General features: G+C 52.7%; 94 protein-coding genes across 94 annotated transcripts in view; 50 read left to right on the top strand and 44 right to left on the bottom strand.

Annotated features, from left to right (window-relative positions):
• The window catches only part of BJX68DRAFT_265050 (putative MFS multidrug transporter), a gene marked incomplete at both ends in the record, with an annotated part of 1894 nt that extends 1346 nt beyond the window's left edge, over window positions 1-548 (bottom strand). Inside the window, one exon of the mRNA XM_071045143.1 lies at window positions 1-548. This exon is cut by the window's left edge and continues 1169 nt beyond it. Coding sequence (XP_070900949.1) covers window positions 1-548 — 548 coding nt within the window.
• Window positions 549-1252: 704 nt separating this feature from the next.
• Window positions 1253-3381, top strand: BJX68DRAFT_44235 (Zn(II)2Cys6 transcription factor domain-containing protein). Its single transcript, XM_071049174.1, has 4 exons — window positions 1253-1916; window positions 1964-2643; window positions 2691-2852; window positions 2902-3381. The coding sequence occupies exons 1-4, from the start codon at window positions 1332-1334 to the stop codon at window positions 3245-3247; spliced, it is 1773 nt and encodes a 590-aa protein (XP_070900948.1). The 5' UTR covers window positions 1253-1331; the 3' UTR covers window positions 3248-3381.
• Window positions 3382-3506: 125 nt separating this feature from the next.
• BJX68DRAFT_44224 (WD40 repeat domain-containing protein) lies at window positions 3507-5090 on the top strand. Its single transcript, XM_071049172.1, has 2 exons — window positions 3507-3815; window positions 3875-5090. The coding sequence occupies exons 1-2, from the start codon at window positions 3571-3573 to the stop codon at window positions 5037-5039; spliced, it is 1410 nt and encodes a 469-aa protein (XP_070900947.1). The 5' UTR covers window positions 3507-3570; the 3' UTR covers window positions 5040-5090.
• Window positions 5091-7620, bottom strand: dbp7 (putative ATP-dependent RNA helicase). The gene has a single exon (XM_071049173.1). It carries the CDS (start codon window positions 7497-7499, stop codon window positions 5142-5144), a length of 2358 nt encoding a protein of 785 aa, XP_070900946.1. The 5' UTR covers window positions 7500-7620; the 3' UTR covers window positions 5091-5141.
• Window positions 7621-7696: 76 nt separating this feature from the next.
• Window positions 7697-9283, bottom strand: BJX68DRAFT_233215 (pantoate--beta-alanine ligase PAN6). The gene is made up of 2 exons (XM_071039603.1): window positions 9011-9283; window positions 7697-8959 (listed from the first exon to the last, which is right to left on the bottom strand). Exons 1-2 carry the CDS (start codon window positions 9036-9038, stop codon window positions 7905-7907), a joined length of 1083 nt encoding a protein of 360 aa, XP_070900945.1. The 5' UTR covers window positions 9039-9283; the 3' UTR covers window positions 7697-7904.
• Window positions 9284-9405: 122 nt separating this feature from the next.
• BJX68DRAFT_233213 (lysophospholipid acyltransferase family protein) lies at window positions 9406-12469 on the top strand. The gene is made up of 6 exons (XM_071039602.1): window positions 9406-10157; window positions 10207-10681; window positions 10728-11406; window positions 11453-11764; window positions 11810-12066; window positions 12113-12469. Exons 1-6 carry the CDS (start codon window positions 9605-9607, stop codon window positions 12282-12284), a joined length of 2448 nt encoding a protein of 815 aa, XP_070900944.1. The 5' UTR covers window positions 9406-9604; the 3' UTR covers window positions 12285-12469.
• Window positions 12470-13440: 971 nt separating this feature from the next.
• BJX68DRAFT_265044 (uncharacterized protein) lies at window positions 13441-14242 on the top strand (the record flags this gene model as incomplete). Its single annotated transcript, XM_071045142.1, has 3 exons — window positions 13441-13446; window positions 13501-13567; window positions 13767-14242. The coding sequence occupies 3 exons, from the start codon at window positions 13441-13443 to the stop codon at window positions 14240-14242; spliced, it is 549 nt and encodes a 182-aa protein (XP_070900943.1).
• A 656-nt stretch (window positions 14243-14898) lies between these two features.
• BJX68DRAFT_265043 (uncharacterized protein) lies at window positions 14899-15477 on the bottom strand (the record flags this gene model as incomplete). Its single annotated transcript, XM_071045141.1, has 3 exons — window positions 14899-15119; window positions 15253-15334; window positions 15442-15477. 3 exons carry the CDS (start codon window positions 15475-15477, stop codon window positions 14899-14901), a joined length of 339 nt encoding a protein of 112 aa, XP_070900942.1.
• A 1651-nt stretch (window positions 15478-17128) lies between these two features.
• Window positions 17129-22077, bottom strand: BJX68DRAFT_265042 (uncharacterized protein; the record flags this gene model as incomplete). Its single annotated transcript, XM_071045140.1, has 2 exons — window positions 17129-21075; window positions 21123-22077. The coding sequence occupies 2 exons, from the start codon at window positions 22075-22077 to the stop codon at window positions 17129-17131; spliced, it is 4902 nt and encodes a 1633-aa protein (XP_070900941.1).
• A 2053-nt stretch (window positions 22078-24130) lies between these two features.
• Window positions 24131-25762, top strand: BJX68DRAFT_265041 (ammonium transporter; the record flags this gene model as incomplete). Its single annotated transcript, XM_071045139.1, has 5 exons — window positions 24131-24139; window positions 24198-24412; window positions 24467-24647; window positions 24696-25016; window positions 25070-25762. The coding sequence occupies 5 exons, from the start codon at window positions 24131-24133 to the stop codon at window positions 25760-25762; spliced, it is 1419 nt and encodes a 472-aa protein (XP_070900940.1).
• A 406-nt stretch (window positions 25763-26168) lies between these two features.
• Window positions 26169-26860, top strand: BJX68DRAFT_44175 (uncharacterized protein). Its single transcript, XM_071049171.1, has 2 exons — window positions 26169-26760; window positions 26823-26860. Exon 1 carries the CDS (start codon window positions 26279-26281, stop codon window positions 26714-26716), a length of 438 nt encoding a protein of 145 aa, XP_070900939.1. The 5' UTR covers window positions 26169-26278; the 3' UTR covers window positions 26717-26760; window positions 26823-26860.
• BJX68DRAFT_44160 (putative nucleoside diphosphatase (Ynd1)) lies at window positions 26554-29429 on the top strand. Its single transcript, XM_071049170.1, has 4 exons — window positions 26554-26760; window positions 26823-26857; window positions 26905-27031; window positions 27092-29429. The coding sequence occupies exons 1-4, from the start codon at window positions 26751-26753 to the stop codon at window positions 29050-29052; spliced, it is 2133 nt and encodes a 710-aa protein (XP_070900938.1). The 5' UTR covers window positions 26554-26750; the 3' UTR covers window positions 29053-29429.
• Window positions 29430-30183: 754 nt separating this feature from the next.
• BJX68DRAFT_265039 (fungal specific transcription factor domain-containing protein) lies at window positions 30184-31672 on the bottom strand (the record flags this gene model as incomplete). Its single annotated transcript, XM_071045138.1, has 3 exons — window positions 30184-30504; window positions 30579-31349; window positions 31406-31672. 3 exons carry the CDS (start codon window positions 31670-31672, stop codon window positions 30184-30186), a joined length of 1359 nt encoding a protein of 452 aa, XP_070900937.1.
• A 407-nt stretch (window positions 31673-32079) lies between these two features.
• On the top strand, window positions 32080-34359 carry BJX68DRAFT_254178 (alpha/beta hydrolase family protein; the record flags this gene model as incomplete). The annotated part of the gene is made up of 2 exons (XM_071042853.1): window positions 32080-32126; window positions 32214-34359. The coding sequence occupies 2 exons, from the start codon at window positions 32080-32082 to the stop codon at window positions 34357-34359; spliced, it is 2193 nt and encodes a 730-aa protein (XP_070900936.1).
• Window positions 34360-35232: 873 nt separating this feature from the next.
• BJX68DRAFT_265037 (uncharacterized protein) lies at window positions 35233-37167 on the bottom strand (the record flags this gene model as incomplete). The annotated part of the gene is made up of 2 exons (XM_071045137.1): window positions 35233-35432; window positions 37053-37167. The coding sequence occupies 2 exons, from the start codon at window positions 37165-37167 to the stop codon at window positions 35233-35235; spliced, it is 315 nt and encodes a 104-aa protein (XP_070900935.1).
• A 2139-nt stretch (window positions 37168-39306) lies between these two features.
• On the top strand, window positions 39307-40668 carry lea1 (U2 snRNP complex subunit LEA1). Its single transcript, XM_071039600.1, has 4 exons — window positions 39307-39502; window positions 39594-39634; window positions 39746-40006; window positions 40091-40668. Exons 1-4 carry the CDS (start codon window positions 39424-39426, stop codon window positions 40472-40474), a joined length of 765 nt encoding a protein of 254 aa, XP_070900934.1. The 5' UTR covers window positions 39307-39423; the 3' UTR covers window positions 40475-40668.
• Window positions 40669-41061: 393 nt separating this feature from the next.
• BJX68DRAFT_265035 (uncharacterized protein) lies at window positions 41062-41992 on the top strand (the record flags this gene model as incomplete). The annotated part of the gene is made up of 2 exons (XM_071045136.1): window positions 41062-41653; window positions 41742-41992. The coding sequence occupies 2 exons, from the start codon at window positions 41062-41064 to the stop codon at window positions 41990-41992; spliced, it is 843 nt and encodes a 280-aa protein (XP_070900933.1).
• Window positions 41993-42110: 118 nt separating this feature from the next.
• Window positions 42111-43760, top strand: BJX68DRAFT_44066 (uncharacterized protein). Its single transcript, XM_071049169.1, has 4 exons — window positions 42111-42454; window positions 42513-42946; window positions 43003-43090; window positions 43162-43760. Exons 1-4 carry the CDS (start codon window positions 42229-42231, stop codon window positions 43437-43439), a joined length of 1026 nt encoding a protein of 341 aa, XP_070900932.1. The 5' UTR covers window positions 42111-42228; the 3' UTR covers window positions 43440-43760.
• Window positions 43761-45908: 2148 nt separating this feature from the next.
• BJX68DRAFT_233194 (uncharacterized protein) lies at window positions 45909-47763 on the top strand. Its single transcript, XM_071039599.1, has one exon. It carries the CDS (start codon window positions 46300-46302, stop codon window positions 47239-47241), a length of 942 nt encoding a protein of 313 aa, XP_070900931.1. The 5' UTR covers window positions 45909-46299; the 3' UTR covers window positions 47242-47763.
• A 1213-nt stretch (window positions 47764-48976) lies between these two features.
• On the top strand, window positions 48977-50956 carry BJX68DRAFT_265032 (TauD/TfdA dioxygenase family protein; the record flags this gene model as incomplete). The annotated part of the gene is made up of 11 exons (XM_071045135.1): window positions 48977-49364; window positions 49450-49478; window positions 49551-49559; window positions 49612-49671; window positions 49731-49773; window positions 49832-49893; window positions 49969-50059; window positions 50154-50312; window positions 50427-50526; window positions 50621-50700; window positions 50835-50956. 11 exons carry the CDS (start codon window positions 48977-48979, stop codon window positions 50954-50956), a joined length of 1143 nt encoding a protein of 380 aa, XP_070900930.1.
• Window positions 50957-53511: 2555 nt separating this feature from the next.
• On the bottom strand, window positions 53512-54670 carry BJX68DRAFT_254175 (nucleoside phosphorylase domain-containing protein; the record flags this gene model as incomplete). Its single annotated transcript, XM_071042852.1, has 2 exons — window positions 53512-53620; window positions 53751-54670. 2 exons carry the CDS (start codon window positions 54668-54670, stop codon window positions 53512-53514), a joined length of 1029 nt encoding a protein of 342 aa, XP_070900929.1.
• A 1032-nt stretch (window positions 54671-55702) lies between these two features.
• Window positions 55703-57385, bottom strand: BJX68DRAFT_265030 (uncharacterized protein; the record flags this gene model as incomplete). The annotated part of the gene is made up of 1 exon (XM_071045134.1): window positions 55703-57385. One exon carries the CDS (start codon window positions 57383-57385, stop codon window positions 55703-55705), a length of 1683 nt encoding a protein of 560 aa, XP_070900928.1.
• Window positions 57386-58492: 1107 nt separating this feature from the next.
• Window positions 58493-58792, bottom strand: BJX68DRAFT_265029 (uncharacterized protein; the record flags this gene model as incomplete). The annotated part of the gene is made up of 1 exon (XM_071045133.1): window positions 58493-58792. The coding sequence occupies one exon, from the start codon at window positions 58790-58792 to the stop codon at window positions 58493-58495; it is 300 nt and encodes a 99-aa protein (XP_070900927.1).
• A 443-nt stretch (window positions 58793-59235) lies between these two features.
• BJX68DRAFT_265028 (Hydantoinase B/oxoprolinase-domain-containing protein) lies at window positions 59236-59881 on the bottom strand (the record flags this gene model as incomplete). The annotated part of the gene is made up of 2 exons (XM_071045132.1): window positions 59236-59513; window positions 59656-59881. The coding sequence occupies 2 exons, from the start codon at window positions 59879-59881 to the stop codon at window positions 59236-59238; spliced, it is 504 nt and encodes a 167-aa protein (XP_070900926.1).
• A 611-nt stretch (window positions 59882-60492) lies between these two features.
• BJX68DRAFT_265027 (uncharacterized protein) lies at window positions 60493-61365 on the bottom strand (the record flags this gene model as incomplete). Its single annotated transcript, XM_071045131.1, has 4 exons — window positions 60493-60884; window positions 60933-61045; window positions 61108-61118; window positions 61171-61365. The coding sequence occupies 4 exons, from the start codon at window positions 61363-61365 to the stop codon at window positions 60493-60495; spliced, it is 711 nt and encodes a 236-aa protein (XP_070900925.1).
• A 3012-nt stretch (window positions 61366-64377) lies between these two features.
• Window positions 64378-65521, top strand: BJX68DRAFT_274754 (uncharacterized protein; the record flags this gene model as incomplete). The annotated part of the gene is made up of 3 exons (XM_071047721.1): window positions 64378-64412; window positions 64511-64740; window positions 64842-65521. 3 exons carry the CDS (start codon window positions 64378-64380, stop codon window positions 65519-65521), a joined length of 945 nt encoding a protein of 314 aa, XP_070900924.1.
• A 338-nt stretch (window positions 65522-65859) lies between these two features.
• BJX68DRAFT_274752 (uncharacterized protein) lies at window positions 65860-67191 on the bottom strand (the record flags this gene model as incomplete). Its single annotated transcript, XM_071047720.1, has 3 exons — window positions 66999-67191; window positions 66409-66894; window positions 65860-66338 (listed from the first exon to the last, which is right to left on the bottom strand). The coding sequence occupies exons 1-3, from the start codon at window positions 67063-67065 to the stop codon at window positions 65860-65862; spliced, it is 1032 nt and encodes a 343-aa protein (XP_070900923.1). The 5' UTR covers window positions 67066-67191.
• Window positions 67192-67560: 369 nt separating this feature from the next.
• On the top strand, window positions 67561-69551 carry BJX68DRAFT_265024 (Zn(II)2Cys6 transcription factor; the record flags this gene model as incomplete). Its single annotated transcript, XM_071045130.1, has 5 exons — window positions 67561-68477; window positions 68550-68646; window positions 68697-68986; window positions 69080-69402; window positions 69493-69551. The coding sequence occupies 5 exons, from the start codon at window positions 67561-67563 to the stop codon at window positions 69549-69551; spliced, it is 1686 nt and encodes a 561-aa protein (XP_070900922.1).
• Window positions 69552-70284: 733 nt separating this feature from the next.
• Window positions 70285-70783, bottom strand: BJX68DRAFT_233182 (uncharacterized protein). The gene is made up of 2 exons (XM_071039598.1): window positions 70608-70783; window positions 70285-70551 (listed from the first exon to the last, which is right to left on the bottom strand). Exons 1-2 carry the CDS (start codon window positions 70764-70766, stop codon window positions 70330-70332), a joined length of 381 nt encoding a protein of 126 aa, XP_070900921.1. The 5' UTR covers window positions 70767-70783; the 3' UTR covers window positions 70285-70329.
• A 447-nt stretch (window positions 70784-71230) lies between these two features.
• On the bottom strand, window positions 71231-72809 carry BJX68DRAFT_233181 (uncharacterized protein). The gene has a single exon (XM_071039597.1). It carries the CDS (start codon window positions 72776-72778, stop codon window positions 71522-71524), a length of 1257 nt encoding a protein of 418 aa, XP_070900920.1. The 5' UTR covers window positions 72779-72809; the 3' UTR covers window positions 71231-71521.
• Window positions 72810-74952: 2143 nt separating this feature from the next.
• Window positions 74953-78087, bottom strand: BJX68DRAFT_254171 (cytochrome P450; the record flags this gene model as incomplete). The annotated part of the gene is made up of 7 exons (XM_071042851.1): window positions 74953-74984; window positions 75054-75133; window positions 75301-76372; window positions 76443-76581; window positions 76641-76730; window positions 76931-77621; window positions 77702-78087. 7 exons carry the CDS (start codon window positions 78085-78087, stop codon window positions 74953-74955), a joined length of 2490 nt encoding a protein of 829 aa, XP_070900919.1.
• Window positions 78088-85632: 7545 nt separating this feature from the next.
• On the bottom strand, window positions 85633-86918 carry BJX68DRAFT_265018 (Zn(II)2Cys6 transcription factor domain-containing protein; the record flags this gene model as incomplete). Its single annotated transcript, XM_071045129.1, has 3 exons — window positions 85633-86739; window positions 86790-86856; window positions 86905-86918. The coding sequence occupies 3 exons, from the start codon at window positions 86916-86918 to the stop codon at window positions 85633-85635; spliced, it is 1188 nt and encodes a 395-aa protein (XP_070900918.1).
• A 2755-nt stretch (window positions 86919-89673) lies between these two features.
• BJX68DRAFT_43957 (putative ABC bile acid transporter) lies at window positions 89674-95126 on the bottom strand. Its single transcript, XM_071049168.1, has 2 exons — window positions 94971-95126; window positions 89674-94900 (listed from the first exon to the last, which is right to left on the bottom strand). Exons 1-2 carry the CDS (start codon window positions 95033-95035, stop codon window positions 89986-89988), a joined length of 4980 nt encoding a protein of 1659 aa, XP_070900917.1. The 5' UTR covers window positions 95036-95126; the 3' UTR covers window positions 89674-89985.
• A 2220-nt stretch (window positions 95127-97346) lies between these two features.
• On the top strand, window positions 97347-98174 carry BJX68DRAFT_265016 (putative ubiquitin conjugating enzyme (UbcC); the record flags this gene model as incomplete). The annotated part of the gene is made up of 3 exons (XM_071045128.1): window positions 97347-97412; window positions 97474-97600; window positions 97669-98174. 3 exons carry the CDS (start codon window positions 97347-97349, stop codon window positions 98172-98174), a joined length of 699 nt encoding a protein of 232 aa, XP_070900916.1.
• Window positions 98175-98395: 221 nt separating this feature from the next.
• BJX68DRAFT_43951 (MCM DNA helicase complex subunit MCM6) lies at window positions 98396-101978 on the bottom strand. Its single transcript, XM_071049167.1, has 4 exons — window positions 100171-101978; window positions 99984-100119; window positions 98935-99927; window positions 98396-98857 (listed from the first exon to the last, which is right to left on the bottom strand). The coding sequence occupies exons 1-4, from the start codon at window positions 101817-101819 to the stop codon at window positions 98744-98746; spliced, it is 2892 nt and encodes a 963-aa protein (XP_070900915.1). The 5' UTR covers window positions 101820-101978; the 3' UTR covers window positions 98396-98743.
• A 209-nt stretch (window positions 101979-102187) lies between these two features.
• Window positions 102188-104540, top strand: BJX68DRAFT_233173 (uncharacterized protein). The gene is made up of 3 exons (XM_071039596.1): window positions 102188-102542; window positions 102615-102943; window positions 103031-104540. Exons 1-3 carry the CDS (start codon window positions 102434-102436, stop codon window positions 104210-104212), a joined length of 1620 nt encoding a protein of 539 aa, XP_070900914.1. The 5' UTR covers window positions 102188-102433; the 3' UTR covers window positions 104213-104540.
• Window positions 104480-108162, bottom strand: BJX68DRAFT_233170 (putative DUF221 domain protein). The gene is made up of 5 exons (XM_071039595.1): window positions 107726-108162; window positions 107211-107676; window positions 106221-107159; window positions 105764-106162; window positions 104480-105709 (listed from the first exon to the last, which is right to left on the bottom strand). The coding sequence occupies exons 1-5, from the start codon at window positions 107729-107731 to the stop codon at window positions 104859-104861; spliced, it is 2661 nt and encodes an 886-aa protein (XP_070900913.1). The 5' UTR covers window positions 107732-108162; the 3' UTR covers window positions 104480-104858.
• A 2480-nt stretch (window positions 108163-110642) lies between these two features.
• On the top strand, window positions 110643-112262 carry BJX68DRAFT_43768 (dipeptidase). Its single transcript, XM_071049163.1, has 3 exons — window positions 110643-110899; window positions 110952-111111; window positions 111162-112262. The coding sequence occupies exons 1-3, from the start codon at window positions 110701-110703 to the stop codon at window positions 112060-112062; spliced, it is 1260 nt and encodes a 419-aa protein (XP_070900912.1). The 5' UTR covers window positions 110643-110700; the 3' UTR covers window positions 112063-112262.
• A 374-nt stretch (window positions 112263-112636) lies between these two features.
• BJX68DRAFT_265011 (uncharacterized protein) lies at window positions 112637-113184 on the top strand (the record flags this gene model as incomplete). Its single annotated transcript, XM_071045127.1, has 4 exons — window positions 112637-112711; window positions 112799-112872; window positions 112939-112983; window positions 113061-113184. The coding sequence occupies 4 exons, from the start codon at window positions 112637-112639 to the stop codon at window positions 113182-113184; spliced, it is 318 nt and encodes a 105-aa protein (XP_070900911.1).
• Window positions 113185-113532: 348 nt separating this feature from the next.
• BJX68DRAFT_265010 (tyrosinase family protein) lies at window positions 113533-114798 on the top strand (the record flags this gene model as incomplete). Its single annotated transcript, XM_071045126.1, has 4 exons — window positions 113533-113663; window positions 113726-113851; window positions 113903-114025; window positions 114075-114798. 4 exons carry the CDS (start codon window positions 113533-113535, stop codon window positions 114796-114798), a joined length of 1104 nt encoding a protein of 367 aa, XP_070900910.1.
• Window positions 114799-114862: 64 nt separating this feature from the next.
• Window positions 114863-115951, bottom strand: BJX68DRAFT_43757 (urease accessory protein UreG). The gene is made up of 3 exons (XM_071049162.1): window positions 115675-115951; window positions 115524-115622; window positions 114863-115467 (listed from the first exon to the last, which is right to left on the bottom strand). The coding sequence occupies exons 1-3, from the start codon at window positions 115833-115835 to the stop codon at window positions 114927-114929; spliced, it is 801 nt and encodes a 266-aa protein (XP_070900909.1). The 5' UTR covers window positions 115836-115951; the 3' UTR covers window positions 114863-114926.
• Window positions 115950-118668, top strand: BJX68DRAFT_43773 (putative MFS sugar transporter). Its single transcript, XM_071049164.1, has 6 exons — window positions 115950-116883; window positions 116939-117160; window positions 117207-117738; window positions 117788-118095; window positions 118148-118378; window positions 118435-118668. The coding sequence occupies exons 1-6, from the start codon at window positions 116673-116675 to the stop codon at window positions 118551-118553; spliced, it is 1623 nt and encodes a 540-aa protein (XP_070900908.1). The 5' UTR covers window positions 115950-116672; the 3' UTR covers window positions 118554-118668.
• Window positions 118669-119125: 457 nt separating this feature from the next.
• Window positions 119126-120118, top strand: BJX68DRAFT_265007 (uncharacterized protein; the record flags this gene model as incomplete). Its single annotated transcript, XM_071045125.1, has 4 exons — window positions 119126-119219; window positions 119308-119707; window positions 119775-119990; window positions 120073-120118. 4 exons carry the CDS (start codon window positions 119126-119128, stop codon window positions 120116-120118), a joined length of 756 nt encoding a protein of 251 aa, XP_070900907.1.
• A 546-nt stretch (window positions 120119-120664) lies between these two features.
• ireA (bifunctional endoribonuclease/protein kinase IRE1) lies at window positions 120665-124392 on the top strand. The gene is made up of 2 exons (XM_071049161.1): window positions 120665-123801; window positions 123851-124392. Exons 1-2 carry the CDS (start codon window positions 120833-120835, stop codon window positions 124305-124307), a joined length of 3426 nt encoding a protein of 1141 aa, XP_070900906.1. The 5' UTR covers window positions 120665-120832; the 3' UTR covers window positions 124308-124392.
• A 1295-nt stretch (window positions 124393-125687) lies between these two features.
• Window positions 125688-129840, top strand: BJX68DRAFT_265005 (putative SNF2 family helicase; the record flags this gene model as incomplete). The annotated part of the gene is made up of 14 exons (XM_071045124.1): window positions 125688-125817; window positions 125874-126147; window positions 126196-126970; window positions 127022-127042; window positions 127090-127147; window positions 127227-127314; window positions 127366-127485; window positions 127535-127696; window positions 127771-127848; window positions 127906-127993; window positions 128043-128238; window positions 128303-129010; window positions 129077-129291; window positions 129349-129840. The coding sequence occupies 14 exons, from the start codon at window positions 125688-125690 to the stop codon at window positions 129838-129840; spliced, it is 3405 nt and encodes a 1134-aa protein (XP_070900905.1).
• A 271-nt stretch (window positions 129841-130111) lies between these two features.
• BJX68DRAFT_274746 (NPA1/URB1 family protein) lies at window positions 130112-133816 on the top strand. Its single transcript, XM_071047719.1, has 5 exons — window positions 130112-130295; window positions 130344-132122; window positions 132174-132967; window positions 133019-133345; window positions 133395-133816. Exons 1-5 carry the CDS (start codon window positions 130160-130162, stop codon window positions 133710-133712), a joined length of 3354 nt encoding a protein of 1117 aa, XP_070900904.1. The 5' UTR covers window positions 130112-130159; the 3' UTR covers window positions 133713-133816.
• A 526-nt stretch (window positions 133817-134342) lies between these two features.
• BJX68DRAFT_43710 (uncharacterized protein) lies at window positions 134343-137109 on the top strand. The gene is made up of 3 exons (XM_071049160.1): window positions 134343-134577; window positions 134659-134768; window positions 134834-137109. The coding sequence occupies exons 1-3, from the start codon at window positions 134480-134482 to the stop codon at window positions 136939-136941; spliced, it is 2316 nt and encodes a 771-aa protein (XP_070900903.1). The 5' UTR covers window positions 134343-134479; the 3' UTR covers window positions 136942-137109.
• Window positions 137110-138447: 1338 nt separating this feature from the next.
• BJX68DRAFT_233144 (uncharacterized protein) lies at window positions 138448-139075 on the top strand. Its single transcript, XM_071039594.1, has one exon. It carries the CDS (start codon window positions 138580-138582, stop codon window positions 138808-138810), a length of 231 nt encoding a protein of 76 aa, XP_070900902.1. The 5' UTR covers window positions 138448-138579; the 3' UTR covers window positions 138811-139075.
• Window positions 139076-140611: 1536 nt separating this feature from the next.
• BJX68DRAFT_233140 (uncharacterized protein) lies at window positions 140612-141183 on the top strand. Its single transcript, XM_071039593.1, has one exon. It carries the CDS (start codon window positions 140909-140911, stop codon window positions 141167-141169), a length of 261 nt encoding a protein of 86 aa, XP_070900901.1. The 5' UTR covers window positions 140612-140908; the 3' UTR covers window positions 141170-141183.
• A 522-nt stretch (window positions 141184-141705) lies between these two features.
• On the bottom strand, window positions 141706-142461 carry BJX68DRAFT_265002 (uncharacterized protein; the record flags this gene model as incomplete). Its single annotated transcript, XM_071045123.1, has 1 exon — window positions 141706-142461. The coding sequence occupies one exon, from the start codon at window positions 142459-142461 to the stop codon at window positions 141706-141708; it is 756 nt and encodes a 251-aa protein (XP_070900900.1).
• A 2522-nt stretch (window positions 142462-144983) lies between these two features.
• Window positions 144984-146525, top strand: BJX68DRAFT_265001 (S8 family peptidase; the record flags this gene model as incomplete). The annotated part of the gene is made up of 3 exons (XM_071045122.1): window positions 144984-145361; window positions 145417-146340; window positions 146394-146525. 3 exons carry the CDS (start codon window positions 144984-144986, stop codon window positions 146523-146525), a joined length of 1434 nt encoding a protein of 477 aa, XP_070900899.1.
• A 949-nt stretch (window positions 146526-147474) lies between these two features.
• Window positions 147475-155238, top strand: BJX68DRAFT_254159 (Beige/BEACH domain protein; the record flags this gene model as incomplete). The annotated part of the gene is made up of 7 exons (XM_071042850.1): window positions 147475-149956; window positions 150006-150367; window positions 150420-154170; window positions 154222-154376; window positions 154429-154734; window positions 154785-154997; window positions 155053-155238. The coding sequence occupies 7 exons, from the start codon at window positions 147475-147477 to the stop codon at window positions 155236-155238; spliced, it is 7455 nt and encodes a 2484-aa protein (XP_070900898.1).
• Window positions 155239-156010: 772 nt separating this feature from the next.
• Window positions 156011-157625, top strand: BJX68DRAFT_43557 (sedoheptulose-7-phosphate:D-glyceraldehyde-3-phosphate transaldolase TAL1). The gene is made up of 4 exons (XM_071049158.1): window positions 156011-156276; window positions 156358-156672; window positions 156727-157110; window positions 157163-157625. The coding sequence occupies exons 1-4, from the start codon at window positions 156238-156240 to the stop codon at window positions 157397-157399; spliced, it is 975 nt and encodes a 324-aa protein (XP_070900897.1). The 5' UTR covers window positions 156011-156237; the 3' UTR covers window positions 157400-157625.
• A 279-nt stretch (window positions 157626-157904) lies between these two features.
• sod1 (superoxide dismutase SOD1) lies at window positions 157905-159410 on the top strand. Its single transcript, XM_071039592.1, has 4 exons — window positions 157905-158353; window positions 158703-159034; window positions 159085-159181; window positions 159234-159410. The coding sequence occupies exons 1-4, from the start codon at window positions 158341-158343 to the stop codon at window positions 159254-159256; spliced, it is 465 nt and encodes a 154-aa protein (XP_070900896.1). The 5' UTR covers window positions 157905-158340; the 3' UTR covers window positions 159257-159410.
• An 11-nt stretch (window positions 159411-159421) lies between these two features.
• Window positions 159422-162649, top strand: BJX68DRAFT_233099 (putative transcription factor (Snd1/p100)). The gene is made up of 2 exons (XM_071039591.1): window positions 159422-159859; window positions 160041-162649. The coding sequence occupies exons 1-2, from the start codon at window positions 159722-159724 to the stop codon at window positions 162546-162548; spliced, it is 2646 nt and encodes an 881-aa protein (XP_070900895.1). The 5' UTR covers window positions 159422-159721; the 3' UTR covers window positions 162549-162649.
• Window positions 162650-163014: 365 nt separating this feature from the next.
• Window positions 163015-164808, top strand: BJX68DRAFT_43544 (SEC14 family lipid-binding protein). The gene is made up of 4 exons (XM_071049157.1): window positions 163015-163378; window positions 163446-163587; window positions 163655-164035; window positions 164084-164808. The coding sequence occupies exons 1-4, from the start codon at window positions 163119-163121 to the stop codon at window positions 164624-164626; spliced, it is 1326 nt and encodes a 441-aa protein (XP_070900894.1). The 5' UTR covers window positions 163015-163118; the 3' UTR covers window positions 164627-164808.
• Window positions 164809-166628: 1820 nt separating this feature from the next.
• Window positions 166629-167276, top strand: BJX68DRAFT_233097 (uncharacterized protein). The gene has a single exon (XM_071039590.1). The coding sequence runs from the start codon at window positions 166701-166703 to the stop codon at window positions 166977-166979; it is 279 nt and encodes a 92-aa protein (XP_070900893.1). The 5' UTR covers window positions 166629-166700; the 3' UTR covers window positions 166980-167276.
• A 1308-nt stretch (window positions 167277-168584) lies between these two features.
• Window positions 168585-169533, top strand: BJX68DRAFT_233095 (beta-ketoacyl reductase). The gene has a single exon (XM_071039589.1). The coding sequence runs from the start codon at window positions 168797-168799 to the stop codon at window positions 169511-169513; it is 717 nt and encodes a 238-aa protein (XP_070900892.1). The 5' UTR covers window positions 168585-168796; the 3' UTR covers window positions 169514-169533.
• A 298-nt stretch (window positions 169534-169831) lies between these two features.
• On the bottom strand, window positions 169832-174674 carry BJX68DRAFT_274740 (uncharacterized protein; the record flags this gene model as incomplete). The annotated part of the gene is made up of 5 exons (XM_071047718.1): window positions 169832-169966; window positions 170044-172285; window positions 172339-173027; window positions 173191-174354; window positions 174408-174674. The coding sequence occupies 5 exons, from the start codon at window positions 174672-174674 to the stop codon at window positions 169925-169927; spliced, it is 4404 nt and encodes a 1467-aa protein (XP_070900891.1). The 3' UTR covers window positions 169832-169924.
• A 432-nt stretch (window positions 174675-175106) lies between these two features.
• On the bottom strand, window positions 175107-176946 carry BJX68DRAFT_264993 (putative MFS transporter; the record flags this gene model as incomplete). The annotated part of the gene is made up of 7 exons (XM_071045121.1): window positions 175107-175377; window positions 175481-175694; window positions 175773-175877; window positions 175932-176266; window positions 176313-176337; window positions 176387-176706; window positions 176762-176946. 7 exons carry the CDS (start codon window positions 176944-176946, stop codon window positions 175107-175109), a joined length of 1455 nt encoding a protein of 484 aa, XP_070900890.1.
• A 451-nt stretch (window positions 176947-177397) lies between these two features.
• Window positions 177398-178749, top strand: BJX68DRAFT_264992 (putative O-methyltransferase; the record flags this gene model as incomplete). Its single annotated transcript, XM_071045120.1, has 5 exons — window positions 177398-177451; window positions 177505-177646; window positions 177714-177728; window positions 177779-177905; window positions 177966-178749. 5 exons carry the CDS (start codon window positions 177398-177400, stop codon window positions 178747-178749), a joined length of 1122 nt encoding a protein of 373 aa, XP_070900889.1.
• Window positions 178750-179787: 1038 nt separating this feature from the next.
• On the top strand, window positions 179788-181711 carry BJX68DRAFT_264991 (uncharacterized protein; the record flags this gene model as incomplete). Its single annotated transcript, XM_071045119.1, has 9 exons — window positions 179788-179818; window positions 179871-179896; window positions 179945-180117; window positions 180176-180267; window positions 180337-180515; window positions 180599-180707; window positions 180791-181014; window positions 181099-181135; window positions 181215-181711. The coding sequence occupies 9 exons, from the start codon at window positions 179788-179790 to the stop codon at window positions 181709-181711; spliced, it is 1368 nt and encodes a 455-aa protein (XP_070900888.1).
• A 2360-nt stretch (window positions 181712-184071) lies between these two features.
• Window positions 184072-185029, bottom strand: BJX68DRAFT_233086 (uncharacterized protein). Its single transcript, XM_071039588.1, has one exon. The coding sequence runs from the start codon at window positions 184853-184855 to the stop codon at window positions 184568-184570; it is 288 nt and encodes a 95-aa protein (XP_070900887.1). The 5' UTR covers window positions 184856-185029; the 3' UTR covers window positions 184072-184567.
• Window positions 185030-185264: 235 nt separating this feature from the next.
• Window positions 185265-186189, top strand: BJX68DRAFT_264989 (Bax inhibitor-1 family protein; the record flags this gene model as incomplete). The annotated part of the gene is made up of 3 exons (XM_071045118.1): window positions 185265-185405; window positions 185459-185529; window positions 185595-186189. The coding sequence occupies 3 exons, from the start codon at window positions 185265-185267 to the stop codon at window positions 186187-186189; spliced, it is 807 nt and encodes a 268-aa protein (XP_070900886.1).
• A 2147-nt stretch (window positions 186190-188336) lies between these two features.
• On the bottom strand, window positions 188337-190540 carry BJX68DRAFT_233079 (LCCL domain-containing protein). The gene is made up of 2 exons (XM_071039587.1): window positions 189876-190540; window positions 188337-189824 (listed from the first exon to the last, which is right to left on the bottom strand). The coding sequence occupies exons 1-2, from the start codon at window positions 190367-190369 to the stop codon at window positions 188366-188368; spliced, it is 1953 nt and encodes a 650-aa protein (XP_070900885.1). The 5' UTR covers window positions 190370-190540; the 3' UTR covers window positions 188337-188365.
• A 131-nt stretch (window positions 190541-190671) lies between these two features.
• Window positions 190672-191686, bottom strand: BJX68DRAFT_233073 (MARVEL domain-containing protein). Its single transcript, XM_071039586.1, has 5 exons — window positions 191474-191686; window positions 191252-191411; window positions 191016-191203; window positions 190917-190963; window positions 190672-190861 (listed from the first exon to the last, which is right to left on the bottom strand). The coding sequence occupies exons 1-5, from the start codon at window positions 191534-191536 to the stop codon at window positions 190840-190842; spliced, it is 480 nt and encodes a 159-aa protein (XP_070900884.1). The 5' UTR covers window positions 191537-191686; the 3' UTR covers window positions 190672-190839.
• Window positions 191687-192615: 929 nt separating this feature from the next.
• On the bottom strand, window positions 192616-193463 carry BJX68DRAFT_264985 (uncharacterized protein; the record flags this gene model as incomplete). The annotated part of the gene is made up of 2 exons (XM_071045117.1): window positions 192616-193283; window positions 193334-193463. The coding sequence occupies 2 exons, from the start codon at window positions 193461-193463 to the stop codon at window positions 192616-192618; spliced, it is 798 nt and encodes a 265-aa protein (XP_070900883.1).
• A 368-nt stretch (window positions 193464-193831) lies between these two features.
• BJX68DRAFT_233069 (non-structural maintenance of chromosomes element 4 family protein) lies at window positions 193832-195739 on the bottom strand. Its single transcript, XM_071039585.1, has 3 exons — window positions 195263-195739; window positions 194358-195203; window positions 193832-194284 (listed from the first exon to the last, which is right to left on the bottom strand). Exons 1-3 carry the CDS (start codon window positions 195558-195560, stop codon window positions 194103-194105), a joined length of 1326 nt encoding a protein of 441 aa, XP_070900882.1. The 5' UTR covers window positions 195561-195739; the 3' UTR covers window positions 193832-194102.
• Window positions 195740-195868: 129 nt separating this feature from the next.
• On the top strand, window positions 195869-198780 carry BJX68DRAFT_233068 (phosphatidylinositol 3-kinase VPS34). Its single transcript, XM_071039584.1, has 2 exons — window positions 195869-195990; window positions 196070-198780. Exons 1-2 carry the CDS (start codon window positions 195932-195934, stop codon window positions 198708-198710), a joined length of 2700 nt encoding a protein of 899 aa, XP_070900881.1. The 5' UTR covers window positions 195869-195931; the 3' UTR covers window positions 198711-198780.
• Window positions 198781-198921: 141 nt separating this feature from the next.
• BJX68DRAFT_264982 (alpha/beta hydrolase) lies at window positions 198922-200158 on the bottom strand (the record flags this gene model as incomplete). The annotated part of the gene is made up of 2 exons (XM_071045116.1): window positions 198922-199927; window positions 199992-200158. The coding sequence occupies 2 exons, from the start codon at window positions 200156-200158 to the stop codon at window positions 198922-198924; spliced, it is 1173 nt and encodes a 390-aa protein (XP_070900880.1).
• Window positions 200159-200808: 650 nt separating this feature from the next.
• On the top strand, window positions 200809-201407 carry BJX68DRAFT_233065 (Zn(II)2Cys6 transcription factor domain-containing protein). Its single transcript, XM_071039583.1, has 2 exons — window positions 200809-200873; window positions 200926-201407. Exons 1-2 carry the CDS (start codon window positions 200814-200816, stop codon window positions 201325-201327), a joined length of 462 nt encoding a protein of 153 aa, XP_070900879.1. The 5' UTR covers window positions 200809-200813; the 3' UTR covers window positions 201328-201407.
• A 1023-nt stretch (window positions 201408-202430) lies between these two features.
• BJX68DRAFT_274738 (glycoside hydrolase family 2 protein) lies at window positions 202431-205614 on the bottom strand. Its single transcript, XM_071047717.1, has 3 exons — window positions 205058-205614; window positions 203331-205011; window positions 202431-203291 (listed from the first exon to the last, which is right to left on the bottom strand). Exons 1-3 carry the CDS (start codon window positions 205571-205573, stop codon window positions 202876-202878), a joined length of 2613 nt encoding a protein of 870 aa, XP_070900878.1. The 5' UTR covers window positions 205574-205614; the 3' UTR covers window positions 202431-202875.
• Window positions 205615-206098: 484 nt separating this feature from the next.
• Window positions 206099-208276, top strand: BJX68DRAFT_264979 (major facilitator superfamily domain-containing protein; the record flags this gene model as incomplete). Its single annotated transcript, XM_071045115.1, has 9 exons — window positions 206099-206305; window positions 206385-206561; window positions 206638-206771; window positions 206825-206884; window positions 206963-207358; window positions 207459-207563; window positions 207629-207764; window positions 207832-208064; window positions 208141-208276. 9 exons carry the CDS (start codon window positions 206099-206101, stop codon window positions 208274-208276), a joined length of 1584 nt encoding a protein of 527 aa, XP_070900877.1.
• Window positions 208277-209215: 939 nt separating this feature from the next.
• On the top strand, window positions 209216-210826 carry BJX68DRAFT_264978 (putative monooxygenase; the record flags this gene model as incomplete). The annotated part of the gene is made up of 5 exons (XM_071045114.1): window positions 209216-209758; window positions 209808-209853; window positions 209911-210164; window positions 210235-210551; window positions 210628-210826. The coding sequence occupies 5 exons, from the start codon at window positions 209216-209218 to the stop codon at window positions 210824-210826; spliced, it is 1359 nt and encodes a 452-aa protein (XP_070900876.1).
• A 78-nt stretch (window positions 210827-210904) lies between these two features.
• BJX68DRAFT_274735 (putative GABA permease) lies at window positions 210905-212682 on the bottom strand (the record flags this gene model as incomplete). The annotated part of the gene is made up of 5 exons (XM_071047716.1): window positions 210905-211713; window positions 211774-212237; window positions 212296-212350; window positions 212410-212556; window positions 212610-212682. The coding sequence occupies 5 exons, from the start codon at window positions 212680-212682 to the stop codon at window positions 210905-210907; spliced, it is 1548 nt and encodes a 515-aa protein (XP_070900875.1).
• Window positions 212683-213261: 579 nt separating this feature from the next.
• BJX68DRAFT_254147 (aromatic ring-hydroxylating oxygenase subunit alpha) lies at window positions 213262-215098 on the bottom strand (the record flags this gene model as incomplete). Its single annotated transcript, XM_071042849.1, has 6 exons — window positions 213262-213444; window positions 213520-213745; window positions 213807-213982; window positions 214037-214335; window positions 214409-214689; window positions 214977-215098. 6 exons carry the CDS (start codon window positions 215096-215098, stop codon window positions 213262-213264), a joined length of 1287 nt encoding a protein of 428 aa, XP_070900874.1.
• A 1599-nt stretch (window positions 215099-216697) lies between these two features.
• BJX68DRAFT_264975 (uncharacterized protein) lies at window positions 216698-217297 on the bottom strand (the record flags this gene model as incomplete). The annotated part of the gene is made up of 2 exons (XM_071045113.1): window positions 216698-216733; window positions 216794-217297. 2 exons carry the CDS (start codon window positions 217295-217297, stop codon window positions 216698-216700), a joined length of 540 nt encoding a protein of 179 aa, XP_070900873.1.
• A 1479-nt stretch (window positions 217298-218776) lies between these two features.
• On the bottom strand, window positions 218777-220583 carry BJX68DRAFT_264974 (fungal specific transcription factor domain-containing protein; the record flags this gene model as incomplete). The annotated part of the gene is made up of 3 exons (XM_071045112.1): window positions 218777-219448; window positions 219537-220139; window positions 220230-220583. 3 exons carry the CDS (start codon window positions 220581-220583, stop codon window positions 218777-218779), a joined length of 1629 nt encoding a protein of 542 aa, XP_070900872.1.
• Window positions 220584-220661: 78 nt separating this feature from the next.
• BJX68DRAFT_264973 (uncharacterized protein) lies at window positions 220662-221225 on the bottom strand (the record flags this gene model as incomplete). Its single annotated transcript, XM_071045111.1, has 1 exon — window positions 220662-221225. The coding sequence occupies one exon, from the start codon at window positions 221223-221225 to the stop codon at window positions 220662-220664; it is 564 nt and encodes a 187-aa protein (XP_070900871.1).
• A 948-nt stretch (window positions 221226-222173) lies between these two features.
• Window positions 222174-226060, bottom strand: BJX68DRAFT_264972 (Frag1/DRAM/Sfk1 family-domain-containing protein; the record flags this gene model as incomplete). Its single annotated transcript, XM_071045110.1, has 7 exons — window positions 222174-222310; window positions 222441-222643; window positions 222736-223014; window positions 223108-223193; window positions 224277-225298; window positions 225352-225571; window positions 225632-226060. The coding sequence occupies 7 exons, from the start codon at window positions 226058-226060 to the stop codon at window positions 222174-222176; spliced, it is 2376 nt and encodes a 791-aa protein (XP_070900870.1).
• Window positions 226061-226720: 660 nt separating this feature from the next.
• On the bottom strand, window positions 226721-227227 carry BJX68DRAFT_264971 (uncharacterized protein; the record flags this gene model as incomplete). The annotated part of the gene is made up of 1 exon (XM_071045109.1): window positions 226721-227227. The coding sequence occupies one exon, from the start codon at window positions 227225-227227 to the stop codon at window positions 226721-226723; it is 507 nt and encodes a 168-aa protein (XP_070900869.1).
• Window positions 227228-228221: 994 nt separating this feature from the next.
• BJX68DRAFT_264970 (flavin-containing monooxygenase) lies at window positions 228222-230157 on the top strand (the record flags this gene model as incomplete). Its single annotated transcript, XM_071045108.1, has 3 exons — window positions 228222-228448; window positions 228540-228821; window positions 228903-230157. 3 exons carry the CDS (start codon window positions 228222-228224, stop codon window positions 230155-230157), a joined length of 1764 nt encoding a protein of 587 aa, XP_070900868.1.
• Window positions 230158-230442: 285 nt separating this feature from the next.
• BJX68DRAFT_264969 (NADH:flavin oxidoreductase/NADH oxidase) lies at window positions 230443-231849 on the bottom strand (the record flags this gene model as incomplete). The annotated part of the gene is made up of 1 exon (XM_071045107.1): window positions 230443-231849. One exon carries the CDS (start codon window positions 231847-231849, stop codon window positions 230443-230445), a length of 1407 nt encoding a protein of 468 aa, XP_070900867.1.
• A 305-nt stretch (window positions 231850-232154) lies between these two features.
• BJX68DRAFT_254143 (FAD binding domain-containing protein) lies at window positions 232155-234124 on the bottom strand (the record flags this gene model as incomplete). Its single annotated transcript, XM_071042848.1, has 2 exons — window positions 232155-233135; window positions 233324-234124. 2 exons carry the CDS (start codon window positions 234122-234124, stop codon window positions 232155-232157), a joined length of 1782 nt encoding a protein of 593 aa, XP_070900866.1.
• A 280-nt stretch (window positions 234125-234404) lies between these two features.
• BJX68DRAFT_264967 (uncharacterized protein) lies at window positions 234405-235443 on the top strand (the record flags this gene model as incomplete). Its single annotated transcript, XM_071045106.1, has 4 exons — window positions 234405-234545; window positions 234612-234859; window positions 234972-235090; window positions 235148-235443. The coding sequence occupies 4 exons, from the start codon at window positions 234405-234407 to the stop codon at window positions 235441-235443; spliced, it is 804 nt and encodes a 267-aa protein (XP_070900865.1).
• A 283-nt stretch (window positions 235444-235726) lies between these two features.
• BJX68DRAFT_264966 (transcription factor domain-containing protein) lies at window positions 235727-237978 on the top strand (the record flags this gene model as incomplete). The annotated part of the gene is made up of 2 exons (XM_071045105.1): window positions 235727-235789; window positions 235837-237978. 2 exons carry the CDS (start codon window positions 235727-235729, stop codon window positions 237976-237978), a joined length of 2205 nt encoding a protein of 734 aa, XP_070900864.1.
• Window positions 237979-239643: 1665 nt separating this feature from the next.
• Window positions 239644-241448, top strand: BJX68DRAFT_254141 (DUF3500 domain-containing protein; the record flags this gene model as incomplete). The annotated part of the gene is made up of 7 exons (XM_071042847.1): window positions 239644-239686; window positions 239763-239962; window positions 240054-240121; window positions 240192-240401; window positions 240518-240653; window positions 240714-240890; window positions 240993-241448. The coding sequence occupies 7 exons, from the start codon at window positions 239644-239646 to the stop codon at window positions 241446-241448; spliced, it is 1290 nt and encodes a 429-aa protein (XP_070900863.1).
• Window positions 241449-241831: 383 nt separating this feature from the next.
• BJX68DRAFT_264964 (Zn(II)2Cys6 transcription factor) lies at window positions 241832-244949 on the bottom strand (the record flags this gene model as incomplete). The annotated part of the gene is made up of 4 exons (XM_071045104.1): window positions 241832-242918; window positions 242994-243179; window positions 243253-243905; window positions 243978-244949. The coding sequence occupies 4 exons, from the start codon at window positions 244947-244949 to the stop codon at window positions 241832-241834; spliced, it is 2898 nt and encodes a 965-aa protein (XP_070900862.1).
• Window positions 244950-245092: 143 nt separating this feature from the next.
• Window positions 245093-246776, bottom strand: BJX68DRAFT_274734 (general substrate transporter; the record flags this gene model as incomplete). Its single annotated transcript, XM_071047715.1, has 3 exons — window positions 245093-245299; window positions 245356-246468; window positions 246561-246776. The coding sequence occupies 3 exons, from the start codon at window positions 246774-246776 to the stop codon at window positions 245093-245095; spliced, it is 1536 nt and encodes a 511-aa protein (XP_070900861.1).
• Window positions 246777-247000: 224 nt separating this feature from the next.
• On the bottom strand, window positions 247001-247862 carry BJX68DRAFT_264962 (putative quinol monooxygenase; the record flags this gene model as incomplete). The annotated part of the gene is made up of 4 exons (XM_071045103.1): window positions 247001-247076; window positions 247137-247559; window positions 247609-247745; window positions 247806-247862. 4 exons carry the CDS (start codon window positions 247860-247862, stop codon window positions 247001-247003), a joined length of 693 nt encoding a protein of 230 aa, XP_070900860.1.
• A 278-nt stretch (window positions 247863-248140) lies between these two features.
• On the top strand, window positions 248141-249068 carry BJX68DRAFT_264961 (uncharacterized protein; the record flags this gene model as incomplete). The annotated part of the gene is made up of 4 exons (XM_071045102.1): window positions 248141-248380; window positions 248434-248501; window positions 248569-248708; window positions 248806-249068. The coding sequence occupies 4 exons, from the start codon at window positions 248141-248143 to the stop codon at window positions 249066-249068; spliced, it is 711 nt and encodes a 236-aa protein (XP_070900859.1).
• A 107-nt stretch (window positions 249069-249175) lies between these two features.
• On the bottom strand, window positions 249176-249886 carry BJX68DRAFT_264960 (uncharacterized protein; the record flags this gene model as incomplete). The annotated part of the gene is made up of 1 exon (XM_071045101.1): window positions 249176-249886. The coding sequence occupies one exon, from the start codon at window positions 249884-249886 to the stop codon at window positions 249176-249178; it is 711 nt and encodes a 236-aa protein (XP_070900858.1).
• A 260-nt stretch (window positions 249887-250146) lies between these two features.
• BJX68DRAFT_264959 (FAD-dependent oxidoreductase) lies at window positions 250147-251452 on the top strand (the record flags this gene model as incomplete). Its single annotated transcript, XM_071045100.1, has 5 exons — window positions 250147-250233; window positions 250286-250672; window positions 250732-250960; window positions 251016-251210; window positions 251283-251452. The coding sequence occupies 5 exons, from the start codon at window positions 250147-250149 to the stop codon at window positions 251450-251452; spliced, it is 1068 nt and encodes a 355-aa protein (XP_070900857.1).
• Window positions 251453-251665: 213 nt separating this feature from the next.
• BJX68DRAFT_264958 (putative cyclase-domain-containing protein) lies at window positions 251666-252762 on the top strand (the record flags this gene model as incomplete). The annotated part of the gene is made up of 4 exons (XM_071045099.1): window positions 251666-251853; window positions 251982-252078; window positions 252202-252284; window positions 252335-252762. Coding segments are annotated over 4 exons (796 nt in total), but the record flags the coding sequence as incomplete, so codon positions are not given.
• Window positions 252763-252772: the final 10 nt, after the last annotated feature.

Here is a 252772-nt window from a genome sequence, read left to right as displayed (position 1 = left end):
AACAGGTAGACAGGTCTCCTACCAAATGTGTCTGAAACACGTCCAAAAAGCGGCATGAACGCGGTTGATGTCAATAGGAACGCGGTCGACAGCCACGAGGCAGAGTTGGAGGCGTGAAAGTGAGACGTGATCACAGGATGACTCGAGGCCATCAAGGTCGAGTCGAAGAATCCAATAATGTACCCGAACTGAACACCACCGAAAATGAGCCAGAATCTTGTGGGTGTCACATTGATGAACCGGTCGGCGTAGTCTGAGATTTCCTCAGTACGAGCTCCAGCCTCCGCATCGTGGTGGAGGTGCCTGTTCGCCGAGGCTGCAGAGAGAACTCGCTCAAGGCCGGTGTCAACCTCTGGCTGGGCGACAGTCACAGCCGACAGACCAAGGAGAGGCGCGTCTTCGTCGCACGATGAACTGCTAGCATCGACAGTGGAAGTGGTTTCACCGGCTTTGCCCGTGTACTGCTGGCCACGCGACGCGTCCTTTAGCAGAGGAGTGGACTCGGTGGCAGCCTGTCGCTGATCGTCTAAAGACTGCGACACAGTCATACTCGAGGAAAACAAATGCTTCTAACACTGAAAGAATGTCAAAATTCCAAGAGAAGACTCGACGTTCGGAGACGAAAAAAAGCGGAAGACGGGGGAAGTGGGGGCCTCGATCTGATAAGAAGTCGGGGGTCAGGAGTGAGTCAAGTTGCAAATCACCTAGGGTAACCTCGCGAGGCGCGTGAAACTGCTTCAATAAGAGTTTTAGAGCGTGCAGAAGACACTAATGCACGCTACTAACAGCTTGGGGGAAGAGAAAAAGATGCGCAATATCTCCCACGCAGCACGCTCTTTTCTCCAGTCCAGGCCCACCTTCCCCTCTGCAAGTCATGACTCCAACTCGAACCGGGCTTTCGCAGTTTGCCGAGTGCTTGATCAGAAGGAAGAGCCTGAGCTCAGACCGCCGCTCAGCCTCAGCCGCTGTCAGATCCAGCGCTCTATTCGCCACAGGGTCGGCATTCCTGTCCATTCACGGGAATCTTTTCGTGATGATCGCGAGAAAGGTGCAGATTCCGAGATCGGCTCCTCCACGGCTGCTTGCCCGACTGGGTTTAGCGCCCGCGGCCTTTTGCACCCTGTGAGCTCGAAAATCTCCCATTCATCAACAGGCAGGGCCCGACCGTGTTGATGGTTCGTCCTGTGCTATATGAAATGCCAACAGCAGCACACCGATCTCATGCTGGTAGTCAGACCTGCCAATTCCATCATTACGCAACAACGCTCTGCCGGATCCGTTGAGTCCAGGTGTCATGGCAGGGCCAAAAGGCCACAACGATTGAGCTCAGGATGGAGCCTGGTATCGACAGTCCTGCCTTCCTTGCGTCGGACTCGGATGGCGTGAATCTAAACAACGCTCTGCTAGCGGCTCGCATGTCAGCAAGTGATGCCGACCGTGAAAGTGACGCCCCCGTGAAGAAACAGCGGCGCGTCCGCACCGGCTGCTTCACCTGTCGGGATCGCCATCTCAAATGCGACGAGGCGCTCGGTCAGTGTCAAAACTGTCGGAAATCGGGCAGGATATGCAGGCGCGGTGTTCGCTTGAATTTCGTCGACACCCAGGTCGTGGCGCCCCCGACGTACCTTCAGCCGCCTGCCACCAGCCGTGTAACGTTCCGAGATGACTCGAGAACCATAGCCTCGGAGTACGTGGGTGGCTTCGAAAGGTATCCCTCGCCTGAGCAGGAGCCTCTAATGGAAATTCATGGCCAAACAGCTGGAGTTTCTGAGAGTGCGGCAGTTCCGCTATTCAAATCCTCAAGGCCCGCTGCCGACCGGCATCTATCTTTCAAGGATCCAACAGAAGTATCCCTGATGCAGGTATTTGTTGAGAAAATCGCCCCGTGGATGGATGTTTTAGACGATATGAAGCATGTGAGTCGCCATTGCTGAACCAAGTAGTGTATGTCTGATCTTTCAAGTTTACCCGTATCCTGCCTCTTCATGCGCTTGAGGAGCCCATGCTATATGCTGCGTTTGCTGCCTGTGCGGGGAGCTCCTCGGATGACGGGATGCGTCTCTATAACATTGCAGTGCAAATGCTGTCGGAATCCCTGTCGGACCCGCTTCGTGACTCTAACCTGTGCGCGGCAGCCGCAATAGTCATTGAAGTTGCTGAAACGTTGGTCTTTGGCCCGCTCAGCAGCGCGCAGCAACCTCGGGCAGAGAAGACTGCAAGGCCGTTGATTCGAGATTGCCAATGGAGTACTCACTCACAAGGCCTCGGGAAAGCGTGTTCCTGGACAAGCATCGTCATGGAGCTGCTCGACTGTTTGACATCGCACCGGAATCTGACGTGGGATCCCGATACCTGGAGTATTGATATGAATTTCTCTCAAGTTCAGCCTGCTATTACCGGAAACGAAGAAACCTGGGCTCGACGGATGATATACATCTGCGCCAAAGTAGCAGGCTTTTGGGTAGCTTCTTTGCAATCGGCCGAAAACCCGAGTGTCAACGATGTCAACCAGAAACTCCAACAATGGAGTATCTACAACGGATGGTGTGAAATATGGAAGACCCTAATCCCGAAATCTATGCTTCCACTTGGCGAGCTGCAGTCCTGGCAGGCGGGCTATCACACTGTTTTTCCTCAGATATGGTACTTCATTCCTTCACCAAGATACAGCTCATACTCACGCATGATAGGGTTCTCGGTCGTTGCGCTGCATTTGCTCAACTGTTTTATCATATCGCTCGGATTCTTCTCATAAAGGCGGATCCGGCCCCTTCTGAGCATACTCCTGAGCAGCAAGCGCTGCAATATCACGCTTATCAGGTTTGTGGTATTATTTCGAGCGAAAAGGACCCGTATGTTCCCTGATAATGACCATATTTGACGCTTGGCTAATTTTCTCAGTGGGATTCCCATCTTCTCGACCCAGTTACTCGCAGTTGCTGCGGAATGCTTGGTCGACAGAGAAGCACAGGAGGAAGTCCTGCGGATCCTTGATAAAATCACGCATGAAACTGGACTGAAAACCCAACAAACCAAGGATAACCTTGTAGAGGGCTGGGGATGGGCTCCTTATCACGGTCATCAATCGGCTCCGGATGCCTCCATGGCTCTGAACCCACCCGACGCAGGTCACAGCTTTACTGGTGCTGAAGCTCAACACGACACCACTGATCCTGCTCTGACTTTTGGCGACGCGATGGCAAATCCGTACCTCGATCCTCATTTTACCTCTTTCCACGAACTATAAGGTTCACTCTGTCTACTATGCATGGTGGAGCAATGGCTTGCAGTGGCGTTTTGCATTGGATACTATACCCCGGGTTGTTTTTAAAAAAAAGTATTCTAGATTTACTAGCAATTTTAAGAGATGATATTAAAAGAGTTCTGAATATCGTTCTGTACGGAGTACATGTACGCTCTCTATGTCTCAAAGCCGCGAACGCCAAGAAATCTCGCCCACCACAATATGAACATCTCCCGCTCGCTCTACGCATCCATCTACAACACCACAACCAACCATCACATTCCACTCCCTCCTCTCCCCCCATCACCCCTCCATCAACCTTTCAAATGAGCACATCTACTCTCCCCCCCGCAACCCCCACGTACATTCTCCGCGGCCACGCAACCCCCATCCACGCGCTCCAAATCTTCCACAAAAACCTGCGCCTCGTCTCTGGCGACGCCGACGGCTGGATCGTCGTCTGGGATCTCATCTTCAAGCGGCCTGTAGCGGTATGGAAGGCTCATGAGGGGGCTGTTCTTGAGGTCAAGGGGTTTGCACTTGGGGATGGGCGGGTGACAGAGGTTTTTACGTATGTTACTGCCTCAATAGTTTTACGAATAGATGGGGATAATTACTAACAGTGCACAGACATGGGAGAGACCATAAACTCCGAGTGTGGAGGTTTCGAGCGCAGGATGAGGAAATCTTGCAGAAGACGCTCCCTGTCGACGTCGAGGGAAAGGATACAGCAAGCGCATCCCAGCCATGGCTCATCCACTCGCTCCCCGTCAACGCGCTGAACTTCTGCGCGTTCTCTATACTCTCTCTCAACGACACCACTCCTCCCAAACCTGAATCATCTTCAATCAAAAATGAAGATGAAAAAGGTACCGATAACACAGAAACTCCACCCACGTCAGCCCTCCTCGCCGTCCCCAACGCCCTAGACTCCGGCGCAATCGACCTCTTCCATCTCCCCGCTGAGCGCAGAATTTGTACGATTCCTACGGATCCTGCTGTGAAGACGGGAATGGTTATGGCTGTGCATTTACTCAGCTCAGCTTCTTCTCCGTCGTCATCATCAAATGATCTCTATGTTGCTGCAGCCTATGAGGATGGGCATGTTATGCTCTTCGGATGTCGCGGGGCACTCGCTCGACAGGACCTTGGCAGCGGCGCAAAGGGAAGTAGCAGATCGAGCACCTGGAAATGGGAGAAACTTTACGCCTCACACCCCCATTCACAGCCCGTGCTATCAATCGACGTCGCGCCCTCGGGGGAGTACTTCCTCTCCTCGTCCGCGGACGCGCTGCTGATCAAACATCCAATCCCGAGGCTTGGAATGTCAGCGTCGGGGTCATTGTCCAGCGAGACGCCCTCGAAGAGTGTCCATACGAAACACGCGGGACAACAGGGTCTGCGTATCCGCGATGACGGGAAGATCTTCGCGACGGCGGGGTGGGACTCGCGGGTACGCGTTTACTCGGCCAAGACGATGAGGGAGTTTGCTGTGCTCAAGTGGCATAAGGAGGGGTGTTATTGTGTTGCGTTTGGTAGTGTTGCGAGTCCGGGTGCGGGTGCGGGTGCGGGTACGGGTTTGGCTCCGACAGAGACTTCAACTGTGGAGGCGGGAGACGGGGCTGGGAGACCGTCTGGAGTTACGGATGAGGAGGAGGGGACAGTCACCCGCCGCGACGAGAATGAATATACCCTCGCGCACGTCCAACGACAGCGAAGCGACAAAGTTCAGAATACGCACTGGCTAGCCGCGGGCTCGAAAGACGGAAAGATCTCATTGTGGGATATCTATTGAGTCATGACGTGAAGCGCTAAGCTATCTATTTACAGGTATGCAAATGCAGATGCGGACAAATTATTTTTCGCAGAATTCCAATTTTCAGGAGGACGAGGACGACTACGCCAAATTGAACTCGCTCGCGCCAGCCATTTGCTCCCTCATCTTCGCCCGCATCTTCTGCGCCGCGAGCGTCGTGTCTGTCGTCGCAGAGGGGACATCATCGTCGTCGTCGCGACCACCATACCCAGCACTGGCCTTCCTCTTCTTCCCACCTCCGACTGATTTCCGCTCCGCCTTGAAGTCCCTCTTCGACTCTTCCTTTCCAGGTCGCAGACCGGGGACATTGATCTTGCCCGGCCGGTCGCGGAGCGCAAAGCTCTTGGCCAGGTGACCTAGGTGCAGTTCCTTGATGTTAAAGATATGCCGCTCATTCGCGACATGTGTCGCATACGCCCGGATATGCGACTGGTAGGCGCGCCGCGCCATCTCGAGATACTCTGGGTTCTCGAGCGTCCACCGCTCGAGCTCCAGCTGCCAGTCCGACGCCTTGTCGTCCCAGTCTCGATTCTGGGACTCTACATTCCCACCGAATCCTCGCTTCAGCATCTCGTCTGCCGTCGTCCGCGTCAGCGCCTTTCCGCCATCGCGGTATCCGCGCTTCAGGATCTCGACGTAATTCTCTTCACACCCCGGGAGGAGGAAGATGTGTGCGCGGCCGTCGCGGCCGAGACGCGCGGTACGTCCGATTCGGTGGAGGTGCTCGTCTGCGCTAAAGGCCGGGTCGTATTCGACGACGAGGTCGACGTTTGGCAAGTCGAGGCCGCGCGAGGCGACGTCTGTGCAGATTAGGACGGAGGGGTCGCGGTTCTTCGCGAAGGATTGGAGGGTTGAAGTGCGGACATGTTGCGGGAGGGAGCCGTGGAGCTTGAACATTGTGACGGCGTTGGAGGGGTTGGAGAAGGCGGTTGCGGGGGCGATTGTTCCGGCGATAGAGGCTGGGGTTGGTTTTTCTTCTTCTTTTTCTTTTTTATCTGTGTCTTCGTCGCTGGAGGATGGGTCTTGTTTCTCTTCGACGCCGTCTTGTCCTTGGAGTTTTCGCGTAAAGACTTCAAAGTGGAAGTTGACCGAGTCCGCGCACGAGACGAATATAATCGCTTTCATGACGGAGCCTTTGCGCATAAACGTTCGCTTCATGTAGGCCGTAAGCGTGACGAGTCTCAGCTTCGACGCAACAATAGCATAGGACTGCTTGAGCTGCGCGGGCACTCTAAACGCCGCATCTTCATCGTCACCATCCTTTTTCTCCCCATCCTCATCCTCTGGATCGGCCTTGATATGAACCGCATCCTTCAAACTGATCTCGCCAAGCTTCTGTACATTCATCTTCAGCGTAGCCGAGCACAGAATCGTCGCGCGTTTCGTCGGAACACCGGGAATCCGACTTGGTCGCTGGCGCGCATCGAGCTTGCTGATGATTCCCTGAAGCTCCTGCTCGAACCCCAGCTCCATCAACCTATCTCCTTCGTCGAGGACGAGCCACCGCACGTTGCTCACGTCGAGCGCCTGTGTGTTTTCCAGATGATCCGCTAACCGTCCGGGCGTTGCGACGAGGATATTCAACCCTTTCCGCAGCCGCGCTTTCTCTGACTTCTTCTTCTCTCCTCCAATCACCGTTCCCGCGACGATCCAATGCGCGCAGCGCAGTAGCCCCTCAAGCACAACAGAAATCTGCTTACACAATTCTCTCGTCGGCGCAAGTATAATCGCAAACAATCCACTGTCCCGATGAACATTCAATTCCCCCCTCTCATCCCCCTCCTTCTTCGCCTTGGAAAGATCCATAATCCGCTGCACGAGCGGAAGCAGGTACGCAAGTGTCTTTCCGGAACCCGTCTCAGCCTGGATAAACGCATCTGATTCCTCTTTCAGGAGCTGCGAGATGGACGCCTTTTGGATCGCGGTGGGGGCCTTGAGTTCGAGTTTCGTGAGCAGATGTGCGCCGAGCGTCGCGGATAATCCGAGATTCGTAAATGTATCCAGTCCGTCGATTAGCGGGGCGTTTGTGGGTTTCGCATCTTCGATTTCTTCTCCCTTTTTGTCGGTGTCTTCGACTGCGTTTCGCGGGCGCGGGTTCTTGGAGAATAGCGATGAGACTACTTGTCCGTTACCGAGTCTCTTTGGACCCCGACCCTGTCCTTGTTGTCGACCTTGAAATCCTTCTCCTTTCCCACCACCATCAACTCTCTGCCTCTTCGCCGGCCGATCCCCCGGAACCTCGATGCGATTCGGATTCCGCGGTCCCTCACCTCCAGTCCCAGTCTTCTCCTCTCCATCCTTCTTGGGATTATTCTTCCGGTGCTCAGCAATCTTCTTCACGCTTAGTCTGTCGCGCCATGTCCCGCCTTTGATCTTGGCCTCGGGCGCGATGATCGTGCTCGGGAGGGCAAAATTGAGGAGCATGCCGTCGTCTGCCATGGTGAGTGATTTGGCAGCGGGGCTGCTCTTGTGATTTTTGTGTTGGGGCTGGCTTTGGTTTGCAGGCGGGAGTTGATGCAGCGGGAGTTGGATGGGAAATTTTCGCGGGCCGATGTTTCGCCGAGCCCTCGATGTATGCCCTATTTCTTTTTTGGGAAGGGGGGGTTACAACGGCGATGCTGGAGTAATTGGAGAATTAAGACTGTCCTTGGAGAGGATCAGAGGTCGTTGGGAATCATGCAAGTTGCATTTATGCTATTTGCTGCCTTATTTAAAGGTTTATGTGGTTTGAGATTCATCAAACCGCTAAATATATATAGTCCAGGCTTTCAGGATATTTTTCCAACAGCAAGATATATACAGGTAATATGTCATGGTAATCGTATGTACCTTTTCCCTATTTAATTAACCGACAGGCTGTAGGATCAAATTGTCGATTAACCGGACTGGAACCTTTCCATCTCCAAGGCCACAGTCTTCGCCGGCATTGGTTACCTCAAGCGGAGCCATCTTTATAGCACCACTGAGAATAGCCCCCTTCGCCGGATCAACAGTTTCCACCTCCTCAAGCGTATCCGGATCAGCGAGGGAAATGTAATCCACTTCAAACTTGGCACGCTCAGAAGGTGACAGGGACTGCTGCTCCGTCAAGACATGCCGTGTGATGTCGTTGGCAGGACCCAATATATCCTTGCGGGCGAGTTTTCCAGACTGGTATTCGCTTTCGGCAGCTTTTAGCGCCCTGAAGAGAACGAGACCGACATTACGCCTGCGTGCGCCCAGGTATACATTCCGCGAGCTCATGGCCAACCCGTCGGCCTCGCGCATTGTCGGACCAATTTTCACCTCAGTATCAATGTGGAAGTCCTTGACCATTCGCTTGATGACGACGGTCTGCTGCACGTCCTTCTGTCCGAAATAAACTCGCTCCGCGCCGACAATGTTGAACAACTTCATGCAGACGGTGGCGACACCTCTGAAGAAGACAGGTCGCGATGCACCTTCGAGTTTCTTCGAGATCGGCGTAATGATCACAAACGAGCCGTCGCCGTCTATTTCTGAGGTTGGTGGGAGAGTCGGATACATTGCCTTCACCGTGGGAGCCAGAATGGCTGTGATGCGCCCATTGCCATCTCCCTTGAGTTCATCGTTCAACTGTTCTAGCTTTGCGATGTCGGCATCCCATGTTCGCGGATAGCTGGAGAGATCCTCGTTCACGCCGAATTGGGTCGGGTTGACAAAGATGCTGACGAAGACGTCTGTGTTTTCGGACGCGGCTTGGCGAATTAGAGACAAGTGACCGTCATGCAGAGCTCCCATCGTAGGCACGAGGCCGACTGTCCGCTTCGACAGCAGGAGGCCGCGCCGTAATTTTCGGAGAGGAGGGACATCGCGGAAGACTTCGAAGGAGTAGTGGCGTGAGGGGACGGCTGCGGGGTATCTGAAGAGCGACGAGGCAACTAGGAGTAGTCCATTAGAACGATCCGAGTGTCAACAGGGAGATGTCGCACCGTGTAATTGCCTTGCTCGCCGGAACATGGTGATGGCTGGGAAGGCGATCCTTGTCTGGAGCTCGCTCGGTTTGCTGCGGAGTACCAGATCCTGTCCCGCAGTAGTGACGAAATTCAGATCGTACCACGGATTCGAGTGAGAGCACAATAGGCCATGAAGAGGATGAGAGACAGGATAACAACTCAAGAATACATAGCCATCGTAAACAGAAACTCGTCAAGCTGAATCTTGTCGTGCCAGCAGCTTCAGCGTGGAACACAGCATAGAATGCCTGATGGACAAGGCAGTCAAGGCAGTCACGGCTGTGAGACCGCGGCTACGATGTCTCCTCACGTGATGCGCATCCGAGGTAGGTCGGGGCGAAAGGAGCGAGAGTCTGGGGCAAACAACGGCTGCCGACGATCGCTGCGGTTTTGTTGGGATTTTAGCATCGGCTGCGGAGAGGGGCTTGTTCTTTTCCATTATGTTATGGCCTCTTCCACTTCCAATGACTGCCGCTTCTAAGCATACTCTCCCAGCATCCTCGTCCTGAGCTACCCCTTCACGCCCGCCCCCTCTCGCAACCCCTCGGCAACAACCATACCTACGATACGATGGCGTCGGGGAAGCCGCCCGTGGGCGAATCCGCCCCGGATCTCGAGATCGTCGGCGACCAGGTTACGATACACCCTAGCGGATATACTGGAGGACCGGAGCCTCAAGATGGAGGGATCACAGAGCGCAATCTCGTCCACAACATGGCGCGCTTTCGCGAGAACCCGTTTGATTTCCTGCGCGAAGTGAGCTTGCATATGATGTCGGGAACTGGGTGGCGCGCCTATGACGATGTGATCGGACAGCCTATATACTATTCGGGGTTTACGGAGCAGATCAAGTCGCATATTCTCGCCAGTCCTATACTACAGGGCAAGGTCAAGGAGCTTGCGGAAGCGCGACTGGTTGTCGAGGAGAAGGAGGGCCTCTTACAGGTCAAGACCGGCCCGTTTGCTCGGAATCGAACACAGCGACGCAGTGAGCTGGAGAATAACCTGAAGGAAGTCGTCGACCAGATGCTGGATAACATGATTTGCAAGATGGAGAGCAAGAGGTTCATTCGCGGCGCGTACTACCTCGCGACGCAGCTTCTCACTAGAGCTTATCATCAGGGTGAGCTTCCTTGGCGTCGTATTGTTCATCAAGATGCTGATCCTTTCAGGTATCCACGTCTCTAGCCAAGAAGTGTTGCGGTTACGGGCCGTGGCGGAGGAGGCGGCCAAGAAGAAGCAGTCCATCGTTTTCCTGCCGTGCCACAAGTCGCATGTCGACTACGTTTCGCTCCAAATCATTTGCTATCGATTAGGAATCGCCCTGCCAGTTGTTGTCGCTGGCGATAACCTAAACATCCCACTAGTCGGCGCCTTCTTGCAGCATGCCGGCGCCATGTGGATTCGGCGCAGCTTCGGCAATGACCCACTATACAACACCGTCGTTCAGGCTTACATAGACACGATCCTTCAGCAAGGCTACAACTTTGAGTGTTTTATTGAAGGTGGCCGCTCACGAACTGGAAAGCTACTGTCGCCAAAGTTTGGTATTCTTAGCTTTATTGTTGACAGCTTGCTCTCTGGTCGCGTGGAAGATACCATCATCTGCCCTGTCAGCACACAATACGACAAAGTCATTGAGACTGAGTACGTTGCCACTTCCTGCCGCCGAGGCAATGCTAACATCGTCCAGATCTTACATTAGCGAGCTTCTGGGTCAGCCTAAACGGAAGGAAAATTTGGCCGACTTCATCTCTTCTTCGTCCGTTTTGTCCCTGAAACTCGGTCGAGTAGATGTTCGGTTCCATGAACCATGGAGTCTGCGAGAGTTCATAACGCAGCGGCTATCTCGAATGCCCGGACAGCTACAATTGAAGAAAGGACTCAAACTTGGCCAAGCCGACAAGGGTCGCCTCCTGAGATCATTAGGTTACAGGGTACTTTCGGATATCAACGACGTTTCGGTGATGATGCCTACAGCTCTCGTCGGAACGGTTCTGTTGACTCTCCGTGGGCGTGGCGTTGGCAAGGCTGAACTTGTTCGCCGAGTGGAGTGGCTCTGTGACCGTGTGCGAGCAAAAGGTGGACGAGTCGCCCACTTTTATCGGTATCCGACTGAGGTGGTCGTCGACCGAGCACTTGATGTCTTGGGACCGAAGATCGTCGGCGAAGTTACTGGCCTAGTTGAGCCGACGTATTACGCCGTGGATCGCTTCCAGCTCTCCTTCTACCGTAACATGACGATCCATCTGTTCATCACCGAGGCACTCGTATCTGCAGCGATGTACACCAGGGTCAAGCAGGGCGGTGGCCCTTCTCACCAGCGGATTTCTTTCGGCGATCTTCTTCAGCATGTCACCTTCCTCTCCCAGGTATGCCAGCTTCTTACACCTCTCTGTCTGTTACTTACATGAACAGCTTTTCCGCGGCGAATTCATCTTCCCACCTGATGGGTTGACCACAAACTTGGAAAACACTCTGCGGATGCTTGAGAAGGACAAAGTCATCACGGTCACGAGGGATGCTGCTGGAGCTCCATTATTTGTCGAGCTCAGCGACCATGAACGCCTATGCGGACGGGAGAACTACGACTTTTACTGCTTCCTTATCTGGCCATTCATCGAAGCGTCGTGGCTGGGTACAGTATCTCTTCTCGGGCTCACGCCCCCTCTGGACGGACCGAAAGACGCATGGATTGATCTAAGCAAGGCTCAGAACAACGCACAGCTGGTAAGTCCACGAGCATATGCACTAGACAAAGGCTGACGAGATCAGCTTGGCAAAACACTCTACCACCAAGGCGACCTCTCGTACTTTGAAGCCGTCAACAAAGAAGCCCTCAAGAACTCATACGAGCGATTCGCGGAAGAAGGGATTATCATCATTGCCAAGAGCAAAGAAGCGCGCACGCCCGCGAAAATGCGACTCGCCCCGGAATGGACACCACGGCGGGATTCAAAAACCGGAAAACTTCTTCCCGAAGGCCGCCTCTGGGACTTTATGGAGCTCATCGCCCAGTCAAGACGCGAAGGGCAAGTCTTTCCTCCTCTCAGTATGACAACAGCTAACACCATCTAGCAAAAACCGCCGGGATGGCGCGACTGTTTCCTCCAGAGTTCTTACCATGTCAGACAAGGTCGGCCGAACACTATTCGAAACCACGGAAAACCGCGATCCCGCAGGCGACAGCGATCTCTCCACACGGCTACCCCGCCGCAAGGCTATATCTCCTACTGCTTCAAAGTTATGAGATTACTATTCTTAATTGTCTCTGTCTTTTGTCTATACCCATCCCTGTCCTTCGTCGATGTATTATATACCGCTCAATACATTTTTTCCTTGCATGGCGTTCGAGTTCTCAATTTTTGGTATAGGCGTGACGTCTCTGCTTTGCGGCTAGAGCTATTCACGAACTCCAGACAGACTCATAGTCACCTTTTCTTCATTTGCATCATCCCTCTTGGATGGCTCCGTAATGGAGCAGGGAGTTAGACCTCGTAGGCCGCCGACACCATGAGACAGCTCAGCCTGTAGGCGTCAAAAGAGATTAATACTGCACCGGACCGGTCTTATATACCAGACCTGTGGTATGGTGACGTGCCCCAGGCACAAAACTCCTCACAGACCCGGTCACACAGCCCTGACCCGCCTTGGAGTCTCAGAATCCGGTGCCTTGTCTAGAGAGAGTAAAACTTACTCCTAGGAAGGTAGGCTTAAGGTAGAGGCTGGGAATTTCAGGCCTGTCCAGACACTGGATGGGTCTGTCAGGGCCTGTTCACATTACTTTCGTAGCACTGTAAAGCAGCAGTGTCCTTGTCCTGCTTCGCCTTGACCCATTTGATCCCAGGCTTCCCCTGAGAGGTCGCTGCCTTGTCCTTGAGAGGCTCTCTTGAGCCATCGCTGTCTGACTTCCACCTACAAGAAAGAAACAACCTCACAATACTTGTGAAACGAGCCTCCCAACCCTCTACTCAAGCCCGCCCAAGACTCGAACCAATCTTCCCACCATAACACATTTACCCACCAACACAAGTCTCCCTGCCTCTCACTTCCCGCTTAGACCTTGAGAAACACAGCTCCTCCTATCCTCTGCCTCCCTATTTAACCTTCCTTGACTGCTCTTCCTCTCTCTCTCCTCCATCCTTCTCTCAACTACACCTCCCTCGATCTCAATATCAAATCATATCTCCACCAGGAACAGCAGCCTCGTCTACAAACCACCACCCATCACCCACACCTTCAATCAGCCTTACCTAGTACTACCTATCATAATACTCCATAGACGCGAAGATGCGCTGGACCGAAGACAACAAAGAGATTGTGTGTACACAAGCCTCTACTATCCCTCTTTCTTTCTTTGAAATATACTCGTTATCTCGCTGGCCCACATCTATCTGTATCGGAAGATGTGGGTCAGGGAAGTGACAAGTAGGTAAATGATAAACAGGCAAGCTAACACCTCAAAGCTCTGGAATACCATTTTCAAAACTCAGTCCTTCCACATCGACCTTGATGGTGTTGCTGCCGCGTGGCGTACGTGCTCTCCTTTCCCCAGCATCTAGATTCATCTGTCCTTTCTCTCCCCTACATGTTCGACATCTACCAATGCACCACTACACGCATGCCCCTCCCTCTACCCCCTTCCACCCCTCTACCAATTTTACTTCAACCCCATTTAACCCCTTCCTCGTTCCAACCAACCAGCCAACCAGATTAACTAACACCCCACTAGCCGGCGACGAGAAGCCAACCCCGAAAGCTCTAAAAGAGCATCTGAGCAAGTACCGGAAGAGCCTCGGCGGTGACAACAAGATCACCTTCGGCATGAGCGCCAAGCGCACGGCCGACGATGGTGCTCCTGTTGGGAAGCCACGCAAGAAGACTACCGGTGCTGCCACCGGCGCTGGCGCGCAGAAGAATAAGGCCACGCCCAAGCCGAGGGGTGCTACGGTGGCGAAGGGGAAGAGTGCGAACGCAAAGGGAAAAGGAAAGGCAGCGATCAAAGAGGAAGTCCAGGATGAGGAGCGCTCCGAGGAAGATACTGGCGATGTCGACATGGACGACGACGAACAAGAGCAGGGTGTCAAGGCGGAATTCAACAATGAGAGAGAAATGTTTCCCGGGGTCGGTGCTGAGGTAGATAGCCAGGAGACCCTGGACATGCCATTCATCAAGCCCGACCCGGGCATGGAAGATGATTTCTTCTAAGTGGTGGGTTGGTTTGTGGGGTTGTTTATTTCTAGTCAGAGAACTATGAAATTGACATGGGGAACAATGGGTCGTACGGGGTTTGCTTTGGGGTTTATAGGTTCTGTTCTTCGTTTTCTTTTTTCGATTTTCGGGCATTTACTGGGGTTTTACTTATGGGATGTATTTTCTTCGAGAGATAGGCGGGCATGGCATATTTCCATCGAGCAATTGAATGGGCTTCATCGATTCTGCAATGGCATATCCACGTAGATAATGGAGATCACATCCAGAGGTGTCATCTCATAGCCCTTAAAGGCGTATCAAAGTATCTCCCATGGTAAAGAAAACAGAAACAACAGATCGCAGTGGCATCCATAAACTTCGCATAGCCCCCTTTTGGCAGTATCCTGGAAGTAGAAGAAAAGAAAAGCAGCGAAACAAAACCAAACTCCAAATCAACGCAGCGCAATGCATCCACTGATATGTAACCGCATCCCCGAAGCGCCAGACCAAGACTGACCTCAGCGAACGAACCTCGCCACTTTTTGAAAAGAAAGAGAACAACACATAACATAGGGGGCATTTATCAATCAAGCGACAGCATCACCATCAACCTCTCCATCCCCGTCCACCTGCATCTCCTCATCGTCCTCCTCCTCAGCCTCAACCTTCGCCTACGCTGTAGCCTTGACCTTCTTCGCCGGAGAACCCTTAACCCCCTTGGGCCTTCCACCCTTGCGTTTCGCAGGCGACGCCTGCGCCTGGCCCTCAGAACCAGCGCCCTCAGTCTTCTCGTTGACATTCTCGCCGGATGCAGAATCGTCGTTGCTCGGGCCCTTCTCGGCCATGCGCTTGAGGCGGATGATGCGGTTCTGCACGGCGCCGGGGAGACAGTCTATTTCGAGATAGCTGTTAGTGCTCTGTGTGCATGCAGTAACCAAGATTGAGAATGAGGTACGAGGAATACGCGAAGAAAAGGTGTGGATGTAGATAGAGTCGACAGATTGTCTTTAGAGGGGGGAACGAACCAGGTCCCATAAACCCCGCGAGATACTCGTAGTCGAGTTTGATCTTAGAGTCTCTTAGCAGGTTGAGGACGCCTTGGAAGAGCTAGCAATTGATGTATATCGTTAGTGAGAGCGTCGGAAGTTAGAACGTGGTAGGCTGAGAGGATGAGAGGGGATCTGGGAAGTGAGATGTGGTAGAGGTATGCGTACCTTGGCGTCTGCTTCGGAGTTCCAGTTCATAACCATTTTGGCGAGAGGGTGCGTGGGTCTTGGTTGTGTGTGAGATTTGGGTATTCGTGTGTGTGAGGACGTGGGGATGTCAAGTGGAGGAGAGGTATGGGAAGATGATATTTTTGCTGATGGGGGTTGATTTAGACCTAAGTGTTGCTTGGACTGCGCTTAGGAGAAGGGAAGAAAGGTGTGGAGGTTAGTGGAGCAAAAGAGTTAGAAACAGGGGAGGATGTTGAACCAGAGGAGCTGAGTGTTAGTCCTTGAGAGGGAGAGGGTGAATGCTGTTACTATGTCGCCTTTAACTGAGACAGGGGTGAAGAGAAGGAGGGGTGTTATGATGGTCACTATAGCAGAGGGAGAACAATGACCCAAATGGTGACCTTTGGCTCACTCTTTCAGACAACTAGTATAGTAAGAAGAATGGCCCTCCATTGAAACAACCTAATCTTCTCTACTCCCAGTCTGCAATCCTCCGCAAGGCAAGATATCCGAACAGCCTTGATCGACTCCACAAGGTCTGAACCCTTCGTGTACTCCGTGCTTCTATCCTCACTATTGCTGTCGACTCTTGGGTCTCGCGCATGAGATTCAAAGGGTCGGGATTGGCCTTCAGAAGTGTCTCTACCAGCTGTAACAATACGCGACCCTTCAGCAGCTGGGAAAATCTGCCGGTGAATAGCCTGAAGGGAATCTTCTGTATCCATCCGTGGATTCTTTCCAGCACGAAAAGGCGATGCTTTTGGATCAATGTTTGACTGTCACTCCGACGTCTTTTGCAGTTCCATGCTCGCTCCTTGCTGTACGTCACCACAATCACCAACGTAGTCAGCCGGGCCCAAAAAATTGTTAAGACGTTCCACAAAACTCTGATGTTCCTGGCCTTCCTGGCCTGAACTTTGGCTGAGAGAGGTCGTTTGCGACGCTACATCCGGGCGTGGGGGTTCGACTTTCTCGAAGTATCCCTGCTCCAAGCAGACTGGATATGTACCACAGACAGTGACAAATCAGTCATGGGGAGCCTCGTCGCACCTTGCCTCCTCGTTCGACTCATCGCCCAAGGTCCGGATGATGTGCTCGGATGGCTTATTGCAGCTCACGTATATGTAGTGGCTTTTGAAGTGGTTGCACATTACGATCGCAAGGTGGAAGATGGAAAGAATGTACTTGGCTGTATAATGCCTTTCTTTTTCGGCTCGCAGGGTAATTGACAGCATCTATAACATGTTCATCCTCTTCATCTCGCCCCGCGGTGTTGGTTCAGCCGCATGACGTGACAGCTGTTGCAGGTGATAGCAGGGGTATCCACGCCTAAGTAGTTACGTTAGTACATATCTTGGCCTATATTGTACCAATAGACATGCCTGGATGGCTTATCTAACTGTGTGATATGCGCTACACAGCCATTACCTCCTACCGTTCAACTGCACACCCAGAACAGGGCTTCCCGTCGGCTCAGTCGTACTTGGGCCGCTATTATCAGCGGGTTGGGAAACGCGAAGAGCCCGAGTCCTGTCTGCGTTACCGCTTTCAGGAGTTATAGATGCCAGGTGCTAGGTGAGTGCTAGTTCGACCAGTGATAGCATGGTGAGAACATTACCCCGGATGGGATTGAGGATTCCCGTACCTTATCCAACTCAAGTTACGTAGGTAGGTCAGACAATTCAATTCAATGCTCCCCCGTCCAACTGAAGAGAAGATCACAGATTGCTAAAGCCCCAAACTGATCGGGTCCTGTTCTTGCGGCATGAAACAAATTTTCGGTGATTGGGATCCGACCAAAATGGTCATGCAAGAGCTGCAGGATTTTGAGACCACACCGAGAATTCTTCGCTGCGGCCATTAATATCCCCTCAGTGATGAAAATATGATGGTCGCCAGGTTGTTTCAGAAATGACTTGAGGACAGCCTCCCCGCAGTAGTAATTTGACACTGCTGCCCGGCAAACACGCTGTGTAATCGGTACATTCTCCCTTCTGGAGAGTAAGACATCCAAGATCTTCGCTCCGCAGTACCAGTTGCTTGCTGCGGCCACCATTGTCTCCTCTGTGATTGGAGTCCGTGGATCTGCTGTCTGAATCAACAGTGCGATGACCTCGTCCCCGTATCTCCAGTTCAGCGCAGCAGACTCAAGTATGTCTTCTGAAATTGTGAAAAGTCCGTGACATTTGTTGAGTAACTTGGCAATGAGACGGGCATCAAATCGTTCGCATAATGTCGCCAGCGCGCCCATAGGTATCTTGAATAAACCATCAGCCAATCGACCTATCAACAAAGATACAAGAGTCTGACTACAATGTCGGCAGACTACCATCGTGAATGTTTTCGTGAGTCGAATGCGACCCCAAGGCTGTTGGAGCAGAGTTGTAAGGAATTCCTCCCCACTTCTCCAGTTGCCGATAGCTGATAGTGCCACAGCGTCTGTCAACTCCAAGCGTTGGCCGTTCACCTCGCAAAGAGCATGTGCCATGCCTTTCCCACTGGTCCAGTTGCCTGCAGCTGCTGCGATCATTACCGAGGGAGACTGGATGAGAACTCCCTTGCTTCTTAGGAGAGCGAGAATTTGAGGGTCAAATCTCCGGCATATTACCAGAAGACTAGCAGTATCGAACCTCACATGGAGGGAGTCTGGTCGGAGCAGTAACATCAAGATGGTTACTCCAAGTGCTCCTTTCTCCGCCAGTGCAGTGGCCAAATCATGAGTGACTAGAACCCGATACTCACACAGTGCGAGTATGCAACTGATGACCTCAAACTCACATTTCCGAATAAGCAGTAAGATAGCGGGGGTAGGCACGTAGTCCGGTACAGTTTTCATGCTGCAAACCTGGTATATAGATGATTCGAGAAACTCCAGTGCCGGATCCAAGGGCTTGACTGCTTTATTAAAGTTTGAGTCCGGCAAAATATCGTACAAATGTAACAAGGCTGCTAAGATGATCTTCCTTCTTAGATGATGGTTGTCGTCCGGGCTGTTTTGCTTCTGGAAATCCAGTAGTCCCTGTAGCATGCTTTGGCATTTGCGGAGCAAGATTTTCACGAGCTTTCTTGTGATCTGAATTTGATCGCCCCAGCGATCAATAACATGGGTCATGACTCTTTCGATATCAAAGTAATTGTTTGCTGCGGCTACTATCACGTCTTCAGTGACAGGAATTTGGTGTCCACATTTCGCAAAAAGAAGCGCGACCATGTTCGCGTCGAAATACTCCATAATCAGGCGAACAGCGTTTTGGGAGATTTGAAACTGGCCCTCTCCGTACCTAAAAAGCAGAGTCAAGATATCTTGTCCACTGGTCCGATTCCAAGCGGCTGCCTCGAATACACGCCCGGTTATTCTGTGCCGATCATATTTCTGGCTTAACAGAATCTTCATAATTTCATGCCCATGTGCCGCATTTCTCGCTGCAGCCACGAGAGTATCTTCGGTAATTTCAATCTGCTCCCCTTGTTTCTCAAAAAGCAGGGATGCCACTTTCCCATCGAAGAATGTCAATATCGAACTGACGGCCCTTTTCGGGATGAGACATCGATGTCCGCACCGGTTGAGGAGAAGTGTTGTCACTGTTGAGTCCAACTGCACAACCATTGATGCCAGCATCTCCTCTGTGAATTGAATCTGCTCCCCCCGATGTTCAAGAAGCAGGGTCACCATCGGCTTGCCAAAATGGTTCACAATAAGCGATAGGACCTTCTCCGTAACCGGAAATGGGTAAGTTTGTTGCATGATGAGCAATGCGATAATCTCTCCTCCATGGCTATCATTCTCTGCTGCTGCCATAACAACGCCTTCGGTGATTTGTATGTGTGTTCCGTACTGTTTGAAAAGGAGTTGCATGATTTCAATGCCACACTGCATGTCTCTAGCCACTTCTTCAACCAGACTTGCCTCTAGAATGTACCCGGGTGGTAGCTTCGACAGAAATAGGCAGATGATATCAGTTTCATGATGCCTCATAGCTTCTTGTAAGGGTGTTACCCCTTCGGAATCTTTGAAGTTAGCATCCACATATGCAGCAAGTCCATGAACTGTAAACAAATCAAGAAAATTCTGCTCTGGATTTTCGATACTTGATGACAGAAGTTGGGGCAGTGACCAATGAACCGCAGCATGAAAGGCTGAGAAACTGGCATCGAATCCACTGCGAGATGGGCTCGCAGCCTGATAACTTCGAAGCCAGTTCTTCCAATGGTTCTGGAAAAAGTATGCCTGATCTTGTCTGATACCAAATTTGCTTCCCGCAAGCTGCGCATGGCGTGGCCAGTACATGACAGCATAATTCAGAAATTCTCGATTGAACTGCGCATCTCCAGCTGCGACGTTTGAGCCGTAGCTCTGAATGAGCCTGTTGATGCATCGATAGGAGAGAGCAGAATTTGCCTCTAAGAAATCGATTTCCTTGGTACTGTTCACGAGAAAATCCTTGACAGAGGTATGCAAGAGCAGGACATGCTCATCCTGAACGATTACCATCAGACGGCATAGGTCAATGGTATCTCGAGTGAAAAGACAACGGGTTTCTTCATCTTCTTCGGGGAATAGCTCACAGGCTTCAGATAGTTCGCCCAGAGTCAATGGTCTCTGCGAATAGGCCACCCAAGTTAGGATCTTGACGATGAAATCCCGGTCGTCCTCATCCCCTGATAACATGGCTGTGCTCAGAAGGTTTTGGTAAAGAGCGCTTAATCCGCGCGGCAGAGCTTGTAGGGTCTTGACTGCTCTCATGGATTGCACCCGCATCAACTCTTCGCACGCAATTCCTACCCAAAGGAACGTACCTTCTGCCTTGTACTGGAGCATTAAGGATATCTCTGTGGCAACTGCCTTGGAATATCTATGTCGCTTGCTTAAGATGCCGACTTTCTCCTGAATCATCAACTCCAAGTCCGTTGCAATTTCTGAGAAGGAAGCTAGATCTTTGCACATGAAAGAGCCTAGCACCTGACGGATTTCATAGTACGGCCGGCTTGTAATCAAGATCCGCATCTTTGCTTGTAAGACATAGTCCAGATCATCGAAATTGTTGAACTTTCTGTAAATTTGCTCGAGTAAGACAGTTTGCGAATTTGGCTCGCACTCGTCCAATGCGTCGATAATGCAGTAGATTTGGGAATCCGTCTCACAGGCCGCCATTTCTGCTATAACCAGCCATAGGGCATCGAATGACGAGAAGATCTGCTTCCCCATCACTGCATATTTTGGAAGCAAGTACTTTATCAAGGCTTTGTGTTGTGTAATTAGCTGATAGAGCAGCCCTCGTAAGACAGCGACTGCTGTTCGCTGTTTCTCAGAGCTAGAATCGCAGAAGAAGTAAGCGAGTCTCTTTGCACCATTGATAAAGTCAGGGTGCATGGGAAGTTGTTCTGTCAATGTAATGGCAGCGGTCGACTTTCCAGCTCCGGGGTTCCCATAGAGCCAGAGGATATCAGACTCTTCTTGAGAAGTGTCCTTCGGTGCCCCAAGCCAGGTCTTCAATGCATCAGCTTCCAGGAGCCAGTTGAACGTTCCGGGAGAGCGGTTTCCTTTCCTCCGCCGGAGTGCATTTCTGTCGGCAACCGGGTCTGTTACGAATAAATCCCGCATACATGCCTTTTCTTCCGCAGTGAAGTCGGTTCCTAAGAGCGGTAAATACAAAGCTCTAATTAGCTCGAGGGCCACTTACTTCCAGCTGACTGAGTCTGATCATTCTTCCGGCTAGGAACAATGCCTAGTAGCTGTGCCGCGTATGCTGCAGCTGTAAGAGCAGCGTAAGCTTGCCATTCTTTGTTTTTATGCGAGTCGCAATAATCGCAGACGCCCCGTATCACAAGGCACGGCAATTGGTCCATCAGCCCCGCTGCCTCCATTTCGAAACAGAGGATACCTAACTCTCGCGCGATGGAGTCTCGTATAATGGCACTCTTCATAACTTGATTTCCAGATGCGATTAGCCCATAATGAACCCGTGGCCCATCGGATTGTCGTTCCAAGCGGTGTACCAACTTAGCGTGGTCACACGAAGAACAGTCAGCCATCTCGCCGCTGTGATCATAGATGGCTGTGAATAGCCTGTCATCGGATGGGCGCAAAAATTTCTCGTCCATATTTCGGTGCTTCTTGGTCGCTTCTAGTATCTTTGCTTCGATCGAGGCGTCCCCGGTCATACGGTCACTGCGTACCTTGGCGACTGCCGTAAGCAAGTATTGTGGAGGCTTATTGAGTGACCCGGTGCGCTGTAGGCGTCCATGGTGAAGTGTCTTTCCAAAGTCATATTGGATGACCCCGCCGGAGGCAGCTGTTGGAACGCTGACGATCACATCGCCAAGGCGAATATCTGTACTCCCAGGATTCGGCACTCCACCTCCGATGCCAACCATTAGTGCAAAGCGGAGAGACGGAAATGTTGGTAGCATTTGGGCGAGCACAATTGCGGCTGATGTGGTCCCATAGACGCCTGATGGAAGGCACGCTATAGCTATGTTATGGCTAGCGATGCTTCCTAGCGTGTAATTGTTGTGGTCGGTCTCCGGCTGAGATAAGGGAGGATGAACTGTAGCTAACATAATCTTCGCTGCCGTCATCTCGAGCGGCAAGGCGCAGATCCATGCTACGGTGTAGCTCTCGTGACAGAGCTCCATCCTTGTAGACCATAGAAACGAAGGGCTAGAGTCACGTACATAAGTCGAGTTTGGGATCCATTAATCCTCGAATTTGAATTGATAAGGCAGAGATGTTGAAAGCATGAGTTCTCTGATGACGAGAGATGAGGGGAGCCGCATCTTCGCACCTGGCAGAGCCTCGCGCCTGCCTCGTTAAACCCTTGGATGCTAACTGCCTGAGGCAAAAAGGGGATTACGTGGATTGATCAGGCTGCCTCAGAAATCAGTCACGCACTTGATGCCTGGGGCATAAGGTTGCCTTAGGCATCATGCTGGCTGTCACATATTCTCGTGTAGTTTATTTTGAGGCAGGTCCTTGATTACAGGTAGCATCGACTCCAACTATTGTGGCTGAGAATTCGTCAATATTGCCAGTAGCCCATGAATCACCTCCCTAATAACTGTGTACGCCGGCTGACAACCGGCTGCTATCAAAGAACAAACAGCCCGCTATCCAGATATGAACCACTGCTTTAACAAGAGTGTACTGTCGGACGCACCGGTAAAGCTCAGATAGAGACTAGAGAACCCTGGACCATAGCGCATGAGTCGATATGGCACAGACGGACCTAGAGCCTTATGATTGAGGAGTGCGGACCCACTGACTCGACTCCCTTTACTGCTGTTCTAGGCTTGTTCCAGGAAGGCGCCAGCTCTAAGGCTCGTCTCTATGCGGGCTACGACCATGTCAAGAGAACCCCGGGGCTTATTTCCGATACGTTGAAATCTGCCTTCAGGCAGAGATCTCTTGGCCTGAGATAACTTTTCATCGTTACGTCGTCGCTTGACTCATGTTGACCTGGTTATCAAAGGATTTGCCAACACAAGTACCAAACGAACTGCCATGAGGTAGGTTTTGGAATAGAGCTGGAGAGGAGCCGTAAACTGTTAGCTTGTTGGATTCTTGAGATGGAGGAATGTTTCAACTTGATTGAATTGGTTGAAGAAAGTTATCAGCGTCCAGATGCCGTCCGCCTTGGAGCAGGACGCTTGACACAGAGTTGGCCAAGATAGACCGAGTAGTCGCCCGGTCCTCTATATGAGCCGGTGTAGATACAAGACCAGTAATTATCGTGGAATGCAAGTAGTAGTCTCGCCTCTTGCGTTGATTGTTATTGCTGCCCATGAAAGACTCGGAAGACAACACAGGCGGGCTGAACTGCAAGCACATGGCCCCGCAACCGGAACCTTCTTCGCCATCCTCTGGCAACGAAGTTTGTAACAGCACAGCTCTGAGGCTGCATTGGCCAACGAGTCATCATCCTCTCCACGAGGAAGCCTTTGCTCCGGACTCAGGCACGCCAAGTGCGCCCTCGGCAAGCACTGATCCTGGTTGGGTCTGTTTTCTCTACTTTTGCTCTCCTCGTCCATCCAGATCGCCGGAAAGTGCTAATGCTGCAGGAAACAATGGTTCCTAGTCGAATAGGAAGCCTCGCATTGGAGCCGATTTGGTTTCTTTGCAAAGAGCATGGTCCAATGAGGGCAGCCGAACGCGCTATCTCTCACCAATTATGCTTAACCTCGGCCAGAAGCATGGACGTTGACACCAAACATAACACCAGCCTTACACTATCACGCTAAGCCCCAGATGGTTGTGTTTTCCCGGGGTTGCTGGCTATCGCGAAACTCTGGAGTCTCATTGGGGGTTGGTTGAGCTTTATCTTATCAGGGACCACCAGCTCCTGGATCTCCCCCTTGGCACTACGATGTCGATGCTCACTGATAAGCACCTACTTGCTTCCACATGCCCAAGAAGGTATATTACATGGCTGGGTGGACTCTTGGCCTCGCAAGATAACAACTCTTGCGCACTCTTGGCCCGCTAATAGTCGCAGAAGAGGGGGCGATACTCATCGGATGGACCCAGTTGCGAGACATGGACGATGTGAGACAAAGGATAAAACGCGATCGAGTCCGCTCGTCGCGGGAATCTCTGAGCAGATCTCTCTTACACATCTAGAAGGGTGGGCACCGGGCACTTCGTCAATCGCAGATCTCTCGATCCAGGTATTCTGAGAAGCCCATTATCATCATGTCAACTGTATGTCTCTTCCCATGCTCGAGCTCGAGAAAATTGGTTAACTCTTCTGCTCGTACAGCCGGAATATGAACCGTCGATGCCGGACGGCGGCGATGCGACTCAGATCGATGTGAACGCGCCGTTTGCGGGACACGAGTTTCACTCGATTTATATCGTCGTCTGTACCTTTATCGTCTTCTTCATCCTGCCTGGTATCGGTTTCCTGTATAGCGGCCTCACGCGGAGAAAGTCTGCAATGGCATTCATGTTTCAGGCATTCCTGATACTCGCGGTGTAAGGGTCATATCCTTGCAGCAAAAAATGGTCATAGCACTAACAAGCAAGCAGTACCACATTCCAATGGATATTCTGGGGATATTCCCTGACCTATTCGAGAGACGGCGGTCCATACATTGGGACACTGAAGAACTTTGGCCTCATGGATGTGCTGGCAGCCCCGTCTCCGGGCTCAGCCGTTCTTCCCGAGATTTTGTTCTGCATGTTCCAGCTTCTGTTCGGGTCCTGCACAGTAAGTGGCATGTCAGAACTTTCCACACCGTTATACTCATTGATATAGGTGATGATTGTTATCGGTGGCGCCTTTGAACGAGGCAACATTTTCTCATCCCTCATATTCGCCTTCGTTTGGGAAACCATTGTGTACTGCCCTCTCGCTCGGTGGACCTGGAGTGCTCAAGGATGGCTATATAATCTCCCATCCATTGACTTTGCCGGAGGTGGCCCAGTCCACATCGCCTCGGGATGCGCCTCGCTCGCGTATGCCGTCGTCCTTGGAAAGCGCAAGGGCTATGGTGAACCTTCCATGAAACGCCCCCACAACACCACCCTTGTTTTCCTGGGCACCATCTTCATCTGGACCGGCTGGCTCGGGTTCAACGTATGTTCCAAATATAAACATCCTTGCAAGTTCCCCCACTGACTTGAATGTAGGGCGGCTCCACGCTTAGTGCTAGCGTCCGTGGCTATATGGCCATCATGAACACCAATGTTGCAGCATCAACCGGTATCCTCGGCTGGGTTCTCGTTGACATGATCCGTAACAAGGGCAAGTTCTCTCTTGTTGGAGCCTGTGAAGGAGCTATTGCCGGCCTTGTCGGTATCACCCCCGCAGCTGGGTGTGTCACCGTCTGGTTGGCTGCTTTGATTGGGTTCCTCACTGCTGTCGTGTGCTCGCTGTGTAAGAACATCAATGACTGGCTGCGCGTTGATGAAGGAATGGATGTCTTCAAGCTGCATGGTCTCGGTGGTATGGTCGGCTCATTCCTCACCGGTATCTTTGCGGACCAGTACATTTCCGCCTTGGATGGCGGCTCCCTCATCCCTGGAGCCATCAACGGCGAAGGAGTTCAGGTTGGCAAGCAGCTCGCTGAGATCTGTGCCATCTCTGCCTACTCCTTTGTCATGACCGCCGTAATCCTGATGATTATGAAGTATATCCCATACGTTGGAGTTCGAGTTTCGGAGGAGGCCGAGCTTGTTGGATTGGATGCATCTTTCTTTGTGGATGAGCAGGTCGGAGACTGGTCTGTGCTCGAGGGCATCAGGAGCTCACCCTTGATGGGGGTGTCGCAAGCACCGTCGGAAGAGGTGCAACAAACGGCGTCGGAGATCAAGACCGCCTAGAACTTTCCTTCTCGCCCTTAACTCCGGTTATTCCTTTCGAGACCGAGGAATCAAGTTATGAGGTTGCTTGTCGGTTAGTGACGGGTGACAAACTATAATTTAGTAATAATCTACCTTTTATGCAGCACTTGCATCGTTTCCGTAGATACCGTGAGGTCATCCCTGTGGACGTCGCGGAGCCCTGAAGATCTTCTCGTGCATGCATCTGGCCCCATATGATTTTGTGTCTTATCATCTTTAGCTTGGCAGAGACATTGGAGCCACCACTGGGCGGCCAACCAATCATCAGCTGCATGTTGGCACGCAGGCCAAGGGGGCTTGCGTCATCCAGGCCTATTAATATAAGGGTCTGACCCTGAGATCCCACTTTGACAGAGGGACCCTTTCTCGAAAAATTGGATTGTGAGCTGTTCGTTGCTTGCGATAGTTGCAATTATCGAGTCAATTATCCGCAGCATTCCAGAAGTTGACAGTGTTGTCCTGCGTGCCACAGAAGGTCGAGACCGGTGACATTTTATGGGCCTGATCCGAACGGGACTAGTGGCGGTCTTGGATCTGCGGGCTGTCGCGTCCTCTGCTGCAACTGTCGCCATCCGTTCCCGTCTTATCGACCGTTCCACTGTGATTTTCTCCCTCCAAGTCTGGCCTCACATTCGTCACTCTCCCTGCCTCTTGCTTTCTCCCCCTTCCCCTCCCTCACCCACCCTCCTGTCGTTTCAGCTGGACCCTTTCGATTCCCTCTCTTCGTTCGCGAAGCCACTCGTTTCTTCGACGCTGCCATTGTCTCGACTTCAGCTTGGTTGTCGCTCTGTTGACATCTCCCGTGCTCGTACTTTTATCCTTATCGACCCCCCAACCCCGGATTCGCAAACCCCTCCTCGCTCGATCGCACCTCCTCCGGCTCCGTACTCGCTCGTCGCGTCTAGCCTTCCTGTTGCCATGTTAATTATCTAGTTTCGCTGTCGAATCTACACACACCTCGATCCTGATGGGTAAATGTACGCTATCCGCCCCCTTCAAGGTCCGCTGCGGATCTAGACTAATGATCGACTCTTTCCAGGGCACTACGGAGTTGTCCTAGATGCGGGATCATCTGTGAGTTATTATTGAGGGTAATTTGAAACATAATCTGACTCGTCTAGGGGACGCGAGTTCATGTCTATCGGTGGCTCGACAACGCCGTCGCGCTCAAAGAACATAACAAACATGACCTCAAGTCGCTACCGGAGGTCAAGACCAAGTCGAGTTGGGTGAAGAAGATTCATCCTGGTATGTTAGGAAAAGATCTCGGGTCTGTTTAGAACGGCCACATTTTAACGATTTCTCTAGGAGTTTCAACCTTCGCCGATCGACCCGAAGAAATCGGACCCGAACATCTGGCAGAACTCCTCGAATTCGCTCGCGACATCATACCCGAAGATGCTATCAAGGAGACGCCCATTTTCTTGCTCGCCACTGCAGGAATGCGACTTGTGGAGGACGTGAAACAAAAGTTATTACTGGACCACATCTGCTCTTATGCTCGCGAAAACTTCGACTTCTCTCTGCCCGATTGTAACGTTCATATTCAGGTTATTCCCGGTGTCACGGAAGGGTTGTATGGGTGGATTGCTACGAACTACCTGCTCGGAAGCTTCAACTCCCCTGACGAGCACGACCATGGCAAAAACCACCATACCTACGGATTCCTCGACATGGGTGGCGCGTCGTCTCAGATTGCATTTGCTCCCAACGCGACTGAGAGTGAGAAGCATGCGAACGATTTGACCTTGCTTCGGTTACGCAACATCGACGGCTCGACGCAGGAACATCGCGTTTTTGTGACTTCGTGGTTGGAATTCGGAGTGCGCGAGGCCCGCAGGCGGTATCTGGCCGCCCTGCAGAGTGCGTTCGGTATAGACAAGGTGAAGGAATACCCTGACCCATGCCTTCCCGCGGGGCTTCGAACAACATTGGACGGCAAGCCGCTTGAGGGGGAAGCGGAACAATACCTTTTGGGCACCGGAAAGTTCGATGAATGCTTGCGCGGGACGTACCCTTTACTCGACAAGGACGCGCCATGTCTCGACCAACCTTGTTTGCTACACGGAATCCATGTCCCAGCTATCGACTTTGACGTGAATCACTTCGTCGGCATCAGTGAATATTGGCATACCACACACGAAGTCTTCGAAATGGGTCACACGGATAAGGCATATGATTTCAACACTTACCAGCATCGCGTTCAGGAGTTTTGCTCGCAGGACTGGGACTCGATCGAACAAGGAATCTCTGAACACAAATGGGGAAAGAAGCTAGATCGCGAGCTGGCCTATGAGGTTTGCTTCAAAGCCTCCTGGATTATCAATGTGTTGCACGATGGTATTGGAGTACCACGTGTCGGACTTGAACCCACGTCATCATCTAGCATTAATGGAACCAAGGAGGTTCTTGCTCACGGGCACAACAAAGGCTTCCTAGACCCCTTCCAAGCGGTCAACAAAATCGACTCGACAGAAGTGAGTTGGACGCTCGGCAAAATCGTTCTGTACGCCGCCTCAGAGGTCCCCGTGCAAACCGAAGAAGCCCTGCCCGTTGGCTTCGGCAGCAATGTTGCTGGTGTTCCCAGCGATTTCCAGTACCCCAGCGCTCAACTACTTCCGAATCCTGAGACTCTCCACGAAGAAACCTGGCAAGACACGCTCTTCGATGGGAGCTCGTCACGGCGAATCCCAGGCTTCATCCTTTTCATCTTCATAATAATTCTCGCCACATTTTTCCTCTGCGGTCGCAGCCGCCGGCTGAGGCTATACCACAAGATCAGCAATCTGTTCAAACGCGGACGCGGATCGCATTTGCCGCAAAGAAAGCGCAAGGCCTCTGGGGCCGTGAAGCCATCGTTCTTCGGCCAACGCAGTCCGTCGTACGAACGTATCCTCGAAGAGGGCATCCAGGATATCGAGCTCGGAGGCTCAGATTCTAGCCGATCGTCGTTTGACCCGGTTTCCGATAGCGACACCGCCGCTTTCTTGCCCCCGAAGCGGGCATCTAGTTGGGGCCATAGCAGTCCCTCGCGCCTGAAGTTCGATCACGACAATTCCTCTTCGGCAACGATTGGACTTGGAATCACGGCTGCACCAGGCATTTCTGCGATTGACCGAGCTGGCCTAGTCGTGAGAACGGAGAGTAGGGAGCACTTGACCCCCCTCGCACTAGGTCCAACAACAAACGGCCGACGATCCCGAGCAGCCAGTCCATCGCGCTCACACTCTCACAAGTCGCCTAGCACGACACCCCTCGTACATGAATAATGTTAATGTCTCATATGACAACTATTTATTGCATACCCTCCGGAGTTTAGGTTCGGTTCTGGTGTTATTGATCGAGGTCAGCCTCTGGAGTCTGTTGACTTCTTGACTTTTCTGCCTTCATTGCCCGTTTAGCTGAGCCTCGGCTATAGCCATTATTGCTTCTCGAATTGTGCTCAGGAGTACTTTTTGGTTTTTCTCTGGTTTTCTCCATGGCTGTGCCGTTGCGGGCGTCCGTCTTTCCCACTGTTGCTGGTGCTTGGTCGGGGTTTATACATCTTTTAATACAGCTGCATGTACGATTAGACTAAATAGGTCAGAATATCGCTGCTTAGGCTTAGTTAGCAGGACCGAATTCAAACATTATCAGACGATTTATATGAGCTTCGTCTTAGGGAGTTGCTACACTCACACCCCTCTAAACGTTATCAAGTTAGAAGCGTGCCCTGTATTGTTGATCTGACAATCCTCCAAGTGAGGATCCTCCATCCTCCCTTCCCAAGGACTCGACACCTCTTGAACTCTCTTTACTGTTTTTTATTCCGGGATGCTACGCAGTGAAGTTACCACATTGTCATACTAGCCCTGCAAAATTGAGCCCAGATCGAGGATTACCCAAGGCATCTACATTCGAATCAAAGTACACAGGCGAAGGACCATTCTGGGGTGATGACGATCCACTGGACTTCCTGACCAAGGCGCTACTGGACGGTAAGCCCATACAGCGCATAGAGGCTGCGGAAACGGACACTCCGAGGAACAAATCGAGCGCCGCGCTTCATGGGACCATGGCCAGCCATTATACAGAGACTAACGTGAGACCGCCAGGCACAGGGTGAAGGGCGCGATCTGACTTTCAGGGAGAGCTGAGGCCATCCTTGGAGGATCGTGAATGGCTATCTGGTTCGAGCTCCAGGGGGTGATAGTACCCCTATGTTTAGTAACGTCAAGTCGAGGGACAACTGGCTCAATTACTATAGTGACGATGAACCTCGTTGGTATGCCTATTCATGTAACGAGAAGCGCAAACCTCGTCCGTGTCTCAATTGGAATTTGGTTCTGTTTGCTGTAGCTCTCCTGCAGATAGTTGAAACGGGGTGATTGATTCCACATATCAATTCTCGGTGGTGCAATCTACCCTGCATCCATCATATTCCGTATGGTTCGATTGGGAAAGTCAAAGAAAGTCCTGAGTTCTTCCGGTTCGAACAAGTTATCAGCAGCCCACCAGTCCTCCCCCGGATAGAATTCTGATAACCCCGAGTCGACAGCTGGCTGGAATTGGATGTTCGGTTCTTGGTACGCTCCCTCGCTCAGCAACCCGCGAGGGGACTGTTCTTCATTCGGAGGACGTTGGCCATTGGACATGCCACTTGTAGCTCCTGGCTCAACTCCCCTTGCGTTCGGGCAGGATGGAGGCGGATTCTCGGACAAAAGGCCAGGATGCCCTGATGACTGCAGGGAAGGCGCTCTTCCAGAGAATTGTTTCGCCAGGATATTAACCGTACAGTCAAAGTATCTTGGCATACCTTGTCAAGCAACTCTTCCAGATGTCGGATCGCCAGACCAGTCCACCTTTCTCTCATGACGGCCAGGACAACGTGGAAATTGCGCACGCCTCTGGTTAGAATGTCTATAAATCTGTCCGCACCAAACTCCCTGGATAATGCCGTGGTATTTGTTCTCGTTGTGACGATCATCGAGATGGCCGAGAATACAAGACCTTGTAACAACATCCAAGAGTAAGGAAGTCGGAAATTCTGAATAAGTGTTTCATGAATTTCAATCACCTGGTACGACGACAGAAAGCACCTTTTCTGCAGTGCGGGTCCAGGTCGGGGAACAAGAGTGGTCGGTCGAGAAAGTGCGGCAGAGGTTGAGTAGTAAAGTCGATCCCAGTACTCCACTGGGTAGGGCGAGCTTGACTGGCGATACAGCTCATGTAGCTCCGCGTGCCACTCGTCTAGGCTTTGCTGAAGGCTTTCTATATTCGAAATCGAGTTATCGAGCCCCGAGATTGCGACTGCATTGTGTGATCTGCTTCGATAGATCAAGCACAGCATTTGTTCTTGAATCTGCCGGTGTTTGATATGGTGGATTGAGAGAGCAGTTTCCTGCGAATTCTGGGGAAAAGGCGCATCGGCATCTTGAAAAGATATACTAGCCGGACGACCTAGATTGAACGCCACTGTGATTTCGATGGCGTAGGTCGTCCAGAATACTCGACGCCGAAGTTCAAGCTCATCCACCGTAAACTTCCAGGCCTTGTTGTGCCGATGTAAGCCTAGCTCTATTGCTATCTTTCAATTTGATTAGTTCGGTTATCGGCTGTCATTGACAGTGTTACAAGACATACACGCATGGCCATTCCCACAATATGCCATTGCTCATTGTCAGATGGGCGGTGGGAGGCATAGATCGATACCAAGATAAGAATCTGCACCGAGATACCGGGAGTCAAGTTCGATGGTTCAGAGGCAAGCACTCCGATAGCCTTTCGGTAGAATGCCTCGGATGAGACCCCACGAGTCGAAGCGTCGTTTTGATACTGCCGCAGCCCCGCATCCGCCTGGAAGTGATCGAGAAGATGCTTCTGTTCGGCATGAACCGCACCTATCGCCATGATAAAAAATGATAGTCGTGTCCCCGCTTTCCCGAGGGGGCTCCTTAGATTATCCATGGGCATCAAACAATTTCTGTATGAGGGGTATCATCCTATGGAATATGTTTCTTTCCACACGTGGCATCACCCTAGCCTCACGAAGCAAGCTTGGCCCCGATAAGAATTCAGTACCCCGTGGACCTAGCCACCTGCGTGCCCCAACCTTTGCAACAGGTTTCCTCCCAGATTCTACGTGACCCCTCTCGCTCTTTGCAGCCTTCTCTTCATTCTCCAGTTTTTCCTGTTTATGAAACTTCTCTCCTTCCTACAACCTAAGCTCCCTCTTCCATTCTTCATATTTTGGGGATAAACGCTATTTTGACATCTTTGCCCGTACCTTGCTTGTACCTCAGCAAAATCAAGCAGACATGACCCAACTAAAATCAACAGAGCAGTCTCCTTTGTTGACTCCCACGTACATCCGCGCTCTCTCTCCAGAACTTCCCCAGTCCACGAGATTTGAATCTCTCCAAAGCTCCCTCATCGAGACCCCCATTCGCAGCGCCCCAGTGCCAAATAGTTCTGGAGAGCTTATTGTGTACACGGAGCGACGCTACACTCCGCCACCAACCACACTCCAAAGCGCAATATGGGTTATTGACCTGAACTCAGCTCGACGGTGGCCCATTCCTGACACTGCCAACGCCAGCTATCCTCAGTGGCTCGGTCATAGCGACCAGTTGATCTGGCTGGAGACTCTAGAGAATGGGCACACGCAGTTTGTGGTTGGGGACGCACGTCTTCAGAGTCCAGGTTACATTGCTGGCTCGGTTAGCGGGCCCGTCTGGGATCTTAGGACTGCTGGTGTTGTTTTCAAAGAGGATCGTGGTGACGATGATGACCTTTCTTTTGCTGTCATTGGCGAAGCTAATCCGGATGGGACGCTCTATAATCCCCGCATTGATGTAGGAGGAACTGGCGGCCCTGTGCAGCTGAAGGCTGGTGGTGCTGTATCTGTGGCAACGGCCCATAATGGCCATGAGTATAAAGATGCTCAAAGGAGGGACGTTATCTGGTTTGGATGCCTTGTGCGTCCATCTGGTTCGTCGCCTAGTGGGCGATATACCATTCCCAGGGTAACCAATCTTATGAGATATTTCAACCTAGGAGATGTCTCCCTGGAGGTATCACAAGACCACGAACACAATCATCGCGAAGTCTGTCGAGACTTCTACATGACCTCGTGGGTCATCATGTTTGCTGCAAAAGACCCAGAAGTGGATAGGGCGAGGCATACGGCTGGCTCATGTTACATCTGCCCTGTGCTTGACTGGAATGGGCTACTTGTGCCTGACGACTATTACAAAGCGTTCCGACATCGCGGCCTGGGTGGTACCATCTCATCACCAGCTGCTAATAAGAAGGGGGCTGTGGCATTTCTATCTCAGAAGGAAGACGGATATGCCGCGGACAAGAATCGGATTATTCTCGTCAACGACCTTAATACAGGGGCATACAGGGAGATCTTTGCATCCGCTGATGGCAAGGGGATGTGGGATCTTAGCCCTTCCAGTGCCTCTTTTGCCTCGGATGGTCATTTACTGCTCAATGTGGAGGAACAGGGCAAGAGAGTATTATACAAGGTGTCTCCAATGAACGGCATAGGTGACCGTGAGCCTACCCCAGCAGACGTTGTAAAGATTGAGCCTCCGTTTCCGCACCTGAGCTCCATAGATGAGGTTACGTGCGTGACTGAGACATCCTCAAGTGTCCTACTCGTCTGTGACAGCTTCATTCATGAGCGCGAATTCATACTCAAGGACCTGATGACTGGAGAAACACGTGAACTCCTCCAGAACTCCCCACGCGGCGGAATATCAGAAAATCAAATCGCCGAGATCTGGTACCCCAGCGCTAATAACCGCAATATCCACGCATGGGTGATCAAGCCTGCGGACTTCAACCCGGAGAAGAAATACCCGCTCGTCTACTTGATCCATGCCAATCAACATGGCAGCTGGATAAGTTCCTGGGGCCATGATCCTACAGGCTTGAATCTGAATCCGGTGTTTCTAGCCGAGCACGGCGGCTACGTGGTCGTCGCCCCTAATATCACCGGAAGCAGCGGATACGGCCAGGATTTTGTGGATGGCATGCGGCACTCGTTTGCCGGTGCACCATACGAGGACCTAATGCATGGCTTCAGGTATCTCCAGACAGAACCATCCTTATTCTATATCGACACCAGCCGCTCCGTGGCAGTAGGAGGCCCCGGCTATGGTGGATACATGATAAACTGGATCCAAGGCCAGGAGCTAGGACGGAAGTTTCGCGCTCTGATAAGCTGCAATGGCGTTCTCAACATCATGTCCCACCTCTCCAGCGCCAGCGACGTACGGCAATCAGTTATGCATGAGATGGGCGGGCCACCGTGGGCGGATAGTGAAACGTTCGAGGAGTGGAAGAGGTGGGATCCCTCGCGGTTTCTGCATAACTGGACTACGCCGCAGTTGGTTGTACAAGGGGCGCTGGATAGGAATCATCCTGTCTCGGATGCTGTTGCGGCAGTTCAGACACTGCAGCTTAGAGGGGTCGATTGCTCTTTTTTGCGATTTGATGATGAGGGGGCAGGCGTGAGGCAGCCCAGGAATTTGCTGGTGCTTTATCGGACCATACTTGAGTGGATGGATCGGTATACGAGGAGATAATGGTCTGCATTTTAACTGATTATACTAACCAATCATCTTCTTCCTGATTTTAGTCTCAAGGCTGATGAATACCATGAGCACATGACAAGGGCCTCAGATATATCCAAGGTATGCACTTGGTATTCATTATCCGACCCTCAGGCGTCATCACACCGAAAATGGCTTCGAACCTCATCTGACGTCTATTCGGGCTATGCCAATATACCATTCCAGGAGATGGCCGAAGGACACGTCCTGATTTGGGCGGGCATGTTGTTGTAGCCAACAGAATTCCTGCAACTGAGCTATGGACAGGAATAGCCCTCCATAAAGATACCTAAATCTTTGTCCAGCTTTATGTGCATTAAGAGAGTGATGTGGTTGGCCTATCCGACAATAAAAAAAAAAACTTAACCTCACCCTATTAGATTACTGCTGATATTTATCTATCCGGCTGACCACTAACATCAGAGGCATTTTTCTGTGGGATTTCCCAGATGCAGAAGAACATGATGCGTACAAAGACTACGAGGACCTGGTATCGGTGGTAGGAAGATTGGAGTTTGCGATGGTGTCGGCGGTTTTACTCCGAGAGAAGGGGAGAGCAATAGGAAGTTCATAACCGGGCCCTATATCCTACGCAGGTATGATAATCACACTGTATCTCAGTAGAACATTACGATGGTGGTAATTAGGTTATTTAACCCAAGACAGAAAAGTCTGATGCATTTTCAATTTCCTACTGCTCTTAAATCATCCAAAACACACATAGCACGGTTCTCGTGCTCGTCCCATCTTCGAAACACCTGCCTCAAGCTATTAGCCCGACACCCCATCCACAATTGCGCACCCGGTGGATATTCGCAGAGCGTACATACAAGCCGTGAACTCGCTCTAGTTAACACGCCCAATATGGAAGAACCCATCAAAGTCCGCACTGTTGGACCAGCCGGGGTCAGGGGTATCCCAGAGTCTGCATTCCTGGGTAGACGGATTGTACGCCCCGCTAGAGCACTCAGTAGTCTCATCACACGCCTCTAAGCAGTCGTACATGTCACTAGTCGTACGGGTGTAGTCGGGGACGCGGCCGCTGGCTAGGGATGGTGGATGTATGTTAGCAATGTGGGAGACCTAGTTGGTCCTTTGGAATAAATGAGAGGAAGGAGGGAAGGGAATGAAGGAGAAAAAAAAAAAAAAGAGAGAGAGAGACGGACGGGGGCATTGCAGGAAGGGAACACATACAGCTTCCGCAGCGCACGCGCCAGATCTGGTCTTCGCCGGCGCGAAGCTGGGTGTTGTCCCTGGGGCCTAAATTGCAGAAAGGATACTGGTTAGCTCGCATGCATGGTTGTAGAAGGAAGCTCTCGTTGCCCGTGAAAACTCACAACTAATAACATGATGTCCAATATTAATCAGACACTGATGTTGTCTTAATCTAGCCAGACCTTTATTATGCACAGCAATATCCCCATCACACCAATAACAAAGGCCGTATACATAATCATACTACAGATGTAGTAGAAATGGATCTAGGAGTATGTCTCTTTTATCCCTAGTGCTAGCAATCAATCTGTCTCTTTATTGCAAAATCGCAAGTGCTTCTACTGCGGGCGCTGGGCAACGCATAATCAGCTGCGCCTGTAAATAACTGTAGCACGTGTTGGTAGCCTGCCATTCATTATAGACTTGCCATAAGTATCTCGGGGTTTTTCTTTACCTGTTTGAAAATCTCCTATCTAGCTTCGCGTGTAGCTTTGTACCTGTCATGTCTACTTTTTACCGAGAGCCGCAAATGGCGCGCATGGCTAGAGCCAGGCTAAGGAGGACGCTAAGGCTGAAGGGGCTTGAGGTCTAATAAGTCTTAACCTAAATCCATAAAATAAATGTTCTTGGGCTTTTAGACTGGGCTTATCATAATTATTATGCTTGTTCATAAAGTCATCTTGTACGTGTATGCATGCAAATCTTCTGCCTTGAACAGGATTACTAGTAGAGATATACGCCTCACATCGTTTTCAAGTAGGTAGAATTTTTCGCTTCCAACTACGAGTATAGCCACAAGTAACGAGCATCGGCCGCCCCATCATGCAAAGGATCATTCTAGTCCGCATCTACCAGGTAAGTACCATGTCTCTGAGCAAATGCCCCGGGCCAACCCTAAGTCAAAGATAATACATCCTTCATTCACACTTGGAACATACATCCCTCCTCATCCCACGTTCAAAAAGGCAACACATATCAACATAATCTTGCGAAAAGGCCACAGAAAAGAACAGAGTACAATCACGCAATAATCCACACAACCATTAGTCCCCCTCTTCCCATCTTTCTTCTTCCGCCCTCGCGCTGTCTCTACTGCACCTAAAGTACATTGTCACGCCCGCCAACACATTGGAACATACTGGTCACCCCAGCAGCCGCCACTAGGGATCAGACGCCGGACCATCCTGGGGCGGACTCGGCTCCGGCCTATTGGGCGCCTGTGCATCCGTTTCATACACAGCACCACAGTCAATCGCATAGTCAGTGTAGCAGCTGTCGTAGCATATATCACGACTGGTCTGCGTGTAGGTGTGGCAGAGTTCGTGGCATAGTGATTCACGATCTGGGCCTTTTTTTTTTTGGTTTCAGTTAGCTTCGTTCAAGGCGAGTTCGTTGAGTCCGCGACGGGGAGAAAGATGGAGAGGCGGATGGAGATGAGGGTGGGGGCGTACAGTTCTTTCCCATGACAATGGGCTCGCCCTGTTCAGCGCTTTGTGGGGTTGGAGCGGCAGTCCCCGTAGCAGACAGGAGGGTGAGGGTGAATAGAAGGGGAATTGTGGAGAGCATTGTTGGTGGTTGTTGCAGAATAGAGACTGGAGACTCGAGAGAGTAATAATATTCTGATAGACAATTTAGTATGAGTAGAGCTCGATGGGTGAGGGTTTATATATCTTCCCGGATTATACCAAAGCGCACTGTACTACCCGACTAGGTAAGATGATTCAGCCCCAAACAAATAGTTATCCCAAGGCTGGCTGAGTAGCATTGGCTGGTATCGAGATTGGTTGATGTGTTGACGTATAGTTAGCAAAGTAACCATCAAGACTCTGTAAGCTATTATTAAGAATTTGCTGTATATTATTTTAGCTAGAGGGTAATTCTATTAAAATCTTGCAAGTGGGGGCGATGAGTGTGCCTGAGTGCAGGTGCAGTGGAAAAATTACCCAAAAAGCACCCGGAGGCGTTACACCCTGGCTTAACTTATCCCACACCTATTAGTGTCCACCAGGGACCCCTCTTCGGAAGAGGAAGGGGAGCAGGTAATAGGCCCGAATGCCGGTTACGATGTTGGCTGGGCATGCTTGGCTGGTCGATCAGCTCTGTAACCAGGCTTGAGATTGCGGGATCCCGAGCTCTTTACGGGGTCTTAGATTTGTGGAGCGGAGCGCAGTGAGCGTCTTCTTTCGGTGTCTTCATTCTCGAGCGTTTTAGGCGCCTCGACGCAGTTGCCTCGGGTACCTTGCTCTAGCCTTTCTACGAGGCCCACAGATTTAACATAGTTCTACAGTGGATATGGTCAATGTATAGGTATTGAACATTCCTATTTCCTCGTGTAAACATAAATTGCACGTATACCCCCTCTCACTCCTTAAGGCCCTGTAGATATTTCAAACAAAGCCACGTTCTACCACTTTCCCCAGCCGGTACCCAAACGCCGCCTTAAACTTCATTCGCTCCCATTGCTAGTAGTCGGCCTTGACTTTAGTGTACTCGGCCCACCAGAGCCCGGAGCGGCAGCTTCCCCCTGGGAAGCGGCGCAGGGAATCGAAACGCCGCGATAGCAGTCATGGTAGCATTGGTTTCTTCCGTCCTGCAACTGGTGGCAAACTTCATGGCAATGCGTGTCGTGATCCAAGCCTAGCATTATCTCGTAGTTAGGGGTCTGTATGCCTCTTGGATCCGATATGAAGGGTTGTTTTGGGGTTGCGGCTGGGAATGGGGTCTGGGGGCGTTACAAATTCCGGTACCGTTGGTTTAAGTTCCAGGGGTGCTGGGACCTGGGCCGCCAGGGATGATGTTAATGTCTGACAAGTCCCAATCGTCGCGTTTGACTGGGGCGGCGTTGATCGTGGTGACGAGGGTAAGGAGGAGAGTGGGGAGTTTGGGGAGTATCATGATTATGACGTAGCTCTGAGTTGCGAAGTGTTTCAATAATTCTGGCGTAGATTAAGGTAGCGGTTAGGAGCTGGACGCGAAGGTCTATTTAGACTATGCAAGCGCATAGTACTGCCAAATAGGAAATATACGTCGGGGCTGACATCCTTGGCATCAAGTGCAGACTCTATGTTAATTATCAATACAAGCTGGTGGTCTGAGTTATCCAGCTCGTATTCTTAATTTTAGCATAAAAGTGCAATAACCACATCAAATAACCAGAATCATGGCAGCAATGCAAAGAGAGAGAGTAACAAAGCAATTGCTGTCTGATTATCTGTCCATGTGTACATGTACTACGTACATTGCAGTTTCATTCTGGTACTTGAATACAAATGGCCTTGGGCCAAACAAGGGACAAGTATTATAACTATAACCCTTAAGTTACTACATATGTAGTCAGGGCTTGATTTATCTTTGACCAGGGCCCTCTTTGCTGTTAATTCAGACTAGCCGGCTCTAGGTGAGGCCATCTCTTTGTACTCCGTACTCGATGGCTCTAAGTATGTGATTGACCATTGTAGAAAGATTACTCGCGAGCTTATAACTCCGCTACAGCACTCTATGTAATAGAGCAGCCTCAAGACGGGCGCAAAAGCAGTCATCCTACTTTAACTTCAGCATGCTCTTGTTATGCCAGATATTTGCCCTAATTACTTCCGGTATATGAGCACGTGACACATGCTGAGCCGGATGACTTAGGTAAGCCACTCACCGCCTGGCAAAACCTGCAAGGAGCTTTGAGAAATCCAACGGACAACTCCAGCTTCATCGACATTTCCGTTACGGCAATTGCACCTCATACCCACCTATCTCGCTGGCCAGACCGTCGATCACGACTCATAATACCCCCTTCGATATATGCGCCCGCGATAGCGAACCGCCACCATGCGCTTGACCGTCGAGCTGATCCAAAACTCCCTCTCCTACATCAACCCGCTCAAGGATCGCGAGCTAGATCTACGAGGTGCGTTCCACACACTGAGCCTGAAAAGGACAGATACTACACTTTTACATGAGCTGGATTGATATCGACCTTTGTCGTTGGGGTTGTCTAGGGCACAAAATACCTTCGATTGAGAATTTGGGTATTGCAAAGGTAGGCCGCCGCTCCGCTCCGCTTCGCTTCCCGCGTCACCTACTCTGGTTCTAGGGTCTTTGGTTGGAAGTGCATGGATGGATGGGTTTGTACTGATCTTTGGTGGTGCAGGACCAAGATGCAATCGACTTCACAGACAACGATATCTCCTCCCTTTCGAATTTCCCCTTCTTCCCTCGTCTCCGCATGCTTCTTCTCGCGCGGAATCGCGTCCGACAGATTCAGCCGACTATCGCTACTTCGATACCTGGATTGACGACGCTTGTTCTGACGCAGAATAACCTCGCCGAGTTGGCGGATCTGGATCCGCTCCGGAACCTCACGCGGTTGACGCATTTGACGCTGCTCGAGAACCCAGTTACGCGGAAGGAGGTACGCACAATCATTGATTCATCCTATTCATACCTTTCATTTCCGCACGGAGCTCGCGTAAAGCTAACTCGACTCGCTACCTAGTACTACCGCCTCTGGATAATCTGGCGCATCCCCAGCGTCCGCTTCCTCGACTACCAAAAAGTAAAAGACGCCGAGCGCGCCAAAGCAACCGAGCTCTTCGGAACAGCCGAGGAACCCTCCGCGCTCGCATCCAAGATCCTCGGCGTCAAGTCGCGCACTTTCGACGTCCCCTCAGGCGCCGCCGGCACGACGGACCGCGCACCGGCCGAGAAGGGTCTGCGGGTGAAGTTGACGGACAAGGAAAGGAAGAGGATCGAAAAGATGATTCGCGAGGCGAAGAGTCTCGCGGAGATTACGCGGTTGGAAAGGGAGCTTAATGAAGGGCGGATACCCGGGGGTGCGGATCTGGATGTGGATGGGGAGGGAGATGCGATGCAGATGTGATGTGTCCACATGTCATGGGTGTTAACATTTGATTTCCGGCTGTGTCTGCATATATTTGTTCTACTGGTTCTGGGGATCCTTTCGTTCGATTTGATTTGAGACGGTCTGGGATGTATATGGCCGTGTTACCCTTGCTCATAGGCGTTGAGTTTGCATCCAAATATAAAGAGTCAGATCTGGGTTTATGCTTCCGTTTTGCTTATGCCATGTTGAATCCAGCTCTCTATGGTCAGCAGGCCGTCATTAGACGACCTTGTAGATACCTATGCCAGGTTGTTTCTTGCGAATCCTCTCACAGAACCTGGAGTTTTTTGCGATAAGATAACCGCACGTGCCAACGTCATTCTGGCGTGACTCCAAGTCTCCAACGCCATCACCGACCTCAATTTCCTCCGAGATTGGTTTCGCAATTGCTCCAAAAGCTACACTAGGCCCTGGCTATATACCAGAGATTCTCTAGTGACCTCGAATCTCCAACAAACCCGAAATCACCACCTCGCCCCTCAGCATCCAATCTTCCAAACTCCAACCCCTCAACCCCGCACCACCACAGCACCTCTACAACAACCACAACAACAACAACAACAATGCCCCCTCAACCCCCAGCCGCCGCCCCCTGGCGCGCCCTCTTCCTCAGCGGCCTCGAAAAATCCTCCGCCTCCGCCTTCACCCTCTCCACAATCGCGCACAGCGCCAACCCAGCCAAACCACCCGTCCCGCGCGCCCGCACCGTCGAATTCCGCGGCTTCTTCCCCAAGCCCGCGTCGTCGCTGCACCAGTCGGCGCTCGACGCGCTCAAGGCACAGGGAATTGGTCTGAATCCCGAGGTGTACGAGAGTGAGCTCTTTGCGATTACGACGGATAGACGGATGGGGAAGGTTGGACAGATTGGTGGGTCGGGTGCTAGTGGGGATAGTAGAGGTGGTGAGGGAGGGGAGGAGGCTGTCGAGGGTGTGTTTTGGTTCGAGGAGGGGGTTATGACGCAGTGGCGGGTTCGGGGCAAGGGGGTTACGATTGGGGGAGATGGAGCTGGGGAGGAGGGGGTGCGCCAGAGGATTTTCCGGAGGATGAGGGTTGTTGAGGGCGCTGATGAGCAGTCGATCTCGGAGGAGGTCAAGAGGTGGGAGTGGGAGAGGCAGGTTACGACGTATTTTGCGTCGCATACCCCTGCTATGCGAGGTGTGTTTTCTTTTTCGCCTTCTTCCCCTTGCGTCCCTCGCTATTGCAGGTGGTATCTTCTTGGGAACGGAGAGCTAATGGTACCTAGGCTCATACAAAAACCCAACCCCTGGCACACCTCGATCCCAGAACCCGTCTAATCCGCAGTGGAAGCTGAATCAGAAGGTGGAGGACTTGCAGGATCCGGCTGCAAGAGAGAACTTTCGGGTATTGGTTATTCTGCCCGAGGAGGTAGAGAGGTTGGATCTCTCGAATCCGGAAGATGTGCGGCGGACGAGGTGGACGTTTGTTGAGGATGAGAGTGGGGGCAAGTGGGAAGAGACTGAATTATGGCCGTGAGGGGATAGACTACTGCCCGGTGTATACTATCAAGAAGTGAAAGTGGAAAGAACAATCTACCAAGGATGAATCCATTTAGGTAGCCAGCGCGATGGTTGCTCCTTCCATCTTTGAAAGACTCGCCCTTTCGACTTTTTACGGAAACATGTTTTTGATCTGCACGTCTATCCCGGACTCATCGACATTGCTTACCTTGATATCATTTGACCGTACGAACTTCGTTATCTTATAGCAATATGGACTCCCAGTCTCCCGATGAGCCCAGGTCTCCACACCATGACAACGAATCTCCCGACCGCCTCCAAGATATTGGAGAGCAATCGCCATCACCTCGTGTTCAGAACCTAGAGGACGCCGCCGTCTCTTCACTTACGAGCGCCGCCAGCGATATACGGTTCACGTCAAAGTCACCGACGCCATCCCCGCCGCCTGGCCTTTTGGAGGAGTTGGCGGAGCTGCAAGGTGAGTAGTCCTGGGTTGTTGGTACGGGAATGGCAGCTTGCTGAACCTGATTGGGGAGAAGCTCTGCCTCCCCCTTCACAGCCCATGGCGCCGAGGCCAACACCTGTCAATACGTCGTCCCAGAGTCCTCTGTCACAGATTTCACAGCACCAGAGCTCTGGCATTGAAAGTTCCGAGCTGCAGAGCCCCGAACCCCAGGGTCCAGTTCCTCTAAGCCCTAGTGCAGGTTCGGCATCTGAGCGGCACGAGCCGTCGCCGATATCGCGACCGAGCCATCCGAGTCCCAGCACGGCTACGAGGGTGCCTCAGCTCGCAGCAGAGCAAATATGCCAGGCGTTCCAGACCGGTGAAGCTCTGCGAGAGACGGTTCAGCATGTTCTCGAACGGGTTATGCAAGAGGCGCATGAGGAGGCTCTGAGACGGGTCCGGGGAGAAAGTCGGCAGCAGGCGGGGCGACCGCGTGAAGAACCCAGCCCTCTCGATATCGGCCAGGTCAGTTACCCCACCACGTGTCATGCGCGGGGCTGATAAAGTACTGGGGACCATAGTCGGCGATGGCGCCTGGGAGCCCCATAGGACCTGCCCTAGACACGATAGTTCGGTTGAGGCAACAGGGGAGAACAATTCGGCAGCAGAGTGAGCACGCTGACATGCCCGGATAGATGAAAGTCTCGGAAGGGCTGGGGAAGCTGACCATGATCATGCAGGCGAAGCACCCTCTTCCCTGGGATCCGAGCAACACGACCCCTCCGGTCCAGCCGTTCCGTCTGTAGAAACTCAACAGAGTCGCCCATCTCAACGTCCACGTGCAGGATCTGCTATACCGCGGAGAGAAAGGGTGTTGGCACGAAGCCAATCACGCAGTCAGTCACGTCAACCACCACGCAGCCAGTCGCAGCCACCGCGGGCTACCAAACGCAAGCCATCAGGCTCGCCAGAGAAGTCAGAACCCGGTCATCCCAAGAAGGAAAAGCGCAAGCCATAATGGGGTATGAGACACGATGTTGACTGTTGATGGTGTTATGAGATGGTCGAGTTTGCAAACCTGGAAGAAGGGCCTCACTGAGATTGGCTAATTGATATTCTTATGTTTTGCCCGCGTCATGACCTGATCCTACACCTGCTCAGTTTTAATGCTAACTTTGCTTCTCTTGTATATGGTAATGTTGATGATGCTGCAGCCCCGTGCATTGTGTACTCCGTAGGTGCATAAATCTTGAAGTTTAGATGGCATAAAGATCGATGATTGATCAGCACCAGTATTGAGGATTGAATGGTATGGATACTGACGGCTGAAAGGCACGAATGCGAGGGGTCGGATGGCGCGAAATGGAAGAGCAAGAGGTATTAGTGTCAATAATTCCAAAGCATGGAACGCAAAAATCTTGAAGTTCAAGGCATGGGTCTGAAAGGCGCAAACGGGAAATTGTCAAAGACATGGCTCGGCATCTCGAGAGTATGAATATCAAAGGTCCAGAGCTATCTAGATCAAAAACCTAGAGCCGTGGAGAAGGCATTGCAATCGTGACTATTCATTCCTTTCCTTTGAACCATAGCTAAGACTCACCACCAAACTTCTGTTCCCGAATCCCGGAAAGAGAAGTCTTAGGGATTGCCTACAAGGGTATGGCTTTTGTCTTACCATGCAGAATTGCAGAATCAGTGGGACAAGTTCATCTCAACTCCCTAACGTACATCGCAGCCAGGAATGGGAGCGAGAGGTACGTCGGTGGGGAGCGGGATCAGGCCATTACGCGATTTCCGTCATATTGGAAGCGGAGCGGCTTGGAACAGTCGCAGTCGCAATCTTTACTGGATTGGCAACCCTGTAAGAACGATGCAGTAGCATCCTCGACGGATTGGGTCATGTGCAGCCTGCAGGAGAGGCAATGGTAGTATGTATGCTCAACGCTGTAAGACACAGATCAGCATCATTAATCTGTCTGGACAGATGGAGGAAGCGAGCAGCATCATGGATTCCGGATCAACGGCGTATCAACCGGAATTGGTCTCCGGCTCCGTTGTTGAATGTCGACGAGGCAAAATGGCGAGACTCGTCGCCGAGTTGAGTTCCGGCGGCGGTAGCCCTGTTCACGACTATTGCAAGCCACTCCAAAGCCTCTTGGATAATTGGACGAAACGCCTGTCATCGAGCAAGTCAAGCAAGAAACGCCCGCCGTGATCGACCGCGGAAACCTGCCAGCGAGCCGGCTGGCCGCTGGCCGCTGGCGGGCACGAGGCGGTCGGTGCCTCCCGTGCTCCAGCTGCGACATGCGACGTTGCGTGGGGAGACGATGGATTCGAGCTTGAATTAACCCCGGCCGTTGTCTGAGACCTCAGAAGTCGTCGGTAATCCCTCCAATGACAGGGCCAGATGGTTGCCAGTGAGCAGGTTGTTGCCCGGTGGCAGATGCTTGTCAACCGTTACGTGTCATGTCTGGTTTGGGTAAGGCGGGCTTGCTTGGGAGGCTTGAGGAGGGCACATCATTGACCATTAATCATCTCGCGTTCCCATATCGCGGCTGCCGCCGTCATGTCATCTCATGGTGGAGCGGAAGGATCGAGAAGTGGTTAGCGTAAACGAGGGGACAAAGAAACTAGGCGCTTGGGTCAAGTCGGCGAGTTGAGGCGATCCTTATTGAGGAAGCGACTGAGCGAGCAGTCAGCATGCCACTCCTGAGCAGCCGTGTTGAATAGATGAAATCTTTAATCGAGGCTTCCAGAAACACTGATAATCAGGAGTTCTGACCTGTCGTCCCTCGTGGCAGGTTGAGCGTCCTGGTCGGTGTTACCCTGCAAAACAAAGGAATCGCAGCCCACCTAACCGTAAACATGGATGGCCAACCGAACAAGACGGGGCGGAAGCGACGAGAGACTGATTCGACCCCTCTCTCCCTCTCTCGGAATTGACACTTCCAGGAGAGATGGCCAGAATTAGCGTCGAGGCCGGGACTTTTTTCCTTGCATGCAGTCGTCGAGCAGCTTTTTCGACCGTCGTCAATTCATGCATGCAACCAACTAACTCACCGCTGTTTTGGTGCTGCTGACAGGGATGAGGCGGAATGAATGGGATTGTTTGGAGAATGGCATGCGTGGTTGAATTGACACTGGGATGTTGTACAGATCTCGACCACGACTGGCCATAGCGTCAACTTGCAGCAGGACAGCAGCGATCCTGATGCCTGAGAGTTCAGGCCGGAGGGGACTTTTCCCTGCTCATGCCCATTGGGGAAAGACTTTGGCGGTATCGTTGGATGTAATTTAACATCCCGGTACGGCTTGCAAGGGGCTCGGGCTGTCCCCAGCCAACAGACTGCGGCAATCTCAGGTGACAGCTGATGGATACGGCTAGCGTGGTGTAAGATACGGTCCGGCTGCAGCTAAGCTGGAGAGCGGGCACCGCCTCCTGAAGAGCAGCAGTACTTTTTGAGGTCTTGGCTTCTCAGACTCTCTGGCAGGTTCTCTCTCTCCAGCCTGTCCGTCTGTCTGTCGTTCTCGCTCCGTCCCGTCTGCCGTCCAACCCAAATTTCCCTCTGTTCCCTTCTCACTTCCCCTTCCCCTCTCTTTCTTTTTTATTCTGGGGACCACGCTTCTGAATTCACGATCGTTTGGAAACTTTCTTTTGTGTTTCCGACTCCAGCTCCTCGATATACGATACTGATCCACGGTCGTCATTGCTCCTGATCCATGGAACTCGCCTAGGCTGGCTACAGCCCCAGCATAACCAACGCCAGTGTACAACCCCATCGAATTGATGATTCCACGACGAAACGATTGAAATATTCATCTCAACCTTCGATTCCTACAGATAACCCACCGTTTTATTTCCCCCTCACCACTAGAGTATGGTCGCAGGCCAGATGGACGCCTTGGGCGCCTTCTCCTATCTCGCCGACAATCTCCCCACCTGGCTAACTAAATTGTCCGATCTCACTGCACACACCGCTGAAAAACATGCCGAGTTCGCCGAGGCCTTCAAGAAGCACTCTGCTACGCCGATGAAGATCCGTCGACGACGAAACAGCTCGGTCTGCTCGATTCGCACAGATTCCGTCCGGTCCGGGGGTCAGCGTCGGAGGGGTGGCGACGATGGGGATGCGTCTTCTCTGGATTCAACAACGGATGGGCCCGCTGTCATCAGCACGCGGCATAACCTTATAATACACTACGACGGATACACACAAAAGTCCCTGGAGGAGTTGGTCCGCAATATTGGCACGGCGAGGAATAACCTTCGAAAGGGGAAGATGTCTCAGCTGCCTTTGGCTGCTGGCTCACGGTCCGCCACGAGGAACTTTCACGCTCGCAACCCGCCCATGATCGACCCGAATGCTGCACCCGAGGACCAGCTCATGGCTAGCATCCGCATTTCGCGGTCTAGAGCTCAGCCGCCGCCTCCGACACAACGGCAACCCCCTTTTGAAATGGCAGATAAACATTTGGAGCTCGCCCACAGCTTTTGCGAGACGGCGGCGTATCATTTCCTGCGTGCGGGAGCCTGTGCGTCGGAACTGAACAGCGTCAAAGAACGGTTTACGGTGCTGCTCAAGCTCGCCACAGACGAGGTACAGCACCTTCAGAAGCAGAAGAAAGACGAACTTGCCGAGGAAGAAGCTGAGAGTGCGCCTGAAGCTGCAGAGCCCCAGGTAAAGTTACAGCCACGGCCATCGTCACAGTCCTTGAAGCGGCCAGCCTCGAGCGAGGGAACGATCGAGGTAGATGACGACCAAGAATCGGTCGAGTCTATTGATCTTACGGCATTTCGAGTCAACCGGCTTCGCCGTTAGCGGCCCATCTCCACACATTTCATGGCATGGCCACTTCTCATCTCCATTCCAACTTGCACTGCAACAAAGTTCCCGAATATTGGGTTCCATCGCAACTCATCATTCATTATCATTTTCGTTTGGTTCTCATCAGGTATCATCAGCGGGTCGTTCTTTTCTCTCATTATTCACGAGCGTATCATTGAACTGAGCGTGGCGTTGGCAGGAGTCTATTTTCTGGTTTATCTATCTGCGCAGCATCTTCTCTACACATATTATTATACCATCCCTATCTATTGATCTATCCTCAGCAACCGTCATGCCTGGTCTACATTTGGTTTTCGATTTCCAGGACATGGCCATCCATACCGTACATACATCCCTTCGCTAACTCGCACATAATGCAAAAGCATCTCTTTATCCTCAGTTTCTCGTGCACTGCAGGATTGCATTCTGCAGCACTCATCTTCTTCTCCAGTAGCAGCAGAAGTACGAATACGCCGTGTAATCTCGGCAAGATCCCAGAATCCCAGAATCCCAGACACAACCTGGGAAATCTTCAGGATGCCCCAGTGGAGCCAGCACACTCCCCGAGTCGGCGAGTGACCCGGCCGTGCAGGGCGCTGATAGGCGCACAGAGCCCGCCCGGGCTTTAACGAGTGGAATGTGGTGGACTTGGGGCGGGGTTCGTGGAGCACTGGAGATCCCGCGTCGACTCCGCTGTGGTTTTGCTGAGGGCTCGGAAATGCGTTTTCCACTTTGCCTGTCTGGTTCTCTGTTGGAGGTGGAAATTGTATTGAGGGAGGTTGGACGAGACGCTCGAGATGTCCTCTGAAGGGTTTCGAACGTGTTTCTGATAGATGCTGCAATCCGAGGTCATTTCCATTCAATGTTTCGTGTTCTCGGTCGGAGTATTTCGCCTCTATGTAATTGTTTGCGTCTTCGGTGGATTTATTGCTGCGAGCCATGTGCCTGAGCCTGCCAACGAGAATATTCCTTGCAGTGGAAGTTGATTAAGTTCATAGTACTCCGTAAGTATATCCTGGACGTAGTAAACTGTTCATGCACGCCATTTGCTAAGCATAATATATCCTGGGATGACTATATATATTCACTGCACTCGATGTATACTCATTCAATGGCATACTCTCAAGTCCAGTAATGTGCCAACATGGACTCGACGACAAATACCTACTATTATAGTCCGGTATATATAGTGACTTGGACTTGTTCTTGCATTCATCAAGTTCATTTCCAAATTCGAAGGCGTGCTCAAGGCTAAACGCCGAAATCCTTTCTCCGTCGGAGATAGCAAAATATAGGTTCCAGACTGTCGGGTTTAGGCGCCGACATGGGTGCAACATCCAAGATCAACCATTCCAGTTGCTAGGGCGTTGGGTTTGGAGGCTGAAGTCGCTCGCTCATCTGTTTACAAATCAACACCATTTCTTCCCTGGAGGATGCGAACTCTGACCGGGACTCGGCACACTGTCTGCTGCCTCTACCAAGTCAGACTGTATAGAACCAAAGGTGGCTGTCTCCAACTACACAATCTCCTCGACGATTGACGCAATTGTCCCACGCTCTCACTCCCATCGCACCATCTCACAATGATATTGCTCTTTTCTTCAGGGTCGAGATCTTGATAAGACATGTCGGACCCCGCCTGCCCCTCTATGAACTTTCTAGACAAAATTACGGACCACCACACCACGCCCACAAACGGAAAAGACAAGAGAAACCACCCAGGAACAAAATGGCCAACCTCCAATCCCGCTCGCACATCTCCCCGGACTCGCAAACCCCAATAACACTACACCCGCACTTCAACCCCAAAATCCTCGCGCACACTCCCCCCGAGCCTCTCCGCGAAGAGATAACACCACCGCGCGATCGAGCGCACTTTGCAGACCCCGAGAAGAAGGCCCTGTTCTCCGTCGCAACCCGCGTCGACCTCACCGAGAGCATCGGGACGGTCCTCGAGGGCGTGCAGATCTCAGAGCTCTCGGGGACGCAGCTCGATGAGCTTGCGGCGCTGGTGACGGAGCGCGGCGTGGTGTTTTTTCGGGGGCAGGACTTGGATACGCAGGGGCAGGTTCGGGTTTTTGAGCATTTCGGTCTGTATTCCCCCACTCTAGCCCCTTGTTTGTGGTGGGTTTGGTGTAGATTGGCGAGGTGGATGACGTGGTGGAGGAGAGTACACATGTGCTGATGAGTGGCGTGGGATAGGCATCTTGGATAGGCATCCAGCGCAAAAGGTTAGTCCTTTCTTTTCGCCTGTCTGTTACGGAGGCTAGGCTATGTGATCTACGATACTGACAATCTCATAGGACCAGAAGGTAAACCCAGCAATTATGATCACGGAGATATACTGTCTGACATCTCTGGCAGTACGTGAATATCCACGGAAGCCGCGAAGACCACCGCGAGATCCTCAAGTATACACCATGGGTAAACACCGCCCTCTTCCCAGCCACGTACAATGACAAGACGAGTCTAACAGCGTCTAGCCAAGCGGCGACTTTCACGCAGACACCTCGTTCGAGATTAACCGTACGTGGTCCCTGACGCAGAGTATGGGACAAAACTAACAAGCACATCCACCCCACAGCACCCTCATATTCCCTCCTCCGAATGGAAGAACACCCCAAAGTCGGCGGGGACACAGCCTGGGTACGTTCCGTTCACTGATAATAACCCTCACATAACACGTAGTCCAAGTGCCATCAAAGACCTGACGGAGGACAGGTCTCCCAATACGGCCTCTACGACGCCCTCAGCGACGCGTACAAGAAGTTCCTGGATGGGTTGCATGCTGTGCATACGTCGCGGTTGCAGTGTACGCTACGCTACGCCCCAAAGACCCCTCCCCTTCCTACCCTATCACGAGAGCAAAATCAAGAAGCAGCCCTAATACATAGATGCATGACCAGACGACACGATAATCGACCTCTGGGGCGTCGGCCCCAACCGCCCGCCCATCGACACGCACCACCCGGCCGTCCGCACACACCCTGTCACGGGCCTGAAAGCACTGAATGTGAACCCCGGGTTCGTTACGGGGTTTGCCGAGTTGAAGAAGGTCGAGTCTGGTAGGTTTTCTTGAAATACTACTAACCAACCCTATCCCTTCTATGCATCTATGATGGGATTTGGGCGGCGGTATCAAGGCTCGTGGTTGGTTGCTAATGTGTATGCTGCCGCAGACAAGACCCTCGACTTCCTCGCGTACCACATCCACTCGGCGGATGACCATGCTGTGCGGTGGAAGTGGGAGGTGGGCAGTGTGGCCATGTGGGATAATCGGTATCCATCCCATCCATCCCCTCCATTTTCTTCATCGAAGAGTGCGAAGTACAGGACTGTTGAATCGTGCTAACTACTACTGTCTGTATTCCAGCTGCACCCTCCACCGCGTCATCCCAGGCACATATGAAGGCAAAAGAAGGGGAATCCGGACGACGGTCTTTGGCGAGAAGCGTAAGTCCCCCTTCCCTTTTCCCTCTCCCTCTCCCTCTAAATTCGAACCATCCCGATCTTCAAGACGGAAGAGGCGATGTGGGGGCAAATGCAGGGCCATGAAAGATACAAGAACGAGACTGATCATCGAAAAGCATACTTCGACCCCGCAAGCGAGAGCCGAAACGAGCGCGCTCGCAGACTGCGCGACGAGCTGAAGGGCGAGGGAGACGCGACGGTGGCGGCCCAGACTGGAAAGGTAGAGACTCCTGCGTAGCTCAAGCCTCATGGTTATGGGTGCGTAGAAAGTGGGTGCTGCGTCGGTTGGATGCTGGGGCGTGGATGATGGTTTTTGGTCAGATGAGCATCTATGGATCCAGATCCCTCCATCGCGATAACACAAAGTACCGATACCGTACATATTGCGTGCCGAAGCACAACAGGAGTTCAAAAACCTGCGCTCGGTATCCGAAGAGGCGCATAAGCGAGTTTCATCTAGTGTCTCTCGTAATCTCGAACGCATAAAGTGTAGATTGCGAAAATGACGAGTCACATTTGCCTCCGCTCAAGGCTCGAGGCTGTGGGTCCGTCCCGTGGGGATGGTACAAGGACAGGACAGGGACTGAAATTGAAGACTCCCAGCGGGAACGACTAGATGTTGCTATACAGGATTTGAAATAACCAGCTGCATGCACAACCAATCAGTCTGGTATCCTCATGATCCTCATATTTCTCGCCAAACGGATTCGATTCCCAGTGCCAAGGCCAGCCAGGACCAGATTCCAAAATCAGATCAGATCGAGCCGAACAGCGCCGAATCGAAGCCATCCCTATCCCGGCCCGGTGGCAAGGACGAAATTCTACGAGTCATATTTGGCGTTCGTCATTGCTGGTAGCGAGATCCTGATGTCACTGCACGAACTCCGGGATCGGATTTGGTTTCCGACAGGATTCGCGCACGCAGGGATGCAACAGACTGGTTCGAACATGAGACTCGGCAGTTTGGTCACGGTAGTTATGTGTGTTCAACCATGACTAATTCATTGTCTACTTGACCTGGATGAGAGACCATGGTATAGCTCTAAACAACATGACCAAGGTGTCTTGCTTAACAGGAAGGAGACAGCAATGGTGCGCGAGCAGCAGCCACGTGGACAGGTACGAGCCAGAAACGTGCAGTAATCATCAAGAGCTGGACATCTGAAAGAACGAGCAACCCTGAACAAGCATGAGACTCGTCTCAATAGTCTATCAGAGCAAAAGCTGCATTGATCATCTCATGCATAGGCCGAGTTGGCAGATCCCCTGCAGTAGTCTGCGCCCTCGCGCACATTTCCTCTGCGTCCTTTAGCCTGCCCTGATTCAGGTACAGGTTGCCCAAGTTCACAGCCACATGCGCCGTCGAGATATGGTGCGGACCAAGGACTTTCTCCAACCCCATCAGCGCACGCTGGTAGAGCTCCTCGGCCTCGTCGAGGTTGGCGTCGCTCACGTGGAGATTCGCGAGGTTGTTAACCACGCATAGTGTGGCCGGGTGGCTGCGACCCAGTCGCTCAGCGAGACCGCGCTTCGCACGCTCGTACATCCCGCGCGCCTCGTGCAACATCCCCTGGCTCCAGTACAGGATCCCGAGATTGTTCGTGATGTGCAGGGTCGAGGTGTGGTCGGGTCCCAGCGCTTTCCCGAACCCCCGGTGGGCGCGCAGGAACAGCCTCTCGGCCTCGGCGCGGTTGCCCTGGTTCCACGATAGGATCCCCAGGCAGTTTACCGTCCGGAGGGTCACGATGTGCTCGGGGCCTAGGAGGTCCTCGTAGCCCTCCAGCGCCCGGATGTACATCTCCCTGGCCTGGGCGCGCTTGCCCTGGTTCCAGTACAGAATGCCCAGGCAGTTTACCGTGCGGAGGATTGATGCGTCTGTGCTCCGCCTCGTGGGGCAGGCTGTTTCGAGGCCGTGCAGGGCGCTTTGGAAGATCTTTTCCGCGTCGTCCCATTTGCCCTGGGTGCAGTAGAGGATGCCCACGTTGCTGAGGGTGCGGTATGTGGAGGCGCGCTGGCTCCGCGACGAGTCCTCGGATCTGAGCGCTTGTTCAAACGAATCCTCTGCTTCTGTGAACTTGCCCTGTTTTAGATATAGCATGCCCATGTGGTTGAGGACGCGGGCGGTCGACTCATGGTCTGCTCCAAATATCCTCTTGAAGCCGCTCAACGCCCGAGAGAATGCGCTCTCCGCGTCCGTCCATTTATCCTGGTGCATGTATGCGACTCCCAGATTCTCGACTGCTTGGAGTGCCGCTTTGTTGTCGTCGACTGGGAGCTGCGCCTCCTCAAACCCTGCTAGAGCCTCGTGAAGTTTCCGCTCCGCCTCGACGGCGTCCCCCTGATCCAGAAAGAGAACGCCAAGATTCAAGGCATCCTCTGGCTTGAAGTGCCCCGCAGATTCCTGCAGCACTCGCTCGAGATTAGTGTGGAGAGTGTCGCGCGCCTGTCTGGAAAGCCGGGCTTTGATCTCGGGCCGTATTAATGACTGAACTGGTTGAGACTGTGAAGGCTGGGGGTGGTGGTGGGGTGTGAGGAAGCGCCGAAGGCGTTCCTGCGGGCTCTTGCCATGCGGACTTGATATTGTGGCTGCCGCATGTTGCGAATGGGACAGCGATTTAGCTTGTAGGAGCTCTTGGAGTGAGGTGCTGGCGCCATGATCCTGGGTGGACTGCGCCGCCGTCTTTTTGAGTCGCGTCAACGATTGGGTGGGATGTGAGGAGGGTGGCAGTGCTTCCGTGGTTTCAAGTGTCCACTGCAGAAGCTTATTGGTCTGCGAGTGTTGAAGGGGGGTAGTCACGATAGACGGGCCCTGTGCAGGATGCGCGTGGGATAGCAGCGTAAGGAGACCGTTCGCGTTCTCTTGCTCGCGGTGTAAACCAGAGTGAGCATGAATAGCCTCGCGCTGTATATGAGGAATCAAAGGACGGGCCGACAGAGGTCGAGAGGGTAGATTGTAGATATACTCGATGTAAGGGGGTTCGGCCTGGCCCAGCGAGCCGCTATTCGAAGAGCTCACCACAGGGACCACCGACAGCAACTCCTTTGTATAAGCAGCAGCTGTAGCCGCTGCGTAACCCTGCCACTCCTTCATCTTGTGAGAGTCGGAATAGTCACAGATTCCTCGAATGACCAAACAGGGAACATGATCCATCAAGCCAGCGGCCTCCATCTCAAAGCAAAGGATGCCAGTTTCATTCGCCACACGATCCCGAGTGCGACCATGTTTCATAACCTGATTGCCTGATGCGATGAGGCCATAATGCACGGTCGGCGCCTGGCTGCTGCGCTCCTCCCTCGGCACAAGCCGGCGCGGATCGCACTGGTCGCAAGATTCGCCATCTCGAGCATGATCATAGTCCGCTTCAAACAACAAGTCGCTCCGAGAACCGGGCCGTCTTAGAAGAAGGGATAGCTTTGTGTCCTCCGTTGCCGTCTCGAGAATATGTGCAATGCGGCCCTCTCCAGCCAGATGCCTGGACTGCAATTCAGCGAGCGCAGTCAGAAGAGAAGGAGGCGGTTTGTTCAAACTACCCGTCCGTTCAAAACGGCCGTCCCTGACGGTTTTGCCGTAGTCATACTGAATAACCCCACAATGTGTCCCAGTTGGTTTGCTGACAACCACATCGCCGAGTCGAATATCGATGTCTTTCCTCGGTACGCCTCCGCCAATGCCGACCATGAGGACAAATCGAATGCAAGGAAATGTAGAGAGTAACGAGGCGGTAACGAACGATGCCGATGTAGTCCCATAGACGCCAATTGGAAGAGGAGCAATTACCACATTATGCCCGGAGATTGCGCCCACTGTATAGGTATTGACATCGGTCGAGGGCTGCCGGGGAGTGGCGTGGGTTTCATCTAGCATAGCCTTTGCCGCTGTCAATTCCAATGATAGAGCGCAGACCCATCCCACGGAGTAAGCCTCTGGTGGAAGCCTTTTGATAGCCGGCATTTCTGAAATGATGCATGGATGCGTGAATGGGAACAGTGCTAGTGGTACGCTAGGCGTAGGATTAGCACTGAAATTTGTTCCAGAGAGATATGGAACTTACAGAAGCCATTGCTAGTAGTGTTTAATGCCAATCATTGCGCGCATCAGGACAAACGCTGCATCTTGCAAAAATCCAGCATACCACGCAGTGAAATACGAGGCTCGGATGGGGCTCTGCGATAAGCCTTGTTCTCTCACTCAACTGGGTCGGAAAGGTCTCACAATCGAGTTGTCATGTCATAAGATGAGCTTACAATATGGCGTAATCGGGAGTGTGCTGTTAGCGGCGTCCAGCTTTCTTTGCTCTCCTTTCTCTTGGCTCGGTAACAGGAAGACAGTAGGTAATAAGATGGGGGATCCATGGATGAGGGGAAAGTCAACACTAAGCACGGTCCTCCCGCGGATGCGACGGAAGAATGTCGGTCCGTCTTGCCAGTCATAGGGAAATACGACGCGATTGGCCTGGGCTAGAGATTGGATGGAATGGCGCGCTTGGGAATTTGCTCTTGGCATGTTGTCACAGAGTGAGAGGACTGTTTTTCTCTCAGGTTCAATTGCAGAGGATTTGTATTTATTCACACTCATCACAGAGTAATTCCCTTGGTTCTACCATTTAATGCTCGAAAGTGCGAATCCTGCTTAGAGTAGCGCACGTACTGGTAGGAATGAATGCAAGGGTAGCCAGCTGTCCATCTTGCATCTCGTAGGTAATCAGATCCCCAGTTGCCATATCTACTGATAGTTACAGGAGGCCTCCAAGGATGGTGCCTTAAAACGGTGCATCGCCCTGTTGTTTCTAGATCTTGACTGTCAATGGTTCTTGCGAGAGAGATACAGTAACTTGCTATTACCATTATGATATGTAATCCACCTGACATCACGGTAGCATGGAGCATAGCGGTCCAAACTATAAGAGTCTGGATGTCAATGCAAAGGCTGATATGAGGCAGTTTGCCTTGTGCGAATGCAACATGCTGTGGACGATCATCACCCTTACTCGCCGATGAGGACGAGCGCCGGGGTACAGCTAACGGGCCCTTTGTCTAGAATCTGTCTCATATCACCGTTCAATGGATTTTCCGACACACCAGCGCCGCTGACATATTTCTCGACCAACTGGTCAGTGATCTCCTTTTCATCACAGAACTTCCACATCTTCTTCCATGACTCTCGAGTCTCCTCCTCGGCCTCGACTATAGGCAACACGTCATCCGATGAAAGGCCCCCACCGTCCAGGTAATAAAATTCGACCTTACATCTCTGTTGCATGCACCTAACTAAGAGCTTGTCGCGGAGTATGTCCAGAGCCTTAGACCAGACGCCAGATTCCAGGTATATACAGTTCATGCATAACAACTCCAAGTCATCAGGTAGCGAGGTACACAGCTTTTCTAGGGCCTGTTGATTAAATGTAAGGTAGGACACCCGGAGAAACTTAAGGCCAAACCAAGTAGCTGGGCTAAGAGCGCGGCCAAAGGAGTTCGAGTCGTCTCTCTCAGGGGAGCCATATCCTCGGCTCGAGAGGTCAAAATCGACGCTCCTTAGGCACTGGCCAGAGAGAATAACGGAAAGAAATTTATTGATGGCCTCGCGGTTCTGAGGTGTTAGAGGATCAGTCTTTGGGTATCCTATCGTGTGCCGTGTGTGCGGCATGAAAGAGAACTCCTCGAGTCCGCGACATGCAGCGGATAGGTCAGCCCACGAGCCAGACTTTCGTGAGCCTTCGGAGCTTGGGTGTAGAAGATGGAAGCCATTGTTGATGGGAAAACAATTCATATGAAGCTTCCGCACGTTTACCCCTGCCTTATGAAGAGCAACTGGCAAGTCCACAAGGATCGTTGCTGGGACCAGTTCTGCGCCCAGATCCTCTATTCTTTCCCATAACAACGGGGTATCCATATACTGACGGAGCCAGCTCATCTCGCCCAGCTGTCGCGCTGGACTTGGGTTGTAGATTGTGGAACGCCAGTGGCCTTCGCTCATAAGTAGAGATTCACAGTGGGGCATGTGAGTCAGTGCAGCAGCAAGCCTCTGGATAAAGGTTCCTTGGATGATCAGATGGAACTGCTCTCTGTGCCGCTCTTGATATTCTTTGTGGCCTTCGAGTAAGCACTGCTGGTACTTGAGGTGATCCGGCGGCGCATTCTCGCTGCTGGGTTCAAAGTAGACATCCCAAGCTTTCAGTATATGTTCTCGCAAGAGCAACTGCGCCATTTTCCACATGCAGTGGCCTCGGAGAGAGTCGCGCTCCTGTTCAACGTAGAATCTGGGGATTGCCGAAAACCGCCGTAAATCCGTGGCGAATTCTCCCGGGCAATATTCAAGCAAGAGAGACAAATGACGAAGTCCTTTGGCGAGGAAAGGACGCGTAGCGAGGTGCTCAATAAAGTCAAGAGACTTTCGACTGATTCCCACTTCAAGCCATACGTATAACAGTGGGGATGCGAGTTCATCGAAAAGGCGGCACACGAGGCGTGTGTTTTTGATAGTCTGTCGACGATCCCTCTCTTCCTGATCCCTTCCATCCAGTGTAGGCTCTTCTTTCCAAATGTCCCAGGCTGCAGTCGACGGATAGAAATCAAGAGGGTAATCAAAACAGCCGAAGATGTGGTGCAGGATCTCGGGCGGAAGACTAAGGATACCGCGCGGGCGCTGGAGCCTCTGCGGACTGCTCATCGTGAATGTTGTTGCGAGAGGGAAGCAGCTGCTTGATGAGCAAATCCAGTACTGCGAAGGGGAGAGAAAGACGCCGGAGTAAGAAGAAAGGTTGACGGATGAAGAGGAACGGAAGTTTGAGAGTAACACTTGAAGGAAGATGGAGGACAGAGAGATCTGAGACAACAGGGCAGCAGTCACAACAACACTCAAGCAGCCTTGTTTTTGTTTCTTTCTCCTGTGCCGGAAATGGTGACTCCCACTGTGGAATGGCGTCTGAGGGTCTTGTCAGTATGTGCTCTATTCCGTCATAACGAGAGATGCTGTGATCTGATGCAGGACGGCTGATCTGATCATGACAGGGCATACGAAGCCCAAAGAGTAAGTAACCAAGTGCCACAGAAAGGAATGCTTTCCAACACAATAACAGAGAAGCCAGAGACCTAGTATCGAGTGTCCCTTCTACTGCGCCTTCCCATACGACCACCACCAGGGGGAGCCCTGCAGCATCCGGTCAGCAACTAAATCAACTGAACAAACCCACGACTTACGAATGATGATCCGACCTCCATTCTTCATCCAACGTCTACTCTTGCCTCTCAGTAACATCTCCCTCTCTCCATGCTCGACATGCCCAAACCACACGTTCTCACCACATTGCCCTGGCGCACCACCACACATCCCATACGGCGCAACGGCCCGGCGCTCACTTAACACAAAGACATTGACATCTCTCCAGAACTCAATATCGCGCACGACGCTATTGCCGCCATGATGCTGCCCGCGCTACCGGAGCCGGTACGGATTGAGAACTCGCGGAAGATACATGGGTATCTGCGCTTAAGGGACTCGGGATCGGTGATTCGTGTGTTAGGCATGTGGACGTGCAGACCGAATTGACCGTCCCACGCTGGGCCGCCCCGGCACATTCAGCGATTGTCTGTTGCTCGTTGATAAGATTTGTTGAGAAGGAGGAGGAGAGAATGGTACTCGAACCGTACAGTACCCAAAGCCAGGCTCAGGGACACCATCGACTAGCCGCCCTCCATACCCAAAGGCGAGGTTACTGCAGGTTTCTTGACTCGCACCGCTAGCTTGAAAACCTCGCAGGACCGGGTCAATCACACGTTATGAGGTCTCGATGCTTCCACCGACTGTTGCAGCGCCAGTAGATGGTGAAAGGATTGTGCCTTCGGGGAGAATGGCTTCGATTAGAGCAAGACGGCCCTGGTTGAGTAGGATGTTACTATCGATCAGAGACCGCAGGACAGATGACCGCACTGAAGATGATGGCTCTTGGTGCGTTGAGGTTACCGTATACTTCGCATGCGGTTCCTGTAAAGCCAAAGGTTGCTGACCCGTTCCCTTGTTAATTTTGGCCCGCAGTGAGAGCTCTGAGCCGTCGTTCAAGTAGGCGACGGTTTGCATATCGTGAACTTCTCGAAGCAAGTCCGGACAACTTTTTCGGCGCCGTCATAGGTTCCGAGCATGTATTTCTTTCGTTAGCATCGATACCTTACCATTGCCGCCCGAGAAATCCTACCTGAGCTGTGGGCAGTCAATAGTCCCAAATCAACCCTCGGATGAATTTGATGCCCTTTCGGTTCGCAGCGACCTGAGCCTTAGGATCACTCACATTACCCGACCAGGTTCTCGTCCCGGTGCATCCACGACATGTGCTGGTTTGCGCAAGGTGATCTTGGCTAGCCCTCGCTCGTTATGTAAACCCTCTCTTACCAGCTTGAACGCGGTGAAAGAGGCACGCTCCTGCCAGATTTCCTTCGCGTGAGGCGGCATAGGTCCAGCCAAGATACCATCAATACTCGCATGATGGTCACGGGAAGCGACCCAGAACAGCACGTACTTCGTCGTTATGATCGTCGATAATGGGCGATGGCCGTCACATCGGGAAGATGAGACCCTCCAGCAGCCGGGTGATTTGACACGATAACGTCGCCCGGTCGTAGTGTGTTGTCCCATTTCTTACTCTGATACGCGACAATATGCGGTGCATTCGCGACAAGACCACCGGATGGTGAGAATAGTCCGCATGAATAGTCGATACGCTCTTTGATGTTGATTAAGACAGAAGTGTTCTGCAGCGTTTTGTCCATTTGCTCTGCGATGCCCATGAAGCGATGACCAAAAACTGAACCCTTGGGAGCGTAGTGCACCAGTGACAGATTCTACAACGTCCTCGAAACCCCCCTGCAAGACAACCTTTAAGCATCCGTCCAATCTCAGAGACCGTGGCTGCTGGATTTCATGGGCAACATCGGCCAGCGACATACCATATGCGGAGAGGTTGCTCGAATATCGATGAATTACATTATCCCGAATCTGCAGAGCCCCTGAGACATCGCAAGCATGTTGGCCACCGGCACCACTAGAGGTAGCCAGTGTGTGCTGTACTGCCTTGATTCCTCTTCCCTCAGTAAGACCTCGGATGGGCCGGCTCATACTTTTGTTTGCGACGCGCAGAAAACCACCAGCGACTTCTTCCGCGGCAAGCCCCATGTTTGTTTCCTTTCCTTATTAATGCTTTCGGTCAGTTCGAAGACTTCTTTGACGTTCTGTCTCGGTCGAGAGGCTCGTCTTCCTTGGAACCGAAGCTCGACGGGGAATACTCTCGGAGCAACCTTCCCGACCGCCAGCAGCCAGGGTGCTGATATATAGCTGCGGCCTTTGGTGAGCTACTTTGGCAGTCTCGGTCTCAGATACATGCTTGAGGGAGCCAGAGTACCTGCTTACATCCGTCGAGGTACAACCCATGTCGAACCCAATGACTAGACATGATGATGGGATTTGAGAGCTCTGTGCTACGCGCAGTGCATAATCTAGTAAGTGGTGCACTATATTGTGGATTCAAGTACGTTAACAACTCTTCGAGATTATGGGAGTAGTTGTTGCATTATTACATTCGCAAGAATAATGATTCATTCGCTCATCAACACTTCGTACCGAGGGGTATTCGCCGTACGCAACGCAGCAGATGGTGGTACTCGCTGCTTCGCTCAAACCCGCAGATTCGTTTCCCAACGTGCCTTCCTTCTGGGTCCAAGCTACAGAGATACGGGCGTGGCGAAACTTATCCCTCGGCTCCAACACTCTATGCCCAGACAGACATCCTAATAATCCGCATTCCACAACGGCTTCCACGAGAAAGCCCTAACAGCCGGATCCGGGTTAAAGCACTCGCCCTGATTCTCCTGTGTAAACACAACCTCGGGCTCGCCCGCACACTCACGATCCTCAAACGCACTAATCTCCCACCCGTTGTTATTCTCCGAGGTCGCAGTCGGCCAGGTGATGTCACCGCCCAGGTTCAGATAGTAGCAGTCGGTGAGCAGTTGGTAGCCCAGTGTTGCGCCGAGAGAAGTGCAGGTGTTGTTTAGCCCGCCAAGTTTCACCAGGACGTCAAAGTCCGAGGGCACGGGGACTGTAGAGTCCTCTGGGATAGTTGTGATGGGGCCGGTTTGGTTTGAGAGGAGGTGGCCTTCGTAGTTTGCTATGTAGGTTTCTGGAGTGGCGTTAGTAGGGATTGCGTCAGGATCGGGTCTGGTCTCACCGAGGTTTATGCTAGTCTCTTGGTACCTGGGCAGGGATGCAATTCGACAACTGCACGACAGGTTTGCGGTATCCGAGAGAGCGCAGTCTTCGCAGGACTGGTGGTATGCGCCGCTATCGGGTTACTAGTTAGAGCTTGTTCGTTCATCATACATAGGGTTATCTTTTGGGGTTACCCTGTAGACCACTGTACTCATTAGCACTCTACTGCATATCATAAAAAGAGCAGCCTAGCGTACCTCTAGATTTCCGTTGCTGTTGCCGATCTTGCTGGGCAAGTAGACACTACTGGCGATTTCATCGCCATTGCCCGTGGGGCACGTAGCGACGAGCCAATCGCCGTTCAGGGTGATGTCTGAGCACTCGGTCGAGTAGCCCTGGGCCGCCGCTAGGGCAGCGCTGGTGAGGGCGAGAAGGGCGGATGGACGATGCATGGTAAGTCCTGTGTATAATGAGCAAAGTGCGGCTGCTAGACTCGAGAGTCAAGAATAAAGGCCCTCAAAGTGGATGGTGCATCTTTATATCACCATCTCGCACAGACGTCGCGAAAGATTGAGAGAGAGCTCGCAGACCATGAGGAAACTAGTGGATACGTTTACGCTGGCATGACTCGAGTAGCAGAAACCAACACAAGACTATCCCCGGAACTAGAATGGTGCCTCGGACTGCCTCCGCTAGTTAGTGGCACTTGCGCGTCGCAGCCCCCAGCATGTACGTAACCTGCAGGATTCTTCATGCCCCCGATAATCTGCTCGCAGCCGACGAATGCTATCGAATGTCGACCCGCAAATTGTCGCTTGTAGATCAGTCAAGCTTGATCGGGTGATCTACGCTTTATTCACAAACACACATATGCGGTGTCCGGATATCCATCCCTTTATACCCTGTTTTATGATTCGGAATGCTTTCATGATCTAGGTCTAGCAAATGCAATCCTGCTTGTTTCGGGATTCAAGTTGGCTGCGGGGTCGTGGCTGAGCCTGGCGTTGCTTAATCTCCGGGTGTGGGTTGATTTCTTCACACTTTATTCCGTCGAATCAGGGCATGACCTTGTAATAAGGCCCCCCAGGCACAGATTGCAGGAGTCAAATCCATGCTTTCTTCGTGGCCAGGCCGATATCAATGCTGCAACGAACGTATAAAATAACCAATCGTATAGTTGACGGCAAAATGGTCGGCAGTGGAGATGGAGTCGAGCCAGAGTCTAGGTCTACCAGCATCCACCCAAGCGCTATTACAAACAATTTGCTAAGCAGGATTTCCACGCCTGGGCGAATCGTACCTGTTTTCGCTGTGGGTACGAATGATTCTCCAGGCTTCCAAGGTAAGGCCCGCACCGGAATCCTCATGGACCGAAGCGGACCGATGAAATCTAATCTAATCTAGCCGGTTGTTGCAGAATGGATCAGTCCGTCTGGTCAGGTCGACCACCGCTCGCGTCTGGGCCCCCTCGTTCTTTCCATGTATCATGACGTTGATCGGTGAACGTTCCGCTGGCGGCTATGCTGGACATTGGATGAATGGTGGACTGGATTCGAAAAACTTACGCTGTCATCCTTGTATTGACTGACTTGGCGTTTCTGAGTTGAGGAAGCATGTCTTCCGATCGACTTGGGCATATCAGTCCCTGATGGAGGTCAGCATCACTTGATAAGACGGTGCATATGAAGAGTCTGTTTCCAATGGGAGAACTCAATGTAATAGCGTGGCTGTGGGCAAGAAAAACCTGTATGTGCCTACTACTAGGTATCTACCTCAGGGGAATAGAGCAATAGACCGAAATTTCCACTATGCGCTATGATCAAGCATACGCACAATGCTCCGGTATTGATCCTAGCACTCCATGTATCAAAGGTCAACCCGACCAATGCAGATGTTCAAAGTCGCTTCACTCAACTCATCTTCATTGCGATGTCCCACTGGATGCAGCGTTTTGAACCATGGAGGTGAACAGTGGTCTCTCAATATACCTCTACACCCTTTCACATAGACCTACCAGTCTTGACACATTCGGTCTGTAAAGCTGGATAATCACAACCTTTAGTGTATGTCAAGGTATTATCTGATGAACGTTAAAAAAAGCCTCAACTACTAGTTATTACCCTATCCAATAGAAGTTTAAAATCAACTTTCAATAAGAACTTATATAATCAGTAGGTATAGCGCGCTCCCCACCCACCTGCCTTCCGTCAACGAAACATCACAGCATAGCAAAATCCAGCACCTCTCAACACCGAACCAAGCCCGCAAGGAACGGTTTGAGAATCCTCTATCCCATTATCCATCCACTCCCCATAACCCAGTCAACCATCTCGATAGCCTACAGGCAACTACTCCGCTTCTTACCCTGCCCCGTAATCACCACTACTCCACCACCTATATCGTATATAAGAGTCTCCTAAGATGCAACGATAATACCACTAGCCTTGTTATTACTACGGAAACGGAAATTATGGCCTGCTGCTCTGCCAGCTATTCACGGTATAGAAAGAACGTGAATGGTTTTCCTTTCTTTTCTTTCTTTTCTTTTCCGGTAGCATGAAGTTAATTGCGCCAAATCTCTCATCAGTCGCTATCTATCGCTTCGGATGGATGGAAGGTGGCTATTGATGATGCTTATCAGCGAGGGAGCCGCGTTTTGCGGGTAGGGCAGGTCCACCCTAGTCTGGTGTGCTTGAGATAAGATGGAATTCAGTAGTATTGTTCGGGGGAGGGAGTTGGGAAAAGGTTGGTGAATATAAGCATCAAGGCCAAGAGTACCCTATGCAAATCCTAATCCCAAGTCTATATTTTCTATGAGTAATACGCAGATATGTTGGGTCTAGGCTACGGCTACGGTAACCGAGCCCAGGCAAGGTGTAGAAAAGGGGTGCTCTGTATCATATAATACAAATATAGACTAGACCTCGGTTCAGAAGCCCAGCCCTAGACCACACGACACCAATGGATCCTCTAACTCTACTGGATACCTTGATTAGTCTAGATGATTAGAGGAGGGATTTCCTGTTTTGGAAGCCTGCACTTTGATGTACAGTCGAATGCCAGGTAGGCTGCTCACTAATCTACTCTTCGACTCTTGACTACCGAGGTCTGTTCCAGGGATTGATAAGCATACCTTGTTTGGATCCAGGATGTCGGAGAGTTCCCGCACCTGAATTGCCCGCAATGTCCGCGAGCCTCAGACACCGGCCCTCGTTTGTTGATCACAACGCTTATCCTGATGATCATACTCGATAGCCCTGAGGATTATTAATCCCGGCAATCCGGCGCGGCGGGATGCGTTTCTCATAGTAGACACCGGCCAACATGCTGGGCCATGATGATAAATAGTAAAATAAATTGCCAATGGCCTCTTGCTTGACTTGAGTTGTCTTTCTCTTGAGTTTACACACCGTCTCCATCTAAACTTGACCTTGAGCAACTCTATCCCTTCACTCGCTACATCCATGTCTGCCTCCAAGCGGTCCGTCCTGATTACAGGGTATGTATATCAGGTGATTCTATCAGAGGCCACTAGGACACCGAAGATGCAAAACAGACGACCCTGCCAAAGCTTATACTTACTAACTATACAAATAGATGCTCGCAGGGCGGAGCCGGTAACGCGCTCGCGCTCGAGTTTGCCGCTCGAGGCCTCCGGGTCTTTGCAACAGCCCGCTCTCTCAAGTCCATTGCCAACCTCGCAGAGAGCGGCATTGAAACGCTGGCGCTGGACGTGACCGATCCAGAGAGCATCGCCGCTGTAAAGGCCGAGATCTCCCAGCGCACAGGCGGCACCCTGGACATGCTGTATAATAACGCGGGCTCAAGTGCGTCCTCCCCCCCAAGATAGCTTCGCCTGCGCATCGGGTCGAGCAAATCAACTTCCCTCTCGAGTCTTCGAACTAATCCAGATAATGGATGGAAACAGTGTACGAAGCCCCAGCAATCGAAGCAGACCCGGCGCGCGTCCGCGCAATGTTCGACGCCAACGTCTTTGGCCTCTTCGACATGGTGACGGCCTTTACCCCGCTGCTCCTCGCCGCAGTGCACACTCCGACCTCTAAAACCCCCAACAACACACCGCCCACAATCGTCAACGTCGCCTCCATCGTCTCCCGGATCCCCCTCCCCTTTGCCGCGGCCTACAACGCCTCCAAGGCCGGCGTCTCCGCGTACTCGGATACGCTGCGCCTTGAGCTCGCCCCGCTGGGCATCCGCGTCGTAACGGTCTTCATGGGCGAAGTCGCGACGAAGCTGCGCTCTGCGGAGAAGATCGATTTCGGGGCGGAGAGCCTCTACGCGGACGTCGAGGGGAAGCTCAAGGGGCGGATTGAGCATGCTGCGCGGGTGTCGGTTGCGCCGGAGGTCTTTGCGAGGGAGGTTGTGGACAGGGCGCTGGTGCGGGGTAGTGGTGATGGGGCGAGCTATATATGGAAGGGGACGAATGCGTTTCTCGTGTGGTTTCTCAACGCGGTTGGGCCGCGCAAGGTCTTCGATTCGATTCTGAAGGGGTTTGTGGGCTTTGATGATAAGGGGTTGGTGGAGCTGGTTTATGAGCGTGGGCGGCGGCAGGCTGTTGGAGAGGTTGGAGGGGATAGTAGTGGCTGATTACTTTTTTTATAAGAATTATCTTTGCCTGTTATTATATCACCTTGCTCAGAATCATACCTGTTGTAAAATGATACTTGTAGAAGAGAATGTTTGGAAAACGTGTCAAACATAGTATATATGGGTCTATTCAATACCCTCTCTACATCTACTACTTGAATATCGTGTGGAATATAAGCATGGATTGTCATGTCGCGGACTAGGCTTTATAGTCTCATACCCACATCTTCTATCGAAACATCAAGTTCTTTCCAAACGGTTACTAGAGAGGAATACTAGAGTAGAGAGTTGTCATTGCATAGAATCACACACTATATCAAATACAACATCCTCACCCCTCAAACTGTAGACTTGGCTCTGAAATCATGAATATCCTTCAACACAGCCCTCGCCCTCCCATCATACCCCTTGGCCCTCATCCACTCCTCCAAACTCCTGATCCTCCCCGGATAAACCCGATCCAGCAGCGCCATATCCCGCGTCGCCCCCTTGCCCTCCCCCCAGTACCGCCACCAGGCCGAAAAATTCTCGCGCCAGGAGACAAACGCCTCGTCGCGCGGGACGGTGAGCGGCACGGTCCAGTTAGAGTATGCGCCCGGGTACGGTTCGGCCTTGGGGAGGTACTCGTCGAGCGGGATGCGTTTGTGGATTCCCGGTTTGCCGGTCACGCGGGTGAAGGTTTCGGCGATTTCGGCAAAGGTGACTTGGTCGGTTGCGACTTCGAGGTTCAGGCCGGCGGCCTGGTCCGGGTTGTCGAAGAGCCAGAGGCTGTAGGCGCCCACGTCGTCCAGGGCGATGAGGGGGATTTTGCCGTCGGCTAGTGGGGTATATGGTCATCAGCCAACATGATCACATCAAGAAAGTAAGAACCTTGGAGGTATGCTGACCAGCCGGATTCTCCCAGACAAATCCCACCCCGCGCTCCTCGGGAACAAACAGCCCATCAAAAAGCATATCCATGTACGGCCCCGTCGTCAGCAGTGACGTCTTCATGCCCCCCGCCTGCCCATGGCCGAGGATGAAATCGCCCACCCGCCCCTTTGCATCATTGTGGTTTCGATACCGCTCATCCCAGCCGGCCTTGCGGAGCGCAAAGTCCGAGTTTGCAAAGACATAGTGCTGCACGCCCTCGTGCCGCGCAATCTCGTACGCGCGGATGCCGTAGAAGAGCTCGTTTTTTTCTCCGATCGTGAAGCCGTCGAAATTCACCCAGGCGCCGTAGACGCCGCGCAGGGCCGCGTGCAGGTCCGCTTGGTTTTCCTGGCTGCCTTGGAGGAAGGTTACGTTGGGGAGCGCGGCGAGGGCTTGCGCCTGCGGGGAGGAGGGGTTGCGGGTGAGGACGCGGACGGCGTACCGGGTGCTTGTTGCGAGGGCTGTGGGTGTACATACGTTAGTAGGGCACGTTGTTCAAGGGAGTGATTCAGGGAGAGGGTTGGATTAGAGGCTGAGGCTGGGCTAGGGTTGGGGTGTTGCGTACCCTTGACGACTGGGCTGCCCTGGGCGCCTGTTCCTCCAATGACTAGAATGAGCTTTCTGTCCGACATGGCGATACTATGGAGATATAAGCTGTATCTCTGTTGTTGAGACCATTCTACTCTCAACCATATACATCTTATATATCTGATCTCTACCGCGGTTGCCAGTAGGATTTGTCATGTCAGGCAATTTGTAATAGCTGAATCGGAGGACTACTGGATTATCCATAAATCCAAATGCAACAGTGTAAGGACAGCATGATGGTTTTCATGTTTCGATGATCCAACAATCACCACGAGGTGGGTTGCGGGAGTGCGGGAATTGGCGGACATTGCGGGAATTCTGCGGGCATTTGGGGTCTTGGTTAGCAATACTATTCAAATATGAATTAATAAGCCTGGACAACCCCCGCAAGTCCCGGAATCACTCCAAAAACCTCCACAGGCCGCGCAGACCCGCAGAGACTCTAAGTTTCATTCATCAGGCAGCTGCCCTCCAGCCGAGATTCTTCCTGGCCCATCTGCTTCCCGATAGTTCTACGTAGCGGCCAGTATCGACCAATAATGTCGACCCTTGCAACAGGCTCTTGCTTTCCCTGCCGCCGTAGTAAGCGCCGTTGCGACAAGCGCATGCCCGCATGCCAACTGTGCCTCCGCAAAGGCTCAAAGTGCGCTTATCCGCAGCGACGCGGACAACGATTCGCATCACCGATCGAGAATACTCCCGGAATCGAATGGACCATTGGTGCTGATGCGCGCACAGCGCCCATTCATGTTTCGGCGAGCGGCCACAACGGCATCACGTTGCGCTCCTCCTCGCAGTCACCCTTAATCCCCTCTTCATTCGCGAGAGCTACGGCGATTGGCTTCCTCGCACCTAGCCTCTTCCGTGAAGCTTCTCTGGACATCCCGCGCCTTGACCTGGATATCCCCCCCGAAATCGCCGTGCACCTGGGTGATCGCCAGCAGATGCGGGAGACGACGGCCGAGTTCTTCCAGCTGACACGGTCGTGGATGTCGATCGTCAGTCCCCGGCGGCATCTGGCCGCCTTGCTGAATCCGCTGTCCCCGACTCGGCGCCCGTCTGCGCTGCTGGCGCTGTGCATGAAGCTTTGCTGCCTGCCAGTTTCGCGGCGGGATGATGGGGATGGCGATGGGGATGGCGATGGGGATGGTGATGCGGAGAGGACTTTACTGTATCGACTGATCAAACGGTTCTACGCCGAGGTCGAGAGCACAGAGGGGTTGTGTCTTCAGGTCCTGCAGGCTGCAGTGCTGATTGCCGTCTTTGAAATTGGTGACGCGATCTATCCCGCTGCGTATCTGACTGTTGGGGCATGTGCCCGGTATGGGATCGCCATGGGCCTCGACAAGGTCAATAAAGATAGGATGGGTGGGGGTATTAGGAGTACGGACGCAGCCTCGTGGATGGACATTGAGGAGAGGCGGAGGGTCTGGTGGGGAGTTTTGATCCTGGACCGGTTGGTCTTTTCTCAATGACCTCTCTTCCTATGCCATCAAGGGTTTATCACGGTTAACTAACTGAAATACAGATTCCTTAATATCGCAAACCCCACTCGAAGCCTCGCGACCGAAGACCCCGCCTTTGAAGACTTTCTTCCAGTAGACGATGAAAAGTTCTATGACGCGGTCAGCGCATCGCTTATTCGATCAACCTGCCCATATCTAATAGTACCTAGACAGCACTTCCAGAGGACGCAAATATCATATCCCAAGCATTCACATACAAAATCGGCCAGTTCCGACGGCTCGCTCAGGCAACTTACCTGATAAGCCAAGTCCTTGTAACCATACGGTCGAGTCCCATCGCACCCAACACCCACAGCCACAGCCACGCCAATACTAGTATCAGTCGGCCCATGGACACGGCGCAGCTATGCCGGACCCTCGACGCCCTAGTCCGCGCCAACGAAGTCGAAGCCACAATTGGTAAACTGGCGTTTTGCTGCCAGAGCCTTGTTTCGTTCAGGTAGGTTTGTCCCTCACAAGACCCCCCCCCTAAAAAAAAAGTAAAACATAATAAAAGAAAAATCGATCGATAATGATATTTCACAATGACCAGCGGCATCCTCCTCCTCCAGGGACACCACTGGACCCAAGTGGCCATCCAATGCACCGAGGACGCAGAACGCCATACCTTCAGCGAAACCCGTAACGCCTTCGACACGCTCTACCGGATCGCCCTTTTCCTCAAGCAGGGATCCGAGACCCAGCTCCCCCTCCTCCTCCGGGGCCAGTGTACGTTTTTCCTCGCGAGCGTGGTGTACCACGCATCGTCGGCGCTTATGACGATTGGGAGGGGGGATCCGTCCGCGGAGGTTCGGGAGAAGATTGAGGCGTTCCGGTGGTTGTTGGAGTTTCTTGGGGAGAGGTGGCCGCTTTCTGGTAATGCTCTGGGTTCTCTTTTTACTCCCGTTTCCCTTTGAGGGGGCGGGGACAGTTTATGGGAGTGGAATCTAATAACTGGATCTATAGGTGTTTATCTGAGTATTCTCGAGGCGAAAGAGGCTCTCCTCGCAGCTGAAGCAATGTGATTAGGAGTGCAAGGGAGGGGGGCATTATTGTGGATATAACAGAGAAAACGCAAATGCTTTTGTTTACCAGGAGTACGACGGGCAAAATGCATACCATTCTTCTATGTGTTTGTGTGTCGTCTACTCCTATACATACCTCTTCTTTCTCTGACCCCTCCGCCCTCCAGCACCGCGCCTGAACTCATCTAGACCTCCTCCTAGTCATTTTCTTTTTTTCTTTTTTTCCCCCATATTCCTCTTGGCTACCTTAAATGGGTGAAATCCCCTGGTTTGCATATACAGTGTGATGCCATAAGACAGCCATTGGAGCTAGGGTAAAAGTTCCAGTAGGAGCTCTCGCGCTGAATTTGCTATCTTGGGTGCTAGCCAAGCTGCGAAGATTGGAAACAGATGCGGAACGTGCAGACACGAGGGAGGGCAGGCGCACTATATGTTGGATAAATCAAAAAGCGACTTCATTGATTCAGTGCATGTAAGAGCGCCCTGGCTGAGATGCCCGCTGAGATAGAAGCCCTTGTATACTCATGTCGGCCGTGACACCCAAATTACTCAAGACATTGTTTCTTTTTGATGAGTACTACATTTACCCAGTCCTCTTAATCTGATAGATGGTTACTTTTCAAATAATTCTTAGGACATATTTTAATCCTGCCATGTTCGCATCGCATAGTGAGTTAGAAACAATCTTATACAAACAATACAGGCCTTCCTAGGTGAATCAGCATATTTCAACGCCAGCGTCCAGACTCCAGAACTCGAAATCCATCCTCCCGGTCCTTTAATCCAGCTGACCAAGATCAGAAGCCGCAGGTGCATGATATTTCCCGTCCATCGCCGAGCGGACCCCCGGGCTCGTCACGTCCATGTTCAGCAGAATGTGTACAGTCGTTCGACGCCGGGTTGGAAGCCCCATTCTCGGTCTGTGGGCCAGTACCTGCGGTGTTGCCATCCGGGCAGGCTCTTTGATGCCCAAGTCCTTTGGTGTCGGTGTGCGGTCACGCTGCGACGAATAATGTAAGCATATCATCTAGAAACTCGCTTTTGGTGGGGGGATACATCTAATCTCGGGTTATCCTTCCCACCAGAGGTGACTGCATTATTCACGTCCCGCACAAACTCCCTTGGAAGCTCGTGCGTAAGATCGGAAAGCGTCCGACGACCTGCGCGCTGCGCCCAGACCCCAACTACAAACTTGCGCAGGGTCGAAGTAGACATTGACGTTGACGTTGACGTTGTGGTCGTCGGAGGAGGAGGACTTGTTGACTCCATGTACGCAAACCGGACAGCACTGCACGAAGCCAAGCGCTCAGGATCGGCATTCATCTCCACCTCACAGCGCGACATGGCCAGCTGCTGCAACTGCGGAACGAGGAACCGCGCGGCAAGTGTCCAAACGCGGAATAAGTGGAGGATGAGGTCCGGTTCGGCGCCACTGCTATTGCCATCTTTGGCGCTACCGTGACCGTTATCATTTTTTAGGCTGATGTCGAGTGTGCCTGTGTACGCCCAGCGGATGAAATCGGCAAAGGCGCCCGGGTCGTCGTTGGGGAAGCGGAGCTCCTCGGTGAGCGGGTTGTGGAATCAGTCCGCGAGGCGGTCGTTGAAGTATGGGTAGCAGTCGCAGAGGAGCTCGAGGTGGACGTCAAAGGGGGTGTCGGAGGGTCCGACGGTGAGGTTGAGGATTCCACCTGCGAGGGTGCTGGAGAGGATAGTATGATCAGCGCTTTGATTGCGGGTGATATATGGTCGGCCAGGTCCATACGCTTTTCCTAGGTCTTTTGGCGGCATTGCTGTAACGGCTAGAATTGATTGAGGCTGTCAATGGGCTGTGAGAGATGCCGATTGAAGTACAAGTGTCCATATCGTCATTCGCGAGGGATAGAGTTGGAGGGCCCAACTTTATACTTCAACCCCACGTGACCACTGCAATTCCCGTCTGTCGTCTAGTCTAGTGTCTTTGTTCTATCATATCATACTTTATCCCCCAGGATTCGGTCGCTGATCTCCTGTTGCAGCCAGTCCTTCCACCCCTGATCCGCAAGAATCGATCTCACACGAGCCTCGAGCCACTCTGTATTCCCCCAGAAGCCCCACGATGCCTGGAACCTGCACCAATCTACTAGTGCCGTTTCCCAGTGTCGCTTAAATGTTTCCCATGGGTAAAACTCGCCTCCATCATCTTGAAGGAGGCTCATGCGGTAGTAGTCCAAAAGGTCCTTCTCCCCATTACCCATCTCCAGTTGCTCAGACAGAGGTCCGTCGCCTTCAACAAGCATATGCAACGGTACCGAGCAAGTAAACAGCTTGGCGAGGTCACAAACTCCCAATCCGAGACCGACATACTGGAAATCAAAAAAGGCCACTTCATCCCCGTTTTCTGTGGTAAACAGGTTCTCAGACTTGACGTCACCATGGATATACGACTCAATTGGCCTCCCGCATGGCGTCAGAAACACCGCCGCCATCTCGGCTACAGATAGTCCAGACCCCTCCAAAGGCCTGCACAGAGCATCCGTCCACTCCGAGTACGTATCCTCCACAAGCGAAGCATATTCGCTCCGCCTCGTCGCAAGGTACGTATACCCGCCATTCAACCACAACGCACCTTCAACCTCTGCACCATCACCCCTCCTCTTCGCCTCCTCCAGCGGCGGCAAAACACACTCCTCCAAAGAATCCGGTAACAAACCCCAAGACCGTCCATGAAACCCCGCCAACCAGTCCAACGCCCCACGCACTTGCACCTTGCTAAGCACACTCCTCTTCCCGCCCGCAACGGGGTACTTGGGCCGGAGGTCAACCATGATCGTCGCCATGAGACCCTCAAGTTCCTCTTCCCCCTCTTCCCCATCCATATCCCGCGTGGACGCGAGACACTTGGCGACGGCGATGTCGTCGCCTAGCAGCGGGACAACGTCGCTGTAAAAGAACTGCTCCACTTCGTAGCTTAGCATCTTCCGGAGATGCCCCTCATCTTCACTCCCTCCGCTGTTCCGTAGCGGCGAGATATATTTCAAGATGAGCGGGTATGTGCTTCCCTCCTTTCCAGACTCAACCCCGCACAGCGCGTCGAGATGCGCCGCTGCTTCGTCGGTCCTTGCGCGCGCGGTTATCGCGCAGATCTTGCCGTAGCCCGCCCAGAGGGTTTGGAGGGTTTTGCATGAGACGAGGTCGAGCGCGTGCCATGAGAGCATTATGCTTGCGACGCGGTCGGGTGTGGGCGCCATGGTTGCTGACTCGTCTTTATGTTCTGTCGACTTGACTGTTGAGGTTGGATCAAGGATGAGGGGATTCTCGTCGGTGGGGATGCGATCTGCCGCTAAGCCTTTTTCGGACGCATGTGTGAGGATCCACATGGATCTATGTATAGCACAACTGAAGAAAGCCCTAATGCTCCAGGGCTCTCTATAGCATTTTTCAGTCCAAGGGCATCCTGCTAAAGATTGTTTTGTACTTTGTATCCCCCACTCGTATTAATCTTCCTTCTCCCGTGCCCACCGGCCTCGCAACCTAGCATCGGTCAATAATCTCGACGGAGACCGTGGTGGCCGCACCTTTAATGTGTAAAGTTCCAACCTAAACTTCCGTAAGAGATCTCACTACGCCTGGCCACTAGCCGGCGTCAGATCCAAGTAACAAGAGATGACTATTCTGGAAGGTGTTGGCTGGGGCCGCCGCTCCTTCCTTACCGAGCAAGATTTGACAGACAGGGAAGGCGCGACCTGGGAACCACGGGGTCGAGAGATGCACCTTCCTGGTTTGTAATAGGAAGGGACGACCAACCAGATAGGGATAGGGGGAGATACGACCGTGGTTTGTTCCTTCCTTGGGTATCATGTCGCCACAACTAAGTAGGGAAGAAGCGGCCTACCTCCCGCGGAGGGGTTAGGATATACCTTACTGCATTTGAAGGGCAAAGAGAACAGTCAAGATACCTGTTCCTCGTCTAACTTGCCAACTGACTTGCTTCATCAGAAACTAGCGATTGAGAGGGTATGAACTTGGAAATATGGACCTATATATTGCTTTTCGTATCAAGGCTGATCTAGATGTGACAAGCAAGGCGTGACTCTGCCTTGCACTAACATTGCGTCTTTCAAAGCAAGGAATGACTGCACCATGATCAAGAGGCCGGTAGCTCCTTCTTTAATCTTCATCGCAATCTCAGACGGAAAGGGGCGCCTCTGTGTTCGATCGCGCCTTCAGTGTCTTATTTGGCAGCTGTACGAGGAAGGAGCGACCACCGGCGTGGTCTTCGTCCCTTCCTGCTCCGATTTAAGCAGGCGCCGCAGTTGCCCGGGGCCCCTTGGAGGGGTGCACCTTCCTTATTTGTTTTCTTTATCAAAAGAAAGAGCTACTCAAAACTCACTGAAACGGAAGGTGTGATCAGGTTTACAGTTTCCTGCACCTGGAACTAATGCCTTCTAGAACGGGGATTGTCTCGAGGCCAGACCACTTCTTCTTGCCGTATGAGGGTTGATATATGGCCGGAGTGGCCCGTGTCCGATTCCCCTATGCATGGGGGAGAATAAACAGGGGAAACGATCAGTATTCACGTCCAGAGTTCAATCTTTTCCGATATAAACAGCTCATCTCCGTTACCCCCGGCTGGGTCGTGCCTTCCATATCAATTACTTTGGTGCATAAGGAAGCACAACACGGCGCTCAGCGGTCCGGGTCGTTTTTTCCCTTGCTGTTTATGCTGTTAGCCGCGCCGCTCCTCCCCTGCTTGACTGGGTAAGTGTACGAGGCAGGCGCGCCCTGAAAGGGGTTAGGTCGCGCCTTCCTTATGAAAGTCACCAACTGTTCAAGGAAGGTGTGACTCTCAATTGTTCCTTCCTCTTACGAATCAGGAAGAGTACGCCTCCCGTGGCTGGTCGCTCCTTCTGTGTTCAACCTGACAACTGTACGGGGAAGGTGCGGCCACCAACCGCTCCTTCCTGTTACGTATCAGGAAAGGACGGATCCAAGGCCCAAGTTGCACCTTCCCTGCCATTTACTGAATCTACTTTCTGCTATGTACGAAAGTAGCTACCCATCGTTTGACCGACTACGCACCTCTGCGCCGTTTCATTTCTTCGATTCGGGAAAGCCTAGGATCACGGCGAGGTCGCTCGTTCCCTGTCGCTTTGAGTTCGACATACATGAAAATACATGAAAAGGCCTCACTGGATTATTTGATCCATAGAAACTACCGGCAATGGTGGTCCTGCTAGATATAGATTGGTCATAGCCCTTCCTAGTATACCTGATGGGCTGTTAGACCACAAAGGCGGTAGGGCGCCTACGCGATTAGACACAGATATACGATGCTCGCAGCTATCAGTTCCATCTTGATATTAGGCACTTGTGTATTATGGATCTTGATTAACGATTGATTGAAACGATAACCCTCTACTAACTAGATCAAACCTCCACCAGGCACCTCTTCCCCTTGGGCGAGAGCAGGAAATGCAGCGTCTGCTCCATATCTGCGTCGCTCATGTTCTCTTTCGTCGAGACAGTAGCTGTCGGAAAAGCACGGAAGAACGAGGCCGTTGCAAGGCGCAGTTCCATGCGTGCTAGGTGGATTCCGACGCAGTCTGTGAGACACATAGTTAGTTAGGGCTCGCCAACAGGAGGTATTGTGTGCGTGGGCATACTGCGCGATCCAGCACCGAATGGCATAAACGCGTCCTTCATCTCTTTGCTGGGGGATTCCCAGCGGGAGGGGTCGAATCTGGTTACATAGTTAGCTTGGCTAGTATACTGATCATGGTGAGGGTCTTGCCTCTCGGGATCCTCAAAGATCTCAGCATCTCTATGCAGCGAGTACAACTGCGTCGTGACCGTCGCTCCACCAGGCAGCCAGTACCCAGCGAGCGTACTCCCCTTCTCAGGGACAACGCGAGGCAAAGCCGACGGGACAGCTGGATACAGCCGCAGCGCCTCGCTAATAACCTGATTGAGATAGGGCAGCTCCCTCAGCTCGGAATCCGAAAGCTCCTTCTCCGTACCTCCAAGGCTCTCCTCAAGCTCAGCCACAAGCTTCCTCTGGATATTCTCATCCCTAAGCACCGACCAGACAAGATACGTCAACGTATTCGCCGTGGTATCACTCCCCGCAATAATAAACGACTGCGCATCGTTTCGAATCTCCCGATCACTCAGACACTCCTCTCCATTCTTCTGACTTTCTCTCTGGCTCGCCCCATAAAGCTTCGTAAAAAGCGTCGGCTTCCTCCCCGCCTCATCAGGGTTCAGCGCCAAGTGCGCCTTGTACCGCTCAACGCTCTGCATCGCATAGCTAACAATCCGATCCGTGCTCTCGACAACCTCCCTGAAGATCGACAGGGGCAGGATCCCCGCAACCGCCATGACGAACGGAAACGTCGCGCGGATCCCGCCAATCTTCGCGACGGTCTCCAGGTCCGCGATGTACTGGTTCTTCGTCCCAATCTCCAGCATCCGGAACGAATCGCCGAAACTCAATTCGCCGATGATGTCCGTCGCCATGAAGAAGAACCACTTGTAGATGTCTGCGACGCCGCGGCGGGAAGAGGCTTCGCTGCGGATTTTCTCGATGGCCAGGTCGATGCGCGAGCGGACGAGCGGTTCCATGACACTCCGTAAATTCGAGTCCGAGAGTGGGGATGACAACAGTCGGCGGTGGCGGCGATGGTACTCTGGGTCCGTCGTTGAGAAGACGCTCTCGCCGTCTTTGCGGTTCAGGAGGCGGTACCAGGGGGCCTTGAGGAAGGGGCTTGCGATGCGGTGGATTTCGCGCGCTGCGGGGATGTCGCTTATGTCGATTTCGGTGGGGGAGACGCGGACGAGGGGTCCTAAATAATTGTTAGCATACACTGCTTCATGTCTCTATGTATATAAGGTGTGAAGAGGGTAGATTGCTACCGTATTTCTCATGCAGAGCGTGGACGTATCGCGGGCGCTGGCCGAGGACGGTGTAGTATTTCAGAACCAGGTCGGTCCATTTTGTGATTCGGGGCCCCGGGAGCGAGGAGAGAGGGTTCTTTCGGACGCGTTGGGCGAGCTGCGTTTGTTAGGTGAAGGTCATTGAATCTGCATGTGGTTCGGGGTTAGGGTTGGTACCGTCAGAAAGTACGCGAAGCCCAGGATGATCAGAAACGAGGGCAGATTACCCATGATGAAGCTTGGCTGCATAGTTGCGGTGGGGATTCTCTAGTGTCTTGAGAATTCTAGGGATGTCTAGGTACATTTTTATCAAGTAGAAAATCGCCGAAACAAAAAACGCCGAGTCTTGATGTCAACGCCGGATTGGGACAGAGAGAGTGCAGTGCAACCACGCCGCAAATACCACCTCAACCCCGTCCAGTGCACGAAAAGAACTCAATCTAGAACTACTCCATCTTGGATACTACATTCCAATCCTCAATCCTCTGCTGCAACAACTGCGCCTCAAACGGCGCCTCCCTCAGCACCTTCCTCAACTCCTCCACAGCCTTCTCCATCCCCTCCTCCCTCTCCCTCGAACTCGCAGACAACGGGCTCGCCCCCTTCCTCGCAGCCTCAGCCTTCACCTTCGCGTATTCATCTATAATCCCCTTGGCCTTACTCACCCGATACCAAAACGCCTCGGTATCAACCAAATACCCCGTCTGATCAACAGGGACCTCCCACCGCTCCGGCGTCCGCTCAATAATATCCAGCCACCGCTCCATATGCGGCCAGCGCTGCTCGCCTAATCCAGGAAAATGCACGAGATAATTTCCACGTTCCCCCTCATATGCATGAGCCCACTCGTACGCGTTTATCCAGGTGCGCGGGAGGTATGTGACGTTGTCGCGGTACTTGCTCCCGTTGAGGACGCGCTCCATGGAGGATTGGTCGACTTGGATGTCGAGGTCGACGGAGGGGTTGTAGGCTGGGAAGGCGAGGGTTTCGGCTAGGAGGTTTATGCTCCAGGGGTGGACTCGTAGGAAGAAGATTCCGGTGTTTAGGCCCTTGTGGTCTTTTGTTGCGATCAGGTGGATGTCGCCGAGGTCATTGGGCGGGAGGAAGATTTCCAGGGGAATTGCGGGGTTCAGGACGGCGGAGTCGGCATCTACCCACCTGTCAATTGTCAGCTTCGCCTTTCCATCCTTTTTTTTATAGCAAGCATCAAGGAAGCTGAGGGGAGTGCCATCACATACATCAACCACTCGACCCTCTCCCCGTCCGCATACCCCTTGCTCAATTCCCGAATAACACGCTCAAGCAAATAGACTGGTTTATTCCAGAACCCTTCCGAGATATCGCTCCTCAGCACCTCCATCCCATAGCCCCATCTCTCTGCGTGTCTTCGATGGCTCTGCAGCGCGCGCTCATACAGCGAGTTCTTCTTTCCGTAGAGCATGGAGACCTTTGTTATTTGACGGGTGCTTGGGAGCGAGAGGGAGGTTGTTTTGCGATGCGGGAGCCATTCTCCTGGATTCGTGGATTGGCGTCCGTAGAGCGTGTTGAGGTAAAGGAGGACGAGGAGGAGGGGGGAGAGGGTTAGGAGGGTGAGCAGGCGGAGGCGCCGGGAGGGGGCGATCATCGTCGATATCGCGGTGGTCGACTCGAACTTTGGCGAGGGGAAAAAAGTCATCTCATGTTCGCTTTTTGCATGTTGGATATGAGGAAAGCTGGCCCTGTCGTTTATTGATGTCTATCTTGATCGGTCGGGTTGATGTCGGGTGCTCCGAGTTAGGGCTCGCCGCATCCGGATCGCCGGGTGCGGAAATGCCACGCGCAGGTACCACGACGATGTAACTGGGGGTCCATGGTATATCTTGGACGACGCTAAATCCAAGGCCTTGGAGTTATTTCTTGATTAACCTCTTTCTAAAGAGTGGATGGATTACGTGTGTGGCGCGTCGAGCAGTCCCTGAACCAGATCGGTAGACGATTTCTTGGCCAGCTCACCAACATTCCACGACTCGAACTCATACTTTGAAGGTGCATTTCATTGATTCCCTTATCTACATCCCTTGTTGGTCTTCATAAGATTAATGTTCGTGTCCTTGTACTCCTCGCTCGACCCCAATCGCCTCAACCACCAGCCAGTCAACACCCCTCGAAACAAAAATAGGCGACTAGTTACATCAAAGCTTCCAACCATACATCCATGGATCCAAGGCCATTCCCCTAGATACTCCTCGTGCCCCAGCCGGCCCTTCTTGCAAGTCGTGCAGCAGACAATAGGTAAGGCCCCTTACTTGGGCTAGTAGTCACCATAAATGCGCGACGGTGCAGTTATTCGCAGCTCCCTCTATGGCAGTACTACTCGACTGCTATAGGATTGCCGTTCGCATGAGAAGTTTCACAATAGAAGCCGGGTTTGTTCAAGGACTTGACTCCTTCGCATTGTACGTAGATCGTGGGATACTCAAATAGTAGAGCCTTAACCTCCAAATTCGGTATAATTGATGAGCGAAACAAGCTCGGTATAAGGGAATTGGCCGAGTTACCGTCTCTCTTGAACGCCCATGCGGCAAGCCCATTAATTATTGTTTCCTCCGTCGTGAAGTGTCTGTATGCTGCACTGGAGCCGGAAGGAAGGTGGTTGTTTGATGTACCCAGCTGATCTATGCTCGTCAATGCAGCAGGAAATTGACCCGCTCTTTTTCCGGAACTCAAAGGTAACGGCTGATCCTAGACTATATGGACGTCTTTGGGGCCTTCTTTTTCTTACCGAACTTTGCAATAGAGGTGGTACGGACGACACTCGCTCTCATTGAGTATCCTGGCCGGCCTCCACAACAGCCCAATGGTTGTTGCAAGGGTCGAAAACTGAGGGAGACATAGCATATACTTCGTTGTGTTGATGGAGGCCGGGTTATATTCTTGGCGGAAGTCGGTCCATGATCTCTCCCGACTTTCAGAGCCTCTATCCAATTAATACCGCACCTGTTCCTCTTTGTTTGCGTACAAGGCCCGCTTGAGATTTCTTGTGCCCTTTGCTCGAAGCTATAACGACCTCTGCAATACGCCTGACGGGACTCTTCGAGCGCTTCCTGGCCAAGATACTCCTCAGGCCTAACTCGCCCCAGCGTGCCATGACAGCTCCCCTACCCAGCTCTAATAGCGTGACGCAGATTTGAACCCGTGGGGCCTTATTGGTTCTTTAGCGATAAGGAATTTCGGTTCGTCTGGTGCTGCTCAGAGTACCCCTTACCCAGTGAGATATTTTGATAGGGAGTGGTTGGATCCCATAGCATGTAATGAAGTCCATATACTAGCCAGGAATGCCACGCACACCGGCGGAGATCGTAGCCATGTGCATTCTAGGGACAAGCCCAGAACCAGACCTAAAGGGGAAAAGAGCCCTCGGCTCTTATCCTGCTGGCGGAATTAGACATAGCACCGTGGACAATGATTTCAATTGGTAGCGTCGTGCCCATTCTGCTAGTAGTGATAGAAACACCTATTTTCGAAAATAGTTCTCTGGTATGCAATTACTGAACAGGATCCTCTGGCTCCATGGAAAGATCTGGTTTGCAAAGGACAAGGCTCAATCTGCCTAGGCCGTTGTACATCAATGTTTGATCAAGTCTGGGTCCGCTGATCCAAGAAGCGCTTGGTGCATGGATCTTAGCCAGCACCACATCCCTACCTCGCTTGTAACCCAGCCTTGAATAGAATTGTGGATCCTGGTTGGCATGATAACTAGTCGCAGAGCCTGTGTGTTTGAGTTGAAATAATTTTGTTTTTCTAGAGCACCATGTCTCGCGCTCCTCTCAACTGAGGGAGACGACCCCCCCGGCCCGCCACAGTGTGGCCATGTTCGCTAACCTTATTGCACTAGGCTCCGACCGGCATTTGCAGGCAAGCTTTTAGTTGTTCCGCAGTGCCTGGTTGAACGAGTCAGCGACCAACTGCCCCAAAGAGCGCTCGGAAGGTTATAACCGAAAGGGCGTCAGTGGGGGTGGATGTATGCGAGAGGATCTCCCAAGTGTCAAGTCGACTGACCGGAAGATAGAGGGCATGAACTGAACCCAATCATAAAGGCTCTTTGGATACTGGACAGCCATGGTTAATGGGCCCTAATAGCTTCAGTAATATAAGAATGTGTAACTGCAGTAGCCAAAGCCAGACCCCGCCCCTGTCTCGGGAACCCAGAAGAAGTTCACGGCCTAATAGGGTTAGGATTCAAGGTGTTTGGGACTAGTCAGCTCTGTTCATCTAGCTTCCGACAGCCAAAGACGCAGATGTGGTTGGATGTGGGCTGTGAGCTCAAACCGTGTGAACTGATTGTCATTAGGGCCCTCGGCGTATTGTCTCCACCATAGCACCACAGTCATGACCAAGTCAAGGGCGAGATTATCGGAACCTGGCTTATGATATCAAATGCAGTAGTCCGCTTCACCCGACTACGCGGTTCGTACCCCATACAGCCTACAGCTGAGCAGCTGGGTATGGGTATCCGCGCACCGTACGTGCTCCCTCGTTCTCTTGATCTCAACACCGGCCAAATGAGCCTCGCGCTGGCTTGTGTCCCCACAGGCGATACAGTAATCGGCTCTTCCAGATAGTTCTTGGGTCTCATCTAGGCTGGTTATAGTGCGGACAGGCGTTCCCCGGTCTTTCAGTCTTACAATTTCCATTATTGAGGCGGGGATCTAACCTAGCTGCGTCTTTGATCGATACCCGTGACGATGACTAAATCGAAGATTGTCCATGAGCGTGCCCCGACATGGTCGGCTAAGGGGATATTTCCGTTTCCGGCACTCCGCCGGACGAACGCGATCATGGATGCTTCCAATGTCGGGATGGATTAGAGAGGATAGATATAAGACCTTGTCGACACCCGGGATCTAAGCCATGTGCTCTTGGAATAACCAGTCATATGACCCGTATGCCTGTGATTTGAGTCATGGACAAGAATGTCACAAGGGCATTTCACAGGTAGTCAAGGTAGCCCTAACTAACCCGGACAGAGGAGAAACTAATGACCGAACACGCGCGCTGAGAGGGTACTGGTATAGTCTCGTCGTTGATTATACCATCGCAGTTTTGCGCAAGAAAGACTTTGTCCAATACCGACGCTTGGTAAATGCAGTTGGGGGCTGACGTACTAGTATTCGCGCAACGATTCAGGAATGCCGTCTGGTGATATATCCTGCGGCATTCACCTTACTGCACTAATGTCACTGACCAAATCCCGGTCGTCGAGTGGTCTGTTGGCCATGGGTTCCGGCACCGAAGGAGAAGAAACGTCTCCGCATGTCTCTACGTGTGCGCGAAAGACTTCAAAGATTCATCGGAATCTGTTCTCTCTGTCGGGTACAAGCTTGCACATGGTGGCCATGGGTCTTTTGGCGGATTGTTGGTCGTGGTCGAAGATATATAAGGCAGGACCAGAACCACACATAAGGGAGACGACGCCCGGCATCACTTGTATACACGTTCAAATCGTCATCATATTCATTCCACTGTATGAACAGCATAGGTAATGCTCGCCAACGTGGGGGCCCCAGCCGGAACAAGCGGCTTGCTTGGGCTCCAGACCTTGGGCATTTCCCCGGTTACTTCTTTCTGAATATTCTAGACTGGGCAGCGTGTACGGAGTAGGCGTCCGCTGGGTAGCGACAGTACGCTCTATGTAGACTGCTGCTCCCATTGCCCCCCGCCCATCGAGGACATGTCTTGGTAGCGTACAAGTTGATTGATGTTTCTTGTACAGGGGGGCAGGGCATCGAACGACAGACCCGGCCTGAGTCTCGCCCAGAGAAAAAGCGAGGGCAACGCGTCAGGCAATCATCTCCGAATTCTGGGCTTCTATTTCATTCCAGCAGTCGCCAGCTTCTCTTGATACGAGTGGATTGATCACCATTCGCCAAAAAAAAGCCATGATTACTACCGTCTCAATCAGGACCTTCGTCAGGGAAGCAGGTACAAGTCAGAGCGAGTGAGCTGGGGTAAATAGAGGTGCCTCGACCCCATTGTCACAGGAATCGATATCTATGCTCATACATCGGGCAGTTGCAAATATACAAGAGTGAAAGCCGACTGGTCACAACGTTCCTAGCCCTGAGGGTTAGCCTCCATCATCTTGCCGTTGCAGAGGGTCGAATTGAGCTTCGATGTGTTGGAAACATGCTTGGAAACCTCGTGCACTTCCCCCATGCTAGGAAGCTAGCCTGCGCACTTGTATGATGAAGAGTAAGATGCGGCCACATTGTGGGGGTCGATTCTGTCGATGGAATCATCAAATACATTTCGGTGATGATTTGCTTAATGCTCGGAGACGGCGAGCATCAGGATAAATAGAGAGAGCCAGTCCGTCCTAGCAGTACCAACAACGGCTGAGTGATCGTGCCATATCCTGGCTTCGCTAATGAGCATAGATTGAAGGTACCAGCCCTGTACTATGACAGGTGAATGCTCCTGCGCCATTATGCAAAGGCATATCTTTTGACAATGACCTCCCATACCCTCGACCTTCCGATTCCTTTTCCTCTGTATCGTGGTTGCCACTTGCACCGCGGCTTGCGCCGACGGAGTAGTGGACGTGGCCAAAGGACTCCGGATACGCCTTCGCAAATAGGTCTTCTTTTTGGGGGGTACCGCGCAGCCCTGTTGATACTGAGCGTCACGGGGTAGGGTAGCCTAGCACCCTGCTGCATAGCCGTGATAATAACAATGATGACTGTGTCCACGGTTATGCAATATTCGAGCTCGTGCGCGACACTGCGAATTAGATGCGGTTTGGCCGACAACGTCGCACACTTTCCGAAAAGGGTAAACAGAGGAGAATGAAGTGTAGCCTAAGAATGCCCAATAAATGCTTTTAGTGGCCCTCTGCGCCCCATCTCTGAAGAACAAGAGCTCGTCCTCTAGATATCAACCGCGTTGGTTCTTGGCCTATCGCCAGGCAGGAAGACCTGACACTGGCTTCCGACTCCCTGACGGAACGTTCGCCGATTCATTAAGAATCGTGCAGGGCATGCTTGAATTGCCCACAGCAAGCAAGGCCCATCAGAACGCCGTTTCTGGAGAGGCAAGTGATCTTGCCCTCCCTTCCACCCGCCCCCACCAGAGTCGATTCTATCGAGGTACCGCGCTGCTGAGTGCCGGACCTCCCAGTACAGGTATGACACTCGTCACAAAAGCCGAGATAATTAGTGTGGCTCTTTCTAGCTACCAGTTGAGTACCCACTGCCTCGCGTCACCATACCGAGAGCTCCGTGTACCATTTGCTTCCCGCGTTGTACCTCCGACCGTCTTCGGTCCAGACGTAGTCAAAGCCAAAGCACCATTTGATTTGGGCGAAGAGCATGGGCAGCCTTTGAGTTGCCCTGGGTATTATAGCCTATATCTAGGACACCTCCATCCGATGCATCTTTGGTCCCGGGATAGTTCCTGGGGTGGGCGAGGGCAGGAGAAGCACGCATTGACGCAGCTAGCGACCGAGATCCGAAAAGGGCGTGCGGAGCCAGAGTACGCAGGGTGGTCTCGTTGGGATTGTTGATGATAACCAGACTGGTCTCAATGACGATCAAAGTGGCCTTGAAAGGGAAGCAAGCCAGACGCGTTAGCGACTACTATTACCCCAGGTATCCATCCAAACCGTACCGTTTCATGCTTGGACAAACTAGTCACATAGACCCTAACCCGGGAACATCAAGATGCCCGGCATGTCGTTTGAGTGTATAAATATACCACATCATGCCCCACAGACCATGTGCGTTCCGTTGCGCTATTTATGGATTGTCGAACGCCAGACATAGCCTTGTCTCCGCTTCTTATGCCGGCGATGATATCGTTTACTTTTACCCAGAGGCCGACATGTTCCATTCTTCTTTCTAAAAGCCGGCATACCAGACATGAGGGTCGAGGAATGGGAGATCGGACGCATTTCCCAGCATAGCCGCCTCTGTCTAGCCAGATTGTTAGTTAAGCCAGGTGCAATGGTACATTGGGCGATACATACACTTGAACTTCCATTCGAGTGATAGGCTTGGAGAACCTTGTCCCGACAGCCTTGATAGAACGGATCATCAACGTCCATGGCCTCTGTCTTCGGTACCTCCTTCGACATACCAAGACAAATGAGCAGTGCACCAAGTCCCGCCATGCACAGAGCACCTTAGGCGTCGATGATAACTTGTGTGCCGTCAACACTACCCGGGATCTCAAACGGGGTTATCATCCTGCGAGGTGAGTGTTGGCCCGGTCCACTCTTTATAGAAACAAGCGTAAGACGATATCAATATCTGGATCCCATTGCGTGGCCTTGAAGGATGAATCTTTGAATTCATCACGTCCTTCCATCCCATCGCTTGTCAAGAATCGTCCCACGGCATTCCCAACTGACTGGGTCTATTGCTGGCCGTACCTGGGTGCAAGAGGCATAATCCGACTGTTAGGCAGAAACCGCCAGCAGGCGCCTGTGGTGGGCGCCTTCCAGAGCGGGGTGGCTTTTCCTCGCATGAAATCTGTGAGAGATCGTCTTCGAAGGGCTCTGCACGAAGGCTCGTTCTAGGTTTGCAGCAGGTCCATCGATGCTGGGACATGAGCGTAGCTAGGGCGTGTTCGAGCGGTTGCTAAGCGATGCCCTCATGAACGAAACGGTCAGTAGGCCTTTCACTAGATGTATAGAATGAGCTGAGGGTACGACTGGACTTGCTACTACGTATGTATGTCGTGTGTAGTATGCAAGTGCATCTAGCAGGTGATGGCAGGCTAAGCAGGAGGCTTACCGACTTGCAGGTCACGTCTTTCGTTCAGGGCACGGGATGTCTTTGGTGTGAGCCAGGGCGGCTTTTCCGCTGCTTGGACATGAAGAGAGCAGGGGGGCTCATGTGTGTGGCAGATGTATGTGCGACTTGCCCTGATGATGGAAATTATTGGTCATTTTCGACTGAGGTTGAAGATATCATGAAAATTGTAGAGGCTGAAGAGGTCAAGATTGCTCAAGATTAGAACAGGAGAGATCAAAAGAAGAAACAGGTGTATATATGTGTGCTGGGAAATTGACAGGGTGAAGAGTTGCAACAGACAAGAGACAAGTGAATCAAGACAAGGAACCAAGTACAGCAGAAGCCAGTCAATCTGATCACCACTTCAACAGTCACAAAGCTCAACATCAGCTCAACAACTATATAGACATTTGAAGACCGTAATCCCCCTCTAGTTCCTCCGTCAGTCCATCCAGCCTCCGCTTCATGTCCTCGCACAGACCTTCGTGTCTTCCGGTTGTGGCCGGCCCCATGATGTCGATCAACCTTCCCAAGCAAAGCCTCGCCCGCTTCATCTCTTCCACAAATACCCTCCGGCAGAGTGCCAACTGGTCGATAACGTCGACACCGTACCTTCCAGAGCGGAACCATCGGTCGGCAGGTGCGTTGCAGCCCATGCTCATTCCCTCGTGTATCTCCATCCGACGCTGGAGCTCTCGGTAGCCGAGACTGAAGAGATATATGATCTTGTCCAAGGCAACGGAGAAGAGCAGGTGCTCCTCGCTATAGGTATGTGTAAAGGCAGGGCTCTCGGTGATCTGTAGGAGTGGCGTGAGGTATCTCTGGCTGGCACCGAGGATTGAGTCCAGCACCGAGGGCTGTGCATTTTCACTGCCCAGTGATCTGCAGTGACTGGCATGTTGAATGCTCAGTTCGATGCCATTGATTAGGTGAAGATAACTCGTGCACTGAGGAGAAGGCTTAAACTCTGTAGGAGATGCGTACGCCTTGGATATGCTTTTCTCAACGGGGTGAAGGTTCGGATATGATGCCGGTGCTGTGTTTGCGACAGGAACCGGCTCGTCGGCATCAATCTCCCAGTCTGGGCTCAAGAGATCCGGCCCACCCAGCTGGTCAAGCTCCGTTGTCCAGCAGAGGTTGCTGTAGTTGGCGACGTCTTCCGGAGTGGACTGAAAGTAGCCCTGAGTCACATGTGGAAGCGTGCTCGGTGGGTACTCCTGTGGAAAGGGATACGATGTCGCAGGCATTGGTACATTCCGCCCGCCAAAGCTTCGAGGACTCTCGTAAGAGTGAGCTGGAGTTAGGAGTGGAGGAGACATGACTGGAGTGGTGATGGACGAAGATACCGCCGAGATGGGCGCAGAGGTCGACGCCGCCGCAGCAGCAACGCGGTTGGCTTTGCTTCGTTTTCCGGGGACTTTGCCTATCCGTGAGATCGAAAAGGCGCATTTGAGATGGAGGTTTCCACATCGTTGACAGCCGGTTTTCTCGCCGGAGCAGCGGACCTGCGGCAGATGAGACACTCGTCGGTCGGAGAGACGATCAGCAGACATACCTTGGCCGCATGGCACTCGTTACAAGCTGATCGCAGCTTAGGAGGTCGTTTGGAGCTTGTATATCCCCTGATACTCAGTTATGTGCCTCTAGAGCGGGGGGCAGTCGTGACTTACGATGTTGGGTCCATATCGTCACTGGCAGCGACAGAGCAGAGCAAACGCAGAAACCCTCCCTTGAACAAATCGAGAGGATCAACGACCCGAGTATATAGATCCAGAGCTTGCGCTTACGTCTGGGGTTTGCACAGCTTGGGTAGAAGCTAGCAGATACAATGAATCCAGGTATATGCTGTCAGCAGCGAGTGCCAGTCAGTCGACGACGCACACGCCCTCGAGTGCTGGGGTGGAGATTAGCCAGACACATTGTGAAAAGAACCACGGAAGTTTGAGTCTGAGCCCTCTTGTCATGCACACAACTGGGTCCTCGGCTTGCAGGTGCAGCATTTGGTGGTTGGATGGTTGGAGGGACGTCTCTTGCTGTGTGCGCGATTGCGCGTATCCTTCTTCGCCGTTGGGGCAGATCTGGGCGAAAGCATGTGCAAGACCGCATTGTAAGCTTTCGTCTTACACATCGATTGACCAGGAGAGTCACAGAAGGAGGATCAGTGAGCGAGTCTGTGCTCTTGTTGCCACTGTCGATGGGGAAGGGGCGACTGTGCGCTGCCTGCCTGCCTGTCTGTTGGCCAGTCTCTATTGCACCTTTTGCGCAGGATACAGGAAATCGGGTAGGGACATGAATCAAGCAGACTTGCCAGTCACTCAGTCACTTGAGATTGTGCTCTCGTCATGTTCTGCCCTCGGCAAGGCAGAACAGCAATGATAGGGCGTCGACCATGTCCACTACCAAGCCACCCACGCCCCTCGTCCGCAAATTACAAGCCAACTCCCGACAGCGACGAGCACCTTCGTCCTACCAGAAGCGTGATTCTACAAGACCCATCCGTTTACCTGTCTCGTCCCCTCAGATCCTTCAGATCCCTCTTCCCCGCTTCGTAATCGCAAAGAAATGAAGCCAGAGGGAAACCATGATAGGGCATAGCCTTATACTATTGGTGGCCCGTCGCTGAAATTGATAGAGACGCACACGCACAGACTCCCTCTCCAGCCTAAAACCTCTGTGGGTTTTACTTTACTGTCTCTGCCGTGCAACCCCGAGGAGAAAATCTACGCTGATTACGCTGATCTCGGCTTTGGCAGGTTCAGTGCCGCCCAGACGCATGGTTGGCGTGCGAAGATCTTGGACTATACTCGTCCATGGATCATCCCTTTCTGTGACAAGGCAACATCGGCCGTTGGGAGGGCTGGGGCAGTGGCAATGACGGATCCTGTGCGACAGCTGAAGCCGACAGGAATGACTCCTGGTCATGGCCAGCAAGTACTGACGACGACCAAAAGGCCAGAGTGGCCTGTTTGTCTTGACGGCCCACCTGCCATAGTACCAGACCGGCCGGTATTCTGCTTCCTCCCCGCTTGTGGTGTGAGCTTCGCGTCGAGGACGAGATTACCCAACAAAACCATACCCGGAGAATCGATGGGCCTCGAGAGTTTAAAATAGGCAGGCAATGTCTCCGATTCGCATCCTCACTATTGAAAGATTGAAAAGCCCCGTCCTATTTATGTACCTGCACAGTGCCAGTCAGGGTGGCCCGAATCCGAAAGATACACCGGCCGCGCTGTGGTCCGGTTGACGACTCGTCCGCTCCTCGCTCCCCTCCTGAGCAGCGGCCTGCATGAATTATTGACAGCGAACTGGATCGCTTCCTCTCGGTGAGTCGTATTCAAGCTCTCGCTTGGCCGTGGCTTCTCTTATCGGGGTAAAGAATGCCAACCGCCAACTCAATCCGAGACGAAATCAGCTTTCTATGGCTGGCTGACAGACGTGGAACAGGGAAGGAGATATCTAAGCAACACAGGTTACAGCATCAGCTATCGGTGCCACAGTCCCTCAGGGTTCTACGAGCATTCTTCCCTCTTTCCATCCTCTACCGACGCTAATTGGAAGCTCACCAGTCATCCAGGATCATTAACCTCTGAGCTTTGAAGCACAACAGGGGAAGAAAAGGAAGGAAGAGAGAGGAAGAACAAGGCTGCTCGCCACCTGTGACAGCCAGCCACTCGCTCGCTCATAGGCAACCCCAATTCCCTCGTAGAACACCGAGCCAGTGAAATTGTTCTGGAAGATCCAGAACGCCTGTTTCTTGAACGTCAAAGCGCGCCCTTATCATCATCTCCCATACGTAGGCAGCAAGACGCCCTCATCTCATGCCATTCCCCCGCTTTCACTTTCATCTGTCTGTCCCCTTCATGTCGTGGAAAGCTCGGGGATGGTCATGTCAGTGTCAAGGACATGGATGTGATCGTAGCCACGGCCATCTGCGGAGGACGTCCAAGCCCGTCGCTGCAGTGGAAGATCTACTCTTCTGTATCTGCCATTTGTCATTCGCCCTTTCTCCACTGGATGATCTAGTAGATGAGACGTCAGTTAACCTTTTGCGCGCCCCCGATGCCTATCTGCCATCTGCCGTCCGCCCTCTGCCGTCTGCGCATCTGGTGTCTATCAAGCACGGCACAGACAGCAAAAGCCCTGCTGTTCTTGCTGCTGCTGCTCCAGAGAGCATGTGATCAATCGCGAGAAAAGCTTCACGCTGGCAATCACTCTGGATTCCAGATGGACGTTGACCACGGCAAATCTTATCTCGATCCTCCTTTGGCGACCGAGCTGCAGTCGGTGTAAACATTGCTGTGCATAGTTGGCAACGCGGCCAATCACTGCGGGCGCCGGCCAGGGTTTGTGGTGCACGTGACTCACCTCCTCATCCCCATTCCCCAGTCCCCACTAGGACTTCGACGTGGACGTACGACTTTGTAGAAGAGGGAGGGGAATAAGTCTAACAAGTCCATTGGCTACTAGTACTGTATGTAGTAAATAACGGCAGACGACAAAGAGCCAACGAACCCAAACGCCAACGAATGAAGAAGCGAAGAATGTATCTTATCCCCAATATGTACCAAACTTTTTCCGCAAATCAAGCAATTAGGTACAGATACGGCGACGGACGTGAAAGGAAAAGGTCCGCGGATAACAATAATTACACGTAGCGATAATAAAACATATCGGATAAGTTAGTTGAAGAGAACTCGAAAGGGAAAGATCAGTCCGATGTAAGCGAGCAATGCAGCAACAGCTGTAGTAGTCTATGAATCATCGACGAGGCGCTTGGCCTCCCACGCCTTCCTCGCGCCTTCGAGCAGCGTCTCCATGTTCCCGCTGTTCTCGCACATGCTGCGGAACAGGCCGCCTTCCTTGGTAACCAGCATCCACGGATGATCGTATTCGACGACGCGGCCGTGGTCGAGGACGAGGACTTTATCGTAGTCGATGATGGTCTGGAGGCGATGCGCAATCGTGATGATGGTGTTGTCGCGGAGTTCGCGGAGGGTTTCTTGGATCTTCGCGTCGGTCGTGTAGTCGATTGAGGCGGTGGCTTCGTCCATCATGAGAACCTTTGGGTTCTTGAGGAGGGCGCGGGCGAGGCAGAGGAGCTGTCGCTGGCCCTGGGAGAGGTTGGAGCCGGATTCGGAAACGGGGCTTTCCAGGTTATGGAAGATGTTTTTGTTGTCGAGGATGGTGCTGGCAGTGACGTTGGCTTCGGAGTTGGGTGTTGCGGCGCCTTGCTCGGTGATGGTCAATGTACTGGCTGTCACCGGCGTTGCGGCGCCGGAGGTTCCTGACCCGATCAGGTGCACCCGACGAATCGCAGTTAGGATCTGCTCGTCGGTGAAGAGGCCGAATGGATCGAGGTTACTCCTGATTGTTCCGGTGAAGAGCGTGGGGTCCTGAGGGACGATGGTGATGGCTTCTCTCAGGTCCTTCAAGCCAATACTGCCAATGTCCACGCCGTCGATAATGATCTGTCCAGTTTCTGCTTCCAATCCACGGAACAAAGCAAGGGCAAGAGAGCTCTTTCCGGCACCGGTACGACCGACAATTCCAACTTTCTCGCCAGGCTCAATCTTGAACGAAACCTCACGCAGAACCGGATCGAGTTCGGGCCGGTACCGGGTGGAATAGTTGATGAACGTGACCGCTCCCTTGCTGGGCCAGTTTGCAGGCGGTCGCGAGTCAGCGATGACGGGCGGTGCCTCTTGTTCGACTTCCAAGTACTCCTTCACTCGCTCAACGGAATTCATGCTCTGTTGAACCTCGGAGTAAAGTCGAACCAGCCACAGGACGTTCTCGTTAAACGTAACGGCGTATGTCAGTGAGAGACCGGCAGCACCTGCATCAATTCTTCCAATATTCGCCAGGATAAATGTCGCCGTCAAGAAAGACACCAAAGCTCCAGTGATATCCACGCGGAATGCAAGCCATCTGTTAGCAGCCCACAGGTAAATGTGAGGCCGGTTGTACGAGTTGATGCGCCGGTGGTTGTCGACAATAAACCTCGGTCCATCTCCATAGGCACGGATAGTGACAATGCCGTTCAATGTTTCACCAAACTGCTGGTACAGCGGACTGCGCTGGACGGACTCTAGACGCTTCATGTCGCGCGAGGCATTCAAGTAGACGGCGCCCAAGGCGAAGTAGACCATACCAATAAAGACAGCAGCGATCAGGAATCCCGGGGTAATGATTGAGATCAAAATAACAATCATAATAACGGACGCCAAGCTGTGTAGCATACCAATCGCAACAGGTGCGACTTCCTGATCGATAGCCTCAATGTCCTTGGAGAACCTGTTCATCAATTGACCGAGGGGCGTGGAATCGAAGAAGCGGAATTTAGCGTGCATGACCGTGTTGAGCAGCCGTTTGTGGATGCCACGCGACGCATGCAATGAACCCCAGAAAAGAACACCTTCTCTGGTTGCGGAGATACTGATGTATAGAATTCCCAGCAGCGCATAGACGCCTAGGTAGTACACAACATTGACCTCGTTGTCCGAGTTCGTGGCCTGGGTGCCAAGCTGGGGTGCCATGACAGTAGTGCGTGGAACTGTGAGTGCGTTGAACGAGGGAAACTTGAAATGCGTCATCGCGGCGTAGGTACCCTCATTGTCAATGTCGACCCGATCAGTACTGTACGAATTCGCCCATTGTCGAATCCAGATACTAGTCGACACGGAGCCTAGCTGCTGAATAGTGAAGACAAGAACGGCGGCAATCCAGTAATACCAACGACCCATCGACTGAAGATACATCTGGATGATTGGCCACTTGATACTACCAGTAGCTTTGCTCTCGAGCAGGTTAGTCTTGGCCCTTTGCGGCTTCTTATTCGGCTTGCCGTTGGCGGCGCCGTTGGTGTGAGCTTCCTCGGCATTTGCATCAGCCGCGTCCGAAGGCCGGCGCGATCGTGGAGGGTGTGAGCTGGCCCGCGAGCCCGGTCGTGATTTAGTAAGGTCCTCACCCAGAGCCTTCGAAGCGCCGGGTTCATCAGGTCGGCCTTTGAAAGTGATCTTTCCGTTCTCAATCGCGACAATATAGTCGGCGTAAGGAGCGGTCAAGGCAATGTTGTGGGTAACAAGAATGCATGTCCGGTTCAACATCAGAGGGCCACTCAGAGCTTCCCTGAAGATGTGTTTTGCGGTGTGGGAATCAACAGCACTCAAGCAGTCGTCCAAAAGCAAATGGCGGGCCCTGCTGTAGATCGCGCGAGCCAGAGAGATTCTCTGCTTCTGTCCACCGGAAAGACCAATACCCTTTTCACCTACAAGAGTCTCATCACCGGCATCGAGGATTTCCAAGTCACGCTCCAATGCACAAGCTTTGATCACAGCATCGTAGCGATTCTGGTCAAAGGGAGAGGCAAAGGTGATGTTCTCTTTGATCGTGTCATTGACAAGCCAAGCTTCCTGAGCGCAATAGGCAACACTTTCAACGAGGCCTGTGCGAGAGTCGACTGGCAATTCAGCGCGGTTTGCTGTGCCGCCTGGCAGATGAACATTTCCTTCCAATAGCTTCATTTCTCCCAAAAGTGCCATCAGCAACGATGTCTTTCCCGAACCTGTCTGACCAGCAATGATGTTCAATTTCCCAATCAAAAATTCCACGTCAATGTTAATCAGGCGGAAAGTCTCTTCCTGCTCGCCTGACTCGGTCTTCTTCGCGGTGCCCCAGGACAAGGTGGCTTTGTCAAGTGCAATCCTGGGCTCCAAGGTATCATCATCTGATAGTTGCTTGTACTTGTCCGTCTCGTCCTCGTTGAGATACTTGTCGACACGGTCCAGTGAAACCTTGGACTCTTGGACGTGAGCCACCATATCGGCGAGCTGATCCAAGGGAATGCGGAGTAAAGAAAACATCGATAGAGCGGGGAAGGCGATAGAAGGCGTCAATCTCTTCTTCTCCACCACTGTATAGAGGAAGAACGAAGCGAAGGTGATGAGAATCGGTGTCCCGTACCAAACCGTTGCTGCAGTCGACCAAAGAATGTAGCGGTAGCGGAGGGCTTTCAGTTCCGCCTTTCTCTTCTCGTCAACGATATCCTGGAAGCGTTGTTCCCAAGCGAAATACTTGATGATCCGGATGTTTTGGAGGATCTCGTTTGTGGAATGGATACGGGCATCGGTCCCCTTCAAAATCTGGGCCTGTAGCTTCGAGAAGCTCTTGGCAATAATCAGATTGACAGGGAGCATCAAAACCATGATGACAATACCGGCAAACGAGCTGAAGCCTAGGAGCCGGTATAGAAGCGTGACTGCAATGACGATTTGCACCGGCACGCTAGCCCAGAGGAAGTGCAGGTACGCTCCCACCTCGCTGACCTTGAAAGAATCAATTGCCATCAAGTTGATAATGGTTCCAATGTTGGCAGATGAGTCCTCGGTCTCGTCGGTCTTTTTCTTATTGGCGGTATCGCCCTCGGGGTCACTCGTGCCCTGCTTCTTCTTACGGCCGAACGAAAGGATTCTCTTCTTCTTTTTGTCCACGAGTTTCTCCTCGTCTGACTTTTTGGCCGCCTCAACAGACGGACCGGCCTTGCGTCTCAGCGCCTTGGCGTAGATTTCGCCGATGATGATAGCACGGAGCTTCACGCCCATTCTGCGCCCGATCCAAAGAGCTTGTCCATCGGCTATACCCTGGATAGCGCCCGAACAGAAAAGAAGCGCAGCATATAGCCATGCCGCGTTCGGCGTGGTGGACCTTGGGTCTTCGACATACTCAAGGATCGCTTTGAGCAGAAGTGTGGGTAGGTAGGTGAAGAGGTTGGAAAACATAGTCCATAAGCCCTGAATCAAGATCGTGCCGGAAAAGTAGCGCAGGAGCTTCCATACTAACGGGCCTTTATACTGCCTGCATCGAAAGTCCTCCAAGACTGTGGAAGCCTTCTGTGATGCCGTTAAATTCCAGACATCTTCCAGTTCAAGTGACTGCTTATAGCCCTTCCAGATAAGCGGGTCCAGCCAGGAAAAGGTCGCTAGGGAGAGCAAGCTCGCAACCGGGTGCTTTGCTGGGTGTAAGCCTTCTTCGTGCGGAACGAGGACCGGTTTATTTCCTCTACGGGTGGTCACGGACAGGATCACCAGGAAGCTGGACAAGGAGAATTCAAGAGCAGAGAAAGTCAAAGCACGTCTTGATGTCGGGTAAATGACGGAAGACCGGAAAACAAATACGGTGAACAACCATTGTAGCCCATATAGGGCAAATGTATGGTCCCAGAGTCTTGCAGATGAATGTAGCTGGCGGACTGAAAGGAGCAGTCGGACCAGAACCAAGAATAGTATGTAACTCCAGGATATCAGGCGAGCCACGGCCGGAAGACGACCATCGTGGCCCCAAGCATCTGTGTACAGAACAGTTATAAATATGGCGACTTGCCCAATCAGCCCTGCCGCCTCCAATACAACGAAAGCGATCTCGCCGCGGGGACGATCCAGTTCAAAATGTGTTGATTCAAGACGCGCCGCCTTGGAGAGCATTGGATCCGACTCCTCTGCTAGGTCCTCCTCCGTAGCTCTTGTATCTTGCGCGCATCCAGCATCGTCGCTCGGTAGCAGTTTATACGAGACGCTCTTTCGGGTAAAGGCGAATTGATATGCAACACGGGACAAGATAATGAGGAGGGAAATAGCGCATGCGGTAAGCGGGAGGATTTCTTGGAGATATCTAGAATTCAATGATGTTATCATTCCGTCTTGATGCTCAGCTATTCACCCAAGCCATGAGTCAAACGCACCTGCGTTGAAAGCAACGAGAGAGATCATCTATAGCCCAGATCGGGCCGGCGCATTGCGGGATCATTTCGAATTGATGCACACGCAAATACTGTCGCAGACGCGAAAGTCCTGCACTGAAACTCCCCTCTCTTCAACTTCAGACAGCACGCGCTGCCGGAAAGGTGAGGGGAGGCGAGAACAGACTTTTCGGGTCAGCAGCTCGCGTCCTTAGTTCGTAGCCAAGCTCGTGACGAGGGGCGAGCGAAGCATGACAGAATTGCGGAGATGCCGGAATAGATACAGATACAGAATAAATCGTCTAGCTTTGGGGGAATCCGACAATGACGCACCAAAGAATAGCGCTCGAACAATGGACAAGGCAAAAGTTGCAAGCAGGAAGCAAGATGACGAAAAGAAGGGAAGGAGAGGAAGAACTGGAACTTCGGCAAAAGTGGGACAGAACGCCATCCAGAGTGGAGCGGCCACCGCCCCCAGCAGCTCACCAGCTGCACCAGAGCTCCTCCTCATCCACTGCAATCTAACCCAGATCGAGTCCCCGTATCGCAGCGAAGACGTTTATCGGGGGAGGTCTTGCGCAAGGCACTCCGCCTGGCTGGGTGCGCTCGTACCCTCCTGTGAGTCAGTCCTTGCGCGCAGGTGTTTGTACTACATACTCAATTCCATTACTAAGTCTCCAATCTATCTTTAAGCGCCACTCATCTATACGAGATTCCCCAACGGGGAAAACTAAAAGCAAGTACTCGTCGGGGCATGCCCTCTTCCAGAGAAGATTGCCATGGTTTGGAGGCTGGATGCTCCATACTCCTTCGAAATACTTATCCTGACGGGGCCTCGAACCCTCTTGCGTCTGCGATCTGCCGCGACCGTTGCGGAACTTGCGGACGAGCTCTACGGAGGATACTGTTCCCAGCGTGTGGTTGATAAGGCTGCTTCTCCGAAAATACGGTCAAGTTATCTCTGAGTGACACACCAATTCCAGGTCGTCCATGCATTCCTGCATTGCTCCTGGCGGTCACACCACACCAACTAAGCCAGGTATTTGCTCCTTCGCTCCGTCTCAATTTGGTGAAGCATCGCGCGAGACTTGGGCGACAGGACTCCACGAATCAACCAGAGTGAATTACTTAACAGTCGCTTGAGCTCAGCTTCTTTGGCTTGTCGACCGACTCTGTATCTTCCCTCCTTCCCCTCTCCTCTTCTACCCGTCTCCACCCCAAGACACTCAATGTTAAGCACCAGAGCTATAATGTGTGTTTGGCTGCGATGGTATGGTGTTTTCTCCCTCACTGCAAAGCCAACTCAAGACCGAACTATGCTTGCTGTGGTCCAGTCAAATGCTCGACTTGAAGCCAGTCCTGCAAGCTCAAAGTCCCTCCCCGCACCTCTTCAGGGTCCCCCTTTGGAGACAGCGCCCTTTACAGGCTCTACAGCGCCATGGACGCCGTCAGCAAGGACATTCAAGCAGGGAACAAGGCGGTATCTCTTGTGAGCTACAAGCCAATCGTAACTCTTATAATCAATGGACAGGATCGGTCTTCATAGCGTCAAGTGGTAGTTTACCCCTCCAGGACGACGCATTTTTGGTAATTGTGGTGGATTAAGAGACCTCTTCGAGCTATGAATCGAATCTTCAGGGTTTCCACATGAGTAGTACTAGTATCTTCCAAGGGGTCATACGGACAAACCGTGTTTGAACTAGTCGCTTGACGGTACCTCGTAACACTCCCAGTAAGGTTATCATGAAGAAACACACAAGGCAAGCAGAACAGTAACCTTTTGAGCTTGCTCAAGACTCAGTGACTTTCCTCTGTAAAATGCCAGATCGCGATCATATTCCAGATGGGACTTGCTGCATGAGATCTCCACTTGGACAGGCTTATCCCCCCGCTTTGTACCTTGTGGGTAGCGGCTCGGAGCAGATAAGCTTGAGCGCCTGGACTGAAAGGCAGTTGACCTCGAGACTGGGGCAGACACTGCCAAAGAGAAAAGTCGAGCAACTGAGAGTGTGTATCTGGAATCCAGAATCTTGTAGCAGTAGAGGAAGAAGAGAGATCACAGGGCTGAGCGTGTGTGACTAAGGCAGCCGATTTTTCCAGCGCCACCACAGCTCAGTCCGGGACCTTCCGTTGTCGGATCATCGCCACGATCGCCTCAGGGAATAAATGGGATGGCGTCAGGCAAGAACTTGAACCCTTTGAATCACACGCGGCCACCGCTCCTCCCTTGTCCTTGCTTTTTCGCTCCTTTCTGTTTGTCCTTCTCTCTTGCTCGCTCTTCCACGCAACACAACAACCTTCAAGCCTCTGTTGCCCTTCACTCATAAGCGCCTCGAGATCTGCCCCTCGGACCCCTTCAGTTATCGCGTCACCTTCGCCATGGCCGAACGCATCTTGATGAACGAGTTCAAGGCGCTAGCCAAGGAGCAATGGGTCAATATTGAGGTAAGTTCCTCGCACCGCGCACGCGACACGACAGACCCGAGACTGATCTATTCTTCTGCAGCTCCAAAACGAGGACATCTTCAACTGGACCATCGGGCTTATCGTCCTCAACCCCGATTCTCTATACTACGGCGGCTACTTCAAGGCAGCCATGGCGTTCCCCTCAAACTACCCATACTCGCCACCAAGTATGCACACGTCCCCTACCGAGTAGATACAGTAACACAGATTCACTAACACAATCCCTGCTTTCTAGAATTCCGCTTCCTCCGCCCTCTCTACCACCCAAACATCTACCCAGACGGCAAGCTCTGCATCTCTATCCTCCACTCGCCCGGCGAAGACGCAATGTCCGGAGAACTCGCCTCCGAGCGCTGGTCGCCCGCGCAACGCGTCGAATCCGTCCTGATCTCTATCCTCTCCCTCCTCGACGACGCGGAGGTCTCGTCCCCCGCCAATGTCGACGCTGGCGTCCTTCTACGAAAGTCGCCCGAGGAATACAAGGAAACCGTACGCAAGTGCGTGGAGGCATCAAAGGCCGATATCCCCGACGGGTACGAGATGCCGACGCACGAGAGCACATCCATGACTGCGCCGAAGATCATCAAGGACGACGACTCGGATTTCTGGGCTGAGAGCGATGTCGATGACGATATGTTCGGTGGCAGTGGGAGCGATCAGGAGGAGATGGACTCGGATGACTATGAGGAACAGGATGATGATGATACGGGCAGTGATGAGGAGCCTCTTGGGAAGAAGTGAGGTGCTACGTCTCCCCTTCGCATAGGACACTGGGTGACGGATCCAAGGGGGCGGGCATTCAACACCACTTTGAACATCACGGGCATAGCACAGGCGCATCTTCTGCATATTTATGGTCGGGATTGTTTTTTTTTATGATATCCAGCATTCGCATGTTTTAGCCGGATTGAATTGAGTTTTAAGTCACCTTTTTTATACTTCTTACCGCATTTCAGCAGTCTTTTAGCTTCTTTCCTGCGTCTAACTTCACTACCTCTTACATTCTGTACCATAGACCGACGTCTTCTCGTCTTCGTTGAATCATCAGCCTTCGACAAAAAATCTTATTACTGTACTGAAAAGCAAATAACACTTGCTACCAAAATCCCATGCACCCAGTCCCGCACATATGATATATCTATGACATGACACCACCAGAATCCACAGATCATTTGAATGTGAGAAAATAAGACGTATCATCACTCGTAACCACTTGCATCCATGCCCGCCTGACCAACTCCATGCGCGCCATACACTTCTGGACCGCTCTCTTCTGCACTACGTACATATGTATGTATGTAGTGGGCAGATTACTCCTCATCAATGGCGCAGTTGGGGTGCAGGACGTAGACAGTTCGTTGCGTCTGTGTCTCGCTGCCGTCGTCGACGAGGCCTTCGCCGTGGATTGGCATCAGGATGTTGTCCTGGAACGAAAGGGTTAGTTTGATTGTGTTCAAATGTGAATCTTATGCGGGGAGGTGGGTAGGTGGTGAGAGCATACCTTAACCATGCGCTTCAGAACCTTAACAGCAAGCCCACGCTCGCGCTGCAGATCCTCCTCGTTATTCAGCTCCGCCTCAATCTGCTCCAGGTACCAGACGAGCAGATCCTCCTGCTCCACACCCTCGCCGGCCTGCGCCTCGTCTTCACGGATCCGACGCACAACAAGGTTCAGAATCTTCATGTACTTGTCGTATGTGATCTTCGTCTTGGCGCGCTGCTGCTGCTGCTGCTGCTGCTGATCCGGCTGTTCCTCGCGCATGGGGCTATCGCCGTCCCTGTCGCGGTCGGCCATTTCGTGGTCATCTTCGTCCGCGCCAGCACCTGCGGCGTCTTCCTCATCGTCGACTTCGACGTCGTCCTTTTCGACGGTGACGATACTCTGTCGGAGGAGGTCGTAGGCTTCGCGGACGAATTTGGGGACGACCTCTTCAACGCAGTTGACCTTGGCGATCGCCTCGGAGAGACGGATGAGCGATTCCAGTTGGCGGACGGTGATACGGTACGAGGAGCGACCCATGCCACCCTGGGCATCATTCGCACGGAGCTCCTTGTACTTTTCAACGAGGAGCGTCTTGGCTTCCTCGCGGAAGACAGGCCGGAACGTGCGCGCGAAGCGGATATACCGCTGCAGCTGCTCGGTGCTGAACTCGGGCTCGACGGCCTCGTCGCGGTTCATGTGGACATTGACGATGTGGTCGGCGAGGTTGCGGTCGACTTCCTCGTTGGGCTCGTCGCGGATGACGAAGAACAGGTCGAATCTGCTCATGATCGGGGCGCTGAAGTTGAGGTTGCCGCGGAGGGTGGTCTTGGGGTCGTAGCGGCCGCCGATGGGGTTTGCGGCGGCGAGGATCGAGGCGCGCGCGTTGAGCGTTGTGTGGATGCCGGCTTTGGCGATCGAGATTGTTTGCTGTTCCATGGCTTCGTGGATGGCGACTTGGTCGCTGATGTCCATTTTGTCGAATTCGTCGATGGCGCAGATACCACCGCCGTTCTGTTCACATTAGCTTACTGTCCGTGAGGGCTCATATGGAGGTCGAGGGTACTTACAGCCAACATGAGAGCACCAGCTTCGATTGTAAACTCGCCGGTTTCGGCATCCTTCACGACTGAGGCTGTCAAACCAGCAGCAGACGAAGCCTTACCACTGGTGTAAACAGCGCGGGGATGTAAAGAGCAGATATACCTGGAATATTGTAAGCATTTACTTTAAGCTTGCGTAGTGAGGGATACTTACTTGAGGAATTGACTCTTGCTTGTTGACGGATCACCAACAATGCAAATGTTTATGTCACCACGAAGCTGCAAGCTCTCTTGCGATGTCGTCTTGGCCACACCTCCAACCAACTGCAGAAGCAACCCCTTCTTGATTTGCCGATGTCCGTAAATCATAGGGGCAATCGAGTCCACCAACCGCGAGTATATATACTCAGAATGAACCATGCTCTTCAAATCGTTCACCTCCGAGGGACTCAAGCTCTGGAGGAACGCCTCTTGTGCCTTATCATCATCGGGCTCAGGGTCGGGGTTCTGGTTTAATGAACCGAGGATTCTGTGCGATTGGCCGCTGAGTTGCTGGTTCGATTGTTGGCCCGGGGTCGTCGTATCAGGAGTGACCATGCACGCCAAGAAGGCCAATCTGTAGGTAAGATCCCTCACACCAAGGGACTTGAGACCACTGACACCACCACCGCCGACATCGCTGCTGCGGAAGGCGCTGTTATCGCGCACAGCCTCGGGACGCACACCTGGAAGCCCGAGCTGGCTAACATCGGGAATCACAATTAGTGTACCAGTGAAGATGGACCGTTCGCCGGCCTTGACACGATCAACCATCTCGCCGCGGAGAATCACATCCATGGTGCGGGGCATGCTACCTGTCGGAATCTCATGCGAAGATTCCTGCAGCTTGACCTTCTGCCAGTCGACAAAGGTACTCTTTCCGATGTCCAGGTGCCACCCAAAACGGTTACCGCAGGTGCTGTTGGGACATTGCGTGGGCTCGGTGTAACGGAAAGTCTGTTCAATGTTGGAGCAAACCGACCTGCAAGCCTGGCAGAGGAAGGTTCCAAGGGAGAGTTCTGGGCGGATTTCAGATGTTCGTGTGACGGTGCCAGAGACTGAAAGAAGTTTTCCAATCTGCGATGTGCGGAGTTGTCGCAGTCTGGAAACAAGAGGTAGATTGTAGAATGCAATGGAGAATAGCTTGTCCGTCTGCTGGTGTCGAGTCTTTTCACGAATCGTCTTCGCCAACTTGGGATCGTCCGAAACACTCGAGTTGCCGGCCATCAAGGATGTGCCGGCTTGTGAGGAAACGCTGGTGGTTGCTTGCCGGTGGGAAACAAAGTATTCGGGCTCATACTTGGCAATCAGATTGTGCAGCGCCTTCACCAAGAACGGCTGGAAGCGGTAGTACTGATTCGCAATTGCGTCTGCCAGAATCGGGTTGTCCAGCGAGGTTAGGTGTGTAAAGTCAACATACAGTGTGGACAACTCCCATTTGGCCATTCCATGGATCTGGGCAACGTAGTATTTATCGCTCATCGGCGCTGAAGATGGTGGTGGGTGTGATGTAGGTGCAGCGTCCTCTTGATAACTCTCCAGCAGTTCCTCAAAGGCCTGCTGTACCTTTTCACCGGCCAAGTCAGGCACTGGCGGGGGTCCAGCGACATAGGGATTCCGCAGCCGGGTCACGGTCGAGCCATTGGACTCGGCGACTTGATCGTCAGGAAAGGCATTGGCATCGCTCATAGGAGCATTGCTCTCTGAAAGGGGTTGCGCTCGTGAACTGCTGGGGAAGTTATCTGAATGGAGGGTTCGGCCATCGCGAGAGCCAGCGGTTGAGCCCAGCTCGGACTGGATGACAGCGTCGAAAAGGGAGGACATGGCGAAAGGGGGCCGTGAAGAGGCCGAGCGAGTTTTCTGCTGTTCAAGTCGGGAATTGCGGTGGTGGGAGGGTTGACGATGTCTTGTGGTATTGAGCCCGAGTGTTTTGCTGCGGCCCTGGCCATCCAAAGCCAATGAATTCTTCGCAAGGGGAAACGCGTGTGTGACACGAAACGCGTCGGCGGCGGTGTAAATCCGCACCGACGCGTAAAGTGGTTTTCGGCGGCTTAGGTCAGCAGGGCCCAGCGCACGGACCGTGGCTGGCAGAAGATGGGCACGCGCTAGGCCGGTTCAGGGCCCCGCAGACAAGGTCCAAGCGGACAAAAAGGGACGAATTATCCAATAAATCTAGTGCAAATTGTTTGCGAATGAAGGCCTCTGAGGTGTCGTTTTTGCGACCCCCACTCGTCAAGCCAGCGCTACTGTCCGTCGACTCGTCGTCCCTGGGCGGAGGAATGCAGAGACAGATAAGCGAAGCGCCTGCTTCCCCAGAGGGAGGGCCCTTGAACCCTCTTCCAGCGACCTTTCTCCCTGTTTAGCGACCCCCAGCGATCCCCCGAATATGAAGTCCTGACGGCCTCTCCCACCCCCAATCCACCTGGCTACCCCGTCAAATGCCTGCCCCCGCCGTAATGGCCGCAAACAGGTGTCTCTCGGCTGATCCCATTCCCATCGAGGCCGTCTCTGAACCACGTGCCACGCCCTCTGAGTCTCATCTACGCCGTTGGTCACCGAGCATTCACTCTTTCATACTCACCGTCCAGTCATGATTTCCCTAACATCTCATTTCCCCAGGGAGCGCCAGCGAAGACCTCCAGAACCTCAAGTTCAAGCGGCAAAAGCGCGATGAACCGGCAAAGAGCCGGTCCTTCTACTTCGTCGACTCGACCTCGTCCTCCCGTGAGAAACGCGCACATGTCATGCGGCACCATGTTCAGGAGAAGCGCAAACAGCAGCGGCATACACATTCGCGCAATGGCAGCGATAGAAGAACCAATGGCCTACTGCCGCACCTCTCATGGGAGCAGAAGCAGCCAGAGGTACAAGAGAGGACAGAGAACGGACCACACGATCCCGTGCCTTCACCAAGCCGCCGACATCGCACATCATCCATCTTGAACGCAGTAGGTCAAGTCATTGCAACATCTTCTTCACTTTCCTTCCTCAGAAACCTGCGATTGAATCTGTTCACTGATGAGGGTCGCTTCTAGCCAGAGATCCAAAGTCCTAGCTCCTCACGACCGAAACCTGCCTACCTCCCTCCCAAAACCCCTCCTCATGTGCCGTCACCAACCACTATACTGGACGCTTTGCGAAAGGACTCATTCAACAGCCTACCCACCACCTCCCCGGCCGACATGGCGCTGGCGGACTACTGGACGAATAAACTGACCTATTGGTCTGGTCAAAACAAATACCTCAAAGACTGCGTCTTCAAGATCTCCATGAACCATCCATTAACCTTCCAAGCGGTCATACTCTCATATTGCGCTCGATGGAAGTCTCAATTATATAACCACAGCAACACCCCTGAAATCAACCACCACCTTTCCTACGTCACAAAAGGCATCGAAGACGCTATGAACGGCCGCATGAAGATCGACAGCGACAGTCTCGCAATGGCCATCGCGGGCCTAGCTTTACACGAAGACCGCTTCGGCTCGAAGGAGCAGGCAATGAAATATGAAGACCGCGCTGTGCAAATCCTGCGCACACGCCCACGCTCCAACGGCCTCGCCGAAGTCTTTCTCCACTACGTCCGCTACGTAATGGTGCCTCCTCCCCCCGCAACCCCTATCGGCTGGCAAGACGGCCAAGAATGGCTTGTCACATTCCTCCGCGCAGCAGAAGGCCTCATGAAATCTCACAACACGGAGGAATACTTCAGCAACGTCCCACAGCGCCGCAGCGCCTTCCAGATCGGAGGCCCCCTCTTCTCCCTCCTCTCCAGCGGGCCTCACCCCTCGCGCGTACCCCACGATTCCCGCATCTACGTCGTGCGCAATGTCCCCACGCAGGAACTGACCCGCACCGCAGCCCTCATCTACATCACAGCTGCACTGTGGGACTACCAAGACTCCTCCGGCCAAACCGGCCGCTTCCTCAACCACCTCCTACATACCGTGAAGAAGCACGAACTGGATCGGCGTCCAGCCTGCGAGACATTCATCTGGCTCCTGCTTGAGGAAAATTGCGATAAAGACCTGAAGGACTCCGAACGGGGTTGGTCAACGGGGGAGCTACTCAAAATCCATAAACAGCTGCGTCCGGACCTCCAGTTCCAGTATAACGAGATTCTACTCAGTTTCCTCATGCTGATGAGTCCGATGAAGAGCGTGGATGCCTTTGAGAGGGAAGTGAAACCTGCCTCTCGGGTAGAGGAGGAAGCCTGAAGTAGAAATGTGGACTGCCATGTGCAGGTTCTCGGGGTAGTGTAGAAAGGATGTGTGGTGAAACGACCGAGGAAAGGAAAAGATACCCATGGCTGTGGCTGACTCGGCGGATGCATTATCGCGGGCATATATAGCTTACCTATTTATTATCTATTGTACTCAGATCAGGCGTGGCCTATGCAAACTATTTCGGAACTCAGATTAACCCTTTTCCAGCGTCACATCAACATGAGTCTGTGTTTTCCTCTACTGTCACTCAGAAACAACTTGGAAGTTTCGCAAGCTCGGTTTGGCATGTTTGGTATTATTATTTATTACTAGATCTCCAATCAAGATATAAAGGCAGTATATCCTATCCCACCAACTAAAATGCAATCGCATATCCCATCGTAGATGGCAGATGACATGGGGGTATGTATACATCAACCATCACTGATTCCCGGGTATCAAGGTATCGAATATAGCATGAAAAGCAAAGCTCGGAAGGAAAAGAGAAATAGTAGTGAAACAGAGAGTGCTAGAAGGAGAGACATCTCGTCTTGCGTGTTATAAACAATTCATGGGAATCCAACTGCACTGAGCCAGCCGATCGCGCTTCAATAGACGGTCGTCAATGGAATGAAATGATTTAGCGCGGATGGCTGATCTAGTAGTAGACCTTCTCCTCAAAAATCGGCGGAACACCCTTGTCGACGTTCCAGACGATATGGTTCTTCTCATCGAGCCAGGCGTCCTCGTCAGTGATGGGGATGACACGGCCCGTGTGCCTGACTTCCTGCCTACTGATGCCCATTTCGTCGCGCGGGATCCAGAGGAGCGGAGGCTGCGCGCTGATGCACGGGTGGTAGTATGCGTTTTCCTCAACTTCGGGCGCATAGGTCGTGGCCTCGGCCCCGCTAGGCACCCAGCGGCGGAGCTGCTCGTAGCTGGCGTACTTGTCGGGGCGGAGGTACTTGATGAAGAAGTTGACCTTGGGCTGGACTGGGGCCGTCTGTGTCAGGCCCTTCTCGGCCGAGTCCACGTTGCCGACGCTCGTGCCGCGGCCGTTGTCGTGGCCGTTGGCGGCGGAGCTTGTTGCTGCGATGCCGTCGTGCTCGTCGCCGTTGGCGGTGGAGGCGAAGGTTGCTTCGCGGGAGAGGAGAGCCTCCTCTTCGGCCTCGAGGTTCTTGGGGAGGTAGTTGATGAGAGGGTCGAGGGCCTGGTTAAGAGAGACATGGTAGATGATCATGAAGATGAGGAGAATGATCATGAGGACGAGGGGCCCCAGGGCGATGCGGGCAGCGCCGGTTGCTATCGCAAACAGACCAATCAAGCAGCCTACGAGTAGGTAGCAGCCCACGGTGATGTGTTGGAGGGCTCGGGCGAAGTTCTTGCCCTGGGTGTCGATGTTGGCGTTGGAGACGTAGAGCAGGTTGTAGCGGTAGGCAAAGTAGAAGAGGTACAAGCCAATGGACGCAAATCCCAGTACCAGAGGCGCAATGCACGAATAGGTGATGGCTGGAGAAGGTTAGCCTGGAGTCAAGTCAAAAACCTGTATCTGTTGATACGCACCAATGACAGCCAAGAGAGTGAAGATGGGGTATACTGTTCCCCAGCCCAGACCAGAAAGGTTTGACCAGCGGCTGTACATCTTCCGAGGAGTGTTGTCCAGGATGCGACCAAGCACCTTTCCTAGAATCAAGCCAACAATCTGCAGGAGGGCACCGGAGCTGAATGACAATCCCTGTAGAACAATATACGAAATGTAGAAGTTCGAGGCAGTAGGCAGCTTGTTGGCGAGCAGAGATGCAGCGCTTGTAGGATCGTCAATGATTTTGGTCACGACGCTCGTGGCTGAGGAAGCGAGTGTAACAACCAGGAAGACCTGGACCACCTGGAAGAGGAAGTAGAAGTTCTGGGTCGTCAGTTCCACGGCCGCCAAGCTAGGAGCTCCGCCAATCTTTGCCATCACTGTGAAACTCGTTAGCTTGACGTCAGACAACAAGGTGATTTCTACTGTTGAACTCACATCGAAGGACAATAGGCAATAGAGCCATTAGCACGGCCATGAGAATGGTGGGAAGGAGACCAGTAATCGCTCCCTTGATCCAACTGGGCACATCATCGATGAAGCTCAGGAAAGGAACCATGTCAGTCAAGTTGTTGATGTTGGAAAGAGAACCGACAAAGGCTGTTGGGATCGCCCAGAAAACAACCAGCGCGCAGACGAAAGCAATCGATGCTGCATAGCGAACGATGCGCTCCCACCACTTGATTCGCAAGTTGGACCAGATGATTTGAGTCGGCTCAAGACCAATGTACCGTGGTGCCATATGCAGAGGAAGGTTGTGTGCAACTGATTGGTAGGCGGCCTGTGCATCTGCCTGCTCGTAAAATTCGACAAAGACTGAGGACACGAGATCCACCTCGCCTGCCCTGTGGCTGCCTTGGAGCTTCTCGATCTCGGGGTTAAGACGCTCGATTTCTGACCTGGCCCAGTTGATGGTATCGACCTTCTTTCCGATAACCGGCTTGAGGCGATGCGTAGGGCGGTCGGTCGGTTTGACCCACCGGGCTGCAACAGAGCCAGACTCGCCATCGTCTTCGGTGGTGTTTTCAGAGACAGCAGGATCCTCGGCATTCCCTCCCTTCTTAATCTTCTTGAGACGCGCACCATTGGCCTTCCGAATCAGCTTCGTTTCGGCTGCCTCTAGCTTCATAGCGGCCTTCTCGCGCTCGTCAACCATATCTGACAACTCGGCCGTGTCTGTCGTGAGCCACACGTTCTTCACTTTGTTTGCGCCGAACATGCGCGTAATCTTCTCGCGGCTCAGGTAATCTTGAGGAACGGAGGTGAAGAGCACGGTGCGGGATGAAAGACGGCTCGCATATGCGCGAGAGAGGGAGTAAGCCTGGCGCAGGTTGATGTAGAAAAGACTTTCGCGGGTGACAGTGAAGAAAACAAACCCTATACAAGATCAGGTCAAGGTCCACACCGTAAAACCAGACGCAAACTTACCGACGAAGATCCACGCGATAAGCGCGTGTCCGAATAAATAGGCATAATTCTGGTCAGACACGTTGGAGAAACTCAGAATGTCCAATTGCTTCATTCCATTACCTCCCGTTGCGTTCAAGGGGAAAAGGACAGGCCAGGTGATCAAGCAGCCCACGAAACAGATCACGGTAACAATCTTGAGGAAGCGGAGCAAAAGGTAGGCGTCCATGGAGTGGTGTAGTAAGACATATTCGTCGGGCAGCTTGTACATATCCCGAAGCCAGTTAACAAGGCCTGTTGACGAAGGTGGCGTGCGCTCCGATTCTCGCAAGACTCCAAGGTATGTTCGTGGCATATACATTCGGCGCTCGCTGCGTCGCAGAATCACGAAAAGTACAACCATGGCGACTGCGACCGCCAAAGCAGGAATTAACGTGACGACGAGACTGGAGGCGGAATTGGATGCATCTTGGGGGTTGTCGTTGTCCTGTCAACGTCAGAAGATGGGATCGCACTGTCAAGCCAATTCGACCTACCGCCATGATGACTCTTGTTTGCTCGATATGTCGAGCACTATTCGAGTCTAGAGATAGCTTGGGTTCAAAACAGAAGCAGACTCAGGGTTGCCGAGCCGCAGGAGAGGTAAATCGCCCAGGGCAAGAAGAATGCCGCGAGAGCAGATGAAGAAGTTTATGACAAGAAATGATGGGCAAAACCCCAGGAAAGAATGTGATCGAGATCGGCAACAAAAAAAAAAGAAAAAGAAGCGAGAGCTGGAGAGGGGCAACGTGCCAGCTGTGAGTGCGGTCCTCGTCCACGTAGGGGGGAAAAAAACAAATCAACACCAGGAAAAAGCAAGCCTTACGCTCCCATTGGGACGATCGCGGCGTTAAAAGAGTGGAATGAGCGTCTTCTGCTGCCAGTCAGAGACTCGAAGTGTCATTGGATTGACACGCTGGGAGTTGATGACGACGAGAGCCCAAAACTCTGGTGGTCGGGTTTGCAGCTTCACAGTCTGGGTCGATCCAGCCGAGACGCGATCGCCGATTCGGTCAACCTGCGTTTCAGCCACGCCATTTCATCATGACTCGTCCAACTACTGTACCTGCTCGGGATGCAGGCCCGTGTACCTTGAATCATGGACAGGTACTACGTTGAAGCCGTCCGAGCAACTTCGAACGGCAATCTACTGTACAGGGTCTACAGCAGAATATACTTGCGATAAACTTCTGCACATTTTTGATGTTGAGGCTTCAGCTCAAAATTGAGCACAACCCCGAAGCGTCAAGGTTTAAATAGATCGGCTCTTAGCGCCAGTCTACGGGGTTTTAGCTCCATGCTAAAGCTGTGCTATTTTGCTGCTGCTTTGCATCCATGTGGCAAAAATTTTCCCCCTTGGCTGTGATCTCATGCCTCGTCGCGCAGAAATCTGCTTTTCATTGCAACATATGCAGCACAGGTGCCCAAAATTAGAGAGGTCAAGGGGAATGCAACGCTTGAACGTCGTCTGTTCGTCACTCGTTGGACTGGGGCAGTTGGAGATTGGAGGATAATGCGACGTTTCGGGATGGTGATGTAACAATCACATGACTGCTCCTTGATCCTGGCGATATGCTTCGACTTGTCCAGAACAGGCCATCCTATCGAGAATACCCCAAGACCTCTGATGAAACAGGGTATTTCTCTGAGTCAGGCCATCCTTCTCACTGTTGACCACTCCAACGATGATGTATTCGTTGCACTATCCCCACGATGATCTGTTGTCTAAGCAATAACACGACCGCATATCAACATGGTTCAAATCAAGCTTACAGTACAAGTCTGCACGGCTCAAGGCGAGCGTGGGTTTTGATCAGAACCTGGATTTTCCAACTCAAAATGCTGAACGCTGGAGTCTTGGACGCTTGATCCTGCGTCCACTTGAAATACTTGTTTGTGCTGATCCTGATCATCAGTACCATGAATCCCTCGGGCTTCGAAGTTCGGGGGAACCGGTGCGTTCTCTACGTCTTGCTCACTCTGGACTTCAGAGAACACTTCGTGGTTCGTTCTTGTACCTTGTAGGGTAGGTTGATTTTCTGCCCGATGCCTCAAGCGAACTGCTCTTCTTGCTATCTCAGAAGAAAGAAGGCTTGGATCATCGTTCTTTCATCAAGAACTCATGACCAAATGCCAAGGGTCTAGTATATTTCAGCTCGGTCGAAATTTCCTCGATCATGCGCCACACCCCACACCAAGCGCTCCAACTGTGGCTGTGAATTGTGAAGTGTTTACTTCGTGGAAGTCAGCCACGAAGTCAGAAGTTCGTGCGTGTTGAACAGACGCCTTTTCAGCCCTTCAGATGCCTTCGAGTGGCTGAGCTGAGTTGGACGGAGTACATACAGACATACATCCGAGGTTATGATGCTGGAAGTTAAGCAAAGTCTCGCCCATTGTTACAGGATGAAGGCACGAATATCAAAGGGGCATGAATAGTGAAGGCTCAGGGCCATAAAAATGAAAAATTTCGAGACATGCGCGACGGCCCAGAGAGACATGGGATCAAATTATCACACAAGCAGAATCTAGACAGAGTCAAGCTACAGTCTTCCTACGCCCTTGGCGGACCTGCGTATGCGTATAGTTTTCGAGATTGCCTACGGGTACCCTCGCGGACCTAACCCTACAGTCTCGATATATCTCCCCCATTCGCAATCGCATTTGCCTGTTCTTCTATCTCATGTTCTCAAATGTTGAGCTTCTTCACCCGGACTTATATACAACCAAGCTAACAAGACTATAGCTTTGTGCTTCGGATATTTAAACTATGTACTAGGCGCCTGTGAGCCCCTTCTACTTCTCTGTTCACTTGTTGTCTTCTTCCTCTTGATGAAACTAACGGCCTTTTCTTTCCTTTATGCCGTACTAGGCCGTCTTCGAGAGTTGAATCCCTTGAAAGTGATACTTGATTGGCGTAGAGTTGCAGTTCGCACTTGTGTGGTACTACTAAGGGTCCAAGATATATATATCTCGCTCTCTCATGTGCAAGGAATATCACGCGATAGGCCCACGACAAGGACAAGGCGAAAGTAAAAATTTGCCAATTTTTCTCCATCGCAGCATCCTGGCTCAGATCTTCGATTTACACGGATTATCATCAAAGTTCAAGCTGTGCGACTGCCATTCTGGTTGCGGTGCATTTGCAGTTCGAAGCATTGTTTTCAACACGGCAACGGACATACTCTGTATGGTGTATGGCAAACGGCCTACTCCCGACAAATTGTCCAATAGCTGATTGCCAGCTGGTTTCTGCAAGATGCCTCATGCATTCTCTCTGTGGAACATTTCCCGCAAGATCGCATGCGATCAGGCGAACCAGGCCTGGAACATGGGATTGTTGGTGTTCCCCGCATCGGGTTAAGGGCCGTCATGTGCGATAAGCCGAAGCCGATGTCAGACCCATCCAGCCCGACGGACGTTGATCAACAACGGGACGCCTGACTCCTCCACTTCGAACTCAAGTTTATCCGCGATGGAGAAAACGGCGTCTGAACTTCCTCAGCATACTTCCGCTGTTTCTGCAGCTCCTGCCCAGCCGGCCGGCTGGAAGCGACGCGTCTTTGGTGTGGTCGCGGTTAGTCTGATCGCATGGTTTGGCCTCACTCGTCTACAGACTTGCGGCACTGCTCGGGATCCGGTTGAGGAGGTATTGAGTCTGCAGCCACTGACAGGTAACGACAATTGATATCTCTATGTGATGATTGCTGACACTCAGGGCTCGAGACGGACACAATGACTTTCCCTTCTTCCTACGCAAGTACTACCACAACCACATCTACCAGAGCAACTTTTCCGACCAAATCTCACTACCCTACCATGTCGACTTTCCCCGCCTAGCCCAGGGCCGAGTTCGAGGCCAATTTTGGAGCGTCTATATAGATTGGTACAGCGCCTAGACTCCAAGACCAGCGGGGAGGACTAACAGCAACTCAGTAACGACACCGACCCGGAACCAGACTACGCCTACGTCCATGACACCCTTCAACAAATCGACCTTGTTCGCCGGCTCGCCGAGCTTTACCCAGAGCACCTCGAGCTCGTCCCTGATACCACCGCCTTCCGACACACCTTCGAAACCTCCCCTTCCAAGATAGCCAGCTTCCTTGGCGTTGAGGGCCTGCACCAGATCGGCCACAGCCCAGCCACCCTCCGCCTCTATCACTCCCTCGGCGTTCGCTACACAACCCTGACGCACGCCTGCCACAACAAGTACGCCGACAGCGCAACCCCCAGCACCCCACGGCACAATGGCCTCTCCGCCGCGGGCCGGGCAATGGTCCTCGAGATGAACCGCCTCGGTATGGCTGTCGACCTCGCACATGTCTCTGCAAAGACAATGCACGATGCCCTTGATACCTCCAAGGCTCCAGTGATCTTCTCTCACTCCTCCGCTTACGCCATCTGCCCTCATCCTCGGAACGTACCGGATAATGTCCTCCACCGGCTTGCTGAGAACGATGGTATAATTATGATTACATTCCTTCCGGAATATACACGCTGTGATGATCCCGCGAGTGCGACACTGAGTGATGTTGCGGATCATATTCAGCATGTAGGCGAGCTTATCGGGTATCAGTACGTTGGTTTAGGGTCGGACTTCGATGGGATGGAAAGAACGATCAAAGGACTGGAGGATGTCAGCAAGTATCCGGATCTAATAGCGGAGCTGCTGAGGCGGGGAGTTAGTGTCAAGGATGTCGCCGGGGTCATTGGAGGGAACATCTTGAGGGTCATGGGTGAGATTGAGAAGGTGAGCAAGCAGATGATTGATGATGGGATTACGCCTTTGGAGGATGATGAAGTGGATGATGAGGTGGACAATGAAATGCTTTAGACGACTTCTAAGAATGATGGCGCTTTGGATTGCTCTAGATTGTTATGAAACAGGCGTATGGCTAAAACAACTTGATGCTATGGCAATGACATGCCACATGGTTCCCAACTTCCCCGTCTTCGGGGGCTCAGCCGCGCTGCTAACAAACAGAACCCGAATGCATCCATTGTTTCTTCGCTTACAGGAGTCCAACTGTTAGCCGAATGACCTCTCAGCCGCCTCTAACTGTCTGGAGCTGAGCACATATGCAAGGAGAACTAATGCCTGCCGAGATGTAAGCTGATGCAATACCACGCGTGAACCTGATGCAACAAGAGTCTTATTTTCTGAGCCGGATATATGGCAGCCATCATGGTTCGTATTAGAGTGCATCCCTTGCAATCTCACCCCCCTTCGTTTGATGTACGGAGTAATTCTGGAGGAATGCGCCCATCAAGCAAGGGATGTGAGTCGTCTTCAATCTCTGTTCGCAACACCTGTCCTTCTCCTTCACCAATATTATCAACATCGCGAGACTCAATTGCAAGAGCCAAAACCGCACCGATATAATCTCACCAAGAACGTTGTTATCAAGATGCGCGCCATCAAGCTTTCCCTCAGCCTCCTCTTCCTCATCGCCTGCACCTCCACAGCCACCAAGACGACTACGGTAAGCACAAACGCCACGATCGAACCTGTCATATCCACATAGCGGAGGCGTCGAGGCAAAGCTAATTGCGGTCATACTCTTGGATAGATCGGTCTGGAGACGGAAGAGACAAGTCGCGGTGTGATTGTCCCGATGGATGATTGCTTCGGGATCGATGAGTAGTGCGTCGTCACCGCACCCTGACTATCCAGATTGATGGAAGAGCGAAGGTTCTAATTTGACAATAGTGAAGTGTATACAGTGGCCATTACCAAGAAATGCCGGTTCTTCGCGTGGGTCCCCGCTTCTTCCCCATTCTAAACTCAATCGAGTCCAGAGTACGAGCGTAAATACTGATGAACTATGGTAGAGGGCCAATGTGCACGGGCCGCAACGCTTTGCTCCAACCGGGCGAACACTCTTCCAAGGACCCAGTGCCCGTCGGAAGCGTGCTATGCGAAGAGCCGGACCTGTTCTCGTCAGTCGTGGCTTAGGGGGAGCGATGTACCAAAATACTTGGCCGGAATAGGTGACCCATTCCGGCCATTTATTATGGTCCGAACCTGAGCCGTGCGGATACAATTACCGATGTCAACCCTGTCAATTGTGTCAATCTTGTCAACTATATGTTCCTATTGCATTTACTATTTGGATAGACCTGTTAATGGAGTCCCTTGCTTGCGTATCTTTTTGAACCTACCCCATCGTCATTCAACTATGTTCGACAAGAGCTCATGATAACTATAAAACCTGGCTGCTCGTCGTTCCATATACTCACTATCAACAATCACAACAATCACAACACGCATCAACAACCACGCCAGACGCAGCAGTTCAGGAAGATGCATCTTACTTTCGTCCTCGCAGCCCTGGTGGCTGCTGTTTCAGCGGCACCAGCAGCCCTACCCCAAATCCAGGATGAGGAACCAGCTCAGCAGTGCACCAGAGACCGAGCACTAATCCGCAAAGAATGGTATGTCGCGCTCGCAAGCCCGGCTTATGGTCTACTTGTACGGACCTAGCTAACCGAAACAGGGGAGCCCTCTCCGTAACCGAGCAACAGGGCTACATCGACGCGGTCTGGTGTCTGCGCGGTCTCCCCTCTGTTCTTCCAAACGAGGAGTATCCCGGTGTTCGGGACCGGTTGGATGACTTTGTTGCGTACGCTACTCAGCCAGCAGAATAGCTATAGAGGAAAGCTAACCGGGACAGCACGCACATCAACTACACAACCGTCATCCACAAGAACGGCGTCCTCCTCCCCTGGCACCGTCACTACATCCACCTCTGGGAAACAGTCCTGCGCGATGAGTGCGGGTACCAGGGTAGCGTTCCGTGCGTCTTCCTTCCACATCTCAAGTCCAAATACTAACAACGAGGGTAGCTACTGGGACTGGACCAAAACCCCAACCCTATACGACAACCCGATCTTCGCCCCCTCCTCATCCGAAGACCCCAACATCGACACCTCCCTCTCCGGCGACGGCACCTACGACGTAACCGAGCAACTACTCCGCGACCCCACCATCCTCGGCTTCCCCGAAGGCCGCGGCGGCGGCTGCGTGACCGACGGCCCCTTTGTCGACTTCCCCGTACACATGGGCCCATTCAGCTTCTTGCAGGCGTTCCCGTACGCACCACTCCCACCCAACGCCTACGAGTACAACCCGCGCTGCCTGCAGCGGAACCTGCAGCCGGCTGTTCTGGCGAGCTATAATAATGCGACGACTGTTGATATGTTGCTGAACGCGCCGGATATCGATGGGTTCTTGGCTGTTCTTGACCCGAGTACGTCCGGGGTAATGGGGGCGCATGGCGGTGGGCATGATACCGTGGGACCGACCATGGCGGATGTGTTTGCGAGTCCGCAGGATCCCGTGTTTATGCTGCATCATGGGATGGTGGATCGGATGTGGGCGCTTTGGCAGGGGAATGGTGTTGACAGGGTGTTTGCTTTGAATGGGACGGCTGTTATCAATAACCCGCCCGGGGAGCCGCTGGTTACGACGGAGACGGTTATTGAGTTTGGGATTTTGGATCGGCCGAGGAAGATTGGGGAGCTTATGGATGCTCAGTCTGCGGAGTATTGTTATCGGTATGATGCGTGAGGTCTCTGTTCTTGCTTGAAGTGACTTTGATCGTATGGGGACTTTTCCTTAAAAGCGGGGTGGTGTATAAATGTCGGCATGTACATAGTGCTGTTTTAAAGTTTAATATTGTTCAGGTGGAGAGATACCTAAGCTTCGACGCTTCCTGACCCTCTCGGTGCCCCCTCCTTCCACCGCTGCAGACTAAGCTCATAAGCACCGCTCGCCTTCCAAGCGCTCAAGATCAGATTGACAATATGATCCATCCCCTTTCCATGCTTGACAACGGCAAACACCGTCGGCCCGCCCTCACGCATCTTCGCGGCATCGCGCTCCATAACAGCCAGATCCGCCCCGACAGCCTCGGCAAGATCAATCTTGTTCACAACGAGCAGATCCGACCCCGTAATGCCCGGTCCGCCCTTGCGCGGCACCTTGTCACCCCCAGCCACATCAATAACATAGATGATGTAGTCCGCGAGCTCGCGCGAGTAGTTGGCGGCGAGGTTGTCGCCTCCGGACTCGATGAGGAGGAGGTCGGTCTGGAATTGCTTTTGGAGTTGTTGCAGGGCGAGCAGGTTTGCGCTGATGTCCTCGCGGACGGCCGCGTGCGGACAGCCGCCTGTTTCGATTGCGCGGATGCGGTCGGCGGGAAGGGCTTTATTGCGGGTGAGGAATTCGGCGTCTTCGCTGTTTTGTCTCCATTAGAACTGGTATTGCTGGTATGAAAGAAAAGGAGAGGCTACCGGGTAAAGATGTCGTTGGTCACGGCGGCAATGTTGTATTCGTCTCGGAGGGCACGGGAGAGGGCGAGCATGAGGGCTGTCTTCCCTGAGCCGACGGGTCTGTTCGCATTAGAATTGAGAAAGCGAAGTGAAATAGAGACAGCTCGCGTACCCTCCGATGCCAATGGTGAAAGCACGATCCTTCCAGTCACGCCCCTCAATCAGAGGCATTTCACGGTTGATGTACGAGCCCGGGCCATCGAGGATCTCGTGCGAGTGGCCATGGTCGGCAATGTTGTCGTGAGAGTGTGAGTGCGAGTGAGAGTGCGACATCTTGCTGAGTATACCTTAGCCGTGAAAATAAGAAGCTGCCCTGCGAAGGTGGTGTGGTGTGGTAGTGCTGGTGAGGGGTCTTGGAAGGTTGTTTTTCGTGCCCCGCTCGCGGGCTCATCTCCCGTTGGCTGCCCGTCTCCAATGTCCACGCTCTCCTCTCCTCTCAGGCCTCTCCCAAGACTCCATTTCAGCCAAAAGGATTCCGCTTACTCGCAAGCTTGTATCCTCCGTGGCGTGTTGGATGCTGCTACAGCCTCCCCCAGAGCGAACTCTCCCCATTTGAACCACAACCGCGATGGAACCGCCGCCGCCTGAAGGGCCCCGCGGAGTCTCCCCGACCCAGGCTAAATGGCACGTTTATCCAGCCTTCACGCGAGCCCAAACGCTCGGCACCTAAACCCAAAGCGACCCTCCTGTTCCGCTCGAGGCAGGCCTTGCGGGCTTAGACCCTTCCTTGGTCAACGACCCGGGTTGGTCCGCCGGCCTGTGTGAAGGGGAGGCCAAGTTGACCAACCCCACGGGGAAGCTTCATGCCTGCCGTATCCATCAAGGAGGCAAGCCGGTCCTCTCGCTTCGAGCCAACTCCTGCAGGTTTCTGACGGGGATTTTACCCGCCAACAGTTTCTCATTTGATGAGGGCTAAACATTGTTGCACCAATGCATTCTTGCTTCGACGTACTCGGCTGAAGGCGTGTTTGAGACATGAGCTGCGTATAAACTATCCTCGGGTATATAATTGAGCGTGTCGCCCGATGGACATGCCTCCACTTCCAGAGCATCGGCCTTTCACTCTTCTACTCTCCATCGTGCCACTCACTTGCTCTTCATCAATTCACCATGGTTGCCGTGGGTAAGCAGCGCGAGGAGGATCTCGCGGAGCCCATCCTCGAGACTCTGATCGCCAATGATCGCACGCCGTGGTACAAGAAGCCGAATCTGCGACTCCTGTACCTGATTCTTTTCCCAGCCTGCATGGGTATTGAGATTACCTCTGGATTTGATTCTCAGATCATCAACACCGTCCAGATCGTGTACACATGGAACAAATGTTTGTTCAACTCCTTGTGTGGCTGCTCTCCCACATACTGATTGGCATCCCCCAGATTTTGGCGACCCGACGGGCGAAATCAACGACGACGGCCTCCCAGAATATGTGATTCCCAGCGAGCTCAAGGGTTTCCTCGGAGCCGCGTACTCTCTTGGTGCAATTCTCTCGCTTCCATTCGTCCCATGGGTTAACCAGCGCTTCGGCCGTCGGTGGACCATCATGTTCGGCTCCTGCGTCAGCCTCGTTGGTGCTTTGCTCCAGGGATTTTCCAACGGCGGTACGTGAATAAGTCGATCTTGAGACAACGAAGCTAATTGATCTAGTCGGCATGTACTGCGTCGCTCGTATCATCCTCGGTTTCGGCATTCCCTTCTGCATTGTTGCCGGTTCATCGCTGCTCGGAGAACTGGGATATCCCAAGGAACGTGCCATTCTCACCTCGCTCTTCAACTCGTCCTACTTTATCGGCCAGATCATTGCTGCCTCGGTGGGCTTGGGCACGGTTACAATCGATACAAACTGGGCCTGGAGAATTCCTTCCCTTCTCCAAATTGCGCCGGCCATGGTGCAAGTCTGCACAGTCCTGCTCCTTCCCGAGAGCCCCCGTTACTTGGTCAGTAAGGACAGAACAGATGAAGCCGTTGCCATTCTTACCAAATACCACGCCGAAGGCGACCGCGACTCTGTCATCGTCAAAGCAGAAATCGCTCAGATTGAGCGAACAATCAAACTTGAACTCGAGGAGTCTAAGCAATCCTGGGCGGACATGTTCCGCACCGCGGGTATGCGACGTCGTCTTTTCATCTCTGCCTGCCTTGGCTTGTTCACCCAGTGGTCTGGAAACACCTTGATCTCGTAAGTGCTAATGGATACGAACGTGTAGTCTGAGTACTAACAACTTCAGGTACTATCTGAGCGACTTGCTTGACATGGTGAACATCACGGACAGCGTCGTCAAGTCGAAGATCAACATCGGCATTGCCTGCTGGGGACTTATCTGTGGAACGGCCCTGGCCCTGACTGTGCCACGCTTCCCACGTCGGAAGATGTACCTCCTTTGCGCCTCGTCCTTGCTCTGCGTCTATATCGCCTGGACGATCTCGATGGAGAGATTCATGACCACAGAGGCCAGGGCGGCAGCCATTTTGACCATTTTCTTCATCTTCCTCTACTCACCCGCCTACAATCTGGGATACAACGCTCTGACCTACAGTATGTCCAAGTTCTCCCAGTTTTCTGAAATCATTCCACTGACAACACCCAGCCTACCTCGTCGAGCTTTTCCCCTACTTCGGTCGTTCACGCGGTATCTCGTGGTTCCAGTTCTACAGCCGTGGAGCCAGTTTCTTCGCCACCTATGTGAACCCCATCGGCCTTGAGCGCATTCAGTGGCGCTGGCTGATTGTCTACTCGTGCTGGCTGGCCTTTGAGGTCGTGATCATCTTCTTCTTCTTCCCGGAGACCCAGGGCCGTACTCTCGAGGAGTTGTCTTTCTGTGAGTATCCACATGATACACCACCCTGGCACTCAGAAACTAATAATCGAATGCAGTGTTCGAGGGCAAAGAAAAGGCCAACGAAGTCGCTGCCGCTGTCCACAAGCAGCTTGATGATCCGGGAGAGAACAAGGCGGGCACAGTCCATACTGAAATCCGCGAGGAGAAGGTTTAAAGTGTGTCTAGGTTAGGGCTTGAATGATGTATGATTCGGGTAGTTTGCTTGGCTATGATGGATGAATAGTACTAGCTGCTGGAAAAGCTGTATGGGTCTAATTATGCTTTTTGATGTGCAGCATGCATAATCACTTGCCATCTAGTGCACCACTCTATAAGCCGAGCACGGTAATAACCCCCCTGTAAATACGAGACTGCTTTGGCTTAGTGTCGTGATCTGGTTCTTGGATGCATTTCACAGGCTAGGCGTTCTCGTATACGTATGGGTTCGGCACCGGGAGATACCTACCTGGCACTCTCCTCGACCGGCTCCAGTCCCAAAGCCCAGAGATTACCTTGTAGCTTAGCCTTTGATCACCGTCTAAAGAGCTGTTATGGGGTACGTACTTAGGACAGACATGAGGAGCGAAACGCCTGTAAAGCCGGTCACGCCCCGCTCCCGGCGTCTTACTAGTATACAAGAAAGCATCCGCTGGTTGCTACATCTTCCTTCCTGCTTCTGCAAATAAGACCTTTCGTCTCTCACTCTCCCATCTCAGATATACAGCATATCCCTGCCTTTCAGCAAGAATGACCTGCGAAGCCTGCCGGACCATCCCACCTGTTATCGCCGAAGGGTATACGCCCAAGGGAGAATCATCTGTCATCGGTGGACTTGGGTTTAGTACATGTATATATTCCATCTACAAACTTCCCCCTTAACCACTCTACCCATAACCAAAGACCCAAATTAACTAACCTCATAAAAAAAGACATAACAGGCCCCCGCACCGCCACAGCAGCCCTACTCGGAATCTACGATATCTTCGGAAACACCCCACAAACAACACAGGGCGCCGACATCCTCGCTACGCGCCTCAACTCTCTAGTCCTAATCCCCGACTTCTTCAATGGCGAGGGCGCAAAGCCCGAGTGGTTTCCTACGGACACTATAGAGCGCCATGGGCTGCTGATGGACTTTGTTATACGCAAGGCGAACTGGACGGAGGCTGCGAAGGGGATGCCGGATTTGCTGAGGGAGTACAAGGAGGTTTTCCCTGGGGTAACGAGGTGGGGTGCGTATGGGCTTTGTTGGGGTGGGAAGGTGCTTGCGCTGGCTTCGGGGGAGGATGGGGGGTGTGGGTTAAGGGGTACGGTGCAGGTTCATCCCGGGTAAGTACCTTTTCTTCTTCTACAAGAAGGCTGGAGCAATGCTGATATTGTTCTGTTCAAACAACAGGCTCATGGATAAAGCCGACGCAGAGAAACTGACGACTCCGCACGCTGTCCTGGCTTCAAACGAGGAGCCGGCGGATGTGGTGCAGGCGTACAAGGAGATCATTGCTGCAAACGGGATTGGAGGGTTTGTTGAGACATATGAGAATATGTGGCATGGGTGGATGGGAGCAAGGGCTGATTTGAAGGGGGAAGAGAGCGCGAGGGAGTTTATTCGTGGGTAAGTTCCAGTCTTCCAAGGTTCAAGGGTCATCCTCGATTCTTCGAGGCTGCTTGCCGGGAAGCTAACGATGATTGGGCAGGTATGAGCAGATTGCGGGGTTTGTCGAGAAGTATCTCTTGGATTGATGGTGAGGCATTGAATACTGTGCCCATGTGTCTATATAAATCGACCAATTGAAGTCATCTTGATAGTATCAGCGTACTTTGTCGAGTGATGCTCTCGTGTGAAGCCGATCAACAGAGATGACAGCGAGCTAGCTCCAAATGGCAAGGCCCGACTCGCCATCCGCTGAAACAGGAGAGGACGGGCTGAGTCAGCCGCGGGAATCCATTCTGGAACCCTCCATTCAGATGGCAGATGGCAGTTGGCCCGTGATTCTTGTCGAGCCCCTTGGCCAGGAGCAGAGCACACAATCGTTTCAATCCAAATTTCAATCTCACTCCCTGCCTCCTCCTTTCCTCTTCATCGCTGCTGTTCGATATTCACTCTCTTTTGCCCTCTGACGACCTCTCTCTCCACTGCTTGCGTTTCCATTCGGTCATAACTCCACAGCCCCGGCCATTTTCTCGTTGTTCTCGACAGATCCCCCGATTGGACGACGGCCCTCGGATCCATTGGTTCGACCCCACGAGATACCTACCAAACCACATTCCCAGGCTCTGTGGACATTCCCTCCGTCCTCCTCCCAGTCACCTCTGGACATAACCAGCCCCCATATATATTCCCTCGATAACCGCTTGAAACTCTCTCGACATCTTATCTGATGAACCGATTCCCTCCACCCCGCCGTGGTCCGTCGTGATATTCTCCCATCTGGCCCACGTTGCTAGCCCTTCAGCATGCGGTGGCGGCTGCCTGGTGCCCGGTCGACCCTTCCCGCCAGCGTCGCACTCCTTCTGATCCCTGTTCTTGTCGCTCCGCAGCAGCTGCATGAACACCACGATGTTCCCTCCGCCGTATCCGTCCCCCTAAGACCGACGGGTCACGTTCCCGTATACCCTTCCCCTCCCTCCGCGTTGAACGTGAAGTCCAACGATGCGAGCGCCCTAGCAACCCTGGCTCTGGCGGGCTCCGGCCGCGCCGTTCGAGCCCCTCCCGCCCAGGCCAGCAGTGCCTCTGCCGGCCTTGCACCGCAGCTGCATGCGCGGTCGCTTCAGGACTGGGAGGTTGAGGACTTTGTTCTGCTGGCGACCGTCGATGGTACAATTCACGCTCGAGACCGCAAAACTGGAGCTCCCCGCTGGGCCCTCGAGGTTCCCAGTAGCCCCATGGTCGAGAGCATATACCATCGAGCAAATCGCTCGAGCTTTGACAGTACTCAACCTGAAGATGACTTCATCTGGATAGTCGAGCCTAGCCAGGATGGCAGTCTCTATATCTTCAGTCCTGACCCGCATGCGGGCCTGCAGCAGCTCGGTTTGACCGTCAAGGACCTTGTGGACGAAACACCTTACTCCGGAACCGATCCTGCCGTTACCTATACCGCTCGCAAAGAAACCACACTATATACCATTGATGCTCGGACTGGTTCTATTTTGCGAGTGTTTAGCTCGCGAGGTCCGATTCCTTCGGGACCGGAGTGCCGCAAGGTTGATGATCTGGATGCTGATCCAGAGGATTGTGAGTCCCCTTCGGGGACTTTGGTGTTGGGTCGAGTCGAGTATGCCGTGGCTATCCAAAACACCGAGACCGGAGATCCGATTTGTACCCTAAAGTACTCCGAATGGACGACCAATAACCGCGATATGGACTTACAAAGCCAGTATATCCGAACAATGGACCAGAGCCATATATATAGTATGCATGATGGAGTGGTTCTGGGCTTCGATCATTCTCATATGGAGCGCCCTCGATACACCCAACGGTTCTCATCCCCCGTGGTCCGCGTTTTCGACGTTGCTCGCCCAATCAGTGTTGACAAGACCGACGGACCCAAGCCTCTCATTCTTCTCTCCCAACCACAGCAACCCCCCGATCCAGACTATGGCTCCCTTGAGGAACGCAATGACCGTGTATTCATTGACTGCACTGAAGGAGGCGGCTGGTATGCCATGTCCGAAGACACATACCCACTTGTCACTGGCAGAGCCAAGGTAGCCCAGTACTATGAGAAAGACTACTTTCGCGGTGGAGAGCCGCTGATGAGCTTGACACCAAGCCAGCAAAGGGATGCGCTCGCAGGCGTCCACTCTCTCAACAGCCCAAGGATGCCTCGTCGTCATATCCCAAGCATATCAGGCTCGTCATCTGCTGATTATTCTAACGATACTCCGAGGGAAATCATCCGTAGCCCGTCCGAGCTGGCTCTGCCACCGGCCTTGCGCCACAGTGCAATTATCCGCAAAGGATGGGACAATGCGGTCGACATTTTCGTCGTACTCATCTTTCTCGTCTTTGGTACATTTATCTGGTTCAACACTCACAACCTAAAAGAGCTCGCCAAGCAAAAGATGGACCTTAAAAACATCATCTCCGCTTATGGGCAAGGACCGCTGTCTACTCCATCGACACCAATTCTCGACTCACATGGTTTAAAACGAGAGCCTAGCACAGTTCGTTCTGTGAAAAATGTGACGGTCGATATTAACGTAGAGGATGAGCCTCAAAATGACGGAGATATGACTCCAAAACCGAGTAAAAGCCGGAACTCTCTCGTGCCTGACAGTACCCCCAGGGTTCGCATCCGCGAGCCCTCGCGAGACCCAGATGGCGACGATGACGTGGAAGAGCTCTCGCTACAAGATGCAGACAAACCTGCTAAGAAGAAACGTCCCCGTGGCCGTCGCGGCGGCAAGAGCCACAAACGTGGATCTAAGAAATCTGAAGACAGTGTCAAAGAGGACTCCGATCACGCTGAAAATGGATTGCAGCCTCCAGCCGGGCTGGCATTGACCCGTACTGCTTCCAACGAGGTCTTTGAGATGGATGGCGTCATCCAGATAGGTCGCTTGAAAGTTTTCACAACACACGTTCTCGGTCATGGAAGCCACGGAACTGTCGTGTACCGAGGCTCATTCGATGGACGCGATGTTGCAGTCAAGCGTATGTTGGTTGAATTCTATGACATTGCCTCCCATGAAGTTGGACTTCTTCAAGAAAGCGATGACCACAATAACGTGATTCGATACTATTGTCGGGAGCAGGCAGCTGGATTCTTCTACATTGCGTTGGAGCTGTGTCCTGGTTCGCTGCAGGATGTAGTGGAGCGCCCAGGTGATCATCCCCAATTGGTCCAAGGAGGCTTGGACATGCCGGACATCCTTCGCCAGATTGTCGCCGGTGTACGGTACCTTCACTCGTTGAAAATCGTGCATCGCGATCTCAAACCTCAGAACATTCTGGTTGCTACTCCCCGCGGCCGCACCGGTACCCGGGGTCTCCGCCTTCTTATCTCAGACTTTGGCCTTTGCAAGAAGCTGGAAGATAACCAAAGCTCATTCCGGGCAACGACGGCTCATGCGGCTGGTACGTCTGGTTGGAGGGCTCCTGAACTGCTTGTGGACGATGACAAGGAACCGGCAATGATGGGCTCCGAGTCTCAGCATACCGAATCCTCCGAGCCAGCAGTTGTGGACCCTCAGACCAATCGACGAGCTACCCGAGCGATCGACATATTCTCTCTGGGTTGCGTGTTTTATTATGTGCTCACTCGAGGCTGCCATCCCTTTGACAAGAATGGCAAGTTCATGCGCGAGGCCAACATCGTCAAGGGGAATTTTAACCTTGATGAGTTGCGGCTCCTTGGCGAATATGCGTTTGAGGCTGATGATTTGATCCGCTCAATGCTGTCGCTTGATCCACGTAAACGGTATGTTTTCTTTCATCCTCTTTCAGTTATGATATGCTAATCCTTCTAGTCCCGACGCAAGCGCCGTCTTGACCCATCCCTTCTTCTGGAACCCCTCAGACCGCCTCAGCTTTCTCTGTGACGTTTCGGACCATTTCGAGTTCGAGCCGAGAGACCCGCCGTCTGACGCTCTTCTGTGCCTCGAGTCCGTCGCCGAAGATGTCATCGGCCCGGATATGGACTTCCTAAAACTGCTACCGAAGGATTTCAAGGACAACCTCGGCAAGCAGCGCAAGTACACAGGCTCCAAGATGCTTGATCTCCTGCGAGCGTTGCGCAACAAGCGCAACCACTACAATGACATGCCGGAGCATCTGAAGGCCCACGTTGGTGGGCTGCCTGAGGGCTACCTGAACTTCTGGACTGTCAAGTTCCCAAGCCTGTTGATGCGTTGTCATGGGGTGATTGTTGAGTTGCGGTTGACGAAGATTGATCGATTTAAGAGGTATTTTACGCCGGTTGAATAGATATATACATCGGTGTGTATGTGTGGATAGTTTGAAGATTATTTATTGCCTGAATGTAACTTCTTTTATGGACATTATTGAGAAAGCTACGCTCTGATCGTAGGACAGCAATACCTCGCCCTAGCATATTGCCTCTCCTCAACAATGAGGTGAGGGGATGGAAGGTGCCGTCAATCGACGAGCCGCTTTATCCGTCTTCTGCCACGTCGCCCTTGAGCATGGTTGTAGAGTGACCACTGCCTGGAGCTGACGATTAGCCAGATTCTCCATTCGACCCAGTCACGGCTTAGGCAGAGCATTTTCTAGTGTACGCAGCTCTTCAGACGCTAATCCAGCTAATACAGTACCCCCATGAATTTGGTGAGAAAAGCACGCGTACAAAACGAAAGGTCCCAGGATCTATGTAGTATGTGGGTCGGACCTACAAAGCCCTTCATACGCTCCTCAACCTCTCAAATCATATTATGACAGCTGGTAGGATCGCAGACGTTCTTTTAGATGAGGTACACTTGAAAGAGTCCCCTCAGGGCTCATTTTGCTCAATAGGTCAGATGGAAATGCTACGAGAGACTGTGCTCTCACAAGTCTGTCACTTCGGACTGAGAGATGGCAACGATTCTAGACCTCGAAACGAGAGAGAGAATTTTGAATCGTCAGAGCTGAGCTTAATTTAAGCTTATCTCGCAAGTGAGATTTATCATCTATAGTTTCTCCATGTGCTGCGCATCGAGGGACCCACTCGAGAGATCATTCCTCATCGACATGCTTCGTTTCTTCTCCTGATTGAGTGCGCCTACTCATGACTCCATGCTCTCTTCCTCTGCGGCTTGACTTGGAGGCTACGCATGCTCACAATCCTGTTCCCCTGGTCTCAGCTGTGCTCTCATCTCCCATCTCACCTCACTATAAAAACATCAAATCGTTCGATCACCCCTCCTACAACCTCGTCGCTTCAGCCCACAGTCCGCTGGGCGATACGTTTTCTCTTCTCATATCTCACACTGCCCCGGATCCTCGACTATAAATACTGCCTCCCTATCTTTATTCCTCCGTCCCCTTTCTTCCTTCTCCACTCATCTCCTTGACATCAGCCGAGCCCCCCAGGCCACAGCTCCCCTCGAGGACTGTCCCGGTTTATCCCTCCTCTCCTACAAGTTCGATCTCAGTCTCCTCTTCCTCCCCTGCCTCTTTCCTCTTTTACATCGCCTACTACGACTTTCCAATATCTTTCCCTCTCTTTCTTTCTCACTACTCACCAAACCTCTCGAATCTTCTGCCAGCCCGTGTGTCCTCGTCTCCTCTCACTACCCTTCTCTGACTCCACATCTCGTCACCCAAACAAGCAACGCCTCAGGCTTACGCTCACCACGACCTCCCAACATGGACGTACAACCTATCCAGAATCTGGAGCCAGACGCCGCTTCGCTGGCCGCAGCCCTAGCGCGGAAGAATCCAGCATACGCCAAAGAGGCACTTTCACGAGCTCGCGTCGCTTTCGTACAGATACCTGGTGAGTGACAACTATACTTTCCAGTCTTGTCCGGAAACTGACTACCTTGACTATAGACCTAACCAGCCAGGTTCATCCTTCGCTAATCCTAGCTGTCGACAACGGTGTCGGCATTGTACCTCCCCTACCTCACTTAGCCGGGTTTGATGGGCAGGCTACGGGCGAAACATTTAATCTTCAGCACACGCTTCCAGATAACTACTCAGGCTCAGCTGTTGGAACGCTCAACTATGGAGAAGCGGCCCAAGTAGAAGTAGACCAGGGGGCAAATGAAGAGGAAGATGAAGAAATGGCAGCCCGAGAAGCTGCAGACCAAGCCGAATTAAAAGAGTAAGTCATTGGCCATTGTAATATTTGCAGGCTACTTACACGTTCCAGATGGAAATCCGTTGAGGAATGGTATAAGCAGCTCCAAAACCCGACCCCTGCCGACGAAGTTCGTTACGCAAAAGCAAAGAGACGGCTGGAGATCCGCAATAAAAGGTCCGAGAGTCAGAAGCATCTTCAGGAGAAGGAAAAGGAAAAGGAGGCTGAAGAGGAGGCCGAGGCCGTGGCCCAAGAATCTGAGGACGAGATGTTCGTTCGTCAAAATGATGAACCAGAAGCTTCAGCATCGACAGAGCCATCTAGGGGAAACAATGCTGAGCCTGTGGCTACTCCTGCCCGACCTACGAGAAAGAGAAAGGCCCAGAATAAGATAACTGCCGAAGAAAAGAGGAAAAGCATGGCAGTGGGATTTGAACCCATCCGACGAAAGGCGAAAGGTAAGAAGACCCAGCACCCCGGGGGACGGGGTACAAAGCGCAAGGCTGCTCCCACGAAGGGCAAAAAAGATGCGGAACCCAGCAGAAAAAAAGAGAAGAAAGAGACCCCGGATGATGAACCCGACGTTCTCTTGAATCTTCGAGCAAATGTCATCCAAGAGGCCCATGATAGTGCCACGCTTGCAGCGCCTGAGACCTTTACTGCAGGGACTAGAGACCAAGCAGTATTCCAGATGATTGCCGCTATTCCCGCCGCAGATCAGGAAGAGGCGAGAAGTGACGGACAGAAATTGAAGGAGGCTCTGAGGAAGTTCAACCACAGGGTCTTGTCCGATAAACAAGGCGGCTGGAAGATGAAAGGAGTTAAGACCAGCATGTTCAATTACCAGGTTAGAAGCATTCTTCCCTGCCTAAAAAAACAGCGACTAACACAGTCATAGGTTTTGGGCTGCGCGTTTATGGTGAGTAGCTTCTCGCTTTCAACCAGCAGTCAAGCTAATACAGAAAGCGTGACCGAGAGAACTCTCCTGAAGAGCCACGAGGTGGTATACTGGGAGACGTGATGGGTATCGGCAAGAGCCTTCAGGCTTTGGGCAGGTTTCCCTTTCGGGTACATTTCTAAAGCGACTCTAATGGTGGTTGTAGTCAACATTATCGATGGAGCTCCCTCAGATCCAGATGACCCGGTGAAAACCACTTTGCTTGTCGTGCCATCACACTTATGCAAGCATTGGTGAGTTGCGACTATACGTGGCAGGCATCACCATAGCTTACTCTTTTCTAGGATGGACCAAATTCGCATTCACTGTGATAGTGAAGCCCTTGGCAGAGTCATTCAGTGGCGCGCAGGCTCCAGGTTTGAATCATTGGATGTCAAGAAGGAACTCGAAAGCTATCAAATCATGTAAGCGTCGTCGATACAAAGGCATATGAGCCATGCTTACACAATCTAGTATAACGACTTACGATGAGATACGTCGCTCGTACCCAGTTTTCAAGCCACCCAAAGCGCTTTCCGATCCGCGGCAGCTTGAACAGCATTGGAAACAGATATACGAGGAGAACTGCGGCCCTTTACATAAAATCAAGTTCCTTCGAATCGTCCTAGACGGCGAGTTTCTTTGCGTTGCAGCCAATTCTCGGCTCAGTACTGACTTGATTCTACAGAAGCCCACATGATCAAGAACAGAGACTCAAGCGTGTCACTTGCTGTTCGCGGCTTGACTGGCCGCCACAAATGGATTTTGTCCGGAACTCCGATCCACAAGTAAGTTGTTCTCAATGACGGAGACTTGGGATAAACAAGCTAATACTGTGGTTCCAGCCACACGGAGGAGTTCTTTCCCCTCCTTTCCTTCATTGGCGTCCCCAAGCTTGGCGAGTATGAAGACTTCATCTCATACTATTGCTCTGTGAGAACATTGGCCTGGATATTTTGACCTTGGTATTGATCGTTCTCAGGATGCAGCAGGTGAAAAGCGCCTTACAAACCTCCTAAGAGCGTTCATGATGCGCCGCACCCATGGCAGCCGATTGTTCTCTCTTCCAATTATTCAGCTCCCTGACATCAAAGAACGGAGTGTTGAGGTCGAGTTTTCAGAAGCGGAATGGTTGATCTATGAGGCGATCGAACACTTCTTCATAGATAGTATCAACGGTTGGCAACCCACGTATTTGGAACCTAATTGTGTTGGCATTTATACTGACCAAGGAATGCACAGCGCTTGGGGACGTATCCCGCTTCAAAGAGCAGCAATGCAGGCAATGCCTTACCATGTTTTTACGGTTACGAATGTTCTGTAGCCACCCCCTAACGGTGCAGCAGCTTCTGAAGGAGCTCCTACGGGGAACTTTGTTGGGACAACTCAAAAAGCTTACACGAGAAGGAGGTGCTGATCCGGCGGACGCCTCTGCCCAGATCGTCGAGTTTATCGAGAAGACCCAGCATCGGTACAAGGACCTGATCCAGCAGAATCAGGCCCAAACACAAGCACAGGAACAGCAGAGTCCCGAGGACAACCCCATGTTCTACGACAACATCGATCTCATTGGAGAGTATTCAAGGTTCATGAAGAAACTTCATGTGGACCAACAGTGGGATGAGGCATTCGATAGGGGCGGATGCGCGAAGTGCGGTTCACCACCAGACAAGCCTGTCATCACCTCATGTATGCACCTATGGTGTGAGGAATGTTTCACTCAAATCTCTATCAACACCGAAAGAGTGGAAACACAGAGCCAGGAGCCCCAAAGTCCGGAACAAGCTCAGCTCGTGTGCCTCAAGTGCACGCTTCCGATAGAGTCTGCAACTCGCTGCTGCTTTGATGCAGCAAAAGAACCAGAGCGACCAGAGCAACCAGTTACACCGGCCGAGCGAAAAGCGAGGAGACAGGCCATGACAAGTGAAAAAGCGAAAGCCAAGAAGAAAGGTAGGCAGAACCAAGGGAACTCCATATATCCCAGAGTTGGTTTGAGCAGAGCTGATTTGAGCACAGCAAAACCCGAGGATGAAGACGATATTGCGGTTCAGGACTGGATGCAGGTCGATACCACAAGGATGCCCGCCGCAAAAATTGCTGGCATCAAAGACATACTCCAGGAATGGAAGAGCGAGAACCCGGCGGCTAAGATCGTGATATTTAGCCAGTTCACCGACATGATCCAAATCATAGCGGATATGTGCACAAAAGAAAAATGGGAAAATCGCTGCGTATGTACATCCCATTGGCATATAGTGTATACAGCGCTCCGACTAACTCATCTTCAGTTGACTGGCAAAGTCGCAATAGCGACACGCCACAAATACCTAGACGAATTCAAGACGAAGGATGAAATTACTATTCTGATTGTCAGTCTTCGCGCTGGGGGAATAGGGCTCGACATGACGGCCGCGCATAAGTGTATTTTGGTTGACCTTTGGTGGAACGAGGCGATTCAGAACCAGGCATTCTGCCGGTTGCTTCGACAAGGGCAGACGCAGACCGTCGAATGCGTGAAAATGGTGGTCAAGGGATCTATCGACGAGCAAATGCTCAAGCTACAGGCGTCCAAGACGGAGGAGATTAAGGGGAGCATGGGGGACGCTGTCCTGAAGAATCGAGACTCTGTCATTGCTCTCCTGAAATTGTTCGCCGACGTTCAAGAAAACCAGAAGGGCCAACTGAGGGTGAAGTCCAAAAAGAGGGACAGGAAGAAGCTGGTGCCACTGAAGATCATGGCCAGCGAGAGGGCAAATCACGAAGCAAACGACGAATCTTGATTATTTGGTGTTATTTGCCGGATCTTGATTCATCATTCGGGACTGAGATATATGCGACTTATGGGATTTAAGGATGATTCGAACAAAAACAGAAAATGTGCACATTGGTTTTGTAACTGGCGTTTCTCGAGCATGGAGGAATCTTATAGCGGCGAGACCGCGGGGCTGGAAAATCGTTGATCCTCAAGCTATGTTAAGGCGGCATTGGAAAAATACCTAAATAGGACAGGTAGATTTTTGCTGCGCCGATCCCAAATTATTCTACGGATGGCTTCGAGCCATAGCATAGCAACATAATCTTATCATATTCAAAGTCACAATGTCTCACGATAATCGCGGAGCTAAGCGGAGGAAGATCGACACTCCGCAAGAGTTGAACGAATCATCCATAACATCACATACGCAACTACGCGCCCTCTTGGTGTTCCAACAAAACCCCGTAGAAGCAAAGAAGGGTGAGCTTATCGTGAAATCATACATGACCCTACTAACCTCCGAACCAGGCGTACGCAAATTTAAAGAGTTCCTCAACTCAATAAGCCAAACAGAAGACGAGGGCGAGAAGGCCAAAAAACTCCGCATCCTCAAGGCCTACTGCGACTCTCAAACCTCCCACAGCAACGAAGAAGCAATCTGCTTCCCAGACCTGATCCAGACATGGAATTTCGCAGACAGCAATAATACTGAAGCATTACTGACCAATGTCCCCTCTGTGCTTGCGCTCTTCATCAAAACCGTCTCGAGCCATCTCGAATTCCGAGAGTTCGGAATCGCCCTGTGCAAGCATCTGCTGGCAAAGGACCAGCTTCGGCTCTTTAATCGCGGGCTGACTGCGAATAAAGTTAAGGAGCATCTGGTCTCGCCGTGTCTGCGTCTTTTGACGGAGATTGTCAGTTTCGATGGTGGGGCTCTTGCTCGACAGCTTTATCTTGTGCGGCATATTACATTCAAGCGCATTGATGTCTTCCTGACGCCGAATAAGGCGCAGCTGGAAGAGGCGGCTGAGGATTCAGGGGCATCGACGCTGCGGCGGAATGCCCAGCGATATGTCCTGGCGAATCTGAGATTCCAGAATGCCTCCAATAAGACCGATATCATTGAGCAGCAGAAGGTGATGAAGGCGTTCCTTGAGCATCTAAGGAAAGATCCGCGAGATATCGTCCTCGACGTTGTGAGGGCGATTGAGAGGGACGTTATTCAGGACAGTGCTCTTCCACGGACCACCAAGACGAAGTTCTTCAGCCGATATAACCTGGAGCGGCTCGTCACTCTCTACGGCTATGACCGGGAATCTGAGCAGGAAAAAACAACTGATGTGTCACTTGCTGACGAGATTCATAAAATCCTCATGACTGTCTGCACCAAAACCGAGCATGGAGTCTTGCTCTCTGAAACAGGCTGGTATCCCAATGGAAGTGACCCCGAGTCGCTTCCTGCGGACGATGAGGCATCCATCGACCTGGGACTCGACTCTGCGGTTTATGTGGACAAGTACCGAGAGTCCGTACCCATCCGGAACGGAATTCTGTCCTACCTAATTCAGGTCCTTCGGCCCGACTCCGACAGTCTCCAGATTGAGCTCTTGCTAGCGATCTTCAAAGCAGCGCCGGAGCTGGTCGCTGACTATTTTACCAAAAAGTCCATGTTCATGGCCGATCCGAAACCGACGCCGGCGTGGTTGGCAGAGTCTACTGTCCTTTTCTCGACGGTTACCCTGCCTGTTCTCAGGAACTGCGGATGGAAGGACAAGCTACCCGCCATGCCACCACCAGTCTCGGTGGTCATCGAGAGCATCCTACCCCGTCCGCTTACACAGAAGGTTCTGTCTCGCTGCCTGAATATGAACGCGGAGATTATCACGCTCTTCGCCGTCAGGATCCTGTCGCTTTCATTCACTAAACTGCGGGCAGTCCTCAAAATCTTCCGCGCCGATCACGGAGTCAGCCAATCACTCTGGACGCAGGCTGCGGACAAGTTGGTCGTGGAGTTTTGTCACCGATGCCCCTTGGTCAAGGATGTTTTGACTCTGTTCCGAAGAACAGCCAAGGACGACCTGCAGCAGCAAGATGCGGTCATGGAGATGCTTGCTTGCTTCTACGAAGTCATCCCGGATGCTGCTCTTGAGGAGAGTTTCGACGTTTCGCTGGTTCTTGTTGATCTGCTGAAGCGGCTGGATGAGGGGAATCTTGATGCGGATGACACTGAGCTCTTGCTCAGCCAACTGCAGAATATCCTCAAGATTGCTCAACAGTCAGCGTCTCTGCGTTGGTGGCAACAACCCGGTAAATATACCCCGCATTCTGATCTAGTAGTCATATCTAATTCGCTAGCAGGATCCATGAAACTCTCCGCTTTCACATCCATTTTGAAGGTCTGCATCAATGCCGCCTCCAAGGAATCACTCAGCGAGACCAACAATCTCCTCAAAAATGTCCTTGCTGAATCCTCCGTCATTCTCCCCTCGTCTTTCTCCGCGCTTCTGTCAAGTTTCGACTCATCAGATTCCGAAACACTCCAGCATCAGCTCGCCTTCTTCGATAACTGCGCGTGCCGAATAGTGAAAAAGCCTGTCCATTATTACGATCTACTCGGATCTCTCGTTGAATCAACCCAATCACTCAGTCCTCTTGTGGCGGCTACAGTCGAACAGTGGCCGTTCATCTTCAAAGCTGGAAATGCAAGCGCTGAGAAGGCTGTCGCTGAATATGTGGCTAGCTTGCTTGCGAAGCTTGGCTCAGCAGGTGAGGATCTGCGAGGTTTGAAGGCTGCTCGTGATGCTTTGGTCGATGCCACGGAGGACAAGAAGCTTAGATCGCGAGTGAAGAAGGCTTTGAAGGGCGTTGAGGAGGTTGAGCAGGATGTTGAGATGAAGGATTCTGAAGCATCCAAGCAGACTGTCTCGGACTCGAAGAAAGACAAATACGAGGTGGATCTTGAAGAGATGTTTGGCGCTCTACCTGTCGAGGGTACTACTCACAATGAACTCTACCGATGGGAGCAGAAGGAGTTGGAGGTTTCTTTGGAACAGGGCCGAATTTCAGAACTCTTCCTTTGCTTGTGCTCTGAGCACGAAGAGGTTCGGCGCCAGGCGCTGCCGAGTATATCGCGCTTCATGTCGAAGCTGAAGGTAAACCTTTCTCGGTTTTACCAATTATTTGCTGTGCTAACCCCATAATAGGAATCCAGCTACCCTGAATGGCGAACCGCCTATACTCTTTCAGGAGAACTGCTCGAAACAGTGAAACAGATCGGACTCGACTCGCCTGTGCCTTGGATCGTAGGCGAGTGTGCTGCCAACTGTCTCTCTGTTCTCTTGGATCCTATGCATAAGCTTTACGGAAAGGTCAACAAGTTCCTCCAAAAGGCCCCTTCATGGGAGGTAGAGAAGATTCCCTCGTACTGGATCGATAAGATCTTCCTGCATGAGCCGGAATTGGACGACGGATATTTCGAGGAAATCAGTTGGTTACTGGATCTGCTCAGAAAGGGCCTCCGCACGGAAAGAGTTCGTTATCCGTACCCCTGGTCACAAGTTCTTAATCTAACACATATAGGATATGGAAATCTACCGCCGAGCCAACGTTTTCGAGCGAGTACTGGCCTTCTACGAGTCCCCGAGCGCCGGCTTCTCCGCGAAGAGAAAAGTCCTGCACCTTGTCTACCGGGCGGTCCAAGTCCAAGGGAGCACAACGCTTATCACGCGAGCGGGGATTATCAGCTGGATACAGTGTCAGCTCCCAGAGGTGACTGGCAGAGACGCCTCGGTTCTCACGGCCATGGCGCAGTCGTTATATGAATCTTCGGACCGCGACCGGGCGGAGACGTGGAGTGGAGGGGCAGTGTCACGCGCTGTTGAACACATCACTGTGTAGATGTCAATGGAAGAGATACTGGATATTATACCCATATAGCATTCTTAGCCAGAGCATAGTTGGTATTGTTGGCCTAGCAAAATGTGCACATACGTTTCTCTGGATTTACGTGGATTATATGCTTCTATTTCCAATGGATAATCAATTTCAGCACTTTTCCATGCGGTTCTTGATGCTGGGACTGTAACATGGAGCACTGTTGTGTGGCCTACGTGGACCCGGTGGTGGGCGCTGTTGTGTTGTTGGCCGTTTTCTTTCCCTTTAAGTGCGAAACTTCAGACTTCAACAACCTGCATTGCTCACCCACCGACCGACCTTTCGCTTTCCTCCCATCCCTACTCAACCCGGTCCTCCAAAGCTTCACTGTTATACAATCTCTCTTCATTGCAAATCGCTAGAAACACCTCTCCCCCCAGATTCTTCCCTCTCCTCTCGCCTGCTGCCAGCTCGGCAATCTCCTGCCCCTCATCCGCACCTCAATCTCCGACCTGACTTTTCCCGACCAAGCGACCACTTTCCCCTTGCACCACGAGTCTTAGCACTTGATTTTGGCAATCCTTTCCCGTCGCTACACCGTCCGATCATCATTTATCACCTTACCTGCCTTCACCTCCCCTCCAATTGTCTTTCCTCCGCCTTCGTCGCCGCAGCTCCGACGCACAGCTAGCGACTGGCAATAACAACTCCTCTCCCAGCGTCTCAAGCGGTCGGATCCAATGAAAAATTCGTGAGAGCCTGGGAATAACACATAACACTCTGCCATAGCCATGGCGCGACGCTACGATATTGATGAGCTGCTATGGCTGCGCTCATCGCCACTGGTCACGAGGCCAGCTAATCTGCCTCCGGTAGAAGATTGGATGGGGTACAGAGCTCTCTACAACGCTTTGCTCATTATAAATCTCATGTTATGAGCGCCGATTACTGACTGTCAATTGTTGTATAGCCCACTCCCCGATCCGACAACACAAAGAAAATCCAGCAATAATGCCGAACCGTCGGGTCGGAGGCCAAGCCTTTTCGAGACCCGTCATATCTCCCGCAACTCCGCTTCAGGTGAGAGCTGGCTGTCGACGATTGGGTCGAGCCTCGTTGGAAAATATGATTCTAACTCTGCGCAGAGGATATCATACTCGGACCGCCTAAGACTGCCTTCGCTTCCGCCTCTCGCATACCCGGTAAAGGATCTATTGACGCTACGGAACGGCCTTTGAGGCAAGGCGAGTCGGATGACCCCAAAAACAGTAATTTCAACCTCCGAGACAAGTTCTTCAAAGAACGAGATGGTGGAGACCGAGACTTTGCGGGCCGCGATGGCAAGATGGGAACGTTTAATAACCGACGCGGGGAGAAGGAAGATTGGAATAACGGCCGCCCACGCCGCACTCTAGGCCCCGATGAACAAGAAAGAAAACCACGACGCACCGGAGAGTTCGACCGATGGGAGACTCGTGACCCGCGCGACCCCAACTCTGACCGTGCCGCGAAAGATAAAGACGGGCGCTTCTTCACTCGGCGAGAGGTTCCACCGGGGCGCGCTAGACACGAAGGCAGTTGGTTCCGCGATGACAGCACACAGGAAGCACCTGACACGGAAGAGGAGAAGGCTTCGCTCCGCAGCCGTGATTGGCGCCGTGACAGACAAGGTGCTGATCGTGACTGGAACCGAGGAGGCAAGTTGGAACAAGAGCCAGAGTGGCTGGATTCCACGGACCGGGATGAATCTCGTAGAGTCCATACACAAGAAGATTTCGAGCGCTGGAAGGAAAAGATGAAAGCCGGATCTTCCCAGCCTCCACCGGAGGAGAAGAAGGAATCACATATCGAGCAGATTCCCGAACCTGTACAGAATTCGGAGAGCAGGCCTACCGATGGCGAGATCTTTAGTCCTAGCGGCGCTGCTCTTCAGGACTCGACAATGGAGCGCTTTTTTGGCCTTTTGGGTGACGCAAAGCATGCCCAAGATATGGGTGTGCCTCTTCCGGCAGAGCCGGCCATCAAGAAGGAGGCTGCGGCATTCTTAGGAAAGCCTGGCAAATCTTCTCGCTTTGCTGGTCTTTTCAGTCCTCCGCTGGGAAGCCCTGGCAAAGAGCCCGAATCGCCAATCAGTTCCAAGTCGCCTGCTCCTCCCCCAATGCCCATCAATCCCTCGTCCACCGATGCGGATCAGGAGGGGTTCCAGCGCATCTTACAAATGCTTGGCGGAGGCAAGTCGCACAATGCTACGCCGCATAATGACCCAGCTCAGATCAATATCCAAGCCAATCGCCAGCCTTCGATGGTTCCAGCCGAACAAACTCGAAGCCCAGTGACGTCTCCTTTGCGGGAACAGGGTCAGCGCCCGGAACAAATGCAAATGCCTTTCCAGGACACGCCATCCCGTGGCCCAGAGCCAGGCGTAAAGGAAAACATATATAGCCAGGAACCCCAGCCACGAGACCGTGAGCATTTGCTCCGATTGATGCAACAGGTCAGGGTTAGTCCTGGTAGTGGCCAAGGCCAAGGTCCTCAGCACCAGCCACAAAGCGCTGGCCCAACTCCTGGATTAATGAATATTCCGGATGCAATGCCACACCCTCCTGGAATTGGGCATCCTGGTCCTGCTATGAAGGGACCCAACTTCCTGGATGACCCTGCCATTGCTACTATGCAGAGATCCGATGTTGAGCAGCTTCGACGAAGGAATGGGCCACCATTGGGATACTTTGATGAAGTTCCCTTCCCGCAAGCGGCCCAGGTTCCAGTGACTCCTGGTGGTGGTCGCGGTCCACAAGGACAAGCACCACCTGGTATGGGCATCCAGCGTCCTCCTGGCTTCGAGCACATGCCACCTCCGGGCTGGGGAGGCCATCTGCCTCCGCCACAGCAAGCTGGTCCTCCCGGTCCTCTAGCTCCCCCTGGGATTCCAACTCCGAACAGAGGCGTCAACCCTAACTATATTCCCAACGTGATGCCGCTACATGGAAACCTGCCTATCAACGATCGCCAGCCGTTCCCGCGTGGTCCTCCGCCCGGAATGATACCACCTCCCGGATTTATGAACGGCCCCCCACCTTCTGGTTTCCCACCTATGCCGCACGGCGGAGAGAACCTAATGGGTCCATTTGATGGAAACCCAGGTCTCCAGGGACCCCCACCGTCGTCTAGGCACTTGCTCGATATGTTTGGACAGGTTGGCGGAGGCGATGCGAGGGGCGGTGGCATGGTAGGACCGAGACAGTTTAGATAAGGCACGGCCGTACGATGTAGGGGCGAATGAGAGCTCATCAACTTGCCTTTCCGACGTCTGAGGATTGGAGGCGCACGGCAAGTCTGTATATTGTTCTTAATGTGCCGCTGAACCAGGGAACCATCCACATGCAGAACCCATGTGAGAGTAATAGCGATTGTCGATATCTCAGGTCATGTACGCGGATTTTTGCGAGAGCTCGTCTTTATCTAGGCCGAGATAAACCCCAATCAATCTATTGCGGACAGAGTGCTGTTTCTTGTAGACTGCCCAAGTGTGGTGGGGGACCTTGCGTAGGATAGCTGAGCGGGTGTTGCTCCTCTAAGTAAATATTCTCAACCTTCATCATCTACTACTCCGCAGCCTGCCATTCCAATCCTCATCTTGTCCTTCAGCTCGTTTCCCATCTCTGTTTCATCAAAACTGTATACTCTTGCCATTCTTCCATCATACCCAGGCTCGTGAGAGGCTTGCAGGCTCCCGGTGTAAGTGGTTTGTTGAATGCATGGGATCATGCAGACAAGCCAGCAAATCTGCTCACCCACTCCCCAGCCTCTACAATCTGCCCCATCACCACACCCGCACTCGAAACACATTCACTCATCAACTAGGGTAACATGCACACTTCCTTCTCCATCTCCGATCTAACCCCACATCCTCGTCTCAAGCGATCTAACAATGCAATGCACTACCCCACAGCACGAAGTATGATGGACGAGATCGACCTCCAGCTCTGTCTAGACATAGACCCGATCGTGAGTCCTTCTTCCCAGATACAGGCTTCAATGAGCCGAACCTTTATTGTCAACAAAAAGTTTGTTTACTAAATAACTTTATAGATCCGTGGTCCACCACGCCCAACCTTCAAGCTCCGTCCAGGAAAGCGTTCCGCGTCTGAAGCTGCCTATGACGATGACGGTGACAGAGCTGGTACTGGTAGCCGCGACGGTAATAGAAAGGAGACTACTTACGGAACTACCATCCATCATCCTCACAACTACCAGTCCAACAACCACACTACCCCGAACGATGGCGACCCACATGGACATGGACATCCAGACCGACAGCGAGACGGAGAACTACATCTCGCCCTTCCGCCAAGGAAACGAGTCCGCACTTCGCTATCGGTTCCAGTACTGGGGAGGAAGGGCTCGCTTCAGGTGGAGGGTTGCAAGGATCAAGTTGCGGAGGGTGTATCTGCGGTGGATGTAACTGGGCCTGATAACGGAGGTCGTGTTTCGAAGAGGGCTTCGTTTCCGAGTGTTCTTGACTCGTCGCAGGGGGCGGGCTCTTCGAGTTCGGGCGTGTGGTCTCGCGGCGAGGAGAACGGTACACCTGCGCTGTGTCCAAGTAGTTCCATGGGTCTTGATGTTGACATGGACGTTGACAATAATAACGACGAAACCGATGCCTCGAACGACAATGGCAACCCCCCGCACTACCCGATTCAAGACCTGATGCACCATCGTCCGCAGGCACCATTCATATATTTCCCCGAAGGCCCATTTTTTCCGGCCGCGGTTCCATCGCAGACCTCGTCCTCGCGAGGCACATCCAGCGGCCAAACGTCATTCGTCATCTACGAGGATACACATGATATAACTATGGCGATGGATATGGATATGGATACGAACATGGATGGTGATGGTGACAGAGAGGGGACTTGGGCGTCATCGCCGGGCTGGTTCCTCTCGCCGGAGGAGAATAAGGAGAATACGGATGAGGAGGAGCGAGATGGGCATGGGCATCTTCAGCAGCATGATGACGGGTATATCCTTAGGTCAGACGGCTATGATCTTGCCTTTGCCGGGATGGAGCCCTACGTTCACTCGAGTACTGAGCAGGAGGTTTATCCTAATAATGCGATGATGTCTTCGCAGGGCCTTCACGGCTACAGATCAGCACATGCGCAGCAGCATGCTCTTCTGGGATCTGGCCGCCATCCACATACGAGCTCGGGCCGTACATCTATGCGTGCGCCAACCGGAACGGACAATGGGTATATGCCGCCACCTGCATCTTCAAGCTTCCTCAGCGCTACCGAAGTCTCTTTGCATGCCATTCATGGACAAACGCCCCAGAATGAGCTTATGCCTGGTCTACGCACGAGACCTTCACGGAGGACATTCCGCTCGCGTAATAATGTATGCCATGAAGGATAAATGTAGGATATCCCTGTTGCTGGAGGTAGTAATAATTTCGACTAGCTGGTATGTCAAAGTAACGAAAGCTAGATAACTTGATTTCAATTCAAAGATTGCCACCGGAGAGGATTTATCATGCCACTCGTGAACCTAAAAGTTAGATTGCCGACTTCAAAATAGGGAAGCCTCGCGTCTTGTGGCTCCTCCTAATCTTCTTTTCTTCTTCCTCCGTCCACGTCTTCCCTTCTGTTTGTTGCCCCTACTATAAGCTGCGCTCCGCCTTTTTTTCCTGCTTGCTAAAGTTCATTCAATCTCAAAGCTATATCCTGCTACGACTGAGCGAACCATAGGGCCATCTAGTAGGGGCAAAGGCATCTACCCAGAACATGACAGTATACAATACTCCATAACGCATCAACATCCCATCAATGCCTTTGTCCTTCTTGCTCCTTCGTTTTCAAACCTGTACCGTTTCTTGAAAACCACCACTGAACCCGCCGCCTCCTCTATCTGCTTGCCAGCCAGAAAACCCGTAGGTGATCCCAAACAAATGCCCTTTGCCTTTCTTGGGAGGTTTCTGGGCAGGGCCCTGGGAGGAATAGGAATCACTACTACTATGGTCGCTGGGTATGCTGGTCTTATAGCGCATTTGCGCCGCGGGGGTGTAGTTATTGCTGTCTTTGTTGTCATATTTGTGGCCCAGTCGTGGAAACACATTGTGGATATTTATTTTATCTGTAAAAACAACTGGTATAAGATTGTTTCCTTAGAATAGAATATGGAGGAAAGCGCACATGTGGCTTCTTGATTTGATCTTCTTGTCTTGTAACTGAGGATCTCTCCCTCAATCGGTTGGGATCGAGGAAACCACTTATATACTCCTCCAACACTTATATACTCCTCCAAATCAACTACATATCGTTCTTGAAGGCATCGCATTATTCTAAAATAAGTAAAGCAAACCAAGCCCTACAAGCTTTGACATTAGGGTCACTTCCAGTTTTTGTGACATTAGGCGCCGGCTATATTGCTGGCCCTGCATTGTACCTTGTCATCTACGTAGTTGTGTTGCCCCGGGCGTGGTGGCCAAGGGAGGATCGTCGTGCAGGCGAGGGTGAGCCTTGGTGTTAGGCGCCACTCCAGATACTAACTACCCCGGTTTCTGGCGCGTGTCAATGATGTTGGCTGTATGCTCCTATGTGTACATACTTCCATTCCTTATCACAACACATGATAAAAGCCAGGGACCGGGGTATAGCGAGGCTCATCTGATCGATCATCGACCCCACTGCGCCTGCACCAGACCCGCATAGCCACGCCTGGAGCAACATAACTTAGCTAACGAGCAAGGCTCAGCCGCCACCGCCAGCCAGCGCGTGCTGATCCAGGAGCGCTGAGTTATTCCTAAAAAGGAAATAGTCTTACGACCCGGCCCTGTCTCTAGGCTGCATTCGAGGTGGTGGTGGATTAATGAGAAAGCAGAAAGCTTGCTCGGTTTTAATTCGTTTTAATTTTACTTATTTTAGAATACATGTTGCGATGATGGAGGGCAGGCAGAGTTGGAGAATTTTCTAGTATATATTGCTCTGTTTCCCTGGAACAGAGATAGCTTTCATCACAACACAAAGCGATCGATCAAGACAAGATACTTGATACTACCCTTCTCTGGCCGAAGACAACAGTATTCGTCTACTCCCTCTACGCTCTATCTATCCCACCTTATCTCAGAACCAAATCTCTATCTCCACGAACCAACATTCTCCACGAACGAAATACAACCAAACAACACAATAGAAAATCTACCAGACACAGCTTGGGTAATAATGTGTTTCCGCGACTCGAGCAAAAACCGCAAATACGGCTACGACGCCTACGCGCCCGCGCCGCAAATGCGCTACAACTACGACCCCGGCTACCATAGCGGCTACCACAGCAGATATTACCAGAAGCCCGCTAAGAAGCGCAGAGGGGGTACCTCCGGGGTTTCCGGATTCTGGGGAGGGGATGGCGGAGGTGGCGGTGATGGTGGTGGTGGAGGTGGAGGAGGAGACGGAGGTGGTGGTGGTGGTGGTGGTGGATGTTAAGAGGTTTGAGCGAGATTGGGGACGGATGGATGTTGCTGATGCTGATGCTGGCGCGGGTGCGTTATGAAGTATGATATGTGCTCTTGGCTAGATTTCTTTGGCTGTGTTCTTCTCCTTTCTGAATGTATTAGTATGGGAATTTGACTTTGGCCGGACTGGAACTTGAATGTACAATGCCTTATGGACTTGGTGTTGCCTACCTGTAGGACAGACGTCTTATTTGTTGGGCTGTACCATTGTATGGGGGAAAGGATTGCTCCATCTCCTGTGAACTGCACGGGGGGCTCCAAACCACAATCCACTGGCTAAAAAAGTTATAGTAAGAGGATTCTGATAGAAACAATACATTTCGATTGATACACTACCCGCGGTCCGTCTTGATACCTCATTACACCTTCAATTAGATAACATACATAGATCAATATTAAACACCGTACACTTCGGAATGAACCCTGTAGCTCAGGATAAGACCCGGAATTACTATAACATTGCCCACTCCGTTCTTAGCAGAGGCGAGAAGCGCGGTAGCAGCCAGTTTAATGACCCCAGCGCAGTGCACGGGCAGTAGGCGAGACAGACGCAGAGCTAGTGGACCCCTCGGTTGCAGAGGTCCGGTTGCCAGAACTGCCAATGAGAGGCCCAATGAAGAAGGTCTCATGACATGGAGACGACGGAGCACTCACACAGCCTCTAAGGTACTGGCCGAGTCTGCCGGTCTGGTTGCCCGAGCCGAGAACGTACGATGGGTTGTACGCCGGCACCAGGGAGGAAGTGTTTGTCGGAAAAATAAGACCCTTCTGCTGAGTGGCGAGCCAGGTTGCGTCGGCGGTATGCTGGGCAGCTAGCCTAGCAAGCAGGAAGGAGACCTCGGGAGACTGAGTATATCCTGTCGCGCCGATGAGGGCGCTCGCGACGTTGGTCTCGAGCTTGAGGGCATTCTTCACGTAGTCCTCGCCGCTGGTGGCATTGGGGAATGTGAAGCTGCAAGTCGGTCTGGAAAAGTTTCCGGTCTTGGCTGCGACGAGCTGCACAGCACGGAGGCCGAGGCGGTTCTGGCGCTGGATGCCCTGGAGGTTCTGGGAATACTCGGCCGTCGTACTGTTGGTGGCATCGCTTAGGAAAGTCTGGTTGAGAGGCTGGGAGCCGTAGTATCTCTCGAGCAAAGATTGCAAGGCCCACGCATATCTCACGACTTCGGTGTCAGAAGAGCTAGCCGTACAACTGCCGGTGGCGTTCTGGGCAACTGCAGCTCCTGCAAGCAGCAGGCCGCTCAGGAACTTGAACACGCGCATGGTGATTGGAATAGGGCTGGGAGTGTTTTTGTGTGGTAAGTGGAGAGTTTATGAGGCTGTCACGGCAGAGGTAGTAACAGATTTTTTTTCTCCTCAGCTCAACAGGGTGAGAGAACCACCTTAAAGAAGAACCACGGAGACCGGGTGAGATATCCTACCGTCAGAACGACGTAGATAAAACGACATGATGCAATTGCACAAAACGTAGGGAGCTACGGAAACCTCATCCCATTGTGCGAAAGCTCGAGTTGAGTCTTGCATCACGACATGCTTCCAAGAAAGCCAATAGAAGCTCTAGTGACTAGAAAAAGAAGCTGCCAGGCGAATAATATCGCAGTGCCGAGCATTCTCATCCTCAACTCGAGCCGCAAAGTTCAATTCTTGCCATTGGCACCGCGCAGTGCGTAGTGTATGACGATGTAAGATCGTGAAATGGCGGCTGTGATATCACCACATTACCTCTCGCGGGTAGGGCTTGATGGAATCAGCGAACGCAATACTATCCATGATTCGTTGGTGACAGGACCAGACAGTTATCCATTGCCTTCCGAGCCCCAGATCCAGCAAATATCGGGCTTTTAAAGCTTGGAACGCAGAAATCTAGATCGGCTGTGAAATCCGCGTGGATCCATCGTGGACTTGGTCGCGCGTCGGTTCTCGGATGCCCCGGGAAGATCTGCGCTAGTGGTACATACACGAGTCACGTGAATGGGCATCCATCTCTTTGAGGCACGACTATTTGATCTGAAGCATATAATCCGGACACCCATTGCACAAAGTCTCTCGGACGAACAGAAGGAGGCCAAAAAGGGTGGCCATACAGCGGAGTGTCCAGAGAGAGGGCCTTGGAGAGCTCCCCACAAGAGGCGGTAACTACTGTGTGGACAACCAAAGAGGTTTGGCGGGTTTGTAGGGAAAGCTCCTGGAAGACTGCCAGATCACGACGCCCTCGAAAGCGGGCACTCGCCGATTCGATTCCTGCAACTTGAATTTATGATCGAGCAAAGGCGAGGAAGGAACGGTCACTGAAACTGGCCAAATGGCCCCTTTGGGTTGAACAGCTTCACTACGGAGTAGCTGGTGGTCAGACCTTATTTGTTCTGAGCTGTACATGGATACTCTGCAAAGCATCATAGTTAGATCTTGTTGCAAATATACGGGATAGCACATGAACTGGAGGGACAAATAGAGCCCTACGTCACAAGTAGATATGTTGTCAAAGCTCAGATAATCCAGGAAGTAGCCACATTGCCAGATGAGACTCATTGGGGATCCATTAAATGCTGATTATCAATCAATGTTTGGAATAGCGTCAAATGATGCAGAGATCAGGAATGGTGGGACGGTTGATTGCTCTATGTGCCCTTCTTAGTGTTGTTGATGCTGTACTTCGGTTGTACTAAGTGGTAGTGGGTTCTGCTCGCGTGCACCGAGGGGAAGGACAGTACTCCGTAGTACTACGGGAGATAGTGTGCAGAGTCCCTGGGTAAAAGGCGTGGAAGAGACTACTAAGTCTCAGAAAGATTCCAATTCCCTTCGCTCCCAGGGTTGACCTCTCGGTTCGCCCAAGGGTCCTTCTGACGCCAAATTTTGAGCAATTGCTCTGCTTACTTCAGCTCAGGAGATAAGACGTGATGACCAAACTTCAAAGTTGCATGATTGGAAGAAAGCGGTGGTTGCTGCAAGGGAGGCCGATAGCTCAGGGACAACGGCTCGATTAAGCTCGGTGACGAACCCAGGACACAAGGTCAACTGGAACTGTGAAGAATGAAGCAAGATCAGCGACCCGTCAGCAATCAGCATCGGCTCGGTTGTCAGGGAAAGGAAGCTGGCCGAGTGACCAGGTTTCGCCTCGTCACGCTAAGCTGTTCTGGTGGAGGAACTGTTCACCAAGTTCCTCCGGCTCCTGGTGCCTGGAGCTTGGTGATGTTGAGTCACCCCGAGCGCCCCAAGGATCAGTGTTCTCCGCACGTGGTTTGGCCCTCTGTCAACAGCTTCAGGAAGGCATACACAGGCATCGTCTCGAACCGAGCCTAGTAACAAAGATCCATTATTAGCTCCCAAGCATACTTACTGTCATGATACGCAGCAGCCCTTTGGTAAGTCCCTAGCACTCCGCCACAGTCTGTTGATGCTATGCTCGGCTTATCAGGCGTGATGGGGACACGCACTGCCGCCATTGCTGTTACTGATAGGCATGGGCGGTATGTAACTTACCCCAGGTGCCCCACTTTTTCCCTCTCGGCGGATCCACCACCAGTCAAAAGCCTTGTTGTCAGGTCACCTGGCGCGTAAATTACCGTAACCCGGTTGCATCATCGCCCAGGTGTGGATCGCCTTGTTGCAGCTGATAAAGAGCTCGGGTATCTCCTCTCCTTCCTCCTCCAACCTCCTCCTCATCCCTCTCCTCATCCTCATCTCATCATCATCTCTACTTGAATCTCATTTCTCTACTACTGTTACACTCTCTTTCTTCTGTTTTTGTCCTTGTGTTCTGGTTCATCCTTATCGCACCGCCCATCATGAAAGGCTTCCTCGGCGTTGCCTTGCTTCCTCTCCTCGCGGCGGCCTCTCCGGTTGCCGTCGAGTCCATCCACAACGGAGCTGCCCCCATCCTCTCATCGACAAACGCCAAAGAGATTCCAGACTCCTATATTGTTGTTTTTAAGAAGCACGTCGATTCCGATGCAGCGTCGGTTCACCAAAGCTGGGTGCAGGACATCCACAGCCAACAGTCCGGGCGATCGGATCTGAAGAAGCGGTTCCTCGGCCTGGAATTTGGATTTGGCGATGAGCTCTTTGAGGGTCTCAAGGGTACGTTCAATATTGCTGGGTCCCTGATGGGATACTCCGGTCACTTCCATGAAGACACGATCGAGGAGATCCGCAAGCACCCTGACGTAAGTGAACCTCAGATCGGCATTCGAGAGCATATCTAACGGCCGGTTGAAATAGGTCGAGTACATCGAGCGCAACTCTGAAGTCCACACTCTCGAGGACTCTGCCGTAGAGAAGAACGCCCCCTGGGGTCTGGCTCGTATCTCTCACCGGGACAGACTCTCCTTCGGTACCTTTAACAAGTACCTCTACGCCTCTGAAGGTGGCGAGGGCGTTGATGTCTACACAATTGATACTGGTATCAATATCGAGCATGAGGATTTCGGTGGCCGTGCTACCTGGGGCAAGACAATCCCCACCAACGACGAGGATCTTGACGGCAACGGACACGGAACCCACTGCTCAGGCACCATCGGTGGCACAAAGTACGGTGTCTCGAAGAAGGCCAACCTCTACGCTGTCAAGGTCCTGAGGTCGAGCGGTTCCGGTACTATGGCAGATGTTGTCCAGGGTGTTGAGTGGGCCGTTGAATCTCACATCAAGAAGGCCAAGAAGGGCGGCAAGGGCTTCAAGGGCAGTGTTGCCAACATGAGTCTCGGCGGTGGCAAGTCCAAGACCCTCGAGGATGCTGTCAATGCCGGTGTTGAGGCTGGTGTTCACTTTGCTGTTGCCGCTGGTAATGACAACGCCGATGCCTGCAGCTACTCTCCCGCTGCTGCTGAGAAGGCCGTCACTGTTGGAGCTTCGACTCTCGGTGATGAGCGCGCTTACTTCTCCAACTACGGAAAGTGCACTGACATCTTCGCTCCCGGCCTCAACATTCTTTCTACCTGGATTGGTAGCAAGCACGCTGTCAACACCATCTCTGGTACCTCCATGGCCTCTCCTCACATTGCTGGTCTCCTGGCGTACTTTGTTTCCCTTCAGCCTTCCAAGGAGAGTGCTTTCGCCGTTGAGCTTACTCCCGAGAAGCTGAAGAAGGACATTATCTCCATTGCCACCGAGGGCATCCTCACTGATATCCCCGCTGACACCCCTAACGTATGTATCTCCCCATCAAACGTGATACGAACTGGGCTAACTTATCTCGCTAGCTTCTTGCCTGGAACGGCGGTGGCTCCTCTAACTACAGCGACATCGTCGCCAGTGGTGGCTACAAGGCCCATGCTAACACTGAGTCCGAGTTTGAGTTCAAGGCCGGCGGAATTCTTGCGCAGGCCATGTAGAGCATCTGGGATGATAAAGTTGGATCGAGACGTGCTTTCTTATGTTTCCCGCGTGCATTGGCTTATCTATTTCGACTGTTTGCGTAACCGCTGCTCTGGTAGTGGGTGTTATCTTTGGTCACTTGATAGTACATCGCACATGGAGCTTATCGAATGAAACTGAGTGAAACTCCCAGTTGTTTACACTATCTAATTGTAGCTGAGCTAAGGAAGGTACTATGATTATGCTCTAAGCCTCTCGCTATAAACATATCCAAGCAGATACATGATACTACCAGAGTCAAGGACGTAATTTGGAATGATGTCGAGGATCGTGATATATATAGTCACTATACAGTCACTATTACTTGATTCTAGAGTCATACAATGCTAATAACTATAGATCACGGGTTTCCGTGAGCACCAAGTTGACGATACGTTCTGATTCCTACATTCTAAAAACTCATCATGGTGTTGAGCAAGCCCTTTTTCTGCCTGTCAAGATCCTTACGAGATTGGAGTTGGAGCTTGGGGAACCCCAGCGATAAGCCCTTATCGATAGAGCTGCCACCCGTTGGCGCTTGAGCTTTGAGTGGGATGGATCCGCCCGTCACCTGATAATCTCGAAACATCGGTGCTTCAGCCTGTAGCTCCAGCGACACAGCCCCGATCGTTGGTGTGTGGCAATTTCGACAACTTGACGATCGAGTGCTGTTGGAGGTGAGTCGGACGCTCAATCTTCTGATCACTTTTTACTGATTCCACGCGAAGGTTCAATTGCTGATCCTATTCGAACGCAGATCCTCTGTCCCGCCCGCTCTTCACCTGCTCACGAGACGACACGATTCCTACCCTGCCAACTGCTACAACGCCTGCCAATGAAGACTGTCCCAACAACGAGTCGAATTGAATGTCTATGTCTGATGGTCGTTGGCCATCAGGTAGGTAGCCGGGGAGTTCCAGCAGCGCCATGAACCGGGTCATTTCTTCGCCTACTAAACAACGTCCATCTGCCGAGCTAGTCCCAGTCATCGATGAGCTAAAGGCTATCTGCAGCGAATATGCAACCAACTTGAACTTTTCGGCTTCAGCCACAGAGTGCTTGCTGCGACTTCGCCACACACTCATCGATACCGACCGTCCTCAAGATGCTAAAGAGTCATTCCGTCATCTAAACGGCTTCCAGACACTTCTAAATCTCCTCCGGAAGCTCTCCGAGATATACACCCCGAATGCGCACCCGAAGGAAGAGAGACGAAGTCTGTTGACTGTGTACAAAGATGGTCTGACGGTCCTTGCCGAATGCCTTAGGGACCACCTAGGGAACAAGAGGCACTTTGCGAGTCGGATACCTGGTGGGGGCCAAACAGCTTTGGAGGAAGCTTTCGCCATAATCGCTCTGAAAATTAACACGGTTGAAGGAGATGTGGAATATTTTTGTGGTAGCATTCTTGCCGCAGCGTTGTGTCAAGAAACCGTTGTAGATGTTTTCACAACGCTCAGGACGAAGCTTCAAGGAGCGGACAAATCCGAGATTACCCCCGATGCTGTCAAAAGGGAAGTCGAACGGTATATAGGACCTTCTGAGACTATCGAAGCACCCGAGATTCTCGGTCCGCTGCTTCGAGTATGGCTTAAACAATCCTTCTGGTTGAAGTCTGACCAAACTGTTCAGAAACTAGCAATACCTGCATGCCTATGTCGACTTGCATCGCAATCGCAGCGAAACTTGATGACCTTGAATGATACAGGGGCTCTCAGCCTTGCTCTCCCGCTTTTGTTCAGTGAGGATTGCCCAGAACCAGAGCAAATGCTTTACCAGGAATTCGCACAATTGCTATGCATCCAAGGAATCAGGCACATGAATGATGCCATCTACCTCTACAAGAAAGCTCACAAATACCCTGCCGCCCTGCGGTTCCTTGTCAATGTGCTCAAATGTTCCAAGGAACCTCCACTTATCCAATTCGATCTCTCTCAACATGGATATTGCTCCTTGGAGTTCTCAACCCTTGGTCGTTCATTCCCTCCTACCGCATCTTCTGGGTACACCCTTGCAGTCTGGGCCCGCTTTGACCAATTCGACTCTAACACTCATACGACTATATTTGGTGCATTTGATTCGAGCCAGATATGCTTCCTATTAGCTTATCTGGAAAAAGACACTCGCAACTTCATACTGCAGACATCCATAAAGGGATCACGTCCAAGCGTACGGTTCAAGTGTCAGAGATTTGAACAGAATAGGTGGTACCATATCTGCGTCGTCCACAAGAAGCCTAAACCGCCATCACATCACTCTCGAGCATCCCTTTTCATAGACGGAGAATTTGTTGAACAACTAAGAATTGAGTATCCGTGTATGCCTGCGGTCACTGCCTCGAATCGTTCGCCGCGAGTTCAAGCCTTCCTAGGTACCCCTCAAGATCTGGCAATGAGAATTGGAAAAGGGGTATCAACTTCTCGATGGTCTCTAGCAAATGCTATACTTTTTGGGGACGCCTACAGTGACGACATGATCTCAGTCTTCTACAACCTCGGCCCCCGATACTATGGCAATTTCCAGGATTGTCTCGGGTCTTTTCAGACATACAGAGCTTCAGCAACTCTAAATCTCCGTAATGAGCACTTGCACCCCGGTAAAGAGGAACAATCTGATATTGTCACTGCCATTCGCCGAAAAGCTAGTACCCTGGTTCGCGAAAGCGCCATTCTGATTAATGTCTCCTCATGGGCCATCCTGGACGACGATGACAATAATACCACGGACGAATCCCAGCTTATCAAGTCACTCTCAAAACAAGCAGCAAAGCACCTTCATCAATTGACGAAAGCTGGAGGGAATGCACTTGCTGTTAACGGCGCAAGTCCTGCAATCAATGACGCCCTTACCCAAACACACGGGGTTGGTATTTTGACAGGCGACCCTGTGGTTACCTTACCACACTCCCTCGATGATATGAGTTGGCGAATTGGTGGTTGTGCGGCGATACATCTTAGTTTGATCCACGCGGCCACTTCTGCGGAAACTCTCCTGCTCGCCGTTGAAGCATTGTACGAAGCGGTTCAAGACAGCTGGCGTAATAGCGAAGCAATGGAGAAGGAAAATGCCTATGGAATTCTTGCGGCCTTGATACGTGAGAAGCTTGGGTGGGGATGGGGAAGCTCTCCCTCTTCAACCAAGGTGACCACTGTCTGCTCTAGCCCTGAACAGCGATCTGCCCTATCCCTCGACCTTCTTCGCTTGACATTGAAGTTTGTCGGTTATGATTTCGAGCAACCAAACCGGTCGATCATCACGAATCCCCTGGCCTATAGAGTGCTGCTTGTGGACCTGGACATATGGAGACATGGTGAAATGGCTCTCGTGGAGCTGTACTACTCACAATTCTGTGTAATGGCAAGTGGGAGTCAGTTTCGCCGATTCAATGCGAAGCGCCTTGCACGAATGCGTAAGTCATCAAGGCTGGTAGATTTGTAAGACCGGCTAACACTGATTAGGTGTTAACAAAAAATTACTCGAGGCTTTGAAAGGCGGAGGCTTCACCCCAGAAATCCTGCGACTTTTTACTCTGGCCTTTAGCTCTTTGATGGAGAATTGTTTGTCAGCTGATCTTCTTCGTTCTCTGGCTCTTTTCATCACGTACTCTCTGCACAAGCGCAAGGACCCCACTGGGTTACAGAAGAAAAAGAGCATTAGATTCTCCAAAGATCCGGCGCAACGCGCAGGAACTCCTGACATAGCGGGCAGCATGTCAACCACTGCAGTTGCGGTAGAAATGCTTCGCATGTATTGCTCCCTTCTCTGCGATACTCATGACCTGGCCTTGATAAAAAAATTTGCCAAAACGGTGACCAACAAGGTGCGTTTAGTGTGACAACTTGCTTTAGCGCTCTTGACTAACACTATTACAGTGGCTCCTATATTTGATGAGCGAGGACGAACCGGAGATTGTTGTCCTGGCAGCTAGGATACTCGCTCGTGTCCTTGTGGTTAGCGGTAGCAGTTACAACACAAGATTTAGCGAAAAAAACGGTGGATACGTCATTATGCGAGGCTGTCTTAGACGATGGTGGACTATACCCGCCATGTGGCCCATCTGCTTCTCCATACTCTTCGGGGTCGACATTGGTGCGATGATGGCCGGCAAACCGTTCGAGCAAGCCTCTTTCTCGGACCTATTCAAGCAGGATGAGGTTCGAGTCTGTTTTCCCGAAATGTTTCCGGTGATCGTGGAAATGATGCGAAGCGCCCTGAGAAAATCAGTCCTGACGAATGAGGATACATATGGCCTAGACCTTGCGCAAACTGCCAAGCCTGGCATGGGGCAACATGTGCCCGTTGCGACAACAGACCAGCAATCGTTGCTTTTGGCGACGGTTATTGAATTTCTCGCCGATCTACATGTGAAGTCACCGGGCTTTCGCGAATTCGCTGTGCAGCCAGAGTACATCCAGCAATTGTTCTCGGTGCTGTTTACGGTCGTTGTCGGCTCGGACTCGGTGAGTGCTGATATTGAATTGGCCTACCGACTCAACGGTCTGGGTCTCGATGACCAGAATTCCGCTAGCGCTTCTCAGACAAGAAGCACCAGCGACCTGCAGACAACAAATGTCGAAAATTCTCAAACTCGTGATGCGAGTAGCGGGACCCTCGCTCGTACATCTTCATTTATCCTAGTGTCATCTGAACAAGGGAGGAACTCGCGCCCTCCCTTACGGATTCGTCAGGCCTTGCCCGCAGGGAGTATTGAGATCGATGGAAGCACGCAACATCCGTTCATTTCACGTATTTTAGGCCTGGCCTTGTCAATACTTTCGGAACAGCTGCTCGAGCGAAAGGACTTCTCCGGCCTTGGTCTGTTCTCCAAGACGCCGCCGGGTTTCCTAGAACATCAAGCATATTTCAACTCCTGGGTGCTGAAAAGCTTCCTTTCAACCCTGAAAAGTGTTGTACTCTCAAAGACCGAGTTTCTGTCGGAACCACGGGTGCTCACCAATCTAGGGCGCTTTACAACGCACCTAGTTGAAGCAGCACTAGAAGGCTGGTTTGTGGATGGTGCCATTACCACTCTTGAGTTTGCCGGTACGATTTTAGAGTATCTGCAGCGGCCGGAGATATCGCGTCAAAAGAGCATAAGACTATGCAGCCAGGTGATTGCTACGATTCGAATGAACGTGTTCAGGGTCGTTTTGGTTCAGCTCTCCGAAGCTCAAGGTCCAGATGCATTGTTGTTCTTGAACCGGTTGTCTTATTGGCAGGTGGTGCTCTTGCAGGCGGGCGAGGCGCAGGCAGATTACCTCCAATTGCTATGCTACCTGCTATACATTAAATTGACTGACAACAACCAGGATGTGCGCCTGGCTGCTGCAGGTCTTTTCAGGATCATCATAGTACAAAAGCCAGCCGAGCTGTTCGCAATCTTGAGCCATGCTGCAGCCCCACTCCAGGAACGTCTCACCCGCGGCTTCGAAGCTCTTGCGGGCATGGATGATACCTCATTTTTGCAGTGGATAGATGACAAGGCAGACGACCTCAATGCTTTATTCTTGGGAACCATCGCCAAGGACTGGGAAGTCTTCATCCAGGAGCAGAGTACGAATGCCGAGAACTCTTCACGCACTCGAATGTCTAAGCGTCATGACAAGCTTAAACAGCTAAGTCAACTAGATAAGGCCGGCGATGAAGTGACTCGAAGACACGAGGCCACGTTTCCCCATTGGATCTCAAACATATCAGCCTCCGAGTTTTTGAAGTATCAAAGAGCTCTGCAAGACCAACAGGACAGTTACACGTTCATGTGGAATGTATTCTTCCGCCTGACCTTGGACTTGCGGCGGCACGGCGGTATTCTTGCTGAGGATAAGGAAAGGAAATGGCGGCTTGACCAGACAGAGGGTCGAAGCCGTATGCGACTTCGTATAGTACCGGACGACTCCGGGGAGAGGCAGGACTATCAGCCCAAGCGCAAGGCGTCAGAACCACCCGCTCCTAAAGTGGACACGACAAGGGCCTCGTCTTCTACAGAACCTATCTCTCTGAACCCTGTACCTATGGACGATGAGAGGTCGGACGACAATTCTCAAAATCCTGGGCAAAATAGCAGCTCTCTGGAAGAGAGTTTCGAGATGATTGATGATCCCAAGGCGGACCTCGAAGACTACGAGGATAAGAACAGAAAAGTCATGAGGAGTCTACACCGTGGTGATCAAGTCGAGAATCTCTGCAATGTGTCTCGAATTGTTGGACTAGAGGCCAATGAAGGGCTTCTAATCCAGGGCAAGGATCATATTTATATCCTGGACAATTTCTTCCAACGTGCTGATGGTGAAATCGTCAATGTTTCCCAGGCACCCTCTGATGAGCGCGACCCTTATGTTCGAATGATCGCTGGCAGAGAAGCCAGTGAGCGCAAGCCTCAAGAATATGAGACTAGGAGCTGGAAATGGACGGATCTAGTCAGTGTCTCCAAGAGGCGATTCCTTTTCCGTGATGTCGCCCTCGAAATTTTCTTTACAGATGGAAGCAGCTATCTTTTGACCTTGATTTCATCCAAGGCCCGGGATAGCTTGTGTAGCCAGCTTGCCAACAAGGCTCCACAAGTGACAGGAAACGCTGGACACTCGCGACCAGAAGACATTTGGCGGTTTGAAGCCCTCCGAAGCTCCGATGATGCGCCACAATCCCTAGGGTCAAGGTTCGCCAGCGTCTTTGGTCACTCGCCGGTATACCCAGCGACTCGTAAATGGGTCAAAGGGGAGATCTCGAACTTTCACTATCTCATGTTGATCAACACCCTTGCAGGCAGGACGTTCAACGATCTGACACAGTACCCTGTTTTCCCCTGGGTCATTGCCGACTATACCAGCCAGGAACTCGATCTGACGAACCCGAAGAGCTTCCGTGATCTGTCCAAGCCGATGGGCTGTCAAACGCCAGAGCGAGAGGCCGAACTCAGAGAACGGTACCAAGCATTTGCCGAAATGGGCGATGGCGATTCTCCGCCGTTCCATTATGGCACACATTACTCCTCAGCGATGATTGTGAGCTCTTACCTGATTCGCCTTCAGCCGTTTGTAAAGGCATATCTCCTGCTGCAAGGAGGTACATTCGATCACGCGGATCGTCTTTTCTATTCCGTCGGCAAGGCCTGGGAGTCCGCGTCGCGGGGGAACATGTCCGATGTGAGGGAGCTGATTCCTGAATTCTTCTACCTTCCCGAGTTCTTGGTCAACTCCAACAAGTATGATTTTGGATTCCTTCAGAACATGGACACCGCGATCGACTCGGTGGAGCTGCCGCCCTGGGCCAAGGGCGATCCCAAGATCTTTATCGCGAAGAATCGCGAGGCGCTAGAGAGCCCCTATGTGACAAGAAATCTGCACCATTGGATTGATCTGGTGTTTGGATGCAAGCAAAAAGGCGAGGCAGCTATTGAAGCAGTCAATGTCTTCCATCACCTTTCATACCAAGGAGCCAAGGATATCGAATCCATTGACGACCCTGTAGAGCGGCTGGCCACAATTGGCATTATCCATAATTTTGGGCAAACACCGCATCAAATTTTCAATCGACCTCACCCGCAAAACGAGGCGCATAAACACAAGACTCCACGGTTGGATTCACTTGCTGAGTCGCTCACTCAGCTACCTCTTTCATTGCTTGGTAAGTTTCCCACATGGGTTTCACCTCCTTTCGTGTACTGAGACGTTCTAGATATCGGAGAGCGAGTCTCATCTTTGTCCATGAAACACGACCGGCTGTTGTGTACTGCTGCGCTAAGACTCAATATACCCCCAACGTATGACAAGTATATGGAGTGGGGGTTCTTTGATGGCAGCGTTAGATTCTACTCCTCCGACAACCGAAAGGTATGGCGCTATTCTCATGCCAGCTGTATACCATACCACTAACCACGCATAGCTACTTGGCCACTTTGAGCACCTTCACGTTGGCCAACTGTCCTGCGCAGCCTTTGCGGATTCTCGAACATTAGTCACTGCAGGAACCGACTGCACCATCTCCATATGGACTTTCACGGCAACAGCCAAGTCGGTAGACTTGCAGCCTGCAGGATCGTTGTTCGGACATCGTTCATCAGTGGCTACTCTCGCGGTATCACGGTCCTTTAGTACTTTGCTGTCAGCGTCTCTGGACGGTCAGCTTATGCTTTGGGACCTGAACCGACAATGCTTTGTTCGAGAACTTCCAGCCAAGGGGCCAGTCGACGTAAGCCTACACCCCTCAATCAGTAAGACTAGACCAACTAACATACGCAGTGTGCTCGGATAAACGATGTGACGGGGGAGATAGCGGTTTGTCGAGGGAACCGCCTCAGTTTGTACACTCTGAGCGGTGCTCTGTTACTGGAGCAGACTGTCTGCGACTCGACAGATGATAAGACACTAGCCTGCGTCTTCTACGAAGGAGTGGGCGATGAGTGGCAGGAGCGAGACCTTCTCTTCACGGGCCATCGGAGAGGTGTCGTCAATGTAAGTCTAGCAAAAGCATGCTGCTCACTGTTGATCGCGCTGCTAACATTCGTAGATCTGGAGCAAGATCATGCGCAATGGCCGATTCGAGTTGGAGTTGATTCGGCAACTCCATCACATTGACAACAACCGCGACAACGGGGCAAACATTACAGCAGGGATTAGTTGTATCCTTGCCCTTCCGCAGGTGGTGTATACTGGGGATGAGATGGGACGAGTGGTAAGTTTTGGTGATCTGTGAATATCCTCAAACGGCACGAGTGCTAATATCATAATAGTATGAATGGAGCTGTGTCCAGCGTCGATGACCTTAAGATCTAGGCTGGGACCAGTGTCGTACGTTGAAGAAGCATCATTATTATAGAGATCGTGTATATCCTCGGAGCATATGGGTTTGCTTTTTTGTCATGTTCATTGGATTGAGCGTTCCGTTGTTATAAACATTACTGGTCAGATAGATGGCAGGTGGTTATCTATTCCTAAAAAGGGAGGCTACAAAAGTCAAGGTTTATTAAGATTCGAGCATCTAGACACCCTTCGGGACCGCTGAAACGGTGCCAGGTGATCCAAACGGAGCACAAGGCTCCTAAATAGAAGCGCGTGATCTACTCTAAAGACGGGGCTCGATGCGAGGAACGGTGAGGCTAATATAGCCTAATCACGAAACGAGCAGCCGCCACGGACTCCTGATTCCGGTGAAGAGAAAGGCCCTGGATTGCTGCATGTCTGTGGAGTGGATCAGCCAATGCGTGGTCGGAGCACACTGGGCCGAATGAAGCAGGTGGGTGAGGAGCTCCGGGGAAATATCTGACTGAGCAGTGAGTGATGATGATGCTCCGTGGGGGAAAGTATGAGATGCGAGGACGAGGGTCGGGAACTGCAATTTTTGCTGAACAAGCTGACCCAGCCAGCGAATAGCTTCAGGGCGATGCTGGTGTCATATTGTGTAAGGGCTCGATAAGAAGGAGGGGAGGTGGTAAATCCTTAGTCAGGCCTTAGATGCAAATTAGTTACCCCTCCGGAGTCTGGCGCATAGCGTCATAAGCCCGCCAGCAGCCCCACCAGTCCAACCCTCTCAACCACGAAAACAACTGAACTCAACGCCGGAACTGCCATCGCCACGTCTTCCTTTTTAAGTTTACTTAAGAACTTCCATCCTTCTCCTCTTCTACTTTTTGCCTCTACTCAATTGTCATCCCATCTTCATCTCGAATCCATCAATCTCTCTTCCCTCTTCACAATGTCTTCTTCTCTTGAACAGCTCAAGGCCACTGGCACCGTAAGCTACCCCTCCCTTGAACGCAACTCTTGCATTCTCTTCAAATGACGCCCTTGCTAACCATGTCCTCTCTATTATTAGGTTGTCGTTTGCGACTCCGGTGACTTTGCCACCATTGACAAGTACAAGCCCCAGGATGCTACCACCAACCCCTCCCTCATCCTCGCTGCTTCCAAGAAGCCCGAATATGCCAGCCTGATCGACGCTGCCGTTGAGAAGGGTAAGAAGCAGGGCGGTGATGTTGACGCTCAGGTCGACGCCGCCCTCGACTACCTGCTCGTCGAGTTCGGCACGAAGATTCTCGACATTATCCCCGGGAAGGTTTCCACCGAGGTTGATGCTCGCTGGTCTTTCGACACCAAGGCCTCCGTTGATAAGGCTCTGCACATCATCAAGGTATGTGAATGTGAAAGCGACTCAAAATTTCCCGAACAATGCTAATTTGAACAGCTGTACGAGGAGGCTGGTATCTCCAAGGACCGCATTCTCATCAAGATCGCCTCCACCTGGGAGGGTATCCAGGCCGCTCACATCCTGCAGTCTCAGCACGGCATCAACTGCAACCTGACCCTCATGTTCTCTCTCGTCCAGGCCATTGCTGCTGCTGAGGCCGGTGCTTTCCTCATCTCCCCCTTCGTCGGCCGTATCCTGGATTGGTACAAGGCCGCTCACAAGCGCGACTACACCCCTGAGGAGGACCCCGGTGTCAAGTCCGTCCAGGCCATCTACAACTACTACAAGAAGTACGGCTACAAGACCATCGTCATGGGTGCCTCTTTCCGTAACAGCGGTGAGATCACCGAGCTGGCTGGTTGCGACTACCTGACCATCTCCGTATGTAACCCCGATTGTCTTCTTAAAATTGTAAAGTACTAATATATCATAGCCCGGTCTTCTCGAGGAGCTGTACAACTCCACCAAGCCCGTCCCCAAGAAGCTCGATGCTTCCGCCGCCGCCAGCCTCGACATCGCCAAGCGCAGCTACCTCAAGGATGAGGCTCTGTTCCGGTTCGACTTCAACGAGGAGGCCATGGCCGTCGAGAAGCTGCGTGAGGGTATCTCCAAGTTCGCGGCTGACGCCGTCACCCTCAAGGACATCCTCAAGCAGAAGGTCCAGGCTTAGATGTAAGAAGAATGGCGCTGGCTGCCTGATGAGACCCATTTCGTTTTGTGTAAAAATTGGCGACTTGCAAAAATTTGCTTAGAGATATGAATTACGGAATACGACGTCTTCTACAAGTTATTTATTATCATTCACTTTTTTTCTGGCCCTGTATTGGAGCAATTCGGGGATTGGAGACGGGAATTGCGTGCGATCGCGGGAGTGGGATTCGGGAGGGGAACTGCTCCGTTCGAAGTTGTACAGCTGGGGCCAGTTGGTTTAACAGCAATTGCAACCTCAATCCGGAATACTTGTGGCTGAAGTAGTACAGTGCACGAACTACGCATAAGCATTAAAACCGAGATAGAAGAGAATCATTAAATCGACGCAGAGATGTGTTGTCGCTGCTCGGTCAACCCACTAACTCCGAGGGAATGCTATGGTGGGGTTCAGTCAGATGGATAGCTCGAGGGGCCGCCACTTTAAGGATGACGCGGTTACTCCGGGAGACAGGGGCTAAGACTCGAGAGAAAGGCAATTGGAAACTCCAAATGTCAGATACAGAAAAGGGCGATCGAGGGACCAGCCCAACAAGCCTGGAATGTGTTGCTTAGGAATCCCAATGAGAGCTCTCCTCAGGTGCACCGAAAACGTCATTCCGACGTCCCGCAAGGGTGGGGTGCTTCACGAAAACCACGAAGAGGGGAACAGCACTGCAAGGTGACTGGCAGGAATCGCGCTCTGCAAGAGGTTCGAAGCTCGTCGAACACCTTAGGTATCATCAGCCTATCCAGTCGCACTCGTCGGCTTACCCCTCGTCTCTCTCCTTCCTTTCGCTCCCCCGTTAAGTTCCCTGCCTTTCCACTCTTCTTATTTCACCCACCCGTCCTCCATCTCCATCTGTACCCATCTACACATCTCCTCTTCCAAGTTTAAAATCCCATCTCCAGAAATCCGTCAAAATGGTCAAGGCTGGTATGTCACCCTCGTCTGTGTTTCAATCTCGCCCTGTCATTGGCTTTGGTCCTGGCCGGATCCACGATCGACCGTGGCCGGAGGACCTTGTGTGAGCAGATTTGAGCACCTTTCGAGCTCTGCCCTGAGCTGACAGCCTATCATCGCCTCTTTGTCCTGCGAGGCGTTGGTATAAGCTCAGGATGATGAAAGCTCCGGCTAGCTCGCCTGTCCTTTAGCCCCGGTCGCTGGGTCTGAGCTCAGGAACACCCCGGATCTGATCTGGATCCAAAGTCTCCAGTGGCGATCTCGCATGCTCTTGCTACTTCCAGCAGTCGAATGTGTGTAACATGCTGACTCAATCCTCTAGTTGCTGTCCTCCGTGGTGATTCCAAGATCACCGGCACCGTCACCTTCGAGCAGGCCGACGAGAACGCCCAGACCACCGTCTCATGGAACATCACCGGCCACGACGCCAACGCTGAGCGTGGCTTCCATATCCACCAGTTTGGTGACAACACCAACGGCTGCACCTCTGCAGGCCCCCACTTCAACCCCTTCGGCAAGACCCATGGTGCTCCCGAGGATGAGGTCCGCCACGTTGGTGACCTGGGCAACTTCCGCACCGATGCTGAGGGTAACGCCGTCGGCTCCAAGCCCGACCCCCTTGTGAAGCTCTTCGGTGCCGAGAGTGTTCTGGGCGTATGTATTCACGTCCCCGAATTATAAGTGAGCGTGCTAATGCAAGACAGCGCACCCTTGTCGTCCACGCTGGTACTGATGACCTCGGCCGTGGCGGCAACGAGGAGTCCAAGAAGACCGGTAACGCTGGTCCTCGCCCTGCTTGCGGTGAGTTTCAATCACAACTCCTTCTGAAAGGAGATACTGATAGCTGTCGCAGGTGTCATCGGCATTGCTGCTTAAATGCTCCCTTAAGAACTGATGATATGATGATTCAATTGATGATGTGGAGGATGAATAGTCCATAATCAAAATGCCCTGCACATGCTCTTGCCTTCGTTGAAAAATGTAAGGTGCTGCAAGTTAGCCACATTAAATTGAATGGCATTATCATGAACCCCTATGGTCATCGTAGAAGTAGTAAATATAGCGATCGTAAAGTAGACCCCTGGTTGCTGTAGGACGACGTAGAGGCTCATGTGCGGCCAGACTCCCCCACAAAGTCAGGAGTCCGCCACAGCTCCGCCAGTTTGAACCACGTTTCCGCTCGGTGTTCCCATCGCCTTTACCAACAATCAATTCACCCTGTCTTTCTTGTCTTACTTCCGCTAAACCCCCCTTTCCCTTCCTTTCGTTTGGACTTCTTTCTCCTTACAAACTTTTCGTCGGTCAATTGCTTTTCTGATTGTTTGTCTCCAACCGCCAGCAATGCCTCTGGAAGCTCGCGTGAAGTCAGTTCTATCTGGCGACACTGTTGTCCTTTCGCATGTTACCAACCCTGGACAAGAGCGTGTTTTGAGTCTTGCATACGTCTCAGCGCCGAGACTGCGAAGAGAAGGAGATGAGGTGAGCTTTCCTTTACCTGCGGGCTGTGAGAGTTGTTCAATGGATCTGGATAGCTGGCCTTTTTGAGCTTTTGCACATCAACACCTTGTGCATTTTCTTTAATTGTTTGCCCCTGTGTTATAAGACGCTCACTTTTCGCTTCAATTCGCGCTTGAATCTTGCTGACTCTTCTTCTCCGCAGGCTTATGCCTTCCAATCCCGCGAATTCCTCCGCGAGCTACTTGTCGGCAAGGTGGTCCAGTTCCAGACTCTGTATACCGTCCCCACCTCGCAGCGCGAATATGGCAAGATCAAACTCCCTAGCTTCGAGGTGACACTGCCGGAGATCAGCGTCCAGGAAGGCTGGAGCCGTGTCCGCGAGGAAGCCGGCAAGCGAAGTGACGACACAGAAGAGACCGTTGCCATGCTCGAGCGCCTCCGGGCACTGGAGGATCACGCCAGAACCGAAGGCAAGGGCGTTTGGGCCGCTACCGAGAGCGGCCGCATCGACACCAGCTACGAGCTCGCCGACGGCAAAGCTCTGGTGGAGGAATGGAAGGACAAGCACCTTGAGGGTATCGTTGAAAGAGTCTTGACCGGAGACCGTCTTGTTCTCAGACTGCTTCTCGCCGATGACGAACACCTGCAGGTTGTCGTTGCGGTTGGCGGCATCCGCGCTCCTGCAACCAAGCGGGTTGGTGCTGACGGAAAGGAGCAGCCTGCCGAGCCCTACGGCGAGGAGGCCCAACAGTTTGCTGAATCCAGAATCCTGCAGCGCAAGGTCCAGGTCACCCTGCTGGGCGTCACCCCACAGGGCCAGCTGATTGCTACCGTTCTGCATCCCAACGGAAACATCGCCAAGTTCCTGCTGGAAGCTGGCCTTGCCCGCTGCCACGATCACCACTCGCCTATCCTTGGCGCTGAGATGGCCGCCTTCCGCCGTGCTGAGAAGGTCGCTAGAGATGGTCGCAAAGGTCTGTTTACCAATGTCGCGTCCAAGGGTCCTGCTGGCGGGGCCGAGCTGGATGTCATTGTGAGCCGTGTGCTCAACGCAGACACCATCGTCATTCGGAATAAGGCCGGCCAGGAGAAGAAGATCAGCTTGGCCAGTATCCGTCAGCCCAAGCCGTCCGCCCCGGAACAAGCACCTTTCGGAGCTGATGCGAAGGAGTTCCTGCGCAAGAAGCTCATTGGAAAGCACGTCAAGGTCACCATCAATGGCAAGAAACCTGCTACGGAAGGGTTCGAAGAGCGGGAAGTCGCTACTGTGATGCAAGGAAACACTAATGTCGCCCTCGCCCTGGTGGAAGCGGGTTATGCTTCAGTTATCCGCCACCGACAGGACGACAGCGACCGGTCTCCCGACTACGACGACCTGTTGATCGCCGAAGCCGAAGCTCAAAAGGACGGCAAGGGCATGTGGTCATCTAAGCCTCCTAAGACCAAGCAGTACCAAGATTATTCAGAAAGCCTTCAAAAGGCCAAGATGGAGGTGTCGATCCTCCAGCGCCAAAAGCGGGTGCCAGCTGTTGTGGACTTTGTCAAGTCCGCATCTCGATTCACAGTGCTCGTCCCTCGCGAGAATGCCAAGTTGACATTAGTCCTCTCTGGCATTCGTGCTCCTCGATCCGCCCGTAACCCTGGTGAGGCTTCCGAGCCCTTCGGTCAGGAGGCACACGACCTGGCGAACAGACGTTGCATGCAGCGTGATGTTGAGATCGATGTTGAGACCATTGACAAGGTCGGTGGATTCATCGGCACTCTATACGTGAACAAGGAGAACTTCACCAAGGTTCTTCTCGAAGAAGGGTTCGCTACTGTGCATGCCTACTCCGCCGAGCAGTCCGGCCACGCTACAGAATATTATGCCGCTGAACAACGGGCGAAGGAAGCCCGCAAGGGGTTGTGGCATGACTGGGATCCTAGCAAGGAAGCCGAGGAAGCTGAAGACGAGGTTGTCAGTAGCAGTGCTCCTGAGAATGATACCGCTCCACGTCGCAAGGATTACCGTGACGTGATGGTCACCTATGTTGACCCCGCTACCGCTCGCGTTAAGCTTCAGCAGATCGGTACCGGCACCTCGGCACTCACAGAGCTGATGAGCGCGTTCCGCTCATTCCACCTCAACAAGTCAAACGATACACCACTCCCCGGACCTCCCAAGGCTGGCGACTTCGTTGCTGCCAAGTTCACTGAAGACGGCGAATGGTACCGTGCCAAGGTTCGCCGCAACGACCGCGAGAAGCAGCAGGCGGAGGTTGTCTACATCGACTTTGGTAACTCCGAAGTCCTCCCTTGGTCTCGTCTGCGACCTCTCAGCCAGCCCCAGTTCTCCGTCCAGAAACTCCGTCCCCAGGCTGCCGATGCTGTCCTTTCACTCCTCCAATTCCCCGTCTCCGCCGACTATCTCGCAGACGCAGTCTCTTTCCTCGAAGAGCAGACATATGGCCGTGAACTTGTTGCCAATGTGGACTTTGTCTCAACCGAGGGAACGCTACACGTTACCCTGCTTGACCCGTCTGAGTCAAAGAACCTTGATCAGAGTATCAACGCTGAGATCGTCCGAGAGGGATTGGCTATGGTTCCTAAGAAGCTAAAGGCGTGGGAGCGCGCTGCTGGCGAGACTCTCTCGAAGCTGCGCACTCTGGAAGATGAGGCTAAGCATGAGCGTCGGGGAATGTGGGAATATGGCGATCTCACTGAGGATTAAATCTTTTCCTAGAACACACCCCACCCTGTATCCATTATCGTACAGCCATTGTTAACTTTTCGCATCTATGGAACCCAAAAGATTGTTATTTTGGAGGCATTTCGATCCAGGCTATAATTGTATAATCATTGTAAAATGAGGCGGTAGAACCTTTTTGTATAGCTCCTAAGCATGCATAACTGTGGATCGTATGCTGACTCAGCCGTGCATTCCCAAGAAAAATAATGCTCCTTCAATCGGAATATCGGGAGTCTCGATCGATTTGCCGAATTCCCTTTCTTCGCCTTCCAATTTTTTCAATTCGCTTTCTTCCTGTTTAAGTCTCTCGCTACTCCTTCCTGGCACATCACTCAATCGCTGAAAACCCAGGCGAAAACGCGTTGCAGACGAGCCCGATGGACAAACGCCGGAACGCCAGGAACTCCTACTAATCAATCCTTCATTCAGCCCAGCTGAGCTGACGCCGAGCCAACCAGCGCCCAACACCAGTCCCTCGCTCACTTTTTTTTTCGTTTCCTCCCTTACCTCCGAACTGTCCAACGTCTGGAGCTCGAAAAACCAAACACAATCATGCCTTTGTGGAGGACTAAATCGCATCACAGCCAGGCGGAAAGCGATTCCGCCAGCGCCACCGCCGCCGATCCGAAGAACGATCCCGTGGCGTCGGCTTCTCAGGCCGCGAGTGATGCCTGGCTCGCGGGCCATTTACACCACCTTACCGACGAGCAGGAGGGAAAGCTGAAGGAGTTCAAGGAGTTTTGCGAGAAGGAGGGATACTATAAGCCTGGTGGCGAGGGGGAGAAGCCGAGCCATGATGACGCGACGATGCTGTATGTCTGCTTATTTACAATGGGGTTTCTGTTGTTTTGGCGGAGTTCGAAGCTGACAGTGTTACAGGCGGTTCCTACGCGCGCGCAGATTCGACGTGAATGGGGCTTGGGGCCAGTTCAAGGATACAGAGGACTGGCGGAAGGAGAACGCCATCGAGGCGCTGTACGAGAACATCGAGGTGGAATCCTACGATGCAGCCCGGAGAATGGTAGGTTGCGCCGCTACGATTGTCTTGCTGCGGGTTCACACTCTAAAATTTAATCTCGTGGATATAGTATCCGCAATGGACCGGCCGTCGAGACCGCCGCGGAATCCCGGTATATGTGTTTGAAATCAAGCACCTGAACAGCAAGAACATGGCCGTGTATAATGCCACCATGACCGATCCCGAGGCGACGGCCGAGACACACAAGTCCTCTACGGTCCCTCAGCGCCTTCTTCGCTTGTTTGCGCTGTATGAGAACCTGCTCAACTTCGTCATGCCGCTGTGCTCGCAATTACCTCGCCCGAACCCAGAGACGCCTATTGTCACCTCGACGAATATTGTAGATGTCAGCGGTGTTGGTCTGAAGCAGTTCTGGAACCTCAAGGGGCACATGCAGGACGCTAGTGTACTTGCGACTGCTCATTATCCGGAAACTCTGGATCGCATTTTCGTAGGTCATCCCAGTCCCTACCCAATAAGTTCAGTGCTAACTGGCTAGATCATCGGTGCTCCCGCATTCTTCCCAACCGTATGGGGCTGGATCAAGCGCTGGTTCGACCCCGTCACTACCTCCAAGATCTTTATCCTCGGTGCCTCAGAAGTCCAGCCTACCCTCACCTCCTTCATGGACCCCTCCAGTATTCCCAAGCAATACGGCGGCGAACTCGACTGGCAATGGGGCGACATGCCCAACCTCGATGAACCCGCCCGGGAAATCGTCGGCGCCCTTGAAACCGCACCGACCGAGGGCCAGACCAAGCCTAGCTTCATCAAGGGACCCGTCCTTTTCAAGGGCGATCACGTTGAGATCATCGGCAAGGAAAACGGAAAGAGCAGACAGACCAACGTCCCTGTACCAAAGTCCAAGATTGCACAGCCCGCCTCTCAGCCATCAGAAGCGGAGAAGACCGAAGGCACGAAAACCCCGGCCGCTGAGTCTACCACCACTGCAACCGAAGAGGTGCCCGCCCCAATCATCGAAGAGAAGACAATTGAAAACGGCACGACGTCATCACCACCTGCCCAGACGGTGTCCGCTTGAAAAAGCGCCAAAAGCATAAAACTATACTAATAAATAATCACACATATACATAGTACCACTACTCAGATGACTGCCTCGCCTGCCTATCTCAACACTTTACTTTCTCTCCGTCTCGTTTCGGTTTTGCGCTATCCGCACTTCAAGCTTTTGTCATAGCTTGCGTGCATGCATATATACACATCACATACCCGGACACATCTCCGATTCTTCTTCAGTTTCTCTTCTTCTTTCTTGAACTGGTTCGGTTCGTTTTATTGCATCTAATTCAGGTCCTCTCAGGCTTTACCTGTCTAGGGAGTTATTTGTAGACTACTGTCTTGTTCGATCTTGCGGTTTGTCTTGTACTCACTTAGTACTATAGTTACTAGCGTCTGTATGCATCAGCTAAATGGATTCCACCGCTAAACAACTTTAGTTTGTTTGGAGGACAGTTAAGTACATTGATTAATGCATCCAGAGCGTCCCATATCTTTCTTAAAGTAGGGACTTCATCCCCAGTTTTGAGGAAGGAGCCATGGGCCGCACCCTAGACACTGATTTATTCGCTCTAAACATCTATTCTATTTAGACTTTACTGCGCAGCATAGAGTCTTACTAGTAGTCTCTGATGATCTCGCAGACGCATATAGAGGAACCGCCCGTAGGCATCTCCTTACCTGCGAGCCTTTTCGTGAGCTGACGCCTTCGTTTGTCGTGTTGAACACAGCCAAGGACGCAAGTCTTACTGTATGTTTGACTTTACAAGCATGTGCTACAAAGTCCTGTTGACTTGAGCCGGGCTTACAGTCTTGAGTTGGCACCCTTGGTCGCTGCAATTGCGTTGGAGGTCTCTTGGGGACAACGGGCAGGTGCATAGTGACTTTGAGGCCTCGGAATGATCCACGCCCGTAACATCTGCGCTGGTGCTAATGCTTACCTACATCTCATACAAAGAAGCATATCTGGTGAGTGGTATCTGGAAGCTGCACGTAGTATTGGAGTGATGAGCATAAAGATCCTCTACCTAGCAGATATCTCGTTTTCCCTGAGGAAATCAGTGAGTGACTTGTCAATCTTTCTCGTCCATACTACGTTGTCGAGAAAACTAATCTTGGCCACTTTCCATCATCCCCTCTTTCTCTCACGCGAGAGCCAGTGCTCAGACAAGAATGACAGCCTTCCTTCAAACCAGTCTGTCCCAAGCGCTGGACTTCGACTTGGCTCCCTCTTGCACGCCCCGAATCTCCGTGCAGCTCTCCTCGGACGTTGCGTTCGGCTCCGGTAGCTGCTCTCTTCCCCAGTCATTGCCTCCTGGTGTTCAGCTTGGTTAACTGCATGGTAGTTAGTGTTGGTGGCTACGTAGCCTGCGCCATGGCCAAATACGCCCTCCACTATGCGTCTCATCGCCCCAAATTGAAGACCAGGTCGACCTTTATTCCAGCGTCGTCCAATTCTATCGCCCAGTGTTCCCTACAAGCGCCATCACAATGACACTGCGTGAGGTTAATATTGGCAAAGTGATGTCCACTCTCCGCGTCGAATTATTCCAGGAGGATAAGATCGCCTGTTCTGCCGAATTAACGTAAGTAAACTGAGCTATCCAAGAGAAAAAAAAGGGTCTATAGATAACGATAATGTATGGTCATCACCAGCACTACCGATCTATCCACAAAAGGCATCACGCTTCAAACGGGCTGGCGCCTCGCCCCCGAACCCCGTCAAGTGGATCTCGCAAAGCTCGCAACAGACAGTGATCCGAATTGGGCCTCCTACCACTGCCCCTTCTACCCTGACGGATTCCGTCGCGGCCACTCCTACGCAAAGACTCATATCCCTAGAACCTGGCCCGCCAAGATCAGCTTCCTCGAACAATGGGTTGAGCCGGGCTTAGATTGTCTCCCACAGGGTTCTCGACCTCTCGACAGCAACGATGACGCGCGCTGGGCCGACGAAATGCTCCAGTTCGTAGTCGACATGGCCCTTCCGATTCAATGCCACCGTGATGCTGTGTACGGAGATCAAGCAGAAGCTTCCAGCCAACGGAGTGCGGTAGCTGTACCTCCGGACCGTGTGCAAGCGGATTGTTGATGGGCGGATGGATCTCGAGGTCGTTGTCTTTGACGAGCGCATGGGGCTCGTTGCCATCAGCCACCAGACAGTCGTCTTGGTTCCTGCTGCGGCGATGATCCGGAAAGTGTCGTTTATCGACTTGTCTTTCTCTTTTCTCTTCTTATACCTTTCTCTTTTCTTTCTTGATTCTCAATTGCTGGCTTTACTTCTGGCTTGGGAGGTTGCATCGTGGGCGGCTGCCCTTGACCAGCCCATTGTTCCGGTCTACAGTACTGGAAGCCCAGCACGCTGGACATACACCTAGCCCATGGCCTCGCCCGACTAAGACTGACTTCTACCAGAGCGTATGTGCCCAGAAGCCCTTCTCGCGCCCGTGTCTCGTCTTCAAGAAACATTTCGACTTTCCATCAACTTGAACCAGACAATCTTCTTGCACATTGAGTACATCGAGTTGAACGGATCTCTACATGTCCCCCGCGCTGCCTTCGATGCAGCAGTACCCACGAGCTCATGGGGCGATCAAAACCGCACAGCTCGGGCCCAAAACTGATCAAGGATTGTCCGCCGCTGGAGCTGACAGTAGGCTCAGTGGGTATCCTGGGCTCCCTTGAATTCACAGAAGACGCAGCTGCCCGCGCGCCCCTGGCACCAGACGAGGTTGAGATCTAGACACATGCCATTGGGATCAACTTCCAAGACGCCCTGATTGCGCTAGGCCAGATCTCCGACGGCCCCATGGGCCAGGAGTGTCCAGGTGTCGTTACGCGTGCGGGTCCCGATACGCTGTTCCAGCCAGGGGACCGGGTCGTTCTCGCCGCCGGCTCGACATTCAGAACGTTTGCCCGCGGCAAGGTTGCGCTGGGTATACCAGATGACATGCCCTTTACCACTGGAGCCGCCACACCCGTTCAGTTTGCCACGGCCTGGGAGGCCGTCCACCACCTGGCGCGCACCCAGAAGGACGAAACCATCTTGGTACACGCTGCTGCTGGCGGCACGGGGCAGGCAGCCATTCAGATTGCGCAACTGCACGGCGCGACTGTATTCGCTACGGTGGGGTTGGTGGCAAAGAGAGAGTTCCTCACTAAACAGTACGGGATTCCTGACGAGCGGATCTTCTACAGCTGGGACGCCAGTTTCGTCCACGGTATCAAGCGCGCAACACGGGGCCGCGGCGTCGATGTGGTTTTGAACTCGCTGACTGGGGACGGTCTGCTAGCTTCCTTGGAGTGTCTTGCACCCAATGGTCGGTTTATCGAGATCGGGAGAAAGGACATCGAGTACAATTCAAAGCTACCGATGTACGCGTTGGGGAGAAATATGTCGTTTATTGTCTTTGACGGGTCGCTGTTGCTGTCCGAGCACCCTTCCCGAAGCTCTAGCAATCTCCGAAAGCTGATAGAGATGTTTTCCCGAGGTGAACTTCGTCCAATCGAGCCATTGCACGTCTATGACGCCGGCGAAGTTGAAAAGGTTCTTCGCATGGTGCAGATGGGCACCAGCATGGGCAAATTTGTGCTCCAAGTGACACCCGAGTCGCAGGTACAGGTAGGCATACCGTTTGCAGCGGCGCAAATCCTCATAGCTGACATCTTTACGTAGGCGACCCTCAAAATACGGCCGAGCTTTTATATGGACGCTCATGCGACATTTGTCCTGGCCGGCGGGCTCGGAGGTACTGGTCGTGCCACGGCTCGATGGATGGTTGAGCGCGGTGCGAGAAATCTTATCTTGCTTTCGCGACGTGGCCCTCGAACAGTCGCTGCCCTGGAGTTGGTCACCGATCTGAGAGCACGGGGAGTTCGAGTCGAAACGCCAGCCTGCGATGTGACCCAGTTGAGTGTGATGCAAGAGACCCTTGGTAGACTAGCATCGCAGATGCCACCCATCAAGGGTGTCGTTCAAATGTCAATAATAGCCAGAGTAAGCAATGCACTATCTGCCCATATGTCAACTGACTTACACGACACGTGTGTCTCTGTGTGTGTGTGTGTGTGTGTGTTTCTAACCTGAAATGGCCGGGACCGTCTTTTTGCAAATCTGGAGTACGACGACTGGAAAGACGCGGTCGATTGCAAGACCGTGGGCTCTTGGAACCTCCATACTATCCTCCCCAAGGGAATGGACTTCTTCATCCTCCTTTCATCAGCGTCAGGCCTTGCTGGAAAAAAGGGCCAAGCGAACTACGACGCAGGGAACACATATGAAGATGCCTTTGCGCGATACCGCGCATCACAAGGTGAAAAGACGATTGCGATCGACCTGGGGGCGCTGGTCGACGATGGGATCCTAGCAGAAGACCCCGACCTCCTTCGCCGCGTGCTCGCCTACGGGGCCCTGGAGCCAATCACCCGGGCAAGATATCACGGCATGCTGGACTACTACTGCAACCCGGCACTGCCCGTACAAGCACCGCACCAGTGTCAGATCTGCATTGGCCTAGGAGTAGGCGGCGGCGGTGGCGATGGACTTGAGAGCATCAGCTACAGCCGGCAGCCCATGCTGCAGCCGCTGATGCTCGCTGGCAAGCGGCGACAGGCGGCGGTTGCTGCTGGTGGGATGAGAAGCAGCGAGCACGTTGCAACGAACAGCGAGCGGCTGGCGGCAGCGACATCGTCCGAGCAAGCGGTGGAAATTGTGGCCGAGACAATCGTTCAGAAGCTGGCCAAGTCCCTGACAAGCATGCAGGATAGCACAGCTGTTGAGCGGGACCGGCCATTGCAGATGCTCGGGGTGGACCCACTTCTAGCGATTGAACTGCGCAATTGGATTGTAAAGGAGTTGCCGTTGATCTCGCTGTCTTTGAGACTCAGGGGGCATCTACGTTGGAGATGTTGAGTAGTCTGGTGGCGCGGCGCACAATCAAGAGCGAGGATCACACCAGCACGTGACACCGTTTACTGTGTGGTGCCTAAGGCTTCAAACAGGGTCAGGTTATAGTTAGAGGTTCTCAGGCGCAAGGGCTCGTCCCAAATAATAGCTCCATGTTTGCTGGGAATCGTAATCACTTGGCGAATCCCGGTAACGCCATCTTGTTGTAACACATCTTTGTACGTGACTGCCTATTGGAAGCTTTCGTCTAGGCTTGCAGTTGATATGTCCCGAAAGCACCTATTGGATAGTGTGGAACCTGGAGATGAATTAAAAACATCCTTAATATCTTGGATTTATGATAGCGAACGAAACTAGACAGACATGATACACAGTGTACTACAGCTGAACCCTTCTATATTCCTTTCCGTGTCATCTCTACCTCGCCTTCCAAAGCGTGTCGATTTTCTTCTTGCGGGCCTGGGGAGCATTAATGTTAGCAACGATTCAGCGAAGCGAATGAGAGTGAAACGAGGAAGAAGGGGAAAGGTGCATACCATAGGCGCCAAAATCGAAACACCAATCGCCAATGCGACAATCGTCATAAGCAGCTGCAGCTTCGAGAAGCCCTTACCCAGGATGTCGAACGCCTGGCTAGGTGTCACCCGCGTAGCAAAGATATCATTTCCAAAAGCGAAGACGAGACTAGTACTTTCGAGGAGCGTAGGTGCGGAAAGGACGGTCTCGATGCCTACGACCTGGCGCGAGTGGCTAAGGTACCACCTGCCATCAAAGTCGAGAGAAGGGACGTATTTCACGAGGCCCTCTTCGGCTTCGGTGGAAGTCGGGTCTCGACCGATGGGACGGCGCGGGTCGAGGACTGGACGGGGAATACCGACAATGGCGTTGGATTCGGGAAGGACGACGATGAGTTGGCGGGTTGTGATGCCCTGGCGCGTTTGGGTGACGGCCATGTGGGAGATGGGTTCAGGAATTATGAAGGCTTGAGAGATGACGTGCGGGAGGGGCAGGTCGGTGAAGGATGAGTAGTTGGTTGCTGAGCCTAGTGGGCCGCGGTCGTTAGGGATTGGGGATTCGTACATCTCCGAGACGACGAGTTGGTAGCCTCTAGCGTCGGAAGGGTCGGAGCCTTCAGCGTAGAAGGAGTATGCGAACCAGTTTTCTGAGATGGTCGATGCGATGGGCTGTGCGGTGTCGACTCCCTTGTGCGTGCTAGTGTGGAGGATTTGGCCGGTGACTCCGTCTAGGAGGTAAAAGGTGGCAGAGGACTCGCCGACGGCTGTGACGAGAGCCGCGTTCGGGGTGAGATACTTGTACAGAACCGAGCGGTTGCCCAGAACCTTGCCGATTGATGCGACAGGATCATGAGAGGGTCGGGCAGTGGCCTGGATAATCTTCTCGCCAGGTGCGGGCAGGAACTCCCATACTGGTGACTGGGAGTCCTTGGTGCTCCAGCCGATAACCCTTCCATCCGCGCCCTGAGTCACGAAGAATCCAGGGCGATCAAAGAATCCCACGGGCTCTCCGTTCTCGTTGATTCCGATGGTGCTTTGGGAAGTGCCATCGTTGAGGACAGCAATTGAGCGGATTTTCCCTGTGGCCGGGCTGCGTTGAGTGATATCGCCGGTCGTGACATTCAGAGTGACAGAGCTGCCGTCATCAGCGTAAACAGTCGCGAATCCAGGTTGCGTCAAGATCGCCTTGACATTCCACGAATCAGCTTCCGCGGCTTTGACACTCCAGGATACCCGGCCGTGGTTGCCACTGTCAAGGGCATAGACACGGCCGTTCTGCGTAGCGACAATAATAGGCTTGGAAACACCAAAACTATCCAGGTTAGAGACCTCATCCGCAAACAAACTGGTGAGAACACGCTTTGGCAGCTCCTTGAGCCAGTCTGGAAGATACTCGAGGTCCTTGATGTGGCGCTTCACACGGTGGATGTAAGCCCCAACAATGCTTTCGTGACCTTCAACCTCGAGCTCGTGGGCTAGATCCCTCTGGCTGTCCGTATCAGCCCAGCTAGCAGCCAAAGCACCAGACAAGGCTTCGGGCCTAGTCCATGTGACTGCGCCATTCTGGATCAACTGCCAATCGCCGGATTCCAACACAATAGCCGAGCGGGCAGCCACAGAGTCGCCCTTTACAGCCAAATCTGAAACTGCATGGAGAGCGCGATCCAATGGGCGAGGTTGAATCCATCTTCCGAGAATACCGTGAGAAGCGGATGAAACAACATAGGTCTCGGAATCGGTGATCCGGGTGAAGTAGACATTCGCGTCCTTGGTGCCAGTACTGAAAACAGACCATCCTGGTAGATACGGGAGGTTGTAAGCTTTTGACACTGTGGAAGACGTGAGGTCGACATGGTACACCTCAGCCCAGGAGCCAGACGCTGTCTCGTACTGCACCAGGAAGTGTGGCTGCGCGTTGAGAGCCCTGGGGGCGTGGATTTGGATGGACTTGATATCGTCTCCGTGGGTGTTCTCGATGTTCACTGAGGTCACCTGCTTGGTACCAATAACATTAACCTTCAGCGTCTTGTGCGACTTATCCGCCCAGGCGATTATAGGGAACGCAGTGTTGGCGCCCACGAAGAGGACCGACTCGGGACCGGAAACGTCGCTTTCGGAATTGAGGATCTGCTGACGGGTTTGTCGGCCAGTGAGCGGATCCAAAGCGGTCACCCGGATCTTGTAGCCTTTCAGGAGCGCCGGTTGTAGGGAGATGTAAAAGACGTCGGTCGAGGAGGATGACACTTGGAAGGGAACGTCGCCGCTAGATACGTTAGCTCTCGTGCACCAGAAGTTATAGGTAACAGATTAGCTAACCTTTCATCATGTCGCTCCCATTTGATCTCTCCTGTTTGTCCATCAAGTCTCTTGACCGAGCCCGCTTGACCCCCAGAAAGTGCAATCGCATCCCTGGTCGACGGAGCAACGCTCGCATCCTCCAGCTCCAGGAGCTCAATATCCATAATTTGCATACCCGGAGACCAGTTTTCCCATAAAAGCTTTCCGTCCAGAGCGCTCCAGGCAGAGACGTAGTCTCCTAACGCGCTAACCACCGCATTTGTTCCATCAGACGCACGTAATAAGCCTTCGGCATCACGGTCGGGCAATCGGGCGGGACGAGTGAGATTCTGCCTCCACAGTAGCGAGCCATCTTTCGGATTGACAGCGCCAAGAAGCGACTTTTCGGAGAGCGTGTAGAGGAGGGCAGCGCTTGAGGAAGCGGACGGTCGGTGGAAGAAGGTGGATTTGGACGAAGGGACACCTAGCAGCGCATGGTGGAAATCGACGTGGCCAACCTCGTCGGGGTAGATAGCGAGCGTCGAAGGAACGGCGGCTAAAAGTGCCGTTGCCTGAAGAAGCTTCGCCCACATAATTAGAGCTGCGTTGTGGCGGGCATTGAGGGGTGTTGAGGGAAGTGAAAGTCGCGAGCAGCACGTCAGTCGGTGGGGAGAAGCTGTCCCCGACGGCCGCCGCCGAGCTTTGGAACCTGACTTTTTGGTTCTAGCCTCGTTCTTCCTTTTATCACTCAACCATCATCTAAATTATTGAGGATTTCGTTTTGTTTTATATGTTTTTTTATTTCACTAGTACTACATGTATTTCTTATGGCCTACAGTCCAAAATCCGAAGCTAAGACACCAATTTTGTCCAACTTGCGTCATACTAGACTCTCCCAAAGCACGCCTTGTTTGCGGCCTCAACAACTTTCCTCTCGCCTTCGGTCATATCGTCTGTGATCTTCCACGGCTGCTCGCCCAACCCCATTGCTCGCTGTCCTTCCTTATTGATTGAGTTCCAGTCCAGAGCGCCCTTGAACCCGATTTCTCCGGGTCCGCCAGCTCCAGGGAAATCCCATGGCGGAGAGTAACCCAGTGCCGCTCGTCGCTGTTTAAGCAGGTAGTCGACATTCATGTCGCACATGGGCGTGGCAGGGATGTATAGCACGCTCGAGTCACCCTTGCCTCGGTGCTCCTTATCGACACTGTGCAGCGAGTCGCAGTGCCAAGCCACGTAATCACCAGGAGCAACTTCTGGCACGGACACCATGGTTGTCTCGAGCTCAAGATGTGGGTGAGTCACTGGGTTGTACTCTTGACAAGCCCCTGGGACGGAACCAGGAAATGTCGCGTCGAGAGCTGGTTGCAGAGTCTCGACATCGAAAAACGGCCTCAACATCGTGTATGCTGTACTGTGGACAATCATAGGACATACGTGTAATGACCCTTCACCTGGAGCTGTCTTGGACATCGAGAGCCAACCTTGGAAGAATCTCAGCATGGAGCAGGCTCCAGCACCGTTATAGACGTCCATCTTTGCAGTGACCCTATGCTTCGCATCCCAGGGGTCATACTCTTCCCACTTGCCTTCAAGGATCTTGGCGTACACTTTCGAATACTCCTCATCTTCCCATCTCTCGAGGCTGCCGCCATCTATATGCGGACCGAGGGTGAACTTGCCGTCACCTGGCTGGCGAATTCGCAGACGATCTGCGTATGTAAGGGGATTCCGCGTTGAAATGCGTGTCTTCGGATCTGACGAGTGCCAGAGAGTCTGCAGGAAGCGCTGTGTCTCCAGCAGGTTGGCATGGGCTCGTGCATGTGCCTGCGAAGGTGTCCAATACAATTCAAAGACTGCCGGTGAGTCAGGAGGGAAAGCTTTGACTCGCTCCTGATTTGCAGCCACGTATTCCTCTATCTGCTCTTTGTAGCTTCGTGCTTCATTCCGCGGAAGCACATTTCTGACCACTACAGATCCTCGATGACGGATCTCGGCCAGAATATCTGAAGACACATTGCCGGAAATGACATCGGCATACTCAACAGAAGGGATAATCTGGAGAATAAGATCAGCATCTGCCTCGAAACAATTAATACAAAGATGCTTACTTCGCTCCCTTTAGATTTGATCTTGTGCACCTCTTCCTCCAAGCTCGGAAGCAACCGCTCCCAACTCTTCTTCAACGCATCCTCATTTTCTCGGAAGATCCGCTCTTTCAAATCCTTGAATCGAGGCGGCAATGGCTCCGGTTTGTAGTCTTTTCTTAACGACGGAAAGACTGAAGATATATCACCAGCAGCTTTGGTGAGTTGGGCTGTAGAGGATGTGGAAGCCGCCCGGGCGGAGGACCTCGAGAGAAATCTTGATAGTGACATGGTATGTGGACTCTAAGAAGAAGCTGAATTTCTTGGTTTCCCATTTCTTCAAGACTCCAGGCCCTACGACTTTATACTGTGGGGGATCTGCGGCGGCAAAGTCGGCATTCCTGATTGGGCGGGCGGGCCGACTACTGAATTTGGATACTTGCCGCATGGGAGGTGGATTGATGACATAGCCTCATCCAGTGAAGCGTAGAGAATGGCTCAACCTCTCAAACGATACATAACCATATGATAGCTCCATCCATGAGAACATCGCAAATTCCAACATGTCTCGCCTGGAGGACAAGTCCCGTAAGAACCCTCAAGGCTTGCATTCCCTTGATAGACTATAATCCTACCCTATACACAAAATCCACAACCCGTTCGAACAACATATAAATACACACACCCCTCTACTCTATCCCCAACCCTTCGCCCAACCACTTCCTACAAAACCCCACCCTCAGCACCAGTCACCCCCATCTTCGCCTTCGCCCTCCTCCCCTCAACGAGAATAACCGGCGTAACGGTCAAAACCAACACGGCGACAACAACCGCAGTCTGTGTCCCAAAGACAGCCGCAACCCCGTTACGCGCAATCCATGAGGGCTGGAAGTATCCGACGGAGAACCCGCTTGCCGTTCGCCATCCGTTTATGATTGCTGAAACGACGGTCGATTGGTCCGGGTATTTTTCGAGGGCGTAGGCTGTTATTGATCTATAAGAATGTGAATATTAGTACCAGGTAAACATCAAGCCAAGAAAGCGAGGAAAGGAGAGATAGTCTAGAGAATGAAGAAAATGGCGCTGAGGGAACCTACACAGTCGAAGCAATCATCCCCGCAACAACCATGAGCCACCCAAACGCAAGACCCGCCCAGTGCTTCTGGTAGTGCAGTGTGAGTCCGTAGGTCAGAAGACCACAGGCCATCGTCCCGATTGCAAAGTACGCGCCCAGCAGCCGGTACTCCGGGTACCAGGTCTTCTGGCGCGAGCGGTAGATCCAGCCGTTGAACCAGTGGCCGAATGCGTAGCCTGTTGTGTTGTTAGATTTATGTTTTTGTTTTTGAGTTGGGATATGGGGTAGGCAAAGAAGAGAAAGAGGGGTCCAACCAGAGAGGCCGCCGATAATGGGTGCCCAGCGGAGAGAGGATGATTCGATCGTGTCGAATAGGTATGGGGGCTGTGCGACGAATGTAGAGACTGTTACCGTGATGCCTGCTTCCGTTAGATTGAATCGACTTTTGTGAGGTCAGAAGGAAGGAGGCGTACCGATAGGCCAGCAGAAGTTAACCATTGTCGCGATGCCGGTTAGAAGTAAGGGAAACTTGAAGATATAGACTACCAGAGTTTTGGACCAGTACGCGATTGTCGAGAGGGTCGGGAGGTTATGAGTTTTGATGCCGAAGAAGGACTGGAGGCGTGTGTTGCGCTGGCATTCTTGGCCCTTGATGAAGTAGGTCTCGTATCCGAATAATAGGACCAAGATGGTGGATAGCCCGTAAAAGAGGGTGAGGATGCCGAAGGAGATCACCCAGTCGGTTCCGGCGCCGATGTAACCGGCTAAAGCTGGGCCGAAGAAGGGACCTATCAAAAAGGTACTCGCCCTGTGCGAGTTAGACCAGGCCGGAAGAGATGTAGGTAAATGCGTACCATATATTGATCATATATGGCCAATCTAGAAACGTGAGCAACGGCCTGCTATACCGGAGTTTAAGCACACACACCTTTCGGGTCATACATATCGTGGATTATAGGGAGGCCGACAACTTGCGGAACAGTCCCGAAGACGCCTTGAAGAGATCGAAATGTAGTAAAAGTGTCATAGTTTTTGGACAGGGTTGCGCCGAGGACCATGAATGTAGTCATGACTTGCGGCCAGAGCCAGAGGGGCAGGCGTCCGTAGGCCTCAATCAGCGGGATCGCAATCAGACCACCGATTCCCTGCAGCAGTATCCCATAGTTCATGCTGGTGGCCGATTTGTCAACGGTGATATGCCATTCCATGGCCTGGTCGACAATCAATGTCGATCCCCATGTCATTGCGCTGTGACAAAGTTAGGAAGAGTAGCAGCAATGGAAGAGGGAGTACAGGAGCGCACCCATCGCAAAGAATCGAACTGGACATCAGCGAGCAAAACAGAAGACGCTTCTTCCAGGGGCTCCAATTGCGAGGACTTCTACTTTCCTCATTCTCGCTCGATGAGGTAGAAGGCGGGAGCTCAGTGGTTTGCAGTTCTGAGCCTTTTTCCTGCATGGCTGCAGTTTCTAAACCGGTCTCACTCATTGTGGTATTGAATGCAAGGGTCGAGTGCTCACGGATTGAGTGCTGCAGACATGGAGATTCAGGGAGACGAAAAGGTATTTCTGAGGGCGCAAGGATTCAACCATATGGCAAAAGTCGTGCAAGATATGTTTGCCCCGCAGATAAATGAATCTTCTCTCCATCCCGGTCGAGACTCGAATCGACCCTGGGCAGGATAGCGTGGCCTTCCACGCGATGGTTTCATGGCAACAGGGGTCGTACCGAAAGGCGCCGCAACGAATGGCATGAGTATTTGTTAAATGGCACTATGAAAGGCTAGCAGGGACCGGGCGAGAATATGGTTTGCGGGAAGCGAGGAGACGGCGCCAGCAGCAACTTGAAGAGCAACTTAGCAGCCCCCACTGGCAGAGGTACTTATTGCAGGATTCCCAGGTGGCTAACTCTCCGAGCTTTTGTTCGAGTCACCTTGACCATGTCTTCAGTCACTCCCGCGACTGGCGCTCTCTTGGCCAAAACTCTGACTTCGGTAACATCAATCCCTGCTTCCCGAGAAATATGCTCATTACTGACTAAACCCAGCCCGCTGCCCTGGGTTTTGTGCCGGTTGCTGCACACTTTCATTTGTTCCGTCTCCTCTCCGACATCAACAAGCCCGCCACAGGTGAGGATGTACTTGACGCCTACAAAGCTACCCTTGGCAATGGCGCGACCCCTGTCCCGTGTAAGTGCCGTGCCTCGTCCGTTCAGGAGCATCGGAACTAATCATGGCGGATACGGAATCCGACCAGCCGTTGTTTTGATTCGTAAGTCTGCGACAGTCCTCTAGCACTAATCAACACTGACCTGATTACAGAGGATACCCTCTATGCCATGAGTGGCCTAGGTCTGGTGGACCTTGCTGGAGAGGATTTGTATAGTGCAAACGCTCTCACCCGCCATCTCGCAGAATCTCCTTCGGCTGTTCATGGAGCGGTTCATTTGTAAGATCCTTCTATTTCGCCCGCGGACTGGATAGATAGGGGCGGTGCTAACTTGAGCAGTACGACCGAAGCTCTTCTGGCAGCGGCCTTTCTCATGCCCAAGCTCAAGGCCGAGAACTTTGCCTATCCGTTCAAAGAGTGCGACACACCAATGCAGTATGCCTACAAAATGATGGGCAGGGAGGAATACACAAACCAGCACACATACTCGATCATGGCCGCGGAAGGCCGCATGGAGAGTTTCAACACTTTCATGGTGGGCAAGTTTTTCAAGCCGAGAAAGACCCCCGACCGGCTGCATGCGCTGGGTTATGACCTTGCCTCGGTTGTCAAGGAGGCTGGCCCGTCCACGTCGACCACCATGGTGGATATTGGCGGCGGCCGTGGTGAGCTCCTTCTGGAAATCCAGGAGGCATACCCACAGTTCCAGTCCTCTGATCTCGTGGTGGAGGAGTTCAACGACGATCTCGGTGATGTACCCGGGATCACCATGATCGGCTGGAACTACAAAGAGGAGGACAGTCCACAGCCTGTGCGCGGGGCACTCGTCTACCACCTTGCGCATATCCTGCACAATCTGCCTGACCTTGATGCAGCACGGTTGATGCAAAAGGTATCCGAAGCTATGGCTCCGCACTCGCGGCTGCTTGTGCACGAGTTCTCGAAGAACGTAAATTACGCCAAGATGCACTCAAGCATGGCTGTTCTTTACGGCGGGCGAGAAAGGACGGGCACGGAATGGCGTCGCATGGCGGCACTCGCTAATCTCGCGGTTACTTTTGAGGCGTATCCGGAACTCGGAGAGGGGGTGGTGGAATTTAGGAGAAAGGACAGTATCCAATGATTCTCAGAGTGGGGATTAGCTTTGATCCCTCGATCGCGCACACTCCAGTCGAGGTAAATCAACGAGTCAAGGATGATCATCCCGCGATTCCCGCCCCCACTGCCAAGGGCTAAGCTATTCTTGTTAGACACAAGGATGCAAAGCCCGCGCGGCCTGGCAGGGATTACATATTAATGCTGTACGTACTGCTGGGTTGACTAATTTACCCGGATCTCTTCGCATCTGGGTCATACCTCCTTGCCTCGTGGGCCTAACGATGTATGGCGAAGCTGAGAACTCGTGGACACCACGCTTCATGCCATCTGATCCAAGGGCAGTCAATCCATTGAACTTTGCCTCTCCCAGTGCATGCAACCTGAGGCACGACGGGCTCCACCAAATGCCCAGCCCTAGTGGCGGAGCCCAGAATGCCCAGCCGGACCACCGAGCAGTCTTGTTTAGACCCCTGTCCCAATCTAATGCCAGTGAATCATTATTACCACACAAGCGACCTTGAATCATTTTACGGACGATATCTTCCAAGATCCATTGCGTGGGTCTTCTATCCTTAGCTTACGGACGATTTGTCTTTCATCCCACGATATCAATCCCAATCCCTGTTTTGTTGCGTAATGCCTAGGCCAGGGACATGTTCCCCGAGACGAAGCGAACACAAACATCGGATTAACTCTTTTAACCCGAAACGCTTGAGCAGACTTAGATTTCGGACGACTGGAAACCATACAATGTTCTACGCGGTCGACCGCCAGCCTGTCTCGGCAAGGGGGCGAGCAAGGGATATGGATCAATTCCCAACTCGTCAGTCGTGACTAACGATGAATTTGGATCACAGTCGCGGAACACGCTATCACACCACCCTTGTCTCTGATTGTTGAGCCCTGTTGGTTCGAGATTGCCGTCTTAGAGGCGGGATCGGTGGTCATAACAAAGTTTTTCGTAGCTCAACCCGCAGCTTAGTTGATGATACATCAGTACCTCTCCCCTCGACAGACGAGTCACTTTGTGTCATTCTTCAATCCCCGACTGGACACGGTAATAATGTCCTCTCAAGAGGAGGATGCGACATATGGTATAGTACACCGCGCACGCTTCCATCTCTACCTCTTGCTAAGTAACCCCAGGTGTCCCCTTTGTCAATGCCTGCTGGGTGAGTATCACATCTCTCTCCTCGGCTGCTTTAGTTAACCTTGTACAGGCTCTCACAGCCGTTGTGTCAGTTACTCTAATCTTCAGATATGTCGTTAAAGCATGGGCCAGTTATATTCTCCCCAAAGTCAGCTCCCCGATGCGGATATGGGGAGCAGAGGATTTATTATTCTTGACTGGATACGCATTTGATATTTCTCATATCGTTTATATACAGAAAAGGTACCTGGCATCATCCTCCCTTTCTCATCATAAGTGACTTCGGTGTTAACGCAGGCAGTCTCGACTGGGGCCTTGGTCGACACGTGTGGTTTTTAAAAGACCAGGAACGCATCCTCGCTATGAAATATGACTTTATCTCTCAGCCACTGGGTATGGCTCTCTCTTTTCCTCTGCTTTTAACGCTTTATTTCCTCAAAAGAAAGACACTAATAGCTCCAGCCGTGGCCGCCTCCATGTTCTCCCGCTGCGGAATGACCTGGTTCCTGTATACATGCTTCAGCAGTGCGGACAAACATATACGGATCATCATTCTCGTGGGCATGGTTGTTCAGATTGTTGCGAACTCCGTCACGATTCTGCAAATTGTGCTGCAGTGTGGGCCAAATCCATATCGATTGGTATGGTCAGCTTTTTCTTTACCTTTCGTCTTCTCATATCTGTTGACTCCGTCTCTAACGCCACCTCAATCACCCGGAAACAGGTTGATCGAACCGCATATTTCCATTACATGTGGGACGGCACGCCAAGCGATGGCTCAGTAACATGTCAATCGCCCAATGTCCAGACGACGATCGGATTCGTGCAAGGAGGTACGAAACACAGCCACCTACACAAGCCCTCTTCCCAACGATCTTCCAGAAATACTAACCAGTGAAAAAATACAACACAATAGGCTTCAACACAACGGTCGACTTTGCCCTTACAATCCTCTCCGCAATGCAGCTCTGGCAGTTCAGCATCCGCGCCACCGACGCCGCGCCCTCCGGCCACGGGACCTCCTTTATCAGTCGGTTCAAGCGCATGCCGAGACAGGCGAGGAATAGACGCATCTGGCAGACGATCATACTTAGTGGGCCACTGGCGCTGTCGGGGTGTGCTTCTATTGTTAAGACTTATGTACGTTCTTGATTTGATTCCTGTCTCCATTTCGAGGCTGAAAAGATGGGTTGGTCATACTAACACGGTGATTGTCTCTGGCAGTTACTGAAATCATTGGGCGAACGGAATGACTTCACGCGTAAGATGTTGCTCTAACTCTCCCCCATCCGTTCTCCACCGAAATCGCACTAACAGCCCCATCTCCTCAACTACAACAGACAACATAATCACCTTCATCCTCTGGGTCAAAATCGAAAACTACAGCATCCTCCTCGCAACCTGCGGCCCCATAATCCGCCTCTTCGTCCGCGTCGTCTTCGATTCCAAGAAACCCGCCAAGTGGGGATACTGGTCTTCCGGCGGCGGAGGCAATCCCGCAAACGGCTACGGACAGAGTCATAGCCACGGTCACAGCCACGGACGCGGACTGGCTCTTGATGGGGGTAGTCATACGCAGAATCAGGGGTCGGTGGTTATGACTGTTTTTGCGGACAAGGGCGAAGAGGGGATGCGGGGGCGTGGTCGGGGGAGGGTTGGGAGTGGGAGTGGGAGTGGGGGGAGTGATAATGATGGGATTGAGGATGGTAGGAGTAGCGGTGGTATTGAGGGGGCAGGTCGGGGTGTACAGGGGGTTACGGTTAAGACGGACATCACTGTGCACGTTGACGAGGATGGGGCGTCGACGACGAAGTTGGTGAGGTCGAGGTACAGTTAGAAGGGGCTAGATATAAGTAGGTGGAATTCTGTATGGGCGTTTATAATGAGTATAGAATTTGTGGGTTCTAAACATGGAATCAATCATGAGTACTCGCAGATGGTGAGTATTCTGTGGCCAGGTACAAGATACAATCTGCTCTTTTCCTATTTTCCTATTCTTGTGATCGGCTCCCGTCGTGTGCAGGACCTGAGCTTGCCATGTGCTCTGTCAATCAGGGTAACCTGATATACTGGTAAGAGCTGGGGTAGTGATGTATAGTTATATACCAGACTAAGACGCCGTGTTTTGTCTGAACACCGTTTCATATGGAGTCCCTGGACTCTCTGAATAACAATAAAAAGTCATTCCCCGTAAGTAAATGCTGCTATTTAAAACCTATGTAGCAACAAAAGACATACATCAAGCAAAATAACAAGGCCGCCACCTAAGCAAGTAAAAAAGAGGACTGCTCTCTTCCCAATCTGTCCACCTCGTCGGCGCGAAACAATTTCTCAAGCAGGTGACTGTGTGCAGCTCACTAGGTCAAATTAATAAACATACCGAACCTCAAACCTCGTAACCTCCGCCAGGACCAGCGTCTCCGCTAGAATCGGACTCTGCGGAAATAACCTCTGGGCCGCGATCCTCGCATGGTAATCCACCCCCGGGCCATCTTGCCCCAACCAGGAGAAGCGACGGATCTCCGAATTCCAGACAGATGAGGCTACCACCCCTCGCTGCTGCTCGTTCTCTATCATCTTGTTCCTGATTTCGGATATAGATCGAGTGTGATACCGGTGTCGAAGTGGAGGCTGACGCTGAGACCGAGAGCCCTGGTCCTGAACGAACCAACGCGGCACCCCGCAACCGAATCTATACGGCAGGTACAGGTCCGACACATACTTTCCGCTACCAACGTAGTACGGCCCTATTGTGCGCGAACGGGGACAATACAGCTCCTCTTCGTCACCTCCAAGTGGAAGAATAACTAACAAAACCTCCATGCGAAACTGCTTCCAGAGCTCCGCGAGCCCCCCCCCCATCATGAAGACACGGCGCGAGCTGATTCGCCGAGATGGCGACATGCTTGATGTGCTGGTCCCACGACGATGAAAAACGTACCCCCAGCCCCGGCACTTCTGGTTCTGGTTCTGGCTCCGGCTCTGGCGGTGGTGAGGCTCCCGGCACTGGCCAGTTATGTACTATCCACCGATGCTGTGCCCGTTGTACCTCTCTGCATTCCCGTAAGTGCTGTGCTTCAAGCTCCCGACGACGAACACGCCACTGGAGCAGGTTTGGGAGCAGGGAGGGCAAAAAGTGCACGTCGACTTCTGCACCGGCGGGGCGGAAGAAGGAGCCAGGATGACGTTTTAAGTCGGAACTCTTCCATCTTGAATTGTTCTATCCTCAACTTTTTCTTGAGTTCGTGTCCGTATTGGTACCCGTATCCCTCTCTCAAATCAGATTGCTGGTGGTGCTCGTGCTTATGGCGCTGGCGGTGTGCGGGGCCCATGATAGAGCTGCGCACCGGGCTTCGTGGTTCACGGCCAGCAGAGGAGATGTGCAGAGGATGGGGGGCTGGGGCACGTCGGACAAGGCCAGAGTGGTTAATGTAGGCTCGCTGGGCGAGGCATCCAAGTGAGTTTCCCAGATCTGGAGGCGGATCTCGGCGGGGAGGCGTGGGAAGGAGGTGAATTTGGATGGGCGTGTGGCTGTGGGTTGGTCTTCCATTCTCTGTGAGTTTGCAAGTAGTTAGGGCCATAGATTATGCACTGCTTTCTGAGTCGAGGATGCTATATCGACGGCGCAGAGCGGGACAGGGGGCTCTGAAGATCAATTTGCATTGAGCTGTGAGGGGACGACAACTAGAGCTCCGGTGTGATGACCTCCAAGAAGGTTCATGTCAGATAATCATCTACTTAGGTCAGGAATAATCACGTTTCGGGAACTTTATCCGCCATTGGAGAGCCCCTAAGATCGCATGACAGACAAGCCTTGGGGCCTATAAACTCTAACCCTAACTGTGAAACCTCGGAGGTGGATTTCCGATGGCCATGACGCAATGGAGTGGGAAACACCTCAGAGCAATACTTGTGAGTCTCAAGTACAGCCAGAATCGAGTGAGCAACCGCCATGGCCGAAGGGATTGCCGCCGTTAATGTAGGAAGACGAGGCGGTAAGGGCAGCCTTGGATGTCCCTGAAGACAATAAGCAGATTGGTATAACGGACTAGCTAGGACAAGGTGTTGCAGTGCCAATGAGCAGCTATTGCGTGGCCCCTCCACCCCCGAGACGTTACTCCTCTGCTTCCTCTTCTTCCTTCCCCTTAGGACGAGAAGTTCAGTGTCATGAAAGGCGGCCTTGACACTATTTACATGGCACCGATGACTTGCTGCTTGTGCTATCTGCGTCAGGATCTCCTGTAAGGAGGTCCTCGCGACCCCCCCAGGAACGGTGGTCTTTTCAATCTCCCCAGTTAGACCACACCAGTCCTCGCTCCAATGCCCCTCAGCCCAAACCCCATCGAAGTTGTCAACTTCGTCCGTTGGACTCTCTTTTGCTACACCACATCCCCTTAGTCGTCTAGAAACACATATAGAACCCCTTCGCCGCGCTGAGCATCGGCGTCCTCGATGAACAAATGACCCACCACCCAAGCAGCATGATAGTTGCAGCACTTGCGACATATTTCCTCTGGACTCAATCATAGGCCCTGTTCTTCCGGCCCAAAGACCTCTTCTTCATCTCCATACTCACGCACTACTTGAGAGAAATCAGTCAGTTGCTTCTCACGCCACGCGCGCGTCCTCCGGCGGGCAGTAGTTTGTTACACGCTACGGGAATAGTTCAAGAACTCTAGCGATATCTGCGTTGTCAAAGAGCGAATTGTCCTCGAGGACTAGCGAGTCGGGACCTATAACTTGAGATATCTCCAAGTACTGTATTCCAGAGCGCTGTGTGCGCTGCTTTGTTCTCTGTGTCGTGATTGGTGCGTACCCACATGCCCTCATTGCCTGTCCAGTCTCTATAGCCCATAGCGTAGCGCCGAATGCTGTCTGGGCGCAGTGGGTAGAGAGTAGTGTCAATTTGTATCATTAGGTAAATCTGGATGTGGGATGTCCCATTGTTCCCAGAAGTATTAGGCCTTTTGATTCCTGTCATCGCTCAAAAATCTCCGTGTCTAGGAGAAAAGTACACACCAACGAGATGATGTTCAGCGGAAGAGACCTTCAGTGTGAATGTGGGAAGGTATTGCGCTGGCTGAGAGTAGAGCTGCCAAGGACTTCAATGCCTCGTACCGGAGATTCATCAAGATCACCTGCAGGCATAGAGCCCAGAAGGAAGGAAGTAGTATGTTCCAGTTGTTTCCGCTCGTCATATGTATGTGTTGTTGGTCAGGTGACCGTCTCATCAGAGTCACGTGATGTCAACGTCACATGGTGTCATCGGAGCATCGCCCCAGAGCCCAGAGCCGCCTCCTCTTTCTCGCCGCGCCGCTCATTCCTCGAGGCATCTCCAGCGTCGACAAGTCATCCCTTTTTGGCTCGATATACTACTCTCCGGTTCCAAGATGGCGGCAAACGCGAGATATGACCACGTTCCCCAGCGGGACTCGTTTGAAGACCAGCAGTACTCCCAAACCCCGCCTTCTTACCAGGCTACCGCGCCAGAGCCGCGCAGCGAAGATGACAACGTTCCGGATGACTTTAAGGTGAGCCATCACGCCAGACATGTATCCTGAGATAAATGTACTGACTGCTGTAGTTTGGAGGCACTATCGCGGAGGCAACCCTGCCAATTCGGATGCAGTTCATCCGCAAGGTCTACGCTATCCTGTGAGTACTCCGCGCCGCGCAGAACTTCAGGCCGAGGATATCACTAACAGTCATCTCTCAACTAGGACGGTCCAGCTCCTCCTCACAACCGTTATGAGCTCCATCTCCTTCTTCAGCCCCAGCTACCGCACCTGGATCCAGAGCCATTTCTGGGTCATGATGGTATCCGTTTTCGGCGCCCTCGGCTTCCTCCTCGTTACATACTGGAAGCGCAAGAGTTACCCGACAAACTTGCTTTTCCTCTCCGGATTCACCCTCCTCGAAGCCTACTCCATTAGCGTCGTGACCTCGTTCTACGAGTCCGAGATTGTGGTCCAGGCGCTCATCCTGACGCTGGGATTGTTCGTCGGCCTGACACTCTTCGCCTGCCAGACGAAGTACGATTTCACAAGCTGGATGCCGTATCTTGCTGGATCGCTCTGGTTCTTGATCCTCTTTGGGTTTGTGGGTGCGTTTGTTCCGTTTGGCAGCACGACCAACCTTGTCTACGGCGGCCTGGCGGCTCTGATCTTCTCTGGCTATATTCTGGTCGATACGCAGCTTATCATGCGCCATTACCACGTCGAGGAGGAGATTGCGGCATCCATCTCGCTGTACCTTGACATCCTTAACCTGTTCTTGGCTATCCTGCGGATCCTGAACAACCAAAACAATAACTAGACGCGAGACAATACCGCTTTAGCCTGTGCGGAAGCAGCATACCCAAGTGCTCGAACAATGTTGGCCAGATCCCACACTGAACCTCCTCCTATCTCTTATCTCTATGCTATCATCCGCTAATCCTCCAGCCTTTTTATTTCTGGTGTCTATATTCTCGCGCGAGCTTATCATACTGGATTATTCAAAACTTCGACGCTTAGCATTTAGTATCGTGATAGTTTCTAGGAAATATATTATTTACGACGACTCCTAAGCTCTTTGTGAGCTTTCATTCTGGACAGGTCCTACAGTACTGATAAGAAGTAGGACCCGTGGACAGGTCCCGCCCATCCATTCCGTCAAGATGGGTTAGGCAAGATGGGTTAGGGTTAGAGTTAATCTGCCTTGGGGTCAGCCCATCATCGCCTCCAATAGCAGAGATGGCCTGAATCGTCTTCAGGGTCATGCATTTCCATACTAGCTATGACTGCCCACCCCTCACAAGCAATACAACTTGCAGCTGAGAGCCCCCTCCAAGTCGTCTCTCCACGATCCAATTCACTGTTCAATTCCAACCATATCCATCTGCATATCCGCAAGCCATGTCGAGCCAACCAACAGCCAAATCCAAGTCCAGGTTCCAACCCTCCTTCCCCCTCTTCCCCCTCCTCCCCCCAGAGCTCCGCATCCAAATCTGGGAAGCACACCTGTCCCTCTCATACAACGAACCCCGAATCATCCCCCTGAGCCCCGCTCTAACGGGCTACACGACCCCACTGCTAGCCGTGAACCGCGAGGCCTACCGCACAACTCTATCCTGGGCGCGGCACCAGGGCCAGCGAGACGGAGTGCGGCCCTGGGATCGCAAGCCAAAGCCATCGAGTACACACTACCGCCCGAGAAAATTCTTCCGCGCCAGCAACCCCAACCGCGACGTTGTTTTCTTCCTTGAAGATATCTCTGCTACGCCGTGGCTCATTGCGCCGCGGCCTCAGCAGCAGGCGAAGCAGTTCAAGCACATTGCCATCGCGACACACCAGCTCCCGCAGCGCGCGAGCGGGACCTGGCTCGCGTTATTCTGGCTGACCTTCCGGCCGGAAGTCCTGTTTGTCGTCCTGGGCACGCGGGAGTCCTATATGAGACTGGTGCGGTCGTTCCGCTATGGGCGCCCCGTGGGGCATTGGTTTGCGCGGGCAGACTGGTGGGACTGGGATGCGAATGCGCATTCGGATCGCTCTCTGTCTCTGGTTCCCTCCGAAAACCGTACCCACACGGTTGTTGTCGGGGCAGATATTTGGGATCTGAAGACTCGTCGTTTCACGCGGGTGGGATGCCGCGGGGGGATTAATCGCGTGGATATAGATGCCTGTGCCTGGGATTCGGCTGAGTGGATATTCCTAGACAGCCCGACGATGGCGCGGAGTCTGATCAGGGAGAAGGTCTCGAGGTTTGAGGTTCGGTATGTGTACTGAGTGTGTGAGAGTGGTCTTGTATGGATGCTATGAGAAATTGGGAAGCATTGGGAGCGAGACCGAGGGTTGTTCTACATGGATGACCAAGCCCTACATAGTAGTGAGTATGGCATAACTACTAGTATGACGAAAAGTATCCTTTAACCTTTCCTCGTTCGCCTCAGTTCAATAGCAATAATCACGGATACAACTAGAACCGACAAGATGACACTTCTTAAATCTGCGGGCCACCATCTGCTGCCAGTACCACACCCCTCGAATAGGACCGCGTTCATCCACTAATCGGACTGAGTGGTCCCACTACGTTATTCTCCTCTGCCGGGCGAAGTGGTGCCACTACCTACCGATTACAGGTCGCCCTATGAGCGAGCTGAGTGGCAGCAGTAATGCCTAGTGGTCGGCTTACCCACACTCATAGTGCTTCCCAAGCGAGCGGATATAGACTATCATCAACATCAGAAGAGCCAAGGAGCAAAGGACGACCGAGCCCATCTTCTGCGGAGAGGAAAAGGGAAAAGAGAACGGTACACTGCGGTTATGCCATGACCAGCCCATACGCCAGCGACGTGACGGGTCGGGTATATCGTTACCCGTTCCTAACCTGTATAAACACATATATACCTCCATCTGCATATTCAGCTTATAATATAAATCAGATCTTTCCAAACTCAACCAACTAGAAAATCCATAGTTTCAGCCAAAAAAAAAAAAAGATCAAAAAAAAATCAAGTCGACGTGCCATTCCATGCCCCATCCCCCGCCCACGTAACCGGGTCCGTGAAATCCTGATACCAAAACCCACCCAGGGCATTCTCCTTGATGTATCCAAAACGAAAGTACTCCGGCTCGCCACTTCTCACTCTCGTCCAGTTCCAATTGGGTATCTTTACGTCTTGGGCGCCGTCGGAGCGGAAGGCATGGTACCGCTCGACGTCGTTGATCAGCACGCTTAGGCCGTCGACTTCCTGCGGAATGGAGAGGGATTCAAAGGAGAAGGATAGCGAGGTGTCTGAGTTGAATGTGATGAGTGAGGTTGTGATTTCCGGGAGGAGCGAGCCGAGCTGTGCGCCGTCTAGCAGCGCAGCGGAGGTCTGGAGGATAGAGTCAAACCCCCAGCGGGCGATCCCGTTGATGAAAAGGCCCATCAGGAGGCCCTGGTAGAGGAGGCTGGGTCTGGTTTGCAGCGTTGTCCCCGGGAGGAAGAGGAGGGCGAGGATGTAGTGGTGGATGCGGAGGTTCATGTTTGGCACGGCGAGGAGGGCAAGGACGCCGGCGACGAGGGTGCCGTATACGGCGAGCATCTTGGGGAGGCGGCCCTCGTTGCGGAAGGCGAGGGCTTGCGTAATGACTACGGTGAGGAGGATGAGGATGATGATGATGAGGGCGGGAATGGCGCCGGGTTGTTGTTGGAGGTCGTGTGGGGTGAGCCGGGATATGGGGATTTTGTCAAAGGTGTCGGTGTTGAGGGCGCCGACCCAGCAGGGGCCGAGCCAGAGGACGGTCTTGTCCCAGTGGGCGTCCAGGTCTTTGAGTGTGTGGCGAACGGCAAAGTAGTAGATTGCAAAGCCGACAAAGGCACAGGGGAGAAAGCGACCGAGAGCTGTCGAGACAATCTCGTAGTAATCCGGGGAGTAGGGCGGATCGGAAGAGAGGGCGACCTGGAAGTAGACGATGAAGAAAATAGCAGAGTAGAACCCGGCTGGGGATGTGACCACAAGGGAGAAAAGCGTTGTGACAATGACGGAAAAGGTAAAGAGTGGCCAGCGGAGGTCCTGGCACTTCAGGCTGCCATCCTTCAGCGACTCGCCAGTGTCGAATGTAAACGATAGCGGAAAGTTTGAGGGAAACTCGACGCTCGAAATGCCATTCCTGTCCACTGCCGGAAAAGTTCCCTGCTCGCCCGTTCGGCGCAGAATGCCACAGCCACCCTTGCTGTCATCGAGGAGTCCCGCATGAATCGCCGCTTGGCAGATAGACGAATCTCCCCGATAAATTCCCATCTCGGACTCGGATTGAGGAGCGCCTCCAATGACAAGGCTCTGGTAGTTAATTTCCAGCGGGCCTACGAAGTACGGTTCCAGGACCATAAACCCCGAGCAAGCCGCAGGGCAACGGAACGCGAGTGTTTCCTGGTCAAACGGCCGACAGTAGTCACCATCAAGACCGCAATTTGTGGAATTAGACCTGGAGTATAGATTAGCTCAAATCGGCCCGAGCCTGAACCTGGGACCCTACCAAAGTCTACTCCAACAAGAGAGCTTAACCGGACTTCCATGGCCTGGAATCTCCTGCCCAGTAACGCTCGCATGCAAAATGGAGATGAATACAACACCCCATACTAGAAGCGCAGCGAGAAGAAGCGCGACCTTCGACTTCTTACCAGGAAAATAGCGCTCAATGAGCCGGTCCGGCGCGGTCTGCCATCGCGCCAGCCAGGGGTTGATCCGGTACTTGTGCGGCGGCTCCGGGCCACAGATCCAGTCCCTGATACCGGAAGCAGTGCAGGTGAATCGCTTTTTCGGCTCCTGCGCGGGTCGGTAAGAAGATGTTGGGAGCAGAGGCTCGCTCGTGCTCTGTTCGCGGTCGGCGGGCGCGGGGTCGAAGCTGTCCCGAGCATCTTCCGCTACCGATTGGCTGTTGCTGGAATCATCTTGGGATTTCAGCAAGTATTCTTCTGGCTGTCGAGGCAGTCTCTCAAAGGATGAGGAGCTGGACCGCTGTGAGGGCATTGTTATCGCTCCATCGACGTGTCAGAAAGAAAAGATCGGGCGATGTTGCTGGCCCCAAGACGTGTTTAGTCAGCGTAATGGTGAGATTTGACATCTACAAGACAACATTAGTTCTGGAATAAGATATGGTAAACAAACTCTGGACAATAATTGGGTTAAGCTCCAGGATGCTGAAGGAAAAGAAGCTGGGAAATCCAGCCAATTTTAGGGGATCTGGTTTTTCCCCTTGAAAATATATATTAAGGCTACCCGCCTACTCAATCCGTATTGGAACCCACATGAAATATTAGATTTAGATTAGATAAAGCTTGAATTAAGTTGATTTCAACGTAAAGGGTATTGGATCAAGAGACAAATGAGCTTCGTAAACATGACGAGTCGTAACCTCCACTAAAATCACCTTAAGCATGCACTTCGTGGAACGGGCACAGCATAGGGAGCCTGCAGCCTGGCATACAGCATTAAACTGTTTAAACACGGTAGCCGCGTCCACTGCTGTAATAGTTAGCACTGCATAAATTCATCTATCGGGGAATAGTGGACATACTATCGGTCGGTCGCGTGTCTCCTAACACGGAAGGTAAACCAGATACCCTAAGGCAAGCATCAGCATTGGAACTCGTACAAGAGTCCGGGGATCACTTACCACAAGCGCAGAGACAATCCAGACGATAGCGGAAAGGAAGCTGAATGCCTGGCCAGCCTTCCAGCGGCCACAGTACGAGTCATCCGTGATACGGCCCCAGGCCCAGATGCTACCGCAGTTGAGTCTGTTGTTGGCATGGACTTGGATTCCGAATGCGGCAAACCAGGCGAACGAGATAAGCAGGTCAACTGTTTACGTTAGTTTTGGATACATGTCCGCTGGGGATGAGTGCATACGCGGCCAGGTGAAGAATCCCGACGAGAACGGGATCAGCCATATTAGGCCGAACAGTATGGATATACCGGCTATGACTTCGGTATAGATCCAGCGAGGCTTGGGCCACACGTCGACGTCGTCGAATTCGTGGAGGAACCAGCCGAAGATACCGGCAACGACCTATGGTACAATTAGTTCGGAAGGTTTGGTTGGCATAGTGATTGGATCAAGGGATAGCATACCGCAGCAAAGGCAATCTCGGCGATGCGGAGAATAATCGACACGAGTCTGGAGACGACAGGCATGGTGGTGGAGCAGAACTGGGGTAGAGTGGACTTTCTAGACTAGATCGTCAAGGCAATGCCTCAGGCTAGTGGTGTCTGACAGAAGCTTATTTCGTGGAGAGTGGAAAAGAAAACTGGGGTGGACACTGGAGGAGAAGGGGAGTGTCGCTGGACGTCTTTAAATAAATCAGAACTCAATCGTCATTGTATCCTGGGCTCTTCTCGAATCGATGCCCCTTACCTCAGGTATAGACAACTCTTGTGTTGTGAACGTGATCAGTCAATGGCCATGACGTCGACTGGCGGGAGCCGATTGGTGTCCTGCAAGCTCGTCCAGTCTCTCTGCCCAATGCCTCGAGCTGGAGGCGAAGCTCACCAACCCAGACTGGGAAACTGATTGACCAGGAATATGGTGTGGTCAATTCTTCTGCCTGGTAAACTTTGGTGATACGTCACTCTGGTGTGTCCGCAGCTTGTTTTGCGCGAATGGTCGTCATGAACACAAGCGACTCGACTGGCTGAATAGCCCTGATTCTTGCGTTCGTCGATTATTCTCCGAGCCGTGTTTGAGTCTGGTGACTGCTGACAATCGAGGCCGCCATTCAGCTTGGATCGTCGTCATTGAGAGCGTTGAGTTGAAGGCTGAATCTCTTAAGGTTGCCGCAACATAAGCCCATTTTCTTCAGACAGGGATCAGCATGCGCTTACCATTTTGGTCCACGATGCACGTTGCAAGTGCATTAACAGCCTCTACCGACAAATGGATTGACTTGGAAAACGCTTCACTGTAGCTGCCTATTCGAAGATGAATCGCAGCTGAGCCACAGTGGGGATTGTATATCAATTAGACCCTCCCGAGTCCGTTGGGCGACCATAATAGTACACAAACAAGTAGTAGTACATACACATTAGGGCAGAAGCCATTTTGTAGGCGAATGTCACGCAAATCAAGCTTGTCAACGCACGGGATATCAAGAGCCTCATTACACCAGCACTTCTCGCAAGGACCTCTCAACCACACCCTTAGATATCAGTCGCTTTGCACCTTTTCAACCACACCTCTTGGCAGAAATATCAACAACTCATTACACCACCACTGATCACAAGAACCACTCAAACACCGTCTTGAATACTCCCTTTGCACCACTCTCAATCACATCCCCATGGCACGGAATCAACCGATTGAACTCCCACTTGTCGATCCTCTGAATCGACTCCCCAAACGCCTTTTTATTCTTCGCCAGAGCATACCACACGAACCTCTTCTGCCACTTAGCCGGCGCACTCGTCGACAGCAGCGGCTTCACGATCTTCGTCCAGATTCCCGACGTCGCATCAACCCCAGTCTTAGAGTACTGCTCGCGGGCGGGCAGATTGAAGAGCAAGTCCGCCTCAATTAGCGTCAACGAGGGTTTATGCAGGAACACGATCTCCTTGGACCCATGTCCATATACATATTCAATGTTAAACTCCTTGTCGAACTCTTCCGAGATCGACCACGGACGGTCCTTGTTTGCTTCGCGGAGGATGTGCTTGAAAGGGGTGTCTTTGAACTCGGGGACGGATTGTCTCTTCTCCCAGAGCCCCTCGGGGGCGATGATCTCTGCGTCGGGGAACGCGTTCTTCCACGAGGTTAAGTGCAAGTGGTGCTCGAGGTCTAGCGCTGCGATGTACTTGACTCGTCCGCCGAGACCTGCAACGGTCTCCCGCACGGCGGGTGTGAGGTTGACGGGGGAGAAGACGGCGATTGAGCCGGAGGACATGCGCACTGCGACACAGTTAGTCTAGTGATGCTTGACTGCGATCAGCAAAACCAACCTAGTGTTCCTCGGCCACCGAACTTGAAGCGCCCGAATCGCGCAAACGGAAGGCTCAAGGTCACGACATCTGAAGTAACATTCCGGATCACCATAACATCATCCGGATTCGAAGGGAAGAGGGGTGCCATGGTTGATCAACGGTCTCGATGAATGAATTGCCTGGGATTTGAAGTCGCGACGAACTTGTCGGTCGGTGGGCGATTTATCGCAAGCTCTTATCAACTTTTTGTACTGCGCGCTCAGATCGCGTGAGCGAGGTCGGATGTTGAAAGCGATTCGCCTCGGCTCAAGCAACGGCCGTACTGGAGCCGCCAGGAGATAACTAGCTAAACAGTAATGCTGCGTCAGCTAGCCAGGGTGTTGGATGACAAACAAATGAATAGACAGGAATCACAGGATGGTCCCTTGTGTTCTGGGCGATGACAATTCTGCAGCTTCGAGGTCTGGGCCCCGTGCTTTGGTAAGAGGGTTGAGCGATTCGCTGACGTCAATGGCTTCTTGCAGCGGGAAGAGTGGGCTGGAGTGGGAACACGACAGCACCCACGGACATGACAGCTGTTTCAGGGATAGTAAATGTGTAAGCAAGTATAGTGCCATTAACTAATGTGGGAAAGTATCAACACGAAACGAAAGATAATTTGTCGCGTAAAAGCAGAACGTTCAAGATTCCAGCCAAAGGGGGTATAGGTTTATCGTAGCTACCGTCAATCAAATCGCAAACACCGAAGCACCAAAACCCTTGAGAAAAACAGGAGAGCGATAATGCTCTAGCTATACCATCCTCGCCCTGTGTCGTGTTGCTCCTCCTGCCGCTCAGGAATAATGCATTTTTGAATGTCATACGCCTCAATCAGGTCATGCCAGGTATCAAAGTCGAGGCTAAAAACAGATTGGCGCTTCACAATGCCCTGTCGCTGGGCTTCGCTGGGCGCCACGGGTTTGGAGGGATCTGTGAACGCGATTATATCAGCAAGTGTTCAATACAGGTGTAATAAGGTTTGAAAAAGGAGACGGAATCGTACGCAACGTTGGCAAGCCTCTGCTGTCCGTGGAAATACCAACTGTCCCATCTCTGACCAGGAAGCTTAGGTAGAATAGATTCTCGACGGACTGGCCAAATGATTTGGGATTGATGCAAAAGTCAAACAATGGAACACCGCCATCGTCGGCAATATGATGCTTGGCCATGATTTCATGCACTACATCTTCTGGCGGATCTTGCAACTCTTCCAATATCTTGGTAACAGTGGCTTCAGCATGAGCCGCCGTCTGGCCTAACAGCTTGTTAATGCTGGTGCACATGGCTGTAAGGTTGGACGTTTCTTGTTTGTCCAGATCCTCCTCACGGAGCTCTTGTGGGCGAACAGCCTGGGACGGGTCGATGCGTTCTCTTGCTCTTCGCTGAGCGATTTGCCGTGTACGCTTCTGCACTGACAGCGGGCCCAAAAGAAACCCAGAAAGAGCCGGTCGCGAGTTGTGGCGGAAGCAGGCAGCTCGCCCGAGCCAGTCCCAGTTCAGTCCATCCCCTTGATCCTCCTCATCGCTATCATCGGGGTCCGCCTGGGTCTGGGTTCTTCGAGGAGCACGGCGACGTTGCGTGCTAGTCATGACGGCATCCGGGTCTTCGCGACCTGCGCGCATGAAGGATATACATTTCGAGACGAACTCGTCGACATCGATGCCCGCGCTGGAGTCGCCCAGAACCAACGCCGCAGTCTTCTTGTACGATAAATCTGCAGCGTTCACGAGAAGGCGCGAATCGATGGTCGCGTCGGAGGTTTGCTTGACGTCTTGGAAGTATTCATTCGCCTTCTGGATGGTGTCGTAGATTCCGGTGTTGCCCGCTTGCATATACTCGCTTCTGGAATCTGCTCGGTGTACAATCGTCAGCATCTTCTTTTTAGCAAAATCACGATGGCCAGATTACCATTAAGGTCACGAGTGAGGTCTCGAAGACCCTTGCGTATACGTCGCCGCTCCTTCTCATCTTGATCGGGGTCATAAAACTGATTGCTGTATTTTCGTGACGGTAGCGACTGGCTGCCCACATTGGAAGCCCTTTCGCGTAGCCGTTGGCGTTTCGTGTTACTGCTCGAGGAAGACATGTCGAGAGACTGATTTCTGCGTTTGCTGCTGGCAGAGTTTCCCAGGTTCTCTTTATCGGAGGGAGAGCCCGGCGACTGGCGCTGAGGGGAATTTGAGTTGACTTCCAGGCTGCGCGCCATACTCGCGAGGCTGATTTCTTTGACGAACGTGGAAATGCGCGCTTTTCAAGGGGGTTTATTCAAACAAAGAATCAAGGTTGTCTCAAGAAAGAAAATAAAAAAAGGAGACTTGTTTAACAGATTATGATCTGCCAAAAGCGTCAAAGTCAATTTGCTGCGCGGATACCCTCTGCTGTTGGTCTGGAGATTTCATGGCTCAAAGTGCGCGCCTGGACGCGTTCTTAATGAAAATCACGTGATGGCTGCTGTTCCCCGCGTCATCTCCGGAAGTGGAGAGCTCCAACTCTGACAGCACTGACCGCAGACACCTTGCACGATATCAGCTCGATCATGCTATAAGGGTAGACAAGCTGTGATGACTGGGGCCTAGGATGGAGGCTTTTACTTTTGCGGTGTCCACCCAGGTGGATTTCCCCGTATACGTCAAAATGTACGCCCAATCTTTCTCCGCATTGTTTCCTGATGAATGTCAAATCATCGGTTTATGAGAGCTTGACTGACAATTGCAGCGGCTCTCTAGAAGGAAAGCAAAAACAGCTCCCGTTCTCGGTCCTTTTAAAGCAGCCAGAATTGCGACACATTGGCTCCGCCCAGAATCCGCTATCAGACCTCTTCGTCACGGTTCAGCTATGGTCGGAATCCAAGCCCCTCGGGGTACCGTTGCAAACTGCATACAAAGCGTTCAAAGTCGCCAGAGCTTGGAATGAATGGCTGCAGCTGCCTATGTCGATCAAAGATGCTCCTCTGAAATGTCAGCTCGCAATCACGATCTGGGATCTATCGCCGTTTGGCGGCGAGGGCGCGGACGGCCACTATATTCCGTTTGGTGGGACAACGATACCTCTGTTCGACGAAGATGGAAAGCTGAAGACGGGGAGGCAAAAGTGCAAGGTCTACCGACACAAAGCCGCTGATGGCTTCTCGGCGACGTCGACACCATCGAGCCCTCCTCCGAAACGGCGAAAAGGGAACAAACCTGACCCGCTGGGCCCTTCTACTGAAGAGCTCGAGCTGGAACGAGTGGAGGTTCTAATCAAGAAACACGAGATGGGCGAAATACCTCGGATTGATTGGATGGACCAGATGGTATTCCGCCAGCTAGAGAAACTCAAGCTTAATGCCGAAGAAGCTGCGAGGAAGCGGGCGGTTCTCTTAAAGGCCAACAAAGAACGGAACCCTAGCGGTGAAGAAGACGAGGAGGACGAAGAACAAATCGACAACGAAAATTTCATTCTTTATGTCGAGTTCCCACGATTTGACCATCCTATTGTATGGTCCGACCATGAATATCCACCGCCGCCGATTTCATCATACGCGCAAAACACACCTGGGAATATGAATCCAGCTCTTAAACCCATGCCAGAGGTCCGCTTCGGCCCGGGAATCGAAGGAGCCGACGGCGAAGGGGTTATACGAATCTATGATCCTGAAGTGGGTCAAACGGGGAATCCTTGTGAAGACAAACATCGCAGGCTCATACGTAGCCATCGGACTGGCTTCATGGACCGTGATCTCAAGCCGAACCGTAAGATCCGGGATGAGCTCGACAGGATAATGAAAAAGGAACCTACGCAAGATCTTACCGCCGAGGAAAAGGATCTTGTATGGCGGTTCCGCTACTACCTCACGCGAGAGAAGAACGCTCTCACCAAGTTTGTCAAATCAGTGAACTGGCGAGACGATAGCGAAGCCCAGCAAGCGGTTGGAATACTACCCAAGTGGACAGATATTGACGTTGATGATGCTCTCGAGCTCCTCGGACCCACATTTGACAACGCTGCGGTTCGCTCGTATGCTGTCGAGCGCCTCCGCAAGGCAGACGACGATGAGCTACTTTTGTATTTGCTGCAACTCGTTCAGGCGTTGAAATACGAAGATAACATTCATGGAGATCCTGAAATCACAGCCCACGACTCGTCTCTGGCCAACTTTCTCATCACCCGCGCAGCCAACAACTTCAAACTAGGTAACTACCTCCATTGGTACCTGATGGTCGAGTGCGATGATGCTGGCCCGGGGACGCTGTCTTCCCATCGCAGACTTTTTGCTCGGGTCGAGTACTACTTCATGACAGAGTTGGAGCAGATTCATCCAGAATTTAGAAAGACGCTGCTCCGCCAAGGCGAACTCATCACTGTGCTTTCAAAAATATCCAAAGACATCCGCTTCGCGCGAGAGAACCGCCCTGTGAAGATTGAGAAACTCAAAAAGTTTCTGAAAGACCCCAAGAATGATCTCCTCCATTTTGACCCGCCACTTCCTCTTCCTTTGGACCCGGATGTCCTAGTTACGGGCTGCTTCCCCGAGGAATCCAACGTGTTCAAGTCTTCCTTATCACCTCTCCTCATAACATTTAAAACAACCGAAGGTCGAGAATACCCGATTCTATTCAAAGTCGGTGACGACCTCCGGCAAGACCAGCTGGTCATTCAAATCATCATCCTAATGGACCGACTCCTGCAAAAGGAAAACCTCGACCTCAAACTCACCCCATACCGCATCCTGGCCACAAACGCCACCGCAGGCGCCATGCAATTTATCCCCTCAACATCCCTCTCCGCTGTCTCCGCCAAATACAAGACCGTCCTCGCCTACCTCAAGGCCAACAACCCGGACGAAAGCGAGCCTCTTGGCGTCCGCAAGGAGACAATGGACACATACATCAAGTCCTGCGCCGGATACTGCGTCATCACGTACCTCCTCGGCGTTGGAGACAGGCACCTCGAGAACCTCCTCCTCGCGCCAGACGGCCACTTCTTCCACGCAGATTTCGGCTTCATCCTAGGCCGGGACCCGAAGCCCTTCGCGCCGATGATGAAACTGTGCAAGGAGATGGTTGAAGGAATGGGCGGGACCACATCGCCGTTGTATCTCCAGTTCAAGCAGTACTGTTTCACAGCGTATACAACGCTTCGCAAGTCGGCGAATCTTATCCTCAATCTGTTCAGTCTCATGGTTGATGCTAATATCCCGGATATCCGGGTCGAGCCGGATAAAGCCGTGCTAAAGGTCAAGGAGAGGTTCCATCTTGAGATGAGTGAAGAGGAGGCTATTCGGCACTTTGAGCAGCTGATTGGTGACAGTGCGAATGCGATTTTCGGTGTCGTTATTGATCGGCTTCATGACTTTGTTCAGGGATGGAGAGCATGAGCTTATCTCAACCTCAGTCCTGACTATTCTCCCCTCTCAGAGGAGAGGAACAATGATACCCCTGCTGTACCATATTTCAATTATAGATCTAAGAATGACTTTGATACCTTAGGAGGGTGCTGCTCCAAAGTAGGCGTTATGCTCTCACTCGCTTACGCACTACAGGCACACAATGCGCATCAAATTATCAGCTCAATATAAGAATGAGTTCTCATAAAGGGGTCTCAGCATAATCACGAACATGGCCCAGTACCACCCTTGCAAGCTCCTCGCTACTCTTCAACATAGAGCTCGCATCATCCGTTGGCAACGACTCCAGATAATCCTTCACCCTCTGCGCATCGCGATATCCGAACCATCCATGCGGTTTGCGACGCTCTACTCGAAAGTCAACATCAACCCCGTCGCCCCTAGCATTCTCCACGAAATACGACACATCCGAGAGGAATACATCGTTTCCACCGACTGTCACCCATGTCGGCGGCAAGACCTGCGACCAACGCAAGTCCCCGTCCTCGCCCTTCGTTGCTGACAAGGGTGACGCGAAATTGAGATACTCGGCGAACTCGAGCATACCATTGAGTCCTCCGAAGAGCTGGCCGACGCATCTGTCCAGATCGCTCTTGTCGAGGCTATCCTTGTGCCGGTTAGTTACGAAGGTGGCCCCTGAGTTTAGAAGGTTCACCCAGGGAGATATCAAGACGAGTTTCCCAGGCCGTTGCATACATTGTCGCCGAATATTGTACGCAAGCGATAAAGCCAGATGACCACCAGCCGACTCTCCGAATACCATGATCCGGTCTGGATCGATGTGCTGGTCTTCAACCAAGAATCTATAAGCGGCTGTTACCTCGTCTAACTGTGTCTGGAAGTTGGCTTCGGGTGCGAGTGAATACTCCAGTGAGAAGACATTGACTGAGATGTCCTGCTCCGCTGCAGTCTCTGCGATGCGTAGTAGGGAAACGGATGCGGCCATGGCGTTGCCGGAGATATAGGCGCCGCCATGAAGCCATAGAATCGTCACGTCGCAGTCAGAAGGGCGTCTTTGAGGTCCGTGGATACATCCTCTGCAGATCCAATAGCCTTCGAAGTCTGGGATTGATATCCTTGTGCATATCTCGGGGCTAGCGGCTTCGAAACGCGGCGAGCTGCGAATGGTCGTGACGTCGATTGAGAAGCCGAGTTTGCGCCGGATTGGTAGCGGGACTAGGCCCAGGCTTGATTGGGTTACCGATCAGCATACGGGCCTCAAAGTGTGAAGATATAAGATGCAAGTCTTACCATCGCACCAGAGCTAGGAAGATGTCATCTTTCAGGTTATAGTCGCTTGATTTCCACAACCGTCGGACGATACTTGTAGTCAGGGTGACAGGGACGACACTCAACAAACCAAGTATGAATGCTATCCTGTCTGAAAGCGTCACGGTGCTGTAGTCTTTTCGAGGCATCACACGTTTTTAGAGCGTATATCTTGCTTGGCGTCTGCAAGATCGACCGGAGATCGAAGGCCGTGCAAATACTGCTCCTTTTGGCTCGTTTCGGAACTGCCTAATAATAACCCCAGTCAAATCAGTCCATCGGATGAGCGGAGGAAACATCTCCATGTCAAGTGGGAGCGTCAGGGAAAATACGACCGGCAGCCGGTCAGACCGGTGACCGGTCCTTTGACATCGTGTTGACATCTCCCAGCGCATCGCTTAATGCGGACTCTGAGTGGCCTTTGTACCCCCCGGCCAGTACCAGACCCTCGGAGCCAACACCTCGATCTTGACCTGATTTGCCCAAGGGTCTGGTCAGCAGGCTCCCTGTCATTGCCTCGGTCAGCCGACCCTATAGCTTGCTCACTATAGCCGGCCGTACCGTCCCGTCGGGATTTTAGCCCACTCCAGCTGCGATGAGAGCCTATTGCTTCTGCGGGGTAATGCCTAGCGCAGTGGGTGCTGGCCATGTCACTTTTGAAGCGAGCTGTCCGAAAGACTTTGTCGGCGTTCTCTGATGCTATTTCCGTCCAGAAAGCTCTAGTGGTGTTACTCCCGATAACAAAAACTCACCCCGGGCCGTTCTTTTCCTATCCCTGCCCCGTTCATCAATGTGTTCGCCAGAATGGACTACAACCCCCGGCAGCCAGCCGCTGTTGCTTGCATGTCATGCAGGAGACTGAAGGTACGTTGTATCTTTGTTTCAGTGAGTCGCCGGCCTGGTTGACATTTGACAGATGAGGTGCGTTGGTGGAGGAAGTCCTCCATGCCGGCGCTGCCTCAAACACAATCGCGAATGCGTCGTCCGTCTACCAAACCGTAACCAGAGGCGACCGTCCTCATCCCAAATCCAAGACTATCGCAATACCCAGCACGCTCTGGCCTCGCCAGTCTCTAGCAGCTCGCATGCATCCGTGAGCCGGCAACTATATGACCGCAGCCCGTCCGAGACTGGAAGAGAATACTCGATAAATCAAGAGCCCTTGGGCCTGCCGTCAATTTTCTCTTCGTCTCCGCTCTCAATCGCTGCGAAATCGGTGCCGGAACGCAATGATTCTTTTGACGATCATGCCTCCATACCTAGTGCAGACGCAGACCATATCTCTCCGCCTGTCATTCGCGATCTTGTCGAGTTGTGAGTCCTGACCGTATAGCCATCACAATCGATTCGCTTAACCAAGTCATCCGTGTTAGCTTTCTGGAGAGACTCCTCTTTTACGTCCCCGTACTCTCGTTAGAACCGATGGATGATCCAACGACGATACTTGAGCGACGGCAACCACTCGCATATGCCATGGCTTTTGTCGCTTCCACATTCGCCCTCGGTTACGATTCGGCACGGAGATCGCTGTTCACTCACATTCTGAGGTTGATTGAACAAGCTAATTATATTCGCGACAATTCAACAGAAGAAAATTGGACTCTACTCCAAGCGCTGGCCGTTCTGTATGCGTATCCGGAAGTTGCTATACAATCCAGTAAGACAAGAAAGAGACAGCTGAGCATTTGGGCTGTGAAGTCCGCAGTCGAAACCTGCGCGATGCAGCAGTCCCTTCACCACTCCATAGGGCATCTTAGGGAGCTTGTCCGCGAAGACTCGTCCAATGCAACCGCGTCGCTGGCATATCGGCGCACATTCTACTGGCTTTGGCTATTTGTCAAGTCTCGCCACCACTCCGTGATCACGAGAACTCCTCCTACAATACACAATGATTCTACGATCACTTCGACGGTAGAGCTTTTGCTGCACATGGAGCCTTCCCAAAGTGTCTGGAGAATTCTAGCAGAGACTGCTCTTCATCGCATGTGGGATCAAGCCGCTCTCGGCGACAAGGACCTTGGAGAATGGTGGTGTATGCCCTCCAACACCAAGGACATTGGGTCTTTGCAAGAGCTTCTGAAGAGTACAGAAGAAATGCTACAAGAGTGGAGCTCCACCTGGTTGCAGTCCAACGGTATGCACAAAACCAGCACTAGGACCGATGAGCCTCATATCGCCAGCTCTGTCACTCCCTTCATGGGCCTCCTAACTCGCTTCAACATGATTTCCTTCGCGGCGCCCATCATCTCGCACCAGCTACGGGAAAAGTCTGGGCGACGTAACCTTTCGCCAACAATTCTGTCATCTCCGGAGCTTGCCCCATTTCTAGACTGCGTCCTGAAATCGGCTGACGCAGCAAGTCATTGTTGCGACTCAATCCTTGGCATGAAGCCGGTGGCGAGGGAGTTCTTGCGCTATACACCGGACTATGGATTTACAATGATGGCCCTATGTTGTCTGCATCTAGTGTATGCATATAACATGTCTCCGAGCAATTCGGCCTTGAGGACCAAACTAGGCAAGGCCGAACAGGTGGCACATCTGATGATAGAAGTGTCAGGACCAAACAATGCCTTACCCCACTTATATGGAGAGTGTATTCTATCCCACTTGCGAAACTCGACTACGGCCATTGATCGCATTGGCGACCAGACGATCTCGACTGGTACGGGACAAGGAACAATGGGTTTCGAAGAGGATCTGCGAGCCACGCAGGAAGTGCCGATTCCACTTGACTTGAACGACCACTGGCCGGCCGAGTTTAGCACGAATGATTTCATTGACTCATTTCATGGTCAATTACCCGATTTATTCAACATGTATTCCAGCTTGCTAAACTCGAATGCAAACGAACTTTAAACTATCGTTATGCTAAGGTGATAACTTGACTTTGCCAACTTGTCTCCCCGAGCCAGTATACCCTCACCGCGTTTCCCGGCTCATTCTTCAACCCTGTCATATATAGCTTGCTAGCTTCTCCGGGCACGATATCTACGCAGTTATCTACCCACTCCACTGAGTTGTCATCTTCAAAATCGCAGTATACTCCTTTGGTTGGGACCGAGGAGCACAGTTCAAGGAATGTTCCCCCTTCCTCCTCAATCAGCTTGGCCGTGACCCTGTTTTCCTGCATGCAAAATGGAACCTCTTTTAGCGGTTCGTGGAAATTCACATGTCGTGCAAGCATATGGTCGACTGCGCTTTGATCACTGGCGGAAGCTTCTTCGTCGGCGGAGAAAAGGTATACAGCAAACACAAGCTCACTCCAGTTGCTTGCGACCCCTAGAGCAGCATCCAGCTGAACCTTCCAGAGTTCAGTACTCTGATTCGGGGGGAGCTCGACCGTGGCTAATACAGAGTGAGTCCAACACGTCTGTCCTGTGCGCACGTTCCACGCGCGAATTCGATAATTGACAGGAAGCGCGTGAAGCGTCATGTTGCACGCCCAAGCCTCCAACTCAAGTGAGCCGTCTTCTCTCAGGTTGCGGACGAGGCCAGCTGTGACCGGCTGATTCTCGCGCTTGACTGCCCAGTATGACATTTTCGGCCGCAGGTCACAGTCGGCTATTGCCCAGGAGGATACCGGATAGCAGTCGTTCAACTGCCACACCAGCGCACCACCGCAGTACTCCCGCCCTTCACCTTTCCAGAGACGGCGCCAGCCACGCAGAGCTGTTCCGAGGCCTTCGGACTGAATCAACTGCGAGCAATACATGTAGCCACGGAGGCTCCGGTCGAAGGGAATATTATCCGTGCAGTACTTTTCGATATCTGCAGGGCCCTTTTCAGCCTTGTTGTGGTATAACATGAACTCGTCTGCTGTGTAGTCCGTATCATCATCGAGCGATGGGCTCTTGTCGCCTGGATAATAATATTGCTTCACAGTCTTCCAATGCGGAATCGCCTGCAGGCCGAACTCTGTGACCATCCTCCCGCTGAGTCGGGGATAGTCCTGGTAGGGCTTCTTGTCCAGATGCCAAACATGCCACTGGTGAATGTCACCAACCGTCGTATCATTGCAGAAAGCTCCTCCGTACGGTGAGCCTGGCCAGTACGGAACATCAGGGATGAGCTCTTTGCATAGTTCCGGCAGACGAATCTCGTAAAATAACCGCGCAGGCATACCCGACTGCCTGATCCTCTCGACATCCATCTCAGAGGGGTCATATTTGGCAACACCACGGAGCATCTGTGCGATATATGCAATAGCATAGTCCTCGTTATTCCCACACCACAACGCAATAGAAGGATGATGTCGCAGACGAACGAGATTCTGCCGCACTTCCGTGGTAACACTCTCTTCGAAAGCCGAATATGCCGGGTAAATTCCACAGGCGAACATGAAATCATGCCAAACCAGCAGTCCCAGCTCGTCGCACGCGTCGAAAAAGGCATCATGCTCGTAGATCCCACCGCCCCATACGCGCAGCATAACCTGGTTCGTATCCTTGGCCAGCTTGATCCAGCGGCGATATCTCTCGGACGTCCCGCGAGTGACGAATGAATCCAGTGGGATCCAGCACGAACCTGTGGCGAAGATGCGGACCCCGTTGACGCGAAAGAAGAAGCTGGTTCCGTCCTGGACGTGGAGGGGTTGCTGGACGAGCTCGATGTTGCGGATGCCGAATCTTTTCACTTTGGTGTCGAGCTCGGTGGTGCTGTCTTTACTGGCGAAGAGCGTGGCTCTTGCGGTGTAGAGGTTCTGTGCGCCGAGGGTCCATGGCCACCACAGGCTGGGGTTGCGGATTCGGATCGCTGTTGATTTCGTGGAGCTGGTCAAGTCGATCGTACGAGATTCGACAATGGTTCCCTCGCTCTCGATATTAATTCTTGCGTATCCCGCCTTGCCTTCTATTTCAAGCGCGACGTCGAGTGTTGCTTCTTTGTTGTCCGGTGTCAAGCGTGTCTTGATTGAAAGGTCGACAATTCGCGCCTGATATACTTCAAGGTAGATTGGCTTCCAAGGTCCACTATCTTTGAGGACTGGACCCCAGTCCCAGCCCTTGTTATAGTCAGCGCTTATTCCAGCCCTTGAGAAGGGAACGTACAAAGTGATACTGTGCTTTCCTCACAGCCAGTCGCTGCTGCCCAAAGTGGAAACTAAACCAGCTATGCTCTGGATGGGCCTTGACCTCCTCGCCAGCCCTTTCGTCCGCATTATGGAATGTAATTTGGAGAGTGTGCACTCTGTCTTCACCGTTGGCGACAAGCGACGTGATATCGACCCGATGGCCCAGGAACATATTACTGGCTTCGAGAATCGTCTCTCCATCTAGTGTGGCGGTCGCATATGTATCCAGTCCCTCAAAGACGAGGACGATGTTCTGGCCGCGATCGCGCAACAATTCGACGGGAACCCGAAACTCTTTCTTGTAGATCCATGTCTTGGTCGCCACCCACTGCACGAGCTCCTCGTTCTTGCCGTAAAATGGATCAGGGATGCTGCCGTCGGCCAGGAGATCGAGATGAACAGATGTCGGAAGAGGCTGGGCGTCGGACCATGTTTCGCTGTCGCTCGCTTTGTACTGCCATCCCTCACTCAGAAGGATCGTTTCCTTACCCATCGGGGCCGGAGCGGGTACGACGACTTGGTGCACTGTATTTGCCTCTGCCATGTTTCAAGCGGACAGGGTCTGAAACAGAAGTTATCTCTTGGACCGAATTGCAGGAGATCAGCTATTTATGAATCTGTGAGGGTTCGGCGCTGTGATGGAAGTGGTGAAACGTACTAGTGAGACTCAAGTACCTGTGACGGAGCTGTAGCCTAGGCTCATCATCGCATACGAACCCTAATCCACCAGCGCAGTTCTTCCCCGCGCACTGCCGACTGGCACCGGTGGCCGGTCACCGGACGCCGGGATCGCCCCCGCACCAGAGCATGGGCTTCGGCATTGACCACCCTGAAACAATCAATTTCACCATCGTTTGAACTTCCCCGGAAGGTCGTCGGCATTTTTCGCCCGAATAAAAGTCCTGTGAGATCGAGTCCTATTTAAGCGAACTACTCGTCCACGAACCACATATACCCCAGGATGCCCTAGCCCTCACCCATTGTACTCAACGAAAGCCTTGCACCTTGTGGTCGCGGCATGGCTGACAAAACTGAATCCGAATACTTGGAGGTCTCCCCAGATACGGAGCACCACGCCGCCATGTCGGACAACAAGGTCCCTCTGATCAACAAAGCTGAGGCCGACGATGCCCTTCAGATGGCGCTCGATAGCCAGGGAGATACCTGGACGGAGGAAGAGGAGGCGCGTGTTTTGCGGAAGATTGATTTCATTATGGTGCCAATGGTATGCAACCAATCCAGCTTTACCTGCGACCTGATTTTACGACCTGAAGAAATTCGTTGTTTGCTGATGGGAAGTACAGCTGTTCATTGGCTCCCTCATCGGCTACGCAGATGGTCAGGCATACGGCTTCGCAGCGCTGTTCGGCCTAGCGGAGGATATGAAGTTGTTTGCGTTTAAGCTTGTTGAAGGCGGGATTGAGATTGATACGAGCAAGTATCAGCTTACGGCGGGGATCACGTCGTTGGGGGGTGCTGCAGTGAGTACCGTCGCCATTTCTATTCCCTTCCAGTTCCATGTGGCCAATGAGGGCGTGTAGCTGATTGATCAATTAGGGTCAATACCTCCTTCTCTTCCCAGCGCAGCTTCTCCCCGCTGGGAGGGTCTATGGTGTTATCGTGGTGTATATTGGTGTTTTGGCCATTCTGACTATTGTCTGTGAGAACTTTAGCCAGATTATGGCGCTTAGGTCTGTATACTATCCGTAGGAGGACTCAATACCATGCTGAGACAGCCTACCAGGTTCTTCTACGGCTTCAGCCAGATCGTTCAGCCACTTGCCATAATCATCACAGTAATGTGGTACGCACCAGCCCTAACTTCCTCCTCCACTCCGTCAAGCAAAAAAAAAAAGGCCTCTAATGCAGTGAGTGAGCACAGGTGGAAAACAACCGAACAACCCCTCCGAATCGGAATAATAATAGCCGGCAACGCCCTGGGCTCCCTCGTGGGCACAGGAATAAACTTCGGCGCGCTCAAACTCGCGGGAATCTACGCCGAAAGCCGTTGGAAATGGATCTACGTGATCCTAGGCTCGTGCGCGCTCTTCGTCGGCGTCGTCGCATTCCTTGTGATCCCCGCAACGCCCATGAAAGCGTGGTTCCTCACGCCCAGGGAACGCCAGATTGCGGTTTGTAGGCTTATGGGGAATAAGACGGGGATTCATACGCGCAAGGTCAAGTGGAGGCAGGGGCTGGGTGCGTTTAGGGATCCGCAGGTTTGGTTGCTGTGTGTTTTTTCGTTTTCGTTTGCCTTTTCAAATGTGGCTGTTGGGAGGTAGGCTCTTTCTCCCCCTTTCTTTTATTCTAAGCGGTGTAGTAAAGCCGGTACAGTGGGGATGTTTTTTTTTTTGGCTAACAGGTGTGTTTGTGTATAGTTTCGGTGGCTACCTCTTGACGTCCTTTGGCTACTCGCAGTCTCGCGCGCTGGTCCTCTCGCTTCCTGCTTCTGCTGTGGCAGTTGTATCGATAACCCTGGCTGGGTACGTCTCATCCATTCATTCCATCAGAACGAGGAGATACTTCAGGAACTAACTAGTCTCGATAGCATCCTAGGAACCCGCTTCCCGCACCGCCGGATCCCCCTCGCCATCGCATTCATCCTCCCCTCCCTAATGGGCAACCTCATTTTATGGAAGATGCCCCGCGATAACCGCTCCGGGTTGCTCGCTGGAATGTACCTGGTACGTGCTCCCCCATTTTCCTCCCTTTGCAATCCCAGAACTCTTACTAAAGACTCTTTTTGTATAGAGCACAACATTTTACGGCTCCCTCGTGCAACACTACTCCCTCCTAGCAGCCAACATCGCCGGCCACAGCAAGAAAACAGTCGTCATGGGCACCATCACGATGATGTCCGCGCTGGGCGGGTTCAGCGGGCCCTGGGCGTATAAAGGCGATCAGGCGGAGAGGGGGTACCCCGATGGGCAGATTGCGACGCTCTCGCTTTTTGCTGTCAGTGTCGGGAGTTATGTTTTTCTTTGGTATGTCTACTCAATCTTTTCCTTTCTGGGTTGTTCTTTTCTGGAAGGTGGCGAGTGCGCTAACGGGATTTTGCAGGTTCTACTATGGCTGGCAGAACACGAAACGAGATGAGATTATGGGTGGCGAGGGTATTGTCAATGGGGATGATCCCCTCCTGGCGTTTTTAGATACGACGGATCGGGATAATATTGCTTTTCGGTATGTGCGGTGATCTGGGTTAGATTTGAGAGGTGAAGGAGGGAGCTTAGGGTACGGCTACATATCTGCAATCGAGTCTTGGGTACTTTTCAGGATGAAATGGGAAATTATTTCTTGATACAGGGCCTCAACGCAACGGGTAAACCCTGGTAATCGAGATAATTGAATATGGAAGACATCGCTCGAGTGAAGAGGGGGGAAACCCCCCTAAACGCATTTGGTAACTCAAGCTGGACCGCTTGAACTCCCTCTATCTATAAAAATGCTCTCCTGCGGCTCGTCCACCTTTTCTGCAACAACCTTTCTTTAGATCTCACTCGATCTGAATTTTACGCTGACTACATCCTCATTCTTGAGACCAGTACTGGACTCAGCTACTATTCATTCAGTCCCTGAAGCTTCCATTCACTATCCTACTTCATCCGTTATCAAGATGGCCGAGAGCAAGGCTGCCACCCTCCTACAAAACCGCCAGAAATCTCTCAATCGTCTCGACAAAGGGTATCACAGGCACATAAAGCAGGGAGCAACCCCAACTCACGTGGGCGCTACAAGAATAATAGGATGATTTGTTGATAAGGAGAAGAGGCTCAGCAAGCGAGGTGAGGTGGTCCTCCTTCAACTCCCTCGCGCCTTGCTTATCAATGCATTCTGAACCATACCATGTCGCAATCAACAGCAGTCCAGCCCTCATTGGATTAGTTATCGCATATTTGATATTCCAGCCAATCATTTCCAGCGATTGCCAACACTCCTACTAGTACGCCCTACCTAGTGGTAGTGGGTATTTCCTCATAAACCCACCGAATGGCGTATCCTCTCACCTCCAATGCAATCCACAACCCCGCGCCGATAATCAGGCAATATGCGCGGGTCTAGATAAGCACCTACCATCCGCGCAGCCGCCAAGTCCAAGTTCAAACTCTTCCTAGGGAACCGGCCAAATCCAGCCATGGCCCCGTCTACGTCGCTCTCCGTAGCAATCATCGGCGGCGGCCCCGGCGGCCTCGGCACCGCAATCGCTCTGTCGCATCTGCCTTTCGTCACGGTGACACTGTACGAACAAGCGCCCGAGCCGCGCGAGGTCGGCGCGGGGATCAGCATTGGGCGCAATGCGTGGAATGTATTGAATTTACTGGGTGCCGCGGAGAGGGTGAGGGGCGGAAGACTCGGAACTTCGTGGCAGCGGAATGGGAGGACAGGGGAGGTTGTGAGTACCGATGCGAATCTGGCTAATACAAATGAACATGGGCAGAAACATGCGGAGGAGGATCTACGGTTCGCGTCCATCAGGGCTCGACGGACGCGGTTGCAGGCGGCGCTGCTGGACAAGGTCCCCGAGGGGATTATCCAGTTTGGGAAAAAGCTGGTTGAGATCCGGGATCCGGGGGAGGGGGAGGGCCAGGGTGTTGCGTTGCGGTTCAAGGATGGCACAGAGACGACGGTGGATTTGGTGGTTGGGGCTGATGGGATTCGCTCGGTGAAACCCCCTCCAGTGCTTGAAAAGTTTAGGGCTGTCATGGAAGTACTCATCTGTTTTATAGATCGTCCGCCGGACTTTATTCCCGGACCACCATCTCCATGTAACAGGTACGGACACCCCACACCTCAGACCTGGAGATCAAGCCGATAACACTGTATGTACAGGAAACACCGCATTCCGTGTTCTGATCCCGCTCTCCTCAATCGCTCATGTGAAGGACTTCCCCGCCGAGAACGGGTGGTGGCACGGCTTGAACGGGCACATCTACTTCGCGCCAGTGGACGACGAGTCCGAGGACCAGGACGAGCCCCGGCTCTTCGAGATCACTGTCCGGTCTTACAATGAACCTATCTCCCCCGACAGGACGGCGACGTGGGCAGTTCCTGTGACGAATAATAAGGTTCTTGCTAGGACGGGTGTAAGTGATTAGCTACCTAGAGAAAATCTGCTTTGTCTGAATCTTGTGTGAATGCTGACGCTATGCTCAGGAGTACGACCCCCGCATTCAAGCCGTCCTCCGAGCTGTCCCAGAGGGCTCATGGCGAGAGTTCGCCATGGTCGCAGGCCCCTGCCTGGCCGAAATCACAGCATGGGACAAAGTAGCTCTGATCGGGGACGCGAGCCATCCGCTCTCGGGCGCATTCGGGTCCGGGGCAGCATTTGCGATGGAGGATGGGTGGATTCTGGCACGGGCGTTGGAGAGGGAGTTTCCGAGGAATGTGAACGGGGATATCGATAGAGCAACGATGATTAAAAACGCACTGCGAATTTTCCATCGGATTCGGGGGCCGTATTATGAGCGCATGTGCGTTGACTGGCCCAACCAGACCTACCCCATTCTCTCTGTATGACGGTACTGATTTATATCTTTCTGTTCCTAGGTATGATTTCCTGGCTAGTCGAGAGAAACATTCACAGGGAACTAGGAAGGAAGGAGACTCCGAATTTGAGGGCATTATCAAGGCGAGGGTAGCAGGGCTTGGGTTCGTTGCGGGCGGCAAGATGGACTGGATCTATAAGAATGATATCGAGCAGGTCTGGAAGGAGTATGTTGCTGGGGAGCAGGCGGCGAGACTTTAGTATAGTTAGAGCTGGTTGTAGGGATGCCTGTTGAGACTACAGTCAAGACACTATTTTAAGCAAATACAAAACCGTGCCCTAAGCATCATTCCAATTTCCAACATTAACCCCCAGAATCTCAACCTTGAGCCCATGATACGCCTTCTTCCCTCCCAAAATCCAATAAACAGCACAGAAAACCAATACAGCGCCTAGTATAACCGAGGAGTAATTGAAATTAGCCGCGGTAACAGGCTGATACGGCGGGAACAATAGAAACACAGATGTTACGGTGGTATAAATCACCGAGATGATGTTCACGGGAATCCCCGCTGCGCCAAGTCTGAACGGCCCGTAAGGGAGAGATTCGTTGTCATAGATGCGGCGGTAGAGCATGAGGAAAGTTGGAAGCAGATACGAAATGTATAGCCCGACTGTGGCGAGGGAGAGAACAGCATTAAACGCCGTGGTGGACGCGATGTTGAGCAGGCCGAGGAGGGCGAGGCATGAGACTGTCAGTATCATTGCAATAATAGGGACATCATCTTTCGCGCGCTTGCGGGCGATCAAGTTGGAGAAGGGTATCCCGGAATCTGCTGCAAAGGCTTGCAGTGTCCACGCGGCGGAGGTGACCAGGGGAATGGTCGCACCAAAGGCCATGAGGATTACGGTAGATGTTAGGGCTGTTGCACCTGCGCGATTCTGTGTGATTTGGAAGAAAATCTCAATGATGGGGAACCCGGTTGGTGTTGAGAGAGCCGTATCGAGGTCCTGGATGCAGAAGAGGATGGCGATAAGGAAGGTTAGGCCGATCATGGCGTTTATGAGGACAGAGCCGATCATTGCGCGGGGGACGGAGGTTGACGGGTTGTGCATTGTTGTGGAGAGATGGGCTGCGCCGTCGTAGCCTAATCGTATAGGATTAGAGCTTGAGGAAGATTTCTGGGTGGAGGATGCTTGCTACATACCGATCATGACATATGCAGCGCTCAGCATCCCGATACACCAGGCAACGCCATCACTCTCCCATCCGGACGAGTTTGTAAACGTCGTGAAGACGAAAGACGCTGAGCCTTTCGTGGGAGCCAGCACCAGCATTGCAATTAGAAGAACAACATACAGCCCAACATGGAGTATCATCATCGTCACCTCAATGGCAGGCAGAAGTTTGATGGCCATGGTATTGATCACTAGCGCCACGGCAAGAACCGCCCAGTAGAGCAAAGTTCCATGCCACCGCTCATAGACGTACCCAGGATCGTTGAGAACCAGCAGACCTTGTATCATTGTACCAGCGAGGAAAGGCGCGCTCCCGGCGACAGCTTGCCACCCAAACACCGTGATCCAACCTGCAGCATAGCTAAACGGCGTGCTGAGCTTCTGTGGAGATAGAAGAGCGACGTAGTGGTATTGGCCGCCGGTTGTCGGGCACCTGCTCTGTTGTTAGATAAGTCTCATGTAGAATACTGAGTGGGATTGCCCTAGCTTACATCGATGCACACTCTGAGAGAGATAACGCAGTGGCGATCGTCCCTATAGCAGCCGCTGTGGTTTGTGGTCTCAGTGCGTGACGAACTTGGATCTTGGGTTGAGAGAAGGCGTACAAATAAATCCATAAACCAGAGACACAGGGCCGCCACTGATCAGACCCGCTGTCATCGTACTGCATATTGCTTCCCACGTTGCCATTAGCGAGACACATGTTGCCAGCATCGACCACCAATTGAATATCTTTGGCGCTTCGTTCGAATCTGCTTGATATCAGCATACGTCTTTGTAACACCATGGACCGGCGTGTACACACCGGCGCCTGGTGTCGTGATCTGGCTGGCACTGTCAAGGACCCCATCTGGAGATTTGGTTTCCTTGTCGGACATTGTTAGGTGTTGGGATGAGCCAAGGACCAAGCCAAGGATTATGGAGCTTTTTATCTGGGAAAACGTAGCCCCAGATCCAGGGTTGTCCTGTCGCTAATAAGTATGTTAAAATGCCTGCAAACTGACTGGATGGCGAAGGTAGATAAGCGTCCATCCCGTTTTGGGGAAAAAGTGCGATCGCTTTCAGGTCCGATTCGCCAACTCTATTTCGTATCAACCTCCTCCCCACATTCTGCTAAGCGCCGCCCTAGATCACCGAGGAGAATGTCAGATGATGTGGAGTGGATTGAGCATATCTGGATCTTGGAACCTCCCAGACCAGACTGCGGGGTCACCCTCTACTCTGTGGGGTATGGGAAACCATTAATCATCCATTCATTGATCGGCTTCCGTGAGGTTCTGGCTCGGTGGCAAATGTAATAATTCACCTACTAATAATATCGTAAAATGAGTGTACCAGATTGGGGAGCAGTCCTTGGGGTGCTTCGAATGAATGTGGAGATATGAATGACCCGTAGTAAGTGAGTAGTTAACGCCAGATAGACTACTTCTCGCAGAAAACAGCTAAACTGCACCTACCTACCAAGCCAACCCCTCGTCCGCCCCGCAATCCAACTTGACACAGAAGTCCAATTCTGACCGAGTCTTCGTCCCTTCTTGAACTTTGTTCACGGAGGGCCAAATCTCCCTCCCTTCCGCCTCCTCAGCCTCACGGTGTTTGAGCAGGGCGCTTCTCACGAGAGTCTGGAAATACAGAACACCCTATATAGTATATGATATGTATAAGCCAAGGATTTTGCTTGGATTTAAACGATGTGAAATGGAATAGAAGCATACCTTCTCAGTTGATGGATGTAGAACCCCATTCACATACACACCAGCATTCAGGTTCCGTTGTGCGCCCTCGCAGAGCTGCTTGTCTTCCCCTTCTACCTGTTTGAAGAAGGCGTCTAGCTCGTCAAAGACTTCGGTTGGCGCGTCCTTGTGCCGGTATACCTCGTACTGCAAGATGGTCGTTGTAGCAGACGTTGGATTCACCCGCATAAGGTAAAAGTAGTGAGTTCTAGGTGAGGTCAATGTAAGCACTTTGGTGGTTCCAATATGAGATTATATAGCAGACTCACGTCATGGTCACTGTGACATTGGGGAAGAGGAACGTCGGGGCAACCTTCATCTGAGAATCGTATCCTGGCTTATCCTCGACAAAATGTTTGATGTATCCTCCCTGGGCCTCGACTTTATAGGTGCTCAGATTCGAGACGGCTGCGATTCCGGGATGTGCCACGCTGCAATGATAGCACTGGAATATTTGTTAGCCAGGAATTCAACTGGTCAGACACGGGGTTTTGTATACTTCGTTGTAGTTGTCCAGAAGAGTCTTCCAATTGAACTCCCCATTCATAGTCCACGCATGGTCGAAAGAGTACTCATTCATCTTGAAATCGTCAAGCCGTTCTTGCTCGTCAGCGCCCAAGTACTCAGTACTCCAAGGGACGCTAGGCCGTTCCCCAGCATCTAGGTTGACCCAGATAAACCCTCTCTTGTCAACATGGATGTGGATAGGGAATAGTCCGTTTCTCTTCTTATCGAAGTCTGGAATCGTTTCGTATTTAGGAGCCTTGGCTAGGTTCCCGTTGAGTCCGTATGACCACCCTGTGCACATCATTATCAGCATTGTCGTTGAACATTCTGGTTGTAAGGACAATTGAATGGTATGGAAACACACCATGATACTTGCAGGCAAGTATACTAGCCTTTCCTGAATCATTTCCAACGACCGGGAAAGCTCGATGCCGACACACGTTATGGAACCCGCGGAGGACTCCCTGGCGGTCTATGCAGAGGAGAAAAGGGAACCCTGCAATCTCGAAGGATAGGTAGTCTCCAGGTTCCGTGATCCGCATTTTATGAGTGACAAGGAGCCATCTTTTTGAGAAGAGTGCCCGCCTTTCGAGGTTGAATAGCGCAGGTGTACGATACCATGAGGAAGGTAGGGCTTGGGCGTCACTTTTTTCATCAGGTGCAGTGGCTTCGCCTGAGATAAGTTTGTTCGATAGGTTGCGAAGCATCATGAAAACTAACTTGTGCTTTGAATGTGTGGATTGTAGGATTTGGCTTTCCGCAGCTCTGATCTAGGGGTTTTATATAGAGCAGGCTAGCAAGGGACCGAATTGCTCGAATATCAAGACATACCCAACACGCAGGAATAGATTGAATGCGATTGGATCGCACTTTACGACTGTTCAAAGGATAGTTTATGAGATGCCCTCCCTGTAGTTGAACGTGACGTTTACTCTTCGTGTGATTTCATCTGTCCGCGGAACCCGAGATAAGCGGAACACAGTCCTGCGCCCTTGATGGGAATATTGAGATCACTGGCTATATCATGGAATATTTTGGAATCAATCAAGGACATTTGGTTCTATGTGCAATAGATGATTACATCCCAGACACTTCTTAGGGTAGAACGAGAATGGCTCCTGTCACTTCTTGCACCAGAGGAAGTTTGCTGGGACGGGTTGGGGCGGGTTTCATGGGGCGGATTAAACAAGTCTAATCACCTAACTATCGCTGTCTATTGCCCCGAAGATTTTATCTGAACCTGTTCATCTGTATTGCCTTTACAGATCTAGTCGTCCTTCTGGTCCTATTTATTAATTCCTTGTAATATGTTGTAGAGGAGTAAGTGTGGATGGAGAAGGACGTCAAACTAATATGAACGCTAGTACATTCAGGATACTCGTAAACTTATCTGGCCATTGGCTTCTGAACGAATTAGTTGACACTCAGTCTGAAGTCACCGTCACCTGTCTGACCTCTCTCAAAATTGTCCACGCATGATCCAAGGTCCCTTTAATGACTTCAACCTTCTGTCTTAGTTCTTCTGCATATCTGTGGTCCCGCCAACCCTTAGATTCCTCTCTCTCTATTGCGGCCGAAGCTCGCAGATCTTGGCTTACGTTTGCAATCTCCTCACGCAGTTCCTGATCTAAGCGATTAACAGCTCTCTCGACTAAACCTTGAAAGTCGCCACTTATGTTTTTGGCGAATTCTCTAAACAAAGTTGAAGACGTAAGATGTCGGTTCATGGTTTGCTTGCGTCTGAGATCACTGCCCGTGCCTAGATATCGCGATTGTCAGTTAGTTGACAAGGTTGGTGCTTCTACTGTATCACAATCTTTGGTGACATACCATATTGCTCCCTGCAGGAATCATACACTGTCCGCATGACGCCTGCAATATAGGAGCTATCGTGTCCGCCAATCGTGTCGAGCTTCATCTTGCTGGTCGAGCCGGTCAGTCATCTTTTATGCAGACATAATTGTAGGTGGAATACTCAGTGGTCTTCGTTCCAGCAACGATAGGGTTGCTTTTGCGTCTCATGCGTTCCGTTGTGGCGGCACCAAGCGGCGTATGTTAAATGATGAATATGGCGTCCATCACCTAGTTCGTCTTTGTTTACCTTGTTGCTACAACTCCATTCATGAGAGCAGTCGCTTCCTTCACAAAGCTTGCGTCATTATTAGGAGCCACAACGTACAGCATAGGAGATTTTACCTACTATGCCCCCCGGTAGGCTGTATGGGAATCAAGTTAGGAGAAGTTGCTGGCGTGGACGAACGACGAGGCCGACCTTTTTCCCATCACTGCGCTCAACTTAAACGAAACCAACATTACTGCTGATGTGCTGTCGCGCATTGTTGGCCAGTTTGGAGAACTAGACGACGTCTGGTCTCCGGCCTTCCTCGACGGTGTGGTTCTCCAAGTTGCTCCAGGCTCTGTGCTATCACCAGATGGGCTTGTCTGGCTCGAAAATCAGGGGGCGAGGCCTTTAGGGATTTGACGGATCGGGAGAATGATGAGTTTGTGTATATTTACTAGTCTGCTCTCCGAAGAATATCTCGGTGTCGCGGACTTTCGCTATACTAGCAAGCTCGCTTATGATCGCTCATAAATTTTGAGGAAACCCCAGCTTGGTGTAACCCGGTAACCCCCTCTTAACTACCATCACCAACTAAACATCAGGAGTAGACCCTCCATATGAGTGAATCTATAACAGTTAGCATCCACTATCCACTACCAAAACAACGGAAAGGACAGAGAGGGATACCGTCTGGTCTGCACACCCCTCCGGCGTCTCCCACCCATAAGCACCGGTGTTAATAAAGATCTGCTGCTCCTCGCAAACCAACCAAGCAGCCGTATTCGGACGCTCGATATCCTCAACCCTCCAGGTAACAGTGTCCCCCTGGAACGCAAACTCCCCGTACGCGTTCTCAGTGGTATTGAACCACGTCGTCAACTTCCGCTGCGTCTTGTCCTGGGGGTTCTCGACGTTCATGTACAACGACCCATCCTCGGAGGTGTGGTAGACCAGCTGGCCCTCGATGATGTTGAATTGGCCGGCGTTGGTGTTGGAGTCGAGGTATGCGATGCTGGGCATGGCGGTGGGTTTCGTCTGCAGGTAGCTGTGGAAGTTTGGCTCTGCGACGGCGCGGACGAAGAACCAGTCTGGGGTTAGGGTTGGGAGCGGGGCGGAGGTGGTGGCGGTTGTGGATTGCGCGGTGGCGCGGAGGGCCAGGAGGAGGAGGGGTGCTGTTAGTTTGCAGAGCATTTTGCAGGTGAGTCTGTTGCACAGGGTACTGGTATAGATTGTCACGATTCTTGTATTGAGGGGAATGTGATACTTATAGGCTTAGGGGCGGGGATGCGGGTTGGGGGGTTTCGGGATGTCGCCCCGTCTACGAGGAGTCGGTGATTAATTGCTCTCCGTGGGAGCACGATTTCCGTGGCGAAATGAGATGGACAGGGTCTTAAACACGGAGAGTATCCTGCAGCTCAAAATTAGGCAAACTGAAGGCTTGTTGGGGGTTGATCTGCGTCTGAAACATACACGGCTGTCTATCCGGGGAAAGCTCCGGATCTAAAGCGGCCAAGCCTTCTGCCCACCTGGGCACAATTCAAGGGACAGCTGCAGTTGTCCGATGGTTTCCTCAAATTGCTCATCACTTTGACGAGACCGGTGCGCAGTGATGTCTCTATTCAAATAGGACCACTAATTTCCCAAGCAGGACAGGCAGCCTCCGGGCCAAACCGCGCGTAGTCGATGAGCTTCTTAATCGCAGCGTCCATGCGTGGCCCTCTGTAACTCACAGACGAAGTATGTGGCTCATGGAAGCGGCACATATACTGACAATAACCACGCGTTTTAGTCGATTATGTAAACTTGGCCCCGGTGGCAGCGTCTACGGTCGGGTCCTCTGGTAGCTGTGGGAAGTGAAGATGATGCTCAACAGTACTTGCTTCCATCACCAGGCCTTGCAAAGCTGAGCCGTTCGACCTCGGATCTTGTTATTTTCTCGATCCGGGAGTTTAAGCTCAAAACCGGTCCTTATTTCGCAAAGCGCAGCGGATATTCTCTCGCCATCAGAGAGGGCTATCTCATGCAGCACGACAAATACCTCGCATTTACTCAAGCGGTGACACCCATCCATAACTCTACAGCCTTCGAGGCAGTCGATATATACGAGCCCAGGACAAATGAGGTTCTGGTTCCAGTGCCTTCACGTCTCTATAGTATCGGCGACACCCGGCCACTTGCAGGTCTCCGAATGGCAGTCAAAGATCTGTACCACGTTGAAGGGGTACAGACGGGTGGTGGCTCAACAGTATATGCGGAACTACATTCTAGAAGTAACATCACTGCCACCTCGGTCACGAAGGTTCTGCAATTGCCCAGGGGGGGGAGGCGTGTTGTGTTATCGTAGTAAGTCTTCTCAATCAGCTCGCTATGTTAGCACCCTAGGACTAACACCGCGCCAGAGCAAGGCAAAAACAAGTCAGTTCGCCTTCGGGTTGGAACCTGGTACTGGCTGGACGTCAAGTATCCATGGAACCCGGTTGGGCTATTCAGATCGTTCTATATATTTGCGCTCGGCTTTGATATAGCGCGTGACAATATTTTAAATCAAGATCAAATAAGAAGTGATCAGAGATTGTCTGCTGCGAGGAACCCGATTAGTTCTTTTATTAAATATATGTACGTATGGTACAAACCATGTTTGTCTACACGGGTATCATAATAACATATGGGTCAATTAATATCATGATCAGAGCTGGAGAAAAATAGTCCGGAATCTGAGAAACTTCTCTGGATGTCGCTCGTGAGGATACTCCCTTCGTCGCCCAAGACCATTTCCATGTCAAATACGCTATCCAGGTATGTTTCGTTTGACGACGAAGTCGGCGTGCCTAGCCCTTGAGCGCCGCCTGGATCCAGTACCAAGTGCTCAACCTGATAACCACCGGATACAGTCTCTGCTCTCTGGGTTCTGCGATTGAGATGAGGTGCCCCGAGAAAGGACCTCCCCAGTGATCCTGGGCTAGGGTGCAACGGGTTGTCGGGGCGCTTCTCCGTCGTGCTCAAGGCGTCGTCCAGCCATAACTCCAGCGTGCTAAGCCTCGCAGCTACAGCGTTATTTTGAGTGCAGTCTCTAAGAATCGTAACTCCCTTGATGATAGTATCGCAGTGACAGCGTCGGAACACTGGCAGACTATGAACCACACGGAGCATAAGCGTCGTGCAACTGGCCACGTACTGCGAATAGTGAACTCCATATACCATGGCAAGCCGAGTCAAGTACTGAACAATTCTAGAAGCGTACTCCAGGCACTCTGCTTGCCGGGTAAGGAAGTCGTAGCCTTCACTGGCACTGACAGTAGCGGCAGCAGCTAATCTGATACGCAGTTTGAGGACGAGATACCGCTGTTTCAAGAAATATCAGCTAATATTCACAGGTCGTAAACTATAGTAATGAGGAAGTATGAGACGTTTTTCGTTTTCTTTGACTTACCACGTGTATAAGAATTGCGTGATTGTTACTGCACCAATAGACACCCTCCGGCTGCTCCTCGCTCAGCATCGACACATCAACACACTTCAGCCTCTCAGGTAATCGACTTTGCGCATCGTCCATCAGAGCATCCAGATAGGCAATGGACATATCTATATGGCCATGGCCCTTTCCCCGAGACTGCGCCGCAAGTAGAGTCTTTTGGAAAGCCTCAATCACCCTGCTGTAGGTTGCCGTGGCGCTCAGAACCTGAAACATGGTACCCTCTGTGTTAGAGACCTCCAGATCCACCTCCACCTTGAGCTGCGAGATTGTGGCCGACGAAACGACGTATTTCTGAAGCCACTCATTGCTCACATTGAGCGGCGGCTCCGTGGTTATGTCTCCATCAGACATCATTCCGGGCTGCTCTGCTTCCAGGGATATACGTCGGTCGAGCGAATAAAGAGCCCACCAAACACGGCGGTACATTTGGTTTTCGTAAACGGGCATGTCGGTGTAGGTTTGTTCGCGATGGAGTCCAATTGACTGCGCGCGGGATATGGTGTGGGTGAGAAGGCGTTCGGATTGTGTGTATAGGCCCAGGCGGGAATAATATAGGACCTGTGTAGAGTGAAACATGGTAAATCATTTGTCTCCTATCGCTTCATTCTCGCCTGCAAACCCAGGTAACAATGATGCTTTTGTACGTACCAGCAATGTAAGTCCAAGGAGAGGCTGCAGGGTCGTGGCAACCTTGGACGTAAGATGGAGGAGCGGCTGCAGGACGTGGATTGCAACTTTGTAGAGGCAGCACCGGGTTGTGTGGGGATTGGGATATGTCATTTCTGGCGCGCTCTTATGGCCGACACTTGCCATGCATAGGAAGAGTATCCCAGTGGAGATTTGCTCGTCGCTTCTGAGATCCGCCGCACTGTTGGATGCGCTCGGAAAGGCCTGCATATGCGCTTCGAAATTGGTGAAGGCCAGCCAGATAGAGGGATCATGCAGAATGGGATCGCGAACGTGCATAACCCGAAAGTAATTTTGTAGAAGTGACTTGAACATTTCCGTGCGTGGAAGGATGCCATTGCAAGAAGGGTGGAATAAAGGCAACAAATAAGAGGCTGTTTCTGAATCCTTGCATCATGGGATGACTGCGGCGTACATGGGACATCGCTTATGGCTGGGCTTGAGCGGAGGAGTAGGAATAGCCGATGTGGTGGCAATTTGCTCTACCCGCGCGAGGTGGGCGGGCCTGTTCACGTCAAGGGCCCGGCGCGCTCTCCGAGCCACGAACCTGATGTTCTCTCTGCACATCCTCACAAACCAGTCTGGAGCCCCTTGCTTGAGGTTCATCTGCAGATGGCCGTGGTGCGAGTCCGGGTCTGGTACCTCCGGCGGCGCACTTATGAAGCGGGCATCGTCCCAAATGATTTCCTTGACCCCATATCGAAACTTTTCGCTTTCTGCAATCGAGCGAAAAATAGAGATGTTCAGCGGATTGGCTGAGAGGAAGACACGGTTGAGGTGGAGAGGCACGATCTCGCTGGCTCGCTTGCAGCTGAGGCGCAGGGGTTTGAGGCTGCTGTTTGCAAGGTACCCGCAGGTGATCGCGATGATTTCCATGGGGAAGGAGAAGAACGAAATCTCCATCTTTGCAAGTAGCTTTCTCTCGAGACACCAATTGGGCGAGAAGGAGACTGGCATTGTGAAGATTGTCCTGTATATGTACAAGGAGCAACCAAGAAAGCGGGCATCTATGTGATTGACAGCCTCTGGCACCATAGACCCCAGTCCTGCAACCCTGCCAGCAGCATTGCTGATCTAATCATGAAAGGGACTCCTGTTATGCTATTATTCATATGGTAAGTTACGCCCTAGTCTGCACCTTCTGTGCGCCTGGAAATGCCCTGGATAGCTCGTTTGGAATGGGACGACCTCGGTAATAAGCCTGGTTTCGAATGACGTCTGTATCAGCTCCTCCGCCAGCACCAGTGTGGCCCAGCATTTCCAGTACAGTCAGTCTCGTTGTTTTGACCATCAGGATCAGCTATCGTATAGTCGTCGTCGAGTACTTGTCCCGACCGATCGACGAGGCTCGGCCGTGGCACAGCACACACCTACCAATGGAGAGAGTCCCGACCTCCAAGCCCCAAAGCAACACAAAAAGACAGACCAACTGACCCGCAGCCAAGACTCCATACCCGGCAGGCACCGCCGCTGCGATCTTGAACCACGTCCAAAAGAACTCGAGAGGCCCCGAGGCGTTACCATCCGTCGGACCGTACAACCCAAACTTCGCCCACGGCGACGCGCTCAACGCTGAAAGGGCAACGGCTTGGAGTCCGGGTAATAATCCACCGTGTTGGTGCGACCATGGCGGAAAATAGACAGACAGCCAGCAAGGCCATGGTGGCAAGCTAGTGCAGTCAGTAGACCTTGCAGAATTGTCCCTAGAGTAGTAAATTCCTTCTACCCGGGCAAGTTTATCCCTTGCAAATATAGATGATGGAAGGCTTTATAAATAATACTCCTATTATTATTACAAGATGCGACATGGTACTTAGAACTAGTTGTAGTATATACTAGGCTAATATTCCTATATTTGCAGATACTCCGCCCCGCCGAACGTGGATTAGACCCTGTCTGGGACACCTAGCAGCGAAGAACGACTTCCTCTAGCGACGCGGCGCCAGGTACGGCCGTATACCCTTCTACCAAGACAGGGCGGTGCGACGGGCGGAGATCACCAACAAAGCAGAGAATATGCCCGGTGAAGAGGTACGCAACGGCTGTTGATATAGTGTAGATTTGTTGTCAGCGACATATAGAGAGAGGAGAGAGAGAGAGAGAGATGTAGACATTTATCATATCACGAGGATAATAAATGAAAGGTACAGTATCCATGTACAGTGTACGTACTCCATTCGAGAATTGCGGCCTCGTTCTTGGTTTCGTCCGACAGGGCCGTGGATCGAAAGGCAAGGGCTAGTATTGCGCCTATAAGGACCAGCGAGATCCGGGTTGCTGTGAGCGCGAGCAGTGTTTGGTCCTTCCACCTGCATGCCCTGCCGAGGCGGATGTACTCTGCACAGATCGAGATGGCGCTGAGGATGTGCGAGGCCCTAACAACAGGAGGGTTAAGAAAGAGAACAAAAACTTTGGTTATTGTCTCAACGTCGCTTGGGACTAGTATGGGATGGGACGGGAAACGCACATGAAAACCAAGGAGAGAGCGTTGTGGAAATCGAGGTGATGCCGGCTATCATAGATTGATGACAGGACTAGGCCTAGACTCCCGATGGCTGCAAATAAGATGGGCAGAGAAGAGCAGATCTGGGCAAAGCAGCTCTTGCTCTCCCCCTTGGAAGTATGCTGCAGCCACTGTCTCTGCCTCTGTCTTAGGGCGGTGGATAGAGTGAGAAGGGACATTGAGATGATGCTCCCGACCACAAAGACCGGCTTGGGCGCTTCCGAGCCAATGTCGGAGATGAAGCTGGATGGTGGATGGCTGTTAGGACTAGGACTAGGTTGGCCTTGCAGGCAGATGGATGGGGAGGAAGAGAATTGGAGCGGGGGAATCCCTTACGGCACCGTCCGTGTTCCCTGCATCGTGTCGTAGATGGGCCGCCCGCTGCTTAACCAGTGGCCTAGCATGGCCATCAGCATTCCTGCCTGGGTCATTAGTCTACGCTGTCAGTCTCGGGAGCAGGCGGAAGTGGAGGAGTTGCAAAATTCACCTATCCAGACTATCGCGGAGAGGAGGGGGACGAGCCAGAAATTCTTGTAGATCCACATCCTTTCAGCATCAAGTTCCTTGCAGTATGGCCAGGCAGGTCGCCTTCAACCAGCAACAGTCCGAGATAATGGTGCTCTTTAAAGACCCCCAGGCGGGTGAATTTGACGCGTGAACACCTATACTATACTCAAGAACAAACGGGCAAAGGATATTTTGATGCAGGCAAAGCTGACAAACTCCGGTGGTCCGAAAGTAGCACAAGAAGGGGGCCTCTGACGATACAGAACTCCTGGGTAGGATTCTTGGAGGAAACGGAATCCGTAGTTCTTTCTCTTGCGCGGAGACCGTCCCTTGACTATGTAGTGTGTGAAGACTATGAGGATGTGATAGAGGTACTACTAGTCTCCATTCCACAGGGCCTCTTGCTGGGACACTTAATACGTAGTCCGTAGTCTGAAATTTAGAGTTTGATCTGCATACATAACATTGATTACTGAAGGGTTGCTTTTTTCTTGGCCCAAGATCTACACCAGACTAGCAACTAGTGGCGTTGGATTCATCCGCAATACAGCTTACTAGTCACTACATCACAGTGTCTTGCATATCTGGAGATCATACTGTCCTTGCATTTGCCAAGGAGGATAATGTGAGTCTAAATCATCTCGCCCTCCCCGCCAGAGATCATTAACGACACAAATAAGGGGCAGTTCCAATGTTCAGTTTGATCCCAGACTGGTAGTCAGGAAATCCGGCCCACGGCCCTCAGGACAATACTTTCAGTAAGCTTGAAAAGGGAGATAAAACAGAAATGGCAGAAATTTACGCAAAATGACTAATAGAGTACCAGAGCCGTTGGTACACAAAGTAATCACAAGAAAGGCAGAATGAACTTCATAGTAAGTAATAAGCATGGGACAGAACAAGTAGCCCTCCGGGTAAACCTGACCTTCGCCACGCCAGGCGACTCAAACCTGCACCAGGGGAAGCTCTACCGTAGAGAAGCTCGGTTTCCCACTAACCTCGTAGACCAACCTATCCGTCCAAAAGTGCCAGAGAGAGGCATGCAAAAGTGGAAGGCAGCTGTATGCGATGCCCGCAAGATAAATCCCGACCATCTCCCCGACACAGGATGGATGCCACCAGACACGCGGTGCAAATTCCGACCGAGTTACCATGTGATGGGCCAATGGATGCCGTGACGTATCCTGAAGGTCAGGCGTGGCCATATCCTGCTTGCGAAATCCTAGACACGCGGTGTACCACCGGTGGTAGTAGTAGAAGCAGAGACACGTGCAGAGGAAGGAAACCGTGCACAGCGGCTGCGTAACAAGCCGTATCCAATCCATCGTCTGGTCAAGCTGTGATGATGATGATGATGATGCGGGCACAGAGGTAGCTCCTCGTCCGCTCGCAACCACCTGTATGATGACAAAGTGGGTTGGAAGGAGGTAGGCCTCGAGCAGCCGCTGGAACAGGATGAACGTCTTCCATCGCCAGAGGCGGCGGTCGAGCCGCAGCGCTTGTCGCACCGCATACCCAAAGTCAAGTGCACCCCCCCACATGTGCCGTAGCCCTTGCCTATACCGTGCGTGACAGGTGCCCGCCACCGAGCAGAGCCACCCTTTTTGCTCCCCGGCACTGGCAATATTGCATTGGCTGGCGGGGATGGGGATCGTCCGTGTAATCAGATCTGCCCTGGTCTTGAAGAAACACTTGAGCATCATGTGGAAATCTTCGCCGATGGCGGTGTGGTCGGTATCCCAGCCGTCGACCAGCTCGATTAACGCTAGGGGCAGGGAATATATAGAGACTGGAACGGAGATGCAGGAGCCGGGATACATGGACGAAATGCACACCCATGACCAGAGTATATCCATACACCTGACCAGAAATGTGGTCCGGCGCGAGTTGCGGTCGAAGATGATCGGGCAGGTGTAGATTGTATGGCTTGCATCATCATCATCATCATCATCATGATGGCCATGTTGGTGATGAATCCGACAGATTTCGGTGAAATAATCCTCCCATAAAAGGGTGTCCGCTAGGAGAATGGTTAGTCAAGCAACTACTGCGAGACCCAGCAGGCGAGCTTACCATCCATAATGGTCACAACCACGTTCGGGTCGCCCCTGTGTATGGCTCGAATCCGTCGAACGGCAAAGTTCTCGTTGGCCCCTTTCCCAGAGGCTTCTCCTGGCACGTTTTCCGGGTGGAAGGTGGCCTGGATATCACAGAAGAAGGATTGAAACTCTTGTATCAGAGCGGCCGCTTTGTGCTCAGACTCGGCCTCCTTCTGCTCCATTGCAAGATATACCTAGTGCCGTTGTCTGTGGTCAGCTACGGCCAAAGTTCAGTTTGGGTAGCGGACACGGACCTCATACTGCGAACGCGCTCGCGGGTGCCTCGCAAGCGTAGCAAGAGTGGCTCTCAGCATCTCCGTGTCTTCCTTGTAGTTGGGGATCACAATTGCATGAATCATGTCGGATTCTCCCGCCTTGCGGGCGAATCCCTGATCGGAACTATGCGGGGTCCGCCTTGAAATTATATCGCCGACATGGCGTGTGGAATTTCTGAGCGCCAGCGATGTTCGCAGCACAAACCATATGATCTCGACGTTGATGATCAAGTTGTAGGCAACAAAGAACTGAGATAGCCAGCTCAATCGCATCAACTGAGCCCAGCCATGACGAGAGTCCTGCTCGGATTCATGGTCACTTGATTGGCACGACAGCACAAGCAATAATACAACAAGGCCAATGATATTGAGACCTGGTAGACAACGGGTAATCCATCGCAAGAACATGTTTCTGGTGGACATGTACCAAAAAAGTCAACGGCCAACTACACGGTTAGACACCTAATTTAAATGTGAATGATCATGTTCTTGCTGGTGCTTGTTGCTGAATGCCATGGAGCGACATGATCACTAGTAGAAGATTGCACTTGGATTACCGACTGGATTAGAGTTTGATGGCTTGGAGGAAACTTGCAATACTATATTATGATAGATTCGGCAGCAAGTATATTCAACAGTTACTCCGCCCGTAGGGTTGATATGGATGTGGTCGATGGCCGAGACCCATTGTGGCGCCCCCTAAATGTTCTGTGGCTTCGATATTTCAGCGATCTTTGTGACCAGCCATCTATCGACGCCTCACGTAATTTACTAGGAATAATCTACCTTAGCTAAGCCTCTCTGGTGCAGCTTGCATATCGTTGATCCCTCAAAAGGCAAATATACCGGCAGCTTGATTACAACGACCGGCCATACTCCTCGGCCCCATTATCGCTCTCAGAGTAGAGGCGCCTCCTGCACCAAAAAAAAAAGAAAAAAAAAGAAAAAGGAAGAAAGAAAAAGCCAACTACCACTGTGCGAGAATCTTGTGAGCGTCTTCGCGTGCCTGATCTCAAATTATTGAACCAGAAAGATTAGGGTTCTCACTACATGCAATCCAACGAGTCCTCAAAGCCCCAGCCTCTCCACCAATCCCACTGCGCTCTCACCGAGGAATTCGAGCGGCTCTGGATCAGTATGAGTCGATAGGTACGTCGAGTTTGTGCAGCCCGCTCGTCGTGGGAGACCATCCAGTCTGTCCTTCAGCCACGCCATCGCTGGTGGGACGAAGCTCAGCGCCAAATTGCCATGTATCTCTTGAACGGATCTCCTACAGTCAACCTGGGCGCCCTGCCGCGCAATACGCAGACACGAACCGGTCGGTCTGGTTGATAGGATACATGTCGTCCTGTTCGCTTTCGTAAAACAGGAGCGGCGCTTGGGAGTCGCCTGGCCCATGCGGTTCTGCTCGAGAATTTCCAGGACACGCGGGTTTTTGACAAAGTCCAGCATCTCAAAGTATTCCGACGTGTTGGCCGTCCCAAAGGCCTCTGTTGTCGGGCCAAAGCACTGGTGGCGACAAGCTTGGAATGCCCTTCTGCTTTCCGTGTCGTTGACGAGAAATCCCTCGATCATGCGATTCAGCTCGTCGTATTCGTTGGCCACGTGTCGGTGGTCCGGCACAAAATGTGGTATGCTGCGGACACAACTTCGGGTAGTGGTTATTTGAACACATAAGGGGCTTTTCGAACAGCGAGGATGCTACCGGGTGGTAAGGCTCTTTCTGCTTCAGTAGGCAGACGAATAAAAGGGGTCAAAAACATGGCCAGCCAAAGTTGCGACAAGACAATGCCTACCAGAAGAATGGGAATGGATAGAGGTTGCGCAGGCACACAGGGAAATTCGTTGATGGAGAAAGAAATAGATAGTCAACGATTTTGATTCTAATCAACCCAACTTGGTAAGGACCATGAGTGCAGTGCTGATTTGGAAGTGAGATGGGTTTATGCAGGTCCCTGGCGCTGCAGCTCAAGACTCTGGCGCCATGTCGACGACCTCCTAACGTGGTACACTGTCAGGCAGGCTCCCAATCACCAGAGTATGTTTCAGCTTGGATGACCAAAGCAGTAGCAACTTCCAGGGCCATCTCACGCAAATCCACGATGTCTCCGTCTAGATACTCTGGCTGAAGGATCTACTTGCCGAGTGTGGCGCTCACTTGTCCACGGCGGCATTCAATCTTGTGATCTTGGTTCAGCCTAACAAGACAAACTCTGCCTGATTGAAACAGCCTCGGGGCTATCCATGCCGGCTACCGACCTGACTCGCGGATTAGATCGCGCAAACCAGATCTCACAGATACGTACTCCGGGGCTCAGGCTCGGCTCGGTTGGCCAGACGTGCGTGGTTAGTCCATCCGGGGAAGCGATTCCGCCCTGGGTGGGTTATGCCACGGCCCACCCCACGGGTCGACAGTCTGAAGCATGGGGTAGACCTCCACTTGGCGCGATCCTCGACGTGAGCGTACAGGATATAGCAAGGTAAGGATAGCTGACTGACTTGGCGACACTCGAGTATTCAAACCCAAATAGATTGATTCAAGCAGGCAGAGCATCGTTATTCAAGAATCATGTCTTTAAACCAGAGAACACCGAGCATGCTGGACGCCAGCCCCACCTACACAATCCGCGAAGAACCCATCGGAACCCGCCGCGCCATCCGCATAGCATGCATGGGTGCCGGATACTCGGGGCTCATGATGGCAATCGTCTTCAACGAGAAGCTAAAGGGCCGCAACGCGGAGTTTATTATCTACGAGCGCAATGAAGATCTGGGGGGGACGTGGTTGGAGAATCGGTACGCCCCTACCATCTAATCCTCACTATACCTGCTCCTCAGTAAGAGGGTCGGGGTTTGTTTGGTCTGGTGATTGACTGTTCCTTCACAGCTACCCCGGCTGCAAATGCGACATCCCCGCCCACAACTACGCGTATAGTTTCGCGCCGAACCCCGCATGGCCGAATTACTATGCAACGTCGGAACAGATCCATGCGTATATGCACAATGTTGCGGACAAGTACGAGTGCAAGCAGTATATTCGGTTCCGGCATACCATTCGATCGGCTGTTTGGGAGGAGGACAAGGGCAAGTGGGTGCTTGAGGTTGAGAATAGTGAAGGGAGGTTAAGGGATGAAGTGGATGTTTTTGTTAATGCGGGGGGTGTTTTGAAGTGAGTCTTGGTCTTGCCAGTCCTCGCCAGGTCTCTCCAGCTTGGAATCGTTGGGTCTGTGTTGCAACTAATGAGATGCAGCAACTGGAAATGGCCCAACATCCCCGGCGTCAACACTTTCCAGGGCAAACTCATCCACTCCGCCCGCTGGGACCAAGAGTACGACTTTACCGGCAAAAACGTAGCCGTAATTGGAATTGGATCATCAGGTATCCAGATCGTCCCCGAACTCGCCAAAGTAGCCGGTTCGCTCGATATCTACGCGCGATCAAGCACCTGGATCTCGCCCGCGCCGGGGATCAACGAACCAACCGAAAACGATCCCGAGATGGACGACGAGTATAACTTTACGGAGAAGACGCTGGAGATATTCAGAGACCCGCATGTCCTAAGAGAATATCGTGCCGCGATCATGGATCGGCGCAGCTCGAATTTCAAGCGGGCCATTGCGGATAGTGAGCTGCAGCACCGCGCGCAGGAGCTGTTTCGGAAGACCATGACCGAGCGGCTTGGAGATAGTGACAAGGGTCGCAAGATTGCCCAGCGGCTTATCCCGGACTTTCCTGTTGGATGCAGGCGCCTCACTCCGGGGCCGGGGTTCCTTGAGGCGCTGACGCAGGACCATGTCACTATCCACTGGGATGCGATCGCGCGTGTGAACGAGAAGGGCATCGTCACCAAACCCAGCGACAACATGCCCTTGAATCTCAAGGAATACGACGTGATCGTCTGTGCAACAGGCTTCGACACCTCCTTCCGCCCCTCCTTCCCAGTCATAGGCCGCAACGGAACGAACCTGGCTGAGAAATGGTCCGAACCACACGCCCCCAAAGCCTACTTCAGCTTTTCCGTCCCCGGCATGCCCAACTACTTCACCTTTATCGGCCCCAACGCGGTGATCAGCAACGGATCGCTCGTGCTCGGCATTCAGGCGACGGCCGTATACATCTACCGCTGGCTGCACAAAATGCAGACAGAGAACCTGCACTCGTTCGAAGTCCGGCAGGACGTCACGGACGAATATAACGAGCACATGCAGACCTATTTATCTCAGACGGTGTGGACGCGGAATTGCCGGAGCTGGTATAAGCGCGGCACGATCGATGGACCCGTTGTGGCGATTTATGGGGGGACGACGTTTCATTTTATCGAGGCGGTTAAGGAGCCGCGGTGGGAGGATTTTAGGATCAAGTATGCGGACAAGGGGAATCGGTTCAGGTATTTGGGGAATGGGTTCACCAAGAGTGAGGAGCGCGGAGGGAGTATCGGACGCACGCAGACGTTGGACTTTGACGAGTTTTGGGGCTTGTTTGTTTTGCCAGAGATTCACGAGTAGTCTTTCTTCTTTCAGTTTGTCTCTGTTGGATGCAAGTAGGCACGAAGCAGTTCTGGCCATCTGTCTTGCGAAAAACGATATATGCGGCTAGTACCTCTATAGACCCCTGTTAGAGCGCTGAAGCAAACCAGAAGATATCTGCTAGATCCAGCTAAACTTCATCAAAGAGACATACGGCGCAAAACAGGCGAAGCACTGCTCTAGTGGGCAAAAAAGGTGCCATGACATCCATTTAGAAATGGTGTGTGTATACAGTAGATCAATGTATCAAGCCGTCATCTCCCTCTAGAGCAGCCCTCGACCAAACTGTAGGGGCAGTGAGACTGGCACATTCAGCTTCTTTGCCGCTGCAAATACCCAGTTGGGCTCTCGCAGGAACTGGCGTGCGATGAGAACGACATCAGCATCAGGGCCTTGCGTCCCTTTCATCCCACCCTCTCCCTCCTCCCCCACCTCCCCAACAGAGGCAACATCCGCCCCCTGCACAATATCCCTCGCCGCCTCCGCCTCCCTAATCAGCCCCACAGCCCCAACCAACAGCTCCAGCCCCGCGTCCCGAACCGCCCTCCGAATCTTGCCCGCAAGCGAAACCTGATACTTGGAATGCGGCTGGATCTGCTGATCCTTGTGATTGCCCCCAGAACTCACATCCAGCAAATCAACTCCCAGCCCCGGAAGCAGCATCGCAAGCCGCACCGACGACTCGACGTCCCAGCTCCCCGTCTCCGCCGAAACGGGCGCGGTCTCTAACCACTCCGTCGCACTAATCCGCAGGAACAGCGGTGTTTCGGCGGGGATAGCACCCCTTATCGCAGTAAGCACCTCACAAAGTAACCGGATGCGATTCTCAAAAGGACCCCCATAACAATCCGTGCGACGATTCGTCACGGGGCTGAGGAATTGGTGGATGAGGTACCCGTGTGCGCCGTGAACTTCGATCACGTCGACACCCGCGGAAACGGCGAGGCGGGCGCTGCGAGCAAAGGCCGCGACGATTTCTTGGACTTGGGGGATGCTGAGCTCGTGCGGTGTGCAGAATGCGTCTTCGCCCGGGGCCCATTTCATCGATTCGCCTCCTGTTGGCGCGGCGACTTTGTCGGGCCACCCGTTGCTTGCTGCGTCCGCTTTGAGGCTTCCTCGGGTGCGACGGGGGGGTTGGGCGGCTTGTCCTTGCCCGTGTTGTTGTTTCGTTTCTTGAGTGTTGCCGTGGTTGTTGGGCTCCTCTCTTGGAACCAGCCACGGCGCAACGGTACTCCCCTTCCTCCCCGCATGCGAAAGCTGAACACCAACCGCACACCCCTGACTATGCACAAACTCCACGAGACCACGCAACCCCCTTAGCTGCTCCGACTCTGCATCCTGCCAAAGCCCCGAATCCTGCGGCGAGATACGCCCCGCGGGCAAGACAGCTGTCGCCTCAACCATCACCATCCCAACGCCCTTGGTCGCGAGGTGGCCGAGGTGCGCCGTGTGGAAGGGGGTTAGGGCGCCGGCGGCGGGAGAGGTCGCATCGGGCTCGCAGGAGAATGTGCACATGGGGGCGACGATGATGCGGTTCTTTAGGGTTAGGGAGCGGATGGTCAGTGGGCGGAAGAGGGTTGGCGTCGAGGGGGAGGTTGGAAAGAGGGCGGCGCCGGGGGAGTTGGCGGGCGTGAAGAAGGGGGTGTTTGGGGCTCTGGTTGCGTTGGGCATGATTGTGTGTATGTTGGTGTTGGGGTTGTTTGGGTGTGGGAAAGACGGGTGTCAAGAGAGCGACAGGCATATATTGCGGTTTTATTTGTCCAATGAGGCTGCAGGTAGGTACTAATAGACATGGACACGAAAATCCACCAGATCTGTAAGAGTATATAGCGTCCGGGGGTTCATGAGTGGACCCCTCCCCCTCCCGATTCCAAGTTCGCTTCTCTATTCCCCTCCCCGGGTCAAACCCATGGGGTTCCTGGTAGGTAGGTACATACTCGAAAGCAGCCTGATGCCAAACTACTCCGAAACCACCCTCATCCCGACAGTAGGCCCCCCAGAAGCGTCTCTACATCTTCCACACTACCTACATTCCCTAGGATATGCTGATCCGGCCGCACCAAGAGTCCCTTTTCCTGCGCTTGGCCATCCCCGGAAAGCCCGACAATATCCAGCCACTCCGCATCCACAACATCAAAGTCGACACCCAGGCGAAGAACTCGGATGGGTACCCGCAATTTCTCCACGTTCGCAGCCGAAAGGCCAGACTCATTCTCCGGCCCAGAAGAAACAAAGAGCGTAAAGGAGGTCCCCTCAGCGACATCAAGCACAGAGACCGCTCCCTTGATCTTCTTGCCCGGGAGCGAGACCCACGTATGCGGTAATCGTGCACCAGGGACACCACTGGCGACATAAACATTGCACGGCCGGAGCAAGCTTCCACCTCCTTCCCCCTCTTCTCCCTGCCCATCACCTCCTCGTCCCTTTGCGAGATTCGGATAAACATAGCCAATCTGCAAATTAATCGAATCAAAATGCTCCCGATTACTCTCCAGCTCAGCATCCAGCCTCTCCTTCCATCGCACATACTCCTCGCCCGCCTCAACATCCGGCGGATCCCTGAGCGCCTCCTTGAGCGCATGCAGCTTGACCTGGTTCTTGACGCTCTGCCGCGCGTTCGCAACGGCGATGGGGCGGCGTTCGCTATTGTATGTTGACAACAGTCCTCCACCGCCAGCACGAGCACCGCCCTTGGTACGGCCATTGCGGTTGAAAGTGTCCGTGTCCGTATCCGTCCACCCCTTCTCAACAGCCGCAATCTTCCAGACGAGGTTATGCGCGTCTGCGATGCCCGTGTTTACGCCCAGGCCGCCTGTTGGGGGGAATGCGTGCGCGGCGTCGCCGACGACGAATGCCGCAGAGGGGAAGCGGGGCGATGAGTATGTTTCGGCTGTTCGGGGCCACGTTGACCAGACGGTTATGGATTGGATTTCGTAGGGGACTTTTGAGCCGATGGCCTGTAGAGATAATTAGATTCTTCTTCTTCTTCTTCTCCTTCTTCTTCTTCTTTGGGTTTTGGTAGAGGAAGTGAAGTGAATCTCCAGCCTGGAATTGGTGCTGCGGAACAAATGAGGAATCAAGGGCTAAACAACGAGAAAAGGTTGCTCCAATCAAGACTCACATCATCCACCATATCCCGACAAACCTCGTCCGAAAACCTCTCGCGTGGGGTAACTTTGGGGTCATAATACGTCACAAACACCCAATCCGAGCTGCGCCCATAGCAGATGAACGTCCCCTCGACGCGCGGTGACACCGCCCACAACAGCGTCGCGGGCTTGAGCTTGCGGAGATCGGCCCGGATGTGCACGGAGACATGGTGGACCTCGTTCTGGATATATTCGGGTAGCGGCTCAAAGGGGATGGCGAGCTTGGCGCGGGCGCGTGAGTGTGCGCCGCTGCAGTCGAGGATGTAGTTGCTGGTGATTGTGTGGGTTGTGCTTGCGGTGCGATCTGTGAGGGTTGAGGTGAGCGTTGCTCGCGCATCCGAGGAAGAGTCACAATCCTCCCACTGCACCCCCTGGTAATAAGCCACCAACTCACTCCCCTCCACAGCATCCAGAAGCCACTTCTCGAGCACAGGCTGCGGAACATTGAACAACGGCTCCGGCGTAAGTCTCAGCGCCTCCTCACCCTGCCTCTCATACGGCAAGCTCCCCAGTTCCCTCCCCGCCATACTAACCGCAAAGCGCACCGTATCGCCATCGGCCGGCGGTATCCCCTCGCTTCGAAGCTGCGCGGTATCGAGGCCCAGTTGCCGGAAGATCTCGAGGGAGCGCGGGTTGATCGCGTGGGCTTTTAGGGAGGATGTTGTGCGTTCGATGTGCCGCTCGACGATGGTGCTGCGGATCCCGTGCGATGCGAGGAGGAGGGCTGTTGTGAGGCCGCTGGGGCCGCCGCCGATGATTAGGGCGGGGGTTGTGGATGTTGTTGGGAGGGTTGTCATTTTGGTTTTGGGTTTCGTTGTTTGGATTGGGATGATGGCGGAGAGAGGGTGTCATGTATTAAGGTGGAGGATATATTGATCCATGTCTATACATTACCGGATGATACGCCTCATTGTTGACGCCCAGGGCGGCAGGGAAGCCCTAATTCCCGGGCCCCGGGGAGCCGGGTTGCCTCTCCTGGCAGTTTCCGGGGATATGTCGCCGACTCCAGTTTAAGAGACATCTTTGTTGATTCCATGACGATTCGAAGACCGAAGGGAAACAAGGAAACATACCAAAATGGCAAGCGAATTCTCCAAGAAATACACCCAAGCCAACATCGCCCCCGATGCAGCCCCCTACGACGAGGCGGTCTTCCTCTCCCTGCACAAAACACTCGCGAGCCACGTCGCGTCAGACACGCTCGCGACTGCCATACTAGTGAGTCTAGCTATTCTAAAACCCCTCACTCCTCTCGTCTAGCTCACCAGCCTCCTCCTCTTCTAGGCAACAATCCTCTGCGCACAGGCGCGCGGCGACGCCGTGGTCCAGCTATTCCGCAGCGTGACGAAACACAGCTCCGAGGGCGAAGCAGAGGTCAAGTCCCGATTCATCGCTGTCCGCGAGGCCATCACGCTCACGGTGCCGTTCGTCGGGCTTCCCAATTGCATGCCAGCATGTTTTGGCCTGGTGAATGAGATCAAGGGGCGGGGGTTTGCGGGTGGGGATGGGGGTGGGATTCCGGGGCCGCGACGGTGAGTCTTCCCAGTTGGCAGTGGTGTACGTACTGGAAATCCGGACGGATTCGGGTCGCGGGGAGTGAATCATGTCTAGTTACGGGGGACTCATTCTTGGCGTCAATAATAGGACAAACTTTGGAGAGCTCGACTACACCAGTCGCGGCGCGGAAACCGTATCTCGGATTTACCGTGGGGTAGGTAATTCCGAAGTGCGCGAGATGATCCAGCAGTTTTTTCCAGAGATGTGTACGCTCTCTCTTTCTCCCTCCCCTCCGGATTCGAGTCAGTTCTGACTGCTTCTAGCATACTATGGTCGAACAACCGTCTGGGGCTACCTGGTCGGATCCAGCCCCATCTTGGAGTTGAAAGATGCGGAGATGCTCGTCGCTGCTTCCATCATGGGCCTTGGAGCGACACGACAGGCGCGGAGTCACGTCAAGTGCGCGCTTTCAGTGGGGAATAGTCTGGAGCTGGTGACTGCGACGGTGGAGGTGGCGCAGGCGGTTGGTGCGTGGAACGGGAGGGCGCTTCTCGGGGGCGTGGACGTGGGGGAACTGGCCGGTGAACTGGAGAAGAACCTGGCTGCTTCGACAACATAGATAGTTTTCCGTAATAGGATCAATGCGCAGACATGCGTAATCATCTGGAGGCACTTGACTCCAAGTGGGGCGGGCCAGGATCTGGGGTGACCACTTTGCTGGAGTTAGGGCTCCTGTGCCCATCCAGGGAAACTTGGCTCCCGGTCCCCGGCAACCGCTCCCTTCCCCCTTCTCCCCCCGCATTCTCAGCTTAGCCCATCTGCTACATACACGAGAGATTCCCCCCCGGAAGCTTCTCCGCTTCCGGTTTTCACTGAATCAGACCAGACGTCCAGTCGTCGACATGGATCCCCCCCGACCTCTGAAGCGAGTCTCGCGCGCCTGTGACTATTGTCGGAAGAAGCGGGTGGGTGCTCAAGCGATCTAGAGAGATAAGACGAGCTGACAAACCAGCTCAAATGCACGGGGCAGCGGCCGTGTATGAACTGCCAACTCTACGGGGCCACCTGCTCGACGTCGGACCCGAGAGCAGGAGAGAATCAGCATCCAAGGCCTTTGGCGGGTGAGAAACGGACCCAGGAAGCAGCTGGGATCGGCCAGATTGGCCACTGCGAGGGAAATGCACCGCAGCACCAGCAGACCTCCCATGTCTTTCTTCCGTGGAACCAGCCGAGCGAGCTGGTGCCCCAGACTCAGACTCAGTCGCAGCCCCAGGCCCAGCCCCAGCCGGAGCCAGAGCTGGACCCCGAGCTGTCCATCCTTCATTCCAGGACTGAAGTTACCCCGGACTTTGACCAGTACGCTCAAGAACTGGGTCTCGTCTTTGCTCCCTACTGCCCCCCGCACTCCCCGCCATCTCACACGCTGAATTATGGCTTCGACACTACTGTGGCTGACGACGGTTTCTCGACGTTGGCCTCCTCCTCGTATCCCGCGCAGCTTCCCTCTCCAAGGCTCAGTGACGGGGCCCCTTCTCAATCGGTGTTCCAGGGGCGGCTGGACCTCGGTCGCACTGTAAATGTGAGTGCGCCGGTCGCATCGACATCCCATCCACATACCCTGGACATGGCGCCACCGCCCCCTCGGCCGGCGCATGAGCTCTTCCTCCGCAAGGGCAGCTCGGACACCAAGTTCATCGGGATGGGTTCCGTGGGGTCGACTATATCGGAATGTCTGCGGTATGGGTCCATGGAATCCGCCATCCTCGCTCATTTGGTCAACGGGATTCGACATGTTGATGAGCTCTCTCTACCGACAGCCGTACCTCTGGCCCCTCTACCGGACCGGGACGTGGCCGAGCGAGGCATCCGAGCGTACCATGAGCGCCTACACCTACTCTACCCTATCGTCGAGGTAGAATTTCTCGATGGATGGCGCCAGATCTACGACGAGAGTAGCGGCGGGGCCCCCTTTTCGCCCGTGGCATACTGCCGCCTCTGCCTCGTCGTCCTCGTCGGGAATATCGTCTCCCCACAGCGCGGTGCAAGCGACCACTGGGAGGCCGCTGAACGGCTGCACCAGCAGACATGGTCCCTCCTCGGCCAGGTCATGGCCAGTGCGTTCATGGAGTCGATGCAGGTCATGCTGCTGCACACGCTGTTCCTGCTGTACTGCGGCAAGACGGGGATCGCGTGGATGACCTGTGGGATGGCCGTGCATATTGCGCAGTCGCTGGGTCTGCATCAGCACCCGGCGCCGCAGCTCGAGCTGACGGCGCGACAGATCGATATGCGGTCCCGGCTGTGGTCTGTCGCGTACGCGCTCGATGCCTTCCTCTCGCTCTCCGAGGGGCGTCCGTCATCTATCACTGGATCCCCGCCAAGTCTGGCCTCGTCGTTCTTCACATCCCTCTCTCAGTCCTCCTCCTCCTCCTCCTCCTCCTCCTACCGCCCACCATCCGCACCCACCAAGCCGCCCGCAGCCCAAATCCACGAATGGCTGGTGAGCCTCGCAGCAATAGCTTCAAACGTCGTATCCCTCCTGAAAAGCGGCGACTCGCCACTGGGCACACTGACGCAGATCGGCGAGATCGACGGCCAACTCCTGGCCTGGAAGGACAGCATCCCCATGGAACTCCGGCCCGACGAACAGATCCTCGCCGACGACCCCATCTACTCGGCCATCGCAATGCTGCATCTAAAGTACCATAACCTCATGCGGACGATCCACTGGGTCTCGCTTACCCTCGCCGCAACCGAAGACCCCTCCACCTCAGCCTCCCTCTCCTCCTCCTCCTCCGCAACACCCCGCCCCAACCCCCGCATCCTCTCCAGCCCCACGATCTGCCTCGCCAGCTCACGCAGCATAATCGACGTCCTCAACGCGTCTTCATCCCGCCAAACCCTCGGGTGCCCCGGCGGGTCCGCGGGCGGGTTCATAGTGCCCTACTGCATGGCGGCGATCTCGACGTTCTACAGACAGATATTAAAGGAGCCGCGACGGCACGGGGCGCGGACGGATCTGGAGCTCATGCGGAATGGGACGTTGCATGTTGCGGGGTTGTTGGATAGTGTGCGGCCACGCAGTCATTTTCGGGCGCTTTTTAGGGAGATGCTCCGTGTTGCGGAGGAGGTTGTGACTAAAGTTGGGGAGTGAGTTGAGTTACAGGTATGCTGGTAGCCCTGGGGGGCCCATGGAATGGTACTATGTAGTCATGGTATAATACCCCTAGTTCCGCTTGGATCTGCGTATCAGATCTTGATCACCTGGAGTATAAGTTGAAATTGGCACCACCTTCCTAATGGAGGTTGGTTTGATTACAACCGAATTATCACGAGTCTCTTCGTCGATTTGTTTTCTACTCTTTTCCGTCTCTCATTCATCGCAACATGGCTGTGATATGAGTCTTGCATCCCAGGTAATTTGAGATACCTGACAGTCTCTTGATCTCCCCCTTTGGCGTGAACTCATCCATCTCTCCCTAGGAGAGTTGGCAATTACTTCGCACGTACATATCATGCCTCACGCTCGCTTCAACTCCATAACAGGCCGAGCACAAGCACCCAGCACAAACCTCGAACGGCACGCTCATTTTGAAGGGTTCCCACCACCGCCAGCTTCTCCACCCTGGGACCTACCATGCGAGGCCTACCTAGCCCTAGCTGAGGACGGCCACCGTGCCTGGGGCTTCGTCGTCTACCGCTGCACATGCAGATCCCAAGCAGAGTGGGACGAGTCCATGCGCCGTCTGCTCGAGGACACGGAGGAATAACAAGGAGATCGACGGCGAGAAAGAGCTGCTCAACAACCTGGCTGTTTGATGACGCCGCACCTGCCGCTGACGTTTGCGCGCATTCTAGGGCGTCGGCTGTGACGGCACCGCAGCTTGGGCAAGGGACTACTAGTGCTAACAACACCACTCTTACCACTACCGGCGGAGCATATGAATCAGAACTAGACTCAGTCTCGCAGCGATATACATACTGCCTCCAGGTGACGCACGAAACACTAGATTCCCTCCTGCACCCAGTTGAATGGAGGGCCGAATCCCGCTTTACTCACAGTATAAAGGTGGGCAGCTAATTTATTATGCCGAGCCAGATAATGTTGGCTGGATGAATGTTGACTTTTAGGGTGTTATGATTTGTACCCATGCTCCCTTGCGTGAGGCCTGCGCGTGGCCAGACTTTGATATTCAGCCGCCGTTTGTGGTTTCTTTCCTTTGGCGTCTTGGATCAAGGGGTCCTTGTGGGTTTTCTGTTTCTGGGACGTTTGCTGGATGTATGTAAACGAGTTTTCTTTGTGTTCTAGTAATCTTGATGCTCTAAACTACAGGTGTATAGTAATTCAAATTCACACTTAGGAGCCTCGAGCTGTTCTAGGAAGACTGTTGTGTATATTCTCCATGAAGAAAAGGTTGGACAGAACATGTGGTATCGAGTTAACATTCAAGTCAACCCAGCTCCAGACCTGCGAAGAGAGAGCCGGCCAACCACTGTAAATAATACCAGACCTAAAGCTCCTGCATTACCACCCGGCCTATGGGACTAGTACTTTTCATGGCTCGCTGGGCGACTAACCTCATTCATTAATGATACCCATGGAACGTTCCGAGGGAAAAGGGGGGGTGGCGGTGTCCAGGGAACGCCCAATTAGTACTGCCCCATCCACACAATCTTGGACCCGCAAGCAATGGGTAAGCAAATATCGTTCCATACTCGATCTCCAATTCAAACCGATTGATATAAGCTAGATGTAGTTAAGCCTATACCGTAGCTGGCAACTGTACTGTACAGCCCAAGCAGCCAAAAAAAAACGAAAATGCCGTCCTCATCGAACTTTCGCGACTTTGTTCCTCCCCCTGGTATGTAAGCCTCTGACTATCTACTTTGTACATACTTTTATCCTCGACCGAATTAAACACAAAAAAAAAATAACAGACCACCCCCGAATAACCGGCCTCGACAAAACAACCCCAGAAGCCTACTCAGCCGCAACGCTCGCACGGCCCGTCGTCGCAGAGATCGTCGCGGGGTGGAAGGCGAATCTCAAGAAGCCGTTTTACGGGATTACGAGTGATGGGACGCGCAGGGAGGGGGTACATGAGATTGTGGATGAGGGGGCGCCAGTTGCGGAGATGGTGAGTTGGGGCTTGGTTTGCATGTGGTTGAAGAGGAGAAAAAGGTCGCTGACAGATTCGTGTTATGGTCGTGGAGGTTACGTGCGCGGAGGTTATCATCGACCTCCTGACTCCCTCGGAATTCGAACGGCTGTCGCATCCTGTTGATTCGGATGAGTGGTGTGTCCAGCTTGACTCCCTCGCAATCCAGCACAATGACAAGAATAAGAGGGCTAACCATCACAACCAGGCGCAAGTGGTCCAACCCCGAATTCCTCATCTATCGCACGGGCATCCGCCTCGAAGACCTCCCCGAGACCACCGTATCCGCGATCCACGCCCTCCTGCGCGCCAGCACCAGCGAAGCAGGGTACGCCCGACTCCTCGCCGCCATGAAGACAAATCGGTTCTTGGGGGATCTGTGTAAGGCGGTGGGCATTATGAATGAGCAGAGTTATCAGTACGTCACCGCAGTTCTTTATCCTTGCATTGTCTTTCTGCTTGGGGGGGGACATGGCATCTGGACTGGGTTTGCACTGATTGAGTGAGTTAGTGATTGACCCAAGGTGGAAATAGGTTTACGCTCTATGGAACGCCCTCGCGCACAGCGCCCTGGGGGTTCTCGCTTTTCGGGCATCATTTGTGCCTTAATGTCTTTGTGTTGGGGCGCCAGATGGTGGCGAGTCCGATGTTTCTCGGGGCGGAGCCGAATGTATGTTTGACCACCCAACAAAGGAAAATTCACATACCAACAGAAACGGAACAAAAAAAGATCATTGACACGGGCCCAAACACAAACACATCCGTCCTCGACTCCGCCAACGCCGCCGTCGACCTGCCCCTACGCATAATGCGCTCCCTCCCACCCCACCTCCAGCGTGCCGCGCGCGTTTATGAGAAGCTACATGATGAGAATATGCCTCCGGGAAGGTGGAATCCCGCGGATCAGGTACAGTTCCTCTTATTTACATTGAGTTCCCCACAGGGCTTGCGCTTTTCTCCCCTCCTCCCTTTCCTGTGAAACCTGGCTTGCTAAAATGTCTCGGGTAAGCGCCACCTCGCCGGCGCCTTCCAAGACAACCGCATCATCCCGTACGAAGGGATCCTCGCTTCGGCCATGCCCGAGCACCAACAGAGCCATCTCCGTGCCGTCATCGCGTCGTTTTTCGAGATCCTCCCAACGGGCCCCTTCGCGGCGCGGATGCGGCTGGTGGAGAGGTTTTGGGAGGAGACGTATTTCTGCTGGATTGGAGCCTTCCAAGACATCGATCACGACGGCGGTGGTGGTGGTGGTGGTGAGGGCTCCGACGCATTCTACTACCGCATCCAGAGCCCCGTCGTTCTCATCGAGTTCGATCACCACTCGGGCGTGTTCCTGCTCAATAAGGAGCCGGCAAGGTATCACGTTCATACTATTGTGCGGACGCCGAATGGCGGGGATTACGGGAGGGGCTTATTGCGGTTGTTCAGAGAGGGTTGTGCAAGTGGGAAATACGGTAGCCGGTAGGCTGTAGGGCGTGGCGTGGTGATTCATTACGTGAGGATTTGCCTGGTCGTAGCTTGGGCGGCGATTATCCAATCTATCTGCCCATGTCTGATTTCTTTTGTTATGGTGTAAATATGCAATATCAAAGTCGTATGTGGTCTTGACGTGTGGAAAATACTACTGCTAAGGAGTTTGATTCATTCGATTAATGTAGAACTGAGTACTCCTCAATCTGTTATGCACATACATGTAATACTTGTTTATATACCAATCACTTCCTACATATTTATGTTACTTATGATCAAAGCCTGCCCGTGAACCCTCCTACAACAGGAACCACATTATTACAGAATATAACTTTGTATATACATATATCACAACCAAGACCCATGGCCAGAACCAGATCAGACCATACTCAACAACGTCTCAACATCCAAATCCCGACAGAGGCCGAAAATATCTCGCAGCACTGGGTCCGACGAGCGGGAATTCGCCATTTGCTGGGTGTCAAAGTCCGAGCATGTAGAAATCTTTCGCTCGCTTTGCTCATCCTGCTTACGTTCTGTGCTTTCTTCCTTTTGCTCGTGATTGTCAGCAAGGGCCAGAGTTCCGTCACTACGGGGGAGACCGCCGTTCTCGTTCCAGCAGTCCCAGCTCCAGCTCCAGCTCCAGGTACTACTGTCCATGTCTTTCTTTGAGGGTTCTGGTTCTGTGTCTGCGTGCAACGGCTGCGACTGTGGTGGCTCTGGCAGTGGCGGCGGCGGCGTCGATACAATGTTGTTTGGCCCGGATTGAATTGCGATTGAGGGAGGTTTGGCAAATATGTCTACCTCCGTGCCTGGATCCGCGTCTGTTCCTATACCCATGTCTTCTTCCGCACATTGATCTCCATCAAGATCGGTGGCGGCCACCGAGCAGCCAACCGCTGGGGGAGGAGGCACAGGTGTAAGGGCTGGCTCAAAGATAGGCATAGACATGGGTGCAGGCGCAGGTGTAGACATAATGTCAGACCCCGCCGGCGCCCGCCCCGTCGAAAGAACAAGGTGCAGCGCACGCAAGACACCAAGGTAATACCGAGGCTGGGAGGCAACGAGATCATTCCAGTTCCAGCAAGCGCGAGGGTGACGCGTGCGCATGGCCATCGATATACCACCACAACTATACACAGATCCATACACACACGCAGATAAAGGTGTGGTAGACCCTTCTGCAGATGCAGAATTCGATGTATTTAGCCCATCAAGCAAATCAACCACCTTGGTAATCACGTCTGTGACCGGGTGCACATTGTTATACCGGGTTTGGAGCGCGAGGGTTGTTTCGTAAAAGGTCTGGATGCGGGCGCGGGCGGCGCTGCTTTTGCTTTGGAGGTGCATTGTAAATGGTTCTGCATTTGGGATTGGGGCTGGAGTAGTGGTGGTTCTTGTACTGGTCGTGGTGGCTTTGAGGTATACAGCGTCGAGGACGACAGAGGGGACTGCGCACATTATACTGTGCGGAGCAAAGTGGGTTAGATTAGAAAGTGCATTGACAAGAGCTAGTGTGATGGGAGAAGGTGAGACGTACATGCTATTCGGTATATACTGCGTCCACCTCCGCGTCGCCAGGATCGAAAGACTAGTAGCGATAGCTTCAATGGCTGCCTCCACGGCGCTGCCAATCCCTGCGAGGGCATCGTGGGCGTGCAGGGCGTGTTTCTGGCAGGTGGCGGCGGCTGTGATCTTCGAGTCGAGGATATGGAGGTATGCTGAGCTGTAGACCAAGCGGTGTCAGATTTATAATCACACGAGGGTACCAGATGTGATGCATTGAGGTGGGAACCTACTGGTAGTATATCTGCAGCAGATGATCATGCATGGCAATCGAGTCAACCGGTGTACCGACGCGATAGCAGGTCTCGAACCGTGCTTTTGTCTCATCGCGCCACTGTCTCAGGGCCTCCGCGCATGCATCAGCGTGATCGAGCTCAAGACTCGGGTCCAAATCCAGGAATCCATTCCCATGCCCTGCTTCCGGCGTAGAAGCAAGAGCAAGGATCCTCGTCAGCGGAACGCACAGCCGAAGAACAGCCACAAAAACAGCAAATAGTCCCTGTCTAACAGGCGCAGAATGCACCTCAGAGCGACACATAGCCTCGCACGCCTCCCGCGATGAGAGGAGCTCCAGCTCGGCGTCCCAATTATCCACGGCGATCTGCAGTGGGCGCCGGTGCGCGAGGGCGATGATGCGGTCTCGGACGAGGCATACCCACCACAGCCGTTTTAGCTCGAGCCAGTCGGGGGGTAATGGGGTGCCTTGTGGTGGATTGCTGTGGTGGTGGTGATGATGCACACCGAGGGCGCGCGCGTGCTGCACGGCGATGCTGAGCCAGACGGAGTTGACAGGGCTGGATGTTTGGGCCGAGGAGCAGAGGGAGAGGAGGAGGGTTCCCTGGATAATTTCAATGGGGCGAAGTTCGCTTTCGAGGCGGTAGAGTAGCTACATGTGCTAGTTAGCCTTGTTCCTGCGATATCTGTTTAGATTGAATGAAGTCAGGAAGGTATGGCTGACCTTTGCCCTTCGATAAAACGCCGCCCTCGCCTTTCGACAATTCGCAAACCCACACTCCCTAATCGTCCGCCGACTCGCAAAGGGACACGCAGCGAATAAAATCGCCTGCGCGACAAACAGCGAGAGCGTCGAACCTGAACTCGCCCCATTCTCTCGCACCGTGCGCCAGAAACCCGCCTCATCGAGGACAGGCACAACCGGGTTGATGTGCTCAAAGTACGCGTGTAGCAGGCCCTGCCAGGGCGATGCAACGGGGAGACGGAAGCATGACTGCGAGTCGAGATAGTAGATCTCATCTTGGTTTAGTCGCGATAGGAACTCGGATCTGATGAAGGGGTATGCTTGGAAGACGATGTCTGTTGCCGCCGTCGATGATGTGGGTGGTGTAGATGTTGGGGTGGGATCGGCGGGTTTCTTCCTTGGTGGACGTTGTGGAGTCTTTGGTTTTGAATCCTTATCCGACCGAGGTGCTGCTTCAGATACAGATACCGACACAGAAGCAGATGTAGCGCTCGACGAGGAATGATCCGGAGCCCCCAACTCAAGCCGGAGACGCGACTGTCGGCCTCGCAACTGGACCACACACTCCTCCTGGTCGAGCTTGCAGTTGACGCAGGGGTGCCCGCGATAGGCGACATCGCACCGCACCTTGCGCAGCCGGCACTTGGTGCAGGCGATGCTTGCCCGCGGGGTTCGTCTAGAGCTCATGGCTACTGTCCGGTGTGTAGCAACAGGGCTGGCAACAGGGCTGACAACAGGGCTGACAACAGGGCTGACAACAGGGCTGACAACAGGACTGGGTCGGTGGATTGCATTTGTGAGAGGAGCTGATAGACTATCCGTGCCCCGGAAGGGGATGGGGACATGACTCGAGATCGACGTGCGGCCGGGCCCATGGGTTTGTTCCAACTTTGGCCGATGGAAGTCTCGCCACCTGGTAATCAGAGGAGAAAATGTGACTACTCGGAGCATTGTTGCATTCCAACCCGTATTTATTCACCGTCCAAGTAGCGCCAGAGCAGAATATAGAGCCCCTATCCCTATGGACCGTAGCACCGTCCATCCCAAGCATAGCGTTTCCCACCCATAAGACAACCAAGAATACAGGCAAGCAATCACCGCTCTACATGCTCGACCATCCCCTTCTCCGCCTCACCAGTATCACCCCCCTGCCCAACCTGAACCATCCGAGCAGAAGAAACAACAACGGTATCCTGCGTGTTGCCAAACAGCGCCTCAATCTCCTCGAGTGGCAGGCACCTGGTTTCAGGGATGAAGAGTGCGATCCAGATTGTGCCGCAGAGGGTGAGGACGGCAAAGAGCTAGACATTATTAGAACTGGATTTAAAAGGAGGGTGAGAACTGAGGGCCAACATACCAGGAAGAACTTCCACCCAATCGCCTCAAACGCCGTGCTCGTCACACTCAGGTAAATCGTCGCCGTGACCGTAAGCGAGGACAGTCCGATCGCCACACCCTTGACGCGCAGGTGGTTCGGAAACATCTCGCCGATGTAGACGTACGTGCCCACGTCAATCCCAGACGCATAGAACATGAGGAAGATGTACAGCAGGGCGACTCCGGTATTCTTCCCCGCCGTATTATCCGAGTCCGCATACAGCGCAACCATGATCGCCTCAAGGAGAACACACACGAAGCAGCCGACAAACGCAACAAGAAGAACAGGTCGCCGACCCGCACGGTCGATAATCCACGTCCCGAGCATGTTACCCAACAGGGCTATGAGATCGCGGTTCCCCTGCAGAATCTGGCGGGCGTCTGGGCCAAAGCCGAGTTTCTGGTAAAAGGTCTGCCCGTAGTTGTTTATCACAAACACGCCTGTGCTTTGGCCCAGGAAGCCAAGCATGATGGCGATGAAGACGCGTTTGCGGTTGACGGGGTGCGTGAGGAAGGCTTTCCAGGAGGAATCGAGGGAGCGGTCGTGCTCTGCTTGCCGTTTCATTTGGGTGAATTCTTCGTCGAGCGCTGATATTTCCGCGGGTGATGAGTTGGGAGTCGCATTGAGGTCGTTGTAGACCCGGCGTGCTTCCTCGGGCCGGTCTTTTAGGAGGAGGTAGCGTGGCGACTCGGGGAGGAAAGGGATCACGCAGAGGAGGACGAGGGGGCAGAATAGGGGGATGCCCATGGGGGCTCGCCACTGCGCCACCACGTTCTCGGAAAAGTAGAAGCCCATGCCAATGTACGAGGCGAGGCACAGGCCAACACCGATCATGACGCCGTTCATCCCGGCGAAGAAGCCTCTGTAGGCTGGGGGTGCCAGCTCGGGGATGTAGGCGGATGCAGATGTACCGCAGCACCAAGTCCCGAGCCCAGCCAGGAACCGAAAGACGAGAAACTCTGGCAGACCCATGGCTCCCGTCATACCGGCCAGTGCAGGAAGCGAGACAACAGACCCAACCAGCAGGCCAGCCTTGCGGCCCCATCGGTCCATGATGATCGCAGCAATAATGTTGCCAAAGACGGCACCGCACTAAACCGCTGGTCAGTGAACGCGGAGATTAGGAAGCACCACGTCTTGAATAAACAGTAAGATGAAGATATGGAAAGAGATGCAAGACGAACCTGGAACAACCCAACAATAGCCCCCTCGCGAGAACTATAATCTGGTGTCTGGTTCCCATCGCTATCCCACAGCCCCATCCGCTGCATGAAATCGGTCTTTTGGAGGGTGGTCCCGATCAGGGCCGACTCATAGGCGCCGACGACCTGGCCTAACGAGATGGTCACACAGATGAGGAATGTGCGCCAGTTGATGGGGGGGTTGTTGTTGAGGGTCATGTTGATGTGTAGTGGAGTGTGAGAATGTGAGATGGAGAGCATGGAGCGACAGCGTGAAGGGGGTATAAATAGGATAAATAGGCGTCACCAGGCCCCTGGATCCGGGGCCACTAGTAGCGATGGGGATGGAGGGATGTGGCCCCATGGGGTAGAGACCGTGTCACACCTGGCAGACCAACCAGTTAATGTACCGACTATCTATCCTAATTCTACTCCAATCTGAATTACTGTCGTAAGAACCCAAACCCATGCCCTCCCCAAAACATCGTCTGCTCAATCCCCTCCCTGGAGACCCGCCTCCTAGCAAAGTCAGCCACAAGCGGTCCGGGGCACAAAAAAGGGACGCATGGGACAACCTACTCGAACTGGCTAACACACTCCTCAACAGCACCAGCATAGTCAGCTACACCCCTCAACCGAATAAACAGTGCAATCGAAACCCCCTCCTCATCATCATCATTTCTACCCTCAGGAACAAAGGACCAAACCGCAAAGACGCCCTCGTTCCCCTTCAACTCATCAGCAAGCTGGCGCTCCTCCCTCAACACACGAGAGACAGCATCGCCGCCACGGACTATATACTTGACGAGGACAAAATACTCCTCGGAGCCAACTGTCTCTGGGACACCTGGCTTACTTAGGAACCCGCCGCCGGCCGGGCGGTACGTGGGTACGCCGCCCTTGGGGTAGCTCAATAGACCGGTGGAGGCAACTACCTCGCGCATGTGCTTGTATGCCTTGCCGCTGCGATGCGTAACTGCGAGGGCCTCTTCGGTGGCGTAGCTGGTGGCTGTTAGGGGGTTGTGGAATGACGCTGTGCATGTATACGTACACTTCAAGGCCTTGAACCAGGGCTGGGGAATCCACGGAGCGATCTGATTCTTCTACTGGAGTGGTCCAGCAGTAGGCCAAGCATTGTGGCTCATTTTCCTGCGTTTCGCGTGCTACGTCTTGGATGAGGAAGAGGTACTATGCCTGTGAGTAGGATGTAAAGAGGATAGGGACAACGCCACGGCGAGTGCGACTAACCTTGTCGCGATCCGCAGCGGATGATAGTGGGATGTGAGGGTTGACGACTAGAGTCATGGTTCTATGTTGGTCAAACTGGGCATGATTCATGTCTACGAAAGATCTCTCCAGATGACGGCTTTAACTACCCCGCAGATTGTTCACCCCATCTCCATCCCATCTCCACTTTGAGCTCGTGTCTCCAACTCCCCCGATCCGGGGCACGGCTCAGACACAAGTGGACTCGCCTGCTACAAAACGCGCAGAGCAGTGATGGAAGACCCCCATGCCAAGTTCCACCATTTTCCGGCACTCCATCCCATCTCATCCCCGTACCCTACCATCCAGCAACCAACATGCCCGCCCTCGACAAAGACTTCATCCAACGCCTCGCGGATAGAGGCAGCGCGCATCCACGCTTCAAATGGTACATCACTGCCATCATCGCCCTGGCCGCACTCAACTACCCCGAGGAGATCGGCCCGCTGTACACACGCCTGCTGGAGACATACATCGCCCCGGAGGACCATGTAGAGCAGACAAGGAAGATCAAGGAGGCGCTTGTTAAGGCTGCAGGGCTTCATGGGGCGGCCAAGGTGTGTATACTTTAATATGTGCAGCTTGTGTTGGCCTTTGCTTATTTGAGTAGACTGGGAATGCAATGCGTGCTCTGTATCAGGTTACGCCGGCTCATTTGGTCGATAGCACCTGCTATCGGTACGCTATATCTTCGACAAGGAATACTCTCGAGAAAAGGGGTTAGACACCAACTGACACTATCCAGCGAGTCCGACCTCGACCCCGAAGCAGCCTACAAGCGCGGCGACGAGTTTCTCAAAAGCATCTACCGCGATGTCCCCGATATCAATACGGAAGATGACTACGTGCGCAAATGCTCGCCGGATTACTTCTTTCTCGTCTCGAGTGAGCCTTCATCCCGCCCCCTCGCTACATGCATATACTTGTATGCGTGTACCCTTACCCATCCAATCTAACTCTATATTCTTTTCCGTATGTTTAGGACTGTTATACCCCCACATATTTTCCTACACCGGCATCCTCGACAAGCTCGAATCCAGCCAGGCGATCATCTCCAGCCTGATTGCGATTGACTGTACGGGCCAGGCGCGCAACCACATGAAGGGGATGTTGTGGAATGGGGCTAGCAGGGAGGAGGTTACTATGGTCAGGGATATTGTAGCCCTCATTGCGGAGCGCTTGGGTGTGAGGTTTAAGGGTGGGAAGGGGGTTATTGATGTACCAGAATTGCCGGATCCCAACTAGGATCTATAGCCAGTATGTAGAATGTAGGTAGGGGTGAGTATTGCGAATGTCACTATCGTGCTGAACATAATGTGGAAGTATTTTTTGCTCTTTCACACGTCTAAGCCTCAGTTCCCAAAATCAGTAGACTTCCATACGGACCTCTGCATCGGCTTAACCTGCAACGCCTCGATCCTCGCCGTCAAAGGCGTGCGAATCGCCGCCTTCCAAGCCTCCCCGCCCAATCCATTCGTCTCGTCCCATTCGTGTACAGCTAGGTACGGTGCAGGCTCCGTCCTACTAGTATCCTCACCTCCCTCCCCTTTTTCATGCCGCTCGGAACTCTCTACAAGCTCCAGCCGAGCTGAACCCATCCACCCCTGCACCCTCGCCAACGCTGGGATATGCTCGTCGGCATACCAGTGATCCAGGACCTCGCGTGCATATGCATCTTCGATATGGATCGTCATTCCGACCATCACGACGACGGGTGGGGATTGTGAAGGAGGCTTTGTGTCTGTGACGCTGGTGTATGTCGTCCAATGTAGAGAGATGATTCGAGTGGTGTCGGTGGGGAGAGTGTGCAGGTAGGCTCTTAGCTGTGGGGAGTGGATTGCCGACGGGGTTGTGAAGCGGTAAATGTTTAGGTGGGTGTATTTTGTTGCCTGTGATGGTGTTGGGGCTGGGGCTGTTGGTGGGGTGGTAGCGTCTAGGTAGTTGGTATGCGTGTGTTCGATGTCAAGGAGGAGATCGGTTGGTAGGAGGTTGCAGCGCCATTGCGCAAACGTGTCGCGATGGTCTGGGTGTGGATGGATGTAGAGGAAGAGGTAGCTAGACATGACTGCTATCAAGATGGAGGCGTTGAGTGCTGGAGCAGAGAGCAAAGTATGGTGCAGGTGAATATGAAGTCGATAGTTAAGGTTGCTTCAAGGGACCTCGGATGGTCTGGCCGTCCTTTGCAGCCCTCCCTCGGGCCCGGCCCACGGAAGCTGTCCTCCTGCGCTTCTCTTTTAAGAGCCTCGCATGGAAGTAAGCTGGAATTTCCTACCCCTCGAACCATCTCTCCCATATCTAGGTGCAGTTTACATAGCCAGGAAAAATGGCTTTACGCATCCTCATCGTCGGCGGCGGACTCGCCGGACAGGCTACCGCGCTTGCCTTGCGCAGAGCCGAGCATAACATCCAGGTAAATGCCTCTACTCTCAGTGTATCTGTATATATTCTAATAACCGGAACAGGTCTTTGAAAATTCATACCTCACACCCGAAGACACAGCCGGCCCCCTCGTCCACCTCGGCCCCCGCTCCAACGACCTCCTCCGCAGCTGGGGCGTCGACACCGCAGTCGCCAAGGGTGTCCTCATCAAGACCATCGACGAATTTGACCGCGATGGAAACGCAAAGGACACTGGTGTTGTTTTGCCGCCGGGTTGGATGTACTATGAGCGTAGCAGGCTTCATCAGGCTCTTCTCAACGCTGCTACAGCGTCGACGGGGTCCGGTGTACCTGTTGAAGTGCATCTTGGGACGGAGGTTGTCTCGGTCGATACACAGGCTGCGAGGATTGTGTTGGGCGATGGGAGGGTTTTTGAGGGGGATGTTGTTGTTGGGGCTGATGGGTTCTATGTAGGCCCTGCACGCGATGGTATGGTTTACCTAAAGGACAGGACTGACTTCTTACTTAGTCAACGGTCCGCAAGACGATTGCCCATGTCGACACTATCCCCATCAATGACCGGAAAATCGCTGTTCAATTCAGCGTGCAGTTGTATTCAGGCCCGCTCACACAACGCTTCCCGAATCAGCCGGAGAGATACGAGAAATGGACAGGGTCGGACCTCGAGGTCCGAGTTTACTCCGTTGAGCCGGGGTATCTGCTCTTCGAGTGCACACTACCTGCACAGGCGGGAACAGGTATGATTTGCCATGATATCAATGTGATGGTCACACATATGCTAAATAAATATAGAAACAACCCCCGCCTCAGTTAAAGCGCTGCTCATACAAGCCTTTCCAAGCAACCAGACAGAGCTCGCCCAGATCCTGGCTGCACTCGACACCAAGAACCTCCACTTGTGGACACAGGCGGAATACCCACGGGTCCAGACATGGACATCGAACAAGATTGTGCTCATCGGAGACGCAGCGCATCCATTCCTGCCGCGTAAGCGACTTTCTGCAAATCCGCTACCTCGGGTACCCCGCAAAGCTAACCTAACATGTTGGAACTCCTTAGACGAAGCCCCGGGGACATCCCAATCACTCAACGACGCAGCGACCCTCGCTGCAGAGCTCTCCTCGGACGTGAAGGCAGAGGATATTCCACGCCACTTGGCTGCTTGGACAGCACTTCGGAAGGAGCGTCTGAAGACTCTACCGTGTTTCTATGCCAGCGCCTGCACATAAGACCCACATACTTACCCCGTCCGTCCGTCTGTTCAAGTTAGGGTTCCGCGGGAACTAACCCCGTTTCAGACCCCTCGGATCTACCCCCGGGCCCGCCGTCGCTTGCATTTTAGTATCAGTATTAGTACAAGATCGCGCTCATAGGAACCCGTGTATACTAATCGTAACAACTCCCACACCTGCCTACTACTCGAAAGAAAACCCAAACGAACCATGTTATCCCCCCTTGCCGTCCCCATCCCACCCTTTGACGACCTCCCCCTCCGCCCAGGCGACCCGCATCATTCAGCCTGGGGTCTATGGAAGAACCCCGCGCTGGGTGCACTCAATCATCTAACGGATGAGGTCGTGCTGCGGGCTGCGCGCGAGGAGGTTCGGTCTGGGGAGAGGGTTACGGTTAAGTATGTCCACATCCATTTGACTATACGTTCCCATCCTGGGCATGACTGTGTTTCTGCCTGATTTCTCTTTGTATTTCATCTTTTGTTTTTTTGTTTTTTTTTTCTAATGACCATAATTCTATACATAGTCTCCCGCTAGACAGCATCAAGCCCGCTCTCCTGGGTCGTGTCGATTTCCAGCAGAAGCTTATCAATAAGGCGCCGAGGGTGATTAATGATGATGTGGTGAGTTCTACCCTGATAGAATGATGGCCGGCTACGTTCCTACTCTTTTCCTGGCAAAGAAAAAGAAGAAGAAATTGAGAAAGTATTTCCTTGGGAGACTGACTTCTATTGCGGCTGCCATAGATTACCTTCAACACGCAGACAAGCACGCAATGGGACTCGTTCAGGCACTTTGCGTATCAGGAGGAGGGCAAGTTTTATAATGGGTGAGTTGCGCCTTGACCTTGCCCATGTAGCTTATTCTAACCCCACGCAGCGTAACCCAAACCGACATCCACGATACACCAAACAGCACAATCAACGGGATAGACGGATGGTCCGAAAAAGCCATTGCTGGCCGCGGCGTCCTCGTCGACTACGCCTCGTGGGCCGCGAAGCAGCAAAAGCATCAAGGACACAGCACCACCACCAATAGCAGAGGCCTCACCGCGCACGCAATCACTGTCGCCGACCTCGACGCCCTCCTGGCCGAGAGCAAGGTCACGCTGCGCACAGGCGATATCCTCTTCGTGCGCACGGGTTATCTAGCCTCGTACACGGCGCTCGATGAAGTTGGGCGGGAGAAGCTGGTGAGTAGCCCGCATGCGTGGCCGGGGCTTGAGCAGAGTGAGGAAATGGTCCGGTGGTTGTGGGAGAGGCAGTTTGCGGGCATTGCGGGGGATAATCCGGGGTTGGAGGTTGTTCGTGAGTTTTT

Source organism: Aspergillus pseudodeflectus (assembly GCF_044049435.1).
Source record: "Aspergillus pseudodeflectus strain CBS 756.74 chromosome Unknown BJX68scaffold_13, whole genome shotgun sequence".
Classification (NCBI taxonomy): Eukaryota; Fungi; Ascomycota; class Eurotiomycetes; order Eurotiales; family Aspergillaceae; genus Aspergillus; species Aspergillus pseudodeflectus.
Note: the sequence above shows the minus strand (reverse complement) of the source record. Positions and strands in the feature narration are given on the sequence as shown.

Coding starts and splice junctions, on each gene's coding strand:
- BJX68DRAFT_44235 (XM_071049174.1), top strand. CDS start 1,332: ATGGAGCCTGGTATCGACAGTCCTGCCTTCCTTGCGTCGGACTCGGAT. Junction 1,917..1,963: donor TTTTAGACGATATGAAGCAT/GTGAGTCGCCAT, acceptor TGATCTTTCAAG/TTTACCCGTATCCTGCCTCT. Junction 2,644..2,690: donor ACTGTTTTTCCTCAGATATG/GTACTTCATTCC, acceptor CACGCATGATAG/GGTTCTCGGTCGTTGCGCTG.
- BJX68DRAFT_44224 (XM_071049172.1), top strand. CDS start 3,571: ATGAGCACATCTACTCTCCCCCCCGCAACCCCCACGTACATTCTCCGC. Junction 3,816..3,874: donor CGGGTGACAGAGGTTTTTAC/GTATGTTACTGC, acceptor AACAGTGCACAG/ACATGGGAGAGACCATAAAC.
- dbp7 (XM_071049173.1), bottom strand. CDS start 7,499: ATGGCAGACGACGGCATGCTCCTCAATTTTGCCCTCCCGAGCACGATC.
- BJX68DRAFT_233215 (XM_071039603.1), bottom strand. CDS start 9,038: ATGTTCCGGCGAGCAAGGCAATTACACG. Junction 8,960..9,010: donor GCGAGCAAGGCAATTACACG/GTGCGACATCTC, acceptor GACTACTCCTAG/TTGCCTCGTCGCTCTTCAGA.
- BJX68DRAFT_233213 (XM_071039602.1), top strand. CDS start 9,605: ATGGCGTCGGGGAAGCCGCCCGTGGGCGAATCCGCCCCGGATCTCGAG. Junction 11,407..11,452: donor ATGTCACCTTCCTCTCCCAG/GTATGCCAGCTT, acceptor TTACATGAACAG/CTTTTCCGCGGCGAATTCAT. Junction 11,765..11,809: donor CTCAGAACAACGCACAGCTG/GTAAGTCCACGA, acceptor TGACGAGATCAG/CTTGGCAAAACACTCTACCA.
- BJX68DRAFT_44175 (XM_071049171.1), top strand. CDS start 26,279: ATGGGCCTGATCCGAACGGGACTAGTGGCGGTCTTGGATCTGCGGGCT.
- BJX68DRAFT_44160 (XM_071049170.1), top strand. Junction 26,858..26,904: donor TCCTAGATGCGGGATCATCT/GTGAGTTATTAT, acceptor TGACTCGTCTAG/GGGACGCGAGTTCATGTCTA. Junction 27,032..27,091: donor GGTGAAGAAGATTCATCCTG/GTATGTTAGGAA, acceptor CGATTTCTCTAG/GAGTTTCAACCTTCGCCGAT.
- lea1 (XM_071039600.1), top strand. CDS start 39,424: ATGCGCTTGACCGTCGAGCTGATCCAAAACTCCCTCTCCTACATCAAC. Junction 39,635..39,745: donor AGAATTTGGGTATTGCAAAG/GTAGGCCGCCGC, acceptor TTGGTGGTGCAG/GACCAAGATGCAATCGACTT. Junction 40,007..40,090: donor ACCCAGTTACGCGGAAGGAG/GTACGCACAATC, acceptor CTCGCTACCTAG/TACTACCGCCTCTGGATAAT.
- BJX68DRAFT_44066 (XM_071049169.1), top strand. CDS start 42,229: ATGGACTCCCAGTCTCCCGATGAGCCCAGGTCTCCACACCATGACAAC. Junction 42,455..42,512: donor GGAGTTGGCGGAGCTGCAAG/GTGAGTAGTCCT, acceptor CTGATTGGGGAG/AAGCTCTGCCTCCCCCTTCA. Junction 42,947..43,002: donor GCCCTCTCGATATCGGCCAG/GTCAGTTACCCC, acceptor TGGGGACCATAG/TCGGCGATGGCGCCTGGGAG.
- BJX68DRAFT_233194 (XM_071039599.1), top strand. CDS start 46,300: ATGGTCGCAGGCCAGATGGACGCCTTGGGCGCCTTCTCCTATCTCGCC.
- BJX68DRAFT_233182 (XM_071039598.1), bottom strand. CDS start 70,766: ATGTCTACTTCGACCCTGCGCAAGTTTGTAGTTGGGGTCTGGGCGCAG. Junction 70,552..70,607: donor AGGATAACCCGAGATTAGAT/GTATCCCCCCAC, acceptor TATTCGTCGCAG/CGTGACCGCACACCGACACC.
- BJX68DRAFT_233181 (XM_071039597.1), bottom strand. CDS start 72,778: ATGGCGCCCACACCCGACCGCGTCGCAAGCATAATGCTCTCATGGCAC.
- BJX68DRAFT_43957 (XM_071049168.1), bottom strand. CDS start 95,035: ATGATCCCGCAATGCGCCGGCCCGATCTGGGCTATAGATGATCTCTCT. Junction 94,901..94,970: donor TCTCGTTGCTTTCAACGCAG/GTGCGTTTGACT, acceptor ATTGAATTCTAG/ATATCTCCAAGAAATCCTCC.
- BJX68DRAFT_43951 (XM_071049167.1), bottom strand. CDS start 101,819: ATGTCCTCCCTTTTCGACGCTGTCATCCAGTCCGAGCTGGGCTCAACC. Junction 100,120..100,170: donor AGCAAGAGTCAATTCCTCAA/GTAAGTATCCCT, acceptor ACAATATTCCAG/GTATATCTGCTCTTTACATC. Junction 98,858..98,934: donor TTCTGAAGCGCATGGTTAAG/GTATGCTCTCAC, acceptor CTTTCGTTCCAG/GACAACATCCTGATGCCAAT.
- BJX68DRAFT_233173 (XM_071039596.1), top strand. CDS start 102,434: ATGCCTGCCCCCGCCGTAATGGCCGCAAACAGGTGTCTCTCGGCTGAT. Junction 102,543..102,614: donor CTCTGAGTCTCATCTACGCC/GTTGGTCACCGA, acceptor TCATTTCCCCAG/GGAGCGCCAGCGAAGACCTC. Junction 102,944..103,030: donor CATCATCCATCTTGAACGCA/GTAGGTCAAGTC, acceptor GGTCGCTTCTAG/CCAGAGATCCAAAGTCCTAG.
- BJX68DRAFT_233170 (XM_071039595.1), bottom strand. Junction 107,160..107,210: donor TATCGCGTGGATCTTCGTCG/GTAAGTTTGCGT, acceptor GATCTTGTATAG/GGTTTGTTTTCTTCACTGTC. Junction 105,710..105,763: donor CACTCTCTTGGCTGTCATTG/GTGCGTATCAAC, acceptor AACCTTCTCCAG/CCATCACCTATTCGTGCATT.
- BJX68DRAFT_43768 (XM_071049163.1), top strand. CDS start 110,701: ATGGAGAAAACGGCGTCTGAACTTCCTCAGCATACTTCCGCTGTTTCT. Junction 110,900..110,951: donor GAGTCTGCAGCCACTGACAG/GTAACGACAATT, acceptor TCAGGGCTCGAG/ACGGACACAATGACTTTCCC. Junction 111,112..111,161: donor TGGAGCGTCTATATAGATTG/GTACAGCGCCTA, acceptor ACAGCAACTCAG/TAACGACACCGACCCGGAAC.
- BJX68DRAFT_43757 (XM_071049162.1), bottom strand. CDS start 115,835: ATGTCGCACTCTCACTCGCACTCACACTCTCACGACAACATTGCCGAC. Junction 115,623..115,674: donor TTCACCATTGGCATCGGAGG/GTACGCGAGCTG, acceptor TAATGCGAACAG/ACCCGTCGGCTCAGGGAAGA. Junction 115,468..115,523: donor ACCAACGACATCTTTACCCG/GTAGCCTCTCCT, acceptor GAGACAAAACAG/CGAAGACGCCGAATTCCTCA.
- BJX68DRAFT_43773 (XM_071049164.1), top strand. CDS start 116,673: ATGGTTGCCGTGGGTAAGCAGCGCGAGGAGGATCTCGCGGAGCCCATC. Junction 116,884..116,938: donor CGTGTACACATGGAACAAAT/GTTTGTTCAACT, acceptor GGCATCCCCCAG/ATTTTGGCGACCCGACGGGC. Junction 117,161..117,206: donor CCAGGGATTTTCCAACGGCG/GTACGTGAATAA, acceptor TAATTGATCTAG/TCGGCATGTACTGCGTCGCT.
- ireA (XM_071049161.1), top strand. CDS start 120,833: ATGCGGTGGCGGCTGCCTGGTGCCCGGTCGACCCTTCCCGCCAGCGTC. Junction 123,802..123,850: donor TCGCTTGATCCACGTAAACG/GTATGTTTTCTT, acceptor TAATCCTTCTAG/TCCCGACGCAAGCGCCGTCT.
- BJX68DRAFT_274746 (XM_071047719.1), top strand. CDS start 130,160: ATGTCTCACGATAATCGCGGAGCTAAGCGGAGGAAGATCGACACTCCG. Junction 130,296..130,343: donor CCCCGTAGAAGCAAAGAAGG/GTGAGCTTATCG, acceptor CCTCCGAACCAG/GCGTACGCAAATTTAAAGAG. Junction 133,346..133,394: donor AGGGCCTCCGCACGGAAAGA/GTTCGTTATCCG, acceptor TAACACATATAG/GATATGGAAATCTACCGCCG.
- BJX68DRAFT_43710 (XM_071049160.1), top strand. CDS start 134,480: ATGGCGCGACGCTACGATATTGATGAGCTGCTATGGCTGCGCTCATCG. Junction 134,578..134,658: donor CCGGTAGAAGATTGGATGGG/GTACAGAGCTCT, acceptor ATTGTTGTATAG/CCCACTCCCCGATCCGACAA. Junction 134,769..134,833: donor CTCCCGCAACTCCGCTTCAG/GTGAGAGCTGGC, acceptor AACTCTGCGCAG/AGGATATCATACTCGGACCG.
- BJX68DRAFT_233144 (XM_071039594.1), top strand. CDS start 138,580: ATGGTGATGGTGACAGAGAGGGGACTTGGGCGTCATCGCCGGGCTGGT.
- BJX68DRAFT_233140 (XM_071039593.1), top strand. CDS start 140,909: ATGTGTTTCCGCGACTCGAGCAAAAACCGCAAATACGGCTACGACGCC.
- BJX68DRAFT_43557 (XM_071049158.1), top strand. CDS start 156,238: ATGTCTTCTTCTCTTGAACAGCTCAAGGCCACTGGCACC. Junction 156,673..156,726: donor AGGCTCTGCACATCATCAAG/GTATGTGAATGT, acceptor TAATTTGAACAG/CTGTACGAGGAGGCTGGTAT. Junction 157,111..157,162: donor GCGACTACCTGACCATCTCC/GTATGTAACCCC, acceptor AATATATCATAG/CCCGGTCTTCTCGAGGAGCT.
- sod1 (XM_071039592.1), top strand. Junction 159,035..159,084: donor GTGCCGAGAGTGTTCTGGGC/GTATGTATTCAC, acceptor AATGCAAGACAG/CGCACCCTTGTCGTCCACGC. Junction 159,182..159,233: donor TGGTCCTCGCCCTGCTTGCG/GTGAGTTTCAAT, acceptor TAGCTGTCGCAG/GTGTCATCGGCATTGCTGCT.
- BJX68DRAFT_233099 (XM_071039591.1), top strand. CDS start 159,722: ATGCCTCTGGAAGCTCGCGTGAAGTCAGTTCTATCTGGCGACACTGTT. Junction 159,860..160,040: donor TGCGAAGAGAAGGAGATGAG/GTGAGCTTTCCT, acceptor TCTTCTCCGCAG/GCTTATGCCTTCCAATCCCG.
- BJX68DRAFT_43544 (XM_071049157.1), top strand. CDS start 163,119: ATGCCTTTGTGGAGGACTAAATCGCATCACAGCCAGGCGGAAAGCGAT. Junction 163,588..163,654: donor ACGATGCAGCCCGGAGAATG/GTAGGTTGCGCC, acceptor TCGTGGATATAG/TATCCGCAATGGACCGGCCG. Junction 164,036..164,083: donor AAACTCTGGATCGCATTTTC/GTAGGTCATCCC, acceptor CTAACTGGCTAG/ATCATCGGTGCTCCCGCATT.
- BJX68DRAFT_233097 (XM_071039590.1), top strand. CDS start 166,701: ATGGATCTCGAGGTCGTTGTCTTTGACGAGCGCATGGGGCTCGTTGCC.
- BJX68DRAFT_233095 (XM_071039589.1), top strand. CDS start 168,797: ATGGACTTCTTCATCCTCCTTTCATCAGCGTCAGGCCTTGCTGGAAAA.
- BJX68DRAFT_233086 (XM_071039588.1), bottom strand. CDS start 184,855: ATGACAGGAATCAAAAGGCCTAATACTTCTGGGAACAATGGGACATCC.
- BJX68DRAFT_233079 (XM_071039587.1), bottom strand. CDS start 190,369: ATGCCCTCACAGCGGTCCAGCTCCTCATCCTTTGAGAGACTGCCTCGA. Junction 189,825..189,875: donor TCTTGTTGGAGTAGACTTTG/GTAGGGTCCCAG, acceptor TCTATACTCCAG/GTCTAATTCCACAAATTGCG.
- BJX68DRAFT_233073 (XM_071039586.1), bottom strand. CDS start 191,536: ATGCCTGTCGTCTCCAGACTCGTGTCGATTATTCTCCGCATCGCCGAG. Junction 191,412..191,473: donor CCGAGATTGCCTTTGCTGCG/GTATGCTATCCC, acceptor ATTGTACCATAG/GTCGTTGCCGGTATCTTCGG. Junction 190,862..190,916: donor AGACACGCGACCGACCGATA/GTATGTCCACTA, acceptor CTATTACAGCAG/TGGACGCGGCTACCGTGTTT.
- BJX68DRAFT_233069 (XM_071039585.1), bottom strand. CDS start 195,560: ATGGCGCGCAGCCTGGAAGTCAACTCAAATTCCCCTCAGCGCCAGTCG. Junction 195,204..195,262: donor CCTCACTCGTGACCTTAATG/GTAATCTGGCCA, acceptor TACACCGAGCAG/ATTCCAGAAGCGAGTATATG. Junction 194,285..194,357: donor CAGAGGCTTGCCAACGTTGC/GTACGATTCCGT, acceptor TCGCGTTCACAG/ATCCCTCCAAACCCGTGGCG.
- BJX68DRAFT_233068 (XM_071039584.1), top strand. CDS start 195,932: ATGGAGGCTTTTACTTTTGCGGTGTCCACCCAGGTGGATTTCCCCGTA. Junction 195,991..196,069: donor TTCCCCGTATACGTCAAAAT/GTACGCCCAATC, acceptor TGACAATTGCAG/CGGCTCTCTAGAAGGAAAGC.
- BJX68DRAFT_233065 (XM_071039583.1), top strand. CDS start 200,814: ATGGACTACAACCCCCGGCAGCCAGCCGCTGTTGCTTGCATGTCATGC. Junction 200,874..200,925: donor TGTCATGCAGGAGACTGAAG/GTACGTTGTATC, acceptor GACATTTGACAG/ATGAGGTGCGTTGGTGGAGG.
- BJX68DRAFT_274738 (XM_071047717.1), bottom strand. CDS start 205,573: ATGGGTAAGGAAACGATCCTTCTGAGTGAGGGATGGCAGTACAAAGCG. Junction 205,012..205,057: donor GGAAAGCACAGTATCACTTT/GTACGTTCCCTT, acceptor GACTATAACAAG/GGCTGGGACTGGGGTCCAGT. Junction 203,292..203,330: donor CGAGCTCCCCCCGAATCAGA/GTACTGAACTCT, acceptor ATGCTGCTCTAG/GGGTCGCAAGCAACTGGAGT.